Source organism: Equus przewalskii, chromosome 1 (assembly GCF_037783145.1).
Source record: "Equus przewalskii isolate Varuska chromosome 1, EquPr2, whole genome shotgun sequence".
In the NCBI taxonomy this organism is placed as follows: Eukaryota; Metazoa; Chordata; class Mammalia; order Perissodactyla; family Equidae; genus Equus; species Equus przewalskii.
In genome coordinates, this window is record NC_091831.1 from 92712542 (window position 1) to 92944439 (window position 231898).

Genomic DNA, 231898 nt, shown 5'->3' on the forward strand with positions numbered 1-231898 from the left:
TCCCCTCACCATTTCAGACGATCTCTAGAGAACCCAGGAGCACCGGGCCCCTGGCTTCCTAACCACAGCTCCAGAAACTAGAAAGGATCTTGCATGGACAGTAGGAAACACTGTTCTCCCTCAGAGACGGGGAAGTCTGGGAAAGACCCCTCGCTGGAGCAGGGTTGGGCCAGGCTTACTTGAAGAGGAATACAAGAGCTACCTGCATGGTAAGAAGATTTTTTATTTGAAATATAGTCTGAGCAACATGAGTGTAGCCAAGAGGAGGAGGGGCTGGCCTTCCTGGGGCAGCAGCCTCTCTAATGGCACAGGAACAAGAGTACAAATATTCCAACGTCTGTGTGCCCCAAACCCCACTTGCCAGGAAAGGCAGAACAGCAGCAGAACAAGGACACCCAGCTCCTTCTGAAGGGGCCTGCCTCTCGGCGCCCGCCCGCCCTGGCTGCACCTCCTGCTCTCCCGGCTTCCAGACAGGTATGCTGCCCGAGTGTCTCCCACCCACACAGGCAGGACCAGCCAGCGTGACGATTAATTCTCCAGGACTGTTTTTGGGGAAAAGAATCAGAGAAGACAGGAAGGAAGGGCACGGTGACCAAGGCCCCTCGCCGAGCCAGACTGGGCAGAGCTCTCCCAGAGGGACGGCACGAGCACCCTCACCCCTCGCAGGCTCTGACGGCCAGGAGGAGAGCCGCCGCCCGCAGGCCAAGAGAGCTCCAAGGAGGCCCCTGGCTGAAGGCAGCAAGCAGGGAACCTCCCAGAAGAGCACAGCCACCGAGGGGTTTCAAGCCAAGTTGACAGCACTGAGGTTGGGCCACTTAAGCAGCCTGGGGTTGGAAGGACACAGACAAGAGTTGGGGCATCAAGAAGCAGCACAAAGCCATAAATAACAGAAGCAAATTCAGAGCTCTGAGGGTCCTGGGCAACCCCACATTTCCTGGGGCTGATGGACACCCAGCTCTCCACTCAGGGCAGACACTGCTCCAGGGCACAGCCGGCCACACTCACACAGGGGCAGAGGCTTTTATTTCCCACTGTCCACACGGCAGGCGGAGGACGCCACGGCACCACCCCGACTGCACACACTGCAAAGCCTCTGGTCACACCTGAGGGGACGGCGCGTGGCTGTCCTGGTCCTGAGAGGCCTGTGGCCGACTCTGAGCATCCTGGGCACCGTCCTCCTCAGGGGCCGGGCCCAGTGCTCTCCTCATCTCTGGGTCGCCCAACAAAGGCTCGCCGGCACATTCTTCCAGTCCGTTCTCCCTGGTCTCCACGGACATCTCCTCCCCGGAGCCCTCCTCTGGCTCTGCCGCCTCCACCGCCACCTCCGCCGCCTCCTCCTCCTCCTCCTGGTCTCTCACCTTGTGGACGATGAAGAGGTGGCGGCTGAGGGAGCTGGCAGAGGTGTAGCACAAGCCACAGAGGAGACACTGGGCTGTGGAGCTGTCCGCCTGGTGCTGAGGTATGTGGCTCTGAAACTCGAGCCCCGAGTCTGTGGCAAAGCTACATTTTGCACACTGGAAAACGGACTTGTGCCTTTTGGTGGAAGAGACGATAGTGCCATTGCTGGTGCCTGGAGCGTCCCCCACGCCGCTGACTGGTCTTTTCAGATGGTTCACCTGAAAGGGGAGACAGCATGAGAGAGTCCAGGCCAAGCATGAGCCCGAGCCATGGGCCCCCAGACGTGACTAGTGCAGCCCAAGGACTCGCAGGATCACCGCCCAGGCCACAGTCACCGCAGCACCGAACGCTGGTTTACACTTGGTTTGTTCCTTTTTTTAGTTTTTTAGTTTTTTTTTTTTTTTAATGTAACATGTGTATGTGACACAACATTCCAAAGATATGGGAAGGGTATGGAGAAAATTAAGGCCCTCCTAGCCCACGGCCCAGGCCTGGTCTCCAGGGAATACCTTATTACCTAGGTTCTGTGGCTCCCCCAGAGAGAGTCTATCTATGCATATACAAAAATAAAACTGCTGTCTTTCTCAAAATGATAGCATGACATGCACACTTTTCTTCACCCTGCTTTTTTCACTTAACAACATACACTGGCGCTCGTCTCCACGAGAGCACACACAGGGGCTTCGTTCCCCTGACAGCAGCACACAACCCGCTGTGGGGACGAGCAGTCCTCCTTGGTGAACGTCTGGCCGGGTTCCATACTGTTACTGCACACAGCGCTGCAGTCAACATCCTTGAAGGAACTGCCTTATGCCCAAAGGCACATATACCTGGCAGATAAACCCTAGAAGCAGAATTGCTAGATCAAAGGGCTTATGCCTTTGGAGGGAAAGGGAGGGTGTGCATTTTAATCATAGATAGATGTTGCCAAAATGTCAACTGACACCCCACCTGCTATGTGTGAAAGGGCCTTTCGTGACCAGCACCCTTCTCTGAATAGCCAAGAAAGAATGCTCTGGAATTCCAGGCAGCTCAGAGTCCCCCAGACATGCCCGACCCCTCTGAGGAGCAGCCCCCTACCATGGAGTAGGAAGAGACTACAGTGAGGAGGAGCAACCAGGTTGCTCCAGTAGTTCACCAGAGATGGGAAAAGGGCATGGAATGGGATGAGGTCATAGGACAAGGGGCCAGGGTAGCAGGAATCTAGGCTGGCTCCTCCCCCACCCAGCCCTCACCCAGTGGGGGCTGGGTGGGTGTGACTCAGCCAAGCATCACCATCCCCACCGACACCCAGCCAGCCCGCCCTGCCTCCCAGACCTGCAGTGAGGCGGAAGCAGCACGGTGTGCATGAAAGCGCTCCAGCGTCCAGAGTGCAGCCCGCACCTGAGGACGGGGTCACGGGACAGGGAAACAACAGGAACAAAAGGCCGATGGGCTGCTGCATGGGTATCTGTCCCTGTCCTTTACTTGTGTGGAGTCCCCAGGAGGGTCACACAGGGCTAGAGAGCGACCCACATGGAGGGAAGCTGTCACTGCTCTACGGCCCCAGTCACAGATGGGCTCCCTGTAGCTTCCTCGTGCCCTCCAGCTCCAGGCTCACGGAGCGGGCTGCTCCAGAGGGCAGAGCCCCACACTCACCTGGGGGGAATGTCCACCCGAAGGTCTGACTTTGGACGTCTGGCTCAAATCAGGGTTTCTGATACCATGCATAAGGCTGATGTGGCTCTCCAGGAGGGAGGGCCGAGGAAAGCTGGGGCTGTCCTCTGTGCAATACCTGCAAAAGCACAGCCAGAAGAGGTCGTGTGAGATGACAGTCTCCAGGGCCCCGTGGATCCCGGCAGGACCGGCGGGCAGGTGGAGGCGAAAGCTGCTTCTGGCTCCAGGGGAGAGTCTGGAGGAGGCAGAGAGCTGGCTGGGCGGTCCTCAGGCAGGCTGGGTGCTGTTGGGTACCCTAGAGAAATCCAGCCAGCAAGCCAGCCAACAGCAAGTCAGAATATTTCTACTGGCCCTGGGCCATGATCTTACTCTCCACTCCCTCATGCCACCGCCCAGAGGCCCAAGTGCTGGGCTGGTGGATGGCAGGAAAGAGGCCGGGGTACGTCCTGAAGCACAGACAGATGGTGTTGAAGCTCAGACAGGCACACAGCCACATCACCACCACTGCTCTCACACCTCAAGGCCCTTCATTGCTGACTGGCAGTGCCGCCCAGGGTCAGGGAGGTGGGAGGAGGGAGGGTTCAGGAGCTACCAGGTCCTAAAAGCTGGTTTCTGACCTGCCCTGATTTCTGATCCAGCCACAGTGTTTTTCCGTTAGAAATTCGCTCATCTCTTGCCTTTGACTTCTGATCTCACGGCAGAGGTACCATGGACAGTTTTTGTGAATCGCAGGCCTCCTGGCTCCCCACTCTGGGAACTCACCCACAAGTGTAGACTTTCTTTACTGTGTCGTGGTTGTTGCGGATGTGTTTGCGCAGGCTGTTGGGGGTGTGGAAGGACTGTTCACACTGCCGACACGGGTACCGCTTCACTGTCTACGGGAGATGACAGAATGCAAAGCATCAGAACCACAAGATAGTTCTGAGTACATCTTTCTTCTCAGATGATGTAGGCAGAAAGAAGGATGCCCCAAAGTCCTCAAGATCTGTGGGACCCACCCTGCCCAAAGCACCAGGAACCCTAAGGGGTTGGACACATAAGGGGGCTCTGACCTCACAGGAAGAAGTCCAGAGAATCTGGCACTGCACTGTGACCATGTCACTATACTTACCCGGCCATGGCTCTTTTTCATGTGGGAGACGTAACTCTCCCGATCAGGAACCCACTCCTGGCACTCCTGGCAGGTCCAGCCAGTGTTCCTCAGCCGGGGCCTGGCCTCAGCCCTGCGATGGGCCTCGGGCCTGCCCCAGCGGCCGGAAGGCAGGGAACTGCCGCGAGCAGCCACACTAGTGGCTGGGGGCTCAGTGGGAACTCGAGAGCCAGGGCGGCTTGAGGATGTGTCAGCTGACGACTGGAGGCTTGACAGCTCGTCCACGTTTCGGGGAACACCGTGGGTACTCTGGAGATGAGGACAGTGATTACTGACTGGGCAAGGGGAAAGACACATGGAGTCAGACCCCTGGCTGAGGCACACACCCTCCTCCCCCAAGGCATCCCACCTTGACGTGCTGCATCAACTCTGGCTTCTGCAGGAACAAGAGTGGGCACTCAGGGCACTTGAAGACGCCCACTTGCGCCTTACTGGCATTCTGGTAAAAATGCTGCTGAATGTGCCTCTTCTTGTTGAAGACCATTTCACAGGAGCACTTATAAATGAGCCTAAAGAGACAAGCCCCAGGGTGTGAGGTGGCCAAGGCTCTGGTGGCAGAACCACACAGCCCTTCCACCCCATCTCTGCTCTCTCTCGACCAGGGTCAGGTTCGGGAAAGCACTACTCCGAGCCAATGTGGATACTCCCCTGCCTCAGGATGTCGCCAGTGGACTCCAGGCATCTCTGACGCTAGCCCCGGCTCCCCAGTCCATCCAACACCTCCCCCCACAGAACCTGGACCACTCTGCTCTGCCCCACAGGGCCTTCTGGCCTGCAGTTGCACTCACTGGGAGGGTCTGTGGGGCTGGGTGGGGTGCTGGGTAGTGCTGTGGTCGGAGGTGCTGCTGGCAGTCTTGAAGGCCATGGGGCAGAATGCACACTTGTGGAAAACCTGGCAGTGTCGTTCCTGGATGTGGCTTTTCAGCAAGGCCAAGGTCAGGTGGACAACTCCGCAGTGGATGCACCTGAAAAGTAGAAGTGAGGAGGGGGTGAGACCCAGAGATGGTACTGAGAAAGGAGGAATAGAAGCCAGGAGCAGAGCCATCTCGGGGAACCTCGCTCTCCCAGTCCCTTGGGCACTCAACCTCCCACCCTCCACACATTCTGAGATCCTGCCTGCTGCCATCTGGCACGATGAGGTCACCAAGGGCCCCCAAGCCCAAGGCGACGTCTGATAAAGAAAGGGAAGAGAAACTTCCACACGTTCTGAGAGCCTGCCTGCTGCCATCGGGCATGACGAGGTCACCAAGGGTCCCCCAAGCCCAAGGTGACACCTGACAGAGAAGGGAGGAGAAACCTCCACCTCCCCTCCCTGGCCAGAGGATGTTCTTCTGCAAAGCAAAAACTCAAGCCCAGATAAGAGAAGTTGGTGGGAGAGGAGAGGGAGGGGAATGGTTCAAAAATGACATAAACAGTACCCATGAAAGTGTGACACAACTGTGGGAGTTCAGGAGGAATTTCAGAAGGAAGCTACAGAAAGCCTGTGCCTTCCCACAGGCTGGTAGTGAATAAGCAGGGATGGCCACTGAATAAAACGTACAGTCAGGAAATGCTGTGCTCGCCATAACAACTGCCACATTAAAACAAACCACTCTGGAAGCCCAGGAAGAAAGGCTCCAGAGTGGCACTGTCCCGTGGACCTTACTGTGGTGATGGAAACATTCTGTACTGCACTGTCCACGTGGCTTTTTAAATTTAATAAAGTAAAATGACCGGTCACACTGGCCACATTTCAAGTGCTCAACAGCCACATGTGCCTGGTACCATCCTGGACCACGCAGCTCATTAGTCCTTGGTGGGACTATAGATAAATTTTTATTTGTTTTTCTCCCTATCAATTTGTATTTTCTGAGTTTTGTCTAGTGAATATAACATTTTCATAATGTACAAACTGCCTTAAACCATTTTTCTGAAATTGAGGACTCTTCTTTTTCATTTTTCTGAAACATGAGGACTATCATGTTGGACTCTTCTTTCACTTCAAAATCCCCCTCTATAAACACTGCCTGTCCTTCTTCAGTATTAGAGAATGATGTGAGCTTCCTCCATGCCACTCTGCATCCACACAGGTTCCTAGACCCTCTCGTGTGTTCAGTCTGTCCTCCAACCTACACACACACACAGGTCCCCCTACATGAGAAAAGACTTTCCCTGCTCCCAGCTATTTCTCTCGAGATAACCTTTATCTTCCTCTTCTTGCAGTATGGCCTGTTCCCGTAACCTTGACCTCCCAGCAAGCCCTAGAGGAGAGGCTGTTGCTTTACTGAAAGAAAGGACATCCCTTCACTTAAGAATTCTTTGACTCCCAAATATTACCCTTCATTTTACTACATTAGCCCACTTCGGCCATCCGCAAAAGTCCTCACAGAATCCTGACCAACTCTTTTGTTTCTCCTCCTTCTGTGTGTGTGTGTTTGGGGGGTGGGGCAAGGGACAGCAAGCTTAATTAGCAATGAGGAGCAGTACACAGTTCACCTCTCCAAGCTTAATTAGCAATGAGGAACAGTACACAGAACCAGAAAGCTGTTTGCAATTAACTCCAATGAGCATTCATTACTAAATGCGCACATGTTTTAAATTAGAGTTTCTACACAAACTACTTATTATATTTTCTTTTCTCTCCTGCTAAACAAAATAGTGACCGACTTCTAGCACACAGAACTACTTCCATACCACAAAGTATTAAGAGGAGAAAAAAATCCACGTATTTCAAAATTCATCCAAAGTGGCCAAGCACACCTGTGAAGAAGCTCTTCAGTGGCTTTATTTGTGCAGTTTGACCAAACTCCTGCAGGCACAACATAAATATACTCTTCAAAACCACAACTGAAAATCCATTCTATTTACCTCGTAGACACTCTTCAGACAAACCTCACGGAAAGCCAGAGCATGAAGAGGTAAAGCGACACAGGCCAAGGAGCCTCCACGGAGGCCTGAATTGTCCAGGTTGACAGATGGATGAAAAAGTGTGCAGAAGAGAAATCCACCCCATGACACCACTCCTTACCAATCGTTTAAGGGAAAAGAGACAATTATAGAACCAGATGTTGTTAAACACATAAAGTTTTCAAAAGGATAAAGAGCAGTAAAATATTTAATTTTGCCAACAATCACAAACAATAAGTAACATTATTAAAAAGTCTAAACTTGCTCCCTTATATCGTCATTGACTACTCTCCAAATTATCAACAAAAAGCAAAATAATTTATAAAATTCTAAATATATATAATGTCTATATACATTTTACATAAATATATATACATAAAATATATATAAATGTACAGGCTTTATACATCTTCCTCAAGAAAAGCAAAATTAATACAAAACATAAAATATTATTGTAAGACTCTATAGTAGAGCTCAATGAAATGGAACATAGGTACCTTTTGAGAATCTACTAAAAAATATTAATACCCACAGAATGAGAGAAAATATTTGCAAATCATATACCCAACAAGGGACTCGTATCTAGAATAGCTAAAGAACTCTTACAACTCAATAAGAAGACAACAAATAACCCAATTTAAAAATGGGCAAAGAATCTGAACAGATATCTCTCCAATGAAGATATACAAATTACCACATGAAAAGATGCTCAACACCATAAGCCATCAGGAAAATGTAAATCAAAATCATGAGGAGATACCACTTCACACCCACAGGGATGGCTACAATCAAAAGTCAGACAATCGGGGCCAGTGCCGTGGCCGAGTGGTTAAGTTTGCGCACTCCGCTTTGGTGGCCCAGGGCTTTGCTGGTTCAGATCCTGGGCACGGACATGGCACTGCTCATCAGGCCATGCTGAGGCAGTGTCCCACACAGCACAACCAGAAGGACCTACAACTGGAACATACAACTACGTACCGGGGGGCTTTGGGAAGACGAAGAAGAAGAAGAAGAAGAAGAAGAAAAAAAGAAGATTGTCAACAGATGTTAGCTCAGGTGCCAATCTTTAAAAAAGAAAAAGTCAGACAATAACAAATTTGGCAATGATGTAGAGAAATCAAAACTCTTATACACTGCTGGTGGGACTATAAACATGGTACAGCCACTTTGGAAAACAGCCTGGCAGTTCCTCAAAGAGTTGAACATATAGTTACCATTTGACCTAGCTATTCGAGTCCCAGGAATATATCTAAAAGAACTGAAAACATATGTTGCACAACTTGTACATTAATGTTCATTAGCAGCAACAGTCATAATAGCTAACAGATGGAAACAACCCAAATGTCTAGCAACGAATGGATAAACAAAATGGGATATATCCATACAATGGAATAGCATTCGGCCATAAAAAGGAATGAAATAATGCTGTCTGTTATAACATGGATGAATCTTGAAAACGTTAGGCTAAGCCCACATATTATATGATTCTATTTATATGAAATGTCCAAAAGAGGCACAACTATGAGATAGAAAGTAAATTAGTGGTTGCTTAGAGCTGGGGGATGGAAAGATTGCAAATATAGGGTTTCTTTTTGGGTGATGAAAATGCTCTATAATTGATTGTGGTGACTGACTGTACAACTCTGTGAATATACTACAAACTGCTGAATCGTACGCTTCAAATGCGTGAATTGTATGGTATGTGAATTATAACTGAATAAAGTGTTATAAAAAATATTAATAGTCGAAGATCTTAAGTATAATGAATACTCTATTAGTGTGTATGTCTTCTGAGTTCAACCACAGATCACTGAAGATTTTAATGTCCATGTCTTCAGTAATCCCTCTAGCTGAATCACAATACTTTTTTGTCTGACATCTCTTACAAAAAGGCTTCATAAACTGAATTGCTGTTGAGACACTATGTTTCTTTTTACTCTTACAGAATAAAGTAAAATATTTAATTAAAAGACAAAAAAATATACTATTAATCCAGCTGTGTTATCGAAAAATTCTTGGATTCAAGATTCAAAGATAAAAATTCAGGTGTTGACTGCATTGCTATTGGATTGGACTGGATCTTGAAACAAGCAGCACACACTTGAAAGCCATTTTCAAATGTCACAGGATACTGCAAAAATGCACGTTCAGGTGTTTGGTTTAAAAATGTAGTCTGGGATGCTGCCAAACAATGCTCTTCCACAACGTGGTGGCAAGGCTTTATATAACCCCATCTCTGGTTTGTTTTGCTTCTCGTACATTTTAGGTTCTCCATGCTCCATAACAAGCAAAAGAAATTAGTCTACATTGGAAATGTTTATACCAAGATAGAAACCTGGGAGTCATCACTAACCCCACACCCCCATATACAAGCTATCATCAAGTCCTAATGCACCTACATCCTCAGTTTCTCTCAAATCTACCTCCTGTCCATCCCCACAGCCGTGCCTTAGCTGAAGCCTTCAGCAACTCATCTGGACCATCACACTTGCCTCTCAGCCAGTCTCTAGTCTCTCCCCTCTCTAACAGCCGTGTCAGCTTCCCAAAATGATCTTTCCGAAACACAGGTCTAGCCGGATCACTCCTACGCTGCAAGTCTTTCTGTAGCTAGCTCCTCACTGTCCACTGGATAAAGTCCGAAGGTCTGCCAAGGACACAAGGTCTCGCACGGCCTGGCCTCCACCAACTCCCTAGTCTCCTTTCTCACCATTCCCCCCAGTTCATCCTGACCCACATCTATAGGAATGCCTACCATTCCTGTAACCCCTCCTGCGTGTGCTGGGGCCCCTGCCTATACCCTTGCCAGATATGCTTTTCCCCTTTCTTCTGCCTGAAAACCTCCCATGATCCCCTCTGTGAAGCTTTCCTGGCCATTCCTCTACTACGGGACCTACCCCTCTGAGTTATAATTACTCATGTACATATGTTTGTAACCTACCCGACTGAAGCCCTCTGGAGGGCAGGAGCAATGTCTTAATCATCTTTGTATCTTGAGTGTCTGGCACAATGCTAAAGACAATAATAAGTACTCAAAAAAAGTTTATTAAGTGAACTAAATCAGTAAATTTTTTAAAATCTAAAAGAGGAGAAAACTACTAAATTTGGGCAAAGTTAATTTCTGAAAGTGAAATAATAAAATAAACCATCAGAAGACGTAGAAACTCCCAACTGCAGTAAATCAGTAAAGGAGACCCGATTGGGTCAATGTAAAAGTTACAGATCAATGAGCTTTGGAGGGAGTGTTCCTCCCATTTTGATCCTTCTCCTGAAAATGACTTCTTGCTTACATATGTTTGATACAATGGAGGAGATTCAGTCTAAAATAGAGTTTTCTTGGTTTTACTATGAGGCGATCATTTTTTTCATTCTCAGGTTTTTGCTTGCTTCTCATAAGCTGACAAAAACTAATGAGCACAAAGATCCTGGAGCCTTTCGAGTTTCGTAACTTGCAGCTCCATGTGAGCAAAACTGAGAGCATTTGAAAGTACCGCAGTTAGTAAATTTACTATAGTACTTTAATATGTCACACACAGCCACTTTGTAAGCAAATTAAATTTATATACTCTTAGACACCAAACTGACAAAGTGAATGTTATATATATACTAATCCCCCCAAAACCCTCCCCTTCGAAGCTATTTTTTTAAATGTTTAACTTTTTAAACTTACTCTTTTCCCCCTTGCTCTTCTTGTTCTCTACAAAATAAAAATGTCTGTCTATGTACCAATCAACATTCTTGTCTCATTAGGCTAGAGCCCAGGCCTCTTAAGACCAAAACTCAGTCTTACATGAGCTCTGGTCCAGAAAAAGGACCAGCCACTGGGCAACCCCGGGACAGCGCGCCAGACAGCACCCACCTGTAGCCCACCTTGCGGGCATAGTGCAGGCAATTCTCCTTTACGTGGGTCTGGAAGTAGGCAGAGCGACAGAGGGCCCCACACTCCGGACAGCAGTAGGGGGACTTGTGTGCATGGATCCGCTGGTGGGCACAGAAACTGCACTGGTTGGGAAGCAGCATTTGGCACACCTGGCAAGTCTAGGAAAGAACACCAAGAAAACAGTTCACGCAGGTGCGGCAGCCCGTGGCTCTCCAATCAGAGCTGTCTGGCTTTCCTAGGAGAGGGGTCAGAACCACCTCCTCTCCCACCTCATCTCTCTGCCAACTCTCCTAGGATACCTGTGACACCCCAGGCCTCATTAGGTGTTGATACTGATACCCAAGTAAGCTTTGCCTCTCATCGTATTAACTAGAGATACACCTGACCCTGTTTTCCCAAAGATTAATCCTACCTCTAAAACTGTGGGTGTTTCTTCCCTCTGGCTTGACAGAGGACCAGCTTTTCTAGAGGCCTAAGGCACTTCTTGAATTCTAAGACCTCACTACACCGCCAGACTCACCAGAACCTCTGCCCTAGCTCAGCAGAGGCAGGTCCTACTCAACCCCTCTAGTCAGATGGTTCGGTGACTCCCAAAACGGACCTGAGCCCATCCTGGTTGGTCCTCAGAAGCCCCCAACACAGACTGACTGGGTGGCCTTGCCAGTTTCCATTCCCTCAGCCCTGTTTGCTCACTCTGAGGGGTGCCCTGAGCCACAGTTCACCACATACACCCACACAAAAGGGCAGAAAAGGCAGCAGTTCCTTTGTTCCTGGCCCCAGGGGAGAACCAGGGGACAAGAAGTCTGTGGCCCCACTCACTGAAGCTCTCTAGTGGGCAGTGCCCAGACAGCCCAGAGCGGGAAAGCAAGGGACTGAGCTGGTGCCTGCATCTGGAGAAGCCCTTCTTGGCAAAAGGAGACAGCTGCTCCACTCACTGCAGGGCCACTGAGCTGGGGTCAGAGGAGATGCTCAGAGGAACAAGTGCTAGGGAAGACAGGAAAAGGTCTCCACCTTTATCAGTGACATCCAGAATGTGGGACCTCTACAGGACAAACAACCCAGTTCTTTCAACAGATAAATTGCAAGGAAAAAAAAAAGGTAGAGAGGGAAGGGGAACTTACAGATTAAAGGAGACTTAAGGGAAATTTTCAACAAGTGCAATATATGGCCCTTATTTGGATCCTAATGATTCAAGCAAGCCATGTGTAAAAAGAAATGAGACAATCAGAGCTATTTGAACATTTATTTGATGATAATATTGGGACATTTGACACATATTAAGATTTGCTTATAACAAAGAATTATTAATTTTGAGATGTGATGTAGTATATCTATTTTTTTTAGGGAGAAAAAACCCTTATCTTTTAGTGATACATACTGAAATTATAATTATAGACACAATGACACTGGGATTTGTTCAAAAATAATCCATTGCAGGAAGGGGCAGGCAAGAAAATACATGAAACAAGATGGGCCATGAGTTGGTCTTTGTTAAATGAGGGCTCATTACACTATTCTTTCCACTTTTATATGTTTGGGACATTCCACAATAAAGAGTTGGGGTTTTTTAATTTATATATATATATATAAGTATTACTCTAGGTGCAAAACAGTAAATAAGTATGTTAAGTTTGTGTAAGAAAAGGACACATATTTGCCTATATTTGCAAAAAAGGAGCAACAGAGTGATAAACCAAAAGCGAATAAAAATGATTACCTATGGAGAAGGAGGGGGAACAGGGTGAAAGGTACAGGGACAGAAGCAAGACTTTTCTGAATGTACCTTGTTTATAGTTTTAACTCTGTAATCACATAAATGTTTTACATAATTAAAAAATAATAATATAAAGTTAAACTAAATAAACAAAAGAACTCCCTAAATATTGAAAAACAGAAACAAATAACCTAACTACATATCAAGTTGGTGACATAACCATACAGAGAAAGAATTATCACCAGTGATCTTTAAAACAGTGTTTTAACTTATACATCCTTAACGTGATAGATTCTAAGGACAAGAACTGAAAATACACCCGCAACTTTATACAGTTGTCCTAAGGTTAGAAATAATATTGGTTTTGATATTTTGAAATTTGTGTGTCTGAATGTATGTGTGTGTAGTAGGAAAATCTTAAGAACCAAGATTTTCAGCATAAGATCATTTACATAAAAACCTGAAAATCTTACATTTGAATATCAGTATAAACTCACGATCTTTCTTTTCTCTTTTTAAAAGTTTACAGTTCTTAGCTCTAGCCACTGAAAAGGCCTAGAAACAAAGATATAGCCAGTAGCACTGAGCATCTCTGGTACCCAGAATGTGCCCTCTAAATACCATTCCTCAAAAGAAACCTGGCTCCTTGGGGAAATTGCTGATTCCAGGTTTAGCACAAGACTGTGCCCAGGACACCTTCTTGGGGCTCAAAGTAAGGAAGCTTCTCAGGCTTAATGAGGACACAGGAGCCAACTTGAAGGGGCTCCTACTGACCAAAGATGGGATCACTTGAGCATCAAAAAGAATGACTGAATTCATGAACATACGAAATATATAAAAACCAATGAGTTCATTCTAACACTAACTAAAACTAACAGAGGAGGTTACCTCACACCCATTAGGATGGCTACTATCAAAAACAAAGAAAATAACAAATGCTGGTAAGGATGTGGAGAAACTGAAACTCTTGTCCACTGTTGGTGGAAATGTAAAACAGTGCAGCCACCGTGGAAAACAGTATGAAGGTTTCTCAAAAAATTAAAAATAGAACTACCGTATGATCCATCAATTCTACTTCTGGGTATATACCCAAAAGAATGGAAAGCTGGGTCTAGAAAAGATACTTGTACACCCATGTTCACAGCAGCATTATTCACAATACCCAAAAGGTGGAAGCAACCCAAGTGTCCGTCAATGGATGCATAAATAAACAAAATGTGGTACATACATAGAATAGAATATCATTCAGCCTTAAAAAGGAAGGAAATTCTAATATATGCTATAACATGGATGAACCTTGAGGACATTATGCTAAGTAAAATACGCCAGTCACAAAAAGACAAATACTTTAAGATGCCACTTATATGAGGTCCCTAGAGCAGTCAAGTTAATAGACACAGAAAGGTGAATGGTGGTTGCCAGGGGCTGTGGGGAGGGGGAATGGAGAGTTGTTTAATGGGTACTGAGTTTCAGTTTTGCAAGATGAAAAGAGTTTGAAATTGATCGCACAACAATGTGAAAGTACTTAACACTACGGGACTGCACACTTAAAAAACGATTAAGATGGGAAGCTTTGCATTGTGTGTGTTTTACCACAACTTAAAAAAAATAATAGAGAAGGGACTCTCAAAACACTACTTGAGGCTGTTAGGGCATCAACTGTGAAAATTGTTAACTAAGGGAAACAAATTAAGTGTCTATCCCATTTTCCAACATAACTATATTTCAGGGTAACCAAATAGCCCTCATGGAAGAGGGGAAGATGTTTTATACAGAATTCCAGCTAACAAATGAAAAAGAAATGATGAAATTAGAAAAACATCCTCTGTAACTCCTAATAAACTTACTGCCTCAAGCAGCAATTACTAACAGATACAAAAATCATTAGGTAAAAGACAGGGAACTTTACAATGAAGGGGTCTTAGAACATCATCACCTGAGCTCACTGATCAAGTTGAACATCATTAAAACTGAGACAGTGATGCACTCTGAGCCCCTGAAGTCAGGACACATGAAGAACACAGTGCTCCCCTCCTCAAAACTGAACCTGAATCTAATCGAGTCTTTATCGCCAACTTCTAGGCTACAGACAAAACATGGGGCAGAGAAGAACAAACTAACTGCACGAGGAAGCAATCAGTCAAACCCAAAATTGTCCTGGAAAATTCTCAGGAAGCAGTTAAACCCAGAATTAAAAAGTCTCAGGACACATGACCCAGTTTTCAACAAATCAATGACGTGAAAAAAAGGGAGGGGCTGGAGGCGTGGAGTGGAAGGAGTTATTGTTCTGGATTGAGAAATTCAAAAGAGATAACAAACAAATGTAACGTGTGGTCCATGTTTGAATCCTGATTCAAAACAAGCCCAACTGTAAAATGACAATTTTTTGACGTGAAAGGAAAATTTCAATGTGGACTTGTATTAGGTAATATTAAGGAATAATTATTAATTCTGTTAGGTGTGACAATAACATCATAGTTAAGTTAAATAAAAGCTTAAGAACAAGAAGAAATAGTGTCTCTGTGCTGACATCCTATCCTACAAGGTGGCTGGAACGCCAGGGGAGGACCTGTGCAGCCACTGCGGAGAGAGGCACGTCCGGTCCCGGGGCAGACTCCCAGGAAGAAGGACGGAGGCCCAAACGTGCTGCCCTGCAATCCCTGCTCTAGAGGGGAGCCCAATGCCACCCCATTCGTCCCCTGCCCGCCCCCGACACGGCCCAGAGCCTGGGTACACTCTCAGGAAACCCAAGTCCACCAGCCCTCAAGGTTAGGTTTTGATCCCAGAGCTCAAGCTTTACCCTTTCTCTGAGACTCAGAGGCCACATTTATTGGCAGGAGATTTTGTGAGGGATTCGAACAAGGCTCAGAGAAGCCTGGCAGCCTTCCTGGGCACTCCCTCCCTTCCTGTCTGGGGGCCTTTTTGTCAGGTTCCCACCAGAGAAGAAAGACACAAAGACGATGCAGGATAAGAAGGCTGGCAGCCTGGGATCCTACACCCAGACCTCTGCCTGCTCAGATTCTAGAAAGCAGGCAAGGAACAGCGTGGGAAACACATCACAGCCCAGGCATCAGGCCTCGACTGGCAATGGCTCTGATCACATGACTCAGAAGAAGCAATCCCAGCCCAAGTCAACCACACTGGTACAGCAGGACTACCTGAGGACCCTGAAGAAAGGGCCCAGGATGGCCACACTCCACCTGACTCATCACGAAGAAAATGCCAACTAAAACAGAGAAGGTGAAGACGAGAGGCAACAGCAGCCCTATGGCATCTTGCTGGCCCTTTTGGGGGCCGCCCGGCAATTCCACCTCCTCTCTCTACCCAACACTCCCAAGGCTGACATCACCCCCAACAACTCCTTGTTCCTCAGATGCACTCTCACAAAGCTTTGTTCCCTATACCTGGAACACCCTTGCCCGTCTCCCTCCTCCAAGCTCATCCTTGCAGGTCCACCTTCCATGTCAGGTCCACACAGCTCCTTCCCTACACCTGGAGCCAGGAGGCAGCAGTCCCTCCGAGGCACTCTATGCAACTATGTTTATAAGCCTCTCCCAGCCCCAGTCTTCCTCTGCCGCACACTGTAGCTGTTTGGGTGGTGAGCCCTGCCCTTGCTGAGCCGTCGCGAGCTCCCAGAAGAACGGTACGACTCCCTCCTCTGGCAGCCCTGCGTTCGACACAGCCACTGTGCACACAGTGGCACCTGGAACACACATGCAAAGCTCATCGGCCACCAACAGGGGTGCAGGCCCCTGCTGAACAGGAGTAAAAGAAGCTGTCTTGCTTTCCCCCCAGGCCTCTGTAGCCCTGGTTCAGGGAGGCTCAATGAGGGGTGAGCTTAGCTAAGTCGTGAGTCCACCTAGAGGAGAAAGAAAAGAGCCTTCTGGAGCCACATCTGGAGGCCTGCCTCTTCCTAGGGGCTTGCTGATACAGACAACCGCTGACATAGAGGGTGGAAAGGGTATTTTCAGCAACAAATGCCCTTTTTAAAAAAAACCACATCTCATCCAGCATAACCAAGAATCAGCACAGGCTGATGAGCATAGTTGCTTTCCTGGAGTGGTGAGAACCAGCTGAAAGATGAGGGCCCCAAAAGCCTCTGCCACAGGGTCCACATGTCAGTCTACTCTCCTTTCCACATCAGCCCTGCCACGGGCCCTACTGCAGTTTCCCCTAAGAGATTGCAAAAACAGCTCTGTCCACTGCAGGGCAGAACAACTTAGTAAAGACACGGTTCTCAGAAGTACAGAGTGAGGAGTGGGGCACTGACACACCTACCTCTGTCCCCAAGTTCTTTGGGCCCCTGCTAAGACAGCTGACAGAGACCACAGGACCATCCAGTAGAGCCCCAGCCCAAGCCCAACAGTGGGCCCTGACGGCCCACTGGAGTGGGACTAAGTATCCATAAATACACTCGCTAAATCTTCAGGGTCTCCCCTCAGTTGTGGGCAGGACGCTTTTCCCAATAAACACCAAGCACGACATGTTCTGGTGGGTCACTAACCATCAAGCAAGATGTCCTCTTCTAAGACTTGTAAGATGCCACCACTGCCCCCACATCAATGAGCTTTTTTCTCCATGCCCAGTCATGGAGCCCGTGTGCACCAGGGGCCTGACACCCATCACAGAGTCTGCTTACCAGCCCCTGGGTTTCCTCCGTCGTCCTCTGGAAATGTGCAGCCATAGCCATGTAGTCGTGTATCTGCTTGTGACATTCGAGACACTTGATACTGTGCCGGATGAGCCGCACGGGGTCTGGGTAGAGCGGCAAAGCTGGAGGGGGAGGGCTGGCACTGCCCGAAGTGAGGCCATGTTTGGGGGAGGCAGGGGCGGCCGGGGTTGCTGGTGCCGTGGAGTTCGCAGGGGCCGACACGAACATTTGGTCCGCAGAGATGGGCTTCACGAGCAGCTGAGAGCACTGCATGACAAGCCCCTTGCTCTTGTGGTCGCGGGCGTGCCGGAGCAGACTGCACTTGTTGAAGAAGAGCAGCGTCTGGGAGCACAGTGTGCACAGCACCTCGATGTGAACGCTCCGCCGGCTGTAGTGCTGGCTCAGGCTCTTCTCTAAGGCAAACGCGTCCCCACACTCCAGGCAGCAGTATCCACTGGCCGGCACGTGGATCCTGCTGTCCGCAGGCGGGCTGAGATTTGGCGCGTAGAGGGGCACAGGGTTGGAGCTGTGGAGGACCTTGTTGAAGACCTCCACCACCAGTGGGGCGGCCTTTTTCACCTGGTGGACCAAGGGCACCGACATCTGCGTCAGCTGTGTCTGGCTCCGCCTCTGTGCCGAGGACTTGGCCGTCACTGACGCGGCGACACTGTGGGGGACCAGGTTCAGGTTGGCCAGATGCACGGCTTTGGGCAGGAGGTTGGCAGGGGCCGGGGTGGATGCCTGCAGTGCTGTGCTCTGCTGTTGCTTCTTGCCCATCTGTGAGCCCGAGGCAGCCCCCTTTGGGGCCCGGGACCCAGAGCTGCAACAGGGAGATGAAGATTCACTGGCCTTCGTCACGCTCTCATCCCCTTTCCTGTCATCCTGAGGGCTCCCTGAAGTGGTGCCCACCTCAGGAAAGTGCTCTGCTGCAGGCAGGGCAGTGACCTCGTCCTCTGGCACCTCACTCGGGGCCTCGGCAATGGCGCTCCCTAGAGGTGACCCAATAGGGGACTTACTGGGATCATCAGGGTCTGGCAGGATCCTTGTGACCGTCCGTTTGATTTCCCCCGATGATGTCTTAATGGTTTTGATTCTGACTTTGGGAATTGCTGGTGGGGAGCTGGCAGCCACAGAAGGGGAGCCTTTGCTGCTGCTGTCACTGCAGATGCTCCGAGGGCTGTCCGATGGCTTGATACTCTTCCTAGTGGCCTCCAGAGGGCTCCGGGGACTCTTTGGTGACTTGGGCATTTTAGGGCTGCCTTTGGAGCCCTCTTTAGTGGGCCCTGAGGGATCCTTTGTGTGGCCAGGCTGATCCTCCTTGGTGACACTGGCCACTCTTTTGGCCTGCAGGGCCACCAAGGCTGCAACACAAGAGGACAGCTTGGAATGAGCTGGCTTAAGACGCTGCCTAGGAGGGACTGATGAGCAGGTACCAAGCTCAGGGGCAAGTCCCTTGGGCTCTCCAATACTGTTGCTGGAGTGGCTGTTGAACTCCAAAGCTTCCCCAAAGAACCGACTGGCATCCAGCTCCTTGTGAGGTTCCACCGCCTTCTGCCCACCTCGCTCATGTTCCTGCTGACTTCCCAAGGGCAAGGGTTCTGGCTTGGGTTCTTTCTTACAAAAGTGATCAAACATATGCAGCTCTGGGACTGGAAACTTAGACAGAGCCTCCAGGACTGGGCCCCCGACAGACCCACACCCAGGAGTGGGTGGGAAATAACTGTCAGAGTGCTTGGGCTTCATCCCAAACCCATTATCTTTGATGGCATCCTCAGATTCGGGACTGGAGATCGGACTGAACTGGTTAAAGGTTGGTAATGGCTCTGACTTGGAAGGTTCCAGCTTGCTAGGGAAACTCCTGGCACTGTCTCCATTCATGAAAGTGGAATCAAACTTCCCACAGTTGTGGCCCAGGTTGTGGGGATCTGGAGGCAGATCGGAGCCCCGGAATCCATTGTGTAGGAGGCTGGAAGCAATGTGGTCTTTCTCTGCTTCAAACGACTCCTGGCGGCTGGTGTTCTTGACAATGACACTCACGGCCGGCACATCTGAGGCTGATCCTGAGTGAGACAAGGACACGCTCTCATCCATACACATGCCTGCAGGTTTGAGGGGACTCTCACTCTCCTCACTGGGGGTCTGGATGGCTTCCTTGGCATCAAGGCTGGTGGGGTCTGGGATGTCAAAGGCAGCCAGAAGGTCATCAAAGTCTGGAGTTTTCATATCCCCCATGGCTGAGTGCTGGCAAGAGCTGTAACAGAAACAGAGAACTGAATCAGTGATCGCTAGGATCCTACTGGACTCTGCTCTGCATCATCGTCATCCCACACCCATCACACTAACACACACATGGCCTGCATGCCCACGATAAACCCCACACTATGGGAAGTCACACGCCTGAGTTTTAACCCAATGGGTTTGCAAAATGCTGGGGATGTTGGGCAAGGGGTGGAAAGAGAAGTTTATATGTAGTGACAAGCCTACCTGCAGGGCCTAAACCTCAATACCTGGAAATTCCTGGCTGGCTGCATAGCCAAAAAGAGGGTACGCTCATACTACATGCCCTTGATTTCTCAGAGAATATCACTCTTCCATGCTCACATGTACAAGCAAAAAACCAATCACTCAGTCTTCTTAAAAAAAAAAAACACAAGGGTTACGTCAGCATCATGGCAGAATGAGCTCTTCCCTTAGTCTCTCACCCCTAACATAGAGAGACATTCAAAACCTAGCAGAGGACATTCATACAATACAATAGACGTCTGAGAGATCCACACAGCCATACGTCTGAAGGTGGAGGTGCTGGACCCCTGGGAGGCAGAGGAAGCAGGTAAGGGGATCTCCTCTCTCTCCTGAACAGCAGCAATCTAGCGCATGGGACCTTGCGTGGCAGCCAGCACACAACAATGAGAGGAGATGGGGGAGAGGGCAGCCCTCTGCAAGAACACCTTCCCTCTGAGATTGGCCTCCCAGCCCGTGCAGACACTCTACACAGAGGCAGCTAAGTAATCGCAGGGGTGTCTTCAGCAAGCTGAGCAGCCCAAGAGGGCAAACAGCAAGTGGAGAGCAGGGTCGCCTGGGATCATGCACATGAAAGAAATCACCCCACCCTATCCTTGCACCTGGTACACCAGCTCGGCTGGTCAGTCAGAGCAGGGGACCCCCAGCAGAGCAACTGTGCATCTACGTTTGTAAAGCAGCAGCAGCCAGCAGGCAAACGCAGACGAGTCCTGTCAACACAGCTTCCAACGGACAGGCACATCTGCCAGAGATTACAGCAGGCTCAGAGGACACAGCTTCTGCCCCACTGCCCAGTGGCAGCAGGTAGAACCTGCAACCAGATATTACCACTATGCAACAGCACTAGTCCACCCCATCAAATAGTATGAAGAATTATATTAACACTCCAGACCAGAAGGAAAATGATAAGTACCCAGAAATCAATCCTGAAGTCACAGAAATTTACAATCTAAATGACAGAGAATTCAACATAGTTATCATAAAGAAACTAGTAACATAAAGAAATCAACAAGTTACAAGAAAACTCAGAAAGTTCAATGAGTTCAGAAATAAAATTAATGAACAGAGGGAATCTTCACAAAAGAGACTGAAACTATTTAAAAAAATCAGAAATGTTGGAGATGAAAAACACAATGAGTGAGATCAAGAAAAATCTGGAGTCCTTAAACAACAGAGCTGATATTATGGAGGACAGAATTAGCAATTTAGAAGACAGAAATATAGAACTGCTTCAGATGCAGGAGCGGAGGGAACTAAGACTAAAAAGAAATGAAGAAATTCTCTGAGAAAGATCCTACTCAATTAGGAAATGCAACATAAGGATTATAGGTATTCTAGAGGGAGAAGCAAGGGAGAAAGGAGCAGAGAGCTTGTTCAAAGAAATAATAACAGAACTTCCCAAACCTGGGGAAGGAGCTGGAACTGCTTGTAAATGAAGTTAATACAACTCCTAACTACATCAATGTAAAAAGACCTTCTCCAAGGCATATATTAGTAAAACTGGCAAAAGTCAATGACAAAGAAAAAATATTAAGGGCAGCAAGGCAGAAGAAAATAACCTACAAAGGAACCCCTATCAGGCTTTCGGCAGATTTCTCAGCAGAAACCTTACAGGCTAGGAGAGAGTGGAATGATATATTCAAAATCTGGAAAGACAAAAACCTTCAGCCAAGAATATTCTATCCAGTGAAAACATCCTTCAGCTATCATGAAGAATAAAAACTTTCCCAGATAAACAAAAGCTGAGGGAGTTCCTTGCCACAAGACCCTCCCTTAGAAGAAACAATCAAGAAGGCCCTCACAGCTGGAAAAAATGAAAAAGAAAGGGTTTACAAAGTTTTGAGCAAGGAGATAAATAGAAAAAAAAATCAGAAAATTGCAACTCTGTATTAGAACAGGCTAGCAAACAATCATAACATTAAAGATAAAGAGAAGTAAAACATAAAAAATAACTATAATCACTTCATTTTAACCACAAACTCACAACACAAAATGGAGTAAGTTGTGACAACAATGACAAACAGTGAAGAGGAAAGGGATGGAACCTGCTTAGACTAAGGAAATAAGAGGATATCAGAAAATGGACTATCTCATCTACTAGATCTTATATAGAAACATCATGGTAACCACTAAACAAAAAATCAGGACAAAGACACAAATGATAAATAAAGAGAGAACTGAAAAAACCATCATAGAGAACGACCAAACTGAACTGGCAGTCCAAAATACATGGGACAAGAAACAAGAGAAATACAGAATAACCAGAAAACAAGGATAAAATGGCAGTATTAAGCCCTCATATATCAATAATCACTCTAAATGTAAATGGATTGAATTCTCCAATCAAAAGACACTGAGTGGCTAGATGAATTAAAAAACAAGACCCAACAATATGCTGCTTCCAGTAATCACATCTCAGCCTAAAGACAAACACAGGCTCAGAGTGAAGGGAGGGAAGACGAGACTCCAAGCTAACAGCAAACAAAAGAAAGCAGGTGTTGCCATCCTTATATCAGACAAAGTAGACTTCAAGATAAAAAAGGCAATGAGAGACAAAGAGGGGCAGTATATAATGATAAAAGGAACACGCCACCAAGAGGACATAACACTTATAAATATATATGCATCCAACACAGGAGCACCAAAGTACATAAAGCTACTATTAACAGACCTAAAAGCAGAAATTAACAGCAACACAATAATAGCAGGGGACCTCAACACCCCACTTACATCAATGGATAGATCATCCAAACAGAATGTCAACAAGGAAATAGTGGAATTAAATGAAAAACTAGACCAGATGGACGTAATAGATATATATCTATATCTATCTATCTATATAGAGAATACTCCACCCAAAAACAGCAGAACATACATTCTTCTCAAGCGCACATGGGACATTCTCAAGGACAGACCATATGTTGGGAAACAAGGCAAGCCTCAATAAATTTAAGGAAGATTGAAATCATATCAAGCATCTTTTCTGACCATAACTCTATGAAACTAGAAATCAACTACAAGAAAAAAGCTGGAAAAGTGGCAAATATGCAGAGTCTAAGCAACATGCTATTGAACAACCACTGGATCACTGAAGAAATTAAAGGAGAAATTTAAAAAATCTGAAGACAAATGAAAATGAAAATACACCAACTCATATGGGATGCAGCAAAAGCATTCCTAGAGGGAAATTCACAGCAATACAGGCACACCTTAACAAACAAGAAAAATCTCAAATAAGCAATCTTAAACTACACCTAACAGAACTAGAGAAAGAAGAACAAACAAAGCCCAAAGTCAGCAGAAGGAGGGAAATAATAAAAATTAGAGCAGAAATAAATGAAATTGAAACAAAAAAAAGTAGAAAGAATCAATGAAACTAAGAGCTGGTTCTTTGATAAGACAAACAAAATAGACAAACCCTTAGCCAGACTTACTAAGGAAAAAAGAGAGAAGGCTCCAATAAATAAAATTAGAAATGAAAGAGGAGAAATTACAATGGATACCACAGAAATACAAAGGATTAGAAGAGAATATCATGAAAAACTATGTGCCAATAAATTGAACAATCTAGAAGAAATGGATAATTCTTAGACTCATACAACCTCCCAAAACTGAATCAAGAAGAAATAGAGAATCTGAATAGACCAATCGCAAGTAAAGAGATTGAAACAGTAATCAAAAACTTCCCAAAAGTCCAGGACCAGATGGCTTCTCTGGAGAATTCTATCAAACATTCAAAGAAGATTTAATACCCATCCTTCTCAAATTATTCCAAAAAATTGAAGAAGACAGAACACTTCCTAACACATTCTACAAGGCCAACATTGCCCTGATCCCAAAGCCAGACAAGGACAACACAAAGAAGGAAAATTACAGGCCAATATCGCTGATGAACATAGATGCAAAAATCCTCAACAAAATATTGGCAAGCCAAATACAGCAATACATTAAAAGGATCATACACCATGATCAAGTGGGATCTATACCAGGGACACAGGGATGGTTCAACATCCGTAAATCAATCAGTGTGATACACTACATTAACAAAATGAGAAACAAAAACCACATGATCATCTCAATAGATGCAGAGAAAGCATTTGACAAGATCCAACATCCATTTATGATAAAAACTCTCAAGAAAATAGGTATAGAAGGAAAGTACCTCAACATAATAAAAGCCATATATGATAAACTCACAGCCAACATCTACTCAATGGGGAAAAAGTGAGAGGCATCCCTCTGAGAACAGGAACAAGACAAGGGTACTTACTCTCACCACTCTTATTCAACATAGTACTAGAGGCTTTGGCCAGAGCAATTAGGCAAGAAAAAGAAATAAAAGGAATCCAAATTGGCAATGAAGAAGTGAAACTCTTGCTGTTTGCGCATGACATGATTCTACATATAGAAAACCCTAAAGAATCCATTGGAATGCTATTAGAAATAATCAACAACTATAGCAAAGTTGCAGGATACAAAATCAACTTACAAAAATGGTTGCATTTCTATATTCTACTAACGAACTAACAGAAAGAGAACTCAAGAATACAATCCCATTTACAATCACAACAAAAATAATAAAATATCTAGGAATAAATTTAACCAAGGAAGTAAAAGTCCTACACAATGAAAACTATAAAACATTATTGAAAGAAATAAATGACAGCATAAAGAAAAGGAGAGATAGTCCATGCACATGGATTGCAAGAATAAACATAGTTAAAATGTCCACATTATCTAAAGCAATCTACAGATTCAATAGAATCCCATGACATTCTTCACGGAAATAGAACAAAAAATCCTAAAATTCATATGGGACAACAAAAGACCCCAAATAGCTAAAGCAATCTGAGATAAAAGAACAAAGCTGGACGCCTCACAAACCCTGACACTGAAATATACTACAAAGCTATAGTAACCAAAACAGCATGGTACTGGCACAAAAACAGACACACAGATCAATGGGACAGAATTGAAAGCCCAGAAATAAAACCACACATCTATGGACAGCTAATCTTTGACAAAGGAGCCAAGAACATACAATGGTGAAAGGAAATTCTCTCAATAAATGGTGTTGGGAAAACTAGAGAGCCACATGCAAAAGAATGAACGTAGACCATTATCTTACACCATACACAAAAATTAACTCAAAACGGATTAAAGACTTGAAGGCAAGATATGAAACCATAAAACCCCTAGAAGAAAAAATAGGCAGTACACTCTTTAACAATGGTCTTAGAAGGGTCTTTTTGAATACCATGTCTACTTGGGCAAGGGAAACAAAAGAAAAAATAAACAAATGGGACTACGTCACACTAAAGAGTTTCTACAAGGCAAAAGAAACCAGGAACAAAATGAAAAGACAACCCACCAACTGGGAGAAAATATTTGCAAATTATACATCTGACAAGCGGTTAATCTCCAAAGTATATAAAGAACTCATACAACTCAACAACAAAAAAACAAACAACCCGATCAAAAAATGGGCAGAGGATATGAACAGACATTTTCCTGAAGAAGATATACAGATGGCCAACAGGCACATGAAAAGCTGTTCAACATCACTAATCATTAGGGAAATGCAAATCAAAATTATAATGAGATATAACTTTACACCTGTTAGAATGACTGTAAGTAATGAAGACAAAAACCAACAAATGTTGGAGAGAATGTGGAGAAAAAGGAACCCTCATACACTGCTGGTGGGAATGCAAACTTGTGCAGCCACTATGGAAAACAGTATGGAGATTTCTCAAAAAATTAAAAATAGAAATACCATATTACTCAGCCATCCCACTACTGGGAATCTATCCAAAGAACTTGAAATCAGCAATTCCAAAAGTCCCATGCACCTCTATGTTCACTGCAGCATTATTTACAATAGCCAAGATGTGGAAGCAACCCAAGTGCCCAACAACTGATGAATGGATAAAGAAGATGTGGTATATATTTACACACACTGGACTACTACTCAGCCATAAAAAAAAGACAAAATCATCCCATTTGCAACAACATGGATGGACCTTGAGGGTATTATGTTAAGCGAAATAAGCCAGACAGAGGAAGACAAACACTGTATGATTTCACTCATATGTGGAAGATTAACAAATACGTGGACAAAGAGGACAGATTAGTGGTTACTAGAGGGGAAAGGGGTTGGGTGGTGGGCATAAAGGTTAAAGGGGCACATATGTATGGTGACTGACAAATAATAATGTACAACTGAAATTTCAGTGTTATAAACTATGATGACCTCAACAAAATTTTTTTAAATGCATGGTTCAATACTTCCTTTCCTTAGGAAACTTCTGATTCATATATGAAACTTGGCTATAACTTCTGCTAATTTACTTTTTTTTGTTTTTGAGGAAGATTAGCCCTGCGCTAACAGCTGCTGCCAATCCTCCTCTTTTTTGCTGAGGAAGACTGGCCCTGAGCTAACATCCATATCCATCTTCCTCTACTTTATATGTGGGATGCCTACCACAGCATGGCTTGCCAAGCAGTGCCATGTCCACACCCAGGATCCGAACCAGCAAACCCTGGGCCGCTGAACTTAACCACTGTGCCACCGGGCCGGCCCCTCTGCTAATTTACTCTTAGTAATCATTAATTTTGTATAACTTTGGTTTTTTGCTGCATGAATTCAATCAAATCCAAAATGATTTGCTTTTGCCATGATTTATGCTGTCTCTTAAATAAACTCTAGATTATATCCTCCCGTAGGTATTTTTTTCTTTAGCCAGTGTCTACATGATTCCTTAATTTTTACCCTAAAACTATCATTGGTTGGTGAATGGATCACTAAACCTGGGGCAGGGTGACTCTCAAGGCACCACACAGTTATCAACGTGGTAGGGAACAGTTTAGGGGAAGCCCGAAGTTTTATTTTAACGTAGTACACAGAGAAAAGAAATCCACCTGTTTCCTTCATGATGTGGTGAGGCAGAGCTACAGAACTATGGTGACAGAGGAAACCCGAGGCTCTAGGAAAGAGGCCTTCCATTAGAAAATCACGATCACACCCACACTTAGAGGAAAAGTGACGCTGGCTGGCTCAAACCTTCTGGAAAGAGGACGAAAAAGCCCACCGTCTCCTTTGTTCAGCCTTAAATATTGCATATGCTTCAGCATCCCAGAGCTTGACTGGCTCACATATTTCTTACACCATGTTTATACTGAAAACCTTTCTGGACACAGATGACATAACTCTTTTAGAAAGCAGTACGGTAGCTGTACAGAACCAGATAAGTGGCAAGTCCTTGGGCCCAGAGACCCCACTGCCAGAAATTTATCCTAAGAACAAAACTTCCCAAAAGCTATATGCAAAAGTATATAGTATTATTAAAAGAACACAAAAGAGAGAGAGACACAAACAAAAAGAATCTAAATATCCAAGAAGAGGGAATGGTTAAATAATTGATAGACTATTATGCAGTCATTAAAAACTCTACTTATGAAATCTACAGAGAAACACAGAAAATTACTTATAGTATTAAGTTAAAAAAAAACAAAAATTTTGTCAGACTATGATTATAACAATGTAAAACTAAGTATGCATTTGATCCAAGATTAAAAGAAAGAGAAAAATAATTACATGGGATGGTGAGATTACTGGTGGGTTATCTTTAAAATTTTGTGCTGATTGATAGATTGCTTTTATAATTTTAAAATGGGAAAATAAAGAAAAAAACTCACTTAGAACCACAGGGGAGCAGGTGGCATGGCAGAGGTGTATCTGTTACCACCCCACGGGATCAACAGCTTTACAGGTTTGGTTTCTTGCCCTCCTCCCAACCCACAACAAAACACATCTGCCTGCTTCAGAGTTTTCACAGAAAATGAAAAATACCCCCCACTGGGAAGATAGCTCATTATGGTAGATAATGATAAAGTGAAATACCAATTATCTAAACTAAATGTGGGTTGGCAGAATATCTCACTGAAATGAGATGTAAAGTTTCAGGACAACAAATGACATCGTCTCCTGAAACACGAAGTATTGGAGCCCATGAACAAGGGGAATATACAGGACATCCGTGGAAGCACTCAGCATCCCCACGCCAAGCCATCGCTGGCTAATATGCAGGCTGACCCTCACTACATGGAAACACCTGTGTGGTATCTCCCCCCCTCCCCTGCCCCTTTTCTGTTACTGTCTAGGAAAAAAAGATTGAGGAGAAGGGCAGAACAGGTTGGTCTCTTTAAGGAGCTGGGAAAAGCAGGTGGGGAGGAAGGATAGCAGTTGGTGGTGTGTGCAAGGATTAGCGGGGTGCCTACTACTGTCTAACTCAAGTCACAGGGGCTCGAAGCAGAGAGAGATCACAGCAGAAGAAAGTAATGTTCTTCACACAGAAATCTGAGGGATTGGCTGAGAACGGTCAGAGGAAAGGGGAGGGGTCTCTTGCTAGGAAAATCAGAGCTGGTAAGTGCTGTGGCAGCTCAAGATCAGCAGCAGGAAAAACCTTTATAACCTTTGGATTTAAATACCAAAGCTGATGCTTTTAAAAGCCAGATATATAGGCCAGTCCAGTGGCGTAGTGGTTAAGTTCACATGCTCCACTTTGGTGGCCCAAGGTTTGCAGGTTCAGGTCCTAGACGTGGACCTACACACTGCTCATCAAGCCATATTGTGGCAGCATCCCACATACAAAGCGGAGGAAGACTGGCACAGATGTTAGCTCAGTGACAATCTTCCTCAAGCGAAAAAAAGAGGAAGAAGATTGGCAATAGCTCTTAGCTCAGGGCCAATCTTCCTCACCAAAAAAATAAATAAATAAAAAATAAAAACCCAAAGATCAAGTCCTGTTTTCTATTTAGCCCTAGTAAGGACAACCAAAAACAGCAGCAATTGGTAATAGTGAATAAGGGACCCATGGTGTACCTACATGTCTGTATTTCTTTAAACTTTGCTCTAAAGTATGACATTGTTTATAAGTAGAAAATAGAAATTAATCAAAATATGCCCTATTATAAAAGCAAAGGAAGAAACTGTAAAGAAAAAGACTACCAATAAAAAATTCTATTCATCAAAAACCTGCCAGCACAAAGTTAAAAGGCAAACAACAAATCAAAAGGAATATTTGCAACATATGATTATTATCATTAATGTGTTTATTAATATATAAAAGATCCTTACAAAGCAGTAAGTAAAAGACAAGCAACTCATTAGAAAAATTAATAAACGTGATGAGCAGGCAATTAAAAAAAGAAGAAACAAATGGACAATTAATACATAAAAAAGAGTTGCAAACTCACAGGAGATTAGAGAAATACAAATCAAAATAAGGAGAAACATTTTTGGCTTATCAAACTGACCAAGGTTTTCAAAAAACAATAATCTCCACTGTTGGCAGAGATGTGGCAAAATAAGCATTCTGAAGGTAGTATAAATTGATGCAACCTGTCTAAAGAGCCATTTAGCAATAATATATAAGGTCCAATAATTCCACCTGCAGCAATTCATCCTAAGGAAAGAGAGAGGCACATGATAAAGACACTCATTACAGAATTATTTATAACAAAATTACAACAAAAAATGAGACAATCTCAAGTTCCAATAAGTGGAAACTCCTTCAATAAATTATGGTATATTAACACAATTAAAAACTAGGCATCATTAGAGATCAATACATAAGACTGTGAGAAATGCTCCCAATATAAAATGATAAAAAAAGGATACTGAAGTATATATACAGTACAATCTCTATTTAAAACAATTTTAAAATATATACAGTTTTTATGAAAAAGGCTAGAAGAATATCCAAAATGCTAAAAATATCTCAACAAATGATGGAATTCTTTTCTTTCTTTTATTTATCCTTATTTTCAAATCATTTATTCAAACTATTTATTTCAAATTGTATTGCTTATGTAATTTTATTAAATTATATTTTTAATATACAAAAGAAGAAGAAATTAGGCAGGCCAAAAGACTTGAGGTGCTTCTTACAGAGAACTCCAAAAACTATTAATACAAAATTCTTAAAGCACATCTGGCCTGACTGCAGGAGACTGCCAGCTAGAAAATCAGTGGAGTAACCTAATTAAAATAAAAGGTGGAGTCACAATAAAAAGCTTCCACATACAAGAGCGTCTGTAACCTGTTGCACGCAGCACGCCCAAGTCGGGCCGGGAAAACCACAGACAGCTGTCTGTTGTGCCGGGGGCAGCACTCAGGGCCCAGGGCCTGGTGACAAGCCCCGCCCAATGTCCAGGGCTGACCCGGGCAGAGCTCTTCCCGAAGCCTCTGAACAAGCCAGGTCCAGGCATGGCGAGCTCACCGAGTGATCCAGAGCGGCCCAGTCAACAGGCAGAGCAGGCTTCCCAGTTCTCCGGGACCTAGACTGAGAGCCGGTCTCACTCAAAGGGAAGACAGCGGAACCACGCTGCAATACGGGCAACCCCCCTTGCAGTCAAGAACAACCCCAGGACCGGCAGACTGACACCATATCCTCTCTCAGGAGAAGTTTCTACTCAGGGAAGATCTGGAAACTGGAAAAAAGTGAATAGAAGTTCCCATTTTTTATTACAGGGTCTACTTAGTTGCCCAGGAAATTTTACCAAACACTTGAGTAAACCTATCAACTGGGTGCGGGGGAGGGAACACCTTAACTTTGAAAGGGCCTCATCAGGCCTAATTAGCCTATCAGAATTCTTTGAGGAGGTAAAAACAGTACGATTATGGCAGAACTAGTAGCCAGAACTTCTATAGACTTTAAATGCCAAAATTCCACCAAAAAACAACAACAAAGAACTGAATTCCACAGAACTTGGGTGAATGTATGTTGTGTGTGTATGTGTGTGTGTGTGTGTGTGTGTGTGTGTGAGACTGCGTGTGTGAATGTGACTGTCATTTATTGGAAACCATGAATAGTAGAGTTTTGGGGGGTTTTCTTGTTTTTTGGTTTTTTTTAAAGATTTTATTCGTCCTTCTTCTCCCCAAAGCCCCCTGGAACATAGTTGTGTGTTTTAGTTGTGAGTCCTTCTAGTTGTGGCATGTGGGACGCCACCTCAAGGTGGCCTGATGAGCAGTGCCATGTCCACACCCAGGGTTCGAACCAGTGAAACCCTGGGCTGCTGAAACGGAGCACGTGAACTTAACCACTTGGCCACCAGGCCAGCCTGTTTTTGGTTTTTTCGCTTGAGGAAGATTCGTCCTGAGCTAACATCTGTGCCAATCTTCCTCTATTTTATATGTGGGTTGCTGCCATAGCGTGGCCACCACCAAGTGGTATAGGTCTGCGCCCTGGAACCAAACCCAGGCTGCTGAAGCAGAGTGCACCAAACTTAACCCCTGGGCCGCAGGGCTGGCCCAACAGCAGAGTTTTTAACACACTGATCATTTCTGGACTGGAGCTTAATGCTTTCATAAATTACCTAGAATGGCAGTTCCCAACCCACAGGGGATCCAACTTCATATCCACATGTGTTCCCAGTGACCAGCCATTAAAAATACCACTACTGGTCTATACAGAAATTAGTATATAATAATGTACACCTGAAATTACACAATGTTATAAGCCAATATAACCTCAAAAAAATAATTAAATTTTTAAAAAGGGAAAAAATACCACTACTGAATGAGGAAGGCCCATGAAAAGTATTAATTCAAAAAGGAGGTCTCACACTCAAACTGCTTCAGGAGCCAGTGATCCAGCAGAACATTAGGCTGTAAGCTTATGAGGGAAGAGGCTTATGCGTCTCGTTCATCACTGCACTCTCCATTAGGTACTCAATAAATATTTGTTGAAGCAATAAACTGAAACCTTCAAGACTGCAAATGGCCTTAAAGCTGTTCCAGAAATCAAAATGAGGAATTAAAAGACAAGTTCTCAGGAGGCTGCATCAACAGGCGAAATTACAGCAAAGGAGCATCAGTGAAGGCAAATGTGAAGGAACGTTCAGGGAAAAGCAATTCCAATTACACTTTTAGAATAATGGGTTCTAAGCCCAACCGTACAACAAAGAGGCCTCAGCTTAGACTGTCCCCTTAAGGCACCACATTGTATGTTTCATTAGAAAAGGTTCAGAAAACACTGGGCACTGCCAGAAAGGACACTGAAAACAAAATAAAACTTGTGATCCCGCCCATATTCAAAACCACTCAGTGTGTGCACAGCTAGATGTGCTGCAGAACTTAAGAAAGACATACCAGCGCTGGAGGAGGTCCTGAGGGACAAGACTGAAGTTATAAAGTAGATAGAAGGGCTTTCTAATGAGAGCCTAAAAATTAGAACTCTATTTTATTCTGAAGAGACGAAGGCTTAGGGGAAAGAGAGAGCATGATTGGAGTACAGGTTTGTTCATCAAACCTCAAAATACTAGAGCGGACAGGGCAGCATTTTGAAGTTTGAAATAAAAGACGTAGACAAACAAAAGATGACTTCATCCATTAGTCAGAAAATATACTGAAGATGTTAGAGGTAAAATATATAAATGTACTAATGTCCACATTTATTCAAATCTACAAATTTAAAAGACGCTCTGAGGAACTAAGAACCAGGAATTGTTACTCAATCCATGAGCTTTCTTTCTCTCAGAGTGAAAATCTTTGAATTTCAAATAACATTAAACTTAGTCATGTGTTTTTCCTAACAATGTTAAGTTCAGTAAAGGCAGATTAATAAAAGCTAAGTAACAGGACATCAAAGGGGCAGAGGCACTCACAAGCATTAAGAAAAATCTGACCTCTATTCAGTATATTCTGTTTAATGAGGCAAGAAAGCAAATAACATGTTACAGATTTATAAAACGAAAGTGAAGGCAGCATGACTTAAGGAACACTGGACTATGAGACCACAAAACTAAGCTTCCTTGTATTTGCCATTGTTTGTTGGACAAGGATTAGAAGGAAGCATGTGGAGTGTGTACATTTTACAACCTGTGGGTGAATTCTTCACCTGCTCCCCCACATGACTGAATATGGCTTACATATTGATATTATTGTTACAACGGTTAAGAGTTTAAAAATAGGTAAATGAAAGTTACCCTCAGCTTTCTATTTTAGAAAAAGGAGCATCCCAGGGGACAAGAGAGCAAAGAATAACTCAAGCTGTGTGTGTGTGTGTGTGAGAGAGAGACGGAGACAGAGAGACAGAGAATTACTGAGCAGAAGCTCAGACCAGAAGAAACGACATGAGTTGGTTGCCAGGTAGGGAAACTTCTCCTTCTGGACCAGGAGTGGGAGGTAGGCAAGAGGAAAGAGAATTAGTAAGCAAGCCTGAGAGTCAGCTGCTCCTCCCGTGACCTGCAGGAGCTTTAGTCTGGACTCTGCCTAAAATATCAGTCAGAGAGAGAGACACTGCTTCCATGGGTGGCAGAGAAAGAAGCTCAGTGAAACTTTAGCTGGATCGAAGGAAACAGGAAAGAAAAAAAAAGAAAGTCGCACATTTCTGGTCCCAGACTGAAGCCCCAGACTCGGAATGGTGGAGCTAAAAGACTAAGAAATTGCGAACCACAAGCACTGGCTTTCATGCCTAGGTTGCCACCAGCTACCCACGTGAAGACCTTGGGCAGGAGGACTCAAGTCCTTGGACAGGCGAGGCTGCAATGGCTGGGCCAATTAATCCAGAGCTATTGGATTGCTACGTAAAACTTAACTCCCAGCATGGAAAAGTAGACTCCCTACCATGTGCACATCGCTGCCCTCCTGAATACGCATCTGAGGTCTGCTTACAGGTCTACGGGACCACAAGTCACAGATGTTCTGAGTCATCTCAGTGGCCAGTGTTTCATTCCATGAGGCACCTGGTATTCTAATCATTAGCAAAAAACAGCCCAAAGAGATTCGCAGCAGTTTAAAGAAAGCAGGTGCCCCAAGGGACCCAGACGGAACAACAAAGCTTTTCACTTGTCTTTTCCTCCGTCCAGCCATAGCCCCTCCAAGGCACACTTTTGTTTGCCATGACGGTTGCTGAAAAACATGTACCTGATCACAGAGACGCCCCTGTTCAAAATCCCCATCATCTTCAGGATAGACCTCAAATTCCTCGCTTAGAATGGAGGATCCCCTCCCATCTGGTCTCTGCCCACCTCTCCAGCCACTTCCCAGAGTCCCTTTCATTCACTGCTGGTTCTCCCAGACCTCCTCATGCTGCTGTGTCAGGGCCTGAGCTGTCCCCTGACTAGAGAACACCTGATGCCCCCCACTCAGGCACCAAACACAGACCTGCCTGAGAACTCCTCACCCCCAGGTACTGCTCCAGGTCCCCTCCTTGGGGATGCTTTCTCTGAGTGCTGCAACACCGGTCCTCTGCCCCCCTCCACCATTTTCTCCTGACACCTGGGCCTGCCTGCTGCTACGGCAGCACTTCCCACAGCAGGCGGAGACCACGCGCTCTCTCATCAGTCTGTGAGCCCCTCCAAAGTTGGGGTCATGTCCTTTACCTCTGTTTCCAGGACCTAGTGCACCGGCTCCCAGTGGCAAGTGCGCCACCACCACTCCCACCCCTCCCAGAACCATTCCTCAATGCTTCTCCAAAGCCTGGTAATGCCCCTGCCTGCCCGGCCCACAGCGCCCTCCACACCCTTCCACCCCAGCCAAAAATCCCATTTCCCAAGAACAGAATTACACTGCAAACATTCTAACAAGACTCACAGGATGTCAGAGCTGAAGGGGACCTCAGAAATGATCTGGTCCAGTGGCTTCCAAACGCCCGTCTGCAGACTGCTCGACTGCCTGCAAAAGAACAGCATGGGGAGTGACTCAAAACACAGCCACCCAGGCTCCCACCAGGAAAATTCTGGTTCAATACATCCAGGATGGATCCCTGCATTTTTTTTAAAGCTTCCCAGTTGATTCCCTGCAATGGTCTAGGCCACCTCTTCATTCGACAAGTGGAGAACTGAGGCTCCGAAAGAAGTTCATTCATCAAACACTGACCAAACACCAAGGCTTGTGCCTGGCACGGAGGAAAACAGGAAGGCCCAGACCTTGCTCCTGAGTGTCCCCACACACCACCCACTGCAAACACCCGCAGCCACCCCTCTGTGGGTGCCACTGAAGGCTCATCAAGGGCACGGGATTCCCAGAGGCAAGGACAGGAGCAGGGCTTTCTCTGCCCACCCCCATCAGAAGTCAACGCACAACTCCCAATGCTCCCTCATTTCGCTTCTTCCTCCTCATGGCATAATGCTCTACATTCACCACAGCTATTTCAGCAAAAGGCTCTCCCTTCTGCTATTTCCTGAGCTTTCGATAGGCACTCACCAAATGATTAACTGGTACCCCTTTACTTCTGGACTTGGACAGGCATCTCAAACCCAATTACATCCAAACTCTGACTCCTGATTTCCTCCCACAGTCTTCCTCATTTCAGTAAATGACAACTCCGCCCTCCATGTTGCGCAGCCAGATTTTGGCATCCCTGAGTCCTCTCCTTCCTTCATATCCTTCGTCTAATCCATAAGTAAATCCTGTGAATCTACCCTCAAAATAAACCTAAATCCAACCATTTCTTACCATCTCCAACCATCGTCATCTGTCTCTCCTGGAGTCCCACAAAGGACTGGTCTCCTTGCTTCCACCCTGGCCTCTACTCTTCAACCTCAACACAGCAACACAGCAGCCAGGTGCGCTTTTTTTTTTTTTTTTTAAGGAATATTAGCCCTGAGCTAACATCTGCTGCCAATCCTCCTCTTTCTGCTGAGGAAGACTGGCCCTGAGCTAACATCCGTGCCCATTTTCCTCTACTTTATATGTGGGACGCCTACCACAGCATGGCTTGACAAGCGGTGCCACGTCCACACCCGGGTCCAAACCAGCGAACCACTGTATCCCAGGCCGCCGAAGCAGAACATGCGCGCTTAACCACTGCGTCACCGGGCCGGCCCCAGGTGCTGCTTTTAAAACATCCATCAGATCTTGTTCCTCCTCTCCTCAAAGCGTTCCAACACCAGCCCATCCCACACAGTGTAAAACCGAGTCTCTACCAAGGCCTGCCTGGCGAAGACTGCCTCCGTCTCCCACACCCGTCCCCGTGGCCAGCCTGCTCCAGGCGCGCCCACACCGCCTCACTGCTCCTCGAGCATGCGGGGCACACTCCTGCTCTGAACCTTGGCATTTACTGTTCCCTCTGCTTGGAACGCTCTTCCCCTCAGATCCCTGTGGGCTCACTCTTCGCTTCCTTCATGCCTTTAGTCAAACATGACTTTGTCAGGAGCCTTCTATGATCATTGTATGTAAGACACCAATCGCTGCCCTCACCATCCATCTCTGTCCCTTTACTCTGCTTTATTTTTCTTCACAACCCTTACTACCACCTGACACAGTATATAATTGCTCGTTTCTTTACTGTCGGTTTATACGCCCCAGCATGTTTACTGGAAGGTAATTTGCCACTGGAAAGGAGGAATGATTTGATAGCTCATCTGTCCAGAACTAAGACTAATCAAGGACAGTCACAGATTCCCAAGCACGTTTATTAACAACAAAGCAGCTGGCAAATTTGCACCGTTATTTGTGTTTACCTTTTTTTTTTAACTTTTTATAAATAGAGAGGCCTTGAGTGGTGATGGAACCTTGCCAGTGGGAAGGGGTCTACCTGAAGTAGCACTTGTCTGTGAATCCTAGGCCCATGCAGGGCTGCTTAAGTTAAATATGTTACCAGTGGAAAGTGCCTACTGGCACTGTCCTCACAATAAAGTCTTCTGTCTTGAAGACGGGATCAGTGCAGCATCAGTGGAGAGAGGTGGCTCTAAGAACCACAGGGAAGAGACGGGCACAGGGGAGTCTGGAGTCTTAAGAAAAGGCGATACAGCCTGGCAAATATGCGAAAAAACATAGAATTATGCACTTTAAATGTGTGAATTGTATGTCGTGAATTATATCTCAATAAAGCTGTTATATTTTTTAAAAGCTAGGAAGAGAGAAAGGGGGCTGGAACTGGAAGGAGGAGACATTCTGCAGGACTGTGCAGCGGACTGAGATAATAGAAGAGGAAACTAGGTACAGGCAACAAAGTCTAAACAGGCTGAGAACTGAGATAGAAACTGATATTTTGTAACCTGTACCCCCTCTGCCTTTCATTACTTGCAGACATCTCAGCACTAACTGGGAACCGCACTTTGTCAGAAGGAAACAGGACCCAGAGACTGAGAAAAAACGCAGGAAGGGTTCCTCTTGTTCACACACCATCCTCGAGGAGGCCCTCCCACCAAACTGTGTAAAAGCATCGTAGTAAAGCAAGGTAGTAGAGATCCCCAAATTTAAGGAATAAGCCAGCAGCCTCAGACCTGCTGGGAACCAAGCCTCTAGTCCCTGAATAAAAGGGCCCCAGAAAAGAAAAAGCAGCTGTTCCACAAAGTCACTCTTTCCCTGTCTCTGGTACCCCTGTATTTGTGGCTCTGAGTGTGCCACCAGTCTCATCCATCACAGGAGAACTGTAGCACAAAGATGCCAAAATTGAAAGGTTTGCGGGGGCACAGGGGGACAGGGGATGAGGACACACGGACATAAGGGATATGCTTTTAGTCTTGAAGTATCTCTGTGGTCTCCTTAGATCACTAAGGAGTTTAGGAGCTGATGAGTCAAAGGCCTGGTAAAGAGTTTCTCTCCCAGGTGCTCTGCTCTCTCACTTCCTTTCTCTCTCTCTCACACACACCTACACACACACACCCCCCTACACACATGCTCTTCTCCTTTCCCATCCCTCTCCCTCTCACTATTCCTTCCTTCCTTACCCACTCCCTGTTCTCTCCTTCCCCTCTCAACAGAGATCGGGGTGGGTTCCTTCATCACGGCTCAGACCTAAGGACTGTCACCTTCTACAGGAAAGCAGGGCCCCAGCCAAGACAGCTTTTCACCAACCACCCAGTAAGGCAATGGATCCAACATCCAGGTGTCCACACGTGTGCGCACTGTATATGTCCCTGGTGATCCAAGGGAAGGAGGAATAATGTGTCAGGAGCATCTCTATGTGCCCTCCCATCACCAGACAAAATGGATTATTAAAAGTCTTTATCTTTTTAAGACACATGGTGAAACATTTACAGATAAAATGATGTGATGTCTGGGATTTGCCTCAAAATACCACAGGGCAGCAGGAAGAGAGCAGGGAGGGCGTATATAAGCGAAACAAGATTGGCCATGAATTGATAACTGCTGGAGCTGGGTAAGGAGTACATGGAGGTTTATCATATTATTTCCTCTACATTTGTACATTTCAGGACAATAGGGACCGGACCCTTGGTTAGTGGACTCCACGGATCCAACTAGATTGCCACCAAGGTCACACTCATTAGGAACGCTATTATCAAAAAAAAAAAAAAAAAACAAGAAGAAGAAGAAAAGAACAGGGTTGGTGAGGATGTAGAGAAAGTGGAATCCTTGGCCGTTGCTGGTGAGAATGTAAAATGGTGTAGCCACTATGGAAAACAGTATGGCAGTTCCCCCCAGAAAAAATTAAACATAGAATTACTATATGATCCAGCAATTCCGTTTCTGGGCATAGACCCAAAAGAAAGGAAAGCAGGGTCTTGGAGAGGTACTTGTACACCCATGTTCACAGCAGCATTGTTCACAATACCCAAAAGGTGGAAGCAATCCAAGTGTCTATCAATGGAGGAATGGATAACAAAATGTGATACAAACGTGCAATGGAATATTATTCAGCCTTAAAAAGGAATGAAGTTCTGACACAGGCTACAACATAAATGAACCTTGAAGACATTATGCTAAGTGAAATAAGCAAGATACAAAAGGGCAAATGGTGTATGATTCCACTGATATGCAGCACCTGGAGCAGTCAAATTCAGAGAGACAGAAAGCGGAACAGTGGTCACCAGGGGCCAGGGGAGGAAGGATGGGGAGTTACTATTCAATGGGGAGAGAGTTTCAGTTCGGAGAAAGAAAAGGTTCTGGAGATGGATGGTGGTGACAGTGGTACTGAATAGTACATTCACAAATGGTTAAAATGGTCAATTTTGCTATGTATATTTTACCACAATTTAAAAATAAATAACTACCAGGGAACATAAAAAAATCAGTCGCGTCCAAACTCTTGGTTCCTCAAGGGCAGCTCAGGTCAGCCTAGACATCATACCTCAATGAGGTTCTCAAAACAAGGGTGTGGTGAGCGTGGCTGGGGGTGTGGAGCTGTGGAGAAAGGAACCACTTCTCCCTAGGCACATGGTCTAGTTTCCAAACACCACCTAAAGAGAGAAGAAAAGAAAATCATTTTTAATAGGCCTGAAGGTAAATGTTAAAGATAATAATAATAATAAGCAGATAGGTCAGATCCTGAGAAAAATCTCTAAACATAAATTCAAAGCAGGCCCCACATAGTCAAAGATAGAAATTCCCCAGCTCCAACCCTTCTCCCCGCCCCCATCACACGTGACAGTTCAGAGCACAGACTCTGCTGGGTTCAAACCCCTGTTCCACCCCTCACTAGACCTTGTGACTCTGGGCAGTTTCTTCACCTCTCTGGCTCGGGTTTCCCATCTGTAAAATGGGGCTGTTACAGGGATTAAACGAGTTCCCATTTGTAAAGCTCTTACAGCACTGTCTTAAACAGCACGAAGGCAGATCTCTGCTTACTTTGTTCCTTATTATATTTCCAGTGCCTAGAATAGTGCCTGGCACATAGCAGGCACTCAAATATTTATTCTAGGAATGAATGCATCTGAAATGTCAATCTCAAAACGTAACTTGTACCAAAAGATGAAAAAGAAGCAGATTATACCAAAATCACTTCGCTGATCTCATCTTGGCAAAAGTCTTTTTAAAAAACAGGCTAGAAGCCTAATGAAACAGAAACCATTTAGAAATAAGTATTTCCAGTCAATTAATCCAATCTAAGTGGGTCTGTGAGTCAAAGACAATTTGTTCTGAGAAATAGACAATACTGTGGAGACAGAAAATGAAGTTGAAAGGTGATGGAACAAACGGATTTCAGATACCGTCCTGGTATACGTGTAGGTTCAGAAGAAAACCCGAGAGCACTGACAGCCACTCTGGGAAGGTGACGGTTTTGGGCAGACCAGGAGGAAGAGACAGGCTCCTGTCCCCGGTTGTGTCTGTGAGTTGTAGGCCTAGTGCAGGATACGCCGGCGCCCCACTACAGACCCCCCAACCTGATGAACCTCAGGGCTCTCCCTCTCCCTTTCTCCCACTTATACCACCTGCTTCCAAAACTCACTCGAAGCCACCGACAATACTTTAAGCTCTACCAAGTTGGGAGCACTGGAAACCTTTGTTAAGGCAGCCGCACAGCAGCTGGGGAGCACCCTGTCATTGCCAAGTCTCACTGACATCATCTCTTCTATTCCATGTCTCCACCCCATCCTTGCCACATCTTTGCTCCCCACCTGTGGTCTCCCGCTATTATCATCCTGTATGTCTCCCCAAATAACACTTCCTCACCCTGTTCACAAACCTAAAAATAGCCTCCTATAACCTACCCTATCAGCTCCAGCCCTCAGGCCAGGCTTTTGAGAAGCTCCATAATGGAGGCCTAGACCAAGTCCACTGATTTTATATTTCAGCAGCTGCTTCTTCACCTGCCTCAAAGCACCAAATCACTGCCTTCGCCTTCAACAGCATCAGTAAGAGAAGAGATTGTACAGACTGGAACAGACTAGACCACATCTCCAGCCTCCATTCCCGCCAAGAGCATCCTCACTCTCTACATCATCCACATCCATTCTCTCCCCCTCCAGCTTCTAGGAACATGGTCCTTTCCCATTCCATTTCCACAACACACACACACTACACACATGCATGCACGTGCATTCATTCATTAGATAATATTAACTGAGCACCTACTATGTGCCAGGCCTTGTTCTAGTCACTGGTGGATACCACCTGTGAACAGAATAGATTAAGTCCCTGCCCACGTGGTGCTGACATTCCACCAGGAGACAGACAGACACAAACAAGCAGATTCATAGTATGTCAGGCAGTCTTTCAGTGGAGGAACCCCTGTTCCTCAGAACGGAAATTGGAGTGACCACATTCTCAATTCTGAAGCAAATGAGAGAGCAAGCCATGTGAATATGGGAGAGAAGAGGTTTTAGGCAGAGCGAAGAACAAGTAGAAAGGCCCTTAGCCAGGAAAGTGCTTGGTGCATTCAAGGAACCCGAACCAGAGCGGAGGGAGTCACAGGAGACAGGGGTGGGAGGTGGAGAACGGAGGGCCACTGCAAGGACTGACTTCAGCTCTCAGATGGAAGGCTAAGGAAGGACTTGGGGTAGAGGAGTGGTATGCTGACTTACATTGTAAAAAGATCTCGTCCCTCTGCCTGTACATTTCAGCTATCTATCATTAGGTAATAAAATTAAGAAGAATTTGTTTTCTTCTTGAATGTTCCAAAATTTTCTAAACCAAGCATATATTACTTTTTAAATGAAGGAAAAAACAATCTTCCAACCCTTTAAGTCTAAATTCCCCACTCAGTGCAAATTCCACATGGGCCTCAAAGCCCCCTGTACCAGCGCTAGGTCATGCTGTATCTGACACCCCAGCCAGCAAGACCACCAGGTGGCCCCAGAGTTAGCAGTACCCACCTGCAGCAACTAATGTGCGTGAAAGTTCCTTTCACTGCCCTCACTTCTCTCCTGCCCTGCAGGAGTGTGTCCCCTTGGACATTCTTGGCCCCAAGTGCCTGTCTGGGTCCCAGTCTTTCTCTCAGTTGACTTAATTAATTCCTGGTAATTAGAGCTACTGTTTGGTGATGAACTGCTAAGAGTCTGACCTCTCCCAGGGGGTGTAAATATTTTAAAAGGGGACTCTAAGTAGAAATGCAAAAGCCTTAGACTCAGAGGAATGGAGCTACAATGGTGGAATGATAGGCGTTGGGGTTCATATTTTGTGGGTAGGTGGCTATCTTCTCCTAAAGAGCACAGGTGCTTAGAGACACAGTGTCAAGGAGAGACAAGTGAAGCAATGAAAGATGATACAACATTGTTGCCACCACCTCCCTCCTCCCAAATGGCCATTCAATCCATTTTGGGTAGCAGAGAATGTTCCCCAGAGGTAAGCCCAGCCATCTCAGAGGGCTGACCTGTGAGAAAGTAACCACCACCCCCAGGAAGAAAAGCCCCCTTAAGACCCTTCTGGTGTGGAAGCAAACTGTTCTCTAATTGCTTTCAGTGGGGGGAGTCCTTGACGGCAAAGTTCATCTCATGTGACTCTTTTATACTCCACAGAGCACCCAGCTCTGGGTTGGGGCCCAGGTTGGGCCTTTCATAAGCAACTGTAGATTACTGATCAATGATGCCCAGTTGCAAAAAGGCTCCACAGGATTTTACATACAAGTAAACATTCTAATTAAGAATAATAATAGTATTAATCACACATCTGATATTTGTAAGGGCCTAAAGATTTATAGCCTTAATGAAGTTTCAGACAATAAAGCAGTTTTTACAACCTCAGCCAGTTCAGTTCAGGTCTGGAGAGTCTAACAAGGCAAAGGCAGGGCCCTTGCCCACACAGACCTGAGCCTCAGCTGGGCCAAGCCCCAGAAGAGTCTGAACAGCTGCTCGCTGCCCACCCTGGGCTCCCTTCTCCTCTGAAAATGCCAAAGCTCTGCCTCAGATGTGTTTTCAGGCCCTGGAATAGTCTGAGAAGCCTTCATTTACAATGGACATCTACTTTCAAGACCTCTCTCTCTCTGGTCTCACTCTGCCCTTTGGCTTGCTAAGGAAAAACTTCAACTTCAGGAACTGAATTGGCAGATAGGAGTAGAATGCTGTAAACTGCAGCAAACCAGGGGAACAAAAGCAGAGCCAGAGCCCACTCCACTGGCTCACGTTCAGCTCCAGCCTGCCAAGGGCAGTGTGGGTAAAATGGTCCTATGCCCAAGGACTGGATGGATATGAGGAAGAAGTACCCCCCAGCCTCCCCACCAGGATGGGCTGAGTTCTCAGAGGGAGGGAAATTCCAGGAAGGCATATGAGGCTTACACACAGGAACCCCTCTCTTTACAGTCCTGTGACCCCCAGCTTGTAACACCAAGGCCTCTAGAACATCCCCCACGTTGACGTGCAGGAGACTGAGTCTATGCAAGAAGGCCCAGGACCTCACCCAAAAGAAGTGATTTCCTTAGAAACACCCTAAAGAAAACACCCAACAAATGAGGCTACAAGCCAAGTCACACTCTACTCATCAGCTCCTCCCGGATGGGTGCAGCCCTGGCTCTCTCCGGAACATCTCAGTCAGAGGTCCTAGCCTAATTCACCTGTCTGGGAGAGCCATCTCTACAGCACATCTAACAAAGGCATCTTCCCCTCCCTGACCAAGGAGGGGTGGCCGGCTCTTCTATAGGGACATAGTTCTGGGAAGTTTGCACTTTTGCTTGAGGGCATTCAAGGTTTATCTCCAAAATGAAAACAGATTTACCAGTTGTTTGCTTTTGTAAAGATGATATATAAGCCAAAAGAGAATTCAAAGGATAGGGAAAAATATAAAGAAAAAAGTGAAAACCACCCAATCTCACCACTGAGAGGTAAGCAGAGCTTACAGCAAACTGCTCTGCAGAGTGAGCCTGTCCTGAGATAGACCTGGGGCGTAGGTCTTGCTTCTCAGGATAAGCCTGTGGATTTAGTTTTGCAGAAGACCATGAACGCCACCTCTGGCCTACTCAAAAGTTTTCAGGAGGCCCCGATAATTCTGGAGCTCTCACAAACAGACACGACACAGTCACAGAGACCCCTGTGTGTGCCCCACACACACTGCTTCGAGGCCAGGAGTCAGTGTGTTCCACAGGCAGCCCCCTCTTTCTCACTCCACACTGTGGCAGTCTTTCCACAATGGATCACATAGAAAGACGTCAGCATCCTCGTCATCTTGCGGAGTGTGTTAACGAAAGGAAGGGGGCCACCGTTACCTCTTGACAGAACACCTTCAGAATCTGAAACGGAGAAGGGAAAGGACTTAGCCAAAGTCACACAGTGAACAGAGGACAGCCCAAGAGTGTTGATGGGTTTGACACCAAACCCGAGCGGTGTTCATTAACTTCTCTTTGAGCCATAAAAAGAATCAGACATGTCATTTCAACACACACATACACACTTCCTGCTGTCGAATAAAAGCAAATAGTTGGGTGAAGTGGCACCTGAGCCCCTAAAAACATTTCTAAAACTTAATTAGCTAAAGGGTATCGCACTCTGTGCCCCTAGAGCAGGAAGGGGGAGAACACTGGCGCAGATGCCCACAAATGGAAACAGATACGAATTTGGGGTACATGCAATTCTCCATTTCAGAGGTCAACACTCAGAACTCTCTCCTATTCAGGATGTTCCTATTTTTGTAGGAAAAGAAAAAATTAAACTTACATGTAGAGACAGAGCTGGAGATAAAGGTCTAATACAAACATGAAATATTAAAATGCTGACAGTAGGTCTAGGTTATAGGATGTATCAGTTAGTTTTATTTCCTTCATGTACCTATCTGCATTTCCTAAATTTTCTACACGAATATTCTCGTGTAATTATTTTTAGAGTTTTAAAAGAAAAATAATTAATCCACAATCTAGGTTGGTCTATTTGGATTTTATTTTTCACTGTAGAAAAATACAGATTCAGAACTCCACTCTTCTCAGTTTTGCCGAAGCAGAAAGAAGTGCTAAGATGAAGCTCAAATCTCACGAAGATTCCAATCTACTAAGAAAGCTCACCATGCCCAGGCTGAGTAAAGGGCAGGAACTATTACTTTCTTCTCTGTCTCCAAAGTGTAGGGAAGATGAAAATGTTAAACCAATCACCCCTTCAAGTGCAACCAAAACCCCCCCACCCCCTCCAAGAGTCCACAAACCTCTACTCCCAGAACAATTCCCAATGCATCTGTCCACAAGCACCGCTCAGCCACAAAATTACCTACCCCACATAAAATCCCTACGCCTTCTCCGGTAACCCAACTCTAGGGAAGCCCCTTTTCCAATATTTTATTTCTAAAAAAGTTATTTCTCCTCTTCCTTAAGTTTTACAAACACAGGATCCCACCCAAATGACACAGAATCATTCAATCAATTAAAAATCATTGTTGACTACACTGTATAAAGCTTGGGGAAAGATTATGTTAACAGTAAGGGTTAATTTTCATGGAGCCTGAGAAAGACAAACAGGAATTGAGGAGCAAGAATTTGTCAGTGTGTCCCAGTCCTGGCCAGAAGGGGGGTGGGGGGGGGGGAGCAATGGCCAGAGGACAGAAACATCTGTCACTCCGCCGTTTCGTTTCTCATGGCCAGTTAATACTCTGAGTTTGTGCATCAGTCTCTTCCAAGTTTGGTTAATGAGTCAGTCTCCCTGGACACAACCAGCTGAGTGCCCCACAAAACTGGATTTCGGGTCTGTGAAACTGAGAGCTAGATGCTGAGGCACAGGGATCTCGTCAGAAAAGCCCCCCCAGGATGGTCTCTGTCTCCACTCTCTAACTGCGACACCCACAGTGGTGGAATGTGTTTGATGTACTTAACACTCTCTGATAGCTCCCTGTGGCTTATAGAATAAAACCCAAACTGGACCTGCCTTTTGCAGCTCCAACTCAGCTTTCCAGTCTCATCACGGGACAAACCAAGCCTCTCACATCTCCTCGCTTTCACACGTAGCTCTCTCTACCTAGAACGTCCTTTCCCCAGTCTTACTTGTGTATAAAACTCCTATTCTTCCTCCAAAGCCCAGTACAAAAGTCACCTCCACCCCAAGTCTTCCCCACTTCCCTCAGCATTTAGTTCTTCTCGCTCCCAACAGCTCTCTTAACTACAGGTGCATTACAGAACTCATGAAGTACATTGTAGCTCATCCTTTTAAATATATGACCTCCTCTGGAGACCCTGAGGTTCTGGAGGGAAGGAATTCACTTTATATCCATAAGTCCTAGCACAGCGTCGAGAATGAAATGGGAAATCAATGTCGAATGATTGATCACACGAAACATTGGCATTAAGTCGTTTAGAGGAAAACGGAGGGTGAAAGAGTCTCACAAAATTCAAGACTTAAATTACCTATATATTTATTCTCATCCAAAATGACCACAGTATGGCTGAGAGACAGCACGGATATTTAAAAATTTTACGTACTAACAGCAGCTAACATCAGAGCTCAGTGCTACAAATGTTTACATGGCTTAGTTAATTTGATCCGCACAAAAACCGTTTTATCTGTATTTATCAAACCCTGTGAGGCAGATAATTTTATCTGCATTTAAGCTGGGAAAAGCTTGAGGTTTTTCCAGACAGGAAACTGAGGCACAAGAGGTTAAGTAACTCAAAACCATTTCGTTAGCAAGTGGCAGAAGCAAGATGCAAACTCCAGGAGTCTGGCTCCAGAGCCAGTGGGCTCTGGAATTAGGAAGACCCGGGTCTGAATACCGATTATGACACAAATGTAGCTTTGGGTTAAGTCCCCTGTCCCCTCTGGGCTTGCATCTGCAAAGGGCAAGACATCCCTTTCTCTTCGCATGCAGAGAGGATTAAGTTAAATATGATAATATTTGCAGAAGTCTCTAACACTGATTCTCGCACCTAGCAGGCACTCAATAATGCAAATTCATTTTCCTTTCCCTTCCTAAAAGCTGGGCAAAACAGACCCTTGGAGCAAAAGGATCTCCCCCAGATGGCTTGAGGCTTTCCAGGCAGATCAGGTATGTAGTTAGGCCTCTCCACACAGAAAGCCTTGCCTCACCTGCTTACCTCAAAGACCGGTCCCCAAACAGAGGCCAGAGATCTTTTAAAACGTAAATGTCATCATGTCACTGGCTTAAAACCCTTGAAAGCTTCCTAATTACAATCCAAATGAAGGGGGAAAGGCATTCTGTCCCCAAGGCCTCCCGTGACCTGACCCACCTCTCCACAGACTTATCTCCCTTCTCCCTTTCCCCCTCCAGCCACACGGGCCTCCTTTCACTTCCTCCAACTTGCCAAGCTCTGCGCTGCTCCACACATGGTTAACTCTTAACCCTCCTTCGGGTCTCAGTCGAAACGTCACTTCCTCCGGGAAGCCTTCCCTGTGCCCCCAACCCAAATCAAGTCCCATTACTCTCTCTCACCACGCTCTTCATCTTTCTTTCCTTGCACTCATCACAGCTCAAAATGATTTATTTACCACTTCCTTCAAAGTTTTACTCAAGAGACACCTTCTTAGGAGGCCTTCCAGGCCACTGGAATGTAAAGTCATCCCCCACCTGATATCTCATATTCTCCTTCCCTATTTTCTTTTTCTCCTTGGCATTTAGCACTTTTCAACAGACTATAGTTTGTATTATATATTTTATTTTATTGTCTTCCCCCCCCCACTAGAATGAAAGCTCCAAAACGGCAGTTACTTTTGCTTGCTTTCTTCACAGCATCTAAAATAATGCCTGGTACATATTTGTTGCTGAATGAAATTTCAAGATTAGTTGTTTATTATTGGGCTTTCCCACTAGGCTATGAGCTCAAGTTGAAACATGACTTTCTGGTTTACCACTCTCCTCCCAACACCGAGTGCAGGACCTGGTGCATAATAAGTGCTCAATAAAAATGTACTGGGCGGATCAAAGCCGCAACCAGTGGAAAAATTGGAAAACGGTCACAATATGTGTGTTGGCACCATGCTTGCTCCTCTCCTTCACTGTGTAAGGTGCCTGTGAGTTTGAGGAAACAGATCCCTAACATCCCACCAAGCACCCACCGGGCCAGGATCTGCGTGTCCACATCCTGTATGCTCAGTCACACTGTACACATCAACAGATGGGTCCTACAGTCCCTACAGGGACACGGAGCTGAAGGTGACAGGGCTAATCCCAGGCCAAAGACCACCTTATCCCAAGTCCCATTCTCCTACAGCCACTCCTAGTCTAGGCTACTCCCGGGTGCCAGACATGCTTCCCTTGATGGGGGAAGGGGAGCCTGTGGATTTATTCCAGTCCAGGACTTTTCATGCCACCTCTGGCCTACCCCAAAAAACAATAGTTAAAAATCCCCCGAGCAGCTCCAATGACCCGGGGTGGGGGCTGGGGGTGGGGGGGTTCTCAGGAGCAGGCAGACCTCAGGTCGCACGGACCCCTCCCCCTCACCCACGCTGAGCCAAGGCCAGGAGGCCATCTGTCCAGCAGACGTTCCCCTGTCCTCCCTCGGGTCACATTGAGCCTTCCCCCCAGGTTGGCAGGAAGAGCCGCTGCAGAGAGGCAGTTCCCACTCGGATCAACAGGCCGGGTCGCCCCCCGAAGACCCCCAACTCTGGGGCAGGGATACCTGTCTGCCCCCGGAGAACCCTCCCGCGAGGTCACAACTCGGGCGGAGGTGGGGGAGGCGCCGAGGGGCGCCGCGAAGGGCCGGGCCCCGAAGTGTCCGCCCCCGGCTGCGCGGCTCCCGGCGGCGGCGGGCACGGGTGGCTGACAGGCGTCCCGGCGGCCGAGGCGGCACCGTTATCCGCGCAGGGCCGGGCCGGGCCGGGCCGGGGGGCCGCGGCGGAGGGGGGCGCGCGCCGGGCGGCGGGGGCGGCGACAGGGGCCGGCGGCGCGCGCCGGGGGCGGGGTGGGGTGGCGGCCCGGGCCCGCCAGGCGGCGGTCGGGGAAGTGGCTGCCGCCCCGGGCGCGGAGGGGGCCGCCCGGCTGCAGGGCCCGGCCGGGGCGCGGGCACGGGCGCGGCGCCGGCTCGCGGGCCCGCTCGGCCCGGGGCGGCCTCGGCGGCGGCCCGGCCCGCGAGAGGCGCTTACCTGGCGGCGGCGGCGGCGGCGGCAGGCCCCGGGCTCGGCCGCGCGCGTCCCCAGCGCCGGCTGCGGGAGCCACAACATGGCGACGGCGGTGGCGGGCGGGGCTGCGGCTCCGGGGGCGGAGCGGGGGCGGGAGCCGGGCTGGCGGCGGGACCTGGCTGGGGCCTCGGCGGGCGGCGGCGGGGGGGCGGGCGGAAGGCGACTCGGACCTGGGCGCCGGCCCAGGGCGAGCGGCCGCGGGGCTGCCCCGGCTCGGCCCGGCCTCCCGCCCGGGGTGCGCGGCGCGGCGCGGCCCCGACGGCGGCGCGCGCAGGGTGGACCCCGGCCCCGCCGCCCGCCGCCCCGCGGCCGCTCCCTGCGACCCAGGCCGCGGGCCCCCGGGCGCCCGGCGCGGAGGGCGCTGGGCGGGGACGCGCTCTGCCCGAGGTCGCGGGTCCGGCGCTTAGTAGGTGCGCCCCGAACGCTTGGTGTTGCTGGGTGCGGGGACGGGCACTCTGACGGGTAGCCCCTGGGGTGACCGTGAGTCCCGCGGAGGACCGAGTTGCAGCACTGGCTTCGGGTGCCTCCCCGGGGGCACTGGGAGCTCGGGGCCGTTGAGGAAGCTCTGACTGCGCGGTGAGAACTCGCAGAGGCGGGGGCGGAGGCGGGGCGGGGGGCGGCGGGGCCTGCCGAGAAGCCAGCGTACCTGGAGACAGGCGGCAGTAGGGGGCAGCCGGGTCGGGCGGAGGAGCACGGAGAGGAGGCCCTAGTGGCTGGCCGTGGAGAACCAGGAAAGAGATGCCAATTTGCAAGAGGGGTGGAACTCAGTCTCAGCCAGGGCCTGCTGTGTGCCAGGCACCAAGCTGAGTTGAGTGCTTGGGTGAGGAGTGTGTGGTGGGGAAGCAGTGACGGCTGTAAAGGGTGATGGTTCTTTCCAGAAGTTTGGCAGTGAGAGGGAGAGAAAAGTAGGCCTGTAGCTCAAGGGGGAGTAAGATTAAAGGAGAGAGGAGATTTTTTTTTCTTTCATACTGAACCCTGCCTGTTTCCATGGATCAGCTGCCTGGATGACCCCCGTACCCCCCCCCCCCGCCAAAGTCATCCATAGACCTGCTGGGTCACTGTCCTTTAAAACTTGAGTGGCTCAAACCCCCATTCCACTTAAAGTGGAAAACCCAGCATACCTGCCAGTATTTCCAAACATTCATGGGGGAACTTACATTTCTCCTAATTATCACTAGCCCCAATTTCCTATTTCCAAAAAATATTCTTGTGCTTTTAGGAAATTGTCACTGTGCACTGGACACCACCCCATTTATGCTCTTCCAAAATACAGCACCGTTTGTGGAAACAAGCAAAATGTCCAATGTTATATGATTATTAAATAAATTATAGTTCGTTTATAAGCATTAAAAATCGTGTTGAAGAGAAAGATTAAGGACATGAGAAATACTTGTAGTTAAAAAGCACATAAGATGATATAATACCAGATTATAATATATAAATATGTGTCACATAGGTAAAAAATGGGATTTTTATTTTCTTCCGTGACTTCTGTATTTTCTTATTTTTACAGTATATTAATATGTCCCTCGAGATCAGGAAAAATGACATTTTAAAGTAAATTTTTAAAGTACTTTTAAGAAAGGTGTTTTTTAAAACATTTGTGGAGTTCAAAAGAAAGATATATTAGGAAGCAGGAAAGAAAATTGCAAATGAATGTTTGAAGGATGGATGGGACTTTGGCAAGCAGAGATGGGTTAACTAAGGAGGCTGCCCTAGGGAGAAGGAACAGTGCAATCAAGGACACAGAATGAGACGGAGTGTGCGGGGAACAGCAAGAGGCCAGTTTGGTTGGAGCACAGGATTTGGTGGGAGGAGAGGAGGCATATCAGTGTGGAAAGGAAGGGAGGGCTGTGGTCCTGAGTGCCAGGCTGAACTCTGTAATTTGTCTGTTGGGAAGAACCACTGGGGCTTAAACTGTGCAGGTGATAAATTTTAAAGGAAATTTTCCTGTAACCTCTTGCTTCATGAAGTTCTAGATCTCAGCCCTTCCATCTTAATAATCTGTGGACATTTGATTGACTCAGAGGAATGAAGTGGGGGCAACAGTTTTTGCATTCCAGCTGTTTACATAATGAGAATTGGCTCTTGCTTCTCTGGTTGCTAATTACTACAATTTTTATTCACAGCAGAGTTTCAGAACAAATTAGCAAAGAGCAAAAATGAAAGGAAAAAGAAATGTGCACCTTAAACCGGTGCTTTGCAAACTGTTTTTTTTTTTTTTTTTACAACTTTCTACGAGTTCGGCTTTTTTTAGACTCCGTTTGTAAGTGAGATCATACAGTATTTTTCTTTCTCTGACTTATTTCACTTAGCATAATGCCCTCGAGATCCATCCATGTTGTTGAAAATGGCAGGATTTTCTTCTTTTTTATGGCTGAATAACATTCTTTGGAAACTCTTTTTTTTTTAAAAGATTAGCCCTCAGCTAACATCTGCCATCAATCCTCCACTTTTTGCTGAGGAAGACTGGCCCTGAGCTAACGTCTATGCCCATCTTCCTCTACTTTATACATGGGACGCCTACCACAGCATGGCTTGCCAAGTGGTGCCATGTCTGTACCCGGGATCCAAACCAGCAAACCCTGGGCCACTGAAGCGGAACGTGCACACTTAACCGCTGCACCACCGGGCCGGCCCCTGAAAACTTTTTTGACTGTGACCCTCCATAAGAAATATATTCCACATCTCAACCCAGAATGTAAACACACATGCACAGATACATGCACCTCTGAGACAAATGTTTGGTAAAATGCTACCCTTATTTTATGCAATGCTGGCTGATATTTTCAACTTTATTATTCTTTTATTTCTTTTTAAAGACTGATCAGGACCTGCCGCCTTGATTTTATGACCCACTATAGAGTTACAAAATACCTTGAAGGACATTGAAAAGAGGCTAGACTATTCCCGACTGTGTTTGCAGTTCTCATTTGAGTAGCCATCCAGGCTGTGACCTGAAGTTTGCCATGTTTACATGTCCCAGGAATCAACAGAACAGGCAGGACTTTCTCAGGATACAGTGGGGGAGGGGATGGAAGGATTGGCAGGAGTCATGTTTGGGTTCCTCTTCCCTTCTCAGTAAATATTTCCTGATATCAGTATTTCTCAGGAGCCGTACATGTTTTCTTCTTCATCTAGCTTGAGATACAGACTGAACTTCAAACAGGGCTAGACTACCGCCTGCGAACCAGAGACGACTTTTCATTTGAGTGAACAGAATCATGGACTAAAATAAAAGGGACTATATCTTGATTGTGACAGCACATAGGAGACATCCAACACTGTTGGAGTATTCTGGGGACAGTAAGTACCATCCCTTTCTTATAAGTTTGGAGCCAATGAAAATATCAACTTTAGGGGCTGGCCCCATGGCCGAGTGGTTAAGTTCTCACGCTCCGCTGCAGGAGGCCCAGTGTTTCATTGGTTCGAATCCTGGGCGCAGACATGGCACTGCTCATCAAGCCATGCTGAGGCAGCATCCCACATGCCACAACTAGAAGGACCCACAACGAAGAATATACAACTATGTACCAGGGGGCTTTGGGGAGAAAAAGGAAAAAAATAAAATCTTTTTAAAAAAAAAAATCAACTTTATTACCAATAAAGCTGAACTGAAGAATGTGGCTTGGATGATAACTGATAGGCTTTTCAATATTCCCTGAACTAAAATTATCTCCCCCAAACCTTCAACCTCCCCCTTGCAGAGGCCTGGCAACCTTATCCATGTCTGATTAGGGAAAATGACACTCTCTGGGGGCACACAGATCCAAATTCACCAGTTAGGTAAGTTGCTCCTTCTGGAAGAACCAGGACAAATTCTCCCATTCCTGCCATCCTATAAAAACAAAGAGATTAGGGAATAAGGATTTATCCTTGCCAAAACAAATTGGATTTGATCCACTAGTTGTTCAGCTAATTAGAAAAGTATGCTAAAGCAGTGAGTGACCCCCCGCCCCCAAAAATGGCAAATACACACCTTAACATTTCATTTTCACTTAAAATCTAAGGGACACCCACTTGTCCATCTTTTGATGTGAGGCCAAACCTTTTCTTTGAGCAAAAATGCTGATTAGAGTTCTTGAGCTGTCTTTCTTACATAAATCATATCCATGATGTATTTCCTCTGCTTTCCAATTTGTTTCTTTAAAGTTGACTAAGGACTTAAAACTTCTTGCAAAGCAGTATGTGTAGAGGCTCTTTCTTTAAAAAAAAAAAAAAAATCCTTTGTAATCGTCTCATCCACATCTAGTTTGACAGTAATTTTCAGCGGGTCTTTAGCTAATATTTCCAAAGCATTCAACTAACATTTCATAGAAACAGCTCTTCCTCTTCATGCTTAAGTTTCAACAGTTTATGTAATTTTAATTTAATTCATTATACTCTGGCAAACAGCTGTCATAAGCAGGTTTGGGACCAACAGAACAAATTCTTGTTGGGCATCTAACTTAACTGGTAGAAAGAAGTGTGTAGGTAGTCCAGAGATGAACTCACTAGTCCAAAGCATTCTGCAGGCCAGCAGTAGTAGTCAATATGTTTATTTGGAGGGGATAGAAAGCATTGTTTTAAAGGGTACATTAAAAGGAGGGCCATTAATGCTCATAGACTAGTATGACCAACTCTGTGCATATATCTTAATATTCTTTCATCATTTATCCATTTTATAAATGTTTGTTGATATTCAGGACAGTGCCAGGCACTAGGCCATGCCCTGAAGAAGCATAGCTCACAGAAGAGGAAGAAACTGACATATAAACAGGATGAAGAGGCTGGATGGAGAAGAAGGAATTTGGGGAGTATATCCCTTTACCTTCTCTCTATCCTATCCCCTCAAATCACTGTTCCTCCAATTCCATTTAACTAAAAATGGCTTTAAATGGCTAAGGATTGGTATGGCTATCAAAGAATTTCAAATGGTAATACCACTTACTACATTAGCAAAATATATATATCTTATGTACTTTCCAATGCTAATGAGATGATGAAAGCCGAGGCAATGTGAATTGGTATAATCCTTTTAAAAAGCAATTTGACAGTACTTCTGGAGAAACTTAATAGAGATGTGACTCCCTTTGACTCATCAATACCACTCCTAGAAACTTTTCCTTAAGAAATAATCCTCCCCAAAACAGAATGGCCACAGGAACAACAATATTTACTATAGCCTTATTTGTGATAGTGAAAGTTTGAAACATATAAGTGATTAAGTAACTTATGGTACGCAACATTGTGTAACTCACCATTGAGTATGCAGACAATGGAGTAAGGTGGAAAACATTTGATTACACATTAAATGAAAAAAGATACAATTTGCTCAACTATATCAAGAACCCCTGAATTTGTATACTTAAAAGGGTGAATTTTGTGAAACGTGCCTCAATTTTTAAAAAAAGATACAATTCTGTATTTTTGCTTTTGTATCAGCCAAGATCAGCAGGAAACAGATGGCCAGCTCAAAATGTGTAACTAAAGACAGTTAATGAGGGGACAGTGTACAAAGATGTGGGCAGGGTTGAGGGAAACAAGCAAGGGAGAGTGAAGCACCCCACGGTTAGCATCTGTTGAGAAGCCATTATCAACCATAGGCCTGAGGGGGCAAAGAGATGGAGCCCGTGCTCAGTGAGAGCAATAGCTGAAGGAGAGGGAGGGCCAACAGGAACTTAGAGGAATACAGCCCTACCTCTCTCTCTTGCCCTCAGATCTCCTGTGGTACCTCCCACTGGCTGAACCCAAGAGGAAGGCTAAGGGCAGGTGAGCCCAAATGACACTGTCCTTGAAGGTCAGCCTCTGGAGAAAGGTGGTGAGTGGATCTGCAGGGACAAAGGCAGAATATCTAGCAGGTATGTGATCATATAAAAATGTGAGAACTAAAAAAAAAAAAAGAAAGAAAGAAAAAAAAAATGTGAGAACTGTGTAAGCCTATGGCCAGAGACCTTAAGGGAACCTAGAAAACCAGAGTTTCTAGAGATAAAAAGTGGAGGGAGGTAGAGAGCAGGTAGGATAGGTCAAGGAGGCAGGAAAGATTGTTAACTCAGACTGAGACAAGAATAAGAGCCAGAAGTGAGAACACTTTATTGTTTGGTCAAATGCTTAGCTGGAGTCTGAGCTCTGGGAGAGATTAATAGGAGGTACAGAAGCTAAATTAGACTGGAACATTGGAAATTCTTCACCTATTGGCTATTACCCTGTATTTCTCCTTCCTAGCTAAACTTCATGCCTTCAACAAATAATTGTTTAGTACCTATCATACGCCGGGAACTGTTAGGCCCTGGGGATTGAGGAGGGAACAAAGTTAATATCTTGCTCTCCTGGAGTTCACATCCTGCGGCAGGGTCGGGGTCGGGGGGAGGGAACAGACAGAAAACAATAGATAAGTAAATATGTCAAGGTGACAAGCACTGTAAAGAAAAGCACAGGAGAGCGGGGAAATAAAATTCTGCCCATTCTACCTCTTAAAAACTTCTTGATTTAGACCACACGTGCCCCCACACACCAGAGCTCCTGAGTAAATTAGGCCTTCAGACCTCTCACCCGGACCAAGGTCATACTATCCTGATTGATCTTCCTGCCTCCAGCACCCTCCAACCCATCCTCCACCCTACTGTGAGAATCTTCCGGAAACAAATCATGTTTCTTCAAACAAAAATTCTCCAAAGCTCGTTTGCTTATAATGTGGAATAATGTCTAACTTCCATATCGTGGACCTTTTCTTATCTTCTGGGTCGATCACTTGTCTTGCCCTTTCTGATTCTCCTTTTGTGCCAACACGAATTGTCTGTAGTCTGTTGATCGTGCCTCACTGTCTCTCATTTCTGTACCTTTTCCCATGCTGCTCTTTCCACTTGGAATGCCCTCCCAGACCCTACACCTCCTCCCGAATTTGGCAATCCTCTCCTTATTCTTCTACACCCATTAACTGCCACCACTTTGGTCGGCCTTCTGACCTTCCCAGTTATGAGGGGGGATCTTCCAGCTCCCTCCTTTGTGTTATCAGCGTATCTTCTCAGTACCTCAATGTATTTACCATATGATATCACCTTATTTCTCGGGCCTTGGGTGTACAGGACTGGGTTCAACATAATCCGTGGGTCAGGAGCCTACATTCATTGGTTCATGTGTGGTTCTCTTTTGTTATTTATCATCCACCCTAAAAACTAGAATTGACAACTTACACATATCCCCCCCCCACCAAGTGCTTAATCTTGTGTGTATCACTTTCTTGCTCTTACAAATATTTTTATCTAAACAAATTTTATTAAAAATAAGAAATTAATTTTTAAAATTTCCCTAGCTTTATAAAAATTTAGAGTTAAAAAGTCTTACATTTTTAAAAAAGTTGAGGTTGATGGGCCGGCCCAGTGGTGCAGAAGTTAAGTTTTCACGTTTCACTTTGGCAGCCTGGGGTTCCCTGGTTTGGATCCCAGGTGCAGACCTAGGCATCACTTGTCAAGCCATGCTGTGGCAGGCGTCCAACATATGAAATAAAGGAAGGTAGGCAAGGATGTTAGCTCAGGGCCAGTCTTCCTCAGAAAAAAAGAGGAGGATTGGCAGTGGATGTTAGCTCAGGGCTAATCTTCATTAAAAAAAAATTTTTTTTAACAAAATAAAAACTTAAAATTAAAAAAATAAAAAGTTGAGGTTGAATGTGTATATGTGTATTCATTAGTTATACATATTTCCTCTTTAGTTATCTGTTCATATCTTTCCCCATTTTTCTATTCATTATTCTTTTCTCATTAATTTTCAGGATTGCTTTATACGTTGTTTTAATAATCCTTTGCAGGTTTTTTTCTTGGAATTCAAGTACACAGAAAAAATTTTTTAGTGGGCTGGCCCATTGCCTCAGTGGTTAAGTGTGCGCATTCCACTTTGGTGGCCTGGGGTTCACCGGTTCAGATCCCAGGTGTGGACATGGCACCACTTGTCAAGCCATGCTATGGTAGACGTCCCACATATAAAGTAGAGGAGGATGGTCACGGATGTTAGCTCAGGGCCAGTCTTCTTCAGCAAAAAGAGGAGGATTGGTGGCAGCTGTTAGCTAGGGCTAATCTTCCTCAAAAAAAATTTTTTTTTAGTTAAGTGTTTATTTGTATGCATGTGTGTGTGTGTGAACATACATACATATTCCCAAAACACCTATTGTTAACTTTAGTTGTTTTCTTTGTTAAAAGAGTATTATTCCCTATATAATATCCTGGGACTTCTTTTTCGCTTTTCATGTCATGTTGCTAAGATTTGTCTCAGGCTTGTTGCATGCAGCTGAGTTTGTTTATTGTGGCTGCTGTGACTATTCCGAGGTGTGAGTATGCTAATATCACTTTGTCCTTGGCAGCAAAAGCTCTTGGTGCCCTATGTTCTTCCCCTTGGGCCCCCTCTGTTTCGGAGAGGGAGAGTCCTTATGGCTGGACTAATAATAAAATTGACATAAGACCAGGTTAACAGGAGGAAAAAAAGCAATTTAATATGCGCACATGGGTGATCATAGACACGTGATGTTCTCTGAGTGAACAAAGCAGGCAGTTTGTATATCTTTTTGCATAAAGAAACAATACATTTCTGAAGAAATTACAGGACAAAGAAACTTCAGTTTGGGGTACATAATTAGTGAGGAATTTAAACAGAGTTTAGGCTTGAGGTAGTAAATTAGTAAAAGTGACAAGGTTTGCTTGTGCAGCTTCTCAGCTCTGACTTCCCTGGCTCTGGTGACAAGGATGCAGGGAGAGCATCTTTCACAGGGGAGATTCATTTCTTGCTTTAAGGGGGAACAGAGAGAGGAGAGTCAGAGTGGCCTTTTTGTTTCTCAAGAAACTTTAGTTCAAAATAATCAATGTGCCGTTGTGGGATATTTTGAGGTGGCCTGCCCTGGCCCCCAACATCTGATTTTAGCCAAATATGTGTTGATCATTTTCATGGGAGCTCCCAGTTACTGACAATTCCCAGTGCAAGTGCCAGGCCTGGGGCCTCTCTAGTTTGTTTCAGGACCTTCTAGAAAGCCACAAAAGCCTTCTCAGCCCTTTCCCAGGCACAGCCTGAAAGTAAAGAGAGTTAACCCTCAAGTAGTGGGGCAATAGGATCCAAGAGATAAATGCCCCAGGCTCCCATCCTTCAGGGGGACAATTCTGGGAGGCATTTTGTACATTTCTCAGAGGTCTCCATGGAACCATGCTCCCTAGTCGACTTTTCCTCCTACTCTTCCTCACTATTCCCCTCTTCTTCACCCCTGCTGCCTGAGATCATTTCCCAAATAGGCAACCTGCACCCAAGTCCTCATGCCAGTCTCTGCTTTTAGGGAACTCCAACTAACACACCCAATTTCCTAATAATGAGCATTTGGATTGCTGCAGGTTTTTGCTATTGCAAAAGTGCTACTAAGAATATTCATATAGGGGCCTGACCGGCGGCACAGCAATTAAGTTCACACGTGGTTCAGATCCTGGGCGCAGACCTACGTGCTGCTCATCAAGCCATGCTGTGGCAGGCGTCCCACATATAAAGTAGAGGGAGATGGGCACAGATGTTAGCTCAGGGCCAATCTTCCTCAAAAAATAATTGAAAAAAGAATATTCATATAAAAACTACTGGTGCACAAGTGCAAGAATTTCCCTTGTGTATTTATAGAGGAGAAGAATTGCTGTGTCAAAGGCTAAGTGAACTTTCACCTCTACAAGAGAATTCCTAACTGTTTACCAAAGTGGTTTGTACTGATTTACAGTTTCAACAACGTTCTATATGAGATCCTCTCCAACACTTGGTATTGTCGGATTTCTTAATTTTCGTCACTCAAATAGATATGAGATGGGATCTCATTGTGGTCTCAGTTTGCACCTCTTGATGATTAGTGAGGTTGACCACGTCTTCATATTATTTATTGACCACAAATGTTTCATCATCTAGGAAATGTCTATTCATAGCTTTTGCCCATTTTTCTGTCAGTTGATTGTCCTTTCCTCATTAATTTTACTAATTCTGTGACACTTATGGTTTGTCCCCCTTGGAACTCAGGAGCTGAGAATTGAATTAATCACAATCTTCGCCTGATAATCACTTTTTTGCTGGTTACAAAAGTAATTGTTGTAAAAGAAACATGTAAAGAATACAGACACGTTTGACTCAGAAAGGGAAGGTCTCCTTTACCCCACCTCCAAGTGGGAATAACTCTCACGAATAGTTTGTCATTTCATATTTTGGGGATTTTGTTTTCACGTCTCTGTCTCTAATTAGACTGATAGTTTCTCAAGCGTAAGGGCTGTGTTGCATCCATCTTTGTATTCTCAGCCCCCCCGCCCCCCCCCCCCATCGTGCCTAGTTAGGTCAGGAATGTAATACATTGTTGCTGAATGCACTGCTAAAAGGCAAGTTAGAAGGAAGTTTTGAAGTTACTAGGAGACTTCAGTTGGAGTGGAACAGAGGATTCAAGCAGTAGAAAAATGGGAGATAGTAATGGTAAAATGTGCTGGGGCTTGATTACTGAAAAGTCTTGGCCGTTGGGCCAAAGCGTCTGATTTTTATCTTGGAGGCTGCCAGCCAGGGAGGCGTTCAAGGCTTTTTAGGTGGAGAGAGGTTATTTGTTCTTACATTTTTTAACAATGACAGAATTAAAACAAAACATTGACAATCTAGTTATCTAATGGCTATGTACAGGATGTAAGGGGGAGGAGGTTGGCGAAAATGAAACCGAAGACAGAAAAATGAATGAATCAAGAAGTTATTAACTTTTTCTGGACACAGACTCCTACAAAAAACTTATGAAAACTATACCTTCTTTCAGAAAAATAGACATAAACTCAAGCCCATGCACTTTTTAAGAACCCTTAGGTTCGCGGGTTATGCTCCAAGTGAGAGAATAAGGACCTGAACCGTGGTGACAGTCTGTGTTCATTCATTCAGACACGTTCGTCATTCTCCTGCCCTATGAAGGCACCGTGCTGAGTGCTCAGAACAGATAGCGTGCAGTTTGGGGCACGGGGTACAGTATGGCATGGTGGTCAAGAGCATGGACTCTGAGCCCAGTAGTCTGGTTTCAACCCCTGCCAGGTGGCCTTAGCTAATTTAGTCGATCCACGTGCTCTCGGCAGGTGTTTTACCGAGACAGTGCTATCACCACTCTCATCGTTAAGGGCCTGCCACATCCCTATAAAGCACCTAGAATTCATGGCATGCAGGGAATCCTCGGCAGAGCCTGAGGGCAGAACCCAGAGGGGAGAGCAAGAGGAGCAAGCAGAGAGCAGTGCTTGATTTTGAGAACTTTGGCTAAAATGGAGGGGTAGAGAGAAGGCAGTAACTACAGGAGGAAGTGAGGGCAGGGAAGAATTTTTTTTTTTTTTAAGGTGGAAGAGATCCTAAATCCTGACAGGGAGGATGCAGCGGAGTGGGAGAGGCTGAAGACACATCACTGACGGTCTGTTCTTTCCCCTAAAAGTGGCAGGAGGGGAGGGCTCGAGGGCAAAGGTGAAGGGCCCGGCTTTAGCTAGGAAGCCACTTCCGCTTGTGCACTGGAGGGGAGGAGTCAAGTATGGTGTGGCTGCAGGTGCTGGCTCTGAAGTAACCACAGGCAAGCGAGAAGGAATGTCACCAGTGGGGGAGGGCGGGGAATGGTGGCTGGCGGGAGGTCTGAGGAGAGGAAGAATTGTGACACACCATTTTAAAGAGGGGATAGGCAGTGACTAGAGGAAGGAGACGAGATTGCCAGGGATTACTCAGGGCCAGTAAATTTGCAGGGATACTGATCTGCCTGGTCGGGTAACTTCTTCTGGTGGTCGTATGAGCTACAGGAGGAGAAAAGCATCAAAAGAAGGGGTGACGAGTGCCGAATGTCACAGCAGTGAAGTCGGGAAGGATGGGTGGGGTAGGGGACTGCTGGATTTGCCAACTGACTGGTCATTACTGAAGTAGTGTCTGGAGGGTCACTATAGGTCAGAGCAGATGACACACAGCAGAGAAGAAAGGAGAGAAAGAACGGTGAGGCAGTAAACCACAGGCAACCCAAGAACACTGCCTATGAAATGAAAGGGAAAAATAAGACATTGACCAGACAGAGTAACTGAGTCAAGTGAGGCAATTATAATATATATAATTTTTTAAATGATATGTATAATTTTTTTTTTAAGCAAAGGTAGCAATTACAGATGCCAGCAGGAAAGGGAAGAATTAGGCCCCCAAAAAAGGCAGCAGGGATATGATGCAAGCATAATATGGTAATAAACAGCTCCTCTGAACCAGGGGTTTTTCATAAAGACTGTGTTATCCCCAATTTACAGAGGAGGAAACTGAGGCTCAGAGAAGTTAAGTCACTTGACCAAAGTCTCTCTGCTAGAATGTGGCAGAGCCAGGATTTGAACCCAGGTCATGTGACTCTAAAGCACCAATGCTTGTCTACTCCTGTGCCACAGACAAGCAGAAAAGTTGGCTGCTGAGGAGGAGCAGTGCTTCTGTCGGCACCAAGGAAAGGAGGAAAGAGTTGGAAGAGACGTGTGTGCTTACGATTTGTGTTTATTTAAAATTATTCTCCTTCCCATTCACATATAGAAGCATATGGACTTTTAAAGTTGGCAGGATTGAGAAAGCCTCGCCTTACGCAGAAGAAAATTCAGGCCAGAGAACTGAGCTGACCTTTCTGCGGTGACAGAATTAATTGGACATGGCTAAGAAAGTTACAGCTGAAGACTCGGGACAGTTGTGTGGCCAATCGGTTCACCCAACCCTCCACCCAAACAGTTGTTTCATGGGAGAATTGCTCTTGCTTTAATTCAAAGGAATGGAGGGGAAAACAGTTTGTACATGCCAACAAGTTGTTTGTTACAATTATCAGCTTGAGGCATTTTGTGACGTATTTGTCATCTATCAATATTTTCTGATAGGTGACTTCAGAATATCTGCCTAAAGAACAGATCTCATTTCTCTTTGCCAAACTCCCACATGCAATGAACATGGAGAAAACCAAAACCAAACCATGGGCCATAGGGAACTGTGGAATGTTATGGTCCGGTCACAGGCTACGGCCAGAGACAGAAACTGAGAGCTGTGGCGAGCCAACTGGGACAACAGGACCCATGATCAGGATGCAGGGGCAGACCTTGCGGCCACACCAGAGTCCCAGCCCCAGAGGTCACACCAAGGGCACTGGAGAAAATGTCAGGGCTCAAGAGCATGTAGTAGACCAGGAAAGAACTGAAAAAGCAGATCTGAGCAGAAAGAAGGTAGCCACCTGGCCTAGCAAATTAACCTCCACGGGCCCACAAATGCAATTTTAGGTGATCTAGTAGCCACATTAAGTACAGTGAAAAGAAATGGCTGAAATTTCATATAATTTATTTACCTCAATATATTAAAAGTATGATCATTTCAACTTGTAATCAAAATGACCATTAGTTTACACTCCTCTCTTCACACTAAGTCTTCAAGATCTCAGGTGCACTTTATCACTGTAGCATGTCTTGACTCCGAGTGGCCCTATTGCAAGTGCTGGGTGGCCCATGTGGCTACTGGCTTTTGTGTCCGACAGCACAGGCTTAGAGAAAAACATACTTAACATTTGGGCATTAAACTATTTTATCTGTATTTTTTTTTCTTTCCTTCTCTTTTTTCTTTCTTTCAAAATGTGTTGAATTGTCTAGGGCTGGATTTTGAAGGAAGTGGGAGAAAATGCTCATATTCTGAGAGTCTCTGATTTGAAATTTTAAATGTTTCGGGTACAGCTCTCCCAGTCAATTTTCTTCCTATCCCCAAGAGTTGGCTCTTTTTTTTTTTTTTTTTAAGGCCCATGGTGCACAGAATCTCGAGGGAAGATAAAAAGGCAGGGGAATGTGGTACAGGTGCTTGTGACCAAACATTCATTCCTTCTATTCATTTGTTCATTTTTTTCCTCTTAATGACAGGAACTAAACATCAACTCTGGATCAGGGACTGTGCCCTGGGCTAGCTTTATAGGTATATTCCCTCCCTTGTGAAACCTACAATTTAGCAGAAAAGCCAGACAAACAATTATAATAAAATGTTGTGAGTGTCATGATAGGGGAAGTACGAGGGGCTGTGTGGCTACCTCGGAGAATAATTTAACCCATTTGAGAGATAAGAGAAGGCTTGGGGGTGCAAGAGGGAATGAAGACTGAATAAAGAATGGTTAAGCAAAAGGGAGAAGGGAGGGCTGAAAAATGCTTGAGGCAGAAAGAGCAGCTGAAGCAAAGGCCCAGAAGGCTTTTGTGGAACTGAAAGAAGTTCACTGTGGTTGGGGCCCCCAGGGTGAGAGGTAAGGCTGGTATCGTGCACTGTTCTCTGGGCAGCCCAGTTAACAGTGGGAGTTGGAAGGCAGGATGTTGACAAATCTGGAATCGGCAGGCCCAGCACAGGAAGTGCTCCACCCCAAAAATATTCCTTCACTGGTTCAAGTTCACTAGTTGCAGATTCAAATGGGTTAACAAGCTGTTTATAAAAGCGAGACTCTCTCGTATAGCAATTATTCTCCTTTCAGAGTACGTCAGGCCTTGAAGCTTTATTTTTGATTCAGAAAATTGAACACGATTGAAGTTCCATGTAATAAAGGACATAGAAAAGAAAATATAAAATACAGGAGTGGCACTAAGGAAGGGGTGTTAACTCTGCCCAGGGGAGGCCAGGGTGGGCTTCACACAGCAGATGACACTGAACAGGGTCTGGAAGGAGAAATAGGAGTTTGTCAGGCCTCCAATCAGAAGAACATCCTGATAATTATAACCATTGTTTACTAAGTGTCAGGCACTATTCTAGGGGTTCACATCCTTAGCTCATTTTAGCTTCATAAAAACCCCTAGTTACCACAGTCCCTGTTTACCTACAAAGAAACTGAGGTAGAGGGGCCTGCCCCCTGGCCTAGTGGTTAAGTTCGGTGCTCACTGCTTTGGCGGCCCAGATTTGGATCCTGGGTGCAGACCTACACCACTCGTTGGGAGCCATGCTGTGGCAGTGACCCACATACAAAATAGAGGAAGACTGGCACAGATATTAGCTCAGGGCAAGTCTTCCTTAAAATAAAAAGAAAGATGGGGCTGCCCTGTGGCCGAGTGTTTGAGTTCGTGCACTCTGCTGCAGCAGCCCAGGGTTTCACGGGTTCGGATCCTGGGCACAGACATGGCACCGCTCATCAGACCACATGCCACAACTGGAAGGACCTGCAACTAAGATATACAACTATGTACCGGGGGGATTTGGGGAGATAAAGCAGAAAAAAAGAGAAAAAAAAGGAAAGAAACAACTGAGGTAGAGAGGTAAAGTAACTTGTCTAGAGTCACACAGTTTGTAAGGAGTAGAGCAGTTCGGCTCCAGAGCTCACTTCATGAACCCCTCTGTCACATCCTGGGGCTGTCGGAGTTTGCTTATGCCTGGATTGTAGGGTGAGAGGTTGGCAAGGAAGGTCAGAGATCAGACTGATGAGGGAGGCCGTGGCCAAATCACGCAGAGTATCAACACAAGCACCTTGAAGACAGGCTCACAGTAGCCTTTAGGTAAATGTTTCTGGTTACTTGAGTGCATATATAAATGACTGCTAATGATTATATTATATTATAATGAATGTGCTTGCATTAAGACACTATTATATTCAAATCCAGATTTACACAAGCCACATTTCCAGTGGTGACTCACTGCCTCAACAGATTCTCATAGGATCCCTTAAGCTGTCAAGAGGAGGCAAGCCCCTGTCCTTAGCTAGGAGATGCAAAACCTCAAAAGGCAACTCAGCAGGGCTGGAGGAGGAGTAAGCCCCCGTTAGAGAAGAGGGGCCAAGGTTGCCCCCACTCCCAGCCCTCATCCACAGGACCTCCACATTCGCAACACGGCTCTCTCCTAAGAACTTACAAAACAAACAGCAAGGTCCCTTTCTTCTTTTAGCCAAAGCAGAATGGCCAAACAGGAAATTGGTGCCCCCCCCCACCCCCCACCACATATGCACACATACCAACCCAGAAGGCTGGCGCTTCCTTCTCCCAGCTGCCCCTGCAGCTGTTCAGGACTTTCTAAAGAGAGCTCTCCAAAAGTCTTCCAGAGGGACTTGAGTGACTCTAGTAATCTCTTTGAACAGAAGGCACCTTTGATTTTTGGGAATGAGATTTCTTCCTGATACCCCATGTTATCCAGAGCTGCTGCATCTTTTAAAGCCATGGTCTCTGATGTCCATAGCCATTGGGTTGGTAGGCAGAAAGTCCCATCTCTGCAGCCCCTGACCTGACCTTGGGGAGGCTGGGTGGTTGGGTCCTCCCAGCAAACCCAGATAGATCCTTTTGGGAGATGGCGCTGGAGAAGAGCTAGACTGCCAGTGTGGCCTGTGTGCTGCTGGCTTGCCCTAATATGCCTGGGACACTTCCTTTCCTGGCAGGGTCAGAGGGACACCTTCTCCTTCTACCCACCATTTCCTTCATTGGGAAGTTCAAGGAGAAATGGATGAGATCGTAGTTATTTTGAATAGGGTTTTTAAAAACGGAGGTGACTTTGCTTCTGCTAGTAGACACACTTGGTTTGTACAGAAGTGATTAACCAGGGTTCAAGTATAGTGACAGACTTTCTTCACCCTAAGCATGAGGACATCAGTTTGAACCCACTTCTTGTTTTTAATAATTATTAACATTCATTGTCCACTTACCATTTGTCATCCATTGTGCCAACAGCTTTATTGATACGTACTGTCTTGCTTAATCTTCAAATGATGAAAGTGATTTTGTATTCCCACTTTACACACCAGAAAACTGAGGATAAAAAAGTGTTAACTAACTGGCCCAAGATTAGGCAGCTAGTGAGTGGTTAATGTGTGATTCAAAGTCAAGTGGGTCTGACTTAACTTCTATAATAAGGTGCTTCCTTCAGGCACGCCAGCAGGCTATATGTGAAGGAAAATACCAGACATGCCATTGTGATTGACGGGGTCCAAAAGACTTTTGTGTTAGGGAGATTGGCAGCCCATTTTGCAAATGTGGAAAATTTAATTCCTTAGGCTTTACGTCTTTATCTAGTCTGGGATCACCTGTCGTAAATATCTGAATTATTTTCATAAGAGGCACTGCATAGACCCCAGCACTGTGGGGAAACCTCATTAAGCTTTTCCAGATCCACCCAGTTTACCTTAATCCCTCCAGGTCCAATTCTGCCCTAATGGATTCTTTTCATCCCAATTATTTCTTGCTCAGTCCGTCTTTTCCTCAAGACTGTTTGCTCCCAGGAAGGAAGCCTGGGTGTTAGCCCTCTCCCCACACCTAACCCCATTTCTAATCTGTGCTTGACATAACGCTTCCTCTTTTACAATGCAAAGCTTCCCAGCTTTGTGGCCCAGCTTCCCTCCTTTGACTAAGGCCCTGCTTGCAAGATCCTTTCTTTTCTCTGAGTTTCTATAGCATGTATAGGCTAGCAGTTATACCTTAACTGATTTCCTTTCCTAAAGATACCTTTTTTTCTTTTTCTGCCTCAAACGATCCGAAAAGCTCTTCAAGGACTAGGGCTATATCTTCAGCTTTTTACTTTGATAAATCCTCTTCCAGCCTTGAGCCTTGAGCACACACTGTGGGCCACCATCCCCGCTGATCCCAGCAAAGATAATCCTATCCTTAGAGTCTTTCTTGATGTCTGTCTCCGGGTGGGCGGGGCCTCCTGGGTTTTAAGACCTCCATTCATTCATTTGACAACCTTTTCGAGTGTTTGTTTCATGTGAGATGTTGGGGGTAAAAAGATAAATGAGAAGGCCCTTGCCCCAGGAGACTCAGTCTGGTGAGAGCAACAGATATATAATTAGATGGCGAGTATGCAGATAGAAGTGCAGTGAAGGCTTCCCAGAGGAAGTAATGCATGAGCTGAATTTGAAAGGCAAGGAGGAATAAAAAATGTTGGGGTGAGGGACCAGCCTGGTAGCATAGTGATTAAGTTCATGTGCTCTAGTTTGGCAGCCCAGGGTTCACAGGTTCAGATCCCGGGTGCAGACCTACACGCCACTCGTCAAGCCATGCTGTGGCAGCATCCCACATACAAAAAATAGAGGAAGATTGGCACAGATGTTAGCTCAGTGACAATCTTCCTCAAGCAAAAAGAAGAAGATTGGCAGCAGATGTTAGGTCAGGGCCAATCTTCCTCACCGAAAAAAGAGAAAAGTGTTGGGTTGAGATGGAGGGAAGGAAGAAGCTTACGCAAAAGCGAGAGTATGCAGCAGTCATGGAACTAAAGACTCTCAAACATGAAAATGAGACTAGTTGGAGAGGTAGGCAGGGGCCAGATCACAAAGTGACTTTGGTAGCATGCTGAGGAATATGATCTTTTTCTTTTTTTAAAGACTTTATTTTTTTCCTTTTTCTCCCCAAAGCCCCCCACTACATAGTTGCACATTCTTAGCTGTGGGTCCTTCTAGTTGTGGCATGTGGGACGCTGCCTCAGCATGGCTTGATGAGCAGTGCCATGTCTGCACCCAGGATTCGAACCAACGAAACACTGGGCCGCCTGCAGCAGAGCGCAAGAAGTTAACCACTTGGCCACAGGGCCAGCCACTGGGAATATGATCTTATCCTGAAAGTCAGGAGGATCTACTGAACAATTTTATGTAAGGAAGAAGCATCATCAGATTTATAGTCTGGATGAATCACTCTGGCTGCAGAGTGAAGAATGGATTGAAGTGAGGCAAGACTGCAGGCTGAAAGACCGGTTAGGAGTTCATTGCAATAATCAGGATAAATGATAGTAGCATGAACCAAGGTAGTGACAGTGGGGATGGAGAAACTGGATGAATAAGAGAGATATTAAGAAAGTAGGGCAGCTGGCCTTGTGGTACAGTGGTTAAGATTGCACACTTTGCTTCGGTGCTCCAGGGTTCACAGGTTCAGATCCTGGGCATGGACCTACACACTGCTCATTAAACCATGCTGTGGTGGCGTCCTACATACAAAATAGAAGAAGATTGGCACAGCTGTGAGCTCAGGGACAGTCTTCCTCAAGCAAAAAGAGGAGGATTGGCAACAGATGTTATGTCAAGACCAATCTTCCTCACCAAAAAAAAAAAAAAATCACTTGAAAATAAAACTAAAGCATCACTATTTTTTTAAAAAAGCAGAATACTAAGACTTGATGACTAATTGGATTTGGGAGGTGAGAGAGTGGGAAGAATCAAAGATGGCAATCAGATTGCTTACTTTTGTGGTTGGGTGGTGCCTTTTATGGAGATTTGGAACATAAGAGGAAGAACAGGTCTCTTATGGGGAGTAGTGAGGATGGGGAGATGTGACATTTGGGACATAGTGAGTTTGAGATTGTCAGTTGGACATCCAAGTGAAGATGTCCAGAGGCAGTTTCTATAAAGGTCTGTTATCCAGTAGGAGATCAGGGTTCTAGATGTGGGAGAGATGAATGTACAGAGAAAGTAGTTGAAGTCATGAGAGCAGATAAGATCACCCAGAGGCAGTGTAGAGTGAGAAGACAGTGCAAGATTCTACCACTTAAGGAGCAGGCCAAGGAGTCCATGCTGGAGACGGAGAACCACCAGCCAGAGAGGTAGGAGGCAAACTGGAAAAGTTGACCTAATGGACCTAAAGGATTTCAAGTGGCTATTTTCTGACTTTCAGCCATGGGATTGGGGCAGAAACCAGCTTTCAGTGAATTGAGGAAAGATGTAGATGATGCTTAAATGGATAGATATATTTGTTGATGCTCATCAATCTGTATACATATTATTCATGCATTTTATAGTAAGTAGATTATACCTCAATAAGGCACTCAGCATAAAAATTTTATAAGAGGGGCTGGCCCCGTGGCCGAGTGGTTAAGTTTGCGCGCTCCGCTGCAGGTGGCCCAGTGTTTCGTTGGTTCGAATCCTGGGCGCAGACATGGCACTGCTCATCAAGCCACGCTGAGGCAGCATCCCACATGCCACAACTAGAAGGACCCACATCGGAGAATATACAACTATGTGCGGGGGGGGGGGGGCTTTAGGGAGAAAAAGGAAAAAATAAAAAATCTTTAAAAAAAAATTTTATAAGAAATATTTGAATATGATCATATGCTGGGAAAAGAGAAAGTCAAGGGAGGAAATTGAGGGAGAGAAGGAATGATGAATAAGACAAGGTTCTGAGGAGATGGAAGAGATAAGCTTTGGGCAGGTGGAAGGACTACCTTTAGACAGAAGGAGGAATGCCTCTTTCATGGACAGGAAGAACAAAGGAGGAAGGGATGATTGTGGAGGTAGGTAAGTTGGGTAGGGAACAAGGTAGAAAGTTGAGTTTCTCTTTAATACTTTCTTTTCCCCATGAAACTGGACTCTAGATGTGGTGGTTTTAAAACTATTTCAACAAATTCTTTGATACTCCTCCCTTCAAAAGGTGGGACTTGGGACAGCCCCAGTGGCCTAGTGGTTAAGTTTGGTGTGCTCAACTTGGGTGGCCCGGGCTTGGCTCCCAGGCGTGGACCTACACCACTCATCAGTGGCCATGCTGTGGTGGTGGCTCACATACAAAAGGAGGAAGATTGGCAACAAATGTTAGCTCAGGGTGAATCTTCCTCAGCAAAAAAGAAAAAGAAAAGTGGAACCTAATTCTCCTCTCTTTAAGTCTGTACTGGACTCATTTCTAATGAATAGAATATGAAAGAGATGATAAGATGTCACTTCAGAGATGAGGCTATAAAAAAGATTGCAACTTGTAACCAACCATATTGGTTTCCCTGGGACTGAGGGACTTTCTGGGATACAGAAATTTCAATGCAAAAACCAGGAAAGTTCTGGGAAAATCAGGATGAGTTAGTCATCCTAGTCTTGAGCTGGTTCTTTCTGTCTTGGATAATTCACTCTGATGGAAACTAGCCACCGTGTTGTAAACTGCTGTAAAGAGAGGCTCACAAAGCAAGAAACTGAGGGAGATCTATGGTCAATAGCCAACTAGGAAATAAGGCTTCAGTCCAACAGTCTAGGAATAACTGAGACCTACCAATGACCATATGAATGGAGCTCAGAAGCAGATCTTCCCCCAGTTAAGCCTTCAGATGAGGCTGCAGCCCCTCTGGACAACTTGACTATAACTTCACGAGACTTGAGCATGAGCCACCCAGCTATGCTGGCCCCAAATTTCTGACCCAAAGAAACTGTGAGATGATATTTGTTGTGTTAAGTTCCTAAGTTTTGGGGTAGTTTGTTATGCAGAAATAGATAACCAATTCATCAGATCAATTAAAATGAGGGGAAAGTGGTGAGATGGGTTTCTAGGGCTGAGCATGGGTGGATGACTTTCTTCAACAGCCCTGGACGACCCCAGACAATGTGTTCGTCCACTTTGTATGTCATTCATACTGTGCAGTGTCCAACAGTGTCTTCATTTTTTTTTTTGAGGAAGATTAGCTCTGAGCTAACATCTGCCGCCAATCCTCCTCTTCTTGCTGATGAAGACTGGCCCTGAGCTAATAACATCCATGCCCATCTTCCTCTACTTTATATGTGGGACACCTGCCACAGCATGGCTTGCCAAGCGGTGCCATGTCCGCACTCGGGATCCAAACCGGTGAACCCCGGGCCTCCAAAGCCAAACGTGCAAACTTAACTGCCCATGTCACCGGGCCAGCCCCTTCTTTTTTGAATAATATCTTTTGATAAAAGAATTTTACCAAAAGCTTATTTGGCTTTCTAAATGAGCATATTTATCTTTAACTTTATGACTGATTTTAAAAGCTTCTTGGCAAGAATGTGACCTGTCAGTGTTTTGGCTATAAAAGTGCAACTTTAAAGGATGCTGTTATAGTTTTGAGCAGTTCTCTTCAGGGAGAAATTTTGTCAATGTTCTATTAGGAAGCATTAGTTTGCGTGTTTTTCTTCCTTTGGAAACATTTGTTTTGATTATCAGGTTGGCCACTGAGCTTTAAAAAAAAAAGTGGCACTAATGCTTCATTGGCTTTATGCCACTATTTGACCAAGTTTCATAACATAATGTACTGGGAACCAGGGGCAAATAGATTCCCAGTTTAATAAAACATTCTTCTTAGAGGCTCATCGTATTTCTTATTAGCACTTTTCTTTTTCAGCTGCTCATCCCAATTCATCACACTTGTGGACTACCCAGCCCAGCACAGTCAGATTTGTCTTCTATATTTATTTGCACTGGATTCCTGGTTAACATTTCACTTACAACTTTTTTTTCTGAGTTTGAAAATATTCAGCATCCTGATTTAATTAACTTTCAGCTAACTAATTTGAATTACTCATCTGTTTCTGTGAATTGAAAATAAAATGTAACAATGAAGTTTCAAATTTAACACATAAACAATAACACATATTATGAAACAATGCGTTAGTTTAGATTACATCCTACTAACCGAATGTTAGCTGAGACAAACTATAGACCCGACACAACCTAAACTTTAGGAGCAAAATGGCTATTGAGAGTGTAACATGATTTCTGAGAAAATTGTAATTAATGTGACAATTAAAATTTGTGAAGTAGATGTGAATAAAGCTTCTCATCTCTTGAAAATAGCCTGTAGACAACTTGATAGATCACCAGTCCAGGGACCTCCACTTGGAAGAATGCTGATAGATTGGGAGAAAATTGCAAAGTGATGGGACTAGAGAACTTTTTGAAGTGGAAAAGAATAAATAGATGAAAGGAAAGCAAAAAGTGAAAGGAAATGTACAGTGTGATCTCATTTATGTGAAAAAGTGAGTGTCAATTTTAAGTACATAGGCAAAAAGCGCTAGAGGGAAAGACTGTTGACAGTGGTGTCACTCTAGAAAGGGGAGAGACTGGGGGAGCAAAGAGAACCTTCACGTTCTACTCTATATATGCTGATCTATTTTATTTCAAATTGTGGTCAAATACACATAATATAAAATTTACCATCTTAATTATTTTTAAGTGTAGAGTTCAGTAGTGCTAAATATTTTCACATTGTTGTGTAACCAATCTCCAGACCTTCTTCATCTTGAAAAATTGAAAGTCTATATGCATTAAACAGTAACTCTCCATTTCTTCCTCTCCCTAACCCCTGGTAACCACTGTTCTTTGTACACTGTACAAAGTACACTGACAGGTACTTTCTGTCGCTGAGGATTTGACTACTCTAGGTACCTCATGTACCTGGAATCATACAATATTTGTCCTTTTGTATCTGGCTTATTTCACTAAGCATGACGTCATGCTAAGTTCAAGGTTTATCCATGTTGTAGCATGTATCAGAACTTCATCCTTTTTAAGGCTGAATAATATCCCATTGTCAGTTTATACCACATTTTGTTTATTTATTTGTTCATTGATGGACATTTGGGTTGCTTCCACCTTTTGGGTATTGTGAATAATGCTGCTGTGAACATGGGTGTGCAAGTATCTCTTCAAGACCCTGCTGTCAGTTCTTTTGGGTCTATGCCCAGAAGTGGAATGGCTGATTGCCTGTCTTGTTTTACTCTTTTATCATGAGAATGTACTCATGTATTATTTGTATAATTTAAAACACACAGAGAAAGGAAAAAGAAGTAACCATCAGAAAGTGGGTTATGGGAGCATAAGGTTTCAGACATAGAGCAGTACCTGAACGTGCCCATGAGTGCTAAGTGTGCATATCCAACAAGTGACATTTCAGGCTTGCTAAGTTTCATCAGTGGTGAGAGAGCACCCGCAGACCCAACCAGCCCTGTTCATTAAGATATGGGCAAGGTTGGAAATCAGACTGGATTATTCAAATACATTTTCCAGTTTCCTGCCTCTATACCTTTATTGCTACAATTCCTTCCACTGAGTATATCCTTTTTGCCTGCCAACTTTACCCATATATCAAATATATTTTATCAGTATCTCAAATGTTCTCTTCATTCTGAGGCCCCTTTTAAGCTCCCCAACTAAATTGACTTTTCCTATACCTGAAGCCCCACAGGACCACTTAGAGCTCTTTATTCACAATACAAAGGTGGACTGAGGCTCATGCCCACTTAAATGGTGCCGACTCTCACTTTTAGATTTGAATTCAACATTAACAAGCACAGGCAAAGTGCTCTATTATCCAGAATTCAGATTTGAAGCCACATTCAACATTTACTAACAAATACTTAATGAGTCTGGCACTGTTATGAGAGCTGGGGTAGAGGGGTGGACAAGACAAGGCCCCTGCCCTCACGGGGTTTATGTGTCTTTTCCTCCACAGGACTTCCTAATTTGGAGGAATCAGGAATTGATTCTTCAACTCCATAAGTATGGGGTGCCTAGGGGCAGCAGCTGGAGATACACACACAAACATATTTTAAATTCACAAATATTTATTGGGTGCCTAATACATGGCAGGTTGTGTTTTTGCCACTGGGAATTTAACAATGAACAAGACGTCAATGGTTCTTTTTTCTTTCTTTTTCATAACAGCTTTATTGTGTTATTCACATACCATACAGTGCACTAATTTAAAGTGTACAATTCAATGGTTTTTACTATTCACAAAGTTGTACAATTATAGCCACAATTAATTTTAGAATATTTTCCACACCCCCCAAAAGAAAACCCATACCCATTGGTGGTCACTCCCCATTTCTCCCAACCCTCCCAGCCCTAGGCAACCACCGCTTTCTGTCTCTATGGATTTGCCTATTCTGGACATTTTCCATAAATGAAATCATACAACACGTGGTCTTTTGTGACTAGCTTCTTTTGCTAAACCTAATGTTTGCAAGCTTTATCCGTTTTGCAGTATTTATTGCCAAATAATACTCCATTGTATGGATATACCACATTTTGCTTATCCCTGCATCAGTTGATGAACATTTGGGTTATTTGCACTTTTTGGTTATTATGAATAATGCTGCCATGAACAGTCACTTACAGGTTTTTGTGTGGACATACGTTTTCAATTGTCTTGGCTATATACCTTGGAGCAGAATTGCTGATTAATATGGTTAATATAGTAATTCTATATTTAATCTTTTGAGGAACTGCCCGTCTATTTTCCAAAGTGGCTGCACCATTTTACATTCCCACCAGCCGTCTATGAAGGTTCCATCCTTCCCCAAACTTATCATCTGTCTTTTATATTATAGCCGTCCTCCAACATATTTAACTTTTTAATTTTTAAATAAGTTTCGATTTAAAGAATTGCAAAGGTAGGACAAAGAGTTCCAGCATATCCTTCACTCTGCTTCGCCTAACTTGAGATAACCAATATTTTTAAAAAGGCAAGTAATAACAAGAGACCGGCTCTGGTCCTTCTTGTTAGCCAGTCAAAGCGAAGGCTGTTTCTATAGAGACAGAAGGCGGCGAGAAGAGGGTCGCATCACGGCGCCCGAGGTAACGAGACTGGAGGAGGCCCGTCTGTTAGGAAGTCGCGCTCGGGGAGGGCGGGACTTCGTGACAATCGGCTCCACCGCTGTCGCCAGGTTTGGCGGTTTCTCTCTTTCCAAGAGTTCCTTAAGCTCCTGGGCTGCTCAGGCAGCGCTTTGAAAGCCTCTCACACCTCCACCCTTCGCGGAAACCCTTATGGGAACCACCCAGAGCGGTCCGCTTCCACCGGCGCGGAAAACCGGCCCTACCAGGGCCGGCGCCACACCCAGACTGGCAACCGAGGCTGCACGCGCCGGCCACTCAGGGGCCGCTTCTGCCCGCGGACGCGGGAGACTCGCTCCCTATTGGCCAGGCGTGCACGAGGGCCCGCCTCCCTGAGGCTGCAGGGCGGCCTCCCGGCTAAGCCCAGGTCGCCGCCCCGTGAGGGGCCGCGGGGCTGAGCGCGGGGAGTGGGCTGCGGCCGGTCCTCAGCTGGCGAGGTCGGGAGCGGGAGAGAGCCCCCGCCCCCCCGACCCCCGCATACAGCGGGGCCAGGCGCGGAGGCCGGTCAGGAGGGTCGCAAGCCCCTTTGTCCGCTCTCCGCAGCCAAGGGGCGGGGCCGCGCCGGTGTCCGCCCCGGAAGCGGAAGAGCGGGCGCCGCGGGGTCCGGTCCAGGGAGCTCGGCCCGTGCGCTTGCCGTTCCGCCCGCTGGTCGCCGTCGCGTCCTGTCCCCTGCCGGTGTCCCCCTCGCCGGCCCCGCCATGCTGTCTCTAGACTTTCTGGACGATGTGCGGCGGATGAACAAGCGGCAGGTGAGATCGGCCGCCCGCTGTGTCCCCGGCTCCGCTGTCCCTTCGACGCTGTCCTCGCGGGGCCCCTGTGCGCGGGCCTGACGGCTCTGACGCCGGGGTCCGTCCGCTTGTGTGTGGGGTCTGTGGCCGGAGGTCGCTTCCCCGCCCCCTGTTTTTAGCCTCCAGCTTATTTGGGGCCTGCTGGGGGCGGAGCGGGGAGCCGGGTCCTTACGTCGCGTGCCTCCCACGGGGCGGGGGCGCAGGGGGCGGCCGGGGGCGCTGCGGGAGCGGGGCTTGGGGTGCTTGCGGCTGGGGCTCGGTCGGGCGGCGCGCTCCCGGCGTCTCCCGCCGCGGGGACTCCGAGGGCTTCCGGCGGCGCCCTGCCGCCCTGGCTCCTGGGATGCTCGGGGAGGCGGCCGCAGGCCCCGCGGAAGCCGTTCTGCTGCTTACAGCCGGTCGCAGCCCTCCTCGCACCGCTGGGCCCGGCCGGCTGCTGGCTCTGGCGTGGACCGCCGCTGAGTCTGGAGCCGGAGCAGTTGCTGCCCCTGCCCTTGAGTGCGCTCGGCGCGAGGGTGGCAGCCCTCAGAATCCTCGGGGGTGCCGCCCAGCCTTGGTGGCACAGGGACCTTGAGATTTAGATCTGGTTTTGTTTTCAAACCCTGCTCCGTCTTGAACTTCTAGATCGCATGCTGAGGGGTACTGGGAATACTGTTGCGATCCTTCCGTTGTTAGAAAAGGTGCCCCTTTTTGTCCTCTGCACCAGGTGTGTCTCTAGAGCCTGGTTTTGCTCACCTCCGACCTTTTTCCAGTATTTGGCTGTTAAGGATTATCCCGATGTCACTGTGAAAGGTTTTTCTCTCGGACTTGTGTGTTGCACTATTTGTAATCGGCGTTTGGGGAAGTAGTCATGGAGCCTCCCCTTACTCCCCTTGAGGCCTTAGCTAGCTCAGTGTCATCTTCTTAGACGTGTTTCCTAATTCCTTCAGCCACAATTGATCACTCTTTTCAAGTTGCACAAAATGTTTATGTCTTTATGATAACACTTCAGATTGTCACTTTTTGTACAGTGTTGTCTCTTTCATCCATATCTGAATTTCTAGGTGCCACAGACATTTCTCTGAAGAAGTACTTATTTTGGGCCTATTATTTATCGTACTGCATGTTAGGTACAGTGAGAGAAAGGCAAAGATAATGAGACAGAGTCTGCCTTCAAGGAGCATAAATGTGTAGAAAGTGACTAAGGCAAAACGTAACTGTTGTGAGCTCTTGCTCTGTGTGAAGGGCAAAGACACCTGTGAGGTAGTGTTATTCCCACCATACAGATGAAGAAAAGGGGCAGCCTCCCAGAGGTCGTTGGGAGGGGACAGGAGGGGTTGGGTAGCTTGGGGACAGGTGAGGAAAAGTTATGAAATGAGGTTTTACCTGGACATCATGTCTGGGGGGAAAATGGGCAGTGATTAGTCACTGAGCTAATCAGAGAAGAGGGAAACTAGAACTTTGGTAGGACTCCTCTAAGGTTGCTGTCATTAGCGTTACTTTTCCATTTATGCCTGAATACATATCATCAAATGTCTGGTTAACTTGTTTGAGTTGTAATTGCTTTTTTTTCTTATCAGGTTCCTAGGGGAATACTTGAATACAATAAACTCTGTCCATTTAAACTGTACCATTTGACAGGTTTCTACAGTTAGATGTCACAGTCAAGCTAGGGAACATTTCTGTCACCCACAAGATCTCTTGTGCTTCACAGCTCCTCTAGCACCTGGCAACCACTGATAGGCTTTTTGTCAGTATAGAAGGGTTTGCGTTTTATATAAGTGGAATCGCAGAGTATGTGTTCTTTTGAGCTTTGAGGTTTTGTTTTGTTTTTCTTTTTTAAGATTTTATTGGGGCCAGCCTGGTGGCGCAGTGGTTAAGTTCGCACGTTCTGTTTCTCAGCGGCCTGGGGTTTGCCGGTTCGGATGTCGGGTGCAGACATGGCACCGCTTGGCAAAAGCCATGCTGTGGTAGGCGTCCCACATATAAAGCAGAGGAAGATGGGCACCGATATTAGCTCAGGGCCAGCCTTCCTCAGCAAAAAGAGGAGGATTGGCAGTAGTTAGCTCAGGGCTAATCTTCCTCAAAGAAAAAAGAAAAAGATTTTATTTTTCCTTCTTCTCCCCAAAGCTCCCCAGTACATAGTTGTATATATTTTAGTTGTGGGTCCTTCTAGTTGTGATACGTGGGACGCCACCTCAGTATGGCCTGATGAGCGGTGCTGGGTCCGCGCCGGGATTGGAACTGGTGAAACCCTGGGCTTCTGCAGCAGAACGCACAAACCTAACCACTCAGCCACGGGGCCAGCCCCAAGAGCTTTGAGTTTTAATTGACTTTTAAAGCCTTACTTGAGACTGTTGTTTATTATATATAATGTAATTTGGGGGGTCTACTTCATAATTTTCAAAAATAAAATTTTCACTACCTTCACTGTATCCTGTACACTATTGCCAGATTAATCTTGTCTCTCCTGCCCTCAAACCTTCTGTAGTTCTCATTGCCTCGTAGGTTAAAGCCTGAGCTCCTCAGAATGGCAGCTGGACTAAGTCCCAGTCATTTTATAGTCTTCCGTTTTTCGTTCCAATCTTGTCCCAGTTTACTTTTCCTACCTATTTCATATCATTGTCTCTATGAACATTGTTCTGTTCCAACCTTGTGTACGTAAATTAACTGTCTTCAGAACTCCCCTTGTGTTCTTTCTGAGTCTCTGTGGACTGCCCTAGAATATTAGGTGAAATCTAAAGTCCTTTTAGCTGTTATATACTACTTTTTCTTCTCCCGTTTGGAGTGTGGCTCCTTCGCTGGAGTGTCAGATCACTGTTTTCTTGAGGCTTCTCTTAATCCATGAAGCCCCGATTTATAGAGTTTGCCTTTTTCTGTAGTGTAAATACTCCCAAGTGGCTGATTTGAAGCTACTAACATGACATCACTGAATGTGGAACTAGGAAGAGATGTGGTAGCATGCAACTGTAATTTCGACTTTATAGATACAATAGAAAAGATAACTTCAAGAACTTAGGTAATAGTAAAATAACTAGGAACTGATGAGTTTAGAATATTTTTTACCTTAGTTTTTAATGTAATTTAATAGTACTGATTTTTCATAAGACTGTGTTTAACAATCAGCTTGCAAAATTCCTGAAAATTTAGAATGTTGACTCCAGCACACCACTGGTTGTTGATTAGTTTTTTGATCCCCAGTGAGATGGCCTTTGTGTACAGAAAAGCCTACTTAGAATTTTCTTTCATTTTAGAAAAATAATATTCAGGGGCTGGCCTGGTGGCATAGTGATTAATTTTGTGCACTCCGCTTCAGGGGCCCAGGGTTTGCAGGTTCAGATCCTGAGCGTGGACCTACACACCACTCATCAAGTCATGCTGTGGTGGCACCTCACATTCAAAATAGAGGAAGAGTGGCACAGGAGTTAGCTCAGGGCCAATCTTCCTCACCAAAAAAAAAAAAAAAAACAAAACAGAAAGACCCATACGTTTAATTTATATATTTTAAAAATTTCCTTTTTAAAAATGTCAATTATTCAATAAACATCACTGCATAGTTATTTAATCTTTATAAATCCTGGGTTTCTTAAGTTTCCTCAAATGTTTCAACAGTGTGTATTAATAGTAAACTTTCTGATTAAAATAATAAGTCTACAAAAATTGATTATATATTTTAAGTTTGAATTGCAGACCTGACCTATTACTTTAATAGGCCAAATTCTCTTCAGTTTTACAAATACTTAAAATACCAGATATGCCCAGAGTCCTTAACATAAAAATATTAACTATACCTAATTTCCTTTAAGCATTTTTGTTTTTTGTTTATTTTTTTAAGATTTTATTTTTTTCCTTTTTCTCCCCAAATCCACCTGGTACATAGTTGTATATTCTTAGTTGTGGGTCCTCCTAGTTGTGGCATGTGGAACGCTGCCTCAGCGTGGTTTGATGAGCAGTGCCGTGTCCGCGCCCAGGATTCGAACTGACAAAACACTGGGCTGCCTGCAGTGGAGCGCGCGAACTTAACCACTCGGCCACGGGGCCAGCCCCCATTTTTGTTCTTAATTATAAACTTTTCTGGGGTCAAAAGATGTTTACTCACTAAGAGAGTAAGTGTGTCATCCCAGTTAATTTCTATGTTATTTTCACATGTGATTTGGGGGATTGTCTTTTCTGCTTGCTGAAAATTCTTAATGACCAGAGGATATTGGCCAGGATGTGACTAGATCCACATCTGAGCCCTGATGGGACTAATCTGACTTTCACAGAATTCGCTTATTACCTCCTCCTTAGGCCTCTTATATTACTTGATTGAATTTTGCATTTCGTTGGATTTTAATTATCTGTATGTCTTCCTGCCTCAATCTAAAGGCCTTAGGACTTGGCAGAATCCTTATTTCTTTTTATATCTTCCTATCTCTTAGGATCACTTAACCCTTAATGGTTATTCTAGTGGTATGTGATTGAATTCTGGATGTCTTTGGTAACTTTTTTTATTTATGAATTGGCCCTCTAGTGAAACACAAAGAAACCTAGGAGATTTTTCTTAGAGTTGGACCTAATATGAGTAAGTATGCAGCAAATAGGAGGTGTGTGATTGTTGGAAACTAATCTGGTCTCGTTTAGGATCAGGAAAATCTTTATCACTGGCAGGGTGTCAGCCTTTAGTAATGAGTTGCCAAGTTTCAGTGTAGAAATACTAACATCCGTCTCCGCTACCTACACAAGGAAATCACAAGTAAAATTATGTTGAAAATTGCACTTACTATCAATGGGTATATTCTTCTTGAGCGTCCAGAAATCATTCTTTGTCCTTTGTAACTTTGAACAAAATCTAGAATACAGGACGATAGTAAGGATTAAGGCTTTTATCTGTTACTGTTCCTAGATACTTCATATTTTTTAGGTAGTTCCGCCCCACCCCCCGTAATACTCTCTCCATGGACATAAAGGCAAGCATGATTATTCATTCGCATGGCCAGATGGCACAAGCCTACAACAATAAAGATAAACTCCACTTAAGCAGAAATTGTGACTGTAACTCTTTTTTCAAAAGAATTGTCTTTTCTGACTTCAAGAAAGGAGATGAGATGTAGTGTCCAAACACAGATGATGTCCACAGGGACAGAAAGCTTTGTCTGGAAAACGTGGTTTATTGGTCAGAGTTTAGGAAGCAGAACCACTGTGAATGTTATGGAATTAAGGGATTTATTATAGCAATAAGATCCTACACAATTATGGGATGAGCTGGATAAGAGTCTAAAACTGAGAGATGGAGAACTGGAGAAATGTCACTAACCAGCTCTTCTGAAACGCTCTTGATGGGTGGGCAAATCCAAGCTTGCCATGGAATTTGGGGCTGGATTCCATGTCTGGCTGATGAAGTGGAGTCACACCAAAGGAGAGTAGATGAAGTCTGTGGAAGGCTGTTGCCGCTATATCTAGTCTCTGTTAGTCAGCCAGAGAGCTGGATGTGGAGCAGGGCAGAGCAAGGACAAACTGGATTTTGCCAGGCCCTTAATGTCTGTCTTTCACTACTTCTGACCGCAGTGACCTTCAGCATAATAGCAGCTGCTTCCCTTTCAACTTCTAGATCCTGGGCAAGTTTCTCTCCTTGGCCAACTCTAACCCAGACCCATACAGGGAGAGGGTTGGGGAGACCTAGTTATAGCTTAGTCAAGTTGGCAAAATACAAAACTACTATAGTCTACCTTTTTGTCAACATGGTATCTATACACCCTCCTTTAATCATATTAGACTTTTCAAATAAAGATAAAAGCAAAATTATGCTTCTGTCTAATATGCAGCTATTCTTTGTTTCTGTAATTAGTCACATGGTTATAGCTATATTCTTTCTTCCATTAACTATTCCGTATTCCTTCTGCCCTCAGCAAGAACCTAAGTTGGTCATAGTTTCTTGCCTATTGGAATGACCCAAACCTTCATTACTGAAGGGTTAATGTCTTGAGTAGTCCTGCCTGAATTGGATTGTTATAGTTTTCACTGGCGTTTATCACAGGACATGGGAGTACTAAGAGAGGCCTCAGAAGATTCTCTGTATTCCAGTTATACTCACTTCCCTCATTATGTAGTAACCACCCTATTTTTGTCTGATGGTCAGAATCAATCACCTTTGCCAATAAATAACCCCCTGTTCTCTGCATTTTGGTTCACTGGCATGAGGAGCCCAAAGTGGCCAGGAGGCAGTCTTAACTTCCAGTTTAATGGAACCCTTGTGTCCCCAGGTGGAAGGGTATCTTCTTTGGGAATGAAAACTTGTAAACCAGCAGAACCCAAAGTTGTGAATATGGGAAGCAAAAATTTCGTTAGTGGATTATTAGGGGTAATAGTGAGAAGACTCACTCCCATTCCTACCCTTTAATTCTAGACTAGTGGATCCTACCTATAGAAGAAATAACCCTGTATATTGGTTGCTGATTCAGAGCATACACCACATACTGGGGGGCATTAGATGTTATCCCAGCCCCACAAATTGTTGCTGGTGGCCAGCTGGTGCCATAATTGTCCTCAAAAAGCCATTTGTATCACTCAGAAGATAGAGAAACCACACCAGTAATTGAACAGGGAAAAATTTAATGTAGAGAATTTTAGCTAGTAAAGGATGGTTAACTACTAAAACGGGTAAGAGGATGCTTAAGGGGTTCAGAAGTAGCATATGTGGAAAATAGCCACTACCTTCTAGGATGAGGGAGAATGAACAAGGAAAGAATTAAGAAAACACCTTCCTCCAACCCACCTCCCCAGCCTGAGATTCAGACCTCTTTGGAGAGGGTATGGCTACCACAGGAACATGCACCCACATGGCAATGACATTTGACAGAGCAGTGAGCTAGAGCTGGTCCATATAAGTGGCTTGCTAGGAGGCTGAGAAATTTGCCAGAGAGTGTGTGTGGGCGGGAGCCAGTCTGTGATGGTCACTGAGATGGGTGCTACCAGACCCCCTGCACATAGATCCACTAACTAGTATGTGAAATAAAAGCACAGAACCAAGAAGAGAAGCCGCTTCCTCCCTCTATCACCTTGCAGTGTCCCCTCAGCATCTTTTATTAGTAAAATCTAACATCATTGAGCCAGTTGGAAAAGGAGAATTTGTTTACAGGGTTCAGCTCTAGTGACACAAAGAAGGATGGATTTGAAGCTGAGAGGCAATAAATTGATAACTGGCTTACTATTCTTTCAGGCTAGCCGCTTCAAGATGATGGGGAACAGAGTAAGACCAGTGAATTCCATAACCATGTGCCCATTTTTGTGCTTTAATTACCCGTAAAATAGGATTCCTGATCAAAAGCAATGTTATACGGAATACCATGATGAAGAATAAGGCATTCTGTAAATTCATGGATGGTGGTTTTGACAGAAATACCACGGACAAGGAAGACAGATCCTTGTCTAGAGTCTATTCTAGTAAGAAGAAATTGCTGCCCCTTCCGTGATGGAAATGATCCAGTATCATTGTTGGTCTTTGCGGTTGGTGGACTAGGCACTCATCATTGGTTAGAACCAAATTGGTCTTGGCGAGTGAAAGATATGTTGCTAACCTTCTTCTTAGCTGCTACAGTGACTTTCATCACGAGTCCTTGGGGCAAGACAGGGGTGACTGGGGAGAGAGACTGATTGACATCTACTGCACAGGTAATTTTATCTACCTTATTATTAAGATACTCCTTTGCTGAGGTAATTCTTTGGTGAGCATTTATATAGGACACAAATAATCTTCACATTCTATATACCTACTTGGAGAGCTCTGTCTTTATACCTCTTCCCCAAACCTCTTGTCTTCAGCTTTCCAATGATGTCCCTTCCAAGTCCCTGGCCATCCAGGCAAACTGCTAGTCACTCTTGAATAAGTGTAAATCTACACCTGTGGCCATCTCTCCTTCCAGGCAAAATGAACAGCTGTTGTATCGCTCAAAGTTCTGCCCATTGGGAGGATTTCCCTTCATCATAGTCCTTCATGGTCAACCCTGAATGGGGATGTAATGCCACAACTATCTACTTTCAGTTGGTGCTGGATGGTTCGTGCAGAACTATCTAAAAACCAGGCCCAAAGTCTTCCTTAGCTGGTCGTAGGGAACTCCCCCTGAGGCAATAGGTGTAAGATGAGAGAGGAAGCAATATAGCGTGAGTAGGAGCCATGAGTATCTGAGTTACTTGCTCATACAACTTACTTGTGTCTCAGGACTTGCTTGAGCCCAGTCTCGTGTATACCACTTGCACTTGATGATGAAGTACTGCTGTGAATGCCCAACTTTATGACTTGGTGGCTCTAGCAGCACCCACTTCATACTGGAGAGTTCAGGTCACGTGGTAACTTGGTGACCCATGGTCAAGTGTTTAGTCTCTACTCGAACTCAGTAGCAAGCTAGAAGCTGTTACTCAAGAGGAGAGTACTTCAAAGGATAGCATAACTTTGCTCCCACATCCAAAGGTCTGGGCTGTCATTCACCTGTAGAGGACTGCTCGAGACTCCCTATCTGTCACAAATACTTCAGTCACCATGAGATCTTCCAGGTCTTATGGCCCAAGTGATAGAACAGGTTTCACTGCAGCTTGGACCTGTTGTGGAGTCCTACCCAAAACTGGCCCAGAATTGGTTTACTAGATAAATAGATTGGAGTAGCACACCCAAATAAGGTATACATTGCCTCCAAAATCTGAAGAGGCCCACTAGGCTTTACGTTTCTTGGTGGTAGCAGGAACTAGATGCAGCAACTTGTCCTTTGTCTTGGAAGAGGACGACTGGACCCCAAGAGTTTTCACTGGGATCAGAACTTGTGTGGTATTTATCCCCCACACTCTGGCCATGTATGTGTTTTACCAAGGTGTCTAGGTCACGAAGTTCAACCACCAAGTCTAGTCAGCATCCAGTATCATCAATAGAGTGAACAAGTTTACTCTGTGGAATGGAGGGCCAATCAGGGTCCCCAGCGACCAGATTATGAGAGAAAGATCTAGAATTGATGTAACCCTCAAGTAGGCCCTGCCATCAAAGCATAGTTCGTCTATGGATTCCTTGCTTCAGAGGTCCTCAGGGATAGGAAACTGTCAGAAAAACATGGAGTGAGCCTCTTTTAAGTTGGCATTGCTAGAAGCCGATGATTGTCTTGCTAAGACAGGGTACCTAATGCTTTATTTTCATCATCCAGACTTATTAAGAACATGTAACTTTCAGTTCTGATTGGTTATGAATTTTCTTCAGATATTGCTCCATGTAGTAGCATTGTTAAGAAACTATGATACACTGCATTACAAGCCAAATTATCTTTATGGTTATGAGCCTGGAATCTCACTTGGAGCAAGAAATCCGGTTGGAGAGGGCAGCAGGGGCCAGATCACGGAAGGCCTTGTGTACTGAGGAGGTCAGATTTTATCCTATAGGTGGTGAGAGAGAATTTTGAGCAGACAGTACAATAGTTTTATTTTCACTTTATAAAAATTATATGTGGGCTGATGAATTAGAGGATGCAAGTCTAGAGGTAGAATTGTCGGATTATTTTAATAGTCTGGGTGAGAGGAGACGAGACCTGAATTAAGGCAATAGCCATGGGAAGAAAGCCAGTGGGGTGGATGTGAGAGATGTTGGGGAGGTAAAATCTAGAGGACTTGGGCGGTTGGTGGTGCTAATCACTAAGATAGGGAATGTGGAAGGAGGAAGAGACTTGAGGAAAATGATTGACTTCAGCCCTGGACATGTTGAATTTAAGGTGTCTGTGTAACGTCTACGTAATTTTCAGTCCCTAATTACCAATTGGATATAATTGGTCTGGTATGGAGATAGAGATTTGGGTGTCATCAGCATATATGTTGTAAGTGAAACCACAGGTAGACAAGGTTGCATGCAGAACGGGAAGAGCAAAGGGCGAAGGTTGGAATCCTAGAACACTCATACTTAAGGGGACATCAGAAAGGAGGAGGGTCTGAGGCAGGTGACATAGAAACCAAGGGATAAGGGAGTTATAATAGAGTTAATCAAGTGCCAAATGCCTCAGAAAGACAAGTAAGGTAGTTGAAATAAGTTCATGGACTCATTCCTCCTCCTTTTGAATGAAATTTAATAGGTGATATATTTACATTGTTCAAAAATAAAAAAGTGAAAGTGACTTTATCCTTTAGTGTTGCCAGCATTGCGTGTTTTCAGAATTTCAGATTTTTGCCCTTCTAATAAGTGAAAAGTGGTATCTTAGGACAGGTTTTACTTTGTATTTCCCTTATTATGAATTTGGTTGAGGATATTTTCTTGTGACTTTGGAGTCATTTTAATACATTTTCCATGAACTAACAGTTTAAAATCCTTTGCCTACTTTCCTTTTGGATTGTTATTTTCTTAGTGATTTCTAGGAGCTTTTTATAGGAAACTCAATCATTTGTTATGTATGTGGTGAATATTTTCTCCCAGTTTGTCATTTGTCTTGTGACTTAGCTTATAGTATAATTCGCCATGCATAGTTGTGGGATTTTTAGGTTATTGTTTGCTGTTTTATTTTGTTTTGGTAGTTAAATTTACCCATCTTTTCTTCATGACTTCTGGATTTCAGGTCAGTTAAAAAGACCTCCCTTACTCCAAGGCCTTTTCTACTCTGTTTTCTTCTATTATTTTTGTATGTGTATTTTTTTTCTTTTTAAACAGCTTTATTGAGCTATAATTTGTAAAATTCACCCATTTTAAGTATCTAATTCCTAGTTTTAGTAAATTTATAGAGTTGTGCAACCATTACCACAATCCAGTTTTAGAACATTTCTGTCATCCCAGAAAGATCCTTCGTATCTTTTACAGTCAGTGCCTGTTCCCACTCGTAGCCCCAGGCAGCTACGAATCTGCTTTGTCTCTATGATTTACCTTTACTTAACAGTTTTAAATAGAATCACACAAAATGTAGTCCTTTGCAACTGGCTGCCTTCATTTAGCATAATTTCTAAAAATTGTGGTAAAATATGCATGAAATTTACTATCTTAAACATTGTTTTTAATATTTATTTTTTATTTATTTTTATTTTTTTAAGATTTTTTTTCCTTCTTCTCCCCAAAGCCCCCCAGTACATAGTTGTATATTTTAGTTGTGGGCCCTTCTAGTTGTGGCATGTGGGACACTGCCTCAGCATGGCTTGATGAGTGGTGCTAGGTCCACACCCAGGATCTGAATCCGTGAAACCTTGCACCACCGAAGCAGAGTGTGTGAACTTAACCACTTGGCCACGGGGCCAGCCCCTATCTTAACCCAATTTTTAAGTGTTGAGTTTGGTAGTGGTGACTACATTCATGTTGTTGTGCAACCAGTTTCCATCTTGCAAAATTAGAACTATATCCATTAAAAATCCCCATTCTCCCTCCTCTAGTCCCTGGCAACGACCATTCTACTTTCTGTCTCTATGAATTTGACTTTTATTGATTTTTTTCTATTGTTTAGCTGTTTTCTATTTCATTAATTTCTGCTCTAAACTTTATTTCTTTCCTTGGTTGCTTTGTGTTTAGTTTGCTATTTTTTCTAGTTTCTTAAGGTGGAATCTTGGGTTATTGATTTAAGATCTTTCTTTTCTAATGTATGTATTTAAAGCTATAAATTTCCCTCTAAGCAGTGCCTTAGCTGCATTCCATAAATTTTGATATGTTGTGTTTTTGCTTACATTCAGTTCAAAATATTTTGTAATGTCCCTTGTGATTCCTCTTTGACTTGTGGGTTATTTAGAAAACTGTTGTTTAATTTCCAAATATTTGTGGATTTTCCAAATTTCTTTCCAGTGCTGATTTCTAATTTAATTCCACTGTGGATTGGAGAACATAGTTTGTATGATTACAGTCTTTTAAAATTTGAGGCCCTTTTTTACTTACCTAGAGCCTGATCTCTGGAGAATGTTTCATGTGTGTTTGAAAAGAATGTGTTTTCTGTTGTGTTGAGTGGAATGTTCTATAGATGTTTAGTTAGCTGATGGTGTTCAGGTTTTCTCTATGCTTGCTGATTTTCTGGTTTGTTCTATCAACTATTGCGAAAGGGATGTTGAAGTCTCCTACTTTTTATCCTGGGATAAACCTGACTTGGTTATGATGTATATGTTGTTGGATCTGATTTGTTAAAATGTTGCAAATAATTTTTATATCTATATCCATGATACTGTTCTGTGTTTTGTTGTAACATCTTTGTCTGGTTTGGGTTTCAGTAATGCTGGCCTCGTAGAATAGGTTGAGAAGTACTCCCTCTGCAACTTTCTAGAAGAGGTGGCGTAGAATTGTTACAATTTTTTCATTAGATACTGGGTAGAATTTGCCAGTGAATGCCATCTGAGCCTGGAGTTTTTCTTTGTGGAAAGGTTTTTAAACCATAAATTCAATTTTTTAAATAGTTGTAGTTGTATTCAAGTTGTCTGTTTCTTCTTCAGTGAGCTTTGGTAGCTTGTGTCTTTTCAGGAATTGGTAATATATTGGTGTAAAGCTATTCATAATGCTCACTTATCCTTTTAATATTTGTATATTAGTACAAAGTAACATGTATTACTCTAGTGATGTCACCTCTCTCATTCCTTCCTGATATTAGTAATTCATCTTCTCTCCTTTTTTTCCTGATTAGTCTGGCTAATTGATCTTCTCAAAGAACCCACTTTTGGTTGGGTTGATTTTCTTTATTGTTTTCCTGTCTTCTGTTTCGTTTATTTCTCCTTTTAGTATTTCCTTTCTGTAACTTACTTTGTGTTTCATTTGCTTTTTCTAGTCTTTTGAGGTGGGAGCTTAATTTGGGAAATCTGCAAATATTTGGAAATTAAACAGTGCATTTCTAAATAACCCATGGGTCAAAGGAGACTCACAAGGGAAATTACAAAATGTTTTAAACTGAGCGTAAACAAAAATGCAACATATAATTCAAGACCTTTCTTTTTTCCTTATTATAGCCCTTTACTGCTATAGAATTCCCTCAATGTACTACTTTAGGTGCATACCACAGATTTTAATGTGTTGTATTTCATTTTTATTCAGTTCGAAATACTTTCTTTTATCGTGATTATTTAGAAGTGTGTTGTTTGATTTCTAAATATGTGGGGGATTTTTCAGTTATCTTTCATTACTGATTTCTATTTTCATTCCATTGTGATTGGAGAATACACTTTGCATAATTCAGATCCTTTTCTATTTATTAAGACTTCTTTTGTGGTCTTGAATATGGTCTATCTTGGGTAACGTTCTGTGTGTACTTAAAAGGAGTGTGTATCTGCTGTTGTTGAGCAGAATGTTCTGTAAATATCACTTAGGTCAGGAGCTGGCCTGGTGATGTAGTGATTAAGTTCATGCAGTCCACTTAGGCGGCCCAGGGTTCCCAGGCTCAGACCCACTCATTAAGCCATGCTGTGGCAGCATCCCACATAGAAGAACTAGAAGGACATACAGCTAGGATATATAGCTATGTACTGGGGCTTTGGGGAGAAAAAAATATATATATATCATTTAGGTCAAATTGTTGTTAGTGTTCAAATCTTTTCTGTCCTTGTTGATTTTCTCTCATCTTGCTATATCAATTATTGAGAGAGGGATTTTGAAATTTCTTGGTTTTTTTTTTTTTTTTTTGCTAAGGAAGGTTAGCCTTGAGCTAACATCTGTGCCAGTCCTCCACTACTTTTTTATATGTGGGTCACTGCCACAGCATGGCTGACGAGTGGTGTAGGTTCGTGCTCAGGATCCAAACCCGTGACCCAAGACCACTGAAGTGGATCACACCAAACTTAACCACTAGGCCACAGAACCGGCCCTAAAATTTCAGACTATACCTGTGAATTTGTCTATTTCTCCTTGTAGTTCTGTCAGTATTTGTTTCCCGTATTTTGAAGCTAAGTTATTAGTTGCATAAACATTTAGGTTTGTGTCCTCATAATGAACTCACTTCTTTATCATTATGAAATGACGCTCACTGTGCCTGGTAATGTTATTTGCTGTGAAATGTACTCTGTGTGATATTAATGTAGCCACTCCATTTGTCTTTCTTTCTTCAGTTTTCTTTTGATTAATGTTAGCATGATGTGTTTTTCTGTCTTTTTACTTTTACAATATTTGTGTCTATATGTAAAGTGCATTTTTTGTAGCAGTGTATAATTGGGCTTTTTTTTTCAGTTGGACAGTATTTACCTTTTAAGGGTAGTATTTGGGTCATTTAAATTTTATGTGATTATTAATATGGTTGTGTTTAAATCCACCATCTTTTTTTTTATTTCTCCCATTTGTTTTTTGTTCCCCATTCCTCTTTTTCCACCTTATTTTGGTTTAGTTGAGCTTTTTAATGTTTGTAATTTATTCCCTTTGTTAGCTTGTTAGATATACCTTATTTATTTATTTAAGTTGCTTTAAGGTTTGTTACTTGTGTTTTTAACTTATCTCAGTCTACCATCAAGTTATGTTGTACAACTTCATGTATAGCACAAGAACATAGCAATAATATGTTTCCATTTCCCCTTTCCTGGCCCTTCTGCTGCTGTTGTCATACATTTTACTTCTACACGTTACCACAAAACTTTGTTGTTATTTTTGCTTTAAATAGCCAGTTATGTTTAATTTTTTTAATAATAAAAAATATATTTTGTATTTACCAACATATGCTATCTCTGGTGTTCTTCATTCCTTTGTGTATTTGGTAATTTCCTTTTGCCTGGAGGACCTTTTTAAAACTTTTTTTTATAGTGTAAGTCTGCTCATGGTGAATTATTTTAGTTTTTGTGTGTTCAAAAAGTTTTTTGTTTGTTTTTCTTGAGGAAGATTAGCCCTGAACTGCTGCCAATCCTCTTTCTGCTGAAGAATACTGGCCCTGAGCTAACATCCATGCCCATCTTCCTCTACTTTATATGTGGGACGCTTGCCACAGCACGCCTTGCAAGCGGTGCTGTGTCCACACCCAGGATCTGAACTGGCGAACCCCCGGCCGCTGAGAAGCGGAACGTGTGAACTTAACCACTGCACCACCGGGTCGGCCCCAAGGTTTTTTTTTCCTTCTCTTTAGAAAGAAGTTTCTCAGGGTATAGAATTTTAGGTTCTGTCATGCAAGTCTCTATTTATCATGCTCAATGTATCCTCTACCTTCTTGAACCTGCTGTTTTAATGTCTTTGTCTACTAATCCTATCATGTCAGTCATTTCTGGGTCTGTTTCTATTCACCGATTTTTCTCCTTATTATGGGTCATAGTTTCTTGCCTCTGCGTATCTGGTGATATTTTATTGGTTGCCAAACTTTGTGAATTTCACCTTTTTGGATGCTGGATATTTCTGTATTTGCATAAGTATTCTTTTTTTTTGCTTTTCTCCCCAAATCCCCCAGTACATAATTGTATGTTTTAGTTGTGGCATGTGGATTGCCGCCTCAGCGTGGCCTGATGAGTGGTGCCATGTCCACGCCCAGGATCCGAACTGGTGGAACCCTGGGCCACCGAAGCGGAGCACACGAACTTAACCACGCAGCCACGGGGCCAACTCCTGTATGTGTATTTTTGAGCTTTATTCTGGGATACAGTCAGGTTACTTGGAAACAGTTTAATTCTTTCCAGGCTCTTTTAAGGCATTGTTGGGCAAGTCCAGAGCAGCCTTTAGTTTAAGGCTAATTTTGCACCACAACTGAACAGTACCTTTCTGAATACTCTACCCAAAGCCCATGTGTTATGAGGATTTCCACTCTGGCTGGTGGAAACAATCTGTTCCTGCCCCTTATGAGCTTTAAGAGTTGTTCCATCTACTCCTTTTAGTTGGTTCTTTTTCCATCCTTGTTATTTCCTCACGTGCACGCACTGATCATTGCTGATCATCACTCAGCTGAAGACTTGAGGAAACCCTCTGCAGATCTTTATGTAGCTCTCATTTCTGTACTGCCTGCAATCTCTAGCTCCCTTTGCCTTCCCAAACTCCCAGTTCTTTATCCTCAAGTCAGGGAGACTTCCAGGCTCTGTCTGCATTTCCCCTTTGCCCTGTGGTCTGGTAACTCTCCAGTCTGTAAGTTGGGGTGATCGTAGGGCTCACCTTGTTTCTCCTTTCTGAGTAGTCATGATCCTACACTGCCTGAACACAGTTACATGTCCAATGTCTGAAAATCTTTGTTTCATTTATTTTGTGCAATGCTTTAGTTATTTCAGGCAAGAAGGTAAATTTAGTCCCTCTTACTCCAACTTGGCCCAAATAGCATATTTTTGAGGTTTATTTATGTTGTTATGTGTCAGTAGTTCTTTCTTTTCTGTTCCTGAGTAGTATTCCACTGTATGAAATATTGTGATTGATTTATTCATCTGTTGATGGACATTTGAGTTTTTTCCAATTTGATGCTATTATGAATGAAGCTGCTGTACATATGTTGTGTAGATATGTTTTCATTTGTCAGACTTCAAAAAGATTTAACAGATTTTTTAAATGAAACTTGTCTTACTGTTAGTGATATTATGTCTGTTTAGACTATTTAAGATTTGTTGTTGTTGTTGTTATCATTTAAGATCCTCGCCGGGACTATCAGTGACTTTATTGGGCCATGGTAACAATGTCTACTCTGAACATGCTTCAGTTTTTCCAATGACATCAGTTTTACTTCTAGCTGCTGTCCATATATTGCCTCACATATCCTAGCTTTTAATTGCTTCTTCTTCTGTGAGTTAGAAAGCAGGGAAATTTTGGTTATAGATTAATGAGTCTGTTAGTTTGAGGTCTTAAGATAAGTTGAATTTAAGACTTAGGCCAACTGCTATTTTGTAGCTCTAAAATGCTTTTTTCTTTTTGAGGAAGATTAGCTCAGAGCCAACATCTGCCACCAATCCTCCTCTTTTTGCTGAGGAAGACTGGCCCTGAGCTAACATTCGTGCCCGTCTTCCTCTACTTTATATGTGGGACGCCTACCACAGCATGGCTTGACAAGCGGTGCCATGTCCACACCCAGGATCTGAACCAGCAAACCCTGGGCCGCCGAAGCAGAAGTGCGAACTGAACCACTGCGCCACCGGACCTGCCCCTCTGAGATACATTTTTGCTTCCATGGTCACTTCTGTCTTTGCGTGAGCCTGCTGGAGGTCTGACTTTTATGAAGATATCTTATATGCTGAACTTCAGATATCTCTTAGAAGAATAGGAAATATCAGCTTTTTATTTTGCTGAATTTTCTGTCCTAGGCTGTTCTTAAATTCTTGTTATATATTGCTTACGGTGCATTTTAAATTGTCACAGAACTTTTGGGGAAGGAGTCCACACATTACTTCTTAAAAGTGCAAAAGAAAAATAGCAGACGCAAATCCCCATGCCATACCTACCAAGAGATATTACATAGAGCTCTGATCGGTTTTAATAACATTCTTTTCTAGTTTCACCTTGAGCACTGAGGAGTGTATTGTTCCAGTCACTTCTGAGAAAAAATAATGGGACTATTCAATTCTGCGTTGTTTTGCTACATACGTCACAATGTCTTATTAATAGTTAGCTTGGTGTGGCCAAATGGTGTGAGAAGGTTAGGTGGCTGCCACCTGATTTCTGCCAATACCAGAAGGAGACGGCACTTTTTCTGGTAATGTGCGTTCGTAAGCATTCAGATGTAGTGGTAAAGAAAGCAGGGGCTAGGGAGGCAATATATTTGTCTTTCGAGTCATGATTATTGATGGGAAAAAGAGGAGAAAAAAGAAAGGGAAAAGAATATGACGTTTTTCAAGTTTTTGCTCAGATAGGGCATTTGTTTTAGCAAATAGTGTGCTTCTACCTAGCTTTGGCTCACAGACAGACTTAGCAGTATGCAAATAGGCATCTTTTAAGGAACATTACCGGTTATACTGGTGAGGGACTTTTAAGCTCTTTCCCTATAATAGTCATGAGGATGATCTTGTCTAGAAAAATTTCACAAGAATGACTCTATAGTGAAAGGTGGCGTTACATGTCTGAGGAGAAAGAGAAGGGTAATTGTGGATAGGATAGTGACCTCCTTGCAGGGACATAAGAAATCATGATTTTAAAGCCTTTCATTTTTCTTTTTTTAAAGATTGGCACCTGAGCTAACATCTGTTGCCAATCTTCTTTTTTTCTTTCTTCTTCTTCTCCCCAAAGCCCCCCAGTACATAGTTAAATATTCTAGTTGTAGGTTGTTCTGGCTCTGCTATGTGGGATGAATCCTCAGAATGACTTGATGAGTAGTGCTGGGTGCGCGCCCAGGATCAGAACCGGCAAAACCCTTGGCTGCTGAAGTGGAGCCCACAAACTTAACCACTCGGCCACCAGGCTGGTCCCTCATTCTTCTTTTAAAGAACGGTTATTGGATATCCCACACCTGTTCTGCCACTCCTTACATCTGTGCCCTTCTGAAAATGGAAAGATTTTCCTCAACAAAACAAACTTGAACTGACTGACATGGCTATTTTTAGTTTTTATTTCAGTGTGAACTTTTTTATGTTTTGCTGCAGAAATATCAATATACTTGATAATGGGACATTGTCATAGACCCTGCTAGGGTTGTCAGATAATACATGGTACATGCTGGTATTACTTTTTCAAAATTAGCCAATTTTGAATTATGAAACATCTGACCCCCAAAGGTTTTAAATAAGGGATCATGGAACTATAGTGTATAGTTTCCATGGAACCCCACAGCGCCTCCCTCAAAGATTCTGGATTGGAGCCCGGAATCTATTGTCCTAATCAGTACTGTAGGTCAGTTTTTTAGCTTGGAAAGTTTGGAAAATAGAACCTTTAGCTGAATTGCTGACTGCTCATCCACTGGTTGACCATAATTACTTCTTAGAAGCTAGTTTTCCTACTTCTAGCCTCTCCCACTCCATTTCCTTAACTCTGTCTTCTGAATAAAAAGATTTTTTTTTTTAAAGCTGCCATCTTAAAGAGGTGGAATTTAGGAGACCTCAGTTCTAGCAGTTATTACTCTGCCTGCCACTAGCTGTGCAGCCATGAGTGCACTGCTTAGCCTCTCTGTGCCTCAGTTTCCTCACCTATAAATAGAAGTATTAAACTGGGTTTCAGATTATACCTGTATGCTCATATTACTCCATTACTCAAAGAATAGCAACTATTTGTTAGAAATAGAGTCTGTTAGAAAATACCCATAGTTTCTTTCTTCCTTTGTGGGTGACATTAATTATATTGATAGAGTGTGTCATACTTCGTTGGAATGCCAGAAAGATAATGTTCTGGCCGTTAATATGGACTTAAGAAAACAAACCTAAACAACTTATTTTTGAAAAGGTGATACTTGCACTTAGTAAGAACTTTAAAAACATGCAACATATATATTGGAAAGTATCCTCCTTCCACCTCGACTTTCAGTTCCTTTTCCCAGAGGCAGCCACTGTCCCCAGTTTCTTGGGTATCCTTCCAGAGATTACCTATGCATTTATAAGAAGATGCAACTTGAAACTTTTCAAAAAAATATATAGGAAAGACAGGTAATTACTGTAGCGAACACAAACAGAAAATGGTCTGAGAGCGCTAAAATCCTCATCATGATAGGTAGTTAATAGATGATGTTCCAAATTTATGGAAACAAGAGAAGCAATTAGTTTTTAAAAGGATGAGAGTAAATACCAGAAGAAGTAGCTAAAAGACACAAAAATGATTGCTGGAGTTGGCCTGCCGTCACCAGGATGTTGCTGGTTTTTCTCACATGTATCTCTTAGCTCTATGTGTATATAATATTTCAAGGGAAATAAAAATTAATTTAAAAAGGAAAAAAGTAGAAAATACGAGTAAACAAGATGAAACAATATTGCGTAGTGTTATAGCCCCAGATGTAACCACTGACATATTTAGTTTATTCTCTTCCAGTTATTTCTATACTTCTTTTTTAAATTTTTTTAATTTTTTTAAAAGATTTTATTTTTTTTTTTCCTTTTTCTCCCCAAAGCCCCCCAGTACATAGTTGTATACTCTTCGTTGTGGGTCCTTCTAGTTGTGGCGTGTGGGACGCTGCCCCAGCGTGGTTTGATGAGCAGTGTCATGTCCGCGCCCAGGATCCGAACCAACAAAACACTGGGGCGCCTGCAGCGGAGCGCGCGAACTTAACCGCTCGGCCACGGGGCCAGCCCCTATACTTCTTTTTTTAATTTTTAAGAAAAATTGAAAGATCTTACACACACTCAAAAAGATAAATATGTGAGGTGTTGGATGTGTTAATGAATCCGTTGGAATTCTTTCACAAAGGATACGTATATTAGATCATCACGTTGTATGCTTTAAATATCTTAGAATTTTATGCATCAGTTATACCTCAATAAAGCTAAAAAAAAATTGAGAGTAGTACAGCAAACACCTGTAAGCTACCACATAGCTTCAACAATTGTTAACATTTTGCCATATTTGCTCTATATGTAATTATGTGTGTGTGCATATATATAAATTTTTTTCTGACTCACATGAAGCGAGTTGCAGATATGACAGTTCATCCCTACCTACTACTGCTAGCTGACTCCTACTAGCACACATCTCCTACGAATAAGGACAGGGTCCTACATAACCCCCATAGTATTGTCACACCTAAGAAAATTAACCCTAGTTTTCTAGTATCATTTAGTATTTAAGACAGGGGCTGGCCCAGTAGTGGTTGGGTGTGTGTGCTCTGCTTTAGCAGCCAGGGTTCAGGTTCTAATCCCAGGCACAGACCTACACACTGCTCATCAAACCATGCTGTGGTGGAGTCCCACATGCAAAGTCGAAGACTGGCATGGATGTTAGCCCAGGGACAATCTTCCTCACACCCACAAAAAATTTGTCATATTGAGTTTCCTCAATTGAGCCCAAAATGTCTTTTATAGTTGGGATTTTTTCTTATATCCATTTTGTTCTTTTAAACCAAGATTCAGTCAGAGTTTGTGCATTACATTTGGTTGTTATATCTCTTTAGTCCTTTTTAATCTAGAACAATCTCTCACCTTTATTTTCATGACATTGAACTTTTGAAGACTAGAACAGTTGTCTTGCAGAATGTCCACATGCACATATATTTTTTAAAATAACAAGAATGACCTTACTCGTACATATTTTTGAAACTTGTTTTTTTCACTTTACAACATTTTATGAATGTCTTTTCAGTTCCACATTTTCAGTCGTACATACAAGGCTCTCCATATCTGAGCTTAACATGCTTTTGCACATTTCTTCCAGTGCTCTCCAGCACCGTCTTTTCATTCCTTGACCTCTCTGCCATGGTGTCCAGTCATCCTCTTTATTTTTACCCATGGTCCACCCTTAGACCAACACAATTAGCTCACATTATTTCCCTCACTTGAAATGGCTTTCTGGTATTGTATCTGGTTATTCATGCCACAGAATTTTAGTTTGTTGAGTAGTGGAAATTTAGTAAGACAGAAGGCTGGCCTTCAAGTCCTAACTTTGTGACTGACAAGCTGTATGACTTTGGCAGTCATTTCCTCTCTCTGAGACTAAATTTCCTCAACTATAAAATGAGGGGTGGAGTTAAAAGTCATTGAATAGCCGATGATTATCAAAGGATAAGTGTTGTAGAAAAGTAAGTACTCGAGTTCAGAAGTGGAGGTATATTCCTCTTGGCTGGTATGTATCATGGGTGTGATTGAATTTAAGCTGAATGGTTGTAAAGCCCAAATAAAACAACTTATGTGGCAGGTTCTGAAAATTATAAGTTATTATATAAATATAACACGTTTAACAAACAAAATGGAGCGGGATACTTTGGGCGAGAGAAGGAGGGCTCTTCCGGGATGCCGATGGTGGGATTAGTACAGCATTTTACAGAGTGTCTCAGAACGTCAGCTGTCCTAATAGGGCTACTTGAAACTTTAAGTTGTTACTACTCTCAGTTGCTTTCTTGGTGGGGATAATTATGGATCTGATCTCTTCTCTTTTGTTCTTACAGCTCTATTATCAAGTCCTAAATTTTGGAATGATTGTCTCCTCGGCACTAATGATCTGGAAGGGATTAATGGTCATAACTGGAAGTGAAAGTCCAATTGTAGTGGTGCTCAGGTAACAATTAATTTTTCTTTTCAAAGCATGGAATTGCCTGGCATTACTTGGGAGAAAAATTGAGATATTGAATAACTGTTGTATCATTCCTTTATAATCTAATCTTTCCCAGAAGAGGGCCTGGAAGAAAATTAGTTGCTATTTCTCAATTGTGAGAAATTCTCAACCTTGTTAGGCACTTTCCTTTCAGACCCCAAAGGGCTCATGACTTTTCTATAAAATGTTTACTATATGAGCTTTATTTTTGGCACGTCTCTTAAGAAAGTCTTTCAATGTACTTTATTTTCCAGAAATTCTTCTGTTTTCTTACACACTTTGCTTTGATACATCAGGATTGATATTTAGTTGTTTGTTTGTTAGATTATATATCATCTCCATGAATTGAGTTTTTCTGCAGCATGTTCATTTTCTGCAGAAGCATCACTAATTATTTCCATGTTTCCTGCTGACCTTTAAATATCACTTCTAAATAGACTTCAGGAGTTTTGAAAGATATTAATGCCATCTCTTAAAGTGACAAATAATGCTGAATTTTTTCTCCACCAAATTTTCTTCCCTAATCTGGTACTCATACTCTTAGTGATTTAAAAACCTAATTTAGTAGCTCATTTTTGGATAATTACCACTTGGTTATTTAATTGAATCATTATAGTTCTGTCTTATTTTGGGCTTAATTATGTAAGCTGTCTCAAGTCTTTTCTGGAGATAATAGAGTGTAAATATAAAATAAATGCAATCATTAACGTTACCTAGAGTCTGGATAATAGTACATTACTCTTGACAAGATGAATTTGACTCCTTCTTTGTCATTACTAGGATATACTTCCAGTAACAAGTGATTGGAGGCACTGGATCTACAGTGTCTTGTACCTTACTTGTACTGTTACTCATACCTTAGTTCTGTCTTTATTAATGATCAAATTCGACTGTAATTTTAGAGATCCAAAGAAATGTGTGGATTTTATTAGCTAGGAAAGCATGAATAATGTACTGCTCTGGGAGAATAGAGACTTGGGTCTCTAGCTGTTTCATGTCTAACTATAGCCTTGGGCAAGCCCCCTATTCACTGAACCATAGTTTGCTCATCTATAGAATGAAGTGTAGACCTAGATGATGTCAGAAGACCTTTCCCATTCTAAAATTATGTGGCCCTGAGTTCTCAGACAGTCTTGAGTTCAGTGGAGAGCTTCAGTTTGTGAAGTGTTTGAACCTTAACAGAAGGAGAAGCCACACTAATTGGCGCTTTGGGGAAAGGTATGGAGCGAGGGTCCAGGAGGGCTTTTGGTGATTCTTCTGGGATTGTTTCAGATTGAGTTCCCTTCAGTGGAGATGTTTATGGACAATCTAATGACCTTTAAACTGGGGGTGTTGGAGTGAGCAGGGGACTAGACTAAGGATCTGCTCAACACATGGATAGTCCTGAAAATAGTCCAATTTGCTATAGCTGGAAAATTTGTGATATCAGTTGGGATTTAAAAGTGGTATTTGGCTAAGTTATTTGGTAGGTAGGTTGTTTATATACTAAGCTTTTCTGATTGCCAGTGTGGAATAAAAAAAAGAACTTGAGAGACCAGGACATATTAGAAGAGAATTTGGTCAAGCCTGGAAGGAACAGTCCTTAAAGAAAGGTAATTTACGTGATTGGGTGGCCAAGTAGGTGTTGCCTGGCTAGGGTTTCTTGTAACTTCAAGGGATCTAATTTTTCCCTGGAACCAAATATGCCTCAGAGGACTCAGGCCACCTGAGAATCTGCTTTTAGGACTTCTGTGAAGCCATTGGGGGTAAAGACAAATACTTTCTTATTATTTATTTTATTAACTGAAGTTTCGGGGAACATTCAAAACTGGTTTTTTCCTCTTTATATAACTGAAGTCAGTTTAAAAATATTTAAATGGTTTGTATATATCTTATAAAATTTACCATGATTGGTGTATTAAATTTAAAAGTATAGTTTAATCAGATAATAATGTTTACTAATAGTTATTTAATGTTTAAAAATTTTCCCCTGGTTTATTTAACGGTCCTCTCACTACACACTTTTATCTGTTTTTGATTGCCATCTATATCTGAACATTTAAATCTTTTTCTTTCTCATCCAACTTTCTTCCCTGAAGTCTAGACTCTTGTTTTCACCCTACACTGAACATCTCCATCTGGATGTTGACTAGGTACTTGAAACTCCATGTAATGAAAGTGAAATTTATCTCCCTTTCCCACAAAACCTGTTCTTTCTCCTATTTCTGTGACTGTCACTGCCATCTGCTCAGTTGCCAGTGTTAAAAATCCAGGAGTTGTTTTTGATCCCCTCTTGTGTCGTATCCAATTGGCCATCAGATTTGTTATTTTCCCTCTCTCTATTCTACCCTTTTATAGTTGTTCTCCCTGCTGTTCTGTTTCAAGCCCTCATCATTTCCTGCCTAGGCTGCTATAGTGACCTTTAAAAAAATGCTTTTATAATCAGAAAAAAGATAATATATTTTCGTTATATGAAATGTTGAAATCACACAAAAAATCTAGATGAAACTAAGTTACCCATAGCTCTGGGATGTAATCACTATTAATATTTTAGTCTCTTTTTTCAGGTATATTATTTCTTACGTAATTGAAGTAATTCTATTCGTGCATCCTTTTCTCAATTTTTTCCCCTTATTCTCCTGTTTTCATGTTTTTAATAACACTTTTAATAGTTGCCAAGTATTTAATTATAAGTAATAGCCTGGAGAACTGGTCTCCCAATCTACTTTTTATCTTTTCCAGTTTACTTATTAATTCAATAAATATTTGAATGTCTTCTATATACTCTAACTTTTGACTTGGTGTTTCTTAAATGCAAGTATGATTATGATACTCCATGCTTAAAATTCTTGAGTGGCTCGGAGGCACTTTAGCACAGAGAGAGTGGATCCTGCTGTACATCTTTGGTGCAAATCTCACCTTTGTCATTTTTTTGATTTATAACTTTAGGGCTTTCTAAGCCTCGGTTTCCTTATCCATAAAGTTGCGTTAATAATAGTACCTACATCATAGAGTTGTTCTGAAAATTGTTTAAAAAACCCCAAAAACTTAGAATAGCACTTCGCATACAATAAGTGCTCATAAAGAAGAGTCATTCAACCAGAGCAACTCAGCTTTTACCTGTTTTATTTATATAATTTTCAAACAAGGTTTTATTTGAACAAAGGATGTCACTGATTTTAATAAATCCATCAAAGTAAAAACTTGAAAACTACATATCTAGGATAACTTCTATGATATTTTCACCAAACACATCCTGTCTTCCTTCGGATCACTTTCTGTAAAAGGGAACTCTTTGCCCCATGAGGAACTTTAGCAAAAGTTTTAAGAATAAATATATACTGAAAATCCATGTTCCTTGTGGTTCCCAAATTTTGATATATATTAGAATCACCTGGGATCTTTACAAAATACTGACGCCTGCCTCCCATCCCCAGATATTCTAATTTAAATGGATTGAGGGCCGGCTCCATGGCCAAGTGGTTAAGTTCGTGTGCTCCACTTCAGCGGGCCAGGCTTTCCCCAGTTCGGATCCTGGCCATGGACCTAGCACCATTTGTCAAGCCATACTGAGGCAACATCCCACATGCCACAACTAGAAGGACCCACAACTAGAATATACAACTGTGTACTGGGAGGATTTGGGGAGAAGGAAAGAAAAAACTTTAAATGGTTTGAGATATGACCTTAGCAGTGGGATTTTTTTAAAAGTTCCCCAGGTCATTGTAACGTGCAGCAAAGTTTAGGAGCCAGGGCCTGCCCTGTGGCTGAGTGGTGAAGTTGGCACACTCCGCTTTGGCAGCCCAGGGTTTCGCTGCTTTGGATCCTGGGTGTGGACATGACACTGCTCATCAGGCCATGTTGAAGTGGCATCCCACATGCCACAACTAGAAGGACCCATAACTAAAATATACAACTATGTACTGGGGAGATTTGGGGAGAAAAAGCAGGAAAAAAAAGATTGGCAACAGTTGTTAGCTCAGGTGCCAATCTTAAAAAAAAAAAAAAAAGTTTGGGAACCACTGCCATATTCCCTTATGTAGAAGGACCAAAGTCTTCAAACAGAAGTGTTTGCACTTTGTAGTTATTCTGTATTGAATTTTATTCCCTGTCGATCCATTTTCTTCTTACTAAATCTACTGTAACTGAAAACTGGAGCTTGAGTTTCTGAAAATAGTACTGATGGGTTACTTCTTCATAGAAAGAAAAAATTCATTAAATAGTGCAAATATCTTAGACCTTTGAAGTACTTGGTATAAGGTAGAACAGGTGAGAGGTGAGATGACACTGTAGAAGTTTGTCCTCACTAATTACCATGGAATTGAATCCTTTTCTCATTTCTGAAATTCTTAGGCAAGAATGTCTGCTCTTGTCCTTGGGTTTCTTTCTTGTTTCTCCTTTAAAAATAAATAAATAATTAAAGTGGTAGCACAAGCATTATCTCCGTAGCTGACTATTCTTTGACTTGAGGAGCTGTTTTTCCTTCTTAATGGGTTGAAACTATAAGGTCATCTTGGTCTGTATCTTTGTAAATGGCAGAAGATGATGATCCAGCTCTCATTTGAATATTTGAATATGTTTAGCGTTTTCAGATGAAGTGAGAATAAGGGCAGTGACTATAAAGTTCATTCTTTTATATTCTATTTGTCACTTGAAATTTTAAAAGGTTAAGGAATTTAGTAACATTGCCCTTTTCAAAATTTAAGCTCCTTTGAATAGTAATGCTTGAAATGGAACTAGTTAGTGAAAGCTAATAACTAAAGAAAACTTTAATATAACTCAGTCTGAGGAAACCATATTTAGAGAACAGTACACATTTATGCTGATATATTTGTTAAGGTATCTCATATACTCCAAAGGTGATACTTTTGATTGTTTTGTGGAATATCTAATTTTGAAAGTAAATTTAATCTCAGGCTTTCTTTTTACTCTTATATTCTTCTTTCCCTCCCAGTGGCAGCATGGAACCTGCATTTCATAGAGGAGATCTTCTCTTTCTAACAAATCGAGTTGAAGATCCCATACGAGTGGGAGAAATTGTTGTTTTCCGGATAGAAGGGAGAGAGATTCCTATAGTTCACCGAGTCTTGAAGATTCATGAAAAGTATGTGCAAACTATATCTTCTCTGTTTTAAAATATTTTTATGCTTTATTTTTTACAGTATTTAATTTTGATAACCTAAAGATTAAGAAAGGGTGGGGAACTCCTAGGTCCCTCTTCCAATCCATTTTTATGAATGTCTGAAGGTTTGGTGAACATTCGGAAAACCAAATAGTTATTAATTTATTTATATCCCTGAAGGTTTTTCTTGGTTTCCTATTGCTTTCCCACTAAATCAGTAACCCAGTATATAACCCCCAAAAAGACATGACATAAAGATTGATCCTAAATAAAAGTAAAATCTTCTGATATAATGGATGAGGTAGCCTTAATCTTTCCAAAAAAAAAGATCTTTAAGGCATTGTAACAGACATTTCAAATAAGAATCATTTATCAACTTGTAAATTCCAAAGAAAATTTCTCAAATCTTAAGTTACTCTTTTAAATATAGTCTCTTGCCTTTTAGAATTGGAAAGGACATATGTAAAACCTTGAGAGTCACCTGGGGGTGAAGGTGGGGCATAACAGTGAGGAAAAGCTTTTACCTCTGGGTTTGTTTCCTTATCTGTAATATAAAGAGTTCAGGAAGATGAATCATGAGACCTCTGAGCTCCAAGCCTGTGCTCCCCTGTCCTACTGCATATTCCTCACCCCTCCCTTCCAAAGCTATGGTATTTCTAGGTTTGGAAAATTTGCAGAAGGGAAGGAAAGAAATGAAGGAAAAGGGAGGCGTCCTGGAGGACACAGAGAGCGCGAGTGAAACCGTGGGGGTGATTTGAGTATGATGAAGCCCTAAATAAATACTATCTTCTTCTTACCACCCTCTGAAGTATTTTATTTTCTCCACTTGAAGAAGAGGCAACTGTCAGCTGTTGCTTTTTTAAAATCCCTGCAAACATTCTATTTTAGAAGCGTTCTTTCTTCATTTATGAAATAAAGATCTGACTGCTCTTTTTTTCCGGACCTCAGTATATATTTTGAAAGATTATAATTTTTATTTATTTTTTAATTATTTATTTATTTATATTTTTTTTTGAGGAAGATTAGCCCTGAGCTAACTACTGCCAATCTTCCTCTTTTTGCTGAGGAAGCCTGGCCCTGAGCTAACACCCATGCTCATCTTCCCCTGCTTTATACGTGGGACACCTACCACAGCATGGCTTTTGCCAAGCAGTGCCATGTCCACACCCGGGATCTGAACCGGCAAACCCTGGGCCGCTGAGAAGCGGAACGTGTGAACTTAACTGCTGTACCACCGGGCTGGCCCCGAAAGATTATAGTTTTTAAATGACATTCTATTATTGACTAGGAAGGAAGAACTTAATTGTTTTAGAAGTTTATTTTGGAATTGTGAAGGCTTATTCAGTACAGGTAGTGTTTTGCAGATTCTCACAGTGGGTTTGTGTTTGTTCTTAGTGCTGCCTGTTGTGAACAAAACAGAACTAACTTTCCCCTGAATCCCCTGAATCGGAGAAAATCAAATTAAAACAGGCCTTGCTTTGAGTGCGGCAGAAGTTGTCCATTTTCATGTGTGAAATTGAGTGAATTTTTCATTTTAAAACAGTTCCTCTTGTTTGAGGGCAGGTTCATTAACAGATACCCTATCAATGACAGATCCCTTACATTTTAAAAACAATTTTCAACAGCATTCTGAGTATTTTAAGGTGTGTGGTACTTGTAATCTGGAGTTTTGCTGATTTATTTTAGATTCTTGAGATGCCTTCAACTTGCAGCCCTGTTTAGATAACAGATCCTATTAATATAATGAAACTTCAGGGGCAGATCCGTTGGCCGAGTGGTTAAGTTCACGCGCTCTGCTTTGGCAGCCCAGGGTTTCGCTGGTTCAGATCCTGGGCGCGGACCTACCACCACTCGTCAAGCCATGCTGAGGTGGTGTCCCACATGCTACAAACTAGATGGACCCACAACTAGAAGATACAACTGTGCACTGGGGGGCTTTAAAGAAGAAAAAAATATATATAATGAAGTTTCCAATTTCCTTTTTTCTTTTGGGGAGACTAAAATACCTGATTGTAATAATCATTTGATTTAATAGTATTAACATTGTTCTTAAATATGAGACCAAAGGGCAACAAAAATGAATTAAGTTTTTGTAGTAAATGTGTCCTGAACGTTTTCAGCCTGGTTTTTGCACTGTTGTTCATTTCTCGTTTGAACCTTGTTTTAAGAAATAAAATCTTGAGCTTTAAGAGGAATAGAGGTAGGAACTGTTGAACTGGCCTCTCTCTTTTGTCCCATCCCTCCTTTCCTTCACCACCTGCTTCTGATGTAATGTACCTTTATAAATTTATAAACATCATATAAAGCTCTTTTTTCATTTATTGAATCTCCGTCTTGTAAACATTCTTATTACATGTGTGTTCTTGGAAAATACAGAAAACAAAATCACATGTAGTCCTAGTACCCAGAGGTAATGTTAAATTTTGGGTGATTCTCTTTTTGTTTTTTAAACATAGATTTTTTTTTCCCCCAAATAACACTGGGATCTACTCAATCTTATTTTGTAATGTGATTATATCAGAAACATATGGTAGAGTATACCTGGTATTGCCTCATATGCAAAGAATCCCTGAACTGAAAAATCAGCATGCCAAGTACTGCTTAATCTAATGGTAATGGATCTGTGAATTGGAACCTGTTCTTTGTGCTCGGTGTAGTCATTTGCCTGGTCCCACCTGTTCTCCAGATGACGCCAATTATGTGGACTGAACTGTCTGACGAGGCAGTGGAAAAGCACACGCAATCCAGAGCTCGTCTCTAACATGCTGCTGAGCTCAAGCAAAATTCCCTTGTCAGAAACATGGAGAAACTTCTAGTATTTGGGGACAACAGTAAATTGAGAGAAAGTGGTTGGCATTGTTTTTTAAAAAGACACAACTATGTTGCACTTATTATAGTTACCATATTTTTAATTAAGTAAAAAAAGGAGAATCATTATTCCTCACTGCTACATGAGGGATATGAGATAGGAATACAGGCAAGGTTGTATGTATTGTGGCAAACAGCGAGAAGTCTCTTCTCTGAATCCTCCCCCCTTACCTATTCTCTTATTTTCCATTTTCTTCCAAAATAGATGAGTTAGGAGAGAGCTAGGAGATAATGAAGTTTGTTTTTTTAATTTAGAAGGTGAGATTGTTTTTAAATGTTATCAGTTGACTTAATTCTCTTGGATAGCTCCTCATATTGGCCTTTTAGTCAGCTCTTCTTAATACTTATATTTTCCCCACACATAAACTCTTACTTTATCTTATTTTATAGCCTACTCTAATATGTGTTTAGTAAGTTTGGCCTGTAGGAGGTGATGATACTGGATACTGGCAAGCAATCAAGTATTTGGAAAGAGAAATTTCACCATCAGGGTGGCTTAGTCCTTAGCTTTGCTTTTTCTATGCAGATAGATATATTATTTTGCACCCATTTTTATAAAATGATTGTCTCCTCCCTCCTAACATCACAGTATTATGATAGGTGAATTAAGTTATAAGTACTTTGAGCTCCTTGAAAGTAGATGTTAAATAATTGGTCCCTGTGCTAGCCAGGGAAAAGTCCTGTATAAGTGTGTCGTCAATCAGTATTTTGGGCCTGTGAGTTATGAATCCTGGAGTAGGTCTTAGTAGTAAGTCTAATAGGAACTGGTTGCCATCAGTAATACTTGTTACACTATAAAGTACATAAAGGAGATGGAGACCTATGCTTTCTTTTCCCTCCCTGAGGAAGGTTGGCCTGGACCTAACATCTGTTGCCAATCTTCCTCTTTTTGCTTAAGGAAGGTTTGCCCTGAGCTAACATCTGTTGCCAGTCTTCCTCTATTTTGTATGTGGGTCACCACCACAGCATGGCCACCAATGAGTGGTGTAGGTCCACACCTGGAAACTGAACTTTGGCTGTTGAAGCAGAGTGCACTGAACTTAACCACTATGCCACAGGGCCGGCCCTGGGACCTGTGCTTTTTCAAACAGCTGTAGTAGTCTCCTGATTACATTCCAGAGAGGGGAATGGGGTCTGTTTGTTGGCTTGTTTTGTTGGCAAATCACATCTTTGGGAATAACCACATCTCCTGTAGCAGCCCTTTCCTTTCCTGGGGGGTTTCCCATTTCCCAGCTTTTCTCTCCTCATATCTGACTTGATTCTTCAGCCTCTGTAGGATTGCTGTTATTTTCCTGGTTGAATTGACTCTTCTTCCTGCTGCTCCTGACTTTCACCCTTGCAGCTAGCCCCTGTTAGCACCTGTCCTCTTTCACCCTCCCAGACTTTTCAGACATTCTTTCACTTACCAAGTTGTCAGCTACAGATTATTTTTCTCTGTATATATTTGCATTTTTTTCTAATTGGAATCTAATTTTTAAGAGTGACTGTTTGCACTTAAGTGTTTTTGGTGTTTGCAACACCTCTCAATTTAGTTTCATCTGCAGATTTAGTGTCTAGTGAACCAGTTTCTGGCTTAGAATCTAAGTAGATATTAGTCAGTGGCAGTCTGAAGCTGATTTTTTCTTTTTAGGGTAGTGGTTAACCCAAACTCACTTGAAGTAGTTTTAAGATAGTCTTTATCAACTGTAAAAAGTACTTTGCGTTCAATTAAATTTTAAAATTATTAGAGACCTCATGGTTCTTTAGTATGATTAAACTAGTAATTTTCTGATCAAGTAAGATGCTGTCCTTATAAACCCTGGTGTGTAAAAGCTGTGTGTGTTTGCTGAAGAAAAAATTATAAAGAAAGCCATAGATAGCTGCTATTTACACCTTGGTCTATCATTTTAGATATTGTTTAATATCTTTTTTCTTTGCTTTTATTTTTTAAAATGGAGAATTTCTAATATGCACAAAAATAGGCAAAACTGTATAAAGAACTGCCATGTACCTATCACCCAGTCCCAGTAGTTATTAATCTCCAGCCAGTTCTGCCCCACCTACGCTACCACCTCTTCCTGCCCTCCTGCCTGTATTCTTTTGAATCAATCCTAGATATGTTATGTCGTATGTATTTCAGGAAATATCTATAAAATAGGCAATGAGCTTTTAAAAAGCATGATTACAATTAGAATTACACCTAAAAAAAGTGAACACTCATTCCTTTATATCATTAGTTTCCAGTCTTTGTTCAAATTCCCAGTTGTGTCGTAATTTTTTTGACAGTTTGTTTGAATCCAGATTCAAGTAAGGTTCTCAGTTGCGATTGGCTGATCTGGCTTTATAATCTCTTGTATTTAATCTGTAAATTCCTTCTCCAACTTTCTTTGTTCCTTGCAACTTATTGGTTGAAGAAACTGGGTCTTTCTGTAGTTTCCCATAGTCTTCATTTTGCCAATTATATTCTATGAGGTAGGATTATACCCTTTGCTCTTTGTATTTCCAGAAAATTGGTGGTTTGTGTTTATTTTAATATAAAAATGAGATCATACTGTATATGCTACTTTGTAATCTTTTCTTAATAAAATTTGTATAATCTTCCAGTGCCATTAACTATTCTTCTATAATATCATCCTTAATGTTTGCATAGTATTTCAACTCCTGAGTGTTAGACTTTTAGCCTGTTTCCAGTTTTTCCCTATTATAAACAGCACAGCTGTGAACATCCTTTTAGCTAAATAAGTAATTTTGATATTAGGAATGATGATAAAATATCACAGTTCCACAGGAATTTTTGGTTAATAAGAGCAAATTTTGTGCTTTCAAATGGCATGAAGGTGTTTGATGACTTGGCTTTCCCTTGTTCTTTTAAGGCAAAATGGACATATCAAGTTTTTGACCAAAGGAGATAATAATGCAGTTGATGACCGAGGCCTCTATAAACAAGGACAACATTGGCTAGAGAAAAAAGATGTTGTAGGGAGAGCGAGGGGGTAAGTATAAAGGGGAGCATTTCCTGAGCTTTTCAGGTCACTTGAAACATGGCTCTCTCAGTCATGTAGTCTGGTCATCCACAATTGAACATAATGGTTTGGTCCTGGTTCTACCAAGTGACCTTGTGTCCTTTAGAAAAGTACGCATCTTAAAATGCATCTGAAACTTCACGGATACTGTTCCAGAGGGGAGGAAATGGGGTGCAATAAAGAATAGAATGTTAATGATGAGATGGAATTGGAGTTACAATTTTAAAAACTCATTTGTTTATTTAGTTCATTTAAGAAATGTTATTGGGCACCTTCCATGTGCTCTAATGTCTGTGCTGTGCTTGGCTCTGGGGATCCAGAGCAGTATTAATCCTGTTTCATGAAACTTACAGTTCTTAAGTAGTTACTAAGTCAACAACTTAAAGTGTTCATCTAAATTAACTTTGTCATGTTAGTTTATTCCATACTGTTTTATTTCTAGTCTTGAAATTATTGAGGTCAAATTAAATTAAAAAGTTATATTAAGCCTGTTTATTTCAGATTTTATCAGGAGAACAGATCAGTGGAGGACAGGAATTGTAAGTTATTGGTATGAGGAAGTATGGGATTGTTACTACCTTCATGTTATTAATAGTATTAACAATAACTCACATTCATTAGGGCGTACTGTGTGCCAGAGACTCATTCTAAGTGCTTTACAAGTATTACCTCATTTTAACCTCAGAACAACCCTAATATTTCCATTCTACAGATGAGGAAACACAGACGAATTAGGTTGCTTATCTAAGGTCACACTGATGGTAAGCTGGCTGACTCCGGAGTCCACCCTCTTAACCATCACACCAGAATTACTGGCATAACACTTCTGAAATGAGTAGCTGCTGATTCTCGCTATTTAGATGCCACCTGGTACTCTTACCACTGTCAGAACATCTGCCCCTGCTGACCTAGAAGAGACACTGTGGATTCAGAGTGATTACGCTAGCACACGGGCCACCACCCTGAGACTCTGTCCCTTAGAGAAGTCAATGTGAGTCATTAAGTGAAGCCTGCCTCAGTTACAGCATGAGAGACACTCATTTCGGGGCCACAGGGATCAGAGCAGAGCAGAGCAAGCACCAGTGTGTTTTGTCTCCTGCAGAGCTGGTTTTCTGTGCATGCCTACAGTTCAAGGGCACTGCATTTTCTGTCATGGAGCTAAACATACTTTTATAATCTAAATTAGATTATCAGTGCCTTGGAGAAATTATAGTCCCCATCTCCCTCATTTCTCAAGATGCTGCTAATATAGTTATTCAAACTTATCAACTTCTTTGAGTCCATGTTTTTCCTTTAATTGTAAATGTACAGATTCATGTAGAAACATAAGAAAACAGCAATCATCAAAAAGCAGCGTCACTTCTCTCCTTCCCCTCCCTCTCCATGAATATTTAACTTTTTGGTTTATGTTCTTTTAGCCTTTATGTATAAAGATGCAGCTATTAATATATATGTGTATACATACAGGGACACCTTTTATCTATGGGGAGAGAGTGGTCACACTGTTTATATCTTTTTTCATTCCTCAAAGTTATTAGTATCTTTACAAATCGAAAGATTTATCTGCATGTCATTATTTTCAAAGCTGTATTCTATTCCACTGTATGGATATTTTTATTTAGCCAATCTCCTATTGTAGGATGTTCTGATTGTTTCCATTTTTTCCATTGTGAACAGTGTTATGATGAGCATCCTTGTGACATGAATCTCAGTCCTCTGCCCAATCATTTCTTCACAGTCACTTCTTAGACGTGGGATTACTGGGTGAAACATGCATATTTCAAGGCTTTTGACAAATTTTGCCATACTGTTTTATTTATACTCCTATCAGTATAACAGAGTGTCCCTTTGTCTGGATCTTGATGCTTAGGTGTTTAATGCAGCTCCTGTCTGCTCACTCTGGCCCCCTGTCGTGGGAAAAGATGCGTTATCCCACAAAAGGGTAGGAGAGCCAGGCTTTCACTCAGGTAATTTGTGTTTCTGAAGAATTTTTGAAAAATCCCAAACTATATACAATGTTGTTTCTAAAATCCCAACATTGAAAATATGGACCTTTGTGTGGCTTTTAATAAAAAATGTAATAGCCTGGTGCTCACTTCCGTGAAGCATAAACATCTGGGGCATGAACAGCGAGAGCACAGAATCTTAACTGTACCAATTCACTTTCCGTTGATTATACCACCGCTTACCTTGACACATAATGGGGCATCACACTTCCTTTTGTGGAAATTGTGTTTGTCAAACACTAAACTGATATTTCAAAGTCAGACTGTACCCAAACCTTAAGAGTAGAGCTTTTCTGCAGACCAGTCTGTGACTGTGGTACAAATATCTTTATGCATTAAAAAAAAATTTTTTTTTCAAGCAGCTGCACACTAAAAAATTTTAAACTGAAGCCTAAGGCCATAAATAAAAACAAGTTTAAAAAATTTTTATTGGGGTATTATTCACATATATTGGGATATGAAATTTACTATTTTAAAGTGTGCAATCAGTGGGTTTTATTGTATTCACAAGGTTGTGCAGCCCTTACCACTATATAATTCCAGAACAGTTCCACACCCTAAAAAGAAAACTCCATACTCATTTGCAGTCATTCCCCATCCCCTTTTTCCCACAGCCCCTAGCAACCACTAATCTACTTTCTGTCTCTGGATTGCCTGTTCTGGGCATTTTATATAAACAGAATCTTACAATATGTGGTCTTCTGTGTCTGGCTTCTTTCACCTAGCATAACGTTTTCCAGGTTCGTTCGTGTCGTACCATGTAATAAGAACAATTTTGGAAAATAAAACTAATACTGAGCCAGCTAAGTATTTAGTAGGGGTGATTCTTTCTAAACTGAGGAGGTTGAAAACACAAGAGGACCTGTTGGTCAAAGCAGAGTAGAGAGCAGCGGCGTGGGGCGGGGGGCGGCGGGGGACAGGGGATGAAAGACGCAGGTGGCCAGGGAGGTGAGGAACACTGACAATGAAAAGAGGAATAAAAATATAAAGAAGGAGCAGCGGAATTGTGCTCTCTCTTGACTGAAACCAATTTAATGGATGAGACTTTGAAAATGTACTTTTTACTTAACTTGAAACATATCATTGTGGGAGAAAAGTAGTGATCCCAACCAGAGTTGGGACTTCCCAGATATAGACCTCTTTTGACATCTGACAAAATTACTTTCTCCCAAAACATCAGCAGATAGTTCTTCCTTCTGAGGCTCCTTCCTTAGCAGCAACTTTGACCCCAGGAACGCCCAGGGACGTGTATTTATCCCTACTCTGCCTTCTAGATGTTGACTTGGCACAGGCTGGTGTTGGAGTTGGCTTCATGGGTGACATTTGTTTTACTTATTTTAAACCTCATTATCAGCTCTGCTTTAGCAGAGTTTATGTGAGCGGAGTAGGGGAAAAGAACATCTGATATAAATTTATGATAACTGATGATGGCAGCATCGTGCACTTGATTAGCAGCTCTTTGCTGTCTCTGTCCATGGAGAGAGAGAGTGGTGCAGATAATTAAATCTGTTGTTTGACTTTGGACTGCCTGTCATATTCTGGCAGCCGTACGTTTTGCTTATATTACTCCTAAAGATCAAGCTGCTTCCATTTCACTTATGCTGGGCAAGGAAAAACCTTAGGGAAAATAATGTTTCCATGAATAATTCATAAGCAGACTGTGTGATCATTGGGAGCCAAAGGATGTGGTTCTTTGAGCATAGATGTCATTGCATGGAGGTAACAGTGAAAGTCTCTACGTGCTGAATGATTGATAAGCAGACCAGAATTAGCAGCCTGATATTGTTTTAATGGAAATCACAGATTCCTTTATAGCTTTTAATCTACGTTTTACTGTGGGGCATTTGCCTTTGCATTCTTAAATGAGATAATCTACCTTCATTGAAAGCTATTGCTTTTATGAAAGTGTTATCAATGAGACAAAAGAAATAAGTTATTACATTAAAAAGGAAAAATATGTGTATTAAAAATGCAGAAAACCTGTACCCACCCTCCTGGAGCTTAGCTATGCCCTTCTGTAGTGACTTACTTTTCAGCTCTTAGATGTTCCAGGGGTTGAAAGCAAAGCATGGGCCCTGAGAGGGGATATTATTTGTCACCACATGCCTGTTCCATGCATCTCACTTGCTAGAACTGTGCTTCTTGTACTTTAGTGTACGGAAGCACCATTTGGGCCCCACCTTCCAGAAATGCTCTGACTCAGTAAGTCTGGGGAACATGTAGCAATGTGCATTTTTAACAAGCTATCCAAGTGATTCTGACAAAGGAGGTCTAGGTTTTAAGAAACATCAACTTCTAGAATGGGAGTTTGGGAATGGGGAGAGAGATGGGTCTGAGTAATGCTGCCAGAAGGGAGAGTGGCAGGACAGGGAACAGGAAGTAAGAGGAGTTCTTTAAAGGAAGTGAAATGCATTAAAGCCAAAATTTCTGTTTTTCAAATTTGCCTAAGGCTTTGATGGTGGAGGTGTTATGTGGGAGGTAATTTGTTTGTGCACCTTTCGCATGGTGCAAATGTTGTGAATGCCCTGAATAAAAGTATCTGGGCTATTTTAAAGTGCACAAAGGTCAATCTCCACTTCAGCCCAACCTCCCTTCTCTAGGACAGTATCACCTTGTCCACTCTGGAGTCCAGCAGTAAAAGAGGAGGAAAAAGAAGAAAGTGGTACATTTGCTAACTGCCATTTACCACATTGATGGTACCCTGCCAACTTTCTCTTTCTGTCCTGAATTCTTATGATGTTGAAGAATCTTTTGCATTGAGGGGAGAATTGAAGTCCTGGGAGAACATGAGATCCTTAAGGGAAAAAGAAAAGAAGCGTCCTGGACATTGACACTTGAATCAGGCAGTGTTTGCTGGATGTCTACCATGTGCAAGGCATTATGTTTGGCCTTGAGGATACAGTGGGGAACGAGATTGGCATTGTTTTTGCCCCTGTAGACCTTAGAGTCTAGTAGGGGAGACAGGCACTAGCCAGCTGGTGATACAACTAATTACATAATTAAAATTGTGATGAAGACTTCAAAGGAAATATATAAGGTGCTGTGAGATTATTGAACAGGTGGTTTTACCTAGTTTGAGGGGACAGACTTTAGGGGCAAGAGGAAAGAAAGAGATAGTAAAAAAAAAAAACAAAGGTGTAGCAGCCAAGAGTTAGGTGGAGGAATAAATTTGTGGTGTGTTACAGAAACCAAGGAGAAAGGGATTTCAAGGGCAAATTTGTGGTCATCAAAGTCAAATGCTGCAGAGATGTAAAGGAAGATGAGAACTGAGACTGGTCTGCTGCGTGCAGTGATTAAAACCGTTCTAGAAAAAGTTTCAGGATTAAAAGAGCCAAAGCCAGATTACAGTGGTTAAAAAATGAGAGGGTGGTGAAATCTTAAGTACTATAATAGAGCTCTTATACTCACTTTTTGGACACTTAACATGAAGTACCTTGTAACGTTCTGGCTGTGTATGCCTTGGCTCCCAACTAGATTGACAGCGGTTCTGATGACAAACCCAGCCCCTAGCACTGAATCAGCATGTAATGCATTAAAGTTGCCAGCTAGAGGTCTAAGACCTCAGATCTGGTACTGGTTCTGCCACACAGAAGCTATATAACCTTGGGCATGAGCCTCTGTTTCCTCATCTATAAAATGGCGATATTCCTAACTTCCCTATCACATGGGCTGTTGAAAGGGTCTAATAGGACAGTATACACAAGTGGACTTTGTGAACTGAAAATTAGTATTCTATGGAAGATATTGAGAATGTTCAGGAAATGATAACAGCTACTTAGGACGTTCTGTGATGATCAATTTTTTGTTTGTTTAGATTTGTTCCTTATATTGGGATTGTGACGATCCTCATGAATGACTATCCTAAATTTAAGGTAAGATCCTGAATTATATGCTTCACTAAAATTGTGATCTTTTGCTTAATTTTGGAAACTGTTAAATAGATTACTGTTAAAAGATTAAAGACTAATTGGGTAGTTTAGTAATTTATCATGGTCACAAAGGCCAGTTTATTAATTAACTGTAAGGACATGTGAACCTGTAAAAACTTCTCTGACTTGTGGTTCTGTGTTTGTTTTCTAGTATGCAGTACTCTTTCTGCTCGGTTTATTTGTGCTGGTCCATCGTGAGTAACAAATCCGCCTTGCTGTTCCTGGAAGATGCCGTCCTTTCTGTTACTGAATGTTTGGAGTAGCTATCGGTCTGTGATTGGTGGAATGGAGAACACACCGGTTGGCGCTTCTTGGTAGCACTGGTTTGCGTTAGTTTATGTTTCCACGCCAGAATGTGTGTGGGCTGGTGCACGTGCGCCACGGCGGGCACTCAAGGGGACTTTCAGTCACAGAATTTCATATGTTGTCATTGTCACACTTTCACATTTTTGTACATCAGTGAATTTTTTATATTAAAAGATTGAGCCAAAGCCCCCAGTGTTTGTATTTTGAAGCCAAGCTTCACTTCTAAAGTGCCTACAGAGTTCTGTACATGAAAATGCAGCTCTACACGAGTTTAAAACCGTCATTTCTCCTTATAATGGGAATGGCATATACTGAGGTGATCACAAGACTTAACTTTTCAAAATTTTAAATAAAAGACTTTGCATATTGAACCCCTTATCCCTGACTTGTGTTTGTCGGGAAAGCTTCTGAAATTTGCCTTCCTGTGCTGTTCTTAGCACACATTGGGGAGGTAAGGCTTTGATGTGAACAGTCCTTCAGCTAAAAAGGTTGTCCTAATACTAACAACTGTTTTTCTGTTTGTTTGTTTGTTTTTGTTTTTGTGAGGCAAAAGTAGCCATTGACGTTCATAGGAAATCTTTTAGTTGTAAAATTGATTCTTCACTAGGGCGTGACTCAGATGCGTCTACCCAGCTAGCGTGGCTGAGAGGTTGAGAAAATCTCACTAGGCTGTAAAGACTCGTAACCTGTTCTGCACTTGAGTCGTTCTCAGCCTGCCTACACCATGGCAGTGCATTTTAGCATCGGGAGGGGGCATGAGGAAGGTGCCGGAGGGCAAGCATGCTACTTGTTGTCTTTAAACTCTTAATTTGCCTGAACCTGTTCTCTTAAGTGCCTGGCTTGGCTTTGCTCTGATGCGGTCTTAAAGAAGGCAAGGTTTGAAGTAGTGAATGCAAAGCCCAGTTGTGTTTTTCTTCTGTTAATATGGAGACAGTTTAGGAAGTAGGGAGTGTAGCGGAAGCCAATGTATTTTAAGCACAAAATACTCTCGTTTCTGATCTCTTCTTGTATTAATGTGAAATCTCAAAGTGAGCACGTTATCTGTGTTGGGTTAAACGAACAGTTCCTATTATTTGTTCAACGGAGGTGGATATCAGTGCATACTTTTATGCTAATGGAATGAGAGTAGGGACAGTTCCTCTTCTAAAGCCCTCGCCTGTAGAGAAGAGTACATCCTAAGTCCATTAACTAGGCTTTAGCCCTCCACCTCTGGATACAGGCTCTTAGTGATCTCAACAGAGGATGAAACTTGGCAGGTCACTGCTAACAAGTGCTTCTTTGAAGCTGTCTGTGAGGCTTCTCTGGTACTTACATTTCTCCTGAGCCAAGGAGAGTGCTGAAGTAGCCCTCTGGGTGAGGAATGGCAGAAAATTGCTGCTTGCTCCATTTTTTCCTCCTAGTCACCCGGAGAGGAGGGGTTAACGGCTCCTCCTCGTGAGTGTCCTGGCTCTGTTTCCGTATCAGCCTTTCTGGGAGTACATTAGGGGAGAAGTAGTGTGCTTTGCTGGCCAACGCTGGGATCCAGGGTTCTTTGTGAGCCTAGCCTGCCTGAGTGTCACCATCCCTGCACTTACATACTTGGCTGTCCGGATTTCTCCTTACACACTTATTGGGAGGAAAACATTATTTTCCTCACTCGTATATTTTCACACCCAATTTTGTGGAATTACTGTTTTGCCTCCTTTGCTGGATGCCCTAGTTGGAAGCAACAGCTAAATTTCTCTGAAAAGTAATCAAATCATTTAAAAATAGTTGAATCACTGTATTAGCCAAAAGTAAAAAGTTAATTTGTGGAGAGAGGTATTACGTTCCCAGTTTTTATATTGTCTAGTTTTAGTGCTAAAAGCTAAAACTTAGAACTGGGAGATTTTACTAGTAAATATGTATTTTACAAACCCTTTGAAAATATAAGAAATGCCAGACATGTCTGATTTGGTGTTTAAATGGAATTATAAACTCTTCGAGATTTGGCAGGACAAGTGGGAAGTTGGGAGGGCTTAACCATTGTGAGTGAAGGGAATTGAAGAGTGTGAGAATTGATAAACTGCAAATGAGAATTCGATAATGGAATGATCTCTTGCCTGTTACTCATCCACTCCCGTTACTCCAACTGTTGAGTCTCTACAAGTTATTTCCAGAGGCCTGTCCTCGCTTCCAGTCCCATGTCTCTCTGTTCCCACTGGACACTTCACTTGATTGTCCCATCCTTAAACTTAAGCTCATAGCAATTCCTGCAAACTTCCCCTCCAAGTTCCACTTTTTTGTTGAAGGAGTATTCACAAAGATTTTTCATTTTCCCACCATATTTAGTCACGTGTAAGGCCTACATTTACCCCTGTCATTCCATTCTCATTACCATTACCTGAATCCAGAAACATAGTCAGTGGCTCCCTGTTGCTTAGGTGACTCTGTGTCCCAGGTTCTCTGCACTGTGCCAGTCTGTGGCTGTTTTAGATCCCCCTTAGTTTTCAACTAAGAAATGTCTCTTCTTGGACCATAAGTTTTGTGTTTACCCTATATAACACCTACATGTGAAGTTCGAACTTTGAATTCAACTAACATTAAGCATCCTTGTGCTATACTGCTGTGTTTTCAGTTATATTATCTCATACTCTTTTTTCTGCTTGTCTGAGTCTCACTGTCTTCACAAAGTAATTGTTCTTCCTCTGTCACTCAGTGTTTGCAGCCTTATGCTATTTGTCCAAGTTTGTGGCTCTGGCCTCAAGTTCGCCCCTCAGACTGTAAGCTCCTCCAGTGCAGGAGCCCCATTTTACAGATGCTGCACTCTGTTTTCCCAGTAGCATCTAGCAACACACACTAAACGTTTGGTACAATCATGCATTGGAACCAGAGGCAGTAACTTAGGGGAGCATCATTGTTGAGCTATTATTCTGGGGCAGAGCATATGAATCATTAAAGTGATTTGTACTTTCCGGTTACTTAGTAAGTACATTATCTTGGTCTTGCCAAACTTGAATCTGAAAACTTTATTTCCCATGGTTACATTTAGACAGCATGTTCCCTTTCTAGAATTTTTTTTTTTTAAGATTTTATTTTTTTTCCTTTTTCTCCCCAAAGCCCCCCAGTACATAGTTGTATATTCTTAGTTGTGGGTCCTTCTAGTTGTGGCATGTGGGATGCCGCTTCAGCACGGCTTAATGAGTGGTGCCATGTCCACGCCCAGGATCCGAACTGGCAAAACTCTGGGCTGCCACAGCAGAGTGCGTGAACTTAACTACTCGGCCACGGGGCCGGCCCCCCTTTCTAGAATTTTTTTTATGTTAATCCTGTTTTCCTCTTTTTTGTGTGTGTCCTTGAATTCTTCCTGTGTTCTCTTTCTTGATGGGAGAAGTATTGATGTTTGGCACTTATCTTAGGGAGTCATAGCCTTCTCAGAGAGCCTACGCTTAGAATAAAGGCTCTGTTGTCCTTGAGTGCATTTCTTGGTCATTTGCATCGGTGTGTTACCAAGTCCAGACAACCCTGCAGAGCATGGTGTGGAGGCTGTCTCAGCATCTGCGGGCACCCTTCCTAGGACGTTTATCACTCTACTGAGCTTCAGAAATGATCCAGCATCTAGCTGGCTAAGTGGATTGTCCACCTTTCTCAAGATGCTCCTTCAGTCAGGACTGCCTCTTCAAGCTGTTTTCTGGCCAGGTATGTCTTTGTCACCATTCTACCTTACTGGAATTGTAAGTTATGCCAGATAGGTTTTTAGACATAAAACAGCAAATATGACCCTTCACACACAACTATGGTGAGTCTGGATGTAGAAAGAATTCTGTGTAACCAAGAAGTGTTAGAGACTAGAATATGCAGGGGTTATCAAAAAAAATAGTGAGGACATCGCCTTCCAAGTGTTATGTGGAAGGCCCTCAGGATTTTTTCTACCCTCAGCTCTCAGCAGATGCCACATTCTTGTACTCTTGATATTGGTCTCACTGGACAGACATCCCATCTTTGCTTGTGCTGGTCGCTCTGCCTGGGGTACCTACTCCCTTCTCTACCTACTAAAAGCTTCCTCATTCAGCTGACATTTATTGATTATCTCCTCTGTGCTAGATTATGGGCTAGGCCCTGGGAATACAAAGAGTAAGGCAAGGGACCTCTTCTACCAGGAACTCAGAGCCTTAACAGGGGCAACGTGTAAACAAAATTTTCCACATAGGATCATAAGTGCAATGATAGAGAGATGCACAGGGAGCTCAAAGGAAAGTGTTTTTTATTCTTGACTAAGCCCTTGAGTGTGTCGTGCTTCATGCTCGGTGCTGCCCGGTGCTGCCCGGTACTTTGTTCATGCTCCTCTTTAGTGTTGTCCTCAGAGTGGTTTGTCTTATGTGTGGCCCACTCCCCATCCAGCTCCTTGAAGGCATTAAGACAAGGCCAGCCTCTGACTCATTATTGTATATCCCCTGGTCCCTGGCACATTTTAGATTTATTTATACCCTACTTTGTTCCCAAAAGGATTTGGAGTGGCTCATAAAGCTACATCTAGTACTATGTGATAAGATATAAAATAATTGAAGAATTTGGGGTTGAAATAAGTATAGGAGGAGAAAAGGATGAAATCATAAGTGAGGTTAGTATCCACAAGACACACTGAAAGATTCTGTTGTCTGCTGGAGGAGATCCATAGTGTTAGTTTTCAGCTCCTTAGGTGCTGATGTAAAGAGGGGATAATTATTTCTATGCTTTGTGGAATGGGCAATAAAATGCAATTTTAAAAAAAACTTGTAATGATACCCGAAGACCATTTCTCTTCTGGGACCTCACTGCAAGGGCACTGTGTGATGTTATACAGTCACCCCTATATTGATTAGCCTGATGATTTTCATGGAGCTCTTTCAGAGAATGTTCCTTTAGTATAGGTAGTTTGGCAACTTCTGCAAAGAGACCTCACAAAAGACCAGCTACCCATCTAATCAGCCAGGAACCTTCAACCAGCTTTCCTGGAGAACAGTGTTCCTTAATCTTTTAAAACTCATAGCCTCTTGTAAGAAATAAAAATCTCAAACAACTTCTCCATTCTGATAACTCCCCCCTCAGGTCTGGGTATCTAACCTCTTATCCTCACCAGCCAAGAATATTTGATCTTGCTTTTTCTTAAGTATGTATTATAAAAACAATAGTTACTCCTCTCTAATATACAGATAGGTTATCATATTGAATATGACTTTCAAGCTATAGATCCGTGTTCTCCCAATCTTAGGAGTTTCTGGAATGCCATCCACTCTCAGTTAAGAATCATATTTCTAGAACCCTTACTTTAATTGGCCAGTTTATTTAGATTGGTAAGCTGAATTCCAGCTCTAATTCAAGGAGTCTAGTTAAAAGAATTTGTACTCAGGACTTAGGTCACGCAAGTAAGTAAATCAGCTAGCATGAAACTTTGATAAAAGCTGTTAGCCTGACTAAGCGAAAAAAAGAAAGAATGCTATGTAGAATTCATTTCTTGGAATTGGTCAGAAGTTGAGGTATTTTAGTTTATCAAAGAACTCATGATGTAATAGGCATTTTGCCAAGACGTTTTCTTGACTGTTACGCCTGCACCATGGCCTTTGCTGCATCCAGGGAACCCCTGTGATGGGCTTCAGATTCCCAGCAGGCTTTGCTTTTCCCAGGATCCAGCTAATAATATTCAGTGCTTAGAATGTGCCATGTGCTCTGCTAAGTGCTTTTGAATTTATAACAAATTTTTATTTTCTCTCATTTAGTCCTCAAAATAAACTCCAGTTTACAAAAGAGAGAAACCAGAAGCTAAGAGGTTTGCCTAGGATCTTCTGGTCCACGGATGGCAGAGCCAGAAGTCAGTCTATTGCTTTTAGCATGTCACAGTGCTGGTGTCTTTCTACCTTTATAAAGTCTAAGAAGACTCTTTGATTTGGGATAAACCCCACAATTGCAAGCCCCTTGGGAATTCTTCAGAGGCTTTAGTTTGTTCTTCGGTGGATTTGCTCAGATTAGTAAATCTCCCAGAAATAGTGAGATTCTCAGGCAGATTTCCAAGCATTTAAACCTGTTTGGAGTTTACAGAGTATTTATTTCAGTTACTGAAATACACCCTGAAATCCATGGCTATTACACGCAAATAATTATGAATGCCGGGCCTGGGGCTTCTCTCCTTAGGTTTTCATAACTTCCCTGAGCATCTGTGCCCTTAGCTGAGCAGCAGCTGCTTAGCTTTCTTAGCCACTGTTGGGGTCGTCATCACTTTCCTTACTAGATGTAGGTATTTTCTCTCTTTTTGAATATTGCCTTTAAAAAAAAAATTTCATATTTTGGCAATTTCAGTTCTGAAATATTTCCTTATTAATAGTTAATGTTCTGATTTTCCAGCTAATCCCTCTGTGTTCCTTCTGACTTTGGGAAATTGTGTCAGATATCCCTGAGTCTCCCTTCTTTCTTTCTTAAAGATTCTGCTGTTATCCTGTTTCTGCAGCCCCTTCCCCATTCTGAAACTAAAGAGCGGGACCTGAGTTATCTCAAGATCTCATCTCCCCAGCCCACACAGATGGAGAGCTTGTGCGCGGAGGTCTGCCAGGAGAGTGATTGTATGCCATCCTAGTCTGAGCAGCTCTACGTTTGTCATCATTCCTTTTCACCGGATTCTTTACGTCTAATTTAAATTTCTGCTTTTCACTTTCTCTCTTGTCCTCTGTGCCTTTCATGTGTTTGGAGTCCACACACTGGTTTCTCCATTTGTTTAGTTTCTCTGCAACTAACTTGGTTTGTACTTAAGTTGACTTATCTATAAGGTGGGCATAATACTAGTCTTTACTACAGCAAAATAGTGTTGGTGATCAAAGGAGCATGTATGTAAGTGCTTTTGGAAAACAACAACAAAAAAGACTCAGTTGTGAAAAGGTGTTACTTGTAATTGATTGCAACTTAATGAAAATATAGCAACTAGTAATATATGTGTCCTTTATTTCAAGCAACCTTTGATTAAAAACCATGGTGCAGTTTAAATGTTTCATTGGTGTTGGTTATAACAGGATTTCCCATCTATCTTTCACCCCTTAATTATCTTTTGGATTGTCCTATGAATCTTCTCTACATTTTCTGTGGATGACCTTGAATGTTGTAGAAACATGGGAAGGGTCAAGGGTACGCTCTGAAGAGCTTCCCCATGCGCCTCCATGATTCACTGTCAGTCTTCCCATTGGGATGGAGGCCTTTGGACTTCCCTTGCCATCACAGTGGACTTGGGGAACAGGCAGTTGGCAGTTCAGGTCCTTGTTCTAAACTCAGCCTAGCACTCCCTGGGAGATCCCGCTTGGAAGTGCTATCTTGGGCAAGCCACCCTCTCTGCTGTGCCTAATCCTCCTCCCTCCTGGGACAGTGTGTTATAGCTGGCCATGAAGCCGCTGCCCTGCTGCTTTCTCCAGAGTCCTCAGAAGCCCCTTTTTCCTCTGCTAGGCTGACATACAGTGATTTCAGGGACATCTGGGGTCTGTCCGGGGGCTGTGGTTGGAGCAGTGAACCCAGGCTGTGTCAGAGGAGGCTTGGCTTAAATATAAAGAACCTATCAGAGCAGAACGCAAAGCTCCAGGGTCACCTGCAGAAGAGAGGTGAAAGTAAATGCAGTGCCTGCTCCCCCTCCCTCCTGAGAAATCTACACCAATGCAATGTTTAAACTTGGAATGGTAAAGCAGGTGTGGGTGTGTTTAGGGAAAGCAGCATCTGCCCTGTACAACTTTGGGTGTCCGATAGAGTGGTCCAGACAGACCCAAAGTCTGATTCCAGTGTGACGTCTGGGCAGTGACTCAACCTGTGAGCCTGTTTCCAACTATGAAATGAGGAAAGAGAAATCTACCCAATAAAGTTCCTTCAAGCATTTAAATCAGGCAGCAATTAATACCAGCTCCTATGTTTTCCCACTAGTTTCTCCATCCGTGGACCAGAGAAGAGAGGATGGTATGTGGTTGATGCAGAGGAGAGGGAGGGGGTCACAAAGGGAATGATTATTATGGGAAGGTGATAAGAGCTATATCTGTACAGCATGGCTAAGCAGTGACAAGAATGCAGAGAGGTGTAAATGCCAGGGTGGGGGATGAGAAGCAAAGAGATCGGGGAAAAAGCCAGGGCCAGAAATGGAGTGCTCCTGTCCTGCATGTCATGCTCCCAGGAGCTGAGCGCGACAATCAGCTTCTCATAAAGGCTATTAAGATGCTGATCCATAGAGCTAGCAGGGCTTGCTGCGCTAGATACATGCAAGAGGAATGATCACAAGTACCGTTATTGAGCCAGACTGGGGAGTAGGTTCTGTCACAGCCACACTGTGCAGTGTTTCAGGGAAGAGTCCAGAGTCCAGGGGTTGGTCTGTACCCCGCTCCTTCATCACGCCCTCCTTTGTGTTCTGTCTCTCCAATGAGATGAACTCCCTTGGGAGTGGGGAATTACCTCTTGTCTCCCCTCCTCCTGTGCCTAGCAGAGTGCTCTGAACATTGGTGTTTAGTCCAAACATTTAAGCAGAAATAAACATATTATTCTGGAGCACACCGTCTTTGCCTACACTGATGCTGCTGACCCAGAAGTTCTTTCCAAGACAAGTCTAGACAGCACCTTGGGAGGAGGAGAGTGCTGAGTGTGAGAGGGCAGTCCTAGAGGACTGCGGCTTCCTGCCACAAAATAATTGTGCTAAAACATGTAAAATTATTAAAAATAGGGCAATGTGGTTATTCCCATTTTACAGTTGAAGAAAGAGGTTCAACGAGTTCACACACTTGTATCTGGACACCTGTGCTCTTTCCACTCCCCTGACCCAGAGATCTGCCTGTTGCCCGGCTGACAGGCCAGGCTCTTCCTAGCGGGGTGCCCATTCCTGGGGGGCCTTATCCCAGCATCCATCGTTCTGCCTGAGTGCTGGCAGTGAGAGTGCAAAGAGGGTTGAGCACGGTCAGAGCCCTGCGGGAGGGGCCGATGGGCATCCTACGGAGCCCCTCTGGCGCCTGGCCCTTTGCTGGACGCTGTGACGCCAGTGTTACACAGGAGCAGGCGTCCTCGCCCCCACTTTCGCCCTTACAAAGAGAAGCTCCGAGGCGAAGAACTGCTGTCGGCCCAACGCCGGTGGGAGTGGAGGGAGACCGGGGGACCCCACTTGCCCCGGGCCAGGTCCTTAGCCTGAAGGTGGCGAGCTTGGGACAGAGGCCCTAAGGGAGCGGTGCCCACGTGGGGGCAGGAGTGCGGGCGTGCGGGTCGCGGACAGAGACCCCCACCCGAGGGCTCGCGGGCCGCACTGGGACTGGGAAGGCGGAGCAGGTGGAGCGCGGGGGCAGGCCCTGGGCAGGCTCCGCCTCCCGGACAGGCTCCGCCCCCTGGGCGCGGGTTTAAAAGAAGGGAAGGCGGGCGCCGCACATTGGGGCGGTGGCGAGGCGCGCCGGGTAGAGCTATGACCCTGCGGGCGGGGGGCGCGCGGCTGTTCGGCGGCCTCCTGCTCTTCGCTCTGCTCGCGGCCAGCACCGCCCCGCTCGGCTGGGATCTCCCGGAGCCCCGCAGCCGGGCCGGCAAGATCCGAGTGCACCCGCGGGGCAACCTCTGGGCCACCGGTAAGTCTTCGGGACCCCGGCAGGCGCCCCTCACCCTCCTCTGACCCCATGTTCCTTCTCTGGCTGTTCTTCAGCCATGGACACTAGTGTCCCGGCTGGTGGGAACCCTGGAACTCATCTGATTTAACAGATGGGGAACCTGAGAGCCAGATCGGTCAGTGACTTGGCTAAGAGTATTCAGCCAGTTTAAAGCAGACCTGGGGCTGGATCCTAGATCTGCCCTCCAGCTGATTCTACTTAGGCAAGATTCTACTGAATCTTCTAACCTCTGGCGTGTCTTCTCTCTGCACCTCCACCTTCCAGGCACCTATTCCTTCTCCACTTCCTTCCCTGCCCTTTCCTGTCCCTCTTCTAAGCAGGGAGCACAACTGGCAGAGTTTCTCCCTGGCCCTGGGCCATGCCTCCCTCCTTCCAGCCATGCCATCTCCACCCTCTCTACCTGTTCAGGAAAAGCTGAGGTACAGGCTGTCAACCCCGGGGGTCTTTGCAGCTCCTTGGTGAGAAGGAGAAGGAGGAAAGTTGTGTATCTTCTTGCCACGAGAACTGAAAGATGGGAGAGGTCAGGAACTTCCCCACTGGGATCAGATCCTCACTCCCTGACTTCTTTGTGCCTCCGCATCTCATTTCTAGGTCACTTCATGGGCAAGAAGAGTCTGGCCATCCCATCCCCACTGGGGACAGCTCCCCACATCTCCCTGAGGGACCAGAGGCTGCAGCTGAGTCATGATCTGCTCAGGATCCTCCTGCTAAAGAAAGCTCTGGGCCTGAGCCTCGACAGCCCAGCATCTCACACCCAGGTGAGCCAGGCCCCCACCTTGGGCCCAGGCCAGGCTCAGCCAGGGCTGCCCCTGGATCCAGCACTGGGCTTAGGGTGTAACTGCCCCACCAGGGCGTGATGGACCCCAGAAAGCCAGAGATTTCTGGCTCTCCCTGTGATCAGAGCTCAAAGGGAGAGGACTCCAAAGAAAGGAAGCTGACCCTCCCAGCAAACCCCATGGAGCAAGAAGTAGGGGAAGAAGTTCCCCTCACCTATTGCCCAATTTACAGTCAGAGCCTAGGATTACCCAGCCTCTTGCAGCAGGGCTTTCCCTCGCCAGTCCACACAGATTTGCCGCACCCCAGTTTTCCACCTTTGCAGTGCCCTGTATGTCCTTGTAGCCAGAGTTGGGACCCTGAGCCCCAGAGAGGGAAGAGAAGAGTCAGTTATCAGCCAAGACAGAGTTTGGATCTTGTTTACCATGACCAGTGCTCTTCCCAGTCTCTCATCTGCCTCAGTGACCCATGGCAGGGTCTCAACCTCAGCACTCTTGACATTCTGGGCTGGATAATTCTTGGTTGTGGGGGCTAGCCTGTGCATTGCAGGCAGTGTAGCAGCTTCCCTGGTCTCCATCCACTAGAGCATCCTCCCTCTCCACCGCACAATTTTCACAACGAAAAATGCCTCTAGATGTTGCCAGAGGTCCTCTGGTGAGGGGACGGGGGAGGGAGCCAACATCACCCCTGGTTGTAAACCACTGACCTATGGGGGTTCAAGGCCCTAAAGCTGGAGCCCAGCCGCCTTAGTCTCCAGCCTGGTAGAGGGGCAGCTCTTCCATTCCCTGCTCCTGGTGCTGTCCCCACTCCACCTTCCCTGGTCCTCTGTTGCTGTGTGCAAAATGGCAGTGTGATGTGGTAGAATGTGGGTTCTGGCAACAGTGTCCTAGGCTCATAACCCAGCTGCTTAGTAGCTGTGTGACCTTAGAAATGTCAGTTAACCTCTCTAAGCCTCATCTTCTCATCCATCAAATGGATGATGCCTGGCACATACAAAGCACTTAGTAAACGGGTGCTATTACCGGTCCGTGAGCCCCCTGGCAGCACCTGTTGCTGACTCACCTTTGTATCCCTAGCATGTAGTCTGTATGTTTTGAAAGAAGGGAGGGGCATTCCCTAGAGAAGGTCCAGCCCCAGTCAATCTCACTGACTCTCCTGATGCACAGAACCCCCAGCCACTAAGGGCAGGAGCTTGGGCTGGCTGAATCTGAAGGGAGACAATGTCACCTCTGGGGCTGTTGGTCAAAGGCCTGAAACATGCAGACAGCTAGAAAGCAGTACCTAGCCCTTGGGGATGGGGCTTCAGAAGTGAGGGCTGGGGCAGAGCTGGGGGCAGGGGAGTGAAAACACTGACTCTTGCCCAGGACCAGGCACTGTACTTGGACTTTACTTCCATGATGTCCTTTGACTGTCGTGCCCATTCTCTGAGGTTGGGGCTGTTATTCTGAGAAAACCATTGCCCCAACCCCTCTCAGGCCCTTCTTCAGGGAGAAAGGTGCTGGGGGACCTGCCTCAGCTGAGAACCTACCCCTCCTACCTCTGTGGATGCCTAGCCCTTAGGAATGGCAGGATGCCCCTATCATTTGCCCCTTCTGCCCAGGTTAATTCCTCTGTGTGTTCCCCTTCAGCACAGGAGGCTGCTGGTACAATTGCTGCAGAAGTGATGCCATTAACGAGGAAGACAGGACGACATGGCTTAGCTTGTGCCCACCCAGGGAAGGTGCTGAATGGGACCCTGGCAGTGGCCCCATCTGGATGTAAATCCTGGGCTCAAATCTCGGTTGTTACTCCATTACTGTGATTTCTAGTTGAGTCACCAGGAATATTGCCAATGCAGACACAAATTATGTTCCTACTGTATGTCTTGCTTCCCTGTTGAAGTTATGAATAAAACCCTCCTCTTTACATAGAATGTCTGGCCCTCTCCTTCCAGCCAGGTTTGACGGAATGGGAGGGAAAGGGGGCTGGAGGACCGGGTCTTCAGTGAGATGGGGCTGGCTCCAAAAAGCCCAGAACACTCCACGGTACTAGCCAGGCACTGACTCAGGACTCCTACTCATTCGCTCATTCAGCAAGCAGGTACTCAACGCCTGCTGGATGCCAGGTCCTGTGCCAGGCGCTGGGTTCTCCTCTCGCCTCTGCCACCTACTGGCACAGGCAGGTCTCTCCTGTTTCCTCGCCTGTAAAGGGAGCTGCCTGCACTACACAGCGGGGCTTTGCTTACCCCATCTTATTTCTTCCTCGCGCCAAGCTCTGAGGGGAGTGTCCGGCACACACAAGGGAGAGCGCCGGGCTGGGATCCAGACCCCGCTGTCCGCTTCCTCTCTCCGCTTGCCTTGGGTAAGGTTGCCAGAGTTAGCAAGTAAAAATACAGGACACCCCGTTAAATTCGAATTTCAGATAAACAATAATCTTTTCGTACAAGATGTCCTAAATATTGTACGGACATACTCAAAATTCGAATTTAACGGGGCGTCCTGTTGGCCTTGGTCCTCTGATCTGCAAATACCCGGTCGTAAAACAGGCGGGTATTTGGTCCCTCAGGCTCACCTGGAGCTGACATCCTGGGAATCCCTGATTTTACGTCATTTTTCCCGGAGCTCTTACCCGGAGAAGCCCTGACCCAGCCGAGCGAGGGCACGGCGCGTCTGCGGCTGCGCCCCAACACTTCTCCGCCCCGCCCCTGGCGAGAGGCCACGCCCCCCGGCAAGGGCAGGCCGCGCACACTCCTCGCGAGAGGGCCGCGCGGGCCAAGGGAGGTTCCGAGGCGGAAGTGGGGCGGCGGAAGTGAGGAACCGGAAGCGACAGTTGCCATGGAGCCCGCGGAGGACTGGCTGGTGGAGTCGTTGCGCTTGTAAATTCTGTGGGCTTGGGACCTGGGCTCCGGGCCTGGGCGGGCGCGGGTGGGGCGCGTGGGGAATCCTGGCGTGCATGGGGCGGCGCTGGCCGCGGGGCGGGGCCTCGGCTGCCTGGTCTGGGACACGGCGCCTTCCTGTGGGCGCAGGTCGGGTGAGGTTCTGCTAAGGGCAGTGCTTGGCAGGATAATAACATAAGGGGGCAGTTATCTTGCGCCAGCCTGTGAGTTCAGCCGTGAACGTGGGTTAGCTCGTTGATTCCTCGCATCACCCTCGGGGAGTCCGGGTACCCTGGGAGTTCCACCTTACAGATGCGGAGCGAGGCTCCGGGGAATTGGGACTGGCCTGGTCCCAGGCGCGCAGCGGGTAAAATGTGTAACAAGACTTGATCCCAGCGCGGCCTGGCTGCAGAGCCCGGGCCCCCAGCCACCCAACCGTGCTGCCAGCTCAGTTCCTTAACAACAGTGCAGTGTCGTGCACCGGCCGACGTTGTGTTCCTGTCGTGTAGGTACCAGGATTTCCATGCGTTCGACCTCTCGGAAGCCACTCGAGTCCTTGAATGGATTGGTGACAAAGGTGATAAGCCCTGCCTGGCCCTGAAGGAGGCAGAGTCCCACTCCTCGGGCTGGGACTCGGGAGCTCAGCTCAAAGGGATGCAACCCACTCTTCTGGGAGCCTGAGGGCCTCCTGGTCCCTGGTAGCAATTGTGTGGCCAGGCAGCACTTATGTTTCTCCTTTAAGATCTAGATTTGGGGCCAGCCCTGGTGGCCTGGTGGTTGGGTTCCATCCCCGGGAGGGACCTACACTACTGTCAGCAGCCACGCTGTGGCAGCGACCCACATACAAAATAGAGAGGAAGGTTGGCACAGATGTTAGCTCAGGGACAATCTTCCTCAGCAAAAAAAAGATCTAGGTTTCTTCCACACCCCAATACAAGACTGTATACCAATGGCAAAGGAGTTTATCGTTGCTTTGGAGGATTTGGCAGAGTTTCTAGACCCAGCCGTGATGCAGTCTTTCTAGCAGTTTGTCACAGTTACTTCTGCTTCTTTTTCCAGGAGTCTTTGTTGCTGGCTATGAAAGTCGGAAAAAAAATGAGATTCTTCATCTGACATTACCTTTCAGACTTTCTGTAAAAGAAAACCAGGTAAGTTGAAATACAAATGCTGAGTATATGTGTCTACTTTTACTCATGTTTGAAACCTTTATGGAGCCCCTGTTGTCTACTGGATATCGTCCTGGCTGCTAGAAAGAGTGACAAGCCCTGGGCCTGCCCTTACAGTCTAGTAGAGGGAGGCAAATATGCACAGAGATAGGTGCTTCAGAATGTCATGATTTACAGAGGGCTCCTGGAGGAGGAGGTCAATTTTGTTTTGTTAAAAATAGATTTAGGGAGCCATTAGGGTATAGAGGGTGGTTAAGGTCCCCTAGGATGAATGTGTAGTGTATAAGAAATAAGAGGAGAAATGACTAGAGCCAGAACCTCAGGGATACATTTAAGGAGTGAGTAGAGGAAGATGAGCCCACAGGGAAGGCTGAGAAGGAATCGTCTTTGAAGTAGGAGTCTCAGAAAAGGTTAGTGTTTCCGAAGCCAAGAGAAGAGTATGTGTCAACAAGAAAAGAGTTCTCTCTCTCTCTCTTTCTACCTGAGCCCTTGATGTGTGGCCCCAGGTATGCTGTGTAATTTCCAGGTCTTGTAAGGAACAAACCTTTATATTTTCCCCCCAAAAAAGAAGGGAAGAGTTGATAGCTGCCTAATGTTGCTATAGAATCGTTCAGACTCATCTGATAGGGCCGCCTGGCAAATTCCCTGCCTAGGGCTCTTGGTCGCCCGCGTCCCCACCACTCCAGCTTCAGCCGGGAGCTTGCCCAGACTGAGCTTGACGAGAGGCCTGGTTTACCTCCCACCTCACCCCTGGCTTTTCATCTCTTGCCTTACGGCCACCTCCTTTTCCCCTACTTCCAGTTCCTCACGTGCAGATAGTAGATAGCTCTAGTGGCTAAGAGCATGAACTTTGGTTACACAGACCTGGGTTCAGATTCACAACATAATCCCTGTGTGACCTTCGAAAAGTTGCTTAAGCTCCCTGTGCCTTAGTTTTGTCATTTTAGAATAGGGATAATTATAGTACCTACATCACTGGTGGTTGTAAGAATCCAACTTGATGAAGTAGATAAAGCACTAAACACAGCGGCTGCTGCAGTGAACACTGGGTAATTGGTGGTTGTATATTTCTGCTGCTGGAAGAACCCATCTGACTTCCAGTGGGTGGTGTGGGAGGATGGGGAATGTGTCAGTTGGCTGATAACATTCCAACTTTCTTTGATGAGGCTGTTAGGCCTCTGTGAGTCCTCTAAGAAGGCCTGGAGTATCAGACTTGTGCTGTAGTGAGAGGGGCTGGGGAAAGGTTAGAAGGGTTTTGAATGTGCAGGGCAGAAAGGAAGCCGTCTGTGTAGGCAGCTGAGACCCGTGTTTATAAATAGCAGCCACCGAGGCCCTGCAGGGAGCAGTATCTGTTGGCAGCTGAGCATCCTGCATGGCTGCCTGCTGCCTGGGCTCTAGCTCCTTACCTAGAGCACGTCTGAAACAGCTCTTTGGAGAGCAGGCCCTATCTGATCGGCCGCCCCTTTGTATTTTAGGGCTTGTTCCCGGAAAGAGATTTTAAGGTCCGCCACGGAGGATTTTCAGACAGGCCTGTCTTTGATCTGAAGCATGTGCCGGACACCAGGTACGGTCAGCTCTGTGACCCAGACCTTCTGTTCAGGATGGAGTGTCTGGAAACACCAGGGGTATCCTGCCTTTTCATCCCCAGCCCTACCCCCTCAGCACATGGGCACACGTGAGCACATGGGCACACGTGAGCACATGCATGCACATGCAGAGATCTGAAATACAAAGAAAGCATGGCTGGGTGCCTTCATGGTCTCTCACAGACCTTTTGACCAGTGTAACCCACAGATCGCTGGGGTTGCTCCGGGGAATAGATATAGAGAAGAACGTCGCTCTTAGTTTCTCAGAGAGCTGATGGTTGGGGCTGATAGCTCAGTTGGCAGAGGCTGAGAGTCTCTGGGTCAGGGTTGTGTCTTCAGGCTCCATGCTGGTGTCCTCTCTGGGACACGTCACAGCATGTGGAAGCCTGTGCTCAGTCCTGTGACTCGCCAGGAGCTGTGGCCTGTCCCTAAAGTGGAGGGAGCCTGCCCCTCTCCCGTTAAATGAGATGACGGGTCCTGATGACCCCTTCCTGCAGTAAGCTTCCCTGATACGGAGAGTATACGAATCCCGGGCTGAGGGGCTGAAGAAGGGAAAGGCTGGGGGACGTGGGTGAGCTCCCCACTGTCTGGACTGAGATTCCTATCCATCCTGAATAGGTTGCTGGTGACCAGTGGCCTTCCAGGTTGTTACCTGCAGGTGTGGCAGGTCGCAGAGGACAGTGGTGAGTGAATTTGACTTGGTGGGGGTTTGGGTTGTAGGAAAGCCTGATACACACCCCCACCCCCTAATCTGAACCAATTAAGAAGTTGACTCTTGGGGCCAGCCTGGTGGTGTAGTAGTTAAGTTGGTGTGTTCTGCTTCGGCAGCCCAGGGTTCACAGGTTCAGATCCCGGGTGTAGACCTACACACTGCTTGTCAAGTCACACTGTGGTGGCGTCCCACATACAAAATAGAGGAAGATTGACGCAAATGTTAGCTCAGGTGCAATCTTCCTCAAGCACAAAGAGGAAGATTGGCAACAGATGTTAGCTCAGAGCCAATCTTCACCAAAAAAAAAGAAAAGAAAAAGATAGTGACTCAGAGCCAAGTGGGAATTAAAATGCAGTATCCTTTAATGCAGGCAAAGATGAGTTAGCAACCACAGCATGGCACACAGGCCCCAAATGGAGCTTCCTGGAACTTGCTCCAGGAGTTGAGTTTACCAACCCAGTCATAGGCAGAGCACCTCGTGAACCAGGGCCTCTCCCCCAGGCAGGGGCAGAGGCAACGGCAGAGCTAGGGCTGTTTGGGTGAGCTCACCTCCTGGAGGGAAAGGAGGCAGCGAGGAGGTCCCCGCTCTTTGCACGCACACTGGTCTCACGGAAGGAAAATAGTGAATGAGCAAAAGGCTGCGCTCACCAGTCTCCACCTCAGAGAAGTCGCTCTGCTCCCCAACAGGGGACCGCAACGGGGCAGAAAGTGTTAGTCCTGTTCCCTCTGGGAGCGGAGGGGAGTTCCCTAGTGGGAAGTAGCTGGCCCTCCAGCAGTGGGTTTGCAGTTTCCCCCACAGGCAGGCACCAGAGCATGCAGTCCTGACCCAGCCCCTTCTCCACGTCCCTCCGTGAGAGCATTGTTGGCAGTGTGGATGTTGCCTCTGAGCCACAGGCCCCAACTCTGGGAGCCCCCCCCTCGCCTGTGTGGTCCTCTGCCCAGGCCCACACCACCTCGCTGGGTGCTTCCCAGAACCTGCCACGGCTTCAGCTTCTCCCAGGCTTCACTGCTGCAGAGGGGCTGGGCCTGCTCATCTGCTTGTGAGGGCACTGACCCCGTGGGCTTTCCTTGTTGTTTCTCCCCATTTTAAGTGTACAATTCTGTGATTTTTACTAAGTTTAACAAGTTGTGCAACCAGCACTCTGAGTCAGTTTTAGAACATTTTTCAAAACCCCGGTAAGATCCATCATGCCATTTACTGTTAATCTGCACGCCCACACCCTGCCCAGGCAGCCACTGATCTACTTTCTCTCTCTAATAGATGGCCTTTTCTGGACGTTTCATATCAATGAAATCACACGATATGTGGCCTCCTGTATCGGGCTTCTTTCACTTAGCATGCTGCTTTTGTGGTCCACCATGACATAGTGTGTATTGCTAGTTTGCTCCTTTTTATGATGAACAGTGCTCCACTGTGTGGATGTTCCACGTTTGTCTATCCTTTCATGAGTTGAGGGATCTGATTTTTGGCTGTTATGAATGATGCCACTAAGAACGTTCATGTGCAAGTCTCTGTGTGGACGTACGTTTCCATTTCTCTTGGATAGACGCTGAAGAAACTTCCAGACTGTTTTCCACAATGGCGTCATCATTACCATTCCCACCAGCAGTCTGTGAGGGTTCCCGTTTCTCCGTGTCCTCACCAACACTTGTTATTGTCTATCTCTTTTATTAGCTCCATCCTAACTGTGTGAAATTGTCTGTCATTGTGGTTTTCATTTGCATTTCCTCAGTGACTATAACGTTGAGCATTTTTTCGTGTGCTTATTAGCCATTCATGTGTCTTCTTTGGTGAAATGCCTGTTCAAATCTTGATGAGGGAGTTTTGCTGTCGTTCTTGCCCCCAGCAGGCTGAGACAACATGCTGTCACAGACCCTTTGAGATTGTGCTTTCACTGTACATTTTGGTAGGTATCTGTTCAGGTTAGTCAACAATTTGTAAGATGCGACAGTGATCTTAGTGAGTGTGTGTTGTATTCCAGGCCGTGTACTAAGCACTTTCCACTCGTGATCTCTTTAAATTCTCGTGAGTCTGACAACAAACTCTGTGCCAGAGAGGCTAACTTGTTCAGAGTCACAAAGATAGTAGCAGAAGCAAGACTTAGGTCTGGTTTGACTTCAGAGTCTGCTCATAGCCATGCCTGGCGGTAGCTGTGGTCAGATAATGATAATTCATCTCAGCATGGATGTAGGGGCTCTGAAAAAAGTTGGCGGGGTGTTTGCCGGCCAGCAGTGTGGGCTATGCCACCAGTTTGCTTAGAGCTGGTTCCTGGGGGTAAATCTATCCACGAAAGGTCACGTTTATAATAATAATAATTATCATTATTACTGTTATTTGTAGCAGTAGCTAACATCTCATCATTCAGTGAACAAACATTCATTGTGTGCTTCCGATGTGTCAAACATTGGGCAGGGTTCTGGGGTTACAGCAGCAAGCAAAAACATTTGTTCCTTGCTTTCTTGTTGCTTATATTTTATCACATATTTTGCCCATTTATTTTTTTAAGATTTTGTTTTTATTTTTTATTTTTCCTTCTTCCCCCAAAGCCCTCCAGTACATAGTTGTATATTTTAGTTGTGGGTCCTTCTAGTTGTGGTGTGTGGGACGCCGCCTCAGCATGGGCTGATGAGCAGCGCTAGGCCCGCACCCAGGATCCAAACCAGCAAAACCCTGGGCCGCCGAAGTGGAGCGCGTGAACTTAACCACTCGGCCACAGGGCCAGCCCCTGTTTTTCCCACTTTTTGATTGGCTTTTTTTGTCTTGATTGAGTTGTAGGAGTTCTTTGCACATTCTGGGTACAAGTTATTTTTCAGATAGTGTGTTTTGCTAATATTTCCTCCCAGTCTGTTACTTGTCTTTTCATTTTCTTAATAGTGTCCCTTGAAGCATAAAAGTTTTAAATTTTGATGAGGTCCAATTTATCAGTGTTTTCTTTTATGGAGTGTATTTTTGGTGTTATATCTAAGAAATCTTCACCTAACCCATAGATTTTCCCCTATTTTTTTTCCCCCAAAGTTTTATTGTTTAACTCCAACATTTAAGTCTCTGATCTCTTTAGCATTGACTTTTGTGTACGGTATGAGGTAAGGGTCTAAGTTCCTCTTTTTGCATGTGAATATCCAGTTGTCCCAGCACCTTTGTCAAAAAGCCTAACCTTTCTCCATCCATTTGCCTTGGTGCCTTTGTTGAAAATCAATTGCCCATAAATAGAAGGATTTATTTCTGGACTCTCAGTTCTCTTCCATTGATCAATATGTCTGTCCCTATGCCAGTAACTTGTAATTGTTTTTATCTTTACCTAAAAGTAGGCTGTGTGGGACAGCAGTGGGTTAAAGACGAGAGCAGGGGAGTCTTTCTAACAGCTTGGAGGCGCCTTGGAGCTGCCTTTTGTCCTGACAGGGCCTGGGGTGCCGGTACCTTAAAGACCCTGGAGCCTCAGGCCTAAGGGAGCAAATGGCCCAAGGGACTTACTCTGACACTCTTGGGAGTCGGAAATCAGATAAAAAGTTTTCTTCGCCTAGATATTAGTGCAGAATATTCCAGAGCCTCGGGAAGACTGGCCAGCTGTTTTCCCAGAAGCCTAAAAGCACAGCATTGTCTTGGTGAATTTTCCGAGCTCCAGGTTTTGACCCACAGCTTTGATGTCTCAGAAACCTGACTTTGTCAGTGCATCCACAACAAATCGAATCTGTTTATGGGGGCTGACACCCTCACCGGACTCACAGGACTGCTGTCTAGGCCAGAGTTCATTTATTAGTTTATAATGACAAAGTAAGTACCCATAAAAGGGGAGTAGTCCAGGTCCTTATTCTTTGCCTATAGAAGACCTAACCTAATCAAAGGCTTGTGATAAACTTAACCCAAACAAGGGGAATTAGCTCAGAGCTTTCTAAGTTGTGTTTCACGCGCCTAGGCACAGGGTATGAACCTGTGAGGGCGCACTGCCCAGCCAAGAGCTGCCCACGCCCCTGGGCCGCGCCAAGCCCCTTCTCAGCCCGGGGGCGTGGAAGTGTCTGAGTTGGAGGAATACATATCTGAAGGTCTCAGCTGAGTGTCACTAGCTGCTTCCACTTTGAAGTTAAATATTTAGTCTGGTGTGGCTCCCTCCACCCTGGACAGGCTCCACTTTCTCTGCCTCTGTGGTTGAACAGCTTGTCTCATGGACACGGCTTCCCTTTAGACGTGTTCACGTGTTTGCTCAGTGTGCCGGTCTGGGAGCCATTCTGGCTCCTTCCAGAGTGTGCCCACCTCTCCTCTGACCCTTTCTATGTTGGTTTAATCTTCAGACACAGCCTTCCTTCCTTTATTGCCCTTGGGGTTCTTGGAGGTGCCTCGCTGTGTCTTTTGCTTTGGTTTCATAGCAGTCTCTCCTCTCAGCTTGGGGCTGCTTTGGAAACATGGCGTGGATTCCCTAGAGGAGGGCACTTCCTTCCCTGTCGTAATTACAGAACAGCTCTCCAGTCGGGCCCTGGAGCCTGTCTTTCCATGGCGTCTTTGACATAGGTCTTTGCAGGCTTTCCCTTGGCGGCCTCCTTCCCCCCGTGTGGGGACAGATCATGTCTGAGAACCCTCCCCTGCTCAGAGCGGCAGCTCCTGGGGAGTCCAACCAGGCCCCTCAGGGTCTGTGGACAGGGGAGAGGGAGCCACTCAGTGTGGCCTGGGAGAGCCAGACAAACTGTGCTTGGGGCGGGTTTGAAGCACAGTCTCATGGGCACTCCGCGGGGACCAGCTCTCATCCTGAGGCTCAGCTGTCGTGTCTTCTCTGAACCTGTGCGGCCCCTGCGGGAGGAGCAGTGAAGCTCAGCAGGTCTGGAGTCAGTGCGCAGAGTCTAGGCTTTGGGAGCAGGACTCAAGGGTCCTCCACCTTCCAGCGCAGCCCAGACGCGTCCTTCTGTGCACTCCTTGTATGTGAGCTCTCTCGAGGGACGTGTTGCCGCGTGCTCACTTGATGAGCTGTGTTAGGCTTGCTTCTCTCATCCATTCCTTCCTCACTCTGACTTTTACCTATCCTTTAGAATTATAAAAAATACGTATTTTTCAGAGAATGTGGAAACCAAATAATGAGCCCCCTCTTGGAGCGAGAAGATATAAAATGGAAAATATGCGTCTCTCTTTAAGTAGTTTGTCCAGCAGACTGCTTGTTCTGAACTGTGTATAAATGGCTTGTATTAAGAGTAGCCACAAATGTAGACTGCTCCGGGGACAAGAGCCTGCCTGCTCACCATGCAGGTTGAGACAAACAGGTCAGACTGCAGGCCAACCCAGCTTGGGGACCAGTATGTCCTTCTTATGTTCAGTGTAAAAAAGACGTGGGCTTGCTTGCCCAGGCTGCCTTTGAAGACCACACACCTGCCCTGTAACCTTCACCTCCTAGGCTTCAGCAAATTGCCTGAGGTCGTGGAACGTGTTTTTGAAGAAATAATAGTAGTTCTTGAACTCTGTACCTGTTATTTTCACTTAAGGTGTAAATGACATCGTCAGCATGTTCTTTCCTGTTCTCTTCCTTTACTCGTTCACCACAAAACTATAAAAAGCCAGAACTGCTTTTGGGGTTTTGAGGTGGCTGCTCTGATTCATTATCTCTCATTTGCAAAATAGTTTATAAGACAAATTACAAAGAATTTAAAGCACTTCCAACAGTTTCAGAAATGGAAACATAATGCAGAGTGTTTAGTCTCCACGTCCGCTCCTGCCAGCTGTCAGCTCCCTTCTCCCTTGTCCTTCTAAATGTTCTGGGGAAGGCTGGCTGGCCTTCACTGTGTAATGTTTCAAACCTTCCTTAACATCCTGGATTTTAGTCTCTTCCGCTTTCCCCCAGATGTTATCCAGGCTGTCAGCACCATTGCGGTCCACGAGAAAGAAGGGCATCTCTGGCCTAGGGTAGCCATCTTCTCGTCAGTGGCACCTGGCGTCCTCCACGGGGTGAGGCTCAGCAGTCTGAAGGTCGTGGATCTGGAGTCCCAGAAGACCATGTACACCTCAGGTACTGCAACAGCTCACGCCTTGCTGGCTCCTCCAGCCAGCGTCTGCCTCCCAGCCCTGCTCGGCCATGTTTGAAATTGAATTCAACCCTGTGCGCCAAATGCTGGGTTAACAAGATGCACGAGAGGCGAGCCCTGGCCTGAGGGGCTCCTGCTCTGGGGTTTCGAGAGGCAGTCCTGGGGACCAGCACCCACCAGCTGAGTAGAATATGGCGAGATGAGCGGGCGAGGGGAGATGTGGTTCATTCTGCCTGGACTGCTGGGAAGCTTCCCAGAGGAAGGGACTTGTGACCGGCCAGTCCCTCTGACGCCAGCAGCTTTTCTCTTTCGGCCTCTGTCTTCCAGGTGTCAGTGACAGTGACGAGCTGAGCAGCCTGCAGGTCCTCGATGCACACACCTTTGCCTTCTGCTGTACCTCGGGCCGGTTGGGGCTCGTGGACACTCGCCAGAAGTGGGCCCCGTCAGAGAATCTCAGCCCCTGCCCTGGGTCCGGTGGGGGGAGGTGGTGTGCAGAAGTTGGGGGTAGGGGCCGGGGCCCTGGGCCCCACATTGCCAGCCTTGGCTCAGATGGGCATCTCTGTCTTCTTGACTGCCGGGATCTCTCCCATCCTGAAAGCTCAGTCCAGTGCGCGGTGTCCACACCCAGCCCCGCCCCAGAGCTGCTGCGAGTGACGTGGGCTCCAGGCCTGGACAACTGCCTGGCCATTTCAGGTACTGCTGAGCAGGACTTTTGTCCGTTATTTGACCTCTCTCTTCTAGGGAATACCAGGTGCTCAGGAAGAAGCTTGTAGCTCCATAATAAATCTGGCCCCAGAAGTTAAAGTTGTGCACAGAGAAGCTCTGGATTAGTTCTCCAGGTTTTTCAGCAGCAGGCCCGTCCCCATTCTGGCTACTAAACGTCCATACACTGGTAGCAGGCCTTTCCTATCCCAGCAGGAATTCAGTGCTGAGGTTGGTGGAGAGGCCTAGGACAGCTGTGGGGCTGTACCGGAAAGACATACAGATAGATGTCAAGGGCGCATCTCAGTCTGCTTGGTTTTCAAATTATAGCAAGCTGGCTAGGTCAGCAGGCTCCCAGGTCTGGCCTGGCATATCTAGTTGAATGAGGGTATTTAATGAGGGTATCCAAAAGCCAGTGGGAAGGGTAGTTGAGAGAGCAAGAAAGGGTCATTGATAACAGCAGAATCCAGAAGGAGCAGAAGAGAAGCACAGACGGGTGGAGGATTGGCTGTTTGGTAACAGGAAGACACAGGATGGAGCGAATGTGGTAGAGCTAGGTCACGGGGGGACCGGGGTGTCCCTCTCTACAGGCTTCTGTTTCTCCATCCACTAGGAGACAAGGCCATCCACTGAGAGGGACCCAGAGGTGGAGGGGTTAGAATTTGGGCAAGTGGAAAAGGTTTGAAATAGTCTCTTAAGGCTCAGTTTTGTGCAGAAAACAATAGTACCTATTTCGTACAGATGTGAGGATTAAAAGAGAGAACGCACGTCCAGCGTCAGCCTTGGGCCTGGCACATGACAGATGTCCAGTGGATGTTTGTCGCTCGTGCCTCCTGGAGCCGTCATCTGCCCACACTCAGGGCAGATGTTACGTGCTCTTCGGTTGGGCTTTAAGTATCTTGTTACTGTTTGATTCCTCATCCTATAGCCTGTTTTGGTACCATAGAGCAAATTATAGAAAGTATTTTAGAGATGCAGTGTCACTCTTCTCTTTTCTTGTTCTTCCTCAGGTTTTGATGGGACTGTCCAGGTCTATGATGTCACGTCTTGGGATGGAATGGGGGGCCAAGCAGAACCTCTCTTCACTCACAGAGGTCACGTCTTCCTAGATGGCAATGGGATAGACACTGCTCCACTGGTCACCACCCATACCTGGCACCCCCAAAAGCCAAGGACCTTGTTGTCTGCAGCGAGTGACGCCTCTCTGCACGTGTGGGACTGGGTGGACCTCCGTGCCTCCTGCTGACACCAGCATCTCTGCCCAGGCCTCTAGGAAGAGGAGGAGCTACGTAGCAAGGCTTCTGATTTAGGACTCGAGGACCACAGGTCTCTGTCACCAGCTGAGCAGCCTTGGGCAAGTTAACCAGCCTCTCCTAGCCCCAGTTTCTTTATTGCAAAATGAGACTAGTAATACCTCGCAGGGTTGTTGGGAAAAGTAGAAGTAATATGTTAAAAAGTAACTGGTAGCATGCATGGCACGATAAATATTTGGCAGCTCCTGTTGGATGTGGGAGCCCGTTTCCCACAAGTGTGAAATGCGCTGCTTTCTGCCTGTCTGTATTCACAACACCATAGTGAGAATCAGAATCAGAAGAGCTGACAAATGTAAACTTGTTTCGTTTACAAACGTTTTTATAGAACTAAAACCAATTAAGATGAAAAAAGTCAACCCCAGTAGCAATGAAGGAAATAGCAGTTAAAACAAGATTATGCCATTCTTGCCTACCAAATTGCCAAATTTTAAAGCATTATTACTTTCTACAGCTGAGAGCGGTGTCATGATGCATGTTCAACAGGAGCCAAGCAGCAGTGAGGGTCTTTCTCCCGGGCGTGTAGTGTGGCATTGTGCAGCTGCCCAGCTTACATGTCCAGGCTCCTGGGAAATGACAATTGACATTTGCTAATCTTTTGCTGTTACAAATAGTGTGAAACAACTTTTGTACCTATGAACAGTATGTCTGTAGATAAATTTCTAAGGCGGAGGATATGTGCGTTTTTAGGTTTTATAAATACTGCCAAAGTGCGCTCCGTAGAGACGGTGCCGATGTATGACGGCAACAGTCATGGCTGTTTCTCCTGCCTCACCCGCAGTCTGCCTCGTGGCCTTTGCCAGTCGCTGTGACTGGTTATTATGACGGGTCCCGTCTTGGGAGGTCAGGGAGGGACGCAGGTGTCCCCACAGCTGTGGGGGAAGGAGGTGACGCTAGTGGTTCTGATTCTCTCAATCAGCATTCGCTGCGTGTTGCTGTGCACCAAGTACCAGGCTGAACGCTGGGATACGAGACACAGACGTACAAATATGGCCCAGTAGAGGGGGAGCTGGGGGGAGCACTCAGAGGGAAGGGGCCACGTGTTCTGGGAGCACAGAGGGCGGAGTAGCCACCTCTGCTTGGTTAGAGACCAGGTGTGATCAGGGAATGTGGTACTCCACGTTGTGTCCTTCCTTCAGGCCTGGAGGGTGGGGGTGGGCGGTGTTCCAGGCACAGGAACAGACAGGAAGACAGAAGCCAGAAAGGGCGCAGCCCCAGTCTGGCAAGCAGAGGAAGTTAGAAATACAACTGAGAAAATGGGCTGTGGCCGATCAGTAATAGCCCTTGAGCCGTGCCAAGGGGCCGAGCCTGGGAGTCCCTGAAGGGCTCCGAGGGACGGGGCGGTGTGAGCCGAGAAGGGAGGCGCTGTTGCGGCTGTGAGTGAGGGCATGTAGACGCCCAGGCAGGAGAAGCAAGGATGTGCGATCAGAGGCCCCTGTCTGCGGCAGGCGTCTTCACGTGCTCTTTCACTGTTTGGGATACGTTTCATGTATGACATGCAACCAGTCAATGACGTGGCTCAGAGTTCCCCCACCCTTAGACTTGGGCAAAATGGATGCCAGGAAGTGAGTCAGACGCAAAATACATGATTCTACTCAAATGAGGTACCTTCAGTAGCCACTTCGTAGAGACAGAGAATGGAATGGGGATTGCCGGGGCTGCGGGGCGGGGGAGTGGGAGTTACTGTTCACGGGTACACAGGGTCAGCTTGGGGTGATGCAGAAATTCTGGAGTTGGATAGTAGTGATAGTTGCACAAAATGTGAATGTACTTAATGTTACACTTAAAAATGGTTAAAATGGTCTTTTCGTGTGTGTGTGAGGAAGATTGGCCCTGGGGCTGGCCCCATGGCCAAGCGGTTAAGTTCGCACGCTCCGCTGCAGGCAGTCCAGTGTTTCGTTGGTTCACATCCTGGGCGCGGACATGGCACTGCTCATCAAACCACGCTGAGGCAGCGTCCCACATGCCACAACTAGAAGGACCCACAATGAAGAATATACAACTATGTACTGGGGGGCTTTGGGGAGAAAAAGGAAAAAATAAAATCTTTAAAAAAAAAAAAAACATTCGCCCTGAGCTGACATCTGTTGCCAATCTTCCTCTTTTTTTTCCTCCCCAAAGGCCCAGGACATAGTTGTATATCCTAGTTGTAGGTCATTCTAGTTCTTCTATGTGGGATGCCGCCTCAGCGTGGCCTGATGAGCAGCACATAGGTCTGCACCCAGGATCCGAACCAGCAAACCCTGGGCTGCCAAAGTGGAACGTGTGAACTTAACCACTCGGGCAGGGGGCCGGCCCCTAAAATGGTAAACTTCATGTTATGTATATTTTGCCACAATTCTTAAAAAGTGGATGCCGGGCCTCACTCCAGCCCTTCCTAGCTGTGCCCTTCTCACACAGCAAGAAGTCCACAGGGCCAAGGCTTTGTGCCCATCTGTACCCACAGATCCTACATTCCTCTTCCAGATCATCTTCCAGGAACCTAGGACCCAGAATTCCCTGTGCAAATGGCCATAGCTGCCGCCAGGGCCTGCACAGCCTCTTCCAGTCCCAGCCTCTCAAGGGCAGACCATGCAGTTAGCGTGTGCACTCTGGGCCCGAGAGGTGGCCAAAGGCTGTTTATGGAGAGTGTGGACAGGGCTTGCGTGTACAGACCAGGGTATGCACACACTTGCAGAGAGGCCTCTCCCACGTCAGAGCCGGGGATGGGAGAGAGCAGGGGAGGGCAGAGGATGGCTCCTCCCACACCACCAGTTTCCATCGTGGAACTCGTGGGAACCCCAAATTTCAAATTCAAAACCTGGCTTCATCACTCCACATCCTCTAGGATGGCTATAATCGAAAAGACAGACTAGAACAAGTCTGGGGAGGCTGCAGAGAAATCGGAACCCTCATACGCCGCCTGGTGGAAATGTAAAATGGTGCAGCCTCTTTGGAAAATAAGTCTGACAGTTCCTCAAAAGGTTAAACGTCGAGTTATCATATGACCCAGCAGTTCCACTCCTAGGTATTCATCCAAGAAAATTGAAAACATATGTCCACACAAAGACTTGTAAAGACTGGTACATGAATGTTCATAGCAGCGTTATTCACAACAGCCAAAAGGTGAAACAAGCCAAATATCCACCAACTGAGGACAGAATTAACAAAATGCGGTGGATCCATATGATGGAATATTATTAGACCAGAAAGAGGAATGAAGTACTGATACATGCCACAGCGTGGATGAACTTTGAAATCATGAGGCTGAGTGAAAGATGCCAGTCACAAAAGGCCACTTATTGTGATTCCATTTATCTGAAATGTTCAGAACAGGCAAATCCATAGAGACAGAAAGTAGAGTAGTGGTTGCCAGCGAATGGGGGGGCGGTAGGGAATGGGGAGTGACTGCTAATGGGTAGACGGTTTTCTGGGATGATGAAAATGTTATAAAATTGGGTAGTGGCAACAGTTGTGCAATTTTATAAATGTACTAAAAACAACCAAATTTTAAACTTAAAACCCCAGAAAAACCTGGCCTTCCACATCATAATGAAGTATAGTTGTCAAGGTGGGAGGATAATTTAACAGTCTGTCAGCTTGACTTATAATTCTTAATAGTTAACCCTGTGTTACAGCGTGACCCTCCATTTGTCGGCGTTGCCCAGGGTCTCACTGTGTCGGGGACAGGCCCTGGGTCTGCAGCTGGGGCTAAATGTTTTGAGTGATGGCGAGGTGTTTGGAGAATCAGACTCGGAATCAGGAGTGACAGTTCAACCGCCTCCTTGTTTGCAGAGGAGAACATGGAGCACAGAGGGGTGACGCGGCCTGGACAGGAAGGGAGTCCCCTCGGTTTAATGGACCAGCGAGCCATTCCAGCCAGGGCATGTGGCCCGGAGCAGCTGTGGGAGACGGGATCCTGCTGCTTGCAGCAGGTTTTGATCCCATGGGCTTTCAGCCTGTAAGCATCTCACAGGCCTGAGAGAGATGCGGTCCTTACCTAATGGGCCATGGAAGAGATTCTCAAGTGTAATTTTGACCCTACACAGTCATTTCTATGTACTGACTTTACGGCCCACCCCCTACATAATCTGTGGCTCCCAACAGTTTGTACACTTGGGAGGCTGATATCACATGGTGGTTAAGACCCCTGCATTGGAGTCAAGCCAATCAGGGCCCAAGTCCCAGCTCTGCGTTCGGTTTCCCCCTTGTAAAGAGCCTCATCAAGGGCAGGCCCAGTGGCATAGTGGTTAAGTTCACACACTGTACTTTGGAGGCCTGGGGTTTGTGGGTTGGATCCCAGATGCAGACCTACACACTGCTCATCAAGCCATGCTGTGGCAGTGTCCCACATACAAAATAGAGGAAGATTGGCACAGGTGTTAGTGTGGCAGACAATCTTCCTCAAGTAAAAAGAGGAGGATTGGCAACAGATGTTAGCTCAGGGCCAGTCTTCCTCACACGCACACACACAGAAAACGCTTAATCATAGAACCACCTCGGGGGGGTGGCTGAGATGGTTAAATGAGACCCTGCAGTGAAGTGCTTAGTGTGGGGCCTGACATACCAGGAATAGTCGGTAAATGTAGCTGTGTTGCTTCTCACTCCACGTTCTCGACTGGAGGACTGATACAGCTGTGTTGAAGGACTGCAAAGCTGAAATCCTGGGGAAAAGTAAAAGGAGGTCACACTCTCTGGGGGTGGAGCAGAGTTATCAAGGCAGATGAGCTGGAGCCCCCTTCTGGGCCAGCCTGGGTCATGCTCACCAGCGATAGCGGCATTTGCAAGGCCCACAGGGCCTGTTACATTCTTTGCAGACATCAGTCCCACAGAGTCTCCGCCCTGGGGCCTAGAGCCTAATGATAAAGTTGATAAAAACGTCTCTCCCTTTGACCATTCCACACCCAGAACTCCCTTGGAATTCATTTATTTAATGGGTTAATATACTTGCGTCAGCTTTGGCTGGCAGGATTAGTGCCCTGAAACCCAGCTCTTGTGTTTCTTGCTATCTGTAGACAAGAATAAGAACCAGTATTTTTGCTGAGTTTTTTCAGAAAAAATTTTGCAATACATAACTTGATTGATTAATCATGTCATCTACTGCAACGTTTATAATAATATAAGTGAATTTCATGCATTCCCAGTTATAACTTTCATCTTTATTTTTATCTTGAGGAGTCTCCAAGCAAATGGCTTCCAAAAGCCACCCTGCTTGTCTGGGTGACATACTTTGAAGCTGTGACCATGAGTTTGAATTGAGTTAAAAATAGGAGCCTCCAGAACCTTGCTCACGCCAAGTACAGTGGTAGACAAAAATAAATCAGAACGCTCTTGAGCAAGATAATGGATGGCTGCAGTTTTGAATCAAACCTAGGCCACTGTCGAGACCATCCTGGTACATGTGGTTCCCTGGGAAACAGGCCCACGTGGCTGAACCACAGTTTACCTCAGTGTTTGTGGGGAGCACTCCATCTAGGAGCACTAACAGCAAACACTGCTGGAAGCAGCTGTCTGTCACGTCATCTCGCTCTGAGGATTGTAAAATACGCATCAAACATCTACAATCTCCAGCTCAGTTTTCCCATTATTTTGTTCCATTCCAAAGAAGTATGATGCCAAAAGTTTCCGAAAGGGAATCTGGTTATTTCCAGTCTTTTTATAATGCAGAGCTACGTTAGGTTTTAGTGTGATGAATTTCCCCCCAAGTAAAGACTTTCTCATTGAAAAGAGTGAAATAATTTAAAATAATCCATAGCGGATTTATTTCCTGGCCATACAAAAAATTCTAAACTCAGGGGCGTGCCTGAAGTGCACTCCACTTCAGCGGCCCAGGGTTTCACCGGTTCAGATCCTGCGCGCGGACATGGCACCGCTCCTCAAGCCATGCTGAGGTGGTGTCCCACATGCCACAACTAGAAGGACCCACAACTAAACATACACAACTATGTACTGGGGGGCTTTGGGGAGAAAAAGGAAAAATAAAGTCTTTAGAAAAAAAAATTCTGAACTCAAATTTCTAGGATACTTTGAAAACCATCTCCAAAAAGAGGCTCTTTGAAAAGTCTCCTCAATAACAAAACATTGACATCCTTTGAAGGGATTCTATTTTTGGAAAGGAGATAGTGGGCAGAGCCAAGTCTCACAGATAAGAGAGATGATCAGGCCAGATAATAAACAAGCGGGTCACTCTGTCTGCATTTATTAAGCCTACCCATGTGTAAGACACTGCTGTATGTGCTGGAAATCCATGGATGTGAGGCTTCCTAAGGCCATTTGAAGACAATTCTTAAAGAAAAACTCTTTTTAAACTTTTAAAAAAATTAAAGAATGTCTTTAATACAACATATATTGTATTAAAATATATATATATAACAACATATAAAGCCCACAGCCCATCAAAATGACTACTTTTGACAGACACCACTTAGGTAAGTCTTTATTTCTTTAAAAAGACATTACTTAATAATCATATTTTGTAAGTCTAGTCAGATAAAATTATAATTTGTGTAGACTGTGCTTTGTTTAATAATTGATGGGTTTCTGGAAAGTTGGGAATATTTTAAAATCAAACACACAAAGGAAACTATTTTAAGAGCGAGAAACTGTGTTCCATTTATTTCCGAGCACCATTCGCTCTGTACGTCAGAGTCCCTCCAAGGGCTCTGCCGAGATGCCCAGATCTCCAGGAGCCTATTGACCTGTACGCGCCTCCCCGGAAGGATCTGAGCACAAATGGGAACTAGTGGGTTTGTCAGAGGCAGGTGACGTACAGGAACGCCTCCAACCAGGAGTCTTCTCCATCGATGCCACGGTTCGTAGTTACTGCTCTGGATGTATTTACAAACACTAAGGCTTTACCCACATCATCATCCTGGTTCCCAGTCTTCTAGACCCAGTCTCACATTTTTAGGATACAGGATGAGCTGTAAGGCTCTCCAACAGCCCTGCTAGCCATTCGGAGTCATTCTACCACGTAAAAATTCTGTTTAGGTTGAACCATGAAATTGCTGGCTTTGTGGGTCAAAAATGGCAGTCTCTCATGGTTCAACCTACTATGTTGAGAGGAAGAGGAGGTTATGGTTTAGAAAGCCAACCTCTAGTATTGATCTTTTCTTCTTTTCCCTCCTCCAAATAATCTACTAGAGCGCTTTCCTCTCAAGTAACTCCATTTCAATCTCAAGAAAAGGAATGTGGGAAAGGCAGCCAGTTCCTGGGCCCCATTCTTCCCATAGGAAGAACAGTGGAAGACCTTTAAAAACGTATTCAGTTTTATAAGTCCTTGTCCACCGCCCAGTGCTGAGAAGAAACGGCTCGGCCACTGCTGGCTCTCATGGCCACCCAGGCTGTCATCTCATGGCTGGCTCTCGTGGCCATCCAGGCTGTCAGCACACGAGGCTGGGGCCCCCTCTGTCTTTCACAGAGGGTCTCAGGGACAAGGACGTCACCCTCATGTTACCAGCTGTGAAAATTAAGGCACAGAATCACAAGGAGGACACACTGAGATGGCGATCCAGTCAAATTCAGAATTAGTCCCTGAATTCTCTAGAAATTAGCTTCCACTTCACCAGCATGGATAAGAAAGCCCTGAGTAGTATTGCATAAGCCCAGTGAGTATGTAGTGAGACGAACAAAATAGGTCTGTCAGGCTGGATCTAAATTCTCTCTGCACCTGCTAAGGGTGTCGTGATACAGAATCAAGGGCAATACAAACCCTATTTTGGGCTGGATTCCGCAGTGTTTTCAGACTTGATGCTTCACAGTTATTTCTCCCACATTTGGAGCCTCTCTCCCACGTGGGTCCTCCGATGGGCACTAAAGTGTGAGCTGTTGTTGAATCGCCTTCCACAGTCAGCACACGCATAGGGCTTCTCTCCCGTGTGGATCCTCTGGTGGATAATAAGACTTGAGCTCTGATTGAAGCTCTTCCCACACTCTCCGCATTTGTAGGGTCTCTCTCCAGTGTGAATGCGCCGGTGGGTAATAAGGTTTGAGCGGTCGCTGAAACTCTTCCCGCATTCAAGACACTCGTAGGGTTTCTCTCCTGTGTGGATCCTCTGGTGGCTGGTAAGAGTGGAGCTCTTACTGAACTTTTTCCCGCACTCAGGGCACTGGTAGGGTTTGTCGCCAGTGTGCGTTCGCCAGTGGGCGCTGAAGTGCGAGCTACTGGTGAAACTTTTTCCACACTCACTACACTTATGGGGTTTCTCTCCTGTGTGGATTCTCTGGTGCATGATAAGGCTTGAGCTCTGGTTGAAGCTTTTCCAGCACTCTCCACATTTATAGGGCTTTTCTACAGTGTGGATTGTCTGGTGAGCCGTGAGGTTAGGGTGATCGCTGAAGCCTTTCCCACAGGCGGGGCACGCGCAGGGCTTCCCCCCGGTGTGCATCCTCTGCTGGCAAACCAGACGGCGGCTCCGGGCACAGCTCCTCCCACAGCAGCCACATTTGTAAGGCCTCTTCTCTCCACTGTGGGCGAACCTGTGGGCAGCTGAGTGTGAGCTCTGGCTGGAATGTTTTCCACATTCACAGTGTATGTTGGATTTTTCTTCTACATAGGTTCCCTGAGGACCTATGAATTTACCTAAGTCTCTTTCTGGAGGAGAGAGCCACCCTTGTCCATCTTCTAAGGGTATTTCCCATTGCTTTTCTGCCTCATATTCACTTTCCTGGTCTTTCTTCCAATTAAAGGACTGGGAGACATCCATTTTGGATCTTTCTAACAACGCCCCGGGGAGTCCTACTTCCTCTGAAATGTCCTGGCTCAAGTTCTCCTCATTCTCTGTCCTTGTTTCAGGATCTGAAAGGATGAGATAAGATGCAAATGTAACTTGTTTTCTGAGTTCAGAAGAATGGAAACACTGTAAAAGAGGGCCTCACTAGATGCTTAGAAACAAGTTATTGGTGGTGACAGATGGAGCACAGTCAACCTTCCATCACCCGGGAATGAATAACCTGGAATGTGGCTGAAGCACGGTTAAGACCAGCAGACGTCCAGGCTCCCTCCCTCCCTCGGTGTCTAAACAAGAGGGTCACGTGGAGAAAGGCTGAGAACAAGGAGGGAGACAGGTCCAGGCCCATTCTCCTTCTTCAGTCACAGCCCCTCCCCACTCCCCAGAGGCTCTGCCCCCAAGCTTGGCTCCTCCTCCCTGCCCACTGGCCTGTGGACTAGCCACCAGTACTAAGAAGCTCCCTTTCTCTTCTGGATGCTGCCTTCTAGGTGGAGGGACACGCCTTCAACAATTCTCCTGCCTCTCCCCATTCCCTTCCTCAGAGAGGAAGGGATGACTGATCAACAAGGAGCTGCGTGCACGTGCTCAGATCCGCAGCGAAGGCTGTCCCTGCAGGGCAAGGCTGTGCTTGGCTAGCGCAGCCTCCGGCTCGACTCTGGGGTCAGTGTTAGGCCGTCCACTGTGGCCGCACATCTCAGCCCCATTCTCCACCAGTTAGAAAGCTGCCGTTTGATCTCAATGCCTTACTCTGATGTCTCTCTCAGCTGGGCTGGAATCTGAGTGGGGAAGAACAGCACTCTTTATCGGATCCCTTAAAATTCCAGCAAAATTACTGAGCCCCACCAAGAGGGGAGCTCATCTTAAGCATGGGAATTTCACCCCTCCAATAATCAAGGTGGACCGTCGTTTGAATTTGGGGTCATCCATGCTCACTTTTTCTATTAACCTGGTTAAGTGATAGTTAATTATAGTTAAAATTCAGATTGAAATTTAAGAGGGAAATCAAAAACATTAATTACTTGTTTGTCTATATTAGGTAACTAAGGGGAATAGACTTTCCTGGGCACCACCTGCTTCTCTGTTCTTCTCCCAAATCCCGTAGTTTCAGCCCCAGAGAACAATAAGCCGGGAAATACGGGAAGGCCAAGGGCCTGGGCTCCTCTCCCAGGCTCGCCCAGTGCTGGCCTGTCCATGTCCAGAATTCCAGGTCTGCCTTCTTTGCTGGTGGAGTACTAGCTTTCACTCATTTCCCACCTGCAGAGGAGGTTTCCCGAATTTCCTCGAAGACCCAGGGACCGTGACTCCAGAGCTCTGCACTTCTCTCCAGCCTTGAGAGCCCATCTGGCTGGGGACCTGGAAGCCCTGTGCAAGGAAAGGCAAGAAGGGACGGGAGTGCTTGTGTAATTTGCTTTCATTCTCATATCTGGAAGGAGAATGGAAGCACCTCCCAGAAAGGTCTAGTTTTTGGAAGAAAAAGTTTAGTTAATGACTCAGGAAATTTGCCCCCTTAAGTGAGGAGACAGGGCAACGTGCTTACCTATTTTAACAATAATTAGAACGATGATGGTAGTGAAAGCTAACATTTGCTGAGTGCTAACAATGTGCCAGGGTCCTCACGACAGCCCAGTGGGGTAGATAGCATCACCACGTCCACGTTACAGACGGGAAGATGGAGGCTCGGGGTGTGCAACCAACTCGCCCAAGAGCAGACAAGTCTTTAAGTGGCCGACTGTTGTATATAATATGCCCAGAGTTCACATCTGTGGGGGACTTGAGATGGAAACAAACAACTAAAACTTTACGTGACGCTGACCTCTCTGCCCCGTTTCTATAATATTGTTACTGAATGAGGCAGGGAATCCCTTTGCTGGAGAGCAGACCAAACCCTCAGAACGGTCTTCGTGAGTCACCCCAGGCTGCTGGTTCAGGGCACAGTCGATTCTAGCAATATTTGAGGACAGGCAGTAAATACTGTTCCTCTAAAGAAACCAACAATTCTCCTGACAAGCCTTTCCAGATAGAGGTTAGTGACAGCGAGTGACAGACAGCAATCAGCCTGTCTCCATGCACGGTCCCTAATGCTTCCCACGGGCCTCCGTCTTTCCTGCTGTTCCGAGGCGCACTGCGGAGGAGAGCTTACCACTGGGCCTCGTCCTCAAAGCCGGGGGGCCAAGGCTCCTGGGCTCCTCTTCCACTTTGTTACCATCCCCTGTCACACCTTCCAGCATTGCCTTCGAGTTCTCTTTGGAGTCCCCTCGATCCTGCAGAAGGGCCCCCGCCACCTCTAAGGCGTCAAAGGTGTCGGCGAGGGCCCAGGGACCCAGCAGGGCGTCCATCTCGTCATAGAAGGGGCAGGTGCCTGGAGCGTGGATGCTCCTGGCTTTGCGGTAGTTGGTCTGGAGGTTTTTGAACCGGTAGCGACACTGCTCCAGGGTCCGTAAGAAACCACATGCCCGCAGCCGCTCGGCCACAAGCCGATACACTTGGCGGTTCCGATGGCAGGTGCGGTGTTTCTCATGAATGTAGGGCTCACCGAGAATTCCCAGGAAAATTTTAGTTTCTTCGTAGCCCCAGTGCACACCTGGGGGAAAGGGGCAGAGGTGAGCTAAGACAGGCTGCTGGTCTGTAATGAACGCAACAGAAGACCCCCACTCCCGCCCACAGCACGTTAGTGATTTCCCAAGAAATCATCCAGTGGGCTCTTCCCTCCGTGACAGGACTTGTTCTAACGTTATGCACATATTTATTTTTATACTTATAAACATTATTCTTATATAATAGTTCTTTTTCTCTATTACATAAGTGAACAAAGGCTTTCTCATTTATATATAAAAACAGTCTTTCCTTGCCCTTTCCAAACTATTGTAATACACACCGAATCCACATGGTGCTTCAAAAATAACTGGTTGCAATGAGGTTCTTTCCAAACCCCGCTAACAACTAGGGCTTCCCCTCTTGCTCACGTAAGGGCTTACCAGTAGGGCTCCGAAACAGGGCTGGGAGACCAGGGCTTGCAGACCCTTCTTCAGCACCCAGTTCTTCCCCCTCAGAATCGTCCGTCACAGCCTCTGAAGGCCCTTCTACAGATGCTGCTCTGCAGCCCAGGCTCCGATCCTGCTTCTCTGATCCGCCTCCTAACACAGCCTTGGCCAGCGCTGCCGCCTCCTGGTCCCAGCAACCACTCTGCAGCTCTTCCTGCTCTGTGTCATGGTCCCTCTGCCCAAGCACACCCCCTGCCACCTCTAGAACGGAGGTGGCAGCCCGTGGGCACATGAGGGCATCCATCTCATCATAGAAGGGGCAGGTGTCTGGCATATGAGTGCTCCTGGCTTTGCGGTAGTTGGTCTGGAGGTTTTTGAACCGGTAGCGACACTGCTCCAGGGTCCGCAGGAAGCCGCGCTCTCGCAGCCGCTCGGCCACAAGCCGGTAGACTTGGCGGTTCCGATGGCATGTGCGGAGTTTCTTGTGGATCCAGGACTCACTGAGAATATCCAGAAAAGTCTTCGTTTCCTCATAGCCCCAGTGCACCCCTGCCACCTTCTCATCCTCCAGACCCTGCCACTCCAGCTCGTCCCAGGTCTTGGCTTTTCTCAAGATGGGCCCCTGGCCAGGCTTGACTCTTCCCGCCGCCACCAGGGTGTCTCTCACACTCTCATCTCTGGAGTGCTGAAGATCTGGGCTCTCTGGGCTTTCCTCCTGCTCCACGTGGGAGCTCACACTGGGTCTGTGGGCTGGGAAATCTGTTTGCAGGGAGACAAACGAAGACATGATGGCTTAGTGAGTCTAACTCCCACTACTTTATATGCCAAGGAGGGGAGATAGTAATTTTTTTTAAAAATCTAAGGGGATTCTTGGGAAGGTTCAGTGACAGTAATATTAAGGACTACTGTGAGGGGACAATAAGAAAAACATCTGGGCTCAAATCTATAACTTATATCCATATTCATCTACCCTGTAACAAATAAATTCAGGCAGCTGCCAAAGGCTTTACTGATCTTCTGCCTAAGATGAGCTTCAATCCAATATACTTTCTAGTCTCAAGAAAATCATCCTAGACAGCACAGACTGTGATAATGGATGTATACGTCCTTTTCAAGCAGGACTAAAGGAAGGATCTGAAAAGTTCAGCCCAAAAGGGTCTGGAGTGGTGAATGCTACAGAAACCCCACAGCTCACTTTAACTCCACAGGAGAAAGCTGGTCTTACCTAGCAAGGCCCTCTTGGCAGAATTCTCCCAAGTTACTTCCCGGTGGCTCCTCTGTCCAGATTCCAGTTGCCTCTGTGCCTCCTGGGAGACATACACAGTCACATCACCAAACGTCACCAACTCCTGAGAAAACCTAACACCCCCACCCAAAACACGCTGCCGTAGGACAAAACGACCCTGTATAGCCTGGGTCAGAGGCAGGTGGCAAAACGGACTCAGAAGAAACTAAAACGTGAGTTCCTGTGGCTTTTAAATGCAATGAGAGGGGCAAGGAGAGGGAGAAGGGGGAGAGAGAGAGAAAAGGAAGAAATAAGCTAATATTTACTGAACATCTACGCTCTGTGCCAGAAACTCTTCACACTTGTTCAGAGTTACACAGTGAGGATGTGCCACAGCCGGGATTTGAACTCAGGCTGTCTGCCTCTGAAGCTTTGGTTTCTCCCACTTCACAATCCTGCATGCCGTTTGGGCAAGATCCAGATACAGAAAGAAGGAAGTAACCCTTACCTCTAAGGCAAATAAGCAAATCAGGATAATCTGACAGTCTCAGGGTGAAGGAAAAGAATGACTTTAATATGACCCCTCACTACCTCAGCCGTGGTGCTGTCTCATATGAGGAAGGAGATCTGGGCAGCATTTTGCAGGCTGATGACATTTCGGAGCCTTATCTGTAAAGTCACGGGGCCTCCGTCCTGGGTAAAACTCCTTTGGAATTTCTGATAGGTGAGAGGGTTGGTGCAGAGGGCCCCACTCGAGCAGCAAAAGGTAACTCGAGTTAGAGAAAAGCCTGGCTCACCTGGGAGCTGCTCATCGTCCTCTGGTCACCACTGCTCTCTTCCACAGGAAGGCCCAGAGCACAAGCATCAGGCAGGGCTGAGGGAAGAGAGAGGAGCTGTTAGAGGACAACGGTTCTCAACAGCCCCCAGCCCAAATGAGTTCAGAAGTAGAAGAGTCTTTCTCCTTCTCTTAGTGTCTACTCTGTGCCATCAAAGGAGAGTTGGCAAAAAACCTAAATGACACATTTCTAAGGGGAGAGTTCCAGATCTTCCCCCTCCATATCCACCCCGGTTACTGACTGTCAGGGTTTTATGATTTCTTTCTTCAGTTCTGATAACACTTGAATCACCTGGACTGGTTTGGGGACACACATACCTGTTGTGAAAATTACTGCACTTGAGTTTAACCCTATCCTGTGCCTTTCCCACTAACCAGACCTAAAAGCAGTACCCAACCTAACCTGCTGGGACCAGCAACCTCAGTCACATGAGGAGAGGTGCCATAGGCCCCCCGATGCCGTTTCATATAACATGCCAGCCAAGGTCCTTCTTTCCGTGGAGACGCCTAGTTAGGATCCCACTATTCGAGTGCTCAGCCTCAGTTCATGCGCCACCTCCTCCAACGGGAAGGAGCTGTGCCCTCGACCCCACTTGCTGCGCTCAGAGGGCACTTTCACACCTTCCCCACAGAATGGCCCCCCTTCCTCCCCACACTGCCGCTTCTTACCACTCTTGTGGAAGCATAGGACTTCTACTCCGGGGTCGTGGTTCAATTGTTCTTCTGGTTCTGGCTGTGAGTTCTTCACCATTGCCTAGAACAGACACGTGGATTCTGGGTATGCTTGCTTCAGATGGATGTTTAGGGAACCCAGTTCTGGTCCTGAGGGTTCCTTCTCCACTGAGAGCAACTCCTGCCCCTGTTCAAGGACTAGAAGTGGTCAAAATGCTGTAGGCACTAAAACCCAATTATCCCAAGGCACAAAGCAGCAAAGGGGCCGTCAGTCTCATGCACATCACTGCAGGGGTTGTAAGGAGTGGGGATGTGGGAGGCTTCATAGAGATAAGGTCTGGAACCCAGGCCCATGGCAATCTGCCCCCCGACTCTCCTGGAGCTGCTCCCATCAACCCCTAGGCAAGACTCAGAGAGCCAACCAATACAGCTATTTTGCAATAGGACCCAAAGGCTCAGTAATGTCAATAAAGACCAGTGAAGCCCCTTGCTTCAGGCTAGCTGCCGCTGAGGGACAGCTGTTCTCCAAACAGAAAACAGCTTTTATGTGCTCCCCCTTGACCAGAGTGGTGCTCAAGCTATTTTAAGCTATTGTCTTACTGAAAGGCAGGGACTACCAACACTCACACCAACCAACCTTGTGCACTCTCTAAAGAGTCAGTCTCAACTTGGAAGGACAATGCCAGCTACCAGGCCCAGGAAATAAGCAAATTCCACTTTGACACAAACAGCCAAGTACTGGACAGCACCCATACTGCTGCCAACCCGAGGCGGCTCTGTCTCGCACATTCCTCTGTTTTAACCACTTAGACCCAGGCTCCCATTTCTCACCTGTAGCCCCTGTCTTCCAGGTTCTTTCTGCAAGTCTTCCACCAGGCCCACTGCCTCCTCTCCACTTTCTGGATGCTTTTGTCTAACCCAGATCTGGAGCTCCTGGGGAAGGACAGTCAGGAACTGCTCCAGGACTAGCAACTCCAAGATCTGCTCTTTTGTACACTTCTCTGGTCTCAGCCACTGACGGCAGAGCGTCCGGAGTTGGATGAGGGCCTCCCGGGGTCCAGATGCTTCTTGATAGCGGAAATGCCAAAAGCGCTGGCAGGAGGTCTCTGGTCCGGGGTTACTCCGTTGAAGGGAAGTTTCCTGCACCCAGGCCGAATCTTCTTCCAGCTTCACTATTCGAAGCTCTTCTTGTACTTGAGAAGCCGGAATTTGTCGGTCCACAGACACAGCCATAGTTCAGCTCAGAGAAGAACCTTGCAACTGTGCTTTGAAGCCCAAACCTTTTCCTTTGCCTCACTGGGAAGCCACCTTCAGACAGGAGTCACTACATACGACTTGAAATCCTAGAGCCAGAGACATACATTACACGGCGAACGTTAGTGAAAATCACAAGTGTTAGCCCAGTAGGATTGAGGTGAAGAAAAGAGCCTTCCCTTCCTCCCCTCCCCATGTCCTGGTGCCCCTGGGGTCTAGCCGTCGGTCACTCGGGGAGGAAGCTCCAGGAGTTCGACGGGAGGGGTCAAGGGGTGATCTGCTTGGAAAGTAGGGGAGGTTGAAGCTGTGCTTGCACAGCGATTGACTTAAGGCTGAGAAAATGTCAAGTATCCATACTGAAGAATGAGGATGGGCTGCTGGAGAGAAGAGGGACAACAAGCCACCCACTCTCGCAAGCCACTGGCCTTCCGAGCGTTGCAAAGTGCATGCGCAGGACAAGCTCGAGACGGGACGGCGCACACAGTAGCAGCACCTTGGAGAGCAGCACCTGGACGAGCTGGCTCCCCGATCGCGCGGGCGGTGCACGCGCTCCGGCCGCTAAACGGCCCCCGGTCCTGGCCGGGTTCTCAGCTTTGGGCGCCCCGTGCAGGGTTCCTCAGTCCTGAGGCTTCATAACTCTCTCCCAGACGGGGAGAGGGGTACAAGGTACAAGAGCAAGGATAACAAAAACAGACTCGCAGGACGTCCGAGTTGGACGGAAAGTTGAGATACTCAGCCCTCAACTTCCCCAAAGCGGAGACAATCACGGCTCAGAGACCCCCAGGGACTTGTCCAAGGCCACACAGCCGGCTGATGGCAGGGAACGGACAGCGGCTCGGCCGTCTGACCGCGGACTGGGTGACCAGCCCGCAGAGCGTGACTTACACTGCAACGCTGCTCTGCTGCGCGGGCGACCTTCTCTGGAAGCTTTAGGGGGTCAAGGCGGGCCGGGGCGCGGCTACAGGGCCACGGTCGCCCCCGCTAGGCCCGGGGGGCGGCGAGAAGGAGGGCGCCGCCAGCACGAGGAGTGCATCCCGCCCCGGGCGCGCTCGCGGGGACGCGCAGCCTGGGCCGGAGGCCGCCGGACCCCCGGTCTCGGCCCGGCCACGCCCACCCGGCGACGGCGGCCCAAGCCCGAGCTGAGAGCCGCTCCCGCGCGCCGAGGCCCTGCAACTACGGGCGGCCTGACCCCGCGGGACCTTCCCCGCGGCCGCGCAATGTCCCCACAGGGCTCTCGAACCCGGAGTCCAGACCCGGGGTCTCGGCATTCGGACGTCCACTAAACACCGGAAGCGGAAACGCGAGCCGTGAAGGAGTCGGTCTTCTCCGGACTACATTTCCCATAGGCCTCCGCCTATGCCCCAGACTGACAGCAGCATTAACCAATAAAATGTGGGGATGGTTTAGGGGCCTATTTGTTTCGGAGGAAGGATTGATGATGGGTGGGACTTTCCCACATGCTGGGTTTCGGGGTCCCGAGCAACGACTAGAAGTGACCCAGCGGAGAGGGTGTGGTCCTACCTCGCTTCCCCCTTCCCGCGGGAATTAGGGGAGGTGGCGGCCTCTCGCGCTGCGCATCCCAGGGGACGCTGAGAGAGGGGACCTTTTCCAAAGCCTGTGCCTTGCAGCTGAGAGCGGGTGTTTATCCCTGTTAATCCCTCTTTATCCCTATTATACAAGCGAATAAACCCAGGCAGCTTGGGCCCGAGGTCTCTCAGGGTGGAGATAAGACGGCAATTCAGATTTTTTGCCACTTAAGAAAGTACTTTTCTGGCATGGTTGTCCACTGTGGTAATTCTTCACCACCACAATCCTCCCGCTCACCCGAGACACACACACATCCTCATTTCCTGGGTGCACAGTCCTGGGAGGATCAAGATGAATACCATGGATGCGTATTCATTCATCAATTGTGGAGCATCTGCTTTAGGCCAAGCAAAACACACCCTCCTCTTAAGGAGAGCGAGCAGTCCAGCAGAGGATGCATTTTCTAAAATGCGGCCGTGAAGGACCCAAATAACTCCAATGCAGTGTGATAAGTGCTAAATGGACGTGCGTTCAAAGTAAATGACTGGAAAGAAATACTGCAGAGCGGCTGAGAAAGCCCAGGAGGGCAGGAGGTGCAGTCTCAGGGAAAGGGGCAGGAAAATGTATTTTATTGAGCACCCACGTTGCATATTTAATCTGGTTTGGTTCTGACAATGAATCCTGCAAAGTGGGTCCCGCTCCCTATTTAAAAGATGAAAGGTCCAAAATCCGGTCGAAGGTGGGTGGAGCTGTGGTTCCCCTCACAGGAGGGGCAGCCTGTGGGAAGGACAGGATGACGAGAGGGGCTCTGCAGATAGTCCTCAATCCAGTTGGGAGCCTGGCCATGGAGATTTCTTCTATCCTCTGCTCTTGGGAACGGGTGTTCGGAGAGGGCTAGTGCGGAAACTCAGGCCAGCGCTTCCACGCACACACACCTAGCTTTCAAACCCTTCCCGGGACCAGCCTGGAAGTTCCATGGGTCTGCCTCAGGGACCAGCTGGGTGGGGCAAGAGCCTAGCCCAAGAGAGGACTTTGGGTTCCCACCGAGCCATCAGAGCAGCTCTGCTTTTACATGTTTTCTATTACTGGAGGACTTCACTTGAAAAGACGGTCTACTGTTAAAAAAATTAAATAAAATTGAAAATTACTAATCCAATCCATGCCCCATTCCCTTAACTCAGGGATCTCCTGAGCACATGGAACTTTCACCGGAGGCAAGATCAAGCATGGAAAGGGCAGCCCCAAACACAACTCATCACCTTCACATCAACACCATACCCCGTACTTCAAGGGAGAAGACAAGCATGCACGTCCTCGAGCTGTGAGTCACAGTCCCGAAAGAATGGGACTAAAGGGCCCCCCATAGTCTACATAGATGAGATGCTTGCCTACTTGCAGCTTCCTGGTCCCTCAGAGGACAGCTGGTCTCAGAAACCGAGACAGGTCCAGTCTTTGTGAAAGCACCCTCCATCTAGGTCAGAGCTGTCAATGCCACAGAGAATAGGGTTTCAAGGTCACTGCCATACAGAGTGACTAAACTCTTCCCAGCAGCCTTCTGGAATGGGAAGAGCAAGGATTGTCAGCAATTTTGCAGATGAGGAAAAGGAGGCCTCCAGAAGTGATTTGCTCTAGTCACACTGCTAGTTAGTGGCACAGGTGTGTCTAGAACCAGGTCCATCAGGTCTCTTTGGCTCCCAATACTCCATTCACCACACCACAAATTTCAGGACAGGAGCAGGGGGAAGAGAAACAGGATGTACTGTCTCTGAAAGCCAGCACCATAGGGGACGACTGAGAGAGGCAAATGTCAACAGGCCAGTTTCAGCAAGAGTTTGGTTTCTAGATCATTGATATTTTGAGAAAAACGCTGCACAGAGGTGTTGATAAGCAGTGCATAAAGGAGACAAGGATTTCGGATGAAGGAAATAAGCTTATTCTCTAAGAGTTCAACTAATTACAGCCACACGTAATGAGCAAAAACTAATGTCTCCTAGGCCCATGGATCATCCACTTAACGCCAACTTAACCAGTGACACTAACCTATCTGCAGAAGGGGACACGTTCAGCAGGGAAACCTGGAAGGAGGCGTCAACAAGGCAATCTTGGGCACTGAGCAGACGGCACTGGGCGGCAGGGAAGAGCAGTGGGACTTTGAAGGGTACCGCTCATCACCTGAGCGGTTCACGCTGGGTCTGCCGTCCCTCACGTGACCGCCTTCTTTCATTCCCCGCTGATCAACCACTATCTGATCACAAAGCCACCATTTCAGTCACCTGAGACCAGGAGCAAGGGGCGCTGTGAAGGAGGCTTGGGATAGGATGAATAATAACTGGGGTCCGGATTCTATTGGTTTCTTGGAAATTTAGTTAACAGGAGCCTACCACCCAGGCTCTGGTCATCTCTGAGTGTTGTGAGGAAATCCAGTCTCTGCTCTGGAAAGACTGGGGCCCAGAACTCAGCTGAGGTAAATTTGCCAGGATGTGCCATCCCCGGAGGCCTCTCGGCAGGCACCTCTGCCTCAGACACCAACAGCGTAACCAACAGCAGAGGCGCTGTGCCTGACAGGGCCTGTGGGCTGTGAGGGGCCCAGGCAAAGGGTTTCCTCGGAGGCAGACCCTCCCCCTCCTCCCAGGAGCAGTGCTACAGCACATAGAAAATTCTCAGAGTTGGACCCTGAGAAGAGTGAGTAGGAGAGAGGGAGCCAGAGGCAGTTGGGCCCTGGAGCCGCAGCCTGTGCGGATGCCAGAGACATGAGCTCAGGTGCACCGACTGGGCAGAAAGCCCAAGGGAATGAACCACCAGCCCTTACTCTCCATCAGTAATCTTGTCTCAGAATCTCACCATGCCCATGTAATCGTACTTCCACTTCCTCCATGGCCTTGGGCTATTGAGTCAAGAGGGTAAATAAAAGGAAAGACTCTAATATTCTGTCCAGAGATTCGAAATAGCTTAACGGGGCCAGGCAGCAGCGAGGTCAAAGGGCCCTCCATTTGAAAGCTCCAGGGCCATCTGAGAGCCTGTGGGGGCAGCATGCCCAGCACACTGGGCCCCTGAACTCCCAGGTTGAGAGACAAGACCCCCATCGGGGATAAAGGGCTGGGAAGAGCAACCGCCGTGACGTGCAAGGAAGGACCCATTACAGTTGTGGGTCATCTTGATATTAGATAGGGAGAAGACTAAAACTAGTAGCCAATATATTGTTTCTATTTTAATGTTTCATTGTTTCCTCTATTTATTCCTTCGGTGCTTCCCATGGCTTTAATAAGGCTGTGGAGTGAAGTGACTTCAGGAGTCGAGTGGTGAGGCAACAGGTGCCAGGCAAGTTACTCACTGAACCTCTCCTGAGCCTCCACCTCCTCGGCCGTAAAGAGAGGGCGCTCCCCTACCCGACAGGGTGTTGTCAAGGCTGAGACCCGCACGTAGAGAGCTTAGCATAGCGCCTGTGCATGGTAACTGCTCTGTACCTTGTGTGACTATAGGCTATTATGGCTCACTGTAAACTATGAATGCAATCCAGAGGGAAGGAAAATCCATGGAAAAAAAGAGGGAGTGACGTTATGACCTGCCTCAAATTGTCAAATCTCTAATAAAAGTGAGGGCGTGTGGTTGGTGGCACAAGTCTGTCTAGAACCAGGTCTGTCCAGCTCCCAACACTCCCCCTACTCCATCCCAAACTTCAGAACAGGGCCACGGAGAGACAAAGTACCGACTGGGGGGGACCTGTGGGGCCGGCTGGGGTGTTGCTACACTGTTTCTTGATCTGGATGCTGGTTCCACAGGTGTGTTCAGTTTGTAAAAATTCAAGGTGAAAATTCAAGTACACTTTTGTGCGCTGAGCTGTTATATTTCAGTAAAAAGGTTCAAACAAGGGGAACCAGCTCAGGATTTAGTGATACGAATACACTGGGATTAAAGGGTAAGAGGAAGAGAAAGTCTCTCGTTCCACTACTCGTCCAGACAGAAGAGAAGTCGATTGTGGATGACGGGCTCAGCTACGTTAAAGAAGATGCGTGGTTTTCCACTGGCTTTTGATGTGCTGTGACATTTCAAAAATGTAAGTTGTGGGGCCGGCCCGGTGGTGCAGCAGTTAAGTGCGCATGTTCCACTTCGGCGGCCCGGGGTTTACCAGTTCTGATCCCGGGTGTGGACATGGCACCATTTGGCAAGCCATGCTGTGGTAGGCGTCCCACATATAAAACAGAGGAAGATGGGCATGGATGTTAGCTCAGGGCCAGTCTTCCTCAGCAAAAAGAGGAGGATTGGCAGATGTTAGCTCAGGGCTAGTCTTCCTCAAAAAAAAAAAAAGAAAAGAAATATAAGTTGTTTCATTAGGATACTGGTTGGGTGGTTTTTATAAACATCTTTCACTTTGTCTCCAATGGTATTGTCACCAATACCAATAAATGGTAACTTAGGTGAGAGAACACTGAAGTTAAAACCTACATTTATCATCTCACCAAAGAACAGTGTAGGAAACCTAATCCATTTTCCAGGTCAGAATTCTGGGCTCCATCTGCCTCTTGCATTTATATGTATCTCCATGAAGCAACCCAATGGGCAAATATTGACTGAGTTCCCATCACATGCCAGACCCTGAATTGGGTGCTGGAGACAGAGTTCGGAGCCTCACTATGGGTGTGAACATAAAGAACAGAAGAGGAATGGGGAAGAATCCACAGGGGAGACAGACGTGTAACAGGTCAATGCAGCGAGAGTGACAGGCACTGAGGTGGGAGGGTGCAGGGGTGCGGTAGGCAGGGTCAAGTCTGCCAGAGAAGTGCAGGGGAGGCCAATGGAGGAGGTGGTACCCAGGCTGAGTCTTCAAAGATGTGCAGGTGTGCCCTAGGCAGACAGGGAGGCCTAGCATTCCAGAAAAAAGAGCAGCTTGAGCAGAGAGACGAGGCAAGGCCCAGCAGGGCACATTCAGGGGGAGCTGCCAGAGGGCAAGGATGGCCAGGAGCAGAGGTCTGGTGACAAGGTTCCACAGAGACCCCATTAGGAAGGCCTCGTCTGCCCTCCAAGGAGCATGGCCTTTCTGTAGGTGATGGGGAGCCCCAGGGGGTCTAAGTGGGTAGGGACAGGCTCAGCTGTGTGTTGTGGAGGAATGCTCACTCTGGCTATAACAAGGGGGATGGGGCAGCAGGAGGCAGGGCTGGGGGAGCTTGGGGCACCAGGAAGGGGCCATCACAGTTGTCAGGCAAGGGTTCGAACTATGCCAAACTCTTCCTGGATGGCGCTGAGGGATGTGAGGGAGGAAGGCGTCTTGGATGACTCCAGGTTTTTGGGTTGGGTGAGGCCCTGTGGACGGCAGTGCTACTCACAACAGCGAGGAAATACAGCTGTGCAAGCAGCACACTGGTCAAGGGAGGCAGGCGGGGTAGTCGAGTTCCGGACATGCCAAGTTTGAGGCTGTAGGAAGTGCAGCTTGTGAAGAGGCTGCAGGAAGAAGCCAGGAGAGGGGCACAGACTGGAGATCAAGAGAGGAAACAGCTGGTGGAGCGAGGTCCTGACCCTGGAGGGAAGCAGAAGCTAAACTCTACCGTCGGATGGAAAGTGCATCGCAGGCTGAGCCGAGGCGGCTAAGTGAGGGGCGGTCCTAGAAAAGTTTGTTGGCCTGGGGGAGGCTACACCTGACAGGTTCAGGGTTCTCGGAGGTGAGCCAAGGCTGGGAGTTGGCATGGGTCTGAGGAGCTGGGCCAGAGGGTACAAGGCGGCCATTGTGGGGAATTGGGAAAGGGAAGTGACCAAGACTTGCTCAGGTGGACCTGGGGGCCAAGCTGAGGGGAAAGCCATTGCTTTTGGCTTTTTACCATTTATTGTAGGTTTTTAATTTTCCCAAGGCTGTTCCCATGAACTTGGAAACAAACTGGTAGCAAAAACTCAGTCCCTAAATACATGCACATTTAACGGGAAACTGTCTTCATTACAGAGACACAGGTATAACTGAGTTGCCAGAAAAGATGTGGCAGAAATAGATCTGCCAGGGGGCTTGGGGCCTCTTGATGTTTTTTAGGGGAAGGCCATGTCGTTCCATCCAACACAGAGCCACGTGAAGGCCACTGGCTCTGACCCCTCCTGGTCTCTGCAGACCCACGCCAAGGGGAAAGCAGGACAGGAGTGAGGGACTTGCAACCTGTCTAGAACCACACTTGTCATTCTGCCAACCTGGTTCTAGCCTAATTCTGCAATTCCAGCCAATCTTGTTTCCTTTTTTCCAGGATGTTTTGTGTTTCTACCAGGTAGGGAGGATAAAAAAGATAGAAGTTTCAAAAAGCTTACTATCAACTCTTTTCTCAAGTTGAGCCTTAAAGGGGAGAGAGAGGTAATATCTTCTACAACCCAAATTCCAGAACTTGATGTCACCTGGGAGACCATCCTGCCCCCTCTCCCTCAAGGGCAGGAGAGCTCTTGTACCTTCCCAGAGAGATGGAATCTTTCTCCTAGCAAAACTTCATGAAGACAGATAGTGAACTTCTTGTCACAACCTTTCCCAGGAACCTAGCAGTGATGGGACAGGAGTCCTCAAAAAATATTTGCCAAATAAGTGAAGAATGGGATTAACGATGAGGATTTCACAGCCTACATGGTTTGGCTTAACAACTGTCATCACCTGGGTTGGAAACCTCCTCCTCGTGTCTAATTTAGCTGATTCTGGATAGAGGTGCTTCCCAGGGGGAGGCCATCTGGTCCTTAGCCAAAGCTGCCCCTCTACGTCTCGGCTGACAGACTGGCTGTAGAGTTGGCAAAGGGCAATGGAAAGGTGTGCGCACTGGTCAAGCACAGGTCTAAGTTCACCGAGAAGGTGTGCTCTTTGAAGCAAGTGATTTTTACTCCTTGAGGGTCCAAGAAGTGGGCGGGTGGGGCGGGGAAGTGAGGTGTGGGTTTGCTAACAGCCAAGTTCAGGTTTCTAACACACGTTAAAAGACAGACTCAGGAAAAGAATGGGACTCTACTTTATTAGGTGATACTGAGCATCCATCCTGTAAGAACCAAGGCCCGTTCTAGGCACAGGCTCCATGTGTAGGAGGTGGCAGTTTCACGTTTCCCGGAAACACCTTATCTACTCTCCTCTTCCCTCGTAACAAGCCCCTTCACCTGCTGTCATCCCCCTGTCTTAATGTTTCAAGGCCCAAAGACACAAGAACAAAACCCGGCAGCATCCCAAGATCCAGGGTGACACCTGTAGGACAATTCCTGATTCAAGCCCAAATCTCTCCAGGGGACAGATGTACCCTAAAATCAACACTTCCTTAAAAATAATGCTCTTAGTATACAAAGGCTACCGGACAGAATTCTAGCTCTGCATATATAAAATAAAAAATCTAAGAACAGGGAAATGACAAGTGCATAGAGTGATGACAACGGGGCTGTGATCTGTGGGGTAGAGACACAAGCCCACCCTGCAGAGCGCAGGGCTGTTTTGCTGTTGATGAGAAGAAGCTACCGTCCACCGGGGGTGGGCTGCTGGGGGGTCTCTGTCTTCACTTCACACTCAAAAGACGAAACCCCACAAGAAGTAGTGCATCCCCCTGGCAGCCGACTTACCATAGGACAGTAAGCAGAGACAAAGGCAAACACGTAAATCTCGATTTTACCTTTCCTGGCAGCCCTGTGTCAACTCTCATCAACTGGAGAGGTTACTGGGACAGTGGTTCCAGCCCATAGTGTTTCGGTGTTCCTGACACTTTCTAGAAACAGAAAAGGGCTTTACCTTCATGAGGATGACTCAGAACTGTAGAAGCCCCTCCACCTTGACCTGAAATCAAAGCCCAGGACACAAAGCCAGGAAGAGCTGGTTGTGCCATGGGCAGGGGGCTGGAATGCTAGCAGCTCGGGCTGAAGGCACCAGCCCGACGAGTGGCAGCAAAACCACCAGACCGACTGATGGATCCCCGGTGTTTCTCTGAGGACTCAGCGGGGCTGTGGCCAGGCTGTCTTCTCTCCCACATGGAGAAACACTACCCCTTGCCCTACCAAAGAGGAAATCGAGGCACAGAGGATCAGGAGAGGAGGAGCCAATCAAGTTGTGAAATTTACAGGAAAAGACCCAACTTTCCAACCTTCTGTTCCTACACTCTGCTCTTGGGGTCTGACTCCGACCACTAAGATGACGGCATCCTAGAAATGAGGATGAGCAGGTGGAAGATTCTGGCAAAAAATCCCCAAAGAGCATTTAGGAAGAACGGCTCTTCTCAAGAGGCAACCCTATTTGGGGCAGGGTGACAATGCCCTCTCCCAGGCCAGGCCCCTCACTGCCACGTCAATACAGTTTCTCTTTCATGTGAGTTCTCTGGTGTGTAATAAAATTGGAGCTGTTGCTGAAGCCTTTGCCACACTCAGGGCACTTGTAGGGCTTCTCCCCTGTGTGGATTCGCTGATGGATAATGAGAACGGAATTCCAGCTAAAGCCTTTCCCGCATTCGGGACACCTGTAGGGCTTGTCTCCCAAGTGGGCTCTCTGGTGCATGACCAGAATGGAGCCCCGGCTGAAGCTCTTGCCACACATGAGGCATTTATAGGGCTTCTCGCCCGTGTGGGTCCTCTGGTGCACCACCAGCTGGGAGCGCTGGCTGAAGCATTTCCCGCAGTCGCCGCATTTATAGGGCTTCTCCCCCGTGTGGATCCTCTGGTGCTTGATGAGGTTGGAGCTCCAGCTGAAGCTCTCCCCGCACGTCAGGCACTCGTAGGGCTTCTCGCCCGTGTGCATGCCCTGGTGCGCGATCAGGCTGGAGCTCTGGCTGAAGCTCTTCCCGCACTCCCCGCACTTATAGGGCTTCTCCACCATGTGGGTCCGCCGGTGCGTGGCCAGGTTGGAGCTGCGGCTGAAGCTCTTGCCGCACTCGCTGCACTGGTAGGGCTTCTCACCCGTGTGCGTCCTCCGGTGTGTGATGAGCGCCGAGCTCTGGCTGAACCTCTGCCCACAGTCGGGACATTTGTATGGTTTCTCCCCCGTGTGGATCCTCTGGTGCCTGATTAGGTTGGAGTTGTAACTGAAGCTCTCGCCACACTCCTTACACGCGTAGGGCTTTTCCCCCGTGTGGATTCCCTGATGTGTATTAAGGCTGGACCGGTTGCCGAAACTCTTGCCACACTCGGGGCACGAGTACGGTTTCTCTCCTGTGTGGGTTCGCTGATGAGCGATGAGGTTGGGGCTCCGGCTGAAACTCTTGCCACACTCGGCGCACTGAAAGGGTTTCTCTCCCGTGTGGATCCTCTGGTGGGTTATGAGGTTGGCGCTCCGGCTAAAGCTTTTCCCACAATCCCTGCACTTGTAAGGTTTCTCCCCGGTGTGAGTAGTTTGGTGTCTGCTGAAGTTCGAACCATCGCTAAAGCTTTTTCCGCACTCGTCGCATTTGTAGTATTTTTCCCCCGTGTGGGTCCGCTCGTGTGTAATTAGGTGGGACTTCCGGCTGAAGGTTTTCCCACACTGGGGACATTCATAGGGCTTCTCACCCAGGTAGGTGCCCTGAAGGCCTATGAGCTGTCCCACTTCCCTGCCCGACGGTGGCGTCTCCCCGTGGTCCTTGCGGGGGGCATTTCCCTGGGGCCGCCTGGAGCCACAGTCTCTCTCAAAGTCACTCTCCCAGTCAGACTGCTGGCCACCCTCCCCTCCAGGTGCTTCTGAGAAGATCTCATGGGAGTCCACATCCTCAAATGGGTCTTGGTTAGAGTTCTCCCCATTTTCACTCTGGATCTCAAAATCTGAAATAACGAAGAAAAATGTACAATTTATACTCAATTCCCTGTAATGTTGAGGAAAGGAAACCACAGGGAAAACTTTAAAAAAAATCAAGCTTCTGGTGCAAATAAAGAGGCTAGAGAATCCTCAAAACTTTTAAAAATCAGAGTTGTTTCCTTCTAACCGGTTATCTAGTCGCCAGGCCTCATAGTTTTGTGGTAATCACTCGGAATTTCTAGATCTTAAAGATGTGGGTTCTACGTCTCTACCTGCTTCTCCAGTGGGAAATGAGGTCAGGTGGGAATCTGAAAATCCTAACCACAGGAAATCAACAGGGTACATAACAACCCCTGACACTCACCAAGGCGCCTGAGATCCAGGAGGCACTGAATTAAATCTGATGAATGAATGAATGAATGAATGAGTTTTTTTATTGGTATCACAGAAATTTCCCTAAGCTGGGTCTCCTTTCAGAGGAGTTTATATAATGATCTCATGCAATGAAATATACCTGGTGTTTATAATATTATTAGTTGGCATTTAAGTAAGACACAGATAAGATGACAACACCTCTGCAACAAGGACTCTAGGTGTCTAAACAGATGACTGGAAACGAGTAAGTGGGCAGTTAAAAAAGCCCTCGAATTTATCTGCAGGGGGAGCCTACAGATAGCTCTCCCAATGGTAACACAAAATAGCTACCTTCCAAAACCTCGTCGAACTCTCTACTGCCCAACACTTATCAAACGTCTGGGCGAAAGAAATCATTAGGGACGATGGCTGGAAGAAGATGCATCCCGTTCCTGAGACGAGAGACTCCCAAATCTACCCCAGGACTGAGCCAGAACAGCAGAGAACTGAGAGCCTGGAACACATTGTTCTGACTCTGGCAGAACTACGTTCACGGAACTCTCGGTTTAATGGCTCTGGCTGACACGGAAAAGTCTAAGAAGTGTCATTAGAAATTAATGGCTGTCAGGAACGCTAACGCTGCCAGGAAGTTGTGGACGACATTGTTTATACCACACACTGTCCTCTTGATGAGCCAGAAAAAGAGGAAATTTTCCCTCTGAGAGAAATATGGAAAAGAGCCACTGTTCTGAGCAATCTTTGTCGGCCTCATGCTCCTGATCGTGGCTCCCTCTTTGCCTTGCCTGGCTGGAAGCTCAGAGCCAAAAGCTCAGAGCCAAAATACTGGATGTTTTCACAGCATGCAATTTGTGTTCTTTTGTGTCATTTTTTCCTCCTATTATTTTCTTTTTCACTATAATTTCTTTATGCTCTAGTTCTATGAGGTGTCTTCAACACTTTTTTGGAATTCTGTATATAGAAACTGATGCTTTTATTGACGAAGATGACAGCCTGATTATTCCTAAGACCTAACATCAGACCCCCTGAGAAAGCAGTTCCACCCACAGCAAGGAAGACAATTAGCAAAATAATTACATAGAGTCCTAGTGACATTTCCATTATTAATGCTAAGAAACCGTTTAAGGTTAGATGCTTGATTCACTGATTATTACTGTAAGTTAATGTAAATTTCCATTTATGCACATGATAAAATCTGGCTTGCCTCTCCCAGTTAGAACTGGGTTTCCACTCATGGCTGTAGTCAATACACGACCGTGTTTAAACTTACAAATTGGCATTTCGTGCTCACACTAACACACGTGCTGCTGGTAACCTGGGGGCTCATGTAACTGCCCACTGGCCCCCTCTCCCAGATCTGCAGGGGACGCTGTAGCCACGAGGGGCACATGCAAGCTCCCACTTGACTAGGACCAGCAATTCTGTGCTGCTTCCACATCCTGCAAGACAGTGTTTTGCAAGTTTCTAGCACCGAGTTTAGCTATCATATCTCTTCCATAAGGACCTCCAGGCTGGGGCCCTGACTTATTTTCTTCAAGCTAACATCACCAACGACATTTCTTTGATGATTTTAGTAACTATTCTCTTCTGAATAGGGACGTTAGCTAATAAGGTTCGTCCCTGCCTGAAAGTCAGAAGAACTGGTACATTCTGGTGTGAGCTCAGAAGCAATAGGGAAAACAAACAAAAACTCAAACTGCATTTTCAGTGAGATCAGGAGGAAGGTTAATTTGCAGACACCAAAACACAAGTAAGGGCTTCAAAACCAGCAGAGACTAGACAGAAGTCGATGAGGGAGGGTGCAAAGAGAGCAAGCATGGATAGAGGGGGGTCGTTACACAGGGGCAGATCTCAACAAGCTCAGGCAGAAAATCACCACGTGCAGGTCAGGGACTCGCCCTCAAGAGCAAGGGCATCTGGGGACTGGGGTGAGCCCGGCAGGCCACTTTGGTTCAGAGATGCAAAGGAGGTGAGGGTACAAGCAGAATCACACAGGTGAGCCACGTACGCAGGAGGCTTCCTGTCTCTGTATAGCAGAGAAGGAGAGAGCCTTTGACTCTCACGCGTTAATCATGGGAGTTATTATTACTGAGAAAAGTGACCGTTTTTCACTCATAAGAAAAGATAAATGAAGCGCCCGCCTCTATGAAGGAAGACCACAAACTAGAACTTGAGGAAGAGAAGGTGAGAGAACAGGAAGAGAGGAATGGGAGCCAGCAGAAGTCAGGAAAGGAGGGGAAAATCCAGAGAAATGAAGACAAAATGGGAAGCAGCACAAAGAAAAATAGGCACGTTGGAAAGCACAGAGGAGGACTGGAATGAGAAAAGCAGAGAAATGAAATGGAAACAAAGAAAGGGGTCAAAAGGATTAAAGCGAACGATAGAAACAGAAGGCAGACAAAAGGAGAATCAATAAACATATAATTGGAGTTCTTAAAAAAGGAAACTAAATCAGAGGAAAGGAATAAATACTCCAAGTATAATCTACAAAGACATAAGAACCCTTGAAAGGTACACTGTGTGCCAAGGAAAACTAACCCAGGGTGATGAATAATGAGACAGGTGACCACAGGCAAAAAGATCCACTTATCTCGGGGAGGGAAACCAACTGGTCTCAGATTTCTCCACAGTAACATTCAAGGTCTGCAGCCAGGGCAGCAACAGCTCCAAGACAGGCAAGAAAAGAAGACGTATGCCAAGGATTTTATGCCCAACAAAACTGTCCTTCAAGTATAAAGTTTACAGGCAAACAGCTTTGAATATACACAAATTCACGGAATACTGTTCCCGTGGTCTCTTCTTGAGGAAACGACAAGAGATGAATTCAGTCAACCAAGAGAGAAAGGGAATCCTAGAGCAAAAGGATTGAGGAGGAAGTCTTGATACATCTAACTTCAGAACAAGACTAGAACTACCACGGTGGTTAGGATGATGAAAGAGAAGGTAAATGTTACACAGCAATGTAGAAATGACGCTCTCATCAAGATTGGGGCTGGAGGAAGACGGTGGGCTACAGGATATGTTTGTTGATTGCCTCATCTGTAATACCTTGGAGTTCAAAAGATATCATTAAAATTGGCAAATCACGTAGTAACTGAAATATACGTGTCTTTAATAGTACAAAAATAAACATTAAGATTATTACAAGAGATAAGTGTTGGCGAGGATGTAGAGAAAAGGGAACGCTCATATACTGCTGGTGGGAATGTAAACGGGTACAGCAATATGGAAAACAGTATGGAGATTTTTCAAAAAGTTAAAAATTGAACTATCGTACGATCCAGTAATTCCACTTCTGCGTCTATATCCTAAGGAGACAAAATCACCTCCTTGAAGAGATATCTGCACCCCATGTTCGCTGCAGCATTATTTAGAATAGCCAAGATATGAAAACAAGCTAGGGACTGGCCCCGTGGCCGAGTGGTTAACTTCACGCGCTCTGCTTCGGCGGCCCAGGGTTTCACCGGTTTGGATCCTGGATAAAGAAAATGTGAGATATATATACAATGCAATATTTTTTAGCCAAAAAAAGAGAAGGAAGTCCCAGCCATTTGCATCAACATGGATGGACCCTCAGGGCATTATGCTAAGTGAAATAAGTCAGACAGAGAAAGACAAATACCATATCATCTTACTTACACGTGGAACGTAAAAAAACAAACCCATAGAAACAGAGGGTGGTTCCCAGAGGCAGGGGCTGAGGGGTGGGTGAAATGGATGAAGGTGGTCAAAAGGTACAAACTTCCGGTTATAAAATAAATTCTGGGGATATAATGTAAAGCATGGTGAGTATATTAATAATACTGTATTGTTGTATATTTGAAAGTTGCTAAGAAAGTTGATCTTAAAAATTCTCATCACAAGAAAAAAATTTGTAACTATGTGAGGTGATGGATGTTAACTAAACTTACTGTAGTAATCATTTCACAATATATACATATACCAAATCATTACGGTGTATACCTTAAACCAATACAATATTAAGATTTTTTAAATTTTTCCTTCTTCTCCCCAAAGCCCCTCGATACATAATTGTGTATTTTTAGTTGTGGGTCCTTCCAGTTGTGGCATGTGGGACACCGCCTCAGCGTGGCCTGATGAGTGGTGCCATGTCCGCGCCCAGGATCTGAACCGGCAAAACCCTGGGCCACCGAAGTGGAGAGCACGAACTTAATCACTCAGCCATGGGGCTGGCCCCAAACTAATACAATATTCTATGTCAATTATATCTGAATTAATACTAGTGGGGGGAGACAACTGACTGAAATCAGAGGGGTGGGGAGGAAAAGAACTCTATCAGATGTTAAAACATAATATAAAATTTCAATAATTAAAACATTAATAGACAAGCCAATGAAACAAAACAAAAGCTCCAGAAAAAGACTCAATGGACATGTGAATTCAGAATTTAATACAGGTGGCACATGGATAGACCAGTGGAATGAAAAAAAAAATTATATAACAAACTATGGGAATTTAACATACGATAAGGGTAGCTTCTCAAATCCATGGAGAAAAGACAGAATAATCAGTAAGTGATGCTAGGACAACTAGTTAGGCCAAATGGAAAAACCGGAGTTGGACCCATATTAAGACAAATTCCAAATAGATCAAAGATTTAAATGTGATAAAAAAATCAGTATGGACCTATCAGACAAAAATACAAGAGAATTCCTTTCTAAGCTGGGAGCCTTTAAATGTGATAATCTATCAGCTCATTACAGAGGCCCTTCTGAGCGGAATCCAGATCCAATAACCCTCTTGCTGTCTGCTGCCTAAGGACCAGTCCCATCCTCCTCTATGCAGACAAAGACGCCAGACTCTTATATTCCAGGGAAGGCCACAGGAGGTTTGAGTTCTTTCAAAGTTGATCTCTGATAACAGGCAGGCACAGAGCTATTACAAAGGACGGAAAAGAGTGGCCCTCCAGGTCATCTGCCTTCACAAGGGCCTCCAAATGGGAAAAAATCACTGAGCTGGGAAGGGATCCTCACCCCTTCCAAGCTCCTCCTCGAGAGACAGTCCGGCCCCAGTGACATCGAGAGGACAAAGCAGAGTACAGTAGACTGCAGGCAACTCCCACCTTTATCTATTGGCGGCCAAGCAGAAAGTGAAAACTCAGAAACTGGTTCGCTTCAGATACAAGGGGAATAGCTTCCCCAACATTATGAGTGGAGACGGGAGGAGATGGTAGGAGCTGGGAATTTTCTTAAAAAAGGAACTTCACCATTAGAAACAGTGTTTCCTATTTCAAGACTTCAAGAGGAGCGTATTTTGTGGATGTGACTGGATGGAGGCAGGCGGGCTTCTGAGGAAGCAGGCTCGTGAGCGAGTGGCTGGAAGGTCCGATCTCCAGGAGAGAAAACTCAGAGATGAGACAGGCATTAAGGAAATAGGAAAGAAAGGTCTCATTTTCTAAATGTTTTCATCTCCCTAAAACTACTGAAGTAGGAAAGACGTCCCCTTACGTATGCAAAGACTTTAAAACAAGGGTTTTGGATGATGCTGTGCAGTTTAAACGTTAATGAATCTCACATAATACACACTGTTTATTCAGATGACACTGTCTATTTTCAGACAGTGTAAGTATTGTGAAGGAAATAAAACAGGGTGATGGGAAAGCAAATAACTGGAGGGCGCCATCAGATTCTGTAGACAGGGAGCGCCCCTCTGAGAAGGTGACAGCGGCCAAGATGGGAATGCTGTTCTAACTGACCTTAACAGTTCTCTATACAATATTGATCCATTGTATTTATTCATATGCGTCACTGTAAACAAGTTAACAAGCTCGTTCTTCTTGGATATAACATTTAGTTACCCACCTACTCAGAGAGGCAGCCAGATATACTTGTCTGTGACTAACTTCAGGTTTGGGCAAGTATAAACAGATTGTCAAAAATCTGTCACTGAGACAGACTTCAAAGGATATATGGTTCTCCCCTTGTGCATTGCTGGTGGAAATGTAAAATGGTCCAGCCACCGTGGAAAACAGCATGGTGGTTCCTCAAAAAATTAAATATAGAAATATCATATGATCCAACAATTCCGCCTCTGGGTACGCATCCAAAAGAACTGAAAGCAGGGACCCGAACACATATTCGTACTTCTGTGTTCATGCATTAGTCATAATAACCAAAAGCGGAAAACAACCCAGATGTCCGTCAAAAGATAAATGGATAAACAAAATGTGGTCTCTACATACAGTGGAATATTATTCAGCCTTAAAAAGGAACGGAATTCTGACACATGCTTCAACAAGGATGAACCTTGCGGACACTATGCTCAGTGAGATAAGCCAGACACTAAAGGACAAATACTCTATGATTCCACCTACGTAAGGTACTTAGAGCGAATTCATAGAGAAAGAAAGCAGAACGGCTGGTGCCAGGGGTTAAGGGGAGGGGGAGTGGGGAGTTAGTGTTTAAAGGGGACAGAGTTTCAGTTCGCGAAGACGAGAAAGTTCCGGAGTTGGATGGTGGTAATGGCTGCACAACAAAGAGAATGTAGTTAATGCCACTGAACTGTACACCTAGAAATGGTTAAAATGGCAAATTTTATGTTATATATATTTTACCCTAACAACAAAAAAAGAATTTATGGCTCTCATATAGGATTTTATGTATTCTATCAAATTTAAAATACGTGATACATCACCTACTAGAAAAACTCTGAAATTAATTTTAGAAAGTTAAAGAAACAAATGCTCAGAAAGGCAGAGAATTCTTAGAAACACTATTAAATTTCTGATGGTCTAACAGGCAAAAGAACAGTATCTTGCTTTCATGGGTATTTCTCTGATAATAATGAACATCTTTTCATACAGCTATAATTTGTATTTCTTCATTTCTGAGTTGTCTGTTCATACCTTTTACCTTTTATTCCACTAGGTTGACCTTTCTTACTAATTGCAGAAGCCCTTATAGATCAGGGATTTGACTCTTATCTGCCACACTGCAGACTTTGTTGCAAATATTTCCTCCCAGTCTGTGCACTGTCTTTTAACTTTGTTCACAGTTTCTTTTTTATATAAAGGACTTTTTTCGTGTTTTCATGAGTCCAAACTAGCTTTGAAGATTTCTGTCTCACTCAAGAAGTCCCACCCCACCCCAAGATTACAAAAGTATTCTCCTACGTATCATTCCAGATCTTTTACAGAATGACCTACAATCCATTTGGAATTTATTTTTGTGCAACTTGTGAAGAACGATCTATTTCTGTGTGAGTTATGAAGCAGGGATCCAATTTTAGTCTCTTCAAAATGCTGAGAGCACTGTCCGAACGCCATTCACTGAACGACTCTTTAATTGCCACAGGACCTCTTCCCTCATCGGTTAGTGATCCAAACCTGCAGTCGTGCATAGACCTAAACCAACGGTTCTTGTATTTCCCCACGCTCGACACCCACTCTGGACTCAGGTGCACCGCAGATTCCCGGCTGTTCAGGGAAGCGTGCGCGTCCCCCTGCCTGGCCAGGAGCCTCCTCCTTCTCTCCCATGCTAGAAAGAATATCAGAATGTGTGAGCAAAGCTGATGTCAATATGGGGCTCAAACTGAACTTACTGTAATTTATTTAAAACAATGAAATTGCTTACAAACTTTGGCGCTTTAGTGTGGGTTAGGCTCAAAATTCTTGTAAGTCCCCCCCACCTGATTGTGACACACTGCTGCATCTCAACACCATGGTCAAGCCACCGGTCTAAAACACAGAAGTGGGGCCGGCCCCGTGGTGCAGCAGTTAAGTGCGCACGTTCCGCTTCTCAGTGACCTGGGGTCTGCCGGTTTGGATCCAGGGTGTGGACATGGCACCGCTTGGCACGCCATGCTGTGGCAGGCGTCCCACATATAAAGTAGAGGGAGATGGGCATGGATGTTAGCTCAGGGCCAGTCTTCCTCAGCAAAAAGAGGAGGATTGGCAGGTGTTAGCTCAGGGCTAATCTTCCTCAAAAAAATAAAATAAAAATAAAAGAAAATACAGAAGTGATTCTGGTACAGCTTCAGCCCAAGTCGGGGCTCCCACCGGAGCGCGGTCCTGAGAAGCCTGGTGGGAACCTGCTCCCGCCTGAGTGACCGGGGACGCTGCTCCACCTGAACTCTGGCTGCTTGAAAGACGAGCCGCTGAGAAAAACAGCAATGAGCTCTGTTCTCAGCTAAATGAACGGTTGCCAAGCACTTGACAGTTATAACGTGACATCTCTCCAAGACTTCTGTGTGGCGTATATTTCCAATAGCTAAGTGAACTAAAAGTGATTTTGTTTTGAAGCTGAGAATTGCAGCTTTAAAAAAACAAAGACCCTTACAATTCCCCAACTCTCTCTACTCCCCTTCTGAAGAAAAATGAAAGAAGCATGTTTGTTTGTTGTCATCGGGGGGCATTTTGCTGGGGCAGCGAGCTCAGAATGGGTAACCTGTTGCCTGTGCCACCGAAGGCCAGGAGATGCTGAGGACGGCTGGAGAGGCCAGCTGGGACTCTTTGGTTCAACTGCCGGACAGGAGGAGGTTTGAAGCTGATAACCTCCACTGCCCTCCAGCCTAGAGCAGTGCTTCCCAAACTGAGGAGTGCACACGAATCAGCCGGAGATCTCGTTAAGCACAGCTTTGGCGTCAGTGGGGCTAGGGGGAGGTTAAGCTGCCGCTCTTCCTAGGTGATACCGATGTTGGTCCACGGACCACACTCTGAGTAACGAGGCTCTACAGCAGTGGTTTTTAAACTTTGCTTCATCTTAAAACCACCTGGGGAGCTTTCAAAAGTCCGTTGTCTGGGCCACACCCCATGCCAACTGAATCAGTACACCAGAATCCCTGGGCGTGGGCTCCAGCAACCCAAGAGATTCCGAAGTGTGGCCAAGTTTGAGAACCAGAGGTCTAGGGTGGTGGATCTCAAACTGGAGACTGAATCAGGATCCCCTGGATGGCTTGTTAAAGCCGAGAACCGAACCCCACCTAAAGTTTCTGGTTCAGCAGGTCTGGGGCGGGGCCCAGGAATTTCATTTTTAACACATTTCCAGACGATGCTGATAGGGCTGGTCCAGGGACCATGCACCGCACCAACGCTCAGAGAATTTATACGTCAGGAATTTATCACTTCTTTTTTTTTTTTCTGAGGAAGATTAGCCCTGAGCTAACTGCTGCCAATCCTCCTCTTTTTGCTGAGGAAGCCTGGCCCTGAGCTAACATCCGTGCTCATCTTCCTCCACTTTATATGTGGGACGCCTACCACAGCATGGCTTGCCAAGCGGTGCCATGTCCACACCTGGGATTCCAACCGGCGAACCCCAGGCCACCGAAGCAGAACGTGCACACTTAACCGCTGTGCCACCAGGCCGGCCCAGGAATTTATCACTTCTAAGCCCACGAATTTCCCCTTTGCTCCCCTCTGGCGTCAGCAGTTTCTTTTTTGGGTGACAGGGGCTTCTATGAGATGAAATGTATCTGTTAAGAGAGGAGCATTTCCCCTTTCACTCTGTTGTTGTAACCGCACTGGTCTGGGGTTATGGCAGGGAGGCCGCTGTGGATGAGTCCACCGGCCTCCAGCTCTTAAGATATTTTCTGCTTACCTCATACAGAAAGTGGGATGAAGCTGGGCAGAGCAATCAGAGAACAGTTTGGGGACAGGCTGTCTGAATCCCACAGCGACTCTACTTGCTGAACCAAAATGGAGCCCTACAACTTCAGAAATGACTTCCGGCCCCAGGCCACTCACTGATGTGGGACAGTCTGAGAGGTACGGTTTGGCTGCCAACTCCTAGAATTTGAGACATTTTCATGATTTACAAGAACAAATATTGTATATTCAGGATTGTTCTGGAAAATCTGGGTTGTCATTCCTCAGATCACCAACAACAACAAAAAAAGGAAGTGTTCTGGTTTTTATGTCGGTAATTTGTAACAAGTCATAGAGATAAGTGACGCTTTTCATAAATAATCTGTCAATGTGCCTGTGAAACACAGGCTGAAAACACAACTGCCCAGCATGAGCTCTGTGGGCCAAGCTCATCTCAACCGAAAGACCCCATCATGGGAGAGGTGGTCTCCACAGGACCAGTAATGCCTACTGTGGCATTATGGTGGCCCTCAACAGCTCCGTTTTCTCTGTCACTTAGTCACTGGAGTACATGGATGTGACCAGCTCCCCCTCTCAACAGCCTTTCAGGCAAATGTCCTCCCCCGGAGTGTGGATCGGTTGTCCCCTAGGTTTCCAAACCCAAAGCTCGTCCTAAGTAAATACTGTCGGTCCCACCGCCATTCCTGCAGTTGGGCTGGACGACACCAAGTGGAAAAGGCCACCTACTAGGCCAGGTAGGGAGGATATCCGGGAGCCTTGAGATGTGACAAATGGGAATGGCATGTACTGCCATACTCAGAAACATGTTCTCTATTTGTAATAATATTTTTATTAACAGCATAAGTGTGATAGTATTCACTGGGTTTGCTGAATATAAACAAAGGATTAACATGGGAGCTTCTAAGAACAGAAACCCCGCAGGCCAGGAGTAAGTGCTCGCTGCTGGACTAAGCTGCCTGACTTGCCTACCGGCTGGAGCATCCTCCCCAACCCAAGCTGAGTCTCACCCATCCTCCCTTCCCCGATTCACAAGTATCCCGGCTATGCTCTCCCAAATGTGGGCATGACCTCATATTGTTTTAAAAAGAAAAGCTTAGCAAGGCTTTCTCAGTGAAAGGCAGATGAGCCTGGGACCAAGCAGCTCTGTCCGCCTCCTTCACAGACTGAGCAGGGGAGCCTCCCACACCTGCAGGAAGGTGGGAAGCATCCTTTGACTCATCCCAACGATGCTTATTGAGTTCCCATTATGTGTAGGCCACTGCGCTGGGTACTATGTGAGCTGAAAAAAAAAAAAGAAGAATATAGAAAGAAAAAGAAAAAAGACAGGCTCCTTGTCTTCTGGGATTTTACAGGTTCTAAAAGAAATAAGACAAGGATTCATACAAATAGAAACCAAGATGGAATATGATAAAAAGTCAGAAGAGAAGGGGAATCCGAATGTTCTGAGGGAGACGGCTTCTGGCAGAGGCGATCAAGATGCTCCCAGGTGGGTGGAAGCGAGGACAGGGAAGAGGGACCAGAAGTAAGGACGGCTTTATGGAGCGGGTCCCCAAGCCTGTACGCTCAAAGGACGACCAGGATATCATCAGAGGGATGGGACAAAGCCACTCCACGTCAAAGCTCAGGAGCACAGAAGAATGCTAGAAGGCACAGCCTACGTTCAAGAAACAGCAAGACCTGGTCCAAATGGAGCAGGGGCTGCAGCAACAGGACCAGGGGACCGGCCGCAGGGCCGGGTGGGCCAGGTCACACAGGGCCAGGGGGTCCAAGTAGAACAAGGAGGGCACGCTTGATTTGGAGACGCTGGGGAACTCACGAAGATTTTTAGCAGGCGATCACTCAGGTGGGAGTGAGCAGCTGCCACGAAGGGGAAGGAGGCTGCGGGCAGGTTCCACTTGGAGGCTGCCACAAGAGTTCAGATGAGAAACACAAGAGCTGGAGTTCGGGCTGGGTGTGGGGATTAGGATGTCCTTGGGAAACACTCACAGAGAGAGATGAGCTTCAACTATTAATACAACTATTAATACAGGTCCAATCTTCACTGGAATGATAAGATACTTTACCCGCGGGCACCTAAAGGTGACTGCTAGTCAAGTATTAAACCACCACTATCTAACCAGGCCTTGAAATGTCCTGTGCGGGGTAAACGTGTCCAAAGGTCCCGAGCTGGACAAGCAGAATAGAGGCCAAGTGGTCTGATGTTGAGTAAATGTTTGAGAAGCGATGAAGACGAGTGCAGAGGTTCCTCGGAGCAACCACGAGGAAGGCCAGGAGCATTTGTTAAACAGACGAAGACCAACACAGAGGATCTCAAGGCAGAAGTCAGAGGACTAAGATGGCTGGGAAGTCCTTCCGGGGAAGGACGACAGGCACGAAGCCCCTGCAGCAAGCCGGGTGGGGAGGGCTGTCGCAGTGGACACCTGCGATCACCTCAGAGACACCGTCTGAGATGGACCCTCTGCTCTGCAACCTCCCCAACTGAACAACAACCCTGGGGGCTTCAGCCTAGTATCTGACCGAAGATGCTCAAGTTCATTACAAACTCGTCACATCCATCAGGAGGCAAGCGAACCAAGTTTTTAGATAGGATGAGAGGTTTTTGTTTTTTTAAATAGGAAGAGCAAAATTAAAAGTTATTTTTCAGTGCCAAAGAAAATCAGGTACTTTGCTTCAAATAAAACCTAAGATCCACCAAAAACATGTAGAAGCCAACAGACTGGAGCTTGAATCCTGGCCCCACCACTGACCACCTGTGTGACCTCAAGTAAGGGCTCAACTTTGCTGAACTTACATTTTCCCATCTGTAAGATGACAGTCCCACCCACTTCACAGGACTGTTAGTGAGACGGACGTGTAAGGTGCCCACTGCGGGCTGGGCTCACAGTAGGCCCTCAATGTCAGTCTCTTGCTCCAAAAGACAGCTCTATTCACATCTCCCAAGTCCCTGAGGGCTGTCACAACCTCTGCCCCCAAACACCTTCCCTTTCCTTCTCTTCTCTTCCCAGTCTTCTGAATCCTCCAGATGAGACGCCCCTGAGTTAGTCACCTTCGTCTTAGTCCACGTCTGCATCACTCTTAACAACACCCACTGGGCACTATCCCTTTGCCTCATGGATGTGATGAAACGTTTGGGAACACAGGCCATGTCCTCGGACCCATGAGTTCAAATCCTGGTTCCGCCTGGCACCAGCTGCACGATCTGAAGGAAATCACTTAACTTCTCTGGTGACGATAATCTCGATTATGGCCCAAGTTTCCCCTGGTTTTGCATATCAGGGGCTAGGCACACCACCTGGCCCATAGAAAGGGACTGACAAACACTCACTCTTTCGACTGTTAGTTCTTTCTCTCACATGTATCCAATCTCCCCCGGCCCCCCAACGTCCCCACCTCAGCCCGGCCCATATCACTGCACCCCCGTGTCTAGACGGCTTCCTGGCTGCCCTCCTGCCTCTAATCGAACCTACATCCTGTTGCCAAACTCAGCTTCCTCCCGTGCCCCCGGGTCCTAGTTCAAGAGCCTGCTGAGGCCAAGGACACCAGCCCAAACCTCCACCAGTCCTTCCCCCATATTACTCCCTACCACTTCCTAAAATCACCGCCACTGCAATCAGCCAGCCTCCAACTGTCACCTGAAGGAATGAGCTGTGCCCCCTCGGAGCCTCGGCCACCACACCCTCCTCCTCCCGTGCACCCTTCAAATTCTGCTCCAGCCTGCAACCTCCTGCTGCAATTTCAGACCCTCCGTGAGGCCTCCCCTGACCAATCCCCACCTCTCCCCGTTCCTTTCTCTGAACTTCTGCAGTTCTCATCAGCACAAGGCAGCCATTTCCCACGGGGTCTTCAACAGTCCTAAGGGCACAGGTAGACCCGAAGCAAAGATTTGGTCATCAAGGGAGTCGAGATTACGAGTGAAGCCCACAATGGAGACAGACTGGTGAAATGGCATGCCTGGATGCCGCAACGTGTTAATAACGCAGGAGACAAACCTATTAACCACTGCAAAGAGCTCCCACTTAAAGTGACTCTTTTAAGAGCCTAGGACGACCTTATACCACAGAAAGTCCCTAGTTATTAGCTGGTTTACTCACCCTTTATCTTGGTTTCATAAAAAAATCACTTTTTAAAAACAGGACTTGGTTTTTCTAACTGCTGGAATGTCAAATATTTGGGATGTTTATTGCATGACCAAGTGAAGGTTCCAAGGGGTGGTTTGTAGGGTCTTCAGCCCCTCCCCCCATAACCTAAATCAGCTTCCCAACCTCTCCAAATAAACAAAAGTAAAAACTATGCTAACTATGCAAATTTAGCTCCAAGAATAGTCCTCTAAGCTCCTCTTATGCTGAAATTCTGGAACTGTCCCTGCACACAACAAGGGCATTAAAAAGGGCGACAATGTGCCGATTGCCTGCAGACAGAGCAGAGGGATGGGGCTGTCCCGAGTGCCGTCCTGGACACCACCTTCTCCTCCTCTGCAAACACCCTCCTCCACTGCTGAGGGATGCTCCCACCCTCTCCCAAGGAGGTTCAGCATCTCACCACTGGCCCGAAGGGTCTGGGTCAAGTCTTCCACCAGGGCCACTGCCTCCTCGCTGCTTTCGGGCCGATGCTCTTGCAGCCAGGCCTGAATTTCCCTCGGCAGCACGGTCAGCATCTGCTCCTTGGTGTGCACCTCCGGCCTCAGCCAGCGCCGACAGAGCTCTCGAAGGCGGCCAAGCGCACCCTGAGGCCCTCCCGCTACCTCCTCGTGCGGGCTGCCCTTGCCAGTGCTCTGGGGAAAGGGCTCGGACTCAGGGCCATCCTCCTGCAGGACAGCTTCCTGCACCCAGGAGTCATCCTCCAGGATCATGGTGGCGACCTCCTCCTCCGGTTCATCTTCCTCTTGAGGTACCTGGACCAAAGGGCTCAGGGGAGTGGTTACTCTGGGCACCTCTGCAGCCATCATCCACGTTCTTGGGGCAATCACTCAGGCTTCTAGTCTTGAACTTCCGTCTTCTCCAGCCAGCCTCTCTGAGAAGACACTTTTCTTCTCAAATTTCAACAAGTAGTCTGCTGAGAAATGAGAAAGAGAACCAGAATCAATAAGGAGACTGTCCTAAATAACCTAACTCATAGCAGCCCAGGACAGGCCACCAAGCGGCTCCTACATCCGCAAGTCAACACAAGTTTCCTGTCCCTCTTAAAGGAAAAATGGCTTATTCCTGAAAACATATCTCTCTGTGGCAAGAGAAGTTAAGAAGAATCACAAGTACAAAAAAATACAGCACTTTCTTTCCAAAAGACCCAGGACTGAGTTATCCTGCCCTCAGTCTGCAGAGCGACTGACCCTGACCTAACATACAACTCAGTCACTCAACCTCACTGACCATCTAACAAGCAGATATAACACACATCCTTCGTGTCTTACCGGGACATCGGGACATCGTAAGGATTAACAATGGATCAGATGTCAAGGCACTTTGAGCCTCATTGGAAGGAAGGCAGGATCTTAACTGCATTATTACCATATATAAAAGTTATAAAATGTGCATACTCTTCGATCCAGCCATGGTCCCACAGGAATTTATCTTTAAAAATAAACATCTTTGCAAAGAGAAATTTATTTGCAAGGACACACAACCCTAGCATTGTTTCTAATTGCCAAAAAGACGACACCTTAAAAACTCAGCAGCAGGGGAATGGTTAATAAATTACGGCACATCCATACAGTAAAATGTATTAAAATCTATGCCGAGGTAATAATGGCTACCTTTGGTGGCTACTGACTGAGAAGGGGCTCAAAGGAGCCTTCAGGGGTGCCGGCAATGTTCTGTATCTTGATCTGACAATGGTTCCACAAGAGCAGACATATGAAATTTAAGACCTGTGCACTCTGCAGTATGTATTTTTTAAATATTTTTAAAAATTATGCTGACAAAGATTATTAATCATTAATGATTTAAGATAATTCTCATAACATGAAAATTATGGGTAAAAACAAAACCAGCAAGGCAGAAAAACCACAGACGCAGTATGACCCCAATTCTCTTAAAAAATGAACACATATACAAGGGGGAAAAAAAAAACCTGGACAGAAATCCTACGAAATGTTAAGAGCACTAAAAGCACAAACTCTTTAAAATGAAGATCAGAAAAGAACAAAAAAGCAAAACAGGTACAAGAGAACTCTTATTCGGGAGCCCGGGAAAACTGTTCCTAGTCAGCTGATTCGCTGTCTGACCCGGGGCAAGACACGCCCCCGCTGAAGCTCAGTTTCCCCATCTGCAAAACGAGCAGCTGCGCGGGATGTCGTCCCATGTGCCTCCCCGTGCAAAGCCGGGACCCCGCTTGGATGCGCAAGGGGCTCACCGCTCGGAAGAAGAGCCGGGTCCGTTCGCTGAGCGCAGCGGGCGCGCAGACCCCAGCAGCCCGGCCCGCGGGACGCGGACAGCGCCCCCGACGCCCCTCCCCCCGCAGGGCTGCCCGCACCGGCTCCAGGCCCGTTATTCCCTCGCCGCGGGCTACTCCCCTAGCCCGCGCGGCTCCAGGTCTGTCCCTCCGAGCTCACCTCTCAGGAGGCCAGTCCTGCTCCGGCGGCCGTGCCGCGTGAAGAAGCGCCCCCGGCCACGGCCCGGCCCCTCCGGATGCACCACGGCTCCGGCCCGAGGGGCACCGAGAACAATGGACGGGAGAGGCCCGCCCCCCACCGCGCTCATTGGCCCCCGAAAACGGCCCCTGGAAACTCTGCCTTCCTATTGGCCAATACAGCCCCCAGCCAGGCCGCGGGAGGGTGGCTGGGCCCGAGGCATCGTGGGAGTTGTAGTCCGCCAAGACGACCAGGACGACGAGCTGGGGAGTGGAGTTGGGGTTTGCTAGCCTTGGCAACGCGAGAGGTCCAGAGGCAGGAAAATCCGCGGACTGGTTGTCAGGGTCCCCAGTGTTGGCCAGAGCTGTGACCTGGGACAGGTCATTTCACTTCTTTAAGGCCTCCGTGTACTTGTCGATAGAAAGTGAAAGTTGGATGGAGGGGCTTGAAGCTCTTTTTCAGCTGTGAACTGTGTGACAAGTAATATTGTTAGGCCCCCTCGACGGCGGAAAGCAGTCCCCGAACTGGAAAGAAATCCGCACGGAGATTCCCGAGCCGGCCCCCTCCCGCAGCTTGCAGACTCACAAGCGCACCTGGCCTTTGCACGCCGCTGTGTTGTCGCACGTGGTCTTCCTGCGGCTGGAGGAAAGCCCTGTCTCTCCTCTTGCGCCGCGGAGCTCCCATTCTCTCGTCTATCCCCTCGTCTGTGGAGCCTGCTCCATCTCGCTTCCCTAGGCAGAGACACCGCGCCCAGCACACCTGGTCGACGTCTCCATTTTGGTACTTGTCACGGTGCTGCTTGTTGTCAATCTCAGCACTGGGAGGGGAGAAGGGAAGATTGGCCCCACAGATGGGATTCCCACGGTCGATGCTCTTGAGGAAATGGTGCCTCCACACGGTATGACAGCAGGTGAGAAACCGCCTGGAAACCCAAGAGGGAAATGTAAGGGGAGAAAGACAACCTTAGTGGTCTGTTATAGAACAATTGGGTACGTTTGTAGGGACAATTATTGGAGGCACACACAAATGACCGTACTTGTAGTTTTAATTTTCATCAAAATTTCATTTCGTTTTCATGAAAATTTAATTTCCATTTCATCAGTGTTTGAGAATTGTTTCGGCTTTATTGGTGTTTTTAATCTCCTTTCTATGAACTGATTATCTCTTCTCCCCATTTTTAAATTGAATTTATTTGTAAGAGCTCTTTGTATGTTAAGAAAATGATTGGTTCGTTTGTCACAGTAGTTGTTACTATTTTTCTCAGTTTGCTGTTCTTTTTTTTTTTTTTTTGCTGTTTTTTAATATAGAAATATGACGATTTCCATGCCATCAAATTTGTCGATCTTGTCTTTTTATAGGTTCTCAGTTTTGTGTCATTCTTAGAAAGTTCTCTGCACCACTCCGAAGATTATTTGAATTTCACCCTTTTTTCACGAATTAACTCCTTCAATTAATGCAACTATAAAGATGCAAAGTGAGGTTCAGCTCTTGAATGCTGCAGTATCCCTGGTGGCATCTTAACTTGGTAGCCTACACTGCCCACATGCAAACAGCACCACCTCGAGGCCAGCCTGAGAAGTCTGCGCTAAGCCGCTGGATGCAGCGCTGCTGACCGCCACCTCTCCAGCGGTCAGCATTCCTAGAACATGAGGTCTGCAAAGTGATTGAGGATGATAATTCTTGTATTAACAAATATTTGTTTCCCCACATTTCCATCCTCACTGGGAATGGAAATTTACACAAAAGGGGAAAGATTTGTTTGGTTGCTGGGGCACTGTTGAAACTTTCTAGCAGCCCAAGAGTTCATTTACTTCTGCTCCTATCCCAAGCCAACCCTCAACCACAAGAAACTGGCACTATCTTGTCACAGGAGAATCCTGGAGCGAGCCATCTCTGCCCTGTGCCTGATTCTCTGGGAAGCTGGTCCTGGCCAATGTCAACCGTCCCAGGTTTAGATAGAGAGCAAGTCACATTTAAGACCAATTCGTGGCCTGATGGTTCTGGTACCCAAGCCAGAGCCCTAAGACCAGCCTGGGAGAGCAGGCAAGCCTAGAAGCACAGCCCGGTTCAGTGAGTAGGGCTGCCCCTGCAAGTGATTCCTTTCTCCATTGGCCAAACCACAGGGGTGACAGAGACTCTGTTCTACCAGTGAGCGTTCTTGGTTAACAGCTTCAGAGAACTACTCTGGCTAACTTAAGTGAGAGGGACTTATTGAAAGAATATCAGGGAACTCACAGCGTAAGTGGGAGCTGAAGGGACCAGGCTTGAGAACAGTTGGGAAGCAAGAACGAGAGGATAAAGCCCCCAAAACCACAGCAACGATCTCAGCAGAAACAGTCTGGCCTGCCCGCCCCGTGAGCACTGGTGATACTACAGCCGTCTCCATTTGCCTGTCTTCCTCTCAAGGTTCCACCTTGGTTGGCTGAGTCTAAACCACAGGCCCAGCCCTGGCCCCACCAGTGAGGGGGGGTTGGATCTGGCTCCCATCTTTCCTTACTAATAACCCCACAAAAAAGGCAGCGTCTCCAATCCGGAGACTGAAGGCCTATTAGGAAAAACTGGACAGGCAGAAACGACCTGTGTCGCTACTTGTCTTCGAATGCTGAGCAAGAAGAGACCTTGCCCCAAGGAATGCTCCAGCCAAGGCGTTGGTGGAGCTTCCAGGTCATTAGAGTTGATGAGATGATAAGGATGGGGATGGGCAGAACCGGCTTTTCATACCTGGTCCAGATCAGGGTCAATGACCCCTGAGCAGATGAGGCCAGGGCATTGAGGTAGAGGGGCCTTTGGGCCCTGAGGATGCAGGAGGTAACTCCCCCTACCCAAGACCCCCACCATAGCTTAATCCAACCTACTTCCTTGATGTCAGAGTGAGAGGGGAGTCTTTTCTGGTTGTGCGAAGTGGGTGTGTCATTTTTGCTAGTTATGCCGCAGAGCCAGGGCCAGTAAATGTGATTGGGAAAAGGCCATTTAAGTGGACAGTGTCGTAGGATGCTGTGAGACTGGCCTAAAGCGAAGGAAAAGACCAAGGGGGCTCACAGTAGGAATGCCCAAACAGGAAGAGAACTAGAGAATGAGATCAGGGGAACATTTTAACGAGGGAAGAGTGAAATTCAGTCCACAGCAGTCACTGAACAATTGTGAAATTAAGTATCACGTGTCACATGCCTGTGGAAAAAGAAGAGATAGAGCAGGATTTTTTTGTTTGTTTAGAACGGAATTTTTTTCACCGCCCCCTGCCCCCACCCCCACCACCAAGGCCGGTATCTTTTCCTGTTTTTCCCGAGTGGTTTGTATTTAGTATTTAGTATGCCCTTTGGACCCTGTGCTGCTCCTGGGGATGCTGGCTTTTCTCTGTCTCAGTTGTCCTGCGCTGTCCTGGGCTGCTCCAGCCCCTTCATGCCAAGAAGAATGAGGAGAATGGATTTACAGCCTTCAGCCAGTTCCCATGCCCTATTCTGAACTGCTCTATTCAAGGATATTTCTGGGAAGACACAAGGGTGCCCTGGGCTGAACAGAATGACTTGGGAGGCGGCCCCAGTGTGGGGCTGTGCCTGCCAAGACACAGAAGCACGAGTGGCTTGAGACAGGGCGTGTTTTAGAGAGAATCTAGCTCCATAATCTTCAGTGTCCCCCAAGATATTAGAAGTAAAGACTAATTATAAAGATAGCAAGAAAAAAACAAGAAAAAACTTTAAATACATGCATGCACATGTGTGTATGTGCACACACACACACACACGAGCAACCTGAATTATTTATAATTACAAAACTAATGCACTCAGAAATCAGAAAGAAAAGTAAAAATAAATTTGAGCACAAAATTAAAAAACATCTGCGTAGCATAATAGGCGGTAAATGAAGTAAAAAGGAAATGACGAAGTAGGGGAAATAGCTATAACACATGTGACAAACTGACAGCAAATTTCTAATTTACTATGAGTTTATACTAATGAGCATAAAAAAGACCAAGACCTCAATAGAAAAATGGGTAAAGGATAAGAATAAGCAAGTCACAGAGAGAGGGAGAGGGGAAAACAGCTCAAACCCACTAATAATTTTTAAAATGCAAATAAAAACAAATACAGAGGCTGGCCTTGTGGCCAAGTGGTTAAGTTCGCGTGCTCCGCTGCAGGCGGCCCAGTGTTTCGTTGGTTCGAATCCTGGGCGCAGACATGGCACTGCTCATCAAACCATGCTGAGGCGGTGTCCCACATGGCACAACTAGAAGGACCCACAACGAAGAATATACAACTATGTACCGGGAGGCTTTGGGGAGAAAAAGGAAAAAAATAAAATCTTTAAAAAAAAAAACAAATACAGATATCATTTTTCTCCAACAGTATTGAGTATTAGCAACAATTTTAAAGTGTGATAATGCACAGTAGTGTTGACAGTGAGGAAAATAATTCATTCTCCTACCATGGGTGAGAGTATAACTGGTGGAGTTGATACCAGCCCAACACAAGATTTTGACATAAGGGAAGCCATATTGTAGAAAAGAAACCATATGGGGCTGGCCCCGTGGCCGAGTGGTTAAGTTCACGTGCTCCACTGCAGGCGGCCCAGTGTTTTGTTGGTTCGAATCCTGGGCGCAGACATGGCACTGCTCATCAAACCACGCTGAGGCGGCATCCCACATGCCACAATGAGAAGGACCCACAACGAAGAATATACAACTATGTACCAGGGGGCGTTGGGGAGAAAAAGGAAAAAAATAAAATCTTAAAAAAAATGAAACCATACTGTAACTCTGAATGACCCCGGATTAACCAACCCAGACATGCGCTCTAGATTTTATGACCCCTCCCAGCTGCTGTAAGTTGATAACTTTGTTGTTTTGAGTTCCTTAGGAATGTGATGACCCCCACGCAGAGAGTCTATGCTGATAGCCATCAACAATGACAACTGAAAGATCAGGGTATAGGGCATTGCTCCATTCTCTGATGCATGTCCAGTAAAACAAAGGACTATCAGGAACTAAGACTAGAAGTCTACCCCCACCCAGAGATCAGATGGAGGTCCCCGTCCAGTGACAAGATGCCTCCCCCACCAAAGACCAGTCCCCTATATAACTGGCCTGTAGTCTTTGTTCTGTGAGACGATTCTTTCAGACATTAGTTGGCCATCTTTCCCTTTGCTAGCAAGCTGTAATAAAAAGCCTTTTCTCTCCTATCACCTTGCCTCTCAACTATTGGCACGTCTTGTGGGGGGCAGATGACCCCTCCCCACGTTGGGCGTAACCTGGTCATTTTGGAAGATGACCCAGCAATGCTGTTGCTAGGAATATATCCTATAGATATGATCATAAAAATATGCCAAGATAGGTACAAGAATGTTTATTACAGCAATATTTATAACAAAAAGTTGAAATAATTTAAATGTTTACAGACAAAGGCAGATAAATAATGTCTGGAACGTCCATCCTTGGAATTCTACTTAGCCTCTTGAATAAGATTTATGTCTATATGGTAATCTAGAAAGATCTCCAGATGGGTGAAGAAAGCAAGGAGCAAGACAGTTTGCATATATTATGATACATTTTGTGAAGAAATGTAATGGAAAGAAATATTTAATGTATGTGCTGAGAGCTACCTAATACATTTTTCTTGTTGCATACACACAAGAAAGTGTGTGTAATGGGGATTAGCTTTATCTAGAGGGACTGGAAAAAGAGCAGAGATATTTTTTTCTTTTAATTTTATAGTTTCCTAAAATGTTTGACATTTTACCAAGTGCGTGCATTTATTATTATTTTTTTAAATAATAATGATAGAGTTGAGGAATTTTGTGTTGTTTCCTCTTATAAGTTTTTGTATTTAAAAAACCACTGATGAGGATGCAGAACAACTGGAGCTCTCATCATTGCTAGGGGGAGTGCAAAATGGTACGGCCACTTTGGAAGACAGTTTGGTGGTTTCTTAGCAAAACTAAACACACTCTTGCTATACAATCCAGCAAATCATGCTGCTTGGTATTTACCCAAAGGAGATGAAAACTTCTGTCCACATAAAAACCTGCACATGAATATTTACAGCAACTTTATTCATGATTTCCAAACTTGGAAGCAACCAAGAGGTCCTTCGGTAGGTGAGTGGATAAATAAACTGTGGTCCATCCAGACAATGGAATATTATTCAGCGCTAAGAAGACATGAGCTGTCGAGCCATGTAAAGACATGGAGGAACCTTAAATACATATGACTAAGTGAAAGAAGCCAATCTGAAGAGCTGAAAAGGCCACACACTGTATGATTCCAACTCTATGACAGTCTGGAAAAGGCAAACTATGGAGACAGTGAAAAGATCAGTGGTAGCCAAGGGTTGTGGTGGGGAGGGCAGGAAGGGACGAATGGGTGGAGCACAGAAGATTTTTAGGGCAGTAGAAATACTCCCTATGTTACTATAATGATGGATACGTGTCGTTATACATTTGTCCAAACCCAGAGAATGTACAACACAAGTGAACCTTAATGTAAACTATGGACTTTGGGTGATAATGGTGTGACAGTGTAGGTTCATCAGTTCTAACAGGTGTACCACTTTGGTGGAGGATGCTGACAAAGGAGGAGGCTATGCGTGAGTTGGGACAAGAGGATATAGGAAATCTTTGTACCTTCCTTTAAATTTTGCTGTCAACCTAAAACTGCTCTGAAAAAATAAAGTCTTTAAAAATAATAAAAAAGGGGCTGGCCCCGTGGCCGAGTGGTTAAGTTCACGCGCTCTGCTGCAGGGGCCCAGTGTTTCGCTGGTTCGAATCCTGGGCACAGACATGGCACTGCTCATCAAACCACGCTGAGGCAGCGTCCCACATGCCACATCTAGAAGAACCCACAACGAAGAATATACAACTATGTAGCAGGGGACTTTGGGGAGAAAAAGGAAAAAAATAAAATCTTTTAAAAAAAAGGTTTAAAAACAAATAATAATAAAAAATTAAAAAATCACAGTAACATACCACGGTACACCCTTTATATGGGAAAAATAAATATTTTTGTTACAACTAAACAAAACAAAAAAGCAAAGGGATATATGCTTATTGTTGCAATTTTGGAAAATACAGTAGCATTTAAAAAGATAATAAAAATCATGTATAATCTCAAGACTCAAACATAACCTCTGTTGCCATTGTGGTTTCTTTCATCTTTTTTTCTATGTATATGAACGTGGCCAATATGAACTGTACCACGACAATCAGGATACTTAAAAAAATTTTTGCAAAATGAATGAAACTAAAACTAGCTCTAGCCTCTAACTGATGAATTAGTCGACTGCCTCCTCCTTGGAGCTCCCCCTCTCTTGGACGCCCAGGACCCTAGGTTTATGTAACACGCCAAGGAGTCCTGTGGACACGCACACCTGTGCCAGAAGGGCCCAGGCGTCCCAAGGTCTGAAAGGCTGTTTCTGCAATTGCTTTTCCCACCACAAGGTGTCACTCTCTGATGCCCTTGCATCTTCTCATCCGGGTGACACTGCAGGCCAGTCTGGCAGACGTGGACCTGTTAGGTCCTTGGGAGGAAGAATTCCACTCTCTGGGCATCAGCTGATCCAGAGCCCTTTACCAGCTCCCAAGGCCTCATTCCTAGTGCCCAACCCTTCCAGGCCCCATCTGCCTCTCCCCTGCAAGCCTGTCCCACACATCTCGGGGCTGACTCAGACGGACACCGGTTCTAGACAACCAAGCACATTCTCTTTCTTGCCTAGGGATTTTCACCCTTAAAACAGACTGGGCTACTTCCCTCCTGGGCCCTAGAACTACAGATTCCACCCTACCACCAAGAGCGACTTCCAATCGATTTTCTGGGGATCTCATACCATCTCACTTTGTGTGCCTTTTCACCCAAAAGGTTGTTTAGGTCCCCACCTTCCCTGACAATAGGGCCTGATTGCCTCCAGGGTGGCCAGCCCTTCAAAATAGCTAAATTCTAAACAGTTAAATTCTATTTACCTGCCACGGAGGGAGGGGACCTTCAGGATGAGTTACCTCTCCAGGAGAAGACTTTCTGGCATTCTTTTAGCAGAGCGTGAAAAAACAACCCGCAAGGTACACCTTCTGCACAGTATCTGCTACATACGAGCATACTGCGCATGTTTCTATATAGTTGTAAACATAACATATTGTTAACCGAAAAATAGAGAACCAAAATGAGAAGCAGTGAGGCATTTGTTTAGGGATAAAAGAATTGTAATTCGGGGAGCACAAAATTCAGGTAGAAATGCAAAAGGTGTCCTGATTATAGGAGAGGGGCTTAGGGTTTTTATGGGAAAAGGGAAGGACGAGTTGAGTCATATTAAAGAATTTATTGACATTGGTTGAGGTCAGGCTGGGTTTGTACGCAGAGACTGGCTTGAGGTTCCATCATCGGGCAAAAGGCCAGACTTGTACTTCATTGATTGCTCAGTGATCGGTCATCAGCAAGGTCCAGTTTCAACACTCCTTACAAACAAGCTATCCTTGTCCTTACTGACTTCTTGGACTGTGGGCGGTTTGGTCCGGTTTGGTTTGGAAAATAAAACAAGACGTGCAAGGCAGCTCCTCTGAAATGGCTGCTCCCGCTCTGTTTTAGGATGGCTCCGCTCGTGTCATCTTTCGCAGTTCATAAAGCCAGATCCTCGCTTTTCACACAATATATCCTGACCATTGTCCCATATCATTACAAATTCTTCATAAACATTATTTCTAATGGTTGAATGATCTTTTCACTACATGGTTCTATTGTAATTTTTGCAATGTTTTACCTACTACCAGACACTGGTTATTTCCAATTTTTTGCTATATTGACTATTCTTGTACATACACCTCTGTATGTATTTCTGGTTATTTCCTTATAAGAGACCTAGTATTGGAATTACTGAGTTAAAAACGTTTGTTAAGTCCTGGGGCCAACCCGGTGGCTGAGTGGTTAAAATTCCTAGCACTCTGCTTTGGTGGCCTGAGTTAGAGGGTTCAGATCCCGGGTGTGGACCTACTCCACTCTTCAGCCATGCTGTGGAGGCATCCCACATACAAAAAATAGAGGAGGTTTGGTACAGATGTTAGCTCAGGGCTAATCTTCCTGACTCAAAAAAAAAAAAAAAGAGGAAGATTGGCAATATATGTTAGCAGCTCAGGGTGAATCTTCCTCACCAAAAAAAAAAAAAAAAAAAAAAAAAAAATTGTAAGTCCTTTTATTTATTTATTTTTTATTTATTTTTAATTTTTTTTAAAGATTGGCACCTGGGCTAACAACAGTTGCCAATCTTTTTTTTTTTTTTCCTGCTTTATCTCCCCAAACCCCCCCTATACATAGTTGTATATCTTAGTTGCAAGTCCTCCTAGTTGTGGGATGTGGGATGCTGCCTCAACGTGGCCTGACCAGCGGTGCCCTGTCCGCGCCCAGGATCCGAACCCTTGGCCACCACAGCGGAGCACGGGAACTTAACCACTCGGCCATGGAGCCGGCCCCTGCAAGTCCTTTTATTCATGCTGCAAAAAGACTTCCTAGAAAGCATACATCATTATGTACTGCTAGCAGCAGCAAGCAGGATATAGAACACTTACCTTACTGCACCCTTATCAAAAGTAACAAAAATGATTTTTAAAAATCTCTAACAATTGGATAAGTGAAAAAGAGTTTATATATATATGTATATACATATATATATATATTTTTTTTTTCTGCTGAGGAAGATTTGCCCTGAGCTAACATCTGTTGCCAATCTTCCTCTATTTTTTGTATGTGAACCACCATCACATCATGACCACTGACAGATGAATGATGTAGGTCCACGCCTGGGAACCAAACCAGGGCCGCCAAAGCAGAGCATAAAGAACTTAACCACTAGACCACCAGGGCTAGCCCCTAAAACCTTGTCTTTTTTTTTTGAGGAAGATCAGCCCTGAGCTAACATCTGCTGTCAATCCTCCTCTTTTTGCTGAGGAAGACTGGCCCTGAGCTAACATCTGTGCCCATCTTCCTCTACTTTATATGTGCGACGCCTGCTACAGCATGGCTTGACGAGTGGTGCACAGGTCCGTGCCGAGGATTTGAACCTGTGAACTCCGTGCCGCCGAAGCAGAGTGTGCGAACTTAACTGCTACACCACCTGGCCGGCCCCTAAAAGCTTATCTTTAAACATCACCTGTATTCAAGGCATAGGTTAGTAGGTCATGGCCTGGATTCATTCTGGAAATAGCTTATTTTCAAGGTCTGAGTTTACTTAAGGCTAGGACAGACTGACGGTTCATAATTATGAATCATCAAGAAAAGCTGGATGTACTTTTTGTGCTTAGGAAACATAAAGAAATATCTTCATATATGTTTCCAAATTTCCAATAAAACAAGATGCATTCCATACACTGTAGTCTTTCTGTTTTGTTTCCACCTCATCTTCTTCTTGAGGCCCTAATACTTGAGAAGTAAGCTGTTGGGGAGTTCCCTGAGGGCAAGCACTGTTTTCATTCATTTCTAGTAGCAGGTTCCCAGTTGACTCAAAACTTTTGTGAAATTAAGCAATTTCCTAGTGATGCGAAAGTTTTTATGTGTAGAAAGGAATCAGGCAGGCCTCAAGGAGGAAGAGGAGAGAGAGAACCTCCCCCAGGCTGGGCAGCCCAGGGCACTGAGGCCCAGACGTTCCTGTCCCTCTTCATCGTCCCCATCTCCTTCCCGCTCCCCAGGCCAGTCAGATGGCAGAACCCAGCACGACAGGAGGAAAGAGAGTGGCAGATGGAACTGGGGTGGGAGCCGTGCTGGGTGGAGAGGCCCCTCTCTGGCTGGGCAGCGTGGGAGCTGCTTCTCCCAGCCTGAGAGTTGCAAAAGTGGATAGCAGGGAATCCTCTGCTTGGGGAATGATACACTGGATATATTAGAAAGCTGAAGAACGGGAATTCAGGGCACTAGCAAGAGTATGGTTAAAGAGCCGACCACCAGGGCTAGACTGAGTGGGAGGTAGAAAAGGAACTATTGTAAACAAGGAAGCAGAAGAGGCTGTGGTCTAGATAAAGGGCAGTCCCAGTCACCACGAGGGAAAGGAAGAGACGGAGCCAGGAGATTGGAGTTGGGGTCCTGAAGTGGAAGAAGCTTCCTGATGTGGCTGAACCTTTGGAGGTTGAGTAGATGGAGGTGTCAGTCATTGAGTAGAGGCAGTGAAGGGACCATGAGCACAGGGGGTGGAAATGTAATCAACATTATGCTGAGGTCACTGAGGATGAGGGCAAGACACTGGAATGAGAGAAGCCTGGGAGCCACGTCCCAAAGCCATCACAGGAGGCTGCAGAGAGGCCTGGAGTAGTTCTTGGCCGAGGCGTGACACTCGTGGATGGGTGTGGTCGCTTGTAGGGGATGCTGGAGCAGTACAACTAGCCCTAGGAAGTGTGCCTCAGCTGAACCGTGCCACCATCCACGTAGCAGCTGCAACCCCAAATCTAGAAGGCAGTGCTTTGTGTGGGGCCAAGATCCGTAGGTGACAATGGAGAGGCCACGTAGATGTCCTGCTGATAACTATTGTTGGATTTGGGGGAGCTCAGTAAGCAATTCCCCTCTTTTCCTCTTCTGGGTTTAGAATGAATTGAGAGATGGCTTCAGATGGAATTCATTCAGATGGATTATTCACTCATCCAACAAATATTTATTGAGTACTATTTATATGTGCCAGGATGTGCTAATGATTTAGCGATGAATAAAAGAGCGAAATGCCTACCCTCACTGAGCTTACATTCTGGTTGAAAGGGATGGACAATAAAGAAAATAAATAAGTAAAAACTATGATATGTTAGAATAGACTAAAGCAGAGAAGAGAAATGGAGAATGCTGGAGGTGCAATCGTGAACAAGATGGTCAAGAGAGGACTTGTTGAGAAGATGAGAAGCGAGAAAAGATCGGAAGAAGATGAGGGACCATCCCTTGCTGAGGCCAGACCCTCTGGCTTCTTTGAGGTCTATAAGCTAATCACGGTGATCCTATTCTCCTCGCCAGGGATTGGTTTAAGGGATCAACAGTGACCCAATTCTGACCTGTGAGATGAGAAGGGTGACCTGCCTGGGGGCTCCTGGGAATGGTGTCCGTATTCTGAAGGGGTGGTCTCTTTCTCTCTAGGGACTTTTCTGTAACCGATGTGATGTCTGAAACTGTTGCAGCCATGTTGTGGCAAGAGGGGAGCTGGCCTCAGATGGCACAGCAGAAAGACAGAAGACTCCTGGGTCTTTCTTTCTCTTGACATCAGTAAGATGGGACCATCAGTGGATGGGTCCGAACCTGGAGTTTCCCTAAGACCAATGCAAGATCTCGTCAGCCTGGGCAGTTGGTGTGTGTGGTTCAATGAATAGGTAGGTTTGTTATGATAGCTGTAATGTCAGGAAATTACATGAGAATCTGGCTGTTATGTTTTTCAATTAAAACCTTATGAACTGGTCACTAAACATACGAAAAGATATGTAATTTCACTAAAATCCAAAAGTACACATTAAAACAAGATATCATTATATGACAGTTGGCAAAATTGGCAAAAATAAAAAATGTCGATAATACCCAGTTTGATGAAGATGCAGAAAAACAAGCATTCCATAAACTGTTGGTAGACGTGTAAATTGAGGGAGACTTTTGGAATGTGATTAGTAGTATTTATCAATATTTTTAATGGGTATACTCTTTGAATCAGCTTTGTACTTTTGGATATCTATCCTAGAGAAATATTCATGTATATGCATATAGAGACAGCACACACTGGAGGTAATACAAAAAATTGGAATCAACCTAACTGTTGATAAATAATGGAGTAGTGAAATAGATTATGGTAGCGGCCAGCCTGGTGGCATCGTGTTTAAATTCAGGTACTCCACTTTGGCGGCCCAGGATTCACTGGTTTGGATCCTGGGCGTATACCCAGCACGACTCACCAAGCCATGCTGGGGCAGCATCCCACATAGAAGAACCAGAAGGACGTACACCTAGGATATGCAACTATGTACTGGAGCTTAGGAGAGAGAAAAAAAAAAGAGGAAGATTGGCAACAGATGTTAGCTCAGGGCCAATCTTCTTCACCAAAAAAAAAAAAAATATGGGAGAGCCACATTGTTTAATTCTAAGTTCAGTTGGTTCTCATTATTTATGGTAGTTATGTTCTATAAAACCACTGCAAACGCTGAACTGACAAATCCAGAAGCACCTAGAGGAAACACAGGGTTAGGTTCCTGTGAGCCTCTGGTCACATTTCATCAACTAATCAATATATGATCTTGTTCTATATGTGTTTCTGTTTAAAGACACTTTACTTAATGCGTATTTCTTACAAATAACCAATTACACAGTCCTTCGATGATTTAAAGCCAGGACCTCAGGAGGCTACTTACATCATACAGGTTCACTTGCCAACGTCCTTGTAAAACAAGGCAGTCTGATCAGCATGGTAAACCTGCTCTTCCACATAACTCTTTCCCTGTATAACATAGCAGGTATTTTTGAAATTCTCCCACAGCCTCCTGATCTGCAGAACCTGCCTTGCTGCAAATTTGATATTTTTCATGCCGTGTGGCCTCCTGAATTGTTTGAGCCAGTCAGCACTAGACGAAAAGATTTAACCTTTTCCTGACCCAATGTGACCGTAAATTTCTCTGTCTCTCAAGCCTCACAACAATGCTGTCAACTGCGCTATTACGTTGGTTGTCATCTCACGAATCCACAAATTTAGCCACTTTTTTAACCTTTCCCATAGCTTCATCACGCACTATAAATGTTTCTGTAGCACTTTCTGGAGCAGCCTCATGTACAGATCGGCTAATTTCCTCTTCCTTTTTCTAGGTGTGTGGTATTGTAGGTTCATTAACACAGAACTCACAGCCGAGGACACTACGACTCATGCCTAAATGCAGCTCCTCTAACACACGTAGTTTCTCTCTAAGGCATATCACAGCCTTCTCGATCCTGGGGACACTAGATAGCAGTTCAGCACTATCCTTGGGGGCCGTTTAAAAAGTGAAGTCAACAACAAAAAGCACAAAAGTACAAAAAATACGGCATTAAATAGACTGCAAAAAGAACACTTACTTGTTTGCAGCAGGAGAGCTGAAACAAGAAGGCAGAGCGTCACCCTGTTCAACCTCAGCCGGGAACACACACATCAAGCGACTCAAATTTTTGGCGGCTGTGCGCACGTCTGCCGATGACCCCAGGAGGGCCACAGGGGTTGATTTTAGGGTTACAAATAAATTTTAGAGAGTGGGCGAACTCTCAAACGTGGAATCCTCAAATAATGAGGATGGACTGTACCTGTTAAAAGGAATAAAGTAGGTCAGTATGTATTTGCACAGAAGGATGCCTGTGATATGTATTTTAGTGAAAAAAGAGAGCTATAGAACAATATATAAAAAAACCATACAGTACAAAGGTTGAAAAAGCAAATGCTTATAAGGTCCAGACAGACAACATAAAACAGTGGGGTGCGGGGCCAGGGGAAGCCATCTGGGAATAGTGGGGGCTGGAGAGGAGCTCACCCCACCTGCAGGGGGCTGCCCATCACTCAGTGAGAGTCTTCCTTTCCAGGCAGAAGCGTGGGCCCAGTGATGCCTTCTCTTCCAAGTTTTCAGGATTTTCATGAAATATCCCAATTTAAAATGTGGGCAACAGGGGCCAGTCTGGTGGCGCAGTGGTTAAGTGAGCGCGTTCCGCTTCTTGGCGGCCCGGGGTTCACCGGTTCAGATCCAGGGTGCGGACATGGCACTGCTTGGCACACCATGCTGTGGTAGGCATCCCACATATAAAGTAGAGGAAGATGGGCACAGATGTTAGCTCAGGGCCAGGCTTCCTCAGCAAAAAAGAGGAGGACTGGCAGCAGTTAGCTCAGGGCTAATCTTCCTCAAAAAAATAAAATAAATAAAATAAAATGTGGGCAACAAATTCAGATTTTTAAAAAAAATATTATGTGGGTCAAATAAAAGCCATTATGGGCTACATTTGGCCTTCAGGCTGCCAGATTGTGGCCTCCAGTGTGCGGGAGTATTATGAGAAAAGTACACATATGAATAGAAATGCATAGACAAAGATCTGGAAGGACACACAACCATCAGACCATTAACAGTGTTTCCCTTGAGGTAGAGGAAATGAATAGGGTTGTTGAAGGCAGGGGGTAGGTCTTCATCTCTTCTGTATTGTTTGAGATCCTGACCGTGAAAATGTGGTTATGTATTAATTATCTACTTTGAAAGGAAAAAAAGTGCTCACTTCGGCAGCACATATACTAAAATTGGAACGATACAGAGAAGATTAGCATGGCCCCTGTGCAAGGATGACACGCAAATTCATGAAGTGTTCCATATTTTTCAAAAAAAAAAAAAAGGGAAAGAAAGGAAGAAAAGAACCCTATGAATTGAAAGACCAAAGAATATTAGTCCTATGGCCCCCTAGATTGGGCAATGTCAGTGCTCTCTGCCTGGGATTACCAGCCCTTGGGAAGCAAAGAATATATTTCTAACCTGCTTGTTAAATTAGCATTGCTTTAGTTATTTAGGAAATGAAGGAAACTCTACTCAAAACAGCTCCAGATCCAAAGGGGGATTTGGTGGGAAGGCACAGGGCCATCTGGTAGCATCCAGGGGCAGCAATGAAACCAGGCCCACAGGGGACCAGAACCGAAGGCTACAAGCCATATGGCCTGGCTCCAGAGCCGGCCTCCTTGTCCTCCCCTACCTGCTGTATCTGACACTTGATTCATTCTTCTGCTTGGCAAGCCTACTTCCTCAGCTCACGACACATGGCCCCAGTGGCGCCCTTGGGCCAGGGTTACTGTGACCTTACAGGTCCTGCAGCCTCAGGTAGGAGTCTCTCAAGTCCCAGGTCCATGTTCCTGGGAGAGAGAACTAGACTGTGGCCAGGGAGTTTGTGACCTAGAGCAAATGTGCTCTTCCCATCAGACCACCTGTCGAGGGCAAAGTAGGGTCCCAGGGATCCACTCCAGCAGGGAGCGCTTTTCCCAGAGATGGAGGGTGTGGCCTGGGCATCCACAGGGCAACTGCAAGTCCCATGTTTATAGGCACTGGGAGATGCTGGATCCTGTAGATGCTAGATCTTGTAGATGCTAGAACCTGTTAGTTCAGCAGGGCCACAGCAGAGCAAGTGACCAAGATCTAGGATTTTGGTGGGACCGCCATTCTGGTTTGTCCAGATCTGAGGCAGTTTCCAGAATTCAGGCTTCCTCTTTTAAAACCAGGACAGTTTGAAAGGGTTTCTCAGGATGTGGGACCTTCACTGCTAAAACCAGGAGAATCCCAGGCAAATCAGGATGAGTTGGCCCCCCCTAGATTTTGGAGTTAGTTCTGGATTTGAATCTTGGCTCAGCCGCTATAGCTGCACGACCCCGGGCAAGTCACTTTACCACTTACAACACAGTTTCCTCCTTGTGAAATGAAGGTTATAATAGTTCCTACCTCACAGAATGAGAGAAGCACCTGGTCAGCACTCAAAAGCAAAACTAGGTAATTAGATAATAAGACACGTGGTTAAAAAAAAAGAAATAAAAAGAACAGTGAAAAGTAAGTCTCACTCCCACCTTTGTCCTTCAGGCCACAGGCTCCCAGGTCCCCTCGCCAGAAGTAACCACTCTTTAGCAGTTCCCTGTGTATCCTTCCAGATATAGTCTGCAAATTATAGATATGCATAGAGATATTTTTTATACAAACGTTAGTAGACTACACATTTTGTTCTGCTGATAGCTTTTTTCATGTAATACTGTATCTTGAAAGGTATTCCACATCAGAACGTTTAGATCCATCTCATTATTTTTAATGGCTGCATAGTATTTCATGGCCTGACAGTATCATAATTCATTTAGTCTGTTTCTTTTGGGAGATTGACATTTGGGTTGTTTCTAGTCTTTTGTTATTATAAACATTATGAGAAGCAATATAATGTTATTTTGTATCCACATCTTTGTGCACATTCACAAGTGCGTCTCTAGGACAAATTTCTAGAAGTAGAAATGCTGGGTAAATGGAGCATTTATTATCATTAAATATTATTATCACCATTATTAATCTCTAAGAAGTCAGACATCAGATCCACTGTTGCCTTTTAAAGGCAAATAGTAGCTGTTCATCTGAGCATAAAGAGATCTATATCTAGTGCTTTTTGTAAGAAATGATTAAGTCCTGGTACTGACATCTTGGAAAATTCTAGAATGCCTCTGCTGCTTCTGTCTGTTCACATCCCTCCTTCTTTCCCTACTCACATTGGCCCATGGCTCCATTCCCACAAAATGTGTCAGTTGAGACGGTGTCTTAGCCTGAGTTCCTTAGAGAACAGAACCTGAGGCAAGATTTATTTGCTAGCATTTTGTGAGGGATATAATCCCAGGGAAGCAGGAGCAGAGGGAAAAGGGCAGTAAACCAAGGAAAGGGGAAGGGCAAATATAAGAGCATGCATTACTGTGCTGACCACAGCTTTTGCAAGCGAAATTGCTTCCTTGGTCTCACAGGACATCTTTGAGAAGCCCGATCAAGCTACTGCATCTCTGAGCAGTCCATGGGGGCATGGTGTCAAGGAGGGCCAAGGAGGAGGGATAAATTTATCTGTAGGCTGCTAAAGTCTCCCAGTGGTCAAAGTTTGCCCCTCAGGGTGTCAACTCCTCCTCTCCTATGAGTTGAGCAGCCCTACTCCTCTAGCAGCCAAAGAGAAAGGTGGAGCCCAAGAAAGCAGTGGCAGCTCTGTGGCCAGTGTCAATGTGCAGGGGGAGCCAGTGTGCATCCACGGATTTTGAGGCAGTCCACAGGGTCTCTTACATGAACAGCAGTAGGGAACCAACATGGCAGGAAGATAGAAGCACAGATGCTGGTACAAGGCCAGGTGCTATGGTTTTAGGCCCTCATGTGACATGAGGAAGCTGGAGCAGCTACCAGAGAGCAAGTCTTTGCTAGGGTTCTGGCCAGACAGCCAGGCACGTGCAGGATTTGTAATGGCATAAAAACTGAGTCTGGTACAGATGGGAACATTGCCGTATTTCACTGATCCTAAGATGCACATTTTATTACCTTTTAGCATCATTGAAATCAGGACGCATATTACAGTTGACAACATGTCAGTTTAATTGGCAGTTTTCTTCCCTTTCTTGGTGGTACATAAGTGGCATTTTAGATGAGATATGGTAATTTATTTAGGCTGCTGTGTATCAACGTGTCTCTTGATACCCTGGGCCCAGAAATGTTCTCACAACAGAGGCACTCCCATCTCCTATGGAAAAGACCCATAACAAGGACGAGCAATTAGCAAATTCATAAATCAGGGATCTGGTATTTCCACTGTCGATCAAAAGCATTCATTATAATTAATATGACCATTTGTTGCTTATAGGTATCAGTGCCTGAAAATGTTCGCTAAGGTTAAGTCCAGGCTGTGAAACAAAAGTTCTTTCATGTGTTCACGATGAGTAATGGCTGTTAATTAAGGCAGAACTCCATGCTAAAGATTACTACCTCATTAGCCTTGATAAAAGAAGTGTAACAACGTGATTCCACTCTTATTTTTGAAAACTTGTATATGTATGTGTTTAATCAGGAGGTTCCAGGTCCACGTCTATATTAATATCCTAAATGGTGATGCTCTAAAATGTAATCTTTAGAGTCTTACTCCTCATTACTCAAAGGGAGGTCTTTGGACTAGCAGTATTGGACAACACATGGGAGCTTGTTCGAAATGCAGAATCTCCCACCCCATCCTAGACCTGCTGAATCAGAATATGTATTTACAATGAAAGCTCCCACATCCACTGATGAGTAGATAACCAACTACGGGATAGCCACACAATGGAATATTACTCAGCCATGAAAAGGAGCAAAGTACTGATACGTGCTACGACATGGATAAGTGAAAACATGCTAAGTGAAAGAAGTCAGACACAAAAGGTCACATATTGTATGATTGCATTTCTGTGAAATGTCCAGGATATGTGAATCCATAGAGACAGAAAGTAGATCAATGTTTGCTTAGGGAATGGGAGAAGAGAGGCATTGGGGGTCAGTGCTAATGGGGAAGGGGTTTCTTTGTGGAGTGATGGAGATGTTCTGGAATTAGATAGTGGTGATGGTGGCACAACGTTGTGAATATACTAAAAAAACACGGAATTGTACACTTAAAAATTTGGAATTTGGAATTGTCTCAAAAAATTTTAAAAAATAAAGCCAATGGCTCATTGCCTGCAACCTTTAACAATTTGCATATTGGTTCCTTTTGTTCCTGGGTAGCAAAAGAAAATGCTGCTTAGATCATTACATTTGTAAGAAACGTCATCTGATGTTTGTTGTTCCCCAGGGAGCACAGCTTTTAAAATCTCATGGATTTATTCTGGATCATCCATGTGAGGGTAATGTAAAGATCCTCTGTAAATAGAGTGCTGTCGCGAACATCTTTAAAAGTAAAAATGATCAAAATAATATAAGGTATTTAAAAATAAAATTAAGAAAAAAAAAGGAAGCTCCGCAGGAGATTGGCGTTTGTGTTAAAGTTTGAGAAGCGCTGCTCGAAATTCCATCTCTTTGACTACAAGACCTCGGTGTCCTTCCTCATCCTTTTCTTCTGGGAATCCCCAGATGTGGCAGGGTTGCCCTTGTTAGGTTCCTCCCGCTGCGTTACAGCGCCTCGCATGGCAGCCCTGCCCCACCCGGCCGCCTCTGCCCTTGGATGAGCAGAGGAGGGGCCTTGCTGGGCAACAAGGCGTCGCCTGCTCCCGGAGGAGCACTGCCCGTCCCCCAGGCCTGGGTGGGCCTCTGTGCAACACGGTTCTCTCCGTTTCTCAGACTGAGGTCATGGGGTGGCAGAAGAAACAAGCCAGACACTGGACCATTCCCAAAATTGTCCTCCTTTCTTCTTCTCCCCGGATCAGTCTGCATCAAAAATCTCCTTTTTCCTCCTTTAAACAAAAAAGGAAAAACACCAGATGCTGACACACATAAGAGGATCCAAACCGAGTAGGGAAAGACAGGCAGGAGGCTCCTGGTCTCCCCAAAGATATCTGAGCCCTAGCTTCCACTCAGCCAAAATGTTCTATTACACACAATAGTAAGATGTGTAGCAAAGTATTAGCAGTGGTTTTTTTTTTTAGTAGGTGGTAGGATTTTTCTCTTCTTTTTATTTATTTATATTTCTGGTTTTTCAAAAATGAATGCATATTACTTGTATAATCTTAAAAATAAATAGAAATGTTTTGTTAGAAGAAACAAGAAACTCCCCGTGGTGATGGAATAACGTGATTTCAACATGTATTTTTAAATAGAGAATTTCTGTCTTGCAAAAATTAGCATGCAGAGGTCACAAAGGCTTCCTCATATGGTTCACAGGAGAGAGAAAAGCCTTTTATAAGGGATGTCGGGTTACCAGAGACAGGAAACGAAGTTGGTTCCCAGATCTTGGCAGGAGGTGGTACGGAGGCCCTTCTCCATATGAGGACACGCTGAGCTCTATCTTCTGTAAAGACCGGATTCTTAAGAGAACTACCCCATTATCATACCAATTGGTGACAATCCTGACAGATCATTTTTATCACTTAGACCCAGACTACAGATGCTTTGTCCTGAATCTCTACCAAAAAGGACTTGAATTGGTTAATTATCCTGGAAGTAGATCAGCTTAAAAGAGGTTAAAATACTTTTGCTATTCTTATTAGCAAGGATGAAAGTTGCTTATTTTGTTTCTAATTTTATTCCCTTTTTTGTGAATTATCTGAACCCTTTACAATGACTACATTTAAATGAGTAATTCTAAAATATGACATTAAAAATTAATGTGTTTACAAAGACAAAAAGAACAAAAAAATTAATGTGTTCATTGAGGAAGATTTAAAATACAGACAAGGAAAAAGTATTCCTGTATTTGTGCATATATGTATGAATGCGTGTGTGTTTGTATACACATGCACAGATTTTTTAAAAACAGAAATGGTACATTCCTAGGGAACTTTTAAATGGTGAGTGCCTGAACTTTACCACTCAAACTAGCTTAAGCAAGAAAGGAATATTTATTGTCTCATAAAACAAACCTAAAGATAAGTTGGAGTTATTTCTGGCCTCAGTGACCGGAGACCGAAATGTTCTCAGGACTGCCTCTTGGCTCTGCCCTCTGCCTCCCTCTCTCTGCATTCGTCTCACTCGCAGGCTGCATGTCGGCTGGCAGGAAATATGGCTGCCAATAGCCCTCAGCCTCACATCTTCCCTTTCCAGGTCTTTTTTCTTTTGTTTTAGCTTTAAGAAGTCACAGGAAAGGTCCCTAACAGGCTCAGCTTGAATTTCCTCTGCACTCCCTGACAAATAGTCATGGGCAAAGTGGCATGGTTCTATGATTGGCTCAATTTGGGTCAAGTGCCCACCTCTAAACCAAAACCTGTGACAGAGGGAAGGTCATATAAGAAGATGGCGGCTCCCGTCAGAACCAGGGGGTTCTGTTTTCCAAAAAAAGTTCAGGTGCTATTTCCCATATAAGGATAGTGTGCTGGCAGACAAATGACAAATATTCAACACATACAAACAGGATCATATTTCACATGATGGTTTTGCCACACACTTTTTTACATCTGTCATTTCTCCATGTTCTATAACATAATTTCAGTGACAACGGCACTTAATGGCTGAACACTATTCTGTTCTGGAGTGCAGACATGATGACTGGAAGTGACCATAAGGACAAGAACCACACACTAAGACTGGCAGAGCAGGAAGACAGAGCATGTCTGAGTCTTTGATGGCATCCCAGAGTTGCTGTAACAGTCCTACTCTACACTTCTTGATATATGAGAAAAATATTTCCTGATTTGGCTAAACCACAGTGGTCAGATTTACATACAGCCAAGTGCAGTTCCTTATAGATATACTTCCAGGCAGACTTCCTCCACTGAAAGTAGGCCAGGAAATTTATCATCAGTGGGAAGAGAGGGGGGCGAGGATAAGACCCCCAGAGAGGTTGACAGGGATGTGGAAATAAAGCAAATTGTAACCTTTTTTTTTTTTTTGAGGACGATTAGCCCTGAGCTAACATCTGCTGTCAATCCTCCTCTTTTTGCTGAGGAAGACTGGCCCTGAGCTAACATCCGTGCCCATCTTCCTCTAGTTTATATGTGGGACTCCTACCACAGCATGGCTTGCCACATGGTGCCATGTCCGCACCTGGGATCCGAACCGGCGAACCCTGGGCCGCTGAAGCGGAACGTTTGCACTTAACTGCTGTGCCACCAGCCAGCCTGCAACCTATATTTTTTTTAACCGTTAAAGGAAACTGATTTGTGGAGCATCCTTGGGTCAACATGAGGTAGTTACAGCAGGGTAGAAATGGCAGCCATAGAGGAATTGAGCAGAAAGAGGGTCAGAGGTAGTACCCAAGACTTCTTCGATGCTGTGCAGCATGAAGGGTTCCAGAAGTCCCTAAGTGCTCCCAGTGACGGCAATGGGAGTAGCTGAAGTTGAGAGCTAGGAAGCCTCCCTGTGGCCAAGGCTTCTGAGTAGCAGCCTAAGCAGGCACCAGAGAGAACAGGCCACTACGCTGGGACAGGTCAGTACGAGATGCGACCAGGACAAAGGCTGATGCAGAGACCTGGTGAGGCAAGCTGCATTCGAGTGGGGAGAGCAGGAGCCAGCAGGAGGAAAAGGTCAGCTGGAGAACCAGGGTCCCTTCCCCTTGCGCCTAGATAACATCTTGGGAAGGAGTAAGTGGAGGGGAGACCTTTGGAGGAGAGATACAGCTCTCGTAGGGAGTTTGAACTTTCAATTGACTAAGAGTTACTCAAAATTAGGCTGTTCTAAACCCAGAAGAGACTACTATTTTTAACTGGTAAGCTGAAGAACTGCCCAGTAATGAAACTCTCCTTAGGAATCTTAGTTTGATTATAGAGATATTTTTTAAAAATTTGTACATCTGGGTCACAGTGTGTACAATTGTGACTGTCCCTCCTGCTTCCCCATGCATACAGATCTCTACTACAAGTTTCTTTAAAGAGGGTTTACAGGAGTTTAATTATGTCACAAGGAAAATGTCTTAAAATCTGCTTGAGACGTGAGGTAGGCAGCCTCCAAAGTGGTCCACAATGATTCCTGCCTCCTAGTATTCACATCCTTGTGAAGTCTCCTCCCACACTGTACCAGGGTTGGTCTGTGTGACTGAGAGCATCTAGTAGAAGGGGTGGTGTATCACTTCCAAGATCAGTTTAGTTTCTGCTTCTTTCACGTTTAGATCACTCGTTCCGGAGAAACCAGCTGCCACGTTGTGAGGAGAGGCCTTCCTGTGAGGAAATAGCCGTACAAGTGAGGTTGGAGGCAGATCCTCCCGCCCCAGTCAAGCCTTTGGATAACTGCAGCCCCAACCAACACCTGGACTGCAACCTTGTGAGAGACACTCGGTGAAGCTGTTCCAGGTTCCTGACCCACAGAAACTACGAGATAATAAGTGTTTGTTTTTTTAAACTGCTAAGTTTGGGTGCAATTTGTTACACAGCAATAGATAACTAATATACTCCCTCTCTTAAAAATTTCAGTTATAGTACCTGCCAAAAATCTTTTTCTCTTCTCTTTTCATTCTCCATGAAGTTCATAGTTTCCCCTCTGTCCTGAACTTCCCCCTCTCTGCCACACTCTTCTTCTTCTTCTTCTTCTTCTTTTTTTTTTTTTTTTGAGGATGATCAGCCCTGAGCTAACATCTCTTGCCAAACCTCCTCCTTTTGCTGAGGAAGACTGGCCCTGAGCTAACATCTGTGCCCATCTTCTGCTACTTTATATGTGGGATGACTACCACAGCATGGCTTGCCAAGTGGTGCCATGTCTGCACCCTGGATCCAGGCCAGCGAACCACAGGCCGCTGAAGCAGAACGTGTGCACTTAACTGCTGTGCCACCGGGCCGGCCCCTCAGCCACACTCTTAAGCACCCAACTCCCAACAGGTGGTGGTCCTGTCTCCAGGTGGCCACCTGGGGTGTATGGTCTTGTTTCCTCTACTGACTTCTCTTGCTATGAGACCAAGCTTCTCCTCCCCTCCTTCACCTTATAAAGGTGAATAAAATGCTGAGAGAACAAGGCAGGGGCAGAAGGAACTGAAGCCAGAGAGAGAGACGGGGGCCGGGGATAGCCATCAGCCAGATTCTGTGACTCTCCATTCATCTCCCCTCCCCACTCCCTGCTGATTGGCTGAAGAGCCACAGAATCTCTCAGATGGCAGAACACCACAAAGACTCCTGAGGGGCCTGGAGATGACTTGATTCTCCAGGTCCTGAACTATGTTCCAGTCACGTGACGCCTGGCACTCCCTAGGTTTCTTGGGTGTTCCTTGCTGTTCCCATGAGATTTCCATTTTCATAATTTCCATATAACTAAGATACATCTGCTAAACAAAACCAGACATTTGTTTATAGTGGACAGAATTCCTCAAAATGCTATTGTGGTTATCTTGCAGATGATTACAACTATGTAGCAAAATAACTGAGCTATAAGCTACATGAGAAAAAGAAGAAAAGACAAAATATTACTTAGTATTTTAGTATCTTTATGGTTTATCTTCCCTGTTGGACTGTTAGCTTCATGAAATCGAGGGTCATGTGTGATCCTGTGGGTCACCACAGTGCCCAGAACCGTCTTGAGTATAGCACGTTCCCAGTGAATATTTGTTGGAAGACACACTAGACATGTTTGTTGAAGGAATGGTTGAATTAGCATCAAAGGCTTCTTCCACAATAGCCCATTGGCTGGTAATTCTAAGCATTTTACAGTGCATCACAAAATGTTCTTTTCTTTTTTAAATTGTATTGAATCAACAAATAGGATAGACAGGCCCATTTTCTTCACTGTAAGGTAAGGCCTCTATTATTTTTTAGGTAGGGGCCCGCCCACAAGGGAACACTGGCTCTCACATAAGACCCAGGAGCCTCCACAGTTTGGAACCCAATACACACTTCCTAGAATAGTACTCGACGCCCTCGCCTGCCACATTGGGCTATTAACAGTGCCTTAACCAACGGGGAGGAGATATGCCTGGGAACTGTGATGCCAATGGAAGGACGCAGACATCTGTTTTCCATTATCGGCTTCTGCTTGGGGTTTCTTAAGCCCAGTGTGAGATGGCAGACACCATTCCAGGCTCTGGCCACCCGGGGCTCGGGCAGGGGACCGGGCAGAGGAGGATGCGCAGCATGGTAGGAGCAATGTGCTGCTTGGCGCTCTGAAAGGGCGAGGTGCCAGATCCCGGGAGACGCCGCCGGTGGTGCAAGGCTGCTCCGCGGTAGTTGGGTGAGGCCAGGAGGCTCGCACCTGCAGATCCCTCTCTGGACGTACAGTCTTTGGAGACCCCGTCAGCTCCGGAGAGCCCCCGTCGCAGTCAGGTAGCGCGGGAATCGGGTTTAGCACTTGTCACCGTTCAGAACTGGGCGTCCCGGTGCTCGTCTTTTGAGGAAATCTTGCTCTGGACTACATTTCCCAGAAGGCCCCGCGGTGATTGAAAGCCCAATCAGCCTATGGACGGGGAAGGTATCTCGTCATGGAAACTGAGGAGCCAATGGCAAGAGGACAGAGGCGGTGTTTTCCGGCGGCTGGCTGTCGGGCTTGGAGTCCCACCTGTGTCCCCACAGTCCTGTCACGCACGAATCACAGTCGGGTTCTGGGAGGGACCACCTCGGCGCTGCGGGCCGGGTGCGGCTCGGCGGTGGAGGACTCACTTCCTGCTCCATCCCCGGGCTGGGCCCTGGGGCGGTGAGTGATCCGGGAAGCAGACGGCGGCGGCCACCCGGGCACCACAGAGGGGCGTGGAAGGGCGCGCCCGCCGCCCCGACGTGTCGCTGCCGGGTCCCCGCGCCCGCCCTTCGGAGCCCGCAGGTCCTGCTGAGGAGCGGGCTGAGGTAGCTGCGGTTTTCCGCGCCGTCGTCGGGATGGCTCATCCTCCCCATCCGTGCTCTTGGTCCTCATGGAGGTCCCCGGCCCCCGACTGGGGCCTGCAGCACCACGAGGGAGGAGATGGGTGTCGGCGCTGCCCCTGCGGTCATGTTCCTATTAATAACCCCAGTGAGCAGAGGGCTGCTCCTCACAATGGCACTTAGTCACAGCACCTGGGCGCTGCACGGCCTTCGAGGTCACCTGTGCAGGGGACAGGAGGCTGGGCGGGAAACAGGGTTTCTGGGACAGTGGCTGAGAACTCGCCTCCTGCAGGCGGCCCTGCTGTCGTGTTTTGTAATGGATGCAGAAATAAAATGTATGCTCAAAACTCCTTCCAATGTCCACTTCCTACTGACATTATTTTTGCTTGTGAAGGTTTTAAGCCAGACAGATGAATTGCATCCCTAGGGTTTTTAGATCCTTAGAAACTCGCTACTTTGTCAGTGACCCAGAGCAATGTCTGTAAATGCATAACTGTCTCCACGAGAAGTGTTTGCGAGTGTGTTCTAGTAGGACCGGTGCTTTGATGGTGAGACGGAAGATGGGAAAGGGAAAAACCCCCTCACCGCACCTGGTCCATCCTGCACTGAAACCCAGGATTCTTTGTAGCAGGCTCAGCTGGCTGACCTGTGTTTGTTTCCATTGGAAACTCTTTAAGGCAGGGACATGTTATCTTACACTTCTTTGTGACCCCTAATACCTTACAACATATTACTTACTGAATAAATCACTGATCCATCCAGGAATCTGACCATCTCCCTCAAAATAATTTTTTCGTGATCCTGCTGTCAACTTTATTAATGTGTTAATGATTGCTTCAGCCCCCAAGGGTCATGTTTTGTTCTTATTCCCATTGAATTTCGCTTAATTTTACAGCTTGTCCATGCCTTTTTTTCCCCTTGTAATCCATATCTTTTTAAGTCTCATTTCTAGCTCCATTAAACCCTGAAATAGATGGTCCCCAGGACAGTTCCCTTTGGAGTTCTGCATAGGCTGTCCCATGAGGTTGCCACCAATCGACAAGCCGCGAAAAGTCAGCTGTTCTCATAACTAATATGAGTAGAATTAAGCCCACGACTTCCTGGCTTGCTGAAGAAAATGTAGTTGGAGAGAATCCAAAGCTTTCTAGAAATCAAGTTATACCTGCACACGCTCTCCTTTGTTTATCTTGTGTGTCATGGACAATTTGTTCCTCAAGAAGTTAGTGTGTTCAAAGACAGAAGTTCTGCAGATGTGTCTGGGAGGCCCAGGCCTCACTCAGTGATGGGTGAGTTGGCCAAGGGAAGGATTATGTAAAAACAGAATAAGAAAAGCAACCCTTCCGTGGTTGAGAGAATTTACCTGAGAGCCTTTCTAGTCAGGGCGTTCCGTTTGGGTGTACTGGTGGCCATGACGGCTGTCATTTGGTTTTCAGACAATGGGGAGAACATGTAGAGAGCTGTTGATGCATGTTGAGGTCTCTTGCTGTAGGACCTGATGACCCTCAATGATGTGGCTGGGGACTTCAGGGAAGAGTGGGTTACCTGGACCCTGCTTACAGAATCCTCTTCAGGGACACCACCCAGCACACGTAGAAGAATGGGCTCTCAACGGGTAAGGATGCTACTCTCCTTTGGATTTAAGACTCAGATATCTTGAGAGCGCTCAGGTCTGAGTGGTCTCTGGGGATGCTGGTCTCCTAGAGCTCTGACTCTCTGTGGGAATCATGGTAGCCTCCCTGGCAGAAAGAGAATAACATCCTTTTCTATGGCACTTTATGGTTTGCAGGTGGCTTCGTTGATGGCTCAGCATAAGCCTTTGATGTGTGTGTTATTATCCCCCTTTTCCAGCTCGGGACGCTGAGACTCAGAGTTAAGTGGCAGAGATACGAGTCCAGCCCAGTGCTTTTTCTAAAATACCATGGCTACCCCTTCTCCCTGCTTTCCTTCATACCTGCTACACAAGTAATATCTGCTCATTGAAGAAGGAGACAAGCAAAGTGAAAATAAAAGTCATCCATCCCACCGCTGAAGAGCTGCTGTCCTTCCAGCCTTTTTTCTAAGCATATATATGATTAGAAAAATAAAACAGAACAATTAGGATCCTACTGTAGTTCCAGTTGTACATCATACTTTCTTACACATGGTTTTGTGAATATATTTCTACAACAATAAATACTGTTATCTTTCTCTACATCACTTAGAATAACCACTTAGTATTTTGTTGTATGGAATACAGTAATTTACATTAGATTGAATCATATATTTGACCATTTTTTACCTATAAAATGGCCGTTTCATACGGCTCAATCAAATATAATCATTCCTTTCTTGTGGGAAGTTTAGGTCATTTCCAAATAGTCACCAGTATTGTGATGAACAGCTCTTTGTCCTTTTTTAAAAAAGCTAATTGCCTTTTTTTTTATTGCAGTAACATTGGATTATAACATTATATAGCTTTCAGATGTACATCGTAATATATTTCGAATTCTGTGTAGATTACATCATGTTCACCACCCAAAAACTAACTATAGTCCATCCCCTCACATGTGAGCCTAATCACCCCTTTCCCACCCTACCCTCTTCCCCATGGTAACCACCAATCCAATCTCCAAAGCTATGTGTTTGTCATTGTTTTTATCTTCTACATATGAGTGAGATGCTAATTGTCTTTTTTTAAAGTCTCATTTATTGAAATATAGTTAGTTAATAATTAGCTAATGTGTCCGAACCAGCGAAAACCTGGGCCGCCAAAGTGGAGTGCATGAACTTAACCACTTGGGCACGGGGCTGGCGCCTGATTTTTTTTTTTAATGGGAGGAAAAAGGCTTTTTTTCTCAGTCTCTTGGGGAGATCACCCTCTTTTCTCACTTCATCTTGGCTGCCCTTTTTTTTCATTGTCTTGTGTTTGCCTGCTAATAAATTGAGAAAACTCGAAAAATGGATTATTGATAGAATGACTGCCCTTTTAATGAGACCAAACACACATTTGAGTTTCCCTGGGTGTTCTCTTCTACTTAGGGAAGGAGGAGGGTTTAGATTTTGGCCAGGCCTTGTGTGATTGGCTCAGATTAACCTCCTATGTTCATCCTCCTATATAGCATTTCTAGACCAAGTGTGATCTCCCAGCTGGAGCAGAAAGAGGAGCCATGGGTCCTGCCACTCCCGAATTTTGAGATGAGGAAGATCCTACGGGAAAGTCACACAGGTGAGATGTGAGTGTCACCTGGTGAGAGGAACCATAGCATTTCATTCCTTGTTTAGATGAAAAATTGGAATGCTGCCCCAGACTTTCGTTCTTACTATTAGAAGTTTAAATTTGATTTCTTGGGCAGTCAGTAATTGACTAAAGAAAGTCTTCATTTTAAGTAAGCATTTCACTTTCGTCCAGACTTTAACATCTTCGAAAGGGGTTGCCCAGTTTGGACAATATGTGGTATACGCTTGGAGAATAATAAGGTCATCTCAAGGTTCATCTGGCCATCTTAAAATAAAAAGGGATTAGGAATTCACGTTTTCTGTAAGCTGAATGAACTTCAATAAATTTTTCACAAAGTGAAAACCAAACTAGTCAAATTAAGCGTAGTCTGTTGCAAAAACACTGATTTTAATTTTGCTGCTTTCTGATTTTCTTTCCCGATAACTGATAACTTTATTCTGTTACTTCTGTTAACTTTTCAGACTTTGAGAATCAGATGGTAAAACTCAATCGGGACATTTCTGAAACAGCAGAACAATGTGGAACATCCTCAGCAAGGGCCAATAAAGATATTTCTCAGACTCCTAGCTGGGGAGGAAACTGGGAGAGGGGCCTTGAATTAGAAGGGCAACATGGAACTCTTCCAAGAGAGGGCCATCAGGGTCCCTTTTCGCAGGAGAAGGATTTAAACAAGCTCCTGGCTGGATATGTAGGAAAGAAGCCTGTGTGTGAAGAATGTGGAAAAAGCTTTAACCAGAGTTCCTATCTCGTGAGACACCTCAGAACCCATACTGGTGAGAGGCCTTATAAATGCATTGAGTGTGGGAAAGGCTTCAAACAGAGTTCCGACCTGGTCACCCATCGCAGAACACACACAGGAGAGAAGCCCTACCAATGCAGTGGGTGTGAAAGGAAATTCAGCGACAGCTCGACGCTCGTCAAACATCAGAGAACCCACACGGGCGAGAGACCCTACGAGTGCCCAGAGTGTGGGAAGACTTTTGGGCGGAAGCCCCACCTCATAATGCACCAAAGGACCCACACGGGAGAGAAGCCCTACACGTGCCTCGAATGTCATAAAAGCTTTAGTCGAAGCTCCAATTTCATCACCCACCAGAGGACCCACACGGGAGTGAAGCCGTACAGATGTCATAACTGTGGGGAGAATTTTAGCCAGAGCTCAGATTTGACTAAGCACCAACGAACCCACACAGGAGAACGGCCCTTTCAGTGCCCAGAGTGCGGGAAGGGCTTTAGAGACAGCTCTCATTTCGTAGCTCACATGAGCACCCACTCGGGAGAGAGGCCCTTCAGCTGTCCTCATTGCCACAAGAGTTTCAGTCAGAGCTCACATCTGGCCACGCACCAGAGAACTCACACAGGCGAGAGGCCTTTTAAGTGCGATGACTGTGGGAAAGGGTTCGCCGACAGCTCTGCCCTCGTTAAGCACCAACGGATCCACACGGGGGAAAGACCCTATAAATGTGGCGAGTGTGGGAAGAGCTTCAATCAGAGCTCCCACTTCATTACCCACCAACGGATCCACTTGGGAGACAGACCCTATCCGTGTCCTGAGTGTGGCAAAACCTTCAATCAGCGCTCCCATTTTCTCACCCACCAGAGAACACACACAGGAGAAAAACCTTTTCACTGTAGTAAGTGTGACAAGAGCTTCCGTCAGAAAGCACATCTTTTATGCCACCAAAACACCCATTTGATTTAGAATATAGTCTTTAGTGGTTCTGATGCTCCCTTCCAAATTTCCGTTGCCGCTGTCTTCGAGTACCCCAAATAGAGTGAACCTGGGCGTCAACGGCTCAAGTTGGGCCCTGATCTATTCTCTTTTTTCCATGTTTGAATGGCGAGGATAAACATACAGGGTCCAAGTAATGTTATGACCACAAAACACATTCCTTCAGTGTTTTTAACTGACTCTTAGGGAAAGGCGAGTTTAATGGTTCATGCCTGATTCTTACAAGAGAAGTGAGATAAATGTGGCAAAGAGATCACGTGTAAGCTACCTAGTGCAGTCCCTGCACAAAGTGGGCGCTCAGTACTAAATGGGCACGTTGTCACTATTAATGGTTAAGATTAGAGGTCTTCTGTAAAGCCCTCCATATAGTGCCTCGCCCTTAAAAGACACTCAATACACGGTTGGTTGGTTTTATCAGGCTTATTACTCAATAAGGAATTTATTAGTGCAGCCTCCCAAGCCCAGAATTTGCAAGAAATTAGAGTGGAACTAGAAGGTTTCGGGTGTGAACACAGACTGAATGAAATGGAAAACACTCTCCCATCCAGTGCTATGCAGACATTAGTCACCAGATGTGTCATTGCCATGATGAGGCAGAATTATCATAGAGAAGCTGTGGTCTTGTGACTTAGAGGCTGAAAAATCTCAGAAGCTCTTTGTGGAGCAGCGTGTGAGGTTCTCCCACTGGAGGTTTGCTGCCATCTGAGGCGTAGAAAATATCCTGTGATGCACAAGCCAGAGGGACCTGGAAGAGGACGGTAAAATTGTGAAAGCAAAATTGCTGAGAATGTTAAATGATTTTACAGGGATCCTTCCTGGCATTTAGCTGAAGGAAACCACTCTTGCTTTCTAATTTTCTGGGTCATTGGCCCTTTAGTTTTAAGTTAAGGCAACTTTCTGATCCTTTTAGGGTCATTCATTTTGTGCACTAGTACATTCCTGAGTTTAATTGAAATAAATTGAAGGAAGGCAGCGTGTTAGAAAGAACACTGCCTTCATTGAGGAGGTGAGGTGTTTGAGTCCTGGTCCTGACACATAAATTGGCCAGACTTCCACCCTCTTAGGCCCTACCTTACAAGGTTGTTGTTAGGATCTAAACACACACACACACACACACACACACACACACACACACACGCCAGCACTTTGTTGTTACACTATGAAGTGTAATATCTCTAAAGTTTAATGTTACAGTATTATTGCTAATCTCTTGTTTTCCAAGGAACTCTGGCTATTATCTCTCCAGGTGTCCCATTTTTTCTCATAAGGAGGGACTTCTTTTTTAACCTGTTGAAAACCTAAGGGCTGCAAATGCTAAAGGACTCATTGTGGGTCACATAGTTAACAGAAGAGCCAGAACTTGGCTGCAGGCCTTCTCTTCAACAACATGGAACAGACCAGCTCTGGGATTTGTTAAGAGTGTCTCTGAGACACTGTAGGACTGGAGGACCCATATTATATCCATCAAACCACCCTGAATTTGGAAATGATGGAGGGGTGTAGCCTGAGTTCCCAAGAGCTTTACAAGATTCTGTGCTGGGGATCCTTGATGCTCGTGGAGTAAGAGTGGAGGGGTAAGGGCAGATGCAAGGGGCTGAGGAAGGAGTAGGGTGTTTAACATTCTAGAGAGAAAAGTGGTGGATGGAAGGTTTTTTCTTTCAAGCCTTTCTACGTCAATACCACGTAAATTATTACGTCAGCCTTGGAACACCAGTTCATTCTCTGGAATGCCATCTGAGTGCTGGAACTCATGGGGGATAGAGCTCAACTGATAATCTAAGCTCTTTCTTTGAAAGGGTAATTAGATAATTGACCAGAACAAAAAAATCTGGTTGATCCAGTGCAGTGGTTCTCAAAATGTGAGCAGTAGCATCACCTGGGAACTTGTTGGAAATGCAAGTTATAAGTCCCCACCCCAGACCTGCTGAATCAGAAACTCTAGGGTGGGGCTCAGCAATCTGTGGTTTGTTTTGGGTTTTTTTTTTTTTTAAGATTTTATGTTTTTCCTTTTTCTCCCCAAAGCCCCCCGCTACATAGTTGTATATTCTTCGTTGTGGGTCCTTCTAGTTGTGGCATGTGGGACGCCGCCTCAGCATGGCTTAATGAGCAGTGCCATGTCCGCGCCCAGGATTCGAACTGACGAAACACTGGGCCGCCTGCAGCGGAGCACGTGAACTTAACCACTCGGCCACGGGGCCAGCCCCTTTTTGTTTTTTTTTTTGGTGAAGAAGATTGTCGCTGAGCTAACACCTGTGCCAATCTTCCTCTATTTTGTATGTGGGATGTCACCACAGCATGGCTTAATGAGCGCGCTGTGCAGGTCCACACCCAGGATCTGAACCCGCAAACCCCTGGCTGCCAAAGCAGAGCCGGCAAACTTAACCACTATGCCACTGGGCGGGCCCCAGCAGTCTGTGTTTTAATAAGCCCTCCAGATAATCATGATGCATGCTCAAGTTTGAGAACCACTGCTTTAAAAGGCATCTCTTCTACCAAACTGCCACAATGCTATTTTACTCCTGAAAAAAATTAACAGTGATTTTGTAATATCATCAAATAGTCCAGTCACTGTTCACATTCCCCCAATTATCTTATGTTTTTTGTTTTTGCTTTTTAGTTTATTTGAATCAAAATCCAAATGAGATCTCTACATTCATTTGGTTGATACGTTCCTTACAAGTCTGGATCTAAAGTCCTCCCTCCTTTTGCTCTCTCTCTCTCTTTCTCTCTCTCTCTCCTTTTCTTGTATCTCATTTGTTGAAGAAACCTCACTGTCCTGTAGTGTCTCCATCAGATCTGTATTTTGCCAATTCCGTCCTCTCCTATTCCCTCCTTTCCCAATATTGGCAGTTGGATCTGTAAACATGATCAGATTCAGATTTTTTTGGCAAGAATACGCTATAGTGATCTTACATACTTCTATCAGAAGGTACAGAGTGTTATTTTGTCTCTTTTCTTATGATGTTAGTAGCCATCGATAAGCCCTTACTTCACTTGGGTTTGCCAAACGGTGGTATTTTATTTCTATCATTCCTTCTTCATTTATTAGTTGGAATACTTCTATAAAGAGAATTCCCCCTTATCAGTTATTTGGGTCCCCTGAGGTACAATTTGTGTAGGAACAGCACAATAGCTGCTTGATTAGAACTCCTTAGATTTTTTACTATCACTATCTAAGTTTCGGCCTCCATGCCCTAGATTTCTAAGCCCCTTCCACTGAGAGACTCTGTTGTGACAGGATATTTATAAATGCATAAACCTCATAATAACTTGTCCAATGTATTCTGTTGTTTTTCTCCTGCCTTACTCCTCTCCAGTTTGTCTAGGTTCCCCAGAAAGCAGTGTGCTAAAGAGCTCAATAAATTCTTGAGTGGTTCCTTCGTCAGGGATGGACTCTCTAACTTGCTGATTAATATTTCTCAATATTATCCAGACCTGAAAACAGGAGAGGAAACTACATCCCTATTAGCTGGGAATGATTTTACATTCCTATGAGAGTATCCCACCTCCATTTATCTGATCTACCTAAGTATTGCTCTAAGCCAAATATGTTCAGTATGTTAAACAACAACCATAATTCATAAAAATCAGATGAGAAGGTAGGGGAAAAGCCTGGCAGGCAGAGGTGAGGGGTAATTTATGTAAAATCCAGGAGTACCATCTCTCCGGGTATGGAAGTGTTTTGGCCAGAGGGAGGGTGCAGAATGAGAAAGTGGCAGAGTTCAGTATGATACCCCTCAGAAATGACATTCTGAGAATTTTGCACTGGATTAATGTAAAATGACCTGGCAGAGTGTCCCACGAGAGGAAACCAGTTAGAAGACACAGGGGACACAAAAGCTACATGTTAGCACAAGCAGGCATAACCCTGAACCCAGCTGGGAATGTGATGTGTCGCTTATTTGGCTGTGATTGACCCTAAATTTAGGAGACAGGATGTGGAAGCAGCACAGAATCAGAGGTCAGAAGACCCAGCTTCTAGTTTTGGTGCAGTTATTTACTAGCCCGCTGTCTTTGGACAGGTCACTTAATCACTCTAGGCTTCAGTTTATCTGTTAAGTCAGAAAAAGATCCCTCTGTCTCTATCACTTTACAAATGTGGGCTCTCTCAGACCCCAGGCTTGTCCGACGTGGTGAGCAGGCTCTTCGACATGTGCACCTGCGTGCCCTGAGAAGATAAAACCAAGTGGTTTAGAGCCTGTCTCCCTCTCCATCCCCCACTCCTCCGCCCTCTCCAGGTTCCCGGAGGAGAAGCTAAAGCTCATAGCCGCCAGCAGAGTTAGCACATTGCCTCCAAACCAAAGACTCCCCAGGTTCCAGCCCCTCCTATCCTGACTTCCGAACGGTATAAGTACAGACACAGGTCACTGTTTGTAACGTCAATTGAGTCTTTTTCTGTCACCTTGTTTTTCATGTTGCGTATCTACAGATGTGTCTGTCCTATAAGATGTGAGCTCTTGAAGGGCAATGCGTGACTTGCTTTATGGCTCTGCCACATCTCCCCGCCACCCCTCCCAGCCATGAGCAGGGAATGCTTAAATGGTGTTGGTGAGTGTGGAGGTAACTGACTTTCCATATTTTCCCTTTGTGTCTACCCTGTGACCGGGCTATTAGCTTCTTGCACATGCTCCACACCTCCTCTCTCTCTCATTTCCAAATCCACATCAACAAGCCCTACCAATTTTACCTCTCAGATTCCTCTCAAACCTGTCTGTCTCCACTGCTGCTCTCTAGTCCCAAATGACCACCATCTCTTGCCTGAATTCCTGCAGTAGCCTCCTGATAGCCCAGAGTTTGTTTTTGTTTTTGTCTTCTCATGGAAGCCAGAGGGATCTTCTAAAGTCCTAAATCTAATCACACCACCTCTGTGCTTAAAAGTGGCAGCTTCCCATCGCTTTTAGGATAAAGACCCAAATCTTTAACTCAGCCTACAAGGCCCCCCGCAGTTTGACACCAGCCCGTCCCCCCGTCCCGCCGTCCCCCCGCCCGCCCCCCCCCCCCGCTTCTTCCGATATCACCTTCCCTCTCGTTCGCTGAGCTTCAGCCCACTGTGTTCTCTCTGTTCCTTGATCACAGCAGGTTGGGCACACTTTAGAGTCTTGGTACTAACTGTTCTCTCTTCCCAGAATGTTCCTTGCCCAAATCTTTGCTTAGGCTCCTATTTGGCAACCAAGTTTCAGCCTAAAACTCACCTTCTTACAGAGACTTTCTCTGATCATCTCATCTAAATTAGTCCCCCTCCCCCAACAGTCACTGTCTATCACATTAGCCTCTTTTATTTTCATCCAAGTCCTTACAGCTGTCTGCTATGTTCTTGTTTACTTATTTGTTTTGGTAAACTCCATGAGAGGAGGGAGCCATTTCTCTTGTTTACCATTCTTTCCTCGGCACCTAAAGCAGTGCAGGGCGCGTTGAATGAGTGAATGAAATACATGCTCACAGACAAGGAACTTGTGCTGGAAAAGCAGCAGTGTGAGATGAAGCTGTCTGGGTGAGCAAGGACCACACCAAGGAGGCTCTGAGTTGCCAAACTGAGGAGTTTGGATATTATTCCCTGGGGAATGGGGTGTCGCCAATGGTTTTCCAGTAGAGGAGAGGGAGGATCAGCACTTGAGGAAGTTTGATTTGGCAGCTTTGTGTAAGTCACATTACAGAGAGGAAAACTGAAGACGTTGAGACAATTTATGATCTAAAGGGCTGAGCACAGTGCCCGGCCGGTAGTAAGTCTCCAATAAGTAATTGTTATCCAAGCACCATGGCAGGCGCTGTGAAATACCAGACAAAAAGGCAAGATCATTGTCACATTCCTTCCCTTCCCTTTTTTGTCAAGCTTCCACTAACATGTAGTTACCCTCAAAGCTATCATATATTGGCTATTTTAATAGGGCTGGCCACCCCCAGCCTGCCTCGCAAAAGTCTCTTGATGTCCACAGCTGAAGGCCTCCTGTTTATCTTCTTCCCACTCAAGAACTGTTTACTTTTTGATACCACTTACATATGCTGCTTCTTGAAATTCTCTTTTCCCTTGGTGGCTGTGAGATGGTTCTCCTACATTTCTGGCTACTCCTTTTCAAGTTCCCTCCCTGGTTCCTCTTCTTCTTCCCATTAGATATGCCTTAGCCCCTCAACATTCTGACCTTTGACCCTCTTTCTTATCTTTCTTTCCTGTTCTGCACACTAATCTTATGACTTCAACCGTCATCTCTCAGAACATGGGTCTAGGTCAACCTCTCTCCTGAATTTCACACCTACAAGTCCAGCTGCTTGGTGGACCCTCCCCAAGGATGACCTACTGCTTCCCAAACCCAGAATCTCCAAATTATAGTCAGCATCTCCTCCCAAAGCACCCCTCCTGACATTCCTCTTTCTACAAATGACCCCAAAGTCTCCTATATACCCTTACCTGAAACCTCCTGGTCAGCTTAGATTTCTCTTTCTCCCTCGTTTCCTGTATTTTTCTGGTGCCAAGTCACGTGGCCTCTGCCTCTACACACTCTTTCTCTTTTTAAATTGTAAAAGCACCATGTGCTTTCTGTAAAATTTTCAAAAAAATGCAGGAGTGCCCAAAGCAAAAAAAATGGAAATGCCTCGTCTCTTCCTCATTCCTTCCCCCAGTCTCACTCCGTGGATTTCAGCTCTGTAATAGCCTGGAGTGCTACGTCTTTGTTTTTAGCTCCCCTTTTTCCATCTCCACTGCCAGCATCTGAACTGAAAGGATGGTTTCCATCTGGTCCCCATGACTTTTCCTTTTAGTTCAACTCCGCAAACATTTATTGAGTGCCTACTACATACCAAGTCCTACACTACACCCTGGAGGTGCAAAGACAAATAAGACAGTGAAAGAGGCCCACATTTAATTGCTGTTGGACTTCCGGCAAGTTCCTCTCTTTAACCCTTATTTCCTTATCTGTAAGGTGCTGTAATCCCAGAACCTTCTTCATGGGGTTGGCTGAGGATTAATGAGATGACACATGTAAAACCCTTTGTATAATACCTGGTAGATTGTATCTGCTCCATAAATGTCAATGACAACAATGACAATGATGATAATCTTTGCCTTGGAGGGATTTGTAGTTTAATAGGGACAGTTGTCGAATAGGTGTCATCTAGGTGAAGAAAGATGGTAAAATATTTCTGGAAAAAGGGAGAGAAGCAGTTTAACTGAAATTAAAAGGTTGAGGTAGAGAGTTGGGAGACTGAGTGGTAAGAACTTGGACTTTGTTCTCTATGAATGTGTCTCAGATTGTGAGCCCAGGACCAGCTGCGTTAATCTCACCCAGGGTGCTTGTTCAAAATGCAGATTTAGTGGCCCCACTTCTGACCAGGTTGGTAAATTCACACACTGGAATAATATTCATCAATGAAAATTATCAAACTTCAGTTATACGCATCAACTCAGATAAACCTCAAAAACTCAATATTGAGTATAAAAAATAAGAAAAATACAAATAGTAAGGGTCAAAATGCAATAAAGATAGAATCAGGCAAAACTAAATACTATATTGCTTGAGCAGTAAGTATGCAAGTTACAGTTTCATTACAAACTGTAATAAAAAGCAGAGGGTTTATTAATACAAAATGCAGGGGAGAGGTTAACTGGAATGGGGAAGAAGAATGGTAAGTTTCTTTTTTCTGTTTTTTTGGTGAGGAAGATTGGCCCTGAGCTAACATCTGTTGTTGCAATCTTCCTCTTTTTGCTTGAGGAAGATTGTCTCTCAGCTAACATCCATGGCAATCTTCCTCTAGTTGGGTATGTGGGATACCACCACAGCACAGCTTGATGAGTGGTGCATAGGTCTATGCCTGGGATCCGAACCTGCGAACCCCAGGCTGCTGAAGTGGAGAGCACAAACTTAACCACTACACCACTGGGCTGGCCCCCATAAGTTTCTATTTCTTAAGCTGAGTGTTGGAGCACACAAGTTTTCTTTTTATTATAATTTTTTAAATTAATATGAATTACTTACCTACTTTTTATTTACAAGATATTTCACAAGAAAAAAAAAAACACAAAAAAGCAAATAGGAAAACAGAATACTCCTCCAGAGACTTACTTTTTCCATTCATAAAGGTTGAGTTATACTAAGAAAAAAAAAAAAGACAATCTAAGTGCCTGAGCCAGGACAGACGCTAGGCCAATCCCCTCCATTCTTTCAAAAATAAACCCTCCCCTTATGTGTATCAATTAGTGCAAATAAATATCCAGAAGATCATAGGCCCACCCTGCTAAGAATTGCCAAACTTGGATGTCCTGTCTGAATGGAGGATGCCCTGCCACATTAATAATGCTCTTGAGAACATCTTTTTTTGCCCTGAAAAAATATTTCCACATTTTGCATTATTTCCACAGGGGTGTGAATGTTTTTACAGCTCCGTCACTTTGCTGCCAAATCATTTTCTGAGCAAATTGCACCAATTTGCAATGCTACCGGCAATAAATGACTACCAGTTTCACCACACCCTCATCCTTGAAAAACAGTTCTGCTAGTTTAATAGACACGATTCTTACATATTGTTTTAATTTGCATTTCTTTGATTACCAGTGAAGTTGTACATTTTTTCGTATGTTCACACATTTTTTCTTCTGTTGTCATTTGTGTACTTAGAGCATAGGATCAGAATCAAAACCCTTGACTGTTTGACTTTGCGGAAGTCGCTTGCTTTTTCTCCGGTTCCCTTCCCGTCCCCTCCCTGCTTTATTACTTTTTTACTTCATAAGCAATACATGTTCATTTTGCAAATATCAGAAAACACAGTTAAACAAAGAAAAAAAGTGAAATCCCACCTTCCAGAGATAACCACCACTGTTTATTGTATATCCTTATAAACTTTTAAAGTTTTTCTCTAGGAAAAATATTCACAAGTATATCACCTAACCTTTCTGATCCTATTTCCTCGTCTATAAAATGGCAACGCTTGTCCCTCAATTTGAGAGTTAAATGAGCTGGTGTACGCGAAAGTGATTTCTAAAGTGCAGGATGTTAGATAAATGCAAGTTGCTGTTCTTATGACATAAAATACCCTTTACTCTGCCAAACAGAACGATGACACTTTATTCCCCGAACATAGTCTGCCCTCACTGGTGCAGTTTCTTCTTTCTAAACTGATTCCTGCCTCAATTCTTCGAGCTAAATAAGTATCCACTCTATTTTTAAAAATTCAATATGTAAGGTACACAAAAGTTATAAATGGTAGTGCAAAGAACAACTATGTACCTACCATGCAGCTTAAGAAATAAAATTTCTTTAAAAAAAAAAAAAAAAAAGAGGCGCTGGCTTGGTGGTGCAGCGGTTAAGTGTGCACGTTCCGCTTCAGCGGCCTGGGGTTCGCCAGTTCGGATCCCAGGTGCGGATGTGGCACCGTGGGGCAAGCCATGCTGTGGTAGGTGTCCCACATATAAAGTAGAGGAAGATGGGCACAGATGTTAGCTCGGGGCCAGTCTTCCTCAGAAGAAAAAAAGAAAAGAAAGAAAGGAAATTTTACCAATACACTTAAAGGTTCCTGTGACCCCCTCCCCAATTATAGCCCTTCCCCAATCCATACTCTACTCTCCCGAATTTCATATTTCTGACTCCTGTGCCTTTATATTTGTGCTCTCTCTCTTCTCTTTATATATATTTACATGGAGATATTAACATAGATCCCTAAGCCATGTATAATATTGGTTTGCAAAATCTTTTTTAAACTGCATGTGAATGGGTATCAAGGTAAGGATTCTGTACGTTCCCCCCTCAATATTATGTTTGTGAGATTCATCCGTGTTGGTACATGTAGCTGTACTTAATTTATTTCTTTGCTTTAATATTCAGTATATAATCACTCCGCAATTTATCTGTTTTCCTGATGATAGCCATTTAGGTCACTTCTGTTTTTTGCTGCCACATGCATTTCTATGATGAATGTTTTGGTACATCTCCTTGTGGATACGTTAGGAGTTTCTCTGAGTGGAATTCTGAGGTCATAGGATAAGTGCATCTTTAGCTAGATATTGCCAAATTATTCTCCAAAGTGGTTGTACGAATTTCTGTTCTCACCAGTAGTGTATCAATATTCCCTTCACTATTCTTTCTTGTCAACCCTTAGTTTTGTCAGACTTTTTAATTTTTCCAACCTGATGGGTGTGAAATGACTCTCATTCTGGTTTTCAACATGCATCTCCCTGATTAGGAGGGAAGTTGAACAACTTTTACAAATTTATTAGCTTTTCATGTTGCATCTTCAATGAAGTCTATGCTCATAAAGAAATCATTCTTCAAGGCCCCTTGAGAACACTCCCTCTTCATGCCGTATTCCCACATCCCCTCCATGAAGCAAATGGGATCTCCTTTGGATCTCTAGAACCCTGTCTACGTCTTGGGTTTCATTTACTTTTTATTTCATCTTTACTGTCATTTGTGTACTCGTCTAAAGGGCAGGTACTATGTTTAACTCAACTTTATGCCTTTGTTAGTACCTGGTGCAAAGTAAACATTTCATAAATCTTTGTTGAATCAAATCATACTCCTCCCCTGCTTATAAAATCCTAAATAGCTTCCTATTGTCTACAGGAGAGATCTGAATCTCCTTAATGTAGAATTTAAGACCCTTACATGGGGTCTGGCATCAACTTTCCTGCCTCTTCTCCTGGTATGACCCTGCCTTCTGCCCCAGATACTAGATTCTTTGTCCGCCATGAGGTCCCAGTCTGCAAATGTTTGGCTTCTCTCCCTGCATCCAGGATGGCAGGTCAATCCCACCTGTTTTAGCTGCCCATCAGATTATTTAAGAGAAAATCTAGGGATCCTGAAGCCAGAAGCTTACTTTTAGTACCGTGTAGGACTTTTGCACTGAATCTGTCATTTGTGTCCTAAGAATACATAAATTTCTTTACCCGGGGGCCTTGGATTCCACTGAAGGAAACCTAAAGCACTTAACTTCAGCACCTTGACCTTGAGTCTAGGCCTGGACACAGCCTATCCTACCTCTTCAGAATCAGAGGCATATCACAAACAGAATATATGAGTACACGCCCAACCCCATATTGTATCTTTCCAACTGATTCACTTTAAATCAGTAAACATTCATTATGCACCTATTACATCCAGGCCCAGTCCAAGGTGCTGGGGACACAGCTATAAACATGGCAATTGTCTCGAGAAGCACACAGAGTAGTTGGGGAAGACAGCTGTACAGACATATCGTTTCAATATGAAGAGGAGTATGGGAGCCAGAGAAGGGCTATTTTGAGAGTCAAGGAAGGCTCCCTGGAGGGGAGGTCACTTAGGGCAGTTGGTGTATAAATGAGTAGGTGAATACAAGGCATGATCTTGAAATTAAGCTTTACCTATGAATTCTGCCTCGGAAGACACTCTGATACATGGGGGTGTTGCCAGTGATTCCACTGAATTGAACAACATGATTGGTGCTTATGGTTCAGAGAGCCCATCTCTGTACTGTGAGGAGGTAGGTAGAACTTGGCCATTTTCCTGCCAGACGGATCGTGAGTCAGTTGACAGACTAGTGTCTTAGGGAGGAACACGGCTGCATATGTGTGTTTCTCGCACTTTTTTCTGTGATAATCTTTACATACCTTTGAAGTCTCACCGTATTCTACCTTGTCCTGTTCTGGTGATACAAGTGATGGTAGAAATGTCCCCAGTTTGTCTGTAATCTCATGAAAGGCCCCATAAGATTTTCCGCACTCCCCTCTGGAGGAACCCCTAGGAAAGTGGCATTCTGCAAAGGATGTGAGCATCGTGCTGTCTGAATACCAATCTTAACGGGAATGAGGAGTAACAAAGGGAGAGGATATTTATAACCCCTCCCACCAAAAACATCCACCCCTTCCCCAACCAGCAACCCATGGCACCCAAGGAAAGAGGAGGTCACACCTTCTGCAAGGATGGGACATTTTTCCCAAGAGGTTCCACTTGGACTTCTTGAAGCATTGTGTGGCTTCTGCTCTTTGAGAAGAGTGAAGTGAGCTAGGAAGTAGGCCAGGCACATTCACACATGCATACGTCTATACACAATTCATTTTCACAGTTTCCTGGCTTTGCTTACACTGTTTCCCCAGCCTGTGCTCTTTCTCACCCTTTCCACTCGTCTTCCTTGGAAGCCTTACATAAATAACATCTCTTCTAGGAAACTTTCTTATATCATCTAGTAAAAATCTACAGTTCTCTGATCTGTGATCCCCGAACTCTCTCTTGACATCTGAAAGCTTCTTGAGGGTGCTTTGCTATGTCTGTATCCATCACATTCTTTGGTGGATGTGGTTTCACAAATCTTTCAACTCTGCTCTCTAGGTAGCCACTACCATGGATGAGGGTTGGCACATCGGCAGACAATAGTGTTCACATATGTGGGCTTTGGGTCAGGTGCAGTTTGAATCCTAGCTATGTCACTAATTAGGTGTGTAATCTTTGGAGAATTAGTTAACATTGTTGAGTCTGTTTCCTCATCCATAAATTCGAGAACTGTAGTAGTTTCTGCCTCATAGACCTGTTGTGAAGATCAAATAAGATGATGCATATCAAACATTTAGAACTGGACCTGGAGGGCACTCATTACAAGTTAGCTATTGTTAGTAGTAACCCTTTGTCATCCTGTAGATGTTTAAAAGCATGCCATGAGGGAACCCTGCCCATGCAGGCTTGTCTCAGGGGCCAGTCCTGTGAAGGCATCTGGTGTTCCTTGTCTCATCTCCCTCTCTTTTCTCCTACTTTGATCTGGCTACCTCCTGAGCTCACGGTTCCTAACTATATCTCTTGATGGCTCCTTATGTTGTCTTTTGTCTTGAGACTGCAGTAGGGTCTTGTGGCCAATTCTAACCCCAGCCCGGAAACCAATGCCCCAACTCCATTCTGGGCTGACTTCCTGGTTTCCTCCCACAACTTCCTGGTTGCTGTTGTTGTCAGATGTCCCTAGATCAGGACTTGGATGATCATAAATGTTTGCTGAAGGGTTTCTAGAGGGAGTTAGGGATGTGCAGGAAGTAAATGAACACCTTCTCAGTGATATCCTGTCTATAACCTGGGAGGTGGTATTGAATGGTGATTTGTCAGAGATTTTAGAATCAGAAAGACCTAGGCTTGATTCTTAACTCTGAATCTTATGACCTTGAGCAAAATACCTAACTTCTTTGTACCTGTTTCCTAATTTATAAAACGAGGATAATTACATCTTCCTCATAGGGTTATTGTGAGGATTAAATGAGAATTAAAAGCACCTAGTGCATTCTGGAACATGGTAGGCAGTTGGTAAATGGCTGCAATTATAAACAGGTAGTTAAAAACTTTTGCTCCTTTCTGAAAAACCATGAAGTTGAAGTGTCTAAAGTCAGAATACTTGGCAGGAGCTATGCTCAGACACAAGATCCAGAATATCTGAGCACCTGAAGTACAAGGCAAAATGGGTTTTCTTCAAATGAAGAGGGAAAGGAGAGTTAAACAGTGATAGACAACAAAGTTTAATGACGATGAAAACTGGCTCATAATAGAGGGCCATTTGATGGGATTCTGTAATGTGCTGTATGTTTTCCCCTTTGTTCTATCTCTGGCCTTAGTTTACCCAAGGTGTTCAGCCTATCGGAAGACAGAGAAATCAGATCCGAGATTGCATAGACCAAATGGAGTACTCACTTTATTACTGGCTACATCTGCTCAGAAGCCTCATTGAATTTATGGAGTCAGTCCTGTCAGAAAGGAACAGGGTGCCCAGCTAGCTCACAGTCCTCTTTTTGCAAAATTTTTTCATCAGCAAATTTGGCAACACGGCCTGTGAATCACCTCATTCCCCTCCCTATATGCCCAAATGTCCTAGGGCATAGGTATTAGTTTTCTATTGAAGACTAGGCAAACTTGACTGGATTCTTTGCTCAAGGTCTTATAAGGCAAAAGTCAAAATGTTAACTGAGCTGGGCTCTTATCTTGAGGATCTAGGAAAGAACCCACATCCAGACTCATTTAGGTCGTTGGTGGAATCAAGTTCCTTGTAGTTGTAGATCTGAGGTCCCTATTTCCTGGATGGCTGTGAGCCAGGGGTCACTCCCAGCTCCTCAAGGCTGCTCTCAGGCCCTCTCTATGTGGCCCCCTCCATCTTTGAAACTGGCCATGGCCCATCAAATCCTTCCCCTGCTTTGAGTCTTTTTGACTTCTGCTGCCATCTGGAGAAAACTCTCTGCTTTTAAAGGGCTCTTGTGATTACCAGGATAATCTCCCTATCTTAAGATAAATTGATTGGTAGCCTTGATTATGTCTGAAAAATCCCTTCAGAACAGTACCTAGATTAGTGTTTGATTAAATAACCAAGGATTGGGAATCTTGGGCAGCCATCCTAGATTTCTGCTAACTGTAGCATGGCTACAACCCCCTGAAAATCTATCCCTTGAGGTCCTTGACACCTGATCTTTAAGAATGTGGAGAAGCCATAGGCTCAGATTTCCCAGCCTCTCTCACAAGATGTTGGTATCCAAAGCCTTACATGTTCTCACACAAAACAAGGGACTAAATCAGTCAAAATATTACTATCTGTCCCAGGGAATCCATCCTTCTGGAAAATTTCTATATAAACTACATAAAAAGCTAATATTAAAATTCCAACCATAAGAATGCTACATTTGTTAACTATTCACACTGAGTTTATTTACCCAGATTTCTGTCTTTGAGGAGTTAATCATCTGTCTGGGAAGGTGGACATGTAAATAACTAATTATAATTCAGTGAGTAATTAATTGTTATAATAGAGTCACATAAGGTTACACACTTCCTAGAATTGAAGACACCTTTGGCTGTGGGATGTACCATAAATATTTCAACATCTTTTGGGCCCATTAAGAATGTTGTATCAGGGCCAGCCTTGTGACCGAGTGGTTAAGTTCGCGCGCTCTGCTTTGGCGGCCCGGGGTTTTGCCGGTTCGGATCCTGGGTGCAGACACGGCACCGCACATCCAGCCATACTGAGGCGGCCTCCCACATGCCACAACTAGAAGGAACCACAGCTAAAAATATACAACTATGTACCAGGGGGCTTTGGGGAGAAAAAGGAAAAATAAAAAAAGAATACCTATCAAACGTATATGTTTAAAAAAAAACGATGGACAATAGCATACATTTATCCCTAGAATTACTTACTAGCCTCTTCTCTAAATCAAAGTGTGAACCAAGCTTTTTGTGAAGAGTCTAACTCTATCTGGACCCACTTAGCGATTCCTAAAGTGTGAACCTGTCATCAATTCTAGCTCTGAAAGTTCTCTGAACTTTTCTGAGAAATTAGTTAAATTCACACATCGGCAAGCAATGACAATTATATTACTTGTCCGTCTACTTCTCTACCTGGGAGCTGGCTAGTTTCTTTTAATACTTATTATAAGACCTATCCTGATTTCAGAAGTTAAAATGCGAGAAAACTTGGGACTTATTTTTGAAGACGTGTGGTTTCTAAAGTGCTACTGGGAAATAAATGAAGAAGTGGTTAATTTTGCCTGGGAGAGGAGGTGACATTTGAATTGGGTCTGGGAAGTTGAGTAGGAGTTTCCCAAGCAGATAAGATGCTAAAAGGTATTCCAGGCCGACAGAAACCTTTATCATGGTCCTTATCGGAAGCTATCCTGTTAATATTGCTTCACTCCCCAGAGTCTGTGTACTCCTTGAGGTCACGAACCAATTCTATTTCCCCAAATGACCATTTAGCTCATTATTTTGCCATTTAATTTTTATTTATTTATTCATTTCATATTTACTAATGTTACCCGTATTTATACATACTGACAAAACAGTATTTCTAGTAGCTCATTTCAGAAAACTCGGTAAGTGCAAAGAAGCAAATAAACAAACAAATCCCACACAAATCCACTGTAATTCCAACCCTGGAGAAACTACTGTTAATATATCGGTGTATATGCTTCAAGGCTTTTTAAAATTCATATGCACATCTCTATCTCTCTATATTTTTAAAGCAAAAATACTATCATAAAATATTTATTAGTTTGTAATTTGTTTTTTTCACTTAACCATCATATTAGGAATATTGATCATTGTTTACCTACCCAGCCTCCCGTTGAAGGAAATAAGGCCCAGCTCATAGTTTTCTATCTTTAATTGGCTGTGTCTCCTGACCACAGCTAATTAAACGAAAGGGTTGGCATCTGATCCAAGGGCAGCCCACCTATGGGCAGTCAGAGACATACCCATGGGGTGAAAAGCTGAGCTGGGCCAATCACATGCCACTGGGTTATGGAAATGGGCAACTGAGATTATTCTCAATGGAACTGATGGTGTCAGGATGCCATGGCCCAGGGCCATGGCCAGCCAAATAGAAGCCAGAGTCGTGAGGGAGCAGAAAATATTAGAATGGAGAAAGCTGGTTGTTAAAGAGAGGAGGTTAAGAGCAGACTTATGGAGAAGCAGAAGCCTTGCCTTCAAGCTTCCACTAGTCCTGTTTTTTCTTCCTCTAATTCCAATCCATATATATATCTTTATTAGAAATGCCTCCCTTCCAGACTTTTTTCTTCTAGAGGTAAAACAAGTGGGTCTCTATTCCTTGTAGCCAGGTAAGCCTGACTGGAACCACAAATCATCACTATCATGACTGTATAGCATCCCATTGTGTGGAGGTGCCATCACTGATTTAACAACCTAGTGATGGGCATTTGAGACATTTCCAATGTGCATCTTCATCACTAATTTTTGTACATTAGAAAATAATTTCGTTATGATATATTCTTTCAAAGAAGTGGAATTCTTTGAAAGATTGCTACATAATGCCAAGTTGGACTTCAGAAAGCAGAAAGATTGTATCAACTTACAGCCCAACCAGCAGTGCATGAGAGTGGCTGCTTTTTCACTCCTTTGCTGATAGTATCAATTAAAAAAAGCAAAACAAAACATTGCTACTCTGATAGGCAAGAAGTGGTAAGTGGCCAGTTATGATCTTAATGTGCGTTTCTCTGAATCTTGTGTTTGTTGACCAGGCATGTGGGCTTTGTGATTAGACAGACCTGGGTTTGAGTTCCAGGTGTGCCTCTTGCTGTGCGGCTTCAGTTGAGTTACTTAGTTCTCCATTTTCTCCTCTGTAAATTGGAGATAATAATAGTTCTTACTTTGTAGGATTATTATTAGGCTCAGATGAGAAAATAAATACAAAACACTTGGTCCAGTAAAGCCTCAGTACATTTCAATTATTACGGTTCTGAAGTATGACTTAATTTGTGACCATCAGATAAAGTGATGTGAGCTATCTGAAACTCGATGGGAGATTGATTTAAATACTGGTTAGAATTGTATGGTCCTAGGAATGAGAAAGAATTCAAGAGGCCATTAGGTTCATAATCTTTATCATTAGAGAGACAATACATTTACATATTTAGATACCATCCATTGCACAGATCTTTAGAATTAAATTAAAACATGCACATACTTTTTTTTAAATTTCAGTCTTTTTTTTTTTTTCAGGAAGATTAGCCCTGAGATAACTACTGCCAATCCTCCTCTTTTTGCTCAGGAAGACTGGCCCTGAGCTAACCTCTGTGCCCATCTTCCTCTACTTTATATGTGGGACGCCTACCACAGCATGGCTTTTTGCCAAGCAGTACCATGTCCGTACTGGGATCTAAACCAGCGAACCCCGGGCTGCCAAGAAGCAGAACGTGCGAACTTAACCGCTGCACCTCCGGGCCGGCCCCAAAACGTGCACATGTCTTAAAAGCCAAGAAATATAAAATAAAATCAAAATATAAACTTGAGAGGACTTGCAGATTTCTCAGAGTAGTCAGAGGATGAGGTAATGAGTTTTGAAGTCCATGACATAACATAAAAAGAGGCTCAAAATGACAGTTGACACAGTGAGAAGAATGGCTCTAAAAGTCTGTAGCTCCAAGACTTATGTCTGGTAGAAATGTCTGATCAAAAGTAATCTTAGTTAACTAGGTTGGAAACTGTCTTTCTTGGCAGCTCTGTGTCTTTCAATTCAGAGAAGCTTTAGAATTAAGTACAGAGGGGCTGGCCCCATGGCCAAGTGGTTAAGTTCCTGCGCTCCACTTCGGCAGCCCAGAGTTTCCCCGGTTCAAATCCTGGGTGCGGACATGGCACCGCTCATCAGGCCATGTTGAGGTGGCATCCCACATGACACAACTAGAAGGACCCATAACTAAAAATTCACAATTATGTAATGCATGGCTTTGGGGAGGAAAAGGAAAAATAAAATCTTTAAAAAAAAAGAGAATTAAGTACAGAAAGGCTTAATGGGTAAAAACTATGAGATTAATATGTTGGCATTAAGAAGAAATATGTGTATATTTCACCTTTCATGCATTTGCAATATTTAAGAAAATTTGGCTTATTAAAGTGATAGCATTATAACTCACTTTAAATGTATAATTGAGTTAGTTTTAGACTTAAGATTTTGAGCTGAAATCTTACTGTCTACCTGGAACTGGGCCATCTAAGAGAACTTTAGATTCATTATATTTGTAAGTTTGATTTATAAGGATTACTAAGCTTTGAAAAGGCCTAGTTTAGGCAATTGGAGAAATTAAAAAGAAAATCTAATATATTAAGTTCATAGACATAATTTTAAACGTTTGAAGATGTTGAATTAACTAACTTTGTGAATGGGACCAAAAATTATTCAAAGTTTCTGAAAAGTGATTGGTAAAATATACTAGACCTGTAACGAGAATAATAAAATTTGTAAGCTGAACTTAAAATCTTAAGAAGGAACTAACTTTTGAATTTGTAATGAATTGAATCTTTGCCTGTTTTTTAATGGGGATGTTCTGTTCTTATAGGTTTTCACATATCTTACTTTAATACTTTGAAAGAAGAGCGAACAAATTGAAAATGGTTAGCGCAAAAAGCCTGGAGTCAGGTGTGAGGGGGCTTATTTGGTATGTCAAGGAACTTGGACCTCATCCTGAAGGGAGTAATAGGAAAAAAATATAAAAAGGAGGAACATAACCACGTTTGCACCTTAGAAAGAACGTGCTGGTGACTGTGAGGAGTTAGCTGGCAGAAGGGAGAATAGAGATAATGACAATCTAAACAGTCTAATCACAGTGGAGATAGAGACAAAAGCAAGACACTTCAGAAGTAATACGGATTGGATAGAGGGCGTGAGGCAGGGAGCCTGGCCTCTCCCGACTGCGAACCGAGCACTTCTATTAGAAGAGAAGAGAGCAGGAGCCGGTCAGCGTTTCGCACGTTAAATTCGAAGTGTCTGCGGGATTCACCCGTGAAAATGTCCATTACGCAGCTGAAAATATTGAGTTAGGGCTTCTAGAGAGTCTGGTCCGGAGCTGCATATATTTAGGGCTCTTCAG

At 45.2% G+C, this 231898-nt stretch overlaps 6 protein-coding genes, 1 long non-coding RNA gene and 1 other non-coding gene across 30 annotated transcripts; 6 read left to right on the forward strand and 2 right to left on the reverse strand.

Annotated features, from left to right (window-relative positions):
- Window positions 1-205: 205 nt before the first annotated feature.
- ZNF592 (zinc finger protein 592) lies at window positions 206-49295 on the reverse strand. 3 transcript variants are annotated; one of them, XM_070570695.1, is made up of 11 exons: window positions 49170-49295; window positions 38896-39004; window positions 34452-34532; window positions 17321-19583; window positions 10947-11125; window positions 4993-5169; window positions 4554-4713; window positions 4166-4453; window positions 3817-3929; window positions 3037-3172; window positions 206-1616 (listed from the first exon to the last, which is right to left on the reverse strand). In XM_070570695.1, exons 4-11 carry the CDS (start codon window positions 19562-19564, stop codon window positions 1098-1100), a joined length of 3816 nt encoding a protein of 1271 aa, XP_070426796.1. In that variant the 5' UTR covers window positions 19565-19583; window positions 34452-34532; window positions 38896-39004; window positions 49170-49295; the 3' UTR covers window positions 206-1097. The 3 variants fall into 3 exon arrangements, with proteins under 3 accessions (XP_070426796.1, XP_070426780.1, XP_070426791.1); XM_070570679.1 differs by lacking the exon at window positions 49170-49295 and adding an exon at window positions 48488-48643; XM_070570690.1 differs by lacking the exon at window positions 49170-49295 and adding an exon at window positions 48025-48262.
- SEC11A (SEC11 homolog A, signal peptidase complex subunit) lies at window positions 48922-114120 on the forward strand. 5 transcript variants are annotated; one of them, XM_070570922.1, is made up of 8 exons: window positions 48922-49099; window positions 51665-51829; window positions 54223-54363; window positions 96392-96501; window positions 101471-101620; window positions 107359-107478; window positions 113329-113386; window positions 113595-114120. In XM_070570922.1, the coding sequence occupies exons 4-8, from the start codon at window positions 96419-96421 to the stop codon at window positions 113643-113645; spliced, it is 462 nt and encodes a 153-aa protein (XP_070427023.1). In that variant the 5' UTR covers window positions 48922-49099; window positions 51665-51829; window positions 54223-54363; window positions 96392-96418; the 3' UTR covers window positions 113646-114120. The 5 variants fall into 5 exon arrangements, with proteins under 5 accessions (XP_070427023.1, XP_070427012.1, XP_070427001.1 ...); XM_070570911.1 differs by lacking the exons at window positions 48922-49099; window positions 51665-51829; window positions 54223-54363 and adding exons at window positions 73785-74543; window positions 108010-108047; XM_070570889.1 differs by lacking the exons at window positions 48922-49099; window positions 51665-51829; window positions 54223-54363 and adding exons at window positions 89881-90017; window positions 108010-108047.
- Window positions 114121-122759: 8639 nt separating this feature from the next.
- On the forward strand, window positions 122760-126022 carry NMB (neuromedin B). 2 transcript variants are annotated; one of them, XM_008512659.2, is made up of 3 exons: window positions 122760-123297; window positions 123928-124094; window positions 125744-126022. In XM_008512659.2, exons 1-3 carry the CDS (start codon window positions 123141-123143, stop codon window positions 125909-125911), a joined length of 492 nt encoding a protein of 163 aa, XP_008510881.1. In that variant the 5' UTR covers window positions 122760-123140; the 3' UTR covers window positions 125912-126022. The 2 variants fall into 2 exon arrangements, with proteins under 2 accessions (XP_008510881.1, XP_008510883.1); XM_008512661.2 differs by having other exon boundaries at window positions 122767-123297; window positions 125739-126022.
- Window positions 126023-126813: 791 nt separating this feature from the next.
- WDR73 (WD repeat domain 73) lies at window positions 126814-139115 on the forward strand. The gene is made up of 8 exons (XM_070570864.1): window positions 126814-126964; window positions 127474-127541; window positions 128024-128112; window positions 129606-129694; window positions 130335-130399; window positions 136248-136412; window positions 136756-137121; window positions 138141-139115. The coding sequence occupies exons 1-8, from the start codon at window positions 126924-126926 to the stop codon at window positions 138374-138376; spliced, it is 1119 nt and encodes a 372-aa protein (XP_070426965.1). The 5' UTR covers window positions 126814-126923; the 3' UTR covers window positions 138377-139115.
- Window positions 139116-142185: 3070 nt separating this feature from the next.
- ZSCAN2 (zinc finger and SCAN domain containing 2) lies at window positions 142186-182704 on the reverse strand. 15 transcript variants are annotated; one of them, XM_008512656.2, is made up of 10 exons: window positions 155001-155417; window positions 153693-154204; window positions 152859-152943; window positions 152152-152228; window positions 151355-151436; window positions 150124-150888; window positions 149289-149729; window positions 148403-148510; window positions 146131-147216; window positions 142186-143083 (listed from the first exon to the last, which is right to left on the reverse strand). In XM_008512656.2, exons 2-9 carry the CDS (start codon window positions 154092-154094, stop codon window positions 146180-146182), a joined length of 2997 nt encoding a protein of 998 aa, XP_008510878.2. In that variant the 5' UTR covers window positions 154095-154204; window positions 155001-155417; the 3' UTR covers window positions 142186-143083; window positions 146131-146179. The 15 variants fall into 15 exon arrangements, 12 of the variants coding, with proteins under 12 accessions (XP_008510878.2, XP_070426847.1, XP_070426858.1 ...); XR_011525544.1 differs by lacking the exon at window positions 142186-143083 and adding an exon at window positions 144921-145409 and having other exon boundaries at window positions 145476-147216; XR_011525547.1 differs by lacking the exon at window positions 142186-143083 and adding an exon at window positions 144921-145409 and having other exon boundaries at window positions 145476-147216; window positions 152859-153048; window positions 155001-155394.
- On the forward strand, window positions 182034-185628 carry LOC139075308 (uncharacterized). The gene is made up of 2 exons (XR_011525568.1): window positions 182034-182727; window positions 183176-185628. It is a non-coding gene; the product is annotated as an uncharacterized lncRNA (long non-coding RNA).
- An 11374-nt stretch (window positions 185629-197002) lies between these two features.
- Window positions 197003-197109, forward strand: LOC139078632 (U6 spliceosomal RNA). The gene has a single exon (XR_011531661.1). It is a non-coding gene; the product is annotated as a U6 spliceosomal RNA (small nuclear RNA).
- A 10081-nt stretch (window positions 197110-207190) lies between these two features.
- Window positions 207191-215986, forward strand: ZNF774 (zinc finger protein 774). 2 transcript variants are annotated; one of them, XM_008512652.2, is made up of 4 exons: window positions 207191-207637; window positions 209142-209264; window positions 210751-210857; window positions 211331-215986. In XM_008512652.2, exons 2-4 carry the CDS (start codon window positions 209158-209160, stop codon window positions 212569-212571), a joined length of 1455 nt encoding a protein of 484 aa, XP_008510874.2. In that variant the 5' UTR covers window positions 207191-207637; window positions 209142-209157; the 3' UTR covers window positions 212572-215986. The 2 variants fall into 2 exon arrangements, with proteins under 2 accessions (XP_008510874.2, XP_070427048.1); XM_070570947.1 differs by having other exon boundaries at window positions 207354-207491.
- The last annotated feature ends 15912 nt before the right edge of the window (window positions 215987-231898 follow it).

Bases quoted from the DNA above. Each gene is read 5' to 3' on its own strand.
- SEC11A (XM_070570878.1), top strand. From the start codon at position 89,916: ATGAGTGGTGCCATGTCCACGCCCAGGATCCGAACTGGTGGAACCCTG. The intron at 107,479-113,328 runs GTAAGTATAAAG...TTGTTTGTTTAG, and splicing joins GTTGTAGGGAGAGCGAGGGG to ATTTGTTCCTTATATTGGGA. The intron at 113,387-113,594 runs GTAAGATCCTGA...TTTGTTTTCTAG, and splicing joins ATGACTATCCTAAATTTAAG to TATGCAGTACTCTTTCTGCT.
- ZNF592 (XM_070570695.1), bottom strand. From the start codon at position 19,564: ATGGGGGATATGAAAACTCCAGACTTTGATGACCTTCTGGCTGCCTTT. The intron at 5,170-10,946 runs GTGGGTGCTGTC...TCTACTTTTCAG, and splicing joins GCCCGCAAGGTGGGCTACAG to GTGCATCCACTGCGGAGTTG. The intron at 4,454-4,553 runs GTGGGATGCCTT...CCTCATCTCCAG, and splicing joins AGTTGATGCAGCACGTCAAG to AGTACCCACGGTGTTCCCCG.
- NMB (XM_008512659.2), top strand. From the start codon at position 123,141: ATGACCCTGCGGGCGGGGGGCGCGCGGCTGTTCGGCGGCCTCCTGCTC. The intron at 123,298-123,927 runs GTAAGTCTTCGG...TCTCATTTCTAG, and splicing joins GGGCAACCTCTGGGCCACCG to GTCACTTCATGGGCAAGAAG. The intron at 124,095-125,743 runs GTGAGCCAGGCC...CCTTCAGCACAG, and splicing joins GCCCAGCATCTCACACCCAG to GAGGCTGCTGGTACAATTGC.
- WDR73 (XM_070570864.1), top strand. From the start codon at position 126,924: ATGGAGCCCGCGGAGGACTGGCTGGTGGAGTCGTTGCGCTT. The intron at 126,965-127,473 runs GTAAATTCTGTG...CCTGTCGTGTAG, and splicing joins CTGGTGGAGTCGTTGCGCTT to GTACCAGGATTTCCATGCGT. The intron at 127,542-128,023 runs GTGATAAGCCCT...TTCTTTTTCCAG, and splicing joins TGAATGGATTGGTGACAAAG to GAGTCTTTGTTGCTGGCTAT.
- ZSCAN2 (XM_008512656.2), bottom strand. From the start codon at position 154,094: ATGGCTGTGTCTGTGGACCGACAAATTCCGGCTTCTCAAGTACAAGAA. The intron at 151,437-152,151 runs GTGAGCCAGGCT...TATGTCTCCCAG, and splicing joins GGACGATGAGCAGCTCCCAG to GAGGCACAGAGGCAACTGGA. The intron at 149,730-150,123 runs GTAAGCCCTTAC...CCTTTCCCCCAG, and splicing joins CCTGTTTCGGAGCCCTACTG to GTGTGCACTGGGGCTACGAA.
- ZNF774 (XM_008512652.2), top strand. From the start codon at position 209,158: ATGATGTGGCTGGGGACTTCAGGGAAGAGTGGGTTACCTGGACCCTGC. The intron at 209,265-210,750 runs GTAAGGATGCTA...CCTCCTATATAG, and splicing joins GAAGAATGGGCTCTCAACGG to CATTTCTAGACCAAGTGTGA. The intron at 210,858-211,330 runs GTGAGATGTGAG...TTAACTTTTCAG, and splicing joins CCTACGGGAAAGTCACACAG to ACTTTGAGAATCAGATGGTA.